Source organism: Chlorocebus sabaeus, chromosome 10 (genome assembly GCF_047675955.1).
Source record: "Chlorocebus sabaeus isolate Y175 chromosome 10, mChlSab1.0.hap1, whole genome shotgun sequence".
Taxonomy (NCBI): Eukaryota; Metazoa; Chordata; class Mammalia; order Primates; family Cercopithecidae; genus Chlorocebus; species Chlorocebus sabaeus.
This window is the reverse complement of record NC_132913.1, coordinates 56,438,522-56,726,879: the sequence shown is the minus strand read 5'-3', so window position 1 is coordinate 56,726,879 and position 288,358 is coordinate 56,438,522. Positions and strand designations below refer to the sequence as shown.

At 39.4% G+C, this 288,358-nt stretch overlaps 1 protein-coding gene across 1 annotated transcript; it reads left to right on the top strand.

Moving 5' to 3' along the window:
- The first annotated feature begins 51,676 nt into the window (after window positions 1-51,676).
- Window positions 51,677-271,781, top strand: LRP2 (LDL receptor related protein 2). Its single transcript, XM_073019794.1, has 79 exons — window positions 51,677-51,890; window positions 91,383-91,490; window positions 93,373-93,495; window positions 99,089-99,205; window positions 112,416-112,526; window positions 112,866-112,979; window positions 114,700-114,816; window positions 116,082-116,234; window positions 117,940-118,059; window positions 124,061-124,189; window positions 126,559-126,728; window positions 127,481-127,704; window positions 129,137-129,343; window positions 131,877-132,079; window positions 140,571-140,711; window positions 142,235-142,438; window positions 147,829-148,021; window positions 149,768-149,893; window positions 150,779-150,909; window positions 153,452-153,589; window positions 153,978-154,259; window positions 155,900-156,139; window positions 157,309-157,428; window positions 157,758-157,874; window positions 159,500-159,877; window positions 161,089-161,337; window positions 162,550-162,761; window positions 163,564-163,748; window positions 165,096-165,324; window positions 167,579-167,756; window positions 169,323-169,451; window positions 174,528-174,694; window positions 175,715-175,858; window positions 180,581-180,690; window positions 184,726-184,903; window positions 187,267-187,480; window positions 188,960-189,199; window positions 191,525-191,713; window positions 193,935-194,855; window positions 194,997-195,162; window positions 195,561-195,719; window positions 196,914-197,203; window positions 198,244-198,447; window positions 199,339-199,581; window positions 202,320-202,445; window positions 204,205-204,324; window positions 207,348-207,479; window positions 209,174-209,375; window positions 213,032-213,327; window positions 215,285-215,801; window positions 218,970-219,122; window positions 219,646-219,816; window positions 223,240-223,463; window positions 224,674-224,851; window positions 225,868-226,064; window positions 227,153-227,398; window positions 228,093-228,221; window positions 229,180-229,299; window positions 230,642-230,758; window positions 231,490-231,606; window positions 232,627-232,764; window positions 235,259-235,381; window positions 238,714-238,842; window positions 243,315-243,446; window positions 244,410-244,541; window positions 246,517-246,660; window positions 248,147-248,312; window positions 250,060-250,188; window positions 254,628-254,848; window positions 255,672-255,848; window positions 258,787-258,906; window positions 261,030-261,120; window positions 261,969-262,036; window positions 262,208-262,328; window positions 262,878-263,007; window positions 264,069-264,170; window positions 265,834-265,941; window positions 269,409-269,480; window positions 269,663-271,781. Exons 1-79 carry the CDS (start codon window positions 51,812-51,814, stop codon window positions 269,828-269,830), a joined length of 13,968 nt encoding a protein of 4,655 aa, XP_072875895.1. The 5' UTR covers window positions 51,677-51,811; the 3' UTR covers window positions 269,831-271,781.
- The last annotated feature ends 16,577 nt before the right edge of the window (window positions 271,782-288,358 follow it).

Below are 288,358 nucleotides of genomic sequence, written 5' to 3'. Positions count from 1 at the left end.
CTCTCTTTCTTTTCTTTCTTTCTTTCTTTCTTTCTTTCTTTCTTTCTTTCTTTCTTTCTTTCTTTCTCTCTTTCTCTTTCTCTCTCTCTCTCTCTCTCTCTTTCTCTCTCTCTCTCTTTCTTTCTTTCTCTCTTTCTTCTTGAGATGGGGTCTCGCTCTATTGCTCAGGCTGGAATGCAATGGCATGATCATAGCTCACTGTAGCCTCAAACTCTTGGGCTTCAGTGATTCTCCTGACTCAGCCTCCTGAGGAGCTGGGACTACAGGCACAAGCCACCACACCCAACTAATTGAATTTTTTTTTTTTTTTTTTTTTTTTTTAGAGACAAGGTCTCCTTATGTTGCCCAGGATGGTAAAGATCTTTTTTTCATTTGCAGGTAGCCCTTTACCATATTGAGACCTTGATAGTAAACTTTCATATTTGAATTATAGAGAAATGAGAGCTGGAAGATATTTTTCTTGATTAAAAAAAAAAAAGAATGAATTTGACACCAAATAACTTGAAAAAAGAATCATGTAACCTCAGCCTAGACCTCATCATGTCACCTAGTGCTCATATCACCTTGTTCTGATCTTGTCTGAAATTATCTGAGGGTTCCATTATGCAGGTAAAAAGATCGAAGTTGCTCCCCAGTTTAAGCCATGGGTAACCGACACTGTAAGATCAATATAGTTATGATGAGGCTATTAGCTTTTTGAAGCCTAGCTGGTTTGTTTTTTGAGGGATGTCAATAGCTATTTTGATAGCCATATGGAGAACCTTTCTTTAGTGTAACCTTGAAAAATTACTTTTTGTGTTTTTATTTGCTTGCTTATTTGTCTTAATCAAAATAATCACTCCCATAACTAAAACAATCGAATATTACCTCCTCTCTCTGCATCTCTTAGTCCTGCTCCTTAAAAGCACCCACTCCCTACTATTTTAGCTGTTTCTGTAAGTATGTAACTCTGTGTTTCTAAACGTAGGATTTATATTGCTCTTTACGGTATAGATTTAACACTTTTAGATAGTACATTATATATTTTGTTATGATAGATGTATATTTAGCACTCTCACTACCTGACTACACCTGGCAATTAGAATGTTAGAATACTTTTAAGTGAGGATTTTTAGAAAACTCTGACTGTAGTGTTGGGTTAATAAGGAAATTTGTTATCTTCCCTTAACATTAGTCTGAAGACAGTGCCTCTTAAGGTTGGATAATTCAGTGGCATCATCAAGACCCAGGTACTTTTGACCTTCACTCTGCTACCCTTGGGGTGTTGACTTTGTCTTCAGGTCGACTGCCCTCATGATTGCTAGAGGGTGGCAGCAAATTTAGTTGTCTTTTCCGCATATGACAGTATCCAGAGGAAGAAGAGGAGAATGACTCTTCTTGCATTTACATTTAAGAAGCCCTTGAACAGACTTAGGTCATTTGCCTTTTCCTAAACAATCACAAGTAAAGGGAATGGGATTGTCATGGTTGGGACTAATTGGACTTGCCCTAATCTAGTATGCTAACTAATTGGTTGAGGTTACGATCAGTCTCCCCTAAAGCACATTGGGAGGCGGCAAATGGTAGATACCTGAATAAAATCTAGCTGGAGGAAGGTAGGAGAGGGAAGGAAGGAAACAGCATTCCAGCCTCATGGTAGAATTATGTCACAATTTTTGGTTCAATTGATAGTCATGGATAACATTATCACAGAATATATAAATGTTGTTCATGTTTGAGTCAAATAATGTATTATGATATCACTTCTTTGCTTTAACACTTCTTGTCCTTGTTTTTTTTTTGAAATGGAGTCTAAGTCTGTCACCTATGCTGGAGTACAGTGGTGCAATCTCAGCTCACTGCAACCTCTGCTGCCCAAGGTTCAAGTGATTCTCCTGCCTCAGTTCCCTGAGTAGCTGGGATTACAGGTGCCTGCCATTGCACCCGGCTAATTTTTGTATTTTTAGTAGAGATGGGGTTTCACCATCTTGGCCAGGCTGGTCTTGATCTCATGACTTCGTGATCCACTCGCCTTGGCCTTCCAAAGTGCTGGGATTACAGGTGTGAGCCAACGCATCCAGCCTGTCCTTATTTTTACTGGTCTTGATGATTGCAACATTTGTTTCACTTGCATACTTTCCAGTACTTAACCTTAATTTTTTTCCAGGAGATTTGTCAGATTTCTCTCACTTGTTTTCCAAATGCTGAGCATGTCAGATAATCTAACTTGATTCGTTTTTCTGGGAACCTTTTTCCTGGAGCCCTCCGGGGTTTACTCTGAACCAGTTGCTCTCTAGGTCAGTGGTCATCCTGAAACTATTCTTGGACTCATTCCTAAATTAGATAACCTGTTTTGGGGGATGCACAATTTCTCTTTTTCTTCATGCATGTGCTTATTTTGCTGGACAATGTTAGCTTTCTCTGTGTTTAGTCTTTGTGCATCTGCAAATGCTTTTAGTCTACTCTAAAGCTTGATAAGGTATGAAATTCTAGATTGAAATTCTAGGTTGAAAGTCATTATCTTTGGAAATTTTTAAGACTTCTGATCTTTTGTATTCTATATATAAGGTCATTATTGAGAAGTTCAAGGCCCTTCTCGTATCTGTCCATTTGTATGTGACCTTCTCTTTTCTGAAGACTTAACGGATTTTCACTTCATCCTCAGTAGTCAGTCATTGTGTGAAACTATTGGAATGAAACTTTTGAAATTAATTGTACTGCTTGCTTGGTGAGTCCTGTTAGTTTACAGAGTTGTGTCCTTCAGCTTCACTAGTTTTCCTGAAATATTTCTTAGATTATAACTTTTTTCCTTTCATTTAATATTTTTTTCCTTTCCTGGCTCTCGGAAAGTACTCATATGTTCAATAACCAGGATAGATCTTCTAATCTGGTTATCTTTTGTATTTTTCATCTTCTATCCATTCCCCTGTTCTCTCTTTCTTTCTATATGCTGGGAAGACTTTATTTTCTAACCCTTCTATTTTATTTTCAAAATTTGAATGAATAGGTTTTGTTGTTGTTGTTGTTTATTTTAGAGGTGGGATCTCATTCTGTCACCCAGGGCACCGGATGGCTCTATCATAGCTCACTGCAATCTCGAACTCCTGGGCTCAAGCAATCCTCCTGCTGCAGCCTCCCAAAGCACTGAGATTACAGGCATGAGCCACTGCACCTCACCCTGAATGCATACATTTTTTAATTGCCAAGAGCTCTGTCTTATTCTTGGATTATCTGTTTTCATAGCCCTATTCTTTTTTTCAGGACACATCCTCTCTTATTTCTCTGAGGTTATTCTTTGTAAGTTTTTCTTTCTTTGTAAATTTTCTTTCATGCATCAGGTCCCCCCTCCTCTTCCCTCCCTCTGAATTTTCTGTGATTTTTTTCCTTTCATATGGTTTGCTTGTTTTGTTCTCTCTCTTCCATGTTGTTGTCTGCCAAAAATATCTGATAAATCTTGAGCATTCATTTCTATCTAAGGGTAGAACCCTAAGCAGCTGTTTTTAAGTCTGTGTGTAGCCACTTCTATGAAGCTTTTTATGATTCCCCTAACCTATGTGCTTTTAGGTTTTTAATCCCCAAAGCATTAGCAATCTCTCATAGCCATCACATTCTGCTTTATATCATAGCTATTTGTCTTTTTTTAGACAGAGTCTCATGCTATCACCCAGGCTGGAGTGCAGTGCCTCAGTGCAACCTCCGCCTTTTGGGTTAAAGCGATTCTCCTGCCTCAGCCTCCTGACTAGCTGGAATTATAGGCATGCGTGACCATGCCCAGTTACTTTTGTATTTTTAGTAGAGACAGTGTTTTGCCCTATTGGCCAGGCTGGTCTCAAACTCCTGACCTCAATGATTCACCTGCCTTGACCTCCCAAAGTTCTGGGATTATAGACATGAGCCACCACACCCGGCCTTATATCATAGTTATTTCTAAACAAGTCTTATAAATGTAAACTCTCCTGTGAGATATAAATTTATGCCCCTGGGATAAATGACCCCAAATCAGCCTTGATAACCTTGGAGCATTTTGTGTTTCTTCCTTTTCACTGTCAATGCTGTTTAGCATTGTTAATCAGTGTTAATCAAGAACATGGTTGAAATTCCTGGATTATACTTGCATAATCTGATAGAAGCAACCACAGAATAGTTTCTTGAATTTACTAAATAAAGGTTCTAGGTGTTTTCTTATTGCCTTTTTCGTGACTGTGCAGGTGGGGTAGTTATCCTACATGGCGTTGGGTCCTTTCCTCTGTTACAAGAAGACAGAGTTTTAAAAGGTTCAGGGTCTACTGATAATTAGGGAGCAGCAAATGATATACCTGAAGATGCCACAAAAGAGGGCTTGTTAAAAACTAGAGTGATTTATATGCATCCATTATATCAAAGAGGGATGTAGGATAAATGCCTCTCAACCCAAACAAATATAGAATCAGAAAAAGATTTTTTCTTTTAAGGTTGGTGAAGAGCTTCTACACAATCTAGTGTTTCCATCATAGCAAAGATTAAAGAAAAAATGTCTCATAGTGAATACATGTTTCTCAGCTTCTTTAGCAATAGTCATTATTCACTTGGCTATTAACAATATATTTTTTTAAAGAAGAAAATAATTCTTTTAGTGCTAATCAATTAGGTATTTTACTTTTCTGTTGTGGACTATAAAGAACACTGATCTTGAAACATTGCTTATGTAACTGTATGACATGAAACAATGGCTAGGGTAAAAATTAATGGTGTTTCAAAAAAAATGGAATCAATTGATGTAAAAGAATTGATAGAAAGCTTGCTAAGTTATTCTGAAAGGTGAAGAAACCAAAAGCTTAAATTTGTTAAATAATTCAAGACTTCCCTCCGTTTGCAGCCAAAGATAAAATTAACTCTGTTTTCCTGTATCTTAAGCACAACAAAAAAGCTGATTTGCTTAATTAATTAATTAATGTATGTGCTTGTGTGTGTACCTGGCCAAGTGAGATGACCGAAGTGGAGGAAAGCAGAAGGTTCAGTGTCAGAGAAGCCGTCCCTTTTTTTGGCCTGATGACTTAAATGGGGAAGTGATGACAAAAACATAGATGTGCACTTAAGACCTTGTTGTATGTCTTCAAGTGATGGTCAAGGATGGAATAATGGTTTTTGAAAACTGGCTGCGATTCCTTTGATACCATGTGATACTGTGTGTGCTGTGCAATTTCTGAGGCTAGGTAAGAAGGGTGATGTCGATTCAGCTTTTGGAACCCAGAGCCATCATGCAAATTCCCAGCTGCCACGTTGTGGGAGAAGAGGCCACCTCTAGTATTCAGTCCCAGCTAACGTCCTGGCTGACAGCCAGCATCACTTGCCGGACATGAATGAAGACACCTCCAGATGATGATTCCAGCCCCTCCCACCATAGCGTCATTCCTAGCAACTAAGTCTTCCCATCTGAGGCCCCAGATATTGTGGAGCAGAGACCAGCCATTCTTGCTGTGCTCAGCTTGTTGCCAACTTGTTTGTTATTTGTCCCTTCACTCTATTACTTTTTCTCTCTTGGTCAGAGAGTTGATTTCTGTTTCTTCTGGGTTCTTCGAGGCCCCCCATGTTTCAGGGCTCTGTTCTACTACATGTATCTGCAGTGCCCAGGGTAAATAATAATAAAGCTGGGTCAAAATGTAGTCATAAGCTGTGTGTGGTGGCACACGCCTGTAGTCTTAACTGCTCAGGAGGCTGAGGTGGGAGGATCGCTTGAGCCCAGGAGCTGGAGATCAGCATGGGCAATATAGTGAGATTCCCTAAAAAAAAAAAAAAAAAAAAAAAAAAGCAAAAACAAAACCAAAATGTACTCGTAACATAGATGTGTTAATATTTAACTTTCTTTCCTTCTCTGTAACTGAATTTATTTCGTTAATTGGTCCTTGTTTCCTCTAATAGTAGTAAATAAACACTTGTAGTAAGATCTGTAAATGGAAGTTTAAACTGAGATCCTAAAATGACAAATGCCAGATGCCAGAGTGAATTATGTGATCACCCAGCAGGATTTCTAAAATTTCAAGGGAAATTTCTAAACCTTTCTCCTATGGAAGTGCTAAAGGATAGGGTTGGACATGGGAAGAAAGGATTGGATAGAGGATGTCTTTGAAGAGAACTCTGTTGTACACTCTCGCTAGCTTCCTTTCCCTCATTTTAAGCCTGATAAGAAGAACTCCTCAGGAATCTTGACATGTGGCTTATGCAATTGGGGGATGTGGAGTGTGGACTGGTGACTTTTGACTGGGAGATGTAAAAGGCAGAAATGTGGACCCTTCAGCTGATCTGAGGTGGAGGCAACAGATGTATGCATGCTTCCTTGACCAGATGCAACCACTTGGGAGAGAAAGCATGCCTGGGGCTCTTTAAACAAACAAACAAACAAACAACTTTTAAATTGTAATTAATATTTATTTATTTATTTATTTTGAGACAGGACCTTGCTCTGTGACCCAGGCTAGAATGCAGTGGTGCTATGTTGGCTCATTGTGCCTCAACTTCCTCAGCTCAGGCTTAAGTGACTCTCTCATCTCAGCCTCTTGAGTAGCTGGGATTACAGGCAGGCACCACCATGCCTGCCTATTTTTTTTTTTTTAGGGCGAGATCTCACTATGTTGCCCTGGCTGGTCTTGAACTCCTGAGCTCAAGCGATTCTCCTGCTTTGACCCCCCCGCCAAAGCACTGGGATTATAAATGTGAGCCACTATGCCTGGCCTATGTATTTATTTTTTATTGAATGAAGCTCTTTTAAATCTTGTTCAAGCCTGGACTGGGTGATGGAAACCCAAGATGGAGAATGGATTGTGCAATGCTGAGGGCTGAGCAGCTAGCCAGAGGAAAATGTACCCTCCACAACTGGAATCACAATTGAATGTTCCTGGTAAGGACTTCTGAAGGGAATCATGAAAGAGACCACAAGTTTAAGGGGAAGCTTTAGGCATCTTCCAGACCAGAGAGCAAAGACCATATTATGACAGTCCCAACCAAGTAAAAACTTTCTTTCTCCTCTTCCCACTCCCCTTTTTCTTCTTTCCTCATTCTGCTTTGGCCCTTGAAGAGTTAGAAAACACAGCTAGCAAGAGAGCAAATAGGAGAGAAGGAGCAGAAATCTAGGCTGGGAATATAGCATTGTGTTTCATTCTTTGGTTACCTGCCTACAAAGACCACAGTTGAAAGAGGGGTGAAGTTTAACTGTGAAATCAGATCCAATGTTTTGGTAATTATTAATACCTGGGATTGAACACTTTCATTTCCCAAATTGAGACTTTGTTTGCAACCTGATGTGACCATTTGGGCTTTTTATTATCTAGAAATGACCAGAAAAGTCTGGAACTTCCTGAATTTCATCCAGGGTGAAAGGAGGAGGGAACTGGGAAGCAGACCTTTTACTTACATTTGAACTTCCCTTCTTCCTCCAACCTAGGAAGGTCTTTTACCCTCCTTATAGAGGTAAAAGACTGTCCTTACTTCCTTTTTTCTTTTTTTCCTTAAGACAGAATCTCACTCTGTCACCCAGGCTGGAGTGCAGTGGCGCAATCTCGGCTCACTGCAACCTCCAACCTCCACCTCCTGGGTTCAAGTGATTCTCGTGCCTCAGCCTCCTGAGTAGCTGGTATTACAGGTGTGTGCCACCATGCCCAGCTAGTATTTTCTATTTTTAGTAGAGATGGTGTTTCACCGTATTGGCCAGGCTGGTCTTGAACTCCTGACCTCAAGTGATCCACTGCCTCGGCCTCCCAAAGTGCTGGATTACAGGGATGGGCCACTGTGCCCAGCCTGCCCTTACTTTCTATATTGCATCATTGCTGTTGCTACCCTAAAACTCTATGTTTAGTCCTTTAGTTAAATCCTGTTGCAATTCAAAACAAAATCATCATGGTATTTTCTCAAGCACCTGCAACTCAATCCCTTGGCTTTTGCTTTCAGACTGTTGTGTCTTCTGTGAGCTGATAAAGCAACTCAGTTGTCTTCTGTGTTCTAGGCTAGCTAAGTAGAAAGCCTCAGGGAAACTAGGAATTACTAGGGGTTGTGAGACCAAAACTGCATCAGTTGAATATTTTAAAAATATTATTTTGTCTTATACCATTATTAGGCAGACCCATGACACTTATTTCCATTGGTCTCCCTTTGGTTAACAAGGAAGGGGGGCACGTGTGCCATTTGTAAGGTTGTCTCTGAGTTGTACAAATAGGTGTAGAAATATCAGTTGATTCCATTGTAGCAATTGTGATGGCCAGAGAGGAATTAATGCTTCCTTCACTTAGTAGACTCATGAAATCTCAGTTGGTGAAGCCAAGTAAAATAAAATGAAACTAAATAATAGTCAAAGCCAAATGGCACTAGAGGAAATGCTAGGGGAAGATCTGTATTACTAATCAAGATAGCAATTCTAAATGCCATGTGAACTTGGGACAATATATGTAAGAAATATCATTATCTCACTTAAGGTGCTGGGGGCACTTTTTCTATCCAATTCCACAGATCCTAATCATTGGTTAAAAAAATGATGGAAGTTTAGGTGTAGATAGAGCAATGATCCAAATAAACAGCTTTGGGCTGTAGCTCCTAAAAGAACATGCAATATAATGGTTGAATCATCATTCTGAAACCAACTATGTGGAGAATTAAACATATAATAGTGTTTATTACTATTACTGAACCTGAAGTGACATTTTAATGATTTGAGACTGAGACAATTTGATTTGGTCTTATTGGCCAACCTCCTTGAAAGATCTTTGGTATTTACACCATTCTTTCAGACTATTTATTTGGACAATCGTGTAGATCAATTACCGTTAGTTCCTTAATTGCAACGTGATATAAACATAAGTGTTGTAGGGAAAAATGTGTGCTTCAATGAAAAACTATGCACTGTTTAGGTGACACCATTTCATGTTATCTGATTCTGATTCTTTGGGAGCTGTATTCAAGTTTGTAAATTGTAGATAACTAATAACAATGTAAAATAATTGTTGTCTATAGACATGCAAATTCTGTTCTGTGCAGTAAAGGTTCCGCTGCCTACGCTCTCCACTGTAGAGGAAGCTCGTTTTGCCTTCACTTGTGCATTAGATTCAGTATTTCTTTATTCCATATAAATTTGTGCTTTTTCTTGACTTCTCCTTTGGGTATAGTCAAAAAAGGGTATAACATATCTCCAATTTTTTCATTGAGTTAAATAAAATCTTTTTTTTTTTTTGCAATAGAGTTTCACTGTGTCACCCAGGCTGAAGTGCAGTGACACCATCTCAACTCACTGTAACCTCTGTCTCCTGGACTCAAGCAATACTCCCACCTCAGCCTCCCCAGTAACTGGGACTACAGGTGTGCACCACCACACTTGGCTAATTTTTGTACTTTTTGGTAGAGATGGGGTTTCATCATGTTGGCCAGGCTGATCTGGAACTTCTGGGCTCAAGCAATCTGTCTACCTTGGCCTCCCAAAGTCTTGAGATTACAGGCATGAGCCACTGTGCCCAGCCTAAAATCTTTAATGTATTTTCATTTTTATATCTGTATGGAAGTATGATTTTACCTTTTTTGGGGAATTATCTTTTTACAGTGTTGGTAACCTAAAAAAAAAGACAATAGAGAAAACTATCCCTAAATATGTTGGGTTTACTCAGGAATAGAAGTAAGAATTATAATCTCGAATGCATGAAATGGCAAGATACCAGTGCATATGGTAAGGGAAGAGTAAAGGGAAAAGTTTATTAGGAAAAAGTAGATTTCCATAAGATGCTTAGAAACAAGAGTTTTTTGGGTCCAAGGTTCAAAGCCAGAGTTGTTGTCAGTTTGTTGGTGGAGGTGCCATTACTGGGCAAGTGTTCTTCGGAGAACATCTTATCTGAGTTTTTGCAGCCCTAAAGAATGTCTAGTGATTAAACTTATCAAAGCAAGAGCTGCATGAAGGATGCAAAAGGGTCTTTAGAACGTTCTTGGAAACATTTCTTATCTCAGACATGTAAGCATGAGCCCCGTCTCCTTTTGCCCTTCCTATCCCTATTTGTCTGGGGTTCACAAAAGTGATTTCCTCCTGGTGTCTGGGACTTTCACAGTGTATTGTCAAATAGTTGTGTCTGGCAGTTCATGTGTTGCTAACCAGTGACATAAAGCTGTGATTATTATAGCAGAGGTTTGGCATGGAATTATGAGGTTTTAATCAAATTTATTGCTTCTTTCCCTTGAAGCTCAGTGGATTTGCTCTGATCCTCACCTAAGCTACAGTTCTTAGACAAAAAGGAATAATTAATCATAGCTAATATTTACTGACCAGTTATGTGCCAAGTACTAGTAATAAGCACTTGACATGTATTATCTCAATTGCCATATATGGGCAACAGGAAAAAAAAGTCAAGGAATGTACAGGCTTGGGACAAGAGAAGCCCTATAGCCGCAAAACTACTGTGGGATCCCTCAGCCACTCTCTCAGCCCACCCTTCTGTCACTGAACCAGAGGACAACAGGAGCACAAAAGAACCAGAGTTGCAACATCAAATTACAACAGGCAATGCCACCTGTGCATACCTGGGCCTCAGTGCATCCAGAGTGAGTCCCTTTATAATGACATCAAGGAGAGACTATCTCCATTAGAGGCTTAGGAAAGCGTAAGGGCCAGTTTCTGTATTTAACTGGAAGACCCCTGATGTTTCTTGGTTGCAAATTAAGAAGAATCCGAGTGGTTCTTTTGCATGAAAATCTCTAAACACACAATATTATAGCAGTAAGTCATGAACAACGCCTGACACAAGGTGACTTCCATGACCCTGTCAACATTGATGGGAACTTGTGTGGAAACCAACTTCTGTCCTCTTTGAAGTCTGAAGTTTTGAGTAGATTCTAGCTGTTTTGCTAGGGCACTGACACTAATTAGTTCTGATCTCTACCCTTTAAGACTTTCTTAGCAATTTGGCTGTTGCACAAGTGCTGCCATGAGCATTTACTACCATTCCTCATGAATATGGTGAAGTATTTGGCTTCAGTTTCCTTTCTTCATCAGCTCTGTTGAGGTATAATTAACAAATAAAAATAATATATATTCAAGATGTACAAGGTGATGTTTCGGTATACGTTTATATTCTGAAATTATTTCCACAATAAAACTAATACATATCCATCACCTCACATAGTTTTATCTGTGTATGTGTGTGGCAAGAATACTTAAGATCTGCTCTCTTAGCAAATTTCAAGTATACGGTGCAGCATTGCTGACTATTGTCACTGTGTTTTATATGAGATCTCCAGGATGGACTCATCTGATAACTGAAAGTTTGTGCCTTTGACCACCAGCTCCTCATTTCCCCACCATAGTTTTTGACATAGAAGAAAACAATGCCAAACATGTGAAGCATGGTTACTTGTTGAAGAATAACTGTACCCCATCCATCTTGCCTTGCTGAATCACTTTACAGCAAACTAAGTCCTCTTTTGATATTTGTTCAGTTCTTAGACAGGAAGAGAGAGAGAAATGTGGTGTGTGATCACATGTTGAAGTCTAATGAGAGCAAAGGTGTCACAAGGGTCTGACACATTTCTCTGGACACTCTCTTGGTGAGGGGAACAGAGTTACCCCCATCTATAATAGTTGTTTAAATAGTTGTTTAAATAGTTGCTGCACAGATGCCTCATAGAAAATACACAGTCACACTTTTTTTTTTTTTGAGACAGGATCTTGCTGTGTCACTCAGGTTGGAGTGCAGTGGTGTGATCTCAGCTCACTGCAACTTCTGCCTCCTGGGTTCAAGCAATTCTTGTGCTCTAGCCTTCTGAGTAGCTGCGTTACAGCATGTGCCACCATGCCCAGCTAACTTTTCTGTGTTTGTAGTAGAGACGGGGTTTCTCCATGTTGACCAGGTTGGTCTTGAACTCCTAATCTCAAGTGATCCACCCACCTTGGCCTCCCAAAGTGCTGGGATTACAGACATGAGCCACCATGCCTGGCCTATACTTAACCAGGAGTTGAAGCCACTTTGCTAGACCCTGTGCTTACCTTGGCTATTGGTCTGAATTTTGCTAACTTGATTCATACATTTATATAATTGGAATTATAGGTAAAGATAACTATGTTCACCAGCACATGAGAAGCACAGGGTATTTATTTTGAAGTCAGGGCTTTAAGTCTATAGCAAAGTGACCTGTAACAAAATGTATGGCATCATTCCCATTCCGTGAGATTCACAAAACTCCCTCTTAGAATATCATAGTTAATTTGTGCTTTCTAAATATCTTTTCCAAATACCTATAAAAACTTGATTGTGGAGCTTTTTCCATTTCTCAGAACTTGGAGAATTAGAGTGAAAACTCATGAACATTTCATGTGGATTATTGCCCTCTACTGGGATTTCATATCAATGTCCCTGAGTTTAAAATGGGCTGGGGGATACCCTCTCACACTGATTCCTTTATATCTATGGAGATTAAAAAGACTTCTGCTACTCACAGATGTTTTCCATCTAAATGACTGCTTTGTCTCTAAAGACAAGCCTAGATGTCTACTGTGGGTTTTTTTTACCCCCTTAATGGTGAATCCCAGTTATCCATCTGGATGAAATACGGTATTTTCCAAGGTAATGAATAATTTGTCAGTTCCTTAAATTATCATTCTAGGGTAATAGGCTTTGCTTTGAAGCATGCTAGAACCTCAGAACATTGGCTGGCATGAAACAGGAGGACACTGAGATTGAGTCGAGAGAGAAATGGAAGTGTGCATGCAGGAAGGCTGTGCAACACGATGCCCTGAGCCTGAAGGGTGTAGCAATATGGGCTTGTCAGGCAGTTAGTAAATCTGGGTACATGCATGTATCATACTGAACACTCCAGTAAGCTCCAGTATGCTCCATTTAGTAGGTGAGTCTTGAAGAAGAATATGGGAATGGATGCCAGTACGGTGGTTCCTGGCAACACCCCTGAAGGGTAAAGGAGATAGGGTCCAGAATCTGAGGGTTGATCAGGCAGGAACCAGACAGGAATCAGGGTGGGAAATGTTTTAGAAAGAGCATGTGATTTGGAGCCAGATTAGCATTTCCTTTCCTAGCTGTCTGACTTTGGGAAGCTATTTAACCGCTGGCTCTCGGTTTCCATAACTGTAAAATGAAATAATAATCGCCACTTCACAGGTTGTTGTAAGGACTGGAAATAACGTATACAAAACACCCAGCACAGCAGTAGGCCCAAAATATGGCACCTAGTTTTAGCTAACAGGGCATCAGTCCTAGTAAAGGACTAGAGCTCCAAACAGGTGAGCCAAAGCAGATGCTGTCTTAGTCAGATAGGAAATGCTGCAGTCTGGTCACCTGAGATTCCAAAGGTGGATGGAACAAACCATCCACCTGGTCTCTAGGTCAGAGGTCCTAAGGCTGCTGATAAGGAATAGCTCAGAGTGGGTCCATGCCTGCGAGCATTCTGTCTTCGGATCAGAGAAGACAGCAAACGTCCATGCTTTTTGTTGTTTGACCACCTGTGGCCTAGCAGAGTGGGCCTTGGTCTCTTCTCTAAAGGGATCAGCCTTTGGGCTGGGAGGATACAGGTTCTCAAGTGTATGTGTGTGTGTAAGATAATTTTATCATTGTTGGGGAGACAGTAGCGATAATGACAATTATTTGTAGAATCTTTTCCCTAACCTATATTATTGCCTGCTAATTTGCAACAAGTGTAAGTAATATCATTCTTGCTTAATGGATGAGCAAAATAAGATATAGAGTTGTCAAATGACATGTCCACGTCACAATTGGGGCTAGAATCTAGGTAGCATTCCTTTTGGACCAGAGCTTTGCCCACTGTATAGGTTTTAAAATAAAATATATTTAATTCTTGACACTAGTAATAGGATATATTTTTCTCTGTGGTTTGTGGTTTTAAAAAACCATTTAGTAACAACTGTACATGTGTAACTATTAATTGTTTCTCTATATAGGCTACCCATGGAGTAACCATGAGTGGGGAAAATTTCATGATGGCATTTATATCTCCAGTCCCAGAGAAACCTTGTCTGACAGTACATTTTTTGAGGCCGCCCATCAGCTCAGTAAAGAGAGCAGGGTGGTCCTAGATTTGTCAGTAGCCAGCTGTGTGGCTTTAAAAATCCAGGAGACTGGATCTTTCTAGTCCTAGTTCCCTAAGTGACTTTTGAAAGCATCTTTCAGCTCTAAGTAATAATAATACCATGCCGAGCACTGCGTTTTATGGACAATATCATTTGTATGTATCATCACCCTCCTTTGACAGAAGAGGACCCTGAGGCTCAACAAGACTAGGACTCTTGCCCAGGTCACACCAGCACTAATGAAACCACTGTTTTCAAATGCAGGATTGGGTTCATCAAAGCCCTTGCTCTTTCCACTGTGCCAGATCACCAGTTTGTCTCTCTCCCCTTTACTGGTGAGAGTTAGAGAACTGTTAGGGTAATAGCTTCCAGAATAGGGGGTACCCACCTCAGGCATGTGCAAGATACTCCATTGAGGGGGAGAAAGGAATTGCCTCCATTTTGATTTATATGTATCTTATACTGAAAAATTTCTATTTGGGGACATATTTTACAATGTACATAATATGTAGTAACATAGCATGTGTATGTGATTTATAATTAAGTTAATTTACACACATCATATATGGAGGTTTGTAGGGTAGGTACTAAATGTTTTTTTCTTTCCTGAAAAGCCAAGAGTGTGGAGAGCTTTGAGTTTTAATCTAATTTTAATTTTTGAGAAAAAAGTGATTGTGACAGTAAATAGGTCATTAAAAATGTATAATAGGCCAGGCTCTGTGCCTCAGGCCTGTAATCCTAGCATTTTGGGAGGTCAAGGTGGGCGGATCACCTGAGCCCAGGAGTTTGAGACCAGCCTGGGCAACATGGTGAACCCCCTTCTCTAAAAAAATACAAAAATTAGCAGGGCATAGTGGCACATACCTGTAATCCCAACTACTAGGGAGGCTGAGGTGAGAGGATTGTTTGAGCCTGGGAGGTCTAGGCTGCAGTGAGCCATGAGCTTGCTACTGCACTCTAGCCTGGATGACAGAGTGAGAGCCCAGCTGAAAAAAAAAAAAAAGTATAATACAAATCCAGATATAAATGACTCTATTTAGATTGTTTGATCTTTTGAATTATTTATACTTTTAGATTATCTGGGGCCACTGTTCTGCATCAAACTAGGTACTATAAAGTTGATTCAAGAAGAGATATATTCTTCATGTGGGTTTGACTTTCACAAACTTGCTTTTTCTGGTAGTAATTACCTACCAGAAATAGCTGCCACGTGTATATATATATGTATGTGTGTGTGTATTTCATAACATACATGCAGGTACCAAGATAAGCATTTTAAATTTGCATCTCATTTAATCCTCACAATGGGGAGGAAATTGAAATTTAGTAAAATTCAGAGACTTGCTCAAGATTACCCAGCTAGAATTTGGACTTTGAGGTTAAATTCACTACTTTTGTCTTTGGTAATCTGTGTTAAACATGTTAGTTTTCTGTGCTAAAATATTAACTTCATCATGGCTAGGTGCAGTAGCTCACAACTGTAATCCCAGCATTTTGGGAGGCCCAGGCAGGTGGATCACCTGAGGTCAAGAGTTCGAGACAAGCCTGGCCAATATGGTGAAACCCTGTCTCTACTAAAAATACAAAAATTAGCTGGGCATGGCGGTGCATACCTCTAATCCCAGCTACTTGGAAGGCTGAGGCAGGAGAATTGCTTGAACCTGGGAGGTGCAGGTTGCAGTGAGCTGAGATCGTGCCACTGTACTCCAGCCTGGGTGACAGTGAGACTTGGTCTCAAAAAAAAAAAGGCCGGCGCAGTGGCTCAAGCCTGTAATCCCAGCACTTTGGGAGGCCGAGACGGGCGGACCACAAGGTCAGGAGATCAAGACCATCCTGGCTAACACGGTGAAACTCCGTCTACTAAAAAAAAAAAAAATACAAAAAAACTAGCTGGGGCGGAGATTGCAGTGAGCCCAGATCGCGCCACTGCACTCCAACCTGGGCGACAGAGCCAGACTCCGTCTCAAAAAAAAAAAAAAAAAGAAAAAAGAAATTGAATACATTAAGTCCTCAGTGTTGTCAATAGGTTCTTGGAAATGTCAACTTCAAGCAAAATAAGATATAACAAAACCAATTTTATTTTTCTCATCGACATTATAACTAAGCCATCCATGGTGGCTCATGCCGATAATCTTAGTTTCTCAGGAGGCTGAGGCAGGAGGATTGCTTGAGGCCAGGAGTTCAAGATCAACCTGGGCAACTTAGTGAGACTCCCGTCTCAAAAAAAAAAAAAAAAAAAAAGGCATTATTCAAAGAACTGTTGTACCTCATTTTGCTTAAAGTTGCATTTCCACAGGACTTAGTGTACATTGTTTTGTCAACCGAGTGAAAATTGCTTCTTAATGTTAGGAAAAAATGCAAACAGAGAGGATACAGAAATAAACCTGTTAATTATGTATGAAACAAGACCTACTAATTTAACCTGGCTGTCTAAGATACAGTTCGGTTTCAGTAAACATCACAGATTTAAATGATTTTTTCCTCTAAAACATAAAGGGACATTTTAGAAATGTTGAATTATATAGCAAGAATGTCAGTGAAAAAAAGGATTATATCTGGCCACTGGGTGTCAATCTTGATCCACAGTCACAAGGAAAGAACACTCTTTTATGACTCCAGCTTTTCTTCCTCATTCTCTCCCCAGAGAGTTAGGGGAGTGATTTTATTTATAGCTAATAGGACACATTTTCTCTCTTAAAATCTTTGTGATTTCTAGTCCACTACTGTGAAGATTATAATCTTCAGAGAATCTGAGGAGGAAGAAAAGACTAAAAATAGCAGCCAAAGAAGCATCTTTAACAAAAGTGCACTGACATTTACAGTTCTAAAATTATTCTGGGCTGGGCGTGGTAGTTCACGCCTATAATCCCAGCACTTTGGGAGACTGAGGGAGGAGGATCGCTTAAGCCCAGGAGTTCAAGAACAGCCTGGGCAACATGGTGAGACCTCTCTCTAGAAACAAACAAACAAACAAAAATAAAAATTAGCCAGGCATGGTGGCATGGGCCTGTTGATCCCAGCTACTCAGGAGGTTGAGGGGGGAGGATCACTGGACTGTAGGAGATTGAGGCCTCTGAACCGTGATCACACCACTGCACTCTAGCCTGGGTGACAGAGTGAGACCTTGTCTCAAAAAAAAGAAATTCATTCTGGGATAAGGTTGGCCAGCTGTGTAAGACATTATTTTGTGACTTGATTTCTGTACAGTCCTGACTATGTAACATTTCAAAATTCCATATATCAAATATTGGTCTGGAAAATCTAGCTCTTTTAGTGAAATGGTGTGTTTTATTATATGATTACCATTTTAAACTAGGAAAAAGGTGAAACTTCAGAAGGTTATATAATCTACGGGGATTTCTCAGCCTCACAGTTCCCTTACATTACCTCCCTCTAGTGCATCCTTCCAGAATCTAGATATACTCTATACATACATCAGCATTTATGTCTGCATAACTCCTCTCTTTTTAAATACACAAATGGCATAGTAAACATGCCATTCTGAAACTTTTTTTTTTTTTACATTTAATAAAGTATCTTGGACATTGCTTTGAATCAGTTAATGTAGATCTGCCTCATTCTGAATTGAGGCCATACTTTAAAAAAGACATTAAATAGTGCCCTGATGTTCTCATCTTTTAGGATTTTATAAGTGGCACCAAAGGCAGGAATTTGGTCAGACATGCCAATCCAGATTAGAGGAAATGGAACGCAGAGGAGCTGGACGTCCTCACCTCTCATGGTCTGCAAGTTCTTTGATTCCCCTTCTCCTCCTCCTCCTTCCAAACCCCTCCAACAATCTTGAACATACCTCTGACTTCTGTTTATCTTACACTTGCTGACAAATCTCCTTGGAAGCTGGTGGCCCATTTAGCCATGGCCACAGCCATATCATGGCCCCCAGGACATACCACAGCATGGTAAGGGCCCCGAAGAAAACATACCATAAAATTAGATAAAGCTGGATATTTGTAAATAAAATTTTTTAAAACGCTCATTTGGTTAAAACAATGCAGTTTGATTTCATTTACTTCTAAGCTCTTTAACTGAATTGAGCATATTTGTATTTTTCCGAATTCAGTAGATTAGACTCGAATCTCTCATCCCATAAACAGGGATGCCCCAAACAAGTCTCAGTGATTATTGTATGTTGCTGTGGCCGTAAATTCACCTTCCATTATGTTGGACTGACATTCAAACTGTTCTGGACAAAATGCCAGTACTCTTTCTAAAACCAGTGTAATCATGATGTGTTGAGATATACCTTCAACAGGTAGCCGATGAGTCCTAGCTTTCTGGAGTTGTTACACTCTACTGCTGGGTTTCAACTTCCTCTCCCATCCCAGGCACTGCGGGTGGTTTTACCTCGGTTTTGAATTCGTTTGGTTTTGAGCACTTGTGGAATCTTGCTTCATGTCCCTGGGGATCGTTAGTGACATCCTGGATGTGAAGTGCTGGGGGATACCTGTTACCAAGCTGTGGTCTGTTTCTCAGCCTAGTAGTTAGAACCATTGGTCAGTAAATGGGCTTTCAAAAAACCTCAGGGCTTTGTAATTCTACAAATGATATAAAACAGGCCCCTTTGGAGTGATGTTGCTCACTGCTTCCTAAGAGTTAAGGGAAATGATTGGCTCTGTGTCCAGAAGAGAATGAGTGTTGGATGTTTTATCCCCTGATTGGATGTACAGAAGCTGGCCTTGATTTGCAACTGAGGTCCCTGTTGGCCTCAAAAGCTCCAAAAACATCTTAGCTAGGAATGATGTTAGGTCGGGGCTGCTAGCTGGGTGCTCCGCAGGCCTTCTGGAGCAGTGTTTCAATGGGCCTTTAGAGTCTGGCTGCCACGTAATGTATTGAGGCCTTGAAAACACGAATGCAGCATCTGAAAGTGTCCAGCACAAAGGAGGGGTGAAGGTGCAACCAACAGGAAAAAAAGGGGCTGCTTCCTTGCTTCTCAGACCTCCAAAACCAGTGATCCAGAAGAGTGAGTTCCTTTCCTGGCACTATGCTGGAGAGCTCTGGCCTCTGGTTTCTATTTTTGCTTTTCGTGGGTAACTACTGCTAAACCCAGTGTCAAATAGGCCTTTCAGACATGCAAAGAAGGATTTAGTGCTATTTGTTGTGTCCCCTTGGGCTGGATACTAACAGTTTCTTTATTTGTGAAATAAAAACAACAATAATGATACTGCCTGTGGAAAAAAAATGAGATAATGTGTGTAAAAGGCTTGGCACAAAGCTGGCCCATAGTAAGTGCTCAATTAATAGGAGCACCAACATTAGGAGAGAAGGTTGCTTTCATAGTTACCTATGTGGGATGACTTTATTCCTTGTCTAAAAGTAGACCTACTCCCCTGACTCTGATATGTGAAATTCTGTTAACTAGAGATTCACTTCTTAAAATCAAAATTCTTGGTAAGTGTAAACACTTCTGTGAAAGAGAACATTAAGGCTTGGCAACCATTTACACATTAATGAGAATAAACTTAACAGATTTTGTTAGGGAGAGATAAGGGCAGTGAGTACTTTGGGAAGAGAAAGAGTTCCCACTGAGTACAGGAAAAGTGATCTCTCCAAATCTAGAGATAGGGCAGGCTGCCCTGTTAAGTAAGCACCTCTATTTCCTTAGGTTTTGTCCTTTTGAGACAGGTCATCTAATGACCCATAGATATTCAGTCCCATGGTTCCCTTGCTCCATTATTAAGTATTTATTAATTTCTTTGCTTGAATTAGTACAAGACTGGAAACAGAATGAGGGCAAGAACCCCAGATGTGCTTGTAGTGCTGCATGTGCAATGCCTTCATAAATATTTGTCTTTGAAGAAAGGTATACAGGTACAGTGTTATATAAATATAATGGAAAGTGACATATGATTGAAAGAATATGTCCTTAATATTTCCATTCTGAAGAGTATGTTCTTTCAGAAGAGAGCTCATAGCTTTTCTAGTTAAATGTACTTATTTTACAAAGAGGAATTTAAGGGCCAAAATGGGGAAGTGATTCTTCCCAGCTCTCCCAACTAATTAGTGGCAGAACAGGACTAAATCTGGGGTCTTTTGTTCCAAAATGGTATTTACAATGCAGAATTCAGCATAGTCAAATAATAAATGTCTGGGACAAGTAAGTTGGTCCAATACATATCTGCAGATTTTATCTGAGTCAAGTATGCAAAAAGATACAATTCAATTGCATTAAAACTGTATTTCCTAAAATGAATCTCTGTGGTTAGAAGTCAGAATATTAGTTACCCTGGCAGGATGGGAGTGACCAAAAGGGTCATGAAGAGAGTTTCTGGACATGTTCTCACTCATAGGTGGGAATTGAACAATGAGAACACTTGGACACAGGGTGGGGAACATCACACACCGGGGTCTGTTGTGGGATGGTGGGGAGGGGGGAGGGATAGCTTTAGGAGATGTACCTAATGTAAATGATGAGTTAATGGGTGAGGCACACCAACATGGCACATGTATACATATGTAACAAACCTGCATGTTGTGCACATGTACCCTAGAACTTAAAGTCTAATAATAAAAAAATTAATTAATTAAAAAAAGAGAGAGTTTCTGGGATGTTGATAATGGTCTGTTTCTTGATCTGGTACTGGCTAAATAGATTAATTTAGGAAAAATTTGTTTAACTCTATCCTTGATGATTTGTGTATATGCTTTACTCTTTAATTTTAAAAGCTCACTTAGAAGTGTATCTATTGGCTAGGTGACGCCTATGCAAGACCTGGAGATGGTATGTTTTACCCACATTAAAGGAAGGATTGAAACAAATAGTGGTAGGACAGAGGCTCACATTTTAGAAGGGTCATAATTATGCACCTCGGTCCTTTTACTCCTTCCTGGAAATCGGTTCTCCCAAATCAGCGAATTTATTTCAGGAATGTAACAGATAAAAATCTACCCCATGGGAATCTTTCGTTCAAACCATATGGAAAAATACAGGGACCTGTAGGTTTCTGGTTATTGCCATGAGCTCAGGGTTAGAAATGCTTGTCCCCTGTTTGGCCACTGTATAACCTTTTATGTACCGTTATCTGATCTTCTTTTCACCCCAGGCAGTAAAGGGAGTGATAAGTCCTCCTCAAGATCTTGCAAAGACCTCATAGGTGGATGGAGGAGGGGCAGAGGTGCCAGATGTACAGCCGAATTGAGCAGAGCTATTTCAGATGTTCAGTCTGTTGCTACACTTCTGCTCCTCACAGTGTGAATGGCATGTGTGTGCGAGGCAGGTCCAAACGTATTTTTCTTGAAATGAATGTTAACACAGAAGGGAGTGGGAATTAATGGGTTTTTATCTAGAAATAGAAGGAGGAGGCGGCTGCATGCTATTGATGTGGAACTGACCACAGCCTACCACCAATTTCTCATTCTTTGATCTTCTGCCATAGATTTCTACTTTTAAAAATTTCAATTAATGCTTCACCATGGAAAATATGGCATCCTTAATGGCTCACCAGAGTAAATGCAGCCCTTGCAGTTTTATAGATTTTAAAAACTGAAATTAATTGTAGAAAATCTGAAAACAGCTATCTGCTTTCTAGAAATATTATGATAGTTGTCTCAGGGTTCTGTATTCCCATTCATTGGATGCTTTTTTCTTTTTTTAATATGACAACTCACCATATGAAGTTACTCTTTTTCTTTGCATCCAGAGTTGCTCAAAAATTCTTTTGAAGCATATTAACAGTTTCTTCAATTTCACTTTTCCTTTGCTGGTGGGAATAAGAAAAATATTTATTGTCTTTAATATGTAGGTCAATTTTAGGAATGAAAAATGCTTTCCTTACATAGTTGAAACATTAAAAAGTGGCAACAGCCTGTGGGCTCCCTATTTAAAGTATGCAAAAACACCTAGGTCCCAGTTCTGTGCATTTCAAGGCAGACCAAAAAACACCTATGAGTAGATAAAACTAGACAAAAATTCAAAGAGCAAATATTTAGACCTAGTATTTTTTAAAATTTAGAGTTTACAAAATCTTTACCATACAGTTCAGCAATTCCTTCTCACACTCTAGTCATTGTGTATCAAGCTTCATGTTGGGCATTACACAAAATAATGACTTTCAAAGTTGCATTTAGATAGAAGGAGTATGATTCTTCCTTAACTTGAAAATGAGGTAATTGCATTAGACATAAATCCAAAGGGAAAATGAACCTCTAACACATTTTTGTTCTTTGCTTTCACTCTTTTGATCTTTTAGTGTATATTATTTGAAAGCCATGCCTTTACAAATGCAGCTGTGTCCAAAAGAGTTTAAGTTACAAAGTTTCAAAGATAACTATGGTTTTAAAAATTGTATGTAGCTGAGAGGAGAAAACAAAAAGAGACTAATTAAAATACTATAGTTACTAATGCAAGTGGCTGGTATACATGAAACAGAGACACAAATATTGGCTCAGTACTTGTTTTGAGGTCCCAAAGGTAAATAATAATTCTTTTTTTCCATTGAGTGATATTGGGAAACTTCTTTTTAAAAGTCATATGCCTAGAAGCACATCCATTGAATAGATTCTGGCACTGTTACTCCCAGTCTGCCTCTACATTCCAGCCCTATCTGTAGTTCAGAGATCTGAGAGCCAAAGTTAAAGAGATTGTAGGAAATAGGAATTTTTTCCTTTTTGCTGTAACTCAACTGGAAGGCTTTTCATTTACATTGTCATTCCTGCGGGAAAAACAAAAACCTGCCTCCAAACCTGATAATGCTTCCTTGATCCACTGCAGATAAGAGAGCTTTTGTCATAGATAAAGGAGTCGATTTGGATTTAGTTTTAAATCACTCCGGTGAATTTGTTGCCAAAGGAGATATTAGCAGTAATTGGTACAAAGTATTTTTATATGCTAACCCTTGTCATCAGGGCATGCAGTCTGATTTAAGATCATCAAAGGTTATCTTTCATGGTATATGTATAACTAAGACTGATTAGTTAATGAGCTGAGCTTTTTTTCCAGCAAGGACTTGTGGACATTGCCCCTTTCCCTAACTGTGTTTTCTAGAAGGTCATTTACTTGCATCTAAACCAACTGATATCTATCAGAAACTAAAAGATGTTGAATGTGTCTCCTTTTTTTTTTCTCCCAGAAGATACTGAATGCGTTTCCTTTTTTCTCTCAAATTATGGCTCACATAGTTTAGCCAGCTCAGTGTTGTACCATGTAATGTTGTTTAAAAAGCAAGTAAATTTATTGCCAACATTTAAAAGTTGGGATGTTTTTCACAAAAATCCAGATGTCTGCCTCTGTTACAGAATTAGGGGAACTAGTAATTCTAGGATTAATTTCTTCCAGGACAACAATTGACTGAAGCTGAGCAGTAGCTAAGTTACACATGTAGAACAATGTGAGTTTTTCTTAAGTATGACCCATATTAACTCATTTGTGTTAGCATCCTGGCCCCCAGTAGGTTGTTGAGTTTGAGACTCCTCTTTGAAGCAGGGATTGGGTTGGGTAAGATAAGACTTTGAAGGAAGCAAAAGATTTTTGGTACAGTTGTTCAAAAAGCTAGAATGACCCTAGAGCTTCATGGTCAAGAGTCTAGACTTTGGACCAGACAGATCTGGGCTTCAATCCCTGTTCTGCCATTTCCTACATCTTGGAACTTGGGGCAAATTGCTTAAGTGTTCTTAAACTACTTCCTGTTTGGTAATAGAAGCCAATAACGGCTCCCATAAAGGGCTGTTGTGAGAAGTATCACAGGAATTATTTCTGGTACAAAAGATTTTATTAATCAAGAAATCTCCGAGCTACTTTTAAGAAATTGTTACAGAACATTTACTAAAATTCTTAAAAGAGAAGTACATTTACATATTTTAGACACATCTAAATTTATCTGTATTATCCGATTAGCTACAATCAATTAATTAATTCACAATTGTCCCTCTTAGTCTTGGAGCCAGAATTTTCTTTTTCTTTCTTTTTTTTTTTTTTGAGATAGTGTCTCACTTTGTTGCCCAGACTGCAGTGCAGCGGTGCTATCTTCACTGCAAGCTTTGCCTCCTGGGCTTGAATTATTCTCCTGCCTCAGCCTCCTGCCCGGCACATTTTTGTACTTTCAGTAGAGATAGGGTTTCACCACATTGGCCAGGCTGGTCTCGAACTCCTGACCTCAAGTTATTCACCTGCTTTGGCCTCCCAAAGGGTTGGGATTACAGGTGTGAGCCACTGTGCCTAATTCAGGAGTCAGAATTTCAAACCATTTCCCCTTTAATATATTTTTTCCAAGAGTCACAGTGGTGGCTTTCAGGCTGAATAAAACTTCCTACATTGTTTGGCTAGATTTCTGCTTTCACTATAATCATGCTTAAAAGTCACCATAACTTCAGAAGCCATTCCTAGAGTAGATTATAAGAGAAATGTTAAAAACAAACAAGAAATCACAGGAAAGGATTAAGAATCCTTTTTTTGGTGGGTGTAGGGGGCAGTAGTTGCAAGAAGAGATAAGTCAACTTGCCTGGACTAGAAAAATAGAGTTGACCTAGAAAACTCTTTTACAGGCACATATTTCACAAATGAAATTTATAACAAAGCTAATAGGAATCTTACAATTGCCTGAAAATTCAACCTGCTTCAAGTTCTTCCTTTAATTATCCTGTCTGCCTAGGTCTACAAAGTTATTAACATTGTCTAAACAATAACATCCCCAAGGTCAGAGTTCTCCATCTAGCTGCACACTGGAATCACCTGAAAGATATTAAACATTAGTACTGCTCGGGCCCTACTCCCAGAGACTCTGATTTAATTGGTCTAGGGTACCTGGACATCAATATGGGCTTCTGCTATGTTAGCACTGGGTGTTGGTATGGGGAAGAAAGGTAAATCTCAAGAGAGCAGAAGCCTGGCTATTGGTTTGTCTCCTTTTCCTGACATTCACAGAACTACTCTTGCTGGCTGCAATAAACTGAACCTTCACTTATTTGAGTGCAAAGGAGAGAGAGATGGCAAATGGTTAGTCAGCACTCCAGGAAGGAAGGTCTGTGCTAACCATGTCTAAGGGTATCTATAACAGTACCAGAAACCTTTGAAGTTCACTTTTTTACTCTAGACAGTATATCTCATTTTGCCATACTAATAGCTTTTGAGATAGATATTATTATTATTATCCCCATCTTGTGGAGGAGTAAAAAAGTCTTTAACAGGCATGGATTTTTCCATAATGATTCATCACTTTGTTTTGATTTTTTGAAATAAAACTGAATCTATTTCTGAATTCCAGTTTGCCAAGGTTGATAAACAGTTCAATATAAATCATTCATCTGCCATTGGCTTGTGCAAGAACCCTACCCTTAGAAACATGATGAGGAGAGCTGGGTCTTTGAACCATAGTGGTCACCATTATCAATTTATTCCTCCCACTACTTGATGCCCTTTCCATGTCCTGGTCCTTCACTGTTCACTTCCAGGTGTCCTTCACTGAGAACATTTCTCATTTCTACAAGTTTGGCCATGGAGAGCCTCATTGCTATTCCCAAGGGTCTGGTCCTCCTCAGGCATCCATGTGCCCAGCTCCCTTCAACATACAGGGCATTTTGAGGAAGCTGGTGTAGGCTTACCCTCTAATAGAATCCTATTCCTCTCCTCTGCCAGACTTTCAGGGACCCAACAATATTTGAGAGTCCAGGCAAAGCCTCTCCTTTCTTTGGATGCACAAATGCTTTAAAATCATTTCCTTGGATGGGCTGAGCCTTCCCAAAAGGCAGCTTAGGAAACACGTAGAACACTGTTATCTCTCTCTTCTGGGCAAAGGAACCCAAAACTCAAAACACAAAGACCTGGCTGTATTTTTCAGATGGAAACAGGGAAATAGCATTATTTTTCTTTTTTGTTGATGAGTCTACAGCAGCCTCAAAGACACAAATTAGTTATTTATTATCCACTCTGATGTAGTGCTATAAAGCTTCTAAAGCAGGTAAGAGAACTTTCTCTTTTCATCAGAATTAACCCATTGACCCAAATGAATCTTTGACACTTCATAAGTCCAAAAAATCCCACCAAAAAAACCAAAGAACATCTTTACTGATGAGGTTTGAAATTAGACACTATATTAGGTCTCTGATAAGTAAGTACAAAACCTCAATCTTTAATGAAGTTCCTCTGAAACAGTTTATTTTTCATGGACTATTCTTCAACAAATCTTCCATACCATTTTAGGTTTGTTTTTATGAGACTTCTTGAGTATTAACAGTTAGTGGTCTTTGTCACTGATTCTTACTCTAGTCACATATCTAGTTCTTGGGCCAGAGGAATATCAGCTTACTCAACAAGTGCTTCCAGGTCTTGGGATCCTTGGAAGATTTAAGGGAATCTCCACTCTCAACTGTGGAGACCTCAGCTGTAAATAAAATACCATTCAGATGGTCTCCAGCTAGACTATTCAGTAATAGATAACTATAATAATAATAAGAGTTCTAGTTTGTTCCTCCATCTTGTAAATGAAATGTGCAGACCTTTTCTGAGACTGAAGTTACTACGTCTCACAAAGGACTTCGTGGGAATGGATGAAGGGTGGTGAGCAAATAAATTGCACAGAAATGGAAGCTTATACTATATGGTGAGATACATGGGGTCACTAATAAAATGGGCCTTGGGAAACACTAAGGACTCCTTGACAGGAAGAAAGAGTGGGTACCTTGATTTCCTAGGGCACTCATGTTGGAGCCGCAATAATAATAACTGATGGTTACTGAATATGAATTCTTATCAAAACCATGTGGGGCAAACACTAGTATTATTCCCATTTCATAGATGAAGAGACTGAATCACAGGGAGGTTACAAACCAAGGTTGTGTGGCCAAGGTTATACAGCTGGGGGAATAGAACTGGGATTTAAACTCAGGCAGTGTAGCTCTTATTGGTGGTTGTCTGTGGTAGGCTTATCGGCTCCATTATTGGGAGGATTTGGAGGAACTTGTTGAAAATACTGTCTTTCTATAACACCAACAAGACTCCCTTGGGAAGTGCTGCCTGGCCTCAGCTTTGGCAAAGCAGCACAGTCAAGCTTGTCCATGAAGCCCTGTGCATTTTTAATGTGTACAAAGGCAACAGCAAGAGCTAAACATTTCCTTTTCTAACCTCCTTCACGGTTTATCAAGTAAAACAGTTACCTTAATCATCTCAGGGTCCAAGGGTTGGATGGAACCTTGCTTTTTCCTAAGAGAGATTTTCTGGGAAGGTTCTAAACCAAGAAAACACCTTGGCAAAGGGGTAAAAAATTGACTACTTAGTGACCATCAAGCTGCAGGGCTTATGACCTTTGGATTATTGACACAGTTCATCTACTTTGGCAGTCATACAGGATTTCTGGGAATTGACACATTTTTATTAATGACCTTTTAAGCCACCACACTTACAGGTATAGACTTGACACACTAATATACATATGAAATGTTGGGCATTTTTTGGGGTAGAATGACACATCTACTCAAAGAGAAATAAATCATAGAGGTTCTTATTCATTTTATTCAAATTGCAATAGTATGGCTATTGATCAATTCAATCCAAGTACACTCTATTTCTCAGACTATACAATTTTTAATGCACTTGGCTCTAATAATTCTTAGAATGTACTGAATTGCAGATGATAGTGTTGAGTGAGAATTAAAGTGCTACTGTATTCAAAATTTGATGTTTGTGACTATTCATGACTTGTAGCATGCAATAAAGAGCAGGTAACAAATGGGAGCAAATTATTCTTTGCTCTCAATAATTCTTTTTAACCGTAGAGTTGGGGTGTCTTAAGCCGATAGCCTTTTCTGGCTTATATTTTTCCTTCTCCTTTCTCTGTGCAAACCCTCCCCTTTATTTAGAATCTTCTTTTCTGACTTCTTTTCTTCTTCTTCTTCTTTTTTTTTTTTTTGAGACAAGGTCTGGCTCTGTTGCCCAGGTTGGAGTGCAGTGGCATGATCTCGGCTCACTGCAACCTCCGCCTCACGGGTTCATGCAATTCTCATGCCTCAGCCTCCCAAGTAGCTGGGATTATAAGCTTGCACCACTATGCCCAGCTCATTTTTGTGTTTTTGTGGTTTTGCTATGTTGGACAGGCTGGTCTTAAACTCCTAGCCTCAAGTGATCCGCCCACTTTGGCCTTTCAAAGTACTGGGATTCATAGGCTTGAGCCACTGCTCCCAGCCCCTGGATTGTCTCTTATTGAAACTCTTTATCCTCCAAGGCCAGCCTCATGATGCCTTCTTTGATCACCCTGTTCTCTGTGGTCCCCCAACACTCAGCACAGGGTGGGTGTCACTCACATGGTGTTTAACCCATTCTCCCTCAATTTGCTGTTATTTGCTATTTATTTCACTTTGCCTTTTAGATCATGTATTGGTAAACATTTTCTGTAAGTGGTCTGGTGGTAAATATTTCAGGCTGTATGGTCTCTGTATAGTCTCCGTCATAACTCTTGATTCTGCTGTTGCAGTGTGAAAACAGCCACAGTCAGTGCATAAATGAACTGGTGTAGCTGTGCTCAACAAAACTTGATTTTTAGACACTAAAATTTGAATTTCACACAATTTTCACATGTCACGAAATATTATTCTTTTGATTGTTTTCAATCATATAAAAGCATAAAAACTATCTTTAGCTTGTGGGCTGTACTAAAACCAGAAGTTGGTGGATTTGGCCTATAGTTTGCTGAATTCCATTTGAAATTAGTAGTTCCTGCAAGGCAAGAATGACATATTAAACAATGTTGTGTCTACCCCTTACAATGCCTGCCACAAAACCTTTCATGTCATAGCTAAGTCAATTGTTATTTGTTGAATTGATGTGGAATAAAATGAAAATATACCTGCTGGTTGGGCGTGGGTGGCTTATACCTCTAATCCGAGCACTTTGGGAGGCCAGGGTGGGAGGATTACTTGAGGCTAGGAGTTTGAGACCAGCCTGAACAACATGGCAAGACCCTTGGTTCTACCAAAAAAAAAAAAAAAAAAAAAAAAAAAAAAATTAGCCAGGCATGGTCATGTGTACCTTTGGTCCCAGCTACCCAGGAGGCTGAGGCAGGAGGATCACTTGAGCCCAGGATGTCAAGGCTGCAGTAAGCTATGATTGTGCCACTGTATTTCAGCCTAGACAATGGAACAAGACCCTGTTCCAAAACAAAACAAAACCATACCTTCATCACTCAAAAATCAGAAAACTTGAATGAACAAATAAATGTTCATTTCATTTATTCTTTTATTTTTTCACTCCATACAAAGAAGTTTGTGGAAGTGAAAACAAATAATGGGTTTTGCTTGTGCCTCTTTATATGAAGAGTTAACCCATTGAAATACTATTGCCATTGAAGAGCCAAATGAGTAAGGTAGTCATCCCTCCACCTGGAGGTTGACCAAAAAACCTCCTGAGTTCATTTGGAGGAGAAATGTTTCAAATTACACATTTGCTTTTGAAAAGTAAGTGAGTAGAGGTTTGTCTTAGTTTGCAAAAAGGGAGCAAGAAATTCGGAATTTGTCCCTAAGGAAGACAAAAAACATGAGATGGTTTGAAGATATTTTTTAGTCTATGTTGATTGCCAAATAGAGAGATCTTCTACATAAAGAAAGTGCAGTGAAGCTGCATATCTATTGCTGACTTCCATTTTATTGTTGTTGTTTGAATTTCTTTTGATTGTGGTCATTTTAACAATTGTAAAATATACAATTCAGTGGCATTAAGCATATTCCCAAGGTGCAATCATCATCACTGTCTCCAGAATTTCTCATCATCAAAACTATGTACCCGTTGAGCAGTAATTTCCCATTTTCCCTTCCTCATGGACACTGGTAACCACCATTCTATTTTCTATCTCTGTAAATTTGTCTATTCTATTTTTTTTTTTTTTTTTTTTGAGACAGTCTTGCTCCATCACCCAGACTGGAGTGCAGTGGTTTGATCATAGCTCACAGCAGCCTTGACCTCCTGGGCTCAAGTGATCCTCTCATTTCAGCCTCCTGAATCCTCCCCTGGGACTACAGGCACACACCACCATACCTGGGTAATTTTTAATTTTTATTTTTTGTAGAGACAGGGTCTTACCATGTTTCCCAGGCTGGTCTAGAACTCCTGGGCTCATGCGATCCTCCTGCCTCAGCCTCCTGAAGTGTTGGGATTATAGCATGAGCCACCGCACCCGGCCTGCCTATTCTAGATATCTCACATAAGTACAATAATTTAATATTTCTCCTTTTGTGTCTGACTTAGCATAACGTTTTCTGCTTAGCATAGTTCACTTAGCACAGTGTTTTACAAATTTATTCATATTGTAGCATATGTCAGAGCTTAATTCCTTTTTATGACTGAATAATATTCCATTGTATGTACATACAACATTTTGCTTATTCATCTGTTAATTGACATGGGATATTTCCACCTTTTGACAATTGTGAATAATACTAAAATGAACTTCAGTGTATAAGCATCTGCCCGAGTCTCTGTTTTCAATTTTTTTTGCTTATCCTAGAAGCGAAATTGCTGGGTAATATCATAATTCCATGTTTAACATTTTGAGATACCGTCAAGTAGTTTTTGACAGTGCCTGTACAGCAACGTACAAAAATTCCAGTTTCTACACATCCAGTCAACACTTATTATTTTCTGGTTTTAATTTACTATGATCATCCTAATATGTGCGAAGTTGTATCTCATTGTGGTTTTGATTTGTATTCCACTAATGACTCATGACATTGAGTATCTTTTCATGTACTTTTTGGCTATTTATATACCTTCTTTGGATAAATGTCTATTCAAATTCTTTGTCTTTGTTTTTTTTTTGAGATGGAGCTTCACTCTTGTTGCCCAGGCTAGAGTGCAGTGGTGTGATCTCGGCTCACTGCAACCTCCATCTCCTGGGTTCAAGTAATTCTTCTGTCTCAGCCTCCTGAGTAACTGGGACTACAGGTGCACGCCACCACGCCGCTAATTTTTTGTGTTTTTAGTAGAGACGAAGTTTCACCATGTTGGCGAGGCTGGTCTCAAACTCCTGACCTTAGGTGATCTACCTGCTTCAGGCTCCCAAAGTGCTGGGATTTCAGGTGTGAGCCACTATGCCCAGCTTCCTCGTCCACTTTTAAATTGGGTTTTGTCTTTTTGTTGTCAGGTTGTAGGAGTTCTTTATATTTTCTGGATACTAGACCTTTATCACATATATGATTTACAAATGTTTTCTCCCATTCTGTGGGCTGACTGTTCATTCTGTTGAGTTTGCCTTAGATGCCCAAAGTTTAAAAATGTTCATGAAGTCCAATTTATCTATTTTTTTATTTTGTTGTCTGTGCTCCTGGTGTCAAATTTTAGAAACCATTGCCAAATTCAAGGTAACATAGATTTGCCTTTCTGTTTTTTCCTAAGAGTTTTATAGTTTCATATCTTAGGTCTTTGATCGATTTTTAATTTTCATATATGGTGTGAAGTCATGAAGTAAGGATCCAACTTTATTCTTTTATGTATAGATATATTATTGTGTCATCATCATTTGTTGAGAAGACTTTTCTTTCTTCATTGGATGGTCATGGTACCCTTGTTGAAAACTAATTGACCATAGATGCATGGGTTTTTTTCCGAACTCCCAATGCTTTTCCATGGATCTATATGTCTATACTTATGCCAAACACAGTTTGGATTACTGTAGCTTTGTAGTAAATTCTGAAATCAGGAAATGTGGGTCCTCCAATTTTGTTCTTTTCCAAGATTGTTTTGGCTATTTGGGGTCCCTTTGCAATATGAAATTTAAGATTGGTTTTTGTATTTCTGCAAAATAAAAAATGTCATTTGATAGGGTTTACATGGAATCTGAGGATTGCTTTGGGAAGTACTGTCATCTTAACCATATTGTCTTTTTTTTTTTTTTTTTTGAAATGAAATCTTGCTCTGTTATCCAGACTGGTGTGCAGTGGTATGATCAGAGTTCACTGCAGATTCAAACTTCTGGGCTCAAGTGGTCCTTCTGCCTCAGTCTTCCAAGTAGCTGGGATTATAGGTGAGAGCCACCTTGCCTGGCTTCATATTAAGTCTTATATAGGGTCTCACTCTGTCACCCAGTTTGGAGTGCAGTGGCACGGTCTTGGCTCACCGCATCTTCACCCACCAGGTTTAAGCAGTCCTCCTACCTCAACCCCCTGAGTAGTGCACACCATCACACTTGGCTTTTTTTTTTTTTTTTAATTAAAAAAATTTTTTGTGTGTGGGTAGCGATGCGGTCTCACTATATTGCCCAGGCTGGTCTTGAACTCTTGAGCACAAATCATCCTCCCACCTCCGCTTCCCACAGTGTTGGGATTATAGGCATGAGCCACCACACCTGGCCACATATTAAGTCTTGTAATCCATGAACACAGAATGTTTTTCCATTTATTTGTGTCTTCTTTAATTTTTTTCAGCAATGTTTTGTAGTTTCCAGCATAAAAGGCTTTTGCCTACTTGGTTAAATTTATTCCTAGGTATTTTATTCTTTTTGATGCAATTGTAACTGGATTTTTTTTCTTAATTTCCTTTTAGATTATTCATTGCTAGTGTATAGAAATACAAAACATTTTTGTGTGTTGATTTTGTGATCTACAACTTTTCTGACTTAATTTATTAGCTCTAACAGTGTGTGTGTGTGTTGGGGGGCCGGGGGCGAGTGTGTATTCTTTATGGGTTTCTACATATAAAATTATATCATCTTTGAATAGAGATTGTTTTACATCTTCCTTTCCCATTGGGGTGCCTCTTATTTCTTTTTCTTGCCTGATTGTTCTGGTGAGAACTTCTAGTACTATGTTGAATAGAAATGGTGAAAGTGGGCACTTTTCTCTTGTTCTTGATCTTAGGGGAAAAGCTTTTATTTTTATCACCATTGAGTATGATGGTAGCTGCGAGTTTTTCCTATACCAGTTTTATCATGTTGAGAAAGTTCTTTTTCTATTCCCAGTTTCTTGAGTGTTTTGTCATGGAACATTGTTGAATTTTGTCAAATGCTTCTTTTGCAGCCACTGAGATCATCATGTTGTTTTTTTTTTTGCCTCCTTTCCCTTGTTTAACGTGGTGTATTACATTGATTGATTTTTGAATGTTAAGCCACCTTGCATTCTGGGGATAAATTCCACCTGGTCATGGTATGTAATCCTTTTAATAAGCTACCAAATTTGGTTTGCTAGTATTTTGTGGATAATTTTTATATCTATATTCATAAGGGACATTGTGGCCTATAATTTTCTTTTTTTTAAATAGTATTTTTTTTTTTTTTAATCTGGCTCATGTGTCATGAGAATTCTAGCCTCATAGGATGAGTTGGGAGATGTTTCCTCCTCTTTAATTTTTTTTTTTTTTTTTTTTTTTGAGACAGAGTCTCACTCTGTCGCCCAGGCTGGAGTGCAGTGGCATGATCTGGGCTCACTGCAAGCTCCGCCTCCCAGGTTCACACCATTCTCCTGCCTCAGCCTCCTGAGTAACTGGGACTACAGGCGCCTGCCACCACACCTGGCTAATTTTTTGTGTTTTTAGTAGAGACAGGGTTTCACTGTGTTAGCCAGGATGGTCTCGATCTCCTGACCTCCTCTTTAATTTTTTTTGGGAGAGTTTGAGAATGATTGGCATTAATTTTCCTGTAAATGTTTCTTAGAATTCACAAGTAAAGTATTGAATTTTCTCTGTTGGTAGGCTTTTAATTACTGATTCAACCTCGTAACTTGTTACAGGTTTATTCAGATTTTCTATTTCTGTTTGAGTCAGTTTTGGTAGTTAGTGTACTTGTAGGAATTTGTCCATTTTATTCATTGCATTTTGCTTTATCCAGGTCTAGAAAATCTACCAAATTCAGTAAGAAGCTAAAATCATCAGAATATATTGAAGCCGTCACTTTACGAGTCTTATAATTTTTCCATAAATTTTCCATAAATTTTCTCATAAACTTTCCAATAATGTTAAAAAATATTTATTGAATAGGTAGGGGAATTTTGGACTGAATAATATGCCTAGTGCATACATATTTAAAGGGTGTTTCTAAATTGCCTTTTTGCAGAGCTACCATTTTCTAAGACTCCTAACTTTTTAGGGCCTGTTATGTATCTAATAAGCATCAATGAAGATTTTTTTGGAGTCTGTAACATTGGCCTCCAAAAATGTATAAAAGAAAAGAACTTTGACATAAATAATATGTGACAAGGATAGCATAGATAGATAAAAATGTCTATTAAATAAAGTTGTTGAGAACTATAATGCACTAAATAAATGACTTTGATTATATTCATTGTTCCTCTGTCAGCCATATGAATTATTTACCTTTCAATATTCAGCTTATAGATAACCTTTTTCTCCAATCCTTCCTTTTTACTCCCAAAGGAGAGTTAAGTGTTCCCTCTTTATGCTCGTTTAACACTCTGTGAATACATTGATTATATTTATCAGGCTGTATTGTATTATTAGGTCATAGATCCTTAAAAACATAGGCAAATTTCTCCAACCTCTGTGCCTGTCACATAGATATTTGGTAAATGTATACGGGCTATATGCAGGGCATCACAACTTTAACCATCTGAAATGTCCTTTCTAGCTTGTCTTCAGGATTTTACACATTCAGGATTTTCACTATAAAGAGTCACAAAACTAAATCTTTGTGCCTTAGGAAAGTTTTGAGAAGCTATTTTTTTTTTTTTTTTCTGAAAGAAATAAGTTATTTCTCATGAAGAATATATAAGATGTACACACAGGTAGAATGAAAGATATTAACACCTAAGCAAATGTATTAGAAACCTCAGATTCTGTACTTATTCTGACATTACTCATTCAAAAAGTCTTTCCTCCTACCATTGAAAGTATGTTTCTGAAGAATCATAAGCTGGATCATGTTGAGGAGGACCTTTGCTGACTAACATTTGCTATTGCTGTGAATTATGGAGTCAGGACAGTCATAAACTAGGGGAAGAGAAGAAAGGGAGTTCTAAAGCCAAGATCAGTTGTAGTCTGTTGAGAACTAAATGGAGAACTTCATGGTTTTGCCATTCACATATTTTGCATTCACCATTGCTGAAGACTAGTGCCAATCTGTTATCTAATGGGAAAAAGAATTAATACTCTAATTATTTCCCTCCACTAAGGTGCCCCCCTTTTTTTTTTCATTATAAGCTAGATTTAAATGAAGGATCTTGTGGTTTCAGAAAATGACAACAAATTAGCAAATTTAGGGTGTTATCTTAAGGGGAGAATGTCAATCCTACAGGTCTTTCAAGAGAAGCTTGGAGGTGTCTTGAGATGTCAACGCAGGGACTTTGGGGAAAGGGCTTATTTTAGCTTCCTTAAGGGTCCTGGAAAAGTCAATCTCTACTGTAATTTCTGGTGGAGTGAAAAAAACAAACTCAAAACAAATACCACAAACAAACAAATAAACAAAACCCAGTAGAAACATAACATGAACCCTAGTTTAGAATATCTGTTTGGGTCCTGGCAGTGTTACCAGCTTATTGGTGACTTTGAAAATTCCCCAAATATTGGAAATTGGAAATTTCCTAAATGTTCTCGAGCTATGAAGAATGATATAGGTGATCAAACAAACTTTGGAAACTAGATGATGGACAGTAAATGTAACTTAATTGTTTTTTCTCTTTTCATAAAGAAAACACGTTTGCTGCAGATAATTTAAACAATATAGAAAAGCTTTTTAAAAAATCATCCCAAAGTCTACCATTTAGAGCAAAACTCTTACTGTTTCAGTGAACATTCTTTGAGCATAGAGCACAATTTTGGCCTTGATTCCACGCACCTTTCTCACCCTCTACAGACTCCCCAACACACATGTGCTTACAGAATAGTACATATAATACATGCTACTTTGCAAACCGATTTTTAAAACATTGTTATGAAGATAAAAATAATGTTTAATGTTTATAATAAACCGACCTTTTAGATTTCTAATAACTGAAATGACATGGCAAGTAAGTAAGTTAGAGCCAATTTACAAATAATGGTTGTATGAAAGGCAAATAAAGTTTTTTTTTTTAAAGTATTAAATTGTAAGGTTCTAGTTCTAATACTCTTTCTCTTTTTCTGTAGCGGCGGCAATTGTCTACTTACAATAGAAAGTGAAAACCAGTTGACTGGTTTTCTTCTGGGTTCCAGTCTTCACTCACTAGCCATGGGAAGCCTTGTCTCTATTGTTCCTTCTTGTTCATATATGAATAGTTAACAAACTTTTTTATTTAGTATAATTTGCCTTTCAGGTTGAGGTATTTCTGTGGTTAAATACTACTTTAAAGTTGTCATTTTTGTGCTGACAGAATGTACACATTTTGAAGAGTATAGGTAAATTTTATTTATTTATTTATTTAGAAACAGGGTCTCACTCTGTTGCCTAGGCTAAAGTGCAGTGGTGAGATCATAGCTCACTGCAACCTCCAACTCTTGGACTCAAGCAAACCTCTTCCCTCAGCCTCCTGAGTGGCTGGGATTATAGGTGTGAGCCACCATGCCTAGTTTAGGTAAATTTTTATTTATAGCTTTTATGACATATTATCCAAATGTTGTCTTGCAATATATTCAAATACAGTAGGTTTTTTTTTTTTTTTTTTTTGGCATATTTGTTACTAAAGAGGTTCCTGTAACAACAGAATGTATTGAAATCATTAGGCAGAACACATTATGCTTTCAATTGACAAATTAGCATTTTGGAAAACTTATGTCTGCTACTTGAAGTTTGATAGCTTCACAATACTTAAATAATTTTTTGTTGCGTTTGGTGATGATATTAACAAGTGTGATTTCAAAAATATTCTATAATGAAATATATCAACATTTAGAAGAACTGGCTAACAGTAAACTAATAGTTTTCAAGTGACCAATGTATAATGTTACAAAACCATTTAAAATGAAAGATAGATCCATGGGTTTTAATATAACTGAGGATAAAAAGTTCATTGATATGGTTTCAGATTCCATATTGCAATGAATCTTTGAGAAACTACCACTTATCAAGTTTTGCTGTAGAATCAGAGAATAGCCACAATTATCTGAAAAAATATTTACAAATTTAAAATATAAAATAATTGTTTGAAGGCATTGGAGGCCGGGCACGGTGGCTTACACCTGTAATCCCAGCACTTTGGGAGGCTGAGGCAGGAGGATCATCTAAGGTCAGGAGTTTGAGACCAGCCTGGCCAACTTGGTGAAACCTTGTCTTTACTAAAAATACAAAAATTAGCCGGGCATGGTGGTGGGCACGTGTAATCCAAGCTACACGGGAGACTGAGGCAGGAGAATTGCTTGAACTTGGGAGGCAGAGATTGCAGTGAACCGAGATGGTGCTACTGCATTCCAGCCTGGGTGACAGAGTGAGACTCCATATCAAAAATAAATAAATAAATAAATAAATTTAAAAAAATAAATAAATGCATTGGAAAGCAACGAGATATCCAGCACTTGAGAGACTGAGGTTTAGGAGAGAAGAAAGTTAAGATAAGCCTAAAATTCTCTGCTACTTTTTTCCTCAGAGAACTTAAAATGTGTAAGCAACATTACTAATATAATGTGGAAACCAAGATGTTAAAAGATTAATAGCTTTGAAAGTATCATGGTGCTGGTGAGCTAAACACTGGAATTCAGAGCCTAACGAGGAAGAGACACAATCCTGGGCCACACTCCATGTTTCCACTGAGATACTTGAATACCTGTTTCCTAGGAGTAAGGACAAACCAGAAATAGTTCAGCTCTCAAAAAGACTGGAACCCAGCCCTGAGACAACTCATTCTGACTGGATCAAGGATTTACCTCTATTCTAACTGCCTGCTTGAAGGAAAAGAAATCCTCTTTGGAGAAGATAGCATCATCCAAAACTTATATAACTTTTTCATATCCAGTGGAAATTATTCAATTAAAATTTGTCAGGCATACCAGAACTTTGGATGAAAGGACCAGAAACAAAAACAACAGATAGAGACAATCCATATCAAAGAGTTACCAGGTACAGACTTTAAAATAATCATAATAGGCCAGCGGTGGTGATTCACGGCTTTAATCCCAATGCTTTGGGAGGCTGACATGGGAGGATCATTGAGTTTGAGACCAGCCTGGGCAACATAGAGAGACCCCATCTCTACGAAATATTAAAAAATTAGCCAGGTTTGGTGGTGCTTGCCTGTATTCCCAGCTACGCAGGAGGCTGAGGTGGTAGGATCGCTTAAGACCAGGAGTTCAAGCTTACAATGAGCTACGATTGCACCACTGCATTCTCGCCTGGGTAACAGAGTGAAAACCCACCTCTTAAAAAACAAACAAACAAAAAAACCACATAAAAGTAAAATAATCAGGATTGCCATGTTCAAGAAAATAGATGACAAAATGGAGAATTTCACAAGAGAACTGCACTCTCTAAAAATAATTCAAATAGAAATTTTGGACCTGAAAATGTAATGACCGAAATAAAAATTTAATAGATAGGGTTTACAGTATAGAAATCCCAAGTAAGTAGGAAGAAAGAAATAATGAAACAAAAAGTATAAATGAAATATAAAGTAAAAATAGGGCTGGGTACTGTGGCTCATGACTATAATCCCAACACTTTGGGAGGCCAAAGTGGGAGGATCACTTGAGCCCAGGAGTTCAAGACCAGCCTGGGCAACATAGTGAGACTGTGTCTCTACCAAAAATAATTTAAAAATTAGCTGTGTGATGGCATGCACCTGTGGTCCCAGCTACTCTGGAGGCTGAGGAGGAAGGATTACTTGAGCCTTGGGAAGTCAAGGCTGTAGTGAGCTGTGATCATGCCACTGCACTACAGCGTGGGCAACAGAGCAAGACCCTGTCTCAAAAAACAAAAAACAAAAATATAATTGAATGAAAACAATGGTTCTTTGAAAAGACCGACAAAATTGACAATACTCTAAAGAAAAGAGAGAAAAGAGAGAGAAGAGACAGCAAATAGCCAATACAGCAATGAAAAGAGAGATAAAACTACAAATCATACAGATCCCCAAAAGATAAGAGAATATAATGAACAAATTGATGGCAGTATATTTGAAAAGTTTGGTGAAATGGAAAAATTCCCAGGAAAGGACAAATTTCCAATGCAGATATGAGAAGAAACAGGAAAATCAGCTTTTTGGTTGAATGTTGATTACATCAGACCCTTTCCATATGAAGGGAGAAGTGACTTGTCCTTACTAGAAACGACAGATACTCTGAATATGAGTTTGCTTTCACAAGCAATGCATTTACAGTGAAGGAGGTGTAACATCAGTATATGACCTCGGAATGCGTTGGTGTTACTTATACCTTATTCCTAGAAGCAGCCACCTAAATACAGTGATGGAATGATAAATTCTCATTTAAATCACCAGTTCACTGACAAAACTGGTGAGATTGGAGTGTTGTCCTCTAGGATGTGGCATATGATAGATATATGACACGTTGTCCCCAAAAGTGGAAGAAAGATTGGTGCCTCCCACCATCAGCTCAATAATTTGCTTCTTATTCCTGACATCTTAGGCTCTGCTGCATTAGAAGTCCTGATTCCTACATGGAATGATTCCACCAGTGGGTACCACAAAGCATTAAAGTATCACAACTGCTGGTCACTTGGCTCCTCAATGGGGCTTCAACTCACTTTATACTGGAAGCATTATGCTCCAGGTACCCATGGGATGTGCTGACACTTTTTGCCCTAGAGCTTCCCTGGTGCTGTAGACACTGGTGGGCTGAGTAAGCCCACATGCATGCCCCAAGATACAGAGAACCTGATGCCCCGAGGAGAACTCTTAACCAGTAGGGTATGGGGGCCGGTGAATAAATACTACTCCTGGTTGATCCTCAAGTGGACAATTGTGAGAAGCATTTAAAAAATTAACTGTCATGAATATGGCACTCCTACCTAGTTTTTTCTCTTCCCCATCTCACTCTATGTGGTCCTTCATTATTGCTTCTTGGAATTATTTCTCAATAAATTACATACATCCAAGTCTTTGTACCATGGATCTGCTTTCAAGCTTAGATAGTACAAGCTTAGATAATCTGGAGCTGATCAGATTGGGTTCAAATTCCAGGTCTGCTGCTAACAGGCTATGTGATCTTGGGAAAAATCACAACTAACATTTCTGGGCTGAGTTTCCTTATCTGTAAAATAGGAGTAATTACGGTGCCTACTTCATAGGGTCGCTGTGAGGATTAAATGCGTTTATATTTATAAAGCACTTTGAGTTGTGTCTAGCACCTAATAAGCACCACATAAATGTTAGCTCCTACTGTGCTTGCAGATCATTTTTCTAGTGGGATACTCAACTTTTTACTGGTTTCTAAGAACTTATTTATATTAGTAAATATTAACCTTTTTTAGGTCGTAGATGTAAAAAGTATTTTCTCAGTTTGTCCTTGAACATTGTTCACAGTGTTTTTTGCCTTACATAATCATTTGATTTTTATGTAGACAAAATTAGCAATCCTTTCCATTTTGGATTGAAGCATTCATGCCTTACTTAGGCAGGCTTTCCCATCCTAAGATTAAAAGATAAAATGTTTCCCTAGGCAATTTATTTCCCCAGGCAATTCATTACAAACAAGGTCTCTAGATTACATACTAATCAGCTGGAATTTTGTTTAACATCAGATAGTATATGCATGCCACATTCTTAGCTTATATTTGGCACATAGTGAATGTTCAGTAAATTTTGGTTATTATTTTCATTCTTCATAAAATGAAGAATAAAAAGTAGATCTTGACTTTATGACTGATGCAGGGAATATAGAAGATGAGCCTGGGGCAACTTGCTGTGCTGGAAAGCAAGCAAGTGCTAAAACACAAAATAAAACAATAACAATGAAACAAATAAAATGCCCCCAAACCCCACAATAATGAGGGTATGTCAAAGGAACACAGGAACCAACTGAGAGAGCTCACAATGGCCAATGCTAGAGCAATTTGAGCAATAAAATCATGTAGTATTGGGTTATAATCCAAACTATATAATAAATATCTATGATTCTATGTTGATATAAATATATGATTGAATAAATAAATAAATGGGAATGAACAGACAAATCTATCCATACAGAAGAATTCCTTCACTGTGTCTGCAAGGAGGAGGAGCACAGCTCTCCAGTTCTAAACAGTGGGCTGCACACAGTGGCTTCCTTCCGAAGAGTACAGAATAAAAAGAAAGAAAAAGGAGTGACTGTTCAATGCAGAAACCTGACAAACACAACTTCAGCCAGGTGATCAAGGTTGATGTAAATTTATCCTAAATCATGACTTAAGTCATATTGATAATATCTACCATTGATTTAATATGAAGAGAATGTCTCTTTACTTACTGGTTATGTCCCAAAGCCCCATAACTCCAATATAATCTCGAGAAAAACATCAGACAAATCCCAAGTAAGTGTCATTATGCAAAATACCTGACCAGTATTCCTCAAAACTGCCAACATCATCAAAAACAAGGAATGCCCAAGAAACTGTCACAGCCAAGAGAAGCTTAAGGAGACAGGCTGACTAAATATATGTGGCACCCTGGATGGGATGCTGGAACAGTAAAAGTACATTAGGTAAAAAACTAAGGAAATCTGAACACACCATGCGCTCTAATTAGTAATAATGACTCATTAATTGTGACAAATGTACTATACTCATTTAAAATGTTAATAATAGGCTAAACTGCGTGTGGGATATGTGGGAATTCTCTGGGCTATCTTTGGATTTTCAGTCAATCTATTCTACAATTAAAAATTTATTTTAAAAAAGAAGACCATGAAGTACAAAGTTTATTGGGGGAAACATAAATGCAATCAAAGAATTTATTTCACATGTTGAGAATCCTAATGAAGGTAAGTGTTTGGTGGGATAGGATTACAGAAAAGAAAGAGGCGCTCTGGGAGAGGTGGAGGAGGTTTCACTACCAAAGAGGAAACATTTGAGGTGGGGCTTGATGAAGAAATAGCAGTTGTTCAACCAGAGAGGAGAGGGGAAAGAAATATGTTTCTTGTTTAGTTTGCATTTGAACATCAGTGAAGCGTAGGAACCAATATGCAGCTTCTCTATTTTGAAATGCTTCTTGGCATGCTGCATCTTATGTCTGTTTATTTTTTATTTTGTTTTATTTTAAGTTCTAGGATGTGCAGGATGTGCAGGTTTGTTACATAGGTAAACGTGTACCATGGTGCTTTGCTGCACCAATCAAACCATCACATAGGTATTAAGCTCAGCTTGCATTAACTATTTATCCTGATGCCCTCCCTCCCCGTGCCCCCCACCACCCACCAGGCCCCCGTGTGTTTTGTTCCCCTCCCTGGGTCCATGTGTTCTCATTGTTCAGCTCCCACTTGTAAGTGAGATATGTCTGTTTCTTTTGACTGAACTTTCATCTACAGAATTATAGTCCTTTGCCCACTGTATTGTCCAGTACTAGAAAAAGGAAATTAGCAGAAGTGGTTTCTAAATGGATTTTATAATTTTGTTCTTGAGCTCTAGGTCTGAAATCCAACTTAAATACTTTGCTGTCAAAATATTTAAAATTTGATTGTTCTATTTCAGGGATTCTTAACCTTGCACTATTGAAATTTGAGGACAGATAATTCTTTGTTGTTGGGTCTGTTCTGTGCATTGCAGGATGTTTTAGCAGCATCCCTGGCCTCTACCCACCAGCTGACAGCAGGACTTCTCAGTTGTGATAATTAAAAATGTCTCCAAATATTGCCAAATGTCCTCTACGGACATTAGAGAAATACTGCCCTATTTCAGCTCACATTGCAAAGTTAACTGTAGGTCCTGAAGGCAAGTATGACTAAGGAGAAATTCAGACTGAAATACTCTGAGGATGTTTTTCCATGGTACTCAAGATAGCAAGATCACTTCAGCATAAATTGTATCCTGTAAAGTCTATTCAATATCTAGATTCTGATTTGGTTGAAATGCCAGACGCCAAATATAGACTTTGTGCTGTCTTATTTCATTTATTCATTCACCAAACATTTACTGAGGGCCTTCCATGTATTGGGTCCTGTGCCAAGTTCTGGGGATTTGGTGGTGAACAAGATAGACCTGACGCCTTTGATAGGGAGCTTGACTGAATTCTGGTGCATGTTCCCAAACCTGTGAACACCAAAGTCTGGATTTACATGTAATGGTAATTGGACAATCGAAGTAATTGTCCTCATTGATTTCACTTGAAGGATCCTATGTACATTCTGACTAAATATAGGTGTTTTCTTCCTGCATATACTACTCCTTATCATATGCCTTTCTATCCCTTCAGCACTTTCACAATCTTGGAGATAAGAGAGGAACAGTGAGACTGATGGAATCATCTTGGTCTTCTGGCCTTCAAGACCCATCTAGCCAGATGTTTTCACTGATCTTTACTGGCATAAACTGCTCTTGAGAGAGAAGAATTTAAATGTGGTAAGGTTAACAATTTTGACTTTCTTAACTGTATTCCTAGTCTGCTTTGCTGTGTACTCTGAAGTCTCCCTGCACAGCGTCTTGACTCTGGTGCTAGTGATCAGGGACTGATGGAAGCATTTGTGATGGCCTTAGCCCCAGGTAACTGAATCCCAGGTCTTCCTGCAATGGTGTCTTTATATCTTGGATTTTTTTTTGGGGGGGCGGGGGGAAGCCTCAATTTTATTTAACTATTTTTCAATCAATGAGACTTGTTAGAGTCTCTGTTGTTTCTTTAAACCTTTGCCAAGACTTGTCATACAACTTTATTTGAAAACTAAGAGGGTTCTCTTGTGATATTGTACTTGTTGTCTTCATTTTAGTTTGTGGAAAATATGTCTGTTGCACTGGCTGTCCCTTTAGATCTTGCTGTGGCTTTCCTGGCCCTGGCTACACACCAGAGATATGCTGTTAATTTATGGCTCAGAACCTGGTCCTCAGGCTGGCGAGTCCAAAGTTATTATTGCTATTTTTTAAAAGGCTTCAAGAAAAAAAGCATTATAAATACTGGAGCTGACTAGTAGGTGAGATGCCTTATGATGTCTTTTTAGCAATTGTTGATCGTTTCAGTCCAGCTCTGTTTTACAAGGGGCAGAGGTCCATTCAAGCTTATTCAGGCAAAAGGGGGAATTTTGGTAAGGATATGCTAGGTTAGGATCTAGATCTACAGAGCTGTAAGGAACTGAGGCAACTCCATGACCTCTACCTCTCTGACCTATGTATCTTTTCTTTATTTTTTAATTATTATACTTTAAGTTCTAGGATACATGTGCACAACATGTAGGTTTGTTACATATGTATGCATGTGCCATGTTGGTGTGCTGCACCCATTAACTCATCATTTACATTAGGTATATCTCCTAATGCTATCCTTCCCCCCTCCCCTCACCCCATGACAGGCCCTGGTGTGTGATGTTCCTCTTCCTGTGTCCAAGTGTTCTCATTGTTCAATTCTCACCTATGAATGAGAACATGCAGTGTTTGGTTTTCTGTCTTTGTGATAATTTCCTGAGAATGATGGTTTCCAGCTTCATCCATGTCCCTACAAAGGACATGAACTCATCCTTTTCTATGACTGCATAGTATTCCATGGTGTATATGTGCCACATTTTCTTAATCCAGTCTATCATTGATGGTGATTTGGGTTGGTTCCAAGTCTTTGCTGTTGTGAATAGTGCCACAATAAACATACGTGTGCATATGTCTTTATAGCAGCATGATTTATAATCCTTTGGGTATATACCCAGTAATGGGATGGCTGGGCCAAATGGTATTTCTAGTTCTAGATCCTTGAGGAATCGCGACACTGTCTTCCACAATGGTTGAACTAGTTTACAGTCCTACCAACAGTGTAAAACTGTTCCTATTTCTCCACATCCTCTCCAGCGTCTGTTGTTTCCTGACTTTTTAATGATTGCCATTCTAACTGGCATGAGATAGTATCTCATTGTGGTTTTGATTTGCATTTCTCTGATGGCCAGGGATGATGAGCAGTTTTTCATGTGTCTGTTGGCTGCATAAATGTCTTCTTTTGAAAAGTGTCTATTCATATCCTTTGCCCACTTTTTGATGGGGTTATTCGATTTTTTCTTGTAAATTTGTTTAAGTTCTTTGTAGATTCTGGATATTAACCCTTTGTCAGATGGATAGACTGCAAAAATTTTCTCCGATTCTGTAGATTGCCTGTTCACTCTGATGGTAGTTTCTTTTGCTGTGCAGAAGCTCTTTAGTTTAATAAGATCCCATTTGTCAATTTTGGCTTTTGTTGCCATTGCTTTTGGTGTTTTAGACATGAAGTCCTTGTCCATGCCTATGTCTTGAATGGTATTGCCTAGGTTTTCTTCTAGGGTTTTTATGGTTTTAGGTCTAACACTTAAGTGTTTTTTCTTTTTTCTTTTTTTTGTTTTGTTTTGTTTTTTGAGATGGAGTCTCACTCTGTTACTCAGGCTGGAGTGCAGTGGCACGATCTCAGCTCACTGCAAGCTCCGCCTCCCGGGTTTACGCCATTCTCCTGCCTCAGCCTCCGGAGTAGCTGGGACTACAGGTGCCCACCACCTCACCCTGCTAGTTTTTCATTTTTTTTTTTTTTTTTGAGACGGAGTCTCGCTTTGTCGCCCAGACTGGAGTGCGGTGGCCGGATCTCAGCTCAGGCGCCCGCCACCTCGCCCGGCTAGTTTTTTGTATTTTTTTTTTAGTAGAGACGGGGTTTCACTGTGTTAGCCAGGATGGTCTCGATCTCCTGACCTCGTGATCCGCCCGTCTCGGCCTCCCAAAGTGCTGGGATTACAGGCTTGAGCCACCGCACCCAGCCCATTTAAGTCTTTAATCCATCTTGAATTAATTTTTGTATAAGGTGTAAGGAAGAGATCCAGTTTCAGCTTTCTACATATGGCTAGCCAGTTTTCCCAGCCCTATTTATTAAATAGGGTATCCTTTCCCCATTTCTTGTTTTTGTCAGGTTTGTCAAAGATCAGATGGTTGTAGATGTGTGGTATTATTTCTGAGAGTTCTATTCTGTTCCATTGGTCTATATCTCTGTTTTGGTACCAGTACCATGCTGTTTTGGTTACTGTAGCCTTGTAGTATAGTTTGAAGTCAGGTAGCATGATGCCTCCAGCTTTGTTCTTTTGGCTTAGGATTGTCTTTGCAATGCGGGAGTTTGCTGAAGTTGCTTATCAGCTTAAGGAGATTTTGGGCTGAGACGATGGGGTTTTCTAAATATACAATCATGTCATCTGCAAACAGGGACAATTTGACTTCCTCTTTTCTTAATTGAATACCCTTGATTTCTTTCTCCTGTCTGATTGCCCTGGCCAGAACTTCCAACACTATGTTGGATAGGAGTGGTGAGAAAGGGCATCCCTGTCTTGTGCCAGTTTTCAAAGGGAATGCTTCCAGTTTTTGCCCATTCAGTATTATATTGGCTGTGGGTTTGTCATAAATAGCTCTTATTATTTTGAGATACATCCCATCAATACCTAATTAATTGAGAGTTTTTAGCATGAAGGGGTGTTGAATTTTGTCAAAGGCCTTTTCTGCATCTATTGAGATAATCATGTGTTTTGTGTCTTTGGTTCTGTTTATATGCTGGATTACGTTTATTGATTTGCGTATATTGAACCAGTCTTGCATCCCAGGGATGAAGCCCACTTGATCATGGTGGATAAGCTTTTTGATGTGCTGCTGGATTCGGTTTTCCAGTATTTTACTGAAGATTTTTGCATCGATGTTCATCAGGGGTATTGGTCTAAAATTCTCTTTTTTTGTTGTGTCTCTGCCAGGCTTTGGTATCAGGATGATGCTGGCTTCATAAAATGAGTTAGGGAGGATTCCCTCTTTTTCTACAGATTGGAATAGTTTCAGAAGGAATGGTACCAGCTCCTCCTTGTACCTCTGGTAGAATTCAGCTGTGAATCTGTCTGGTCCTGGAGTTTTTTTGGTTGGTAGACTATTAATTATTGCCTCAATTTCAGAGCCTGTTATTGGTCTATACAGGGATTCAACTTCTTCCTGGATTAGTCTTGGGAGGGTGACCTACATATCTTAATCACACCTTCAAGGCTGCAAAAGCACATAGTACATGTTCGAGGAACCAAGTGGAGGCCAGTGTGGCTGAACTGTCAAGTAAAGTTTGAGAGATTGTCAAAGGCCCCATCATGCAAGGGTTTGTAGGCTATGCTAAAAATTTTGCATTTAATTGTGGAATAATGGAACAATGATTGAAAGGTTGTAATCAGGCAAGTGTATGGTTGGCATAATGACTAAAAAAGATTATTATGGCTGCAGAGGGAGAAGAGTTTTGAGAAGGCCATGGGAATACAACAAATATGACAAGTGCTAGGCTGAGGGAAGTAAATAGAGTTCTGAGGGCATGCATATATGATTTTCCCAATAACATCCTCTAGAGATACTTTTTTCCCAGTCCAAGATCCACCCTAGGGTCATGCGCTGCATATCTCTAAACTGCATATCTCAGCCTTTCTTTGTCTTTTATGACCTTGCCATTTTTGAAGTATACAAAATATACTGAAAATACTATACTTTAGTACTTAAATGTCCCTCAGTTTGGACATTCTAAAAAATGAGAAATCATTGATTTGACTGCTGTTTTCTCCTGCTTAGATTTGGGGCATGCACAGTAATACCACAGAAGTGCTGTTGTATCCTTCAGAGTGTGTCATACCAGGAGGAATGTGATGTCAGTTTGTCTTATATTAGTTTTGATTGTTGTGTTGACTTTGATTCCTTGGTTCAATGTAGAGTCTATTGTATTTACCACATTTCTAGCTTCTGTAAATGTAATGCCTTAATATATATAGGCAAAGAGAGAGAGAGAGAGAGAGAGAGAGAGAGAGAGAGAGAGAGAGAGAGAGACAGGTTCTCACTGGAGTGCAGTGGCATGATCATAGCTCACTGCAGCCTCAAACTCCTAGGCTCAAGCCTCAAGTGATTCTCCTGCCTCAGCCTCCCAATGTGCTGGGGTTACAGGCATAAGCCACTGTGCTGGGCCTAAGCTTCATGCTTTAACATCTGTCCTGCATGCATATGCCATATACACTTTGTTCTAGATAATCTGTTAATATGCCTGACTGATTAGTCATCTTGCCTTGACCTCCTGCTTGTTTTATAAATACAAATTAGTCAATCCTAAACCTGCTTACTCTGCCTTGTCTGTTCCTTTAGGTAGAAACCATAGTAAAGGAGCTTGCCCACACTTTTCCCCTTGCCCTCTGCCTCCCTGTGTGGTACCTTGTGGCAAGATGTGTACTCCCTCTCTTGGGATCTGTGAATATCAGAAACTATATTTTCAATGGCAGTTGTTTTTTGATCTGTTAACCTTATCATATTTAAATAATAATGAAACATATTAAAATATCTACCATATTTTTCTGCTTAAAGTCGCTTTTTCCCTTTTTAATGAATAAGTAATTTGTGGGGAGATACCTTAAACTTTTCCGGCTGAGATGCATATGAGAAATGTATTTTACATGGTGACATTGTGTGTGTGTGTGTGTGTGTGTGTGTGTGTATTGGTTTGGGCTCCATCCTGCTGAGTTTGAGGTCTTAGGACATTGGATTGGAGCTGTTCAGGGGGCAGTTGGCTCTATGGCACTCAGGAGGAAAACACACACACACACACACACACACAGAAACAGTAGTGTTATAAAGTTATACATAACTTTTCCACATGAAAGTTATTTTAGTTTCTATGTTGTTATATTTCATTTGAATATAATTCTTGCCTTGACCTGCTAAATTGATTTCATTACCCTCTAAAGGGTAATTACCTCTGTTTGCAAGCACTAGTTTGATAGAACTACCAAGCAGAATTGTCTGGTTGCCGAATGGAAAATAGATGGGAGGGGGCATAACTGATAGCAAGGAGCTCAGGCTCTCACTGTAATTCAGATTGATGAGTGGATTGATGAATTTGAGTTAACAGAATTTCATGATTGTTTGGGAATGGGGGTGGAAAAAAGAAGGAGGAGTCAAGAATGGTGTAAATTTCAGCTTGGCTTCTGGGGCAATGGTGGTGCTGAAGCTTCTTGGTTTCACTTTCCCCTCTCTCTTTTGGTTGACTGCTCTGAAAAGTCCTCTATACGTATATGGAGAGAGAAATGTGAAAACTAAAGAAATTATCTTTTTGCATTATAGAGAAACGATGCTGGCTTAAATTGCAACTGAATTAACCTGGGCTTTCCCAGGTACTGGTCCATAGATTTAATCCCCCCAATCTAGCAACAGGCATTCTCAGGTATGGATGCCAGAGATAAACACATGCATGGTGCAGGCAGTTTTCAAACGTCACGGATTGGGGATTGCATTGAGAAAATGGGTTGTTCTAGTGGAAAAGGGTGTGGGTCGACATACACAGTGCTTCGAATGATGGGCTGTGCTCCGCTAGGTGGTCCCCCATCCCTACCCTTTTCTGCTCTCCTACCTCCCGTTCTCCCTCCCTCCTTTCCCCTCTTCTGCGTTATTTTGGGATTAACGGCGGGGTCAGCCCCGTACACAAACGCAGCTGGCTAGTACGGTCAGCCTGAGCCCTGCTGTGCAACCACGTCAGGAATTCCAGTAAGTTGGCAACACTGGAGCACAAAGACAACAACAATTGAGGAACTCTTCAGTACAGAAAGGAATGTTTGGAGCCCTGGCTGCTACAGTGAAAGGACACACACACACACACACACACACACACACACACACACACACACGCTTGCGCCTGCGCGCCCACGAGCGCTCTGTAGGGAGCTCAGCCCCTCCCGCACTCGCGGTCCTCCCTCCCGCCAGCCGGCGGCCGCTCTTTGTAAGTCGGAGGTGCGGAGACGCTCATTGACTATGCAGCGCGGCCCCAGCGGGCGTCGGACCAGCTTGACCCCGGCGCGGTCTCGTACCATCGCCCCGGCCGCCCGGAACCGGCATAAATCACCCGCGAAGACTGGAGTGCAGCGTCGCGCCCCCTCGCCGCCTCCCTCCTCCCGCTCGGGTCGGGTCGCCCCCTCCCTCCCCAGCCCCCAACTCTCTTGTCCCCAGTCCTGTCTCCTCCGCGCCGCACAGCGCCCAACACTGTGCAGGGAGGCAAATAGAGATCCAGTGACTTTGGCCAGAGCACAGACCTATGGATTTCCCAATCCAGGAATCTCTCCCACTCTTTCCCACAACGCTCCCCCCTCCACCTTTTTTTCTTGAAGCCTAAGTTTTCTCTTTTTGTGTGTATTTATCTCTTTTTGTCTTTCCAAAGTAACACCTATCCTTTCCCTCCCCTAGCCCCCACACCTAAAGCTGCGCCTATCACTGCAGCCCAGGGAAGCTACGAGATCCGGACTGTTGGGGTCAGCAGAACCCCTGAAGACCGGTGCCCCGGGAAAAGGGACTGGCAGTAATTGTCAGGTTCTCGCCCCCGGGGAAGGGAGGCAGCGGGAACCTGTCCAGCGACCACGTGCGTTCAGGGCTGTCTCCTCCCTGCGTCACGGCTCCCTCGCTGGAGGGAAAGGGCTCCTAACTTCTTGGACCAGGATCCGGCGCCTGGGACTAGCTGCCGCGCTGGTTCAGGGGCTGGAGCTGGAGATGATGGGATGGCCTCAGGCCCCCAAACAGCCCCTCCTCACACAGGGTCCCCAACACCGGGAAATAAATGGCATCAGCCCTCCTTTCCCCACCTCCCGTGGGCTCTGATGTCACGTACAGGCTGAGGACCGCGCGCTGAGGGCGGGTGTAAGGCCACTTGTGCTTTTGGGGTCCGGGCCGCTTGCCAGCCTGTCCAAAGCTGCCCCAAAGAAGGGAGTCGCGGGATTCCCTGAACCTCTCGTGTTTCCTCTTATAAAGGGGTACCGGAAGCATAGAGAAGACGTTCGCTCTTTTTCAATTTTGCTTCAAAATGAACAGACTTGTAAGAAGCGCGATCTGGCCATGACACCTGTAGATGTGGTGCTGAATAATTGCTAAATAAGGATCCAACCTCCCCAATAAAGATCCACCTCTCTCTCTAATTTGTAAAAACACAGAGCACCCCATCTCAGCAGCCTGTATCCTATCAGGGGAAACCAGGATATCCGAAGGAGCCTAGAGAGATCAGGCCAGGAATGAAGGTCACAGAACTTCATCCAGCAGGCTCTTTACTCCTTCCCTTCCCTACCTCCGCCTCTTTCCCTTTCTTTCTCTCCTTCATTCCTACTTGTCTGGTTTTTCTTTCATTTTTCATTTCTTATTTTTTCTTTCTCTTCTCTATTCTTGACTTTCCTCCTTGTCCATTCTTTTCCATTGTTCATTTAGTAAAACTGCGTCCGTGCAGATTTCCCCGTGAGCCGCCTCGCCGGCTTCTCTGCGGGGCGAACCCTGCGGAGAGGCTAGGGCAGCGCGTGTGCACGTGTGAGTGTGCCTGTGAGAGTGTGCGCATCGGAGTGTGCTCGTGTATGCACGCTTAAAGGGGACTATGTATGTTGGCGTGGAAGTGTGACTGTGGAATGTGCGCGCGTGTGACTGGCGTGTATGAGTGAATCTGTGAATCTGTGTCAGTTGGTGTGACACTTAGGAGTGCATGCGGCTGTATGAGTGCGTGTGTGAGTGTGCACACGCCTGTGGAGTGTCCATGTGTGAGTGCGCGTGTGTTCGAGTGCCCACTCCTCCCCGCGCTGCAAAGTACAGGGGGCGGGCCGGGCGGCAGGGGGCCTGCCTGCTGGATTCCCGCATGCTTGTTCCGGGGCGGTCGGGTCTAAAGGGCTTTATGCACTGTCTGGAGGGTGGGGACTGGCGCGGGTAGAAAACGGGATGCCTCGGGCGCGGGGGCAGGCTTTTGGTCACTAGGAGCTGGCGGAGGTGCAGACCTAAAGGAGCGTTCGCTAGCAGAGGCGCTGCCGGTGCGGTGTGCTACGCGCGCCCACCTCCCGGGGAAGGAACGGCGAGGCCGGGGACCGTCGCGGGGATGGATCGCGGGCCGGCAGCAGTGGCGTGCACGCTGCTCCTGGCTCTCGTCGCCTGCCTAGCGCCGGCCAGTGGCCAAGGTAAGCCCCCGGCCGGAGCTTCTCGTGCAGCGCCCACTTCCCCGGCTGTGGCAGGGTCGGGTCCGCGGGAGGCCGGAGGGGAGCGCGGCCGGGCAGAGGCTAGGGCCGGGCGGCGGCGCGGGAGCTGCTCCCGATGGGGCGCTCAGGTTGCTTCGCGAACCCGGAGCGGGAGCGCCCCTCCTTCGCTCACCACGAACTGAGCGGCAGCAAACTTGAGAAAGCAGTCCCGCCAGTTTCGGTGACAGCGCACCCCACGGAGACCCTGTCTTTGTTCCCACGGGCGTTTGTCCGACCCTCCTGGAAAGCACTTTACGGGAGAACGAGGTTCTCTGCGATTTGCAGCCTGCTCTCCCAAGCGGAGTTCTCTCCTGGGCGGCGCGGTCCCGGGCTCTGCTCCTAGCGCAGCATTCCACCTGCCGCGCCCCTCCCGGGATCCCTTCGCGCGCCCAGGGCCACGGGCCAGAGCACCCCTCCCACCACTGGTGAAACTTGGTCCCGCGGTGACCCCCAGAGACCGCTCTCACCGTACAGATCATTTACGAGCCAAGATAAGGCCGGGAGGTGGGATTGGCCGAGAGAGCGGCTGAGGGACTGGAGTCTTTTCTTGAAGTTTTCCTTTCCAGCTGGGAGCTGGGGGCTTTTGTGTTGATGAATGGGGCCCGTCTGCACGGCCAGAGTTTTGGGGATCGAATGCAGATAGTTTTTGGTATGAAGTGCTTTAAACTTCTCTCAAGTTGTCCGAGTGTTTATGTTTTAACAGAAACAGAGAAGAGGGAAAGAGAGGGAGAAAGAAACGGAGAGAATAAAAATAGTAAGAAGGGAAGAGGAAAAGCAAATATAGAGGAATAAGGAAAGAAGGAGGGGAGAGAGAACGACTGGGGCGGGGGAAGAGAGAGAGAGAGGAAAGAGAGAGGAGGAAAGAGAGAGAGAGGAGAGAGAGAGAGAGAGAGAGAGAGAGAGAGAGAGAGAGAGAGAGACCGAGACCCGACCGAGGATGAATGGGAAGGGCGAGGAGGAGGCTGGAACCGGCGAGCTCTCCCCCTGGCTTTGCGTTGCTAGGTAGCAGCCAGGAGCTGCGTGTGACCGACCACCAGACAGACAGAGGGGACGCTGCTGCCACCGCGGGGACTAATCTGTCTGTGGGGATGGGAGAGTCCCCCCTTTCCCCTCCTGCTCCTTCCCTCCCGTCGGACAACTTAATTGCCCTACAATGAAAATGAAACCTCTATTGTTGTAGGATTAGCCAAAGCAATAAATTGATTTTCCTGGATCACATATTGGGGTTGACGGGTGGGGAATGTGGAAGCCCCCATTTACGGAGGAGTGAGGGGAGGGCTTGTGGATGGGCCGTGGCATGTATTCAAATGGTTAATCTGCTTTCTTTCCTCAATTCTTAGCGTAAGCTCCTTAGAGGGAATCAAGTAAGTAATTATACAGCAACTCCTAGCAGCACCCATTTCAGACTTCCTGGGAAGAAGTTTGGAAACGCTAACAAACCCCATGGGTCTTGCAAAAGTCTTCGGAAAGGCAGGAGAGGCAGGGAGAGATCATTAATAATCTTCCTTTGAACACCCTTTTTCAGTGTTGGTAACACAGAAAGAGGGTTTTATTACTATTGTACAGAGTTTGCACAATGCTTAGGGTTATATCTCATGTCCTAAATATAGTTATAGGATTTACTATATGTTCCTGTCAGTGCCTGGCAAAAGGAAATCTTACCTTGATTCATCTATGCCCTTGTACAACCAAAAAAGATATTCTTTTTCCTGGGTTGATGGTTTAGTCACTAAATAACCAACACCTACTCTTCTTGATAGTTTTTTGCACCCATTCATCTTCCATTCTATGATAATAATATATAATAATAATGTGTATAGTAATAGTAACCCATCATACACATATATGTGGCAGGCTTTGTTCTAAGCACTTTATACTTATTGACTCAATTAATCTTCATAATATCCCTTGGAAGTAAGTACTCTTATTATCACTGTTTTACAGATGAGAAAGTGGAGGCACAGAGCAATTCAGTAATTTGTCTTAGTTCATACTGCTAGAAAATGGCAAACTCAAGGGATTCTGAATTCAGAGTCTGTAATTGCTACAGTACACAGTATATGTTCTCTCTCTCTCTGTCTCTCTCTCTTTTTTTTTTTTCTGAGAGACCGAGTCTCGCTTTGTCACACAGGCTGGAGTGCAGTGTGCAATCTCAGCTCACTGCAACCTCTGCCTCCTGGGTTCAAGCGATCCTCACACCTCAGCCTCCCAAGTAGCTGGGACTACAAGCCCCAGGGACTATGCCCAGCTAATATTTTGTTTTTTTAGTAGAGACAGGGTTTTGCTATGTTGGCCAGGCTGGTCTTGAACTCCTGACCTCGAGTGATCTGCCTGCCTCGGCCTCCCAGAGTGCTAGGATTACAGACGTGAGTCACCGTGCCTGGCCCAATTTCTTTTTTCTTTTGTACAAAAAATGTCATGCTCCCTAAGTTACTGTCCATGTGTGAAGTTCCTAAAGAAACTGAGGGGCAATATGCAACTCCTTACCACCTGCTGCTTCATAACTGTGGATCTTTTTCCAGAATCTCTCCTCAGGTTTCTAAGAACTGAACCCAAGTTTTCTCGTTCCCAGTCCTCCTACTTGATCATTTTAAGATGCATTTCCTCTGAATGTCCTCAGCCTGATATGTTGAGATTTCTAGAATCCTGTTGTAATGATCCTGACTTAATATATGAAGTAAAATCCAATGAGATTGTAAGAGCTTTTATTTAAGCACTACATTTTAGGTAGGCTACCACGGCAAACTTCACATCACTAAAAATTGGAGGAAAGAAAAAGTTCTGAGTAGTCTATGTTTAGTCTTTGAAAAAAATCATACCACATCTGCATTTTCCTTATCTGTTGTGTAATGCTTTTCAAGAAAAAACATTTTGGAGAGCCTGAATTCTGAGTCAAGCTGTTTGAGTTCCAACAATGGCTTTTACCACTTTCTAGCTGTGTCACCTTGGGAAAGTCAACCAACTTTGCATAGCTCAGATGGCTTATCTGCAAAATTGACAAGATAATAAGAGAATTCATCCAATGACATCTTGTGAGCATAAAGAGATAAAATGTGCCAAGTGCTTAGTATGGTGTAAAGTGTATAGACAGTGAAAATAAACTAGAAAATAATCTAAAAATATAATATTTTTATTATATTTATCAACACTTAAAGTAACATATTGTTTTGCTCCCTATTCATATTTCCAATTTTCAAGTATACATAGGAAAGTCTTCTTTAAGCATTTTTTCACGAACAGTTCTCTGAAGACTTCTCAGACCCTAGCATGTGATTGGAAGTTTTTTTCTTTTTCTTTTTCTTTTTTTTTTTTGAGAAAATAGTATTGGCCTTAAACAAAGTTGTATTCTATTTATTAAGTTAAAAAACTTATTTTTCAAAAATAGAAATGGGGTCTCACTGTGTTGCCCAGGCTGGTCTCGAACTCTTGGCTTCAAATGATCCTCCTACCTCTGCTTCCCAAAGTGCTGAGGTTACAGGCAGGAACCACCTTACCTGGCCCAACATTATATTCTTTAATCCAATAAAAACATGGTAATGTTTTTAAGACCTTGTATCAGCTTTTATGACAATTACATCTTCACACGAAGTTTATATGTTTAAAAGGATTGTGGGGGCAATAGCAAACATGTATTGTTTTTATTCCATCACAACTCTGGAACCTCACTGCTGCTTTCATTTCACAGTTGTTGGCTTCTCTTTCTCTATTTGAAAAAGTTTCTCTTTACCAGTCTTCATAAGACTTCCGCCTGAACTCCCTTCAGTCATGCACCTGTCTCATTTTAATAGAAACTCAGACTTTTTACAGCTGGAGGCAACCTTAGATATCAACTGGTCTGCTTGCATTTTTTTTTCTTACAGATAATCAATTAGCCCAGGAGGGAAAAGAAAGGGGCTGAGAGGATGAAAGGGAAGGCGGTTAATAGGTTTCTTGCCGAAGGACATGTAGCCTGTGATAGAGCTAAGATATAAATTTGCAGTGGACCATTTTTTAGATTCATGCCTTCTAAATGTCCCCATTTAGATTCATGCCTTCTGAATGTCCCCAGCCTGTTTGGTTGGTTGAGATTTCTAGATTCCTTTTGGAATCCTGACTTACCAGATAAGGCACAGTCTGATGAGCAGATGAATCTTAAACAACTGGATGGGTTACCTGTCCCAGGTCAAAGAGGAATCCTGTGGTAGGTTATTACAACCATGTATCATGTGCTTTCAGCCTGGTCCGGAACTGATGCCATGTCAGTGCCCCTACTCCCAAAGACCATACCTCCAGATCCATTTTTCAAATTCTTGAGCCATCAAAGCACATTCCTGAAGATCTTTGGGTTTTGTAGTGCAGGCTGCTGTAAGACTAGGTTTTCTGTCTTACTAAAGGTAATTATTAGGTCATAATCATTGCTCATGTTCTCTAGTCAGGCACTGTAAGAACACTGACAGGTTTTTAAAAGTTTTAAATTAAAATTTAAAATTTCCATGTAAAAATAATGATACTAAGATCCTAGATGTACTTCCTGTGTAATCAGAAGCGAGTGCATTGTCATACTGGCTTTGGAGTTTCTGTTAAGTCCTAGTAGCTAGAACAAGGTAAGTAGAAAGTTCATGCCTGTAATCCCAGCACTTTGGGAGGCTGAGGCGTGAGGATCATGAGGTCAGGAGATGGAGATCAGCCTGGCCAACATGGTGAAACCCCGTTTCTATTTAAAATACAAAAATTAGCTGGGTGTAGTGACACGGGCCTGTAATCCCAGCTACTCGGGAGGCTGAGGCAGGAGGATTGCTTGAACCCGGGAGGCGGAGGTTGCAGTGAGCTGAGATTGTGCCACTGCACTCCAGCCTGGGCGACAGAGCAAAAATCCGTCTCAAAGTAAATAAATAAACAAAATAAAATAAAAATAAATTAAAAAAAGAAAAAAAAAGAAAAGAAAGTAGAAGGTGCTTACAAAAGAGTGTTGAATGGATAGGAAAGGGGTTCTCAAGGTTGATTGCATGAATCTAGAGCAACTAAAAAAGTACTAATTGTGAAGCCCTATTCTAGCATGGAAAAAATAAGCTCGATGGAACCTTTGGTATAAATCAAATGGTTCTATCATATCCTATTAACTTTATAGTCTTGAGTAATTAAAAAAAATTTACCACTATTGTGTATTCTGTGAATGTTTATTTTATTTTTTCCATGAATATTTATTAAATATCAACAGTGTGCTGATGAGTCAATAGTATCAATACTACACAAAGATTAAGGAAGATGAGAACTGAAAAGAGGTGTCTAGATATCTCACAATTAAAATGGACTGCAGTTTTGCATTTAAGATTCTGAAATAGTCATTGACTCATTCCTAACAACCCTGCCCAGGATCTCACCAGCATTAGAAAGATTGGAGATGTTTCAGCAACAGAGTTTTGGGATGCTTCTTGATAATGATCAGATAGTAGTTGTTTTGAAATGTCAAGAGCATTTCTGTGGTTCTTCATATGTTCCTAATGCAAATGTTTCCTAAGTAATTTCTTGACAGTTACAGCGTTTTGAGATGAAGTGGGAAGGGCTTGTGATTTTGAAGTTAGAGGATCTTGGTTTGATGCCTAGCTTTGCCCTTTATTATCTGGGAAATCCAGTACCACACACTCTGGGTGCTCTGGGGCAGTTTTCTTATCTGTAAAATGGGTATATATCTACCTCACGGGGTGGTTATGCAGAGGCAATGAATGTGAAACGTTTAATAAAGTGTGATGTCTGATGTATATTTCCATTCATCATTATTACCCTTTACGAGAATATTACTTTTGCCAAACTTGAGGGGAGGAAGGTATTGTAGTATTTTGGTATCTTCTTTACAAGTGGGTCTGTGAATGATGCGTCTGTGCATGTTGTTACATCCTTATAGAGGCCACCAGAACTTCACATATTATTCAAGTACTGTTATGTTTGTGAATGTCGCAAAACCAAGTTAAACTGCCTGAAGCCAAAAAGGAAATTTATTGAAATACATAGTTGAGGGTGGGTGTGGTGGCTCAGATTTAGTGCTATAAATCTCAGCACTTTGGGAGTCTGAGGTGAGTGGATTACTTGAGCCCAGGAGTTTGAGACCAGCCTGGTCAACATAGTGAGACTCCATCTCTACAAAAAATACAAAAAATTAGCCAGGCATGGTGGTGTGTCCTTGTGGTCCCAGCTACTTGGGAGGCTGAGGTGAGATGATCCCTTGAGCCCAGGAGGTTGAGGCTGCAGTGAGCTGTGATCGCGCCACTGCACTCCAGCCTCAGCGATAGAGCAAGACCCTGTCTCAAAGAAAATAAATACATAGTTGAAAAGATACAGATAATTAGGTTGATCCATTTGAGATTGATTTTTTTCCTATGCAGAAATAGTCAAATATTGGCAATTTCATTTGGTTCAACCTAACAAAAAATGGAGGCTCAAACTATGTCATGCCAATCTTGTTTTTCTTTCCGTCTCCTGGTTCTGAGATGACTCCATTCTTAAACATGTTCTCCTTTGATGTAAAGTGGCTGTCAGTGGCTCTGGAGCCACCTCCTATCAGATCATGTCCACTGGGAAAGAATAAGAGTTTTTATCTTAACTGTTCCCAGCAAAAGTTTCAGTTGCATCTCAGGGGCTCTGCTTAGGTCATAAACTCATTGAAGAACCAACCACTGAATCCTGGGTCATGCTGTGTTCCCATGGCTTAAGCCTGGGCTATATTCTCAGTCTTTGAGATCATGTACTAAGGGGTGGAGTCCAGAGAGAAATGGGGGTAATTATTGGGAGAATGGTGAACAGATGCTGGGATGCAAAAATAAAAAGTGTCCAGTATACCTTATCAAATAAAATTGACTGATGATATTATTTTCATTTTATATGTGAAGACACACTTGAAAAAGCTACAGAAATTTCTCAAGAGCTGGTAGCCCTGGGGTAACTTACAGAATTGAAAGGAGAAAAGTATTGGAAACATTAAGAAAAAAGACATGGTGATCTGTGCCTATGTGACCATGTTGCAACTTTAAGTTTAGAAGGAGAACAGGAGAAAGAAGGACTTTTAGAAGGTTTATTTGGATCCTAAAGTTTTCTTATTTGGAGCAGAGCTTTGTGATAGACAGGAAAGTTCTGGAAAATGAGCTGAGAGATCAGACTACAAGATCCCTTGAGTCCAGTGTAGTATTTCTTTTTCTTTTCTTTTCTTTTTTTTTTTTTTAAATGAATCTTAGGCTCCTGCTCCTTTTCCAATTTACTTCACTCTAATGTTTATGTTCCTAAGACTTTGTCCCTTTTCCAAGCACTAGTCCTTGGCTATAAGGATGGGGTAGAGAGAAAGAAGCTCAAAGAGTTTAGAGACAGGTTAAGATGCTTCTGTGGAGACAGAATACATCTTGGTGCATATCTGAGTGTCCTTAGCACTTCACCTACGGACTTCTTTCATAAATGGTAGAACAGGTATCCATCACACCTTATTGGATTAATTCAGAAATGCCAGATATATGTACTCTTTGCTGATGATTACTTTGTTGGTCTCTAATTTAAGTCTTATCTCTAATCACATTTGCTGAGAAAATGGAGATATTCTCATTCTAAAAGTAAGATGGCTAACTTTTATATTAGGGCACTTCTGATTTAGGATAGCACTGAAATTCAGTGCAAAGAAATGTAAGTCTTTCCTAGATAATGACAGATTAGACAATTTGAAGTTTCACTTTTGGTCATTAGCCCTCAGGTCATGCCTGACCCCAAGGTTACTGGAAACAGTGAGAAATGAATGAAAGGAGGAAATGTAATTACCATTCTGTGCATTGAATAGTTGAGCCACTGTTACCATGGATACAATGGCGCATTTATTGTCCAGATCTTAAGATCCAAGTTTGTAAGCAATATCCAAGGTCTCCTTTAAATTTATGTCCTATCAGCCAATAACACATGAAGATTCCTAGTAACTTTGAAAATAAGTCTTTCCTCACTGATCTACTGATTCACATTAAGTAACAGCATATGTACTTTTGAAGGTGTTGAGGAAACCTGAAAAAGACAAAAAGGAAAGTAGCTACACTTCTGTTATGCTGGACATTCTTGGATTCCTATATAAAAATATTCTGTCTTATAGTGTCAGTGATTTGCCTATCACTTTGGGCCCAGTTCTTTGGTTTTTATGTCATTAACAAGGAGAAAATTTCCTGAGTAAAGGTTGAAAAAATCAAAATCGTTATCTTTATTTTTTGAGACAAGGTCTTACTTTATCACCCAGGCTGGGCAGGGTCTCACTTTATCACCCAGGCTGGAGTGCAGTGATGTAAACATGGCTCCCTACAGCCTCAACTTCCCAGGCTGAAGCGATCCTCTTGGCTTAGCCCCCCAAGAAGCTGGGACTACAGACACATACCACCATGCACAGTTAATTTCTATATTTTTTGCAGAGATTGGGTTTCTCCATATTGTTCAGGCTGGTCTCAAACCCCTGAGCTCAAATGATCCTCCCGCCTCAGCCTCCCAAAGTGCTGGGATTATAGGCGCTAGCCACCATGCCCGGCCAAAATCATTTATTTTATCAGGGAATTCTTAAAGTTGAATTTAAAAATGAAAGTATTTTATCAGAAATATGGCAATCCTACCCACATTTTAATCTCACTAGAAGGGAGGTGATACATGCTAGCATGGTTTAATTTTGATGTAGGGAAGGGTGTGGAGGATACTTTTTGTTGCAAGAAACAGAAAACCCAACTCAAAATGGCCTACACAATAAAGGGTATTTGTTGGCTTATGTGAGTAAAAAATACTGAGGCAGAGTGGGGTTCAGGTGAGGTGCAGTCAGGGTTCCAGTTCTCTTTCTTTGTGTTTTCCTTGACCCTACTCCCCTCTAAGTTTCACCTTTGTGTGCAGTCTGGCTTTCCATATGCTTCTGATATGGCTGCCAGTGCAAATGGGGCTACATGTTTCCTTGATCCTATCTAGGGGAATCCAACTTTGAGAAGGTTTTAGTTATGTTCTCGAAAGTATTATTTCATCACAATAACTTATAGATTGTTATAATTTCTAAGGACCCTAGATAAAGTCAGCTAGCTCCCCAAACTTGGCATATCATCAAAATCACCTGAAGAACTTAAAAAAGAATATAGATTCTTAAAACCCACTCTTACTAAAGCAGGGGTATGAAAATCTGCATTTTTAAAAGTTTTATTTTATTTTACTTTCAGTTCTGGGATACATATGCAGAACGTGCAGGTTTGTTACATAGGTATACATGTGCCATGGTGGTTTGCTGTACCTATCAACCTTTCATATAGGTTTTAAGTCCCACATGCATTAGGTATTTGTCCTAATGCTCTCCCTCCCCTTTACCCTTACCCCCTGACAGGCCCTGGTGTGTGACGTTCCCTTCTCTGTGTGTGATGTTCCCCTCCCTGTGACCATGTGTTCTCATTGTTCAACTCCCACTTATGAGTGAGAACATGCGGTGTTTGGTTTTTCTATTCCTATGTTACTTTGCTGAGAATGATGGCTTCCAGCGTCATTCATGTCCCTGCAAAGGACATGAACTCATTATTTTTTATGACTGCATATTATTCCATGATGTATATGTGCCACAACCAACCCAAATGCCCATCAATGACAGACTAGATAAAGAAAATGTGGAAAATCTGTATTTTTAGAAGTTTCCAGGTGATTATGAGGGCTGGACAAATTTTGGGAACGTCTAATCTAGGTACCCTCTCATTTTTCAGTTTTGTAAACAGACTTACAGATGAACTGACTTGCCACTGCAAATTTCTTCAGTGGCAGTTAAATATACTCTGTTAATTTCTTTCTTTTGGATGGGAATGTTACAAGGTAGCTACAACAAGGACAGGACTCTTTTAAGTATGAGGGTGACATGAAGTACTGCCCTCATTCCTGGCCACCTCCATTTTTGGCCAGTGTGGCAGGTCCTGAACCTCTCCCTAAATGTGCCACTGTTTGTGTCTTAATTGTTATGTTTTGCTCTTACCTTGGTCACCTTTGAAGTTCTCCCCAGACCCTCCTAAGAACATTAGATTCATTAGATTCGTTGAGGTAAATAACTGTTGCAGGTCTTCTAATCTTTTCTCACCTATGTCAGGAATTCATCTCAGAGCACCGCTGTCACAGCCCACTGGCTTCTAGAGAAGCTGTCTGTTCCATGTTTGGAACGGGAGTATTGAAAAACTTCATAGCTCATTTCCTTTGTATCCTAGCCTCAACTATTTGTTGACCTCATTGGGACTTTACAGTTTGTTGATCCTACCGCCTCCTCACCGTCCCTCAAATCCCTCACCTATTTACTTCCTCAACTTATATTTTATGGCTATGATTAATTTCACTTCCCTGCTTACATACGCCCTCAGCAGCTTGGCCCCTTTATCTGGCTCTGTTGTGCTTGGCAAGCCCCTGATCGTGGTTAAATCCAATTCTCCACATCTGCATCTCTGTAGCCAAATATGGCAGGAGAAAAACACAACTATACTGACTAGCCTCGCTTGACATTCATGAAGCCAATCTCAAGCTTAGGACTTGCTTCCTAGCCTGTCCATTGCTTCTCCTGCTTCCTTATATCTTCTCCTCTATCCTCAAACCTCTGACATCACCTGCTCAGATGTAGAGTGAGCTTTTTAAAACTGTGAAAATAGAAGCAACCAGAAGAGAATTCCATAAACTTCTATAACTCAGCCATCATCATTTGAACTTCAGCTTATATCCTCTGTCTTTCCTCCTATTACACTGGAAGAATTTTCCATGCTCTTAAGTCCAACCATTTCATTCATGTTCTAGATCCCATTCCCTCTCACCTCTCTGCAATATGTTCCCTCTTTCTTTTATGATATCCTCTCTTCCACATTACCTTCTAGCTATCACTCTATTTTTTCTGTTCCACTTTACAGTAAAATTCTTGTACAGATGTGCCTATATCCACTGTAATTACCTTTCAATTTTTCCTCAAATCCATGCCATTTTGCTTTAGCCCCCATCCATGCTAGATTTTTCTTTTTGGTCAAAGTCACTCATGACCTCCATATTGTTAAATCCAATGATCTATTTTCAGCTCTGGTCTTATTTAACTGGTTAGCAGCATCAGACACAGTATATCCTGACTTCCTCCTTGAAACAATTAGATTTTCAAGAAATTGCATTCTCTTGGTTTATTTTCTTCCTTGCTCGCCTTCCCCGGGTAGCTCATGCTTGTTCCTGTCTATTTCCCTGACCTGTTTTCATCTCTAGCTACACTGCCTCCTTGGTGGCCTCATCCTGTCTCATGGCCCTCTTTGAAGCAGGGAGTGGTTTCCCAACTCAGGGAGGCGGCACGGACTGTGGTGGAAAGAACATTGCATGTCAAGTCAGGACATTCATGGGTCTTGTTCCTGAAGAAAGAAGGAAAAATAGGCACAACCAAAGAGGGCCCCAGGCTGCTGAAAAGGACCCAGGGCCACTTGTCCTCTGGGGATAGTCTCTCTCATCTCAGTCCCCATAGTTTTTTGTTTTTGTTTTTTTTTTCAATGGAGTCTCACTCTGTCACCCAGGCTGGAGTGCAGAGGCATGATCTTGTCTCACTGCAAACTCTGCCTCCCAGGTTCAAGCGATTCTCCTACCTCAGCCTCCCAAGTAAGCTGGGATTACAGGCACACACCACCATGCCCGGATAATTTTTGTAGTTTTGTAGAGATGGGGTTTTGCCATGCTGGCCAGGCTGGTCTCAAACTCCTGACCTCAAGTCATCCTCCTCTCTTGGCCTCTCAAAGTGCTGGGATTACAGGCGTGAGCCACTGTGCCTGGCCTCAGTCCCCATACTTTTGAGGACTCCGTATGTACTTCTTTACCATGTACATGCTGACAGCTTTCAAATTTATGAATCTAATCGAGACCACTACCCTATAGTCTAGACCCATATATCCAACTGCTCATTTGACATGTCCACCTGGCTGGCCAACAGTCATCTCAGACTTAACATGTCCAAAAATGAACTCCTGATCTCCACTAATGCCCAAACCTGCTTTCCATGTAGTATTTCTCATCTCAGCAAATGGCTTCCTCATCCTTGCTTAGGCCTCAAACTGTATCCTACGTTGACTTTTCTTTTACTTTTCTACCCCATATAGAATTTCTTAGAAAATCCCATTGTTTTGATCCTCAAAATATATCTAGAATCCAACTACTTTTCACCATCTTCACTTCCGCCACCCTGATTCAACCGACTGCTGTCTCTTGACTCGATGATTGCAATAGCTTCCATACTGATTTCCTTGCTGTAGCAACTTTTTTAGAACATCAGTCAGATCACAGCACCCCTCTGCTCAGAAGCTTCCATGGTGTCTGTCATACACAAGTTGGGTTGCCCAAAAACAGACACTGAAATGCAGCTTGGAGTATATGATGATATTTAGTAAGATCAATGCCTGTGAAGGGAAAGGGAGGAAGCAGGATGGGCAGAAGAAGAAGTTGAACTCTGGCAGTGCTTGGTCAACCCAGAGGAAGCTCTGGAGCAAGAGTTGCCTATTAGAGTGTCCTGTGTCAGGCTGAAATGGCCTTACTTAGTCACTGGATGTGGCCTGTCCTGGAAGGACATGACCATGGACAGGTAGCTTTCTATAGCTGAGGCAGACCCCAAAGGAGCTGATTGTAGGAAGAAAGTCCTTCCTCGTAGCTGGTCCTTCCTATAAGGGGAAGCTGCATGGCACATCTCTGGGTGTACCACTGCTTTCCATCTCATGAAGAGTCACAGTCCAAGTCCTTACTATGATCTACAAGACCCTAACCATTTGGCCTTCACATCACCTCCCTGACCTCATTTCCTTCTCCTCTCCCCAGGCACAGTGTACCAGGCACAGTGATATCCTTGTTTTCCCTGACATGATGAGCACTTTTGGGCCTTTGCGCTTGCTCCCCCTTTTCCTGAGTGCTCTTGCCTCAGATGGTGCATGACTTACTTCCTTTCCTCCTACAGGTCTTTGCTCATAGGTCACCCTCTTAGTGTGGCCTTCTCTGATTCTTTCCCGATCTCCTCTTTCCTGATTTACTTTCTCCATTGCACTTACCACCATCTGACATAAGGTATGTAACTTAATTGTTTGTTTATCTCCTTACTTATTATCTTCCTTTCCCTAAGATGTAAATGGCACAAGGGCAGGGATTTTCATCTCTTTTATCCATTGCTTTCCCTAGTGTCCAGAAAAGGGCAAAATAAGTGAATATACGTTGAATAAATGAATGGACAGATGCCACCATGGGTGCTAAGAAGGGGCATCCTCAGCTCATCACCATTCCCTGGTACTACCAGCTCTTAATTCCTCGAGGCCCCTGGAGGCCCAGTCAGGGTCCTGATGGAGAAAAAGGAAAATTGCTGTCTCTATCAAAGCAAGTGGCTTAGCAACGCTGTTTCTCTCCATTTCACTCCCCGCTTTTCTCCACCCCAATGCCTCCCACTCCCGCCCTGCTGGTGATTCCCAATGCATTTGAGAGTAGTTGAATCTGCCTCCTTTGTAACTTGCATCCCAGATACTTGGTTACCCTGTGAGAATTCCCCTGTACATACAGAATGGGTCATTCTGCTATTTTTAGGACAGATTTGATACAGTAGCTTTTACAAAAAGATAAGCCAACATTTTTAGACTTCATGTTAGTGGACTGTCATTCTGTATTTAAACAGAACACAAAAGAAAGCTGTCTGAGACCATGACACAGTGAAAACAGCCTTGATCAAACAAAAGGCCCTCTTTGAAGAGGGGAGTGGTTTCTCCACTCAGGGAGGCAGCATGGATTGTGGTGGAAAGAACATCACATGTCAAGTCAGGACATTCATGAGTCTTGTTCCTGATGAATGAAGGAAAAATGGGCACAGCCCAAGAGGGCCCCTGACTGCTGAAAAGGACCCATGGCCACTTGTCTCCTGGGCATAGTCTCCCTCATCTCAGTCCCCATTCTCTTGAGGACTCCGTACATAACAAATAAGTTGGAGGCGGGAGAATGATGGAGTTCCACACATAGATGAGTAGAGAAGTTGGGAAATAAGCCACAATAAAAATGACTAAATTATTTGAGTGCTTTCTATACCAGGCACTGGCCTAAGTGCTTTGTAGGTATTAGTTTACCTACTTATGTAGTAACAGTAAAACTTTTATGGCTAAAGGACCAAAACAATGACAGGTGAGGTAATTTACCCAAAGTGATTCATTTACTAAGTGGCAGAACCAACATTTGAACCCAGAACTCTTATTTGCATATGTTGCCACCATGGATAATTTGGAGCAAGTAGAAGATATTTCCTCTGTACGTAATCAAACGAAGCCTCATTTAATTTCTCATATTATGATCAGCTGACCTCATTTTAGAGGCTGGTACCATTGCGACCCAACTTTTGGACATTTTTATGCTACTCTTGGCAGTTCATTCATTCATTCATTCATTCATTCAACATATGTTGCAGCCTTATCATGCTCTAGACATGATGTAACTAGGTACTGCAGAGTATAGAGAGAGTCCCTCAACATAAACCACATCCAAAACAGCTTACTGTTGAACAGAGTATATTTCCACTTCCTTGTAGAAGACTATAAGACTGTACTTTTTAGGTACAGATTGATTTCTGTCTGCTGCTGGGTTTCTCCTATACTACTATTTCATTATCTGGGAACACCTTTTGTTTTCCTCTATAATTATATGTCTTTTAATTCAAAGGACCCTTACCTAATCAGAGAGTTCAATTCTAACCTTCCAGTAGGGACAGCAGTCATCCACAGATTTTCAGAAGTTGTTGTTGTTTACTATTAATGAAAAAATTATTAAGTTCTCTTATTTAAAGTCATTGAAGAAAAAAATGAACAACCAAGTGAGAGCTGAGTTTCTTTACTTCCCAGAGAAGACTGCTGTTGTAGAGATGGAGAAGACATTTCCTGTGTGCTGGGTGTGCTTAAAGGCTTCTTGGCCCCAAAGTATCTCTCACGATGGCCAAAGATCTCTGTTCTGTCATTACTAAAGTCAGTTCTTCAGAGTAAGACATTGTTTCCTCCTGAAACCCCTATTACAATGTGGAAATGTTCACTCCTGTAGGGTAAACTAGTTAGTTGAGATAGTAACACACAGTAAATGTTTGTCAGAGCGAGGTTCAGAGAGAAGGAGACACAAAGCTGGTATGTTTTAATGGGGAGGAAAGAGGGAAAGAAGGTACCAGAGGTGTGATATAGTCTTGAAAATAAGCCAACTTCCTTTTCTGGGGAAGAAAGGGTTATTATGCTTGTGCTTTTTCTTAGAATGGCTTTATGGGGAATTTCAGCTGTGATCTATTAGGAGGGCCTCAAAGATAGAACTTACAAACTTCCAGTGTGGCTGTCCTTCCTCTAGTTAGCAATTGAAATTGAGTTGTTACAACAAAAGGAAAAGTTGTCCTTAAAAGGAACACAGTTGCAAGACTCTATCAACCATTCCTTGGGGATTCAACGGTGCCTGATAAGTTTGAGAATTGACCCTTGGATTTTAATGTACATGGCAGTTACAATTTGTCTAGGCCATGATGATTACTATAGGGAATCCTGTTTTTTTCTATTTAAATTTTTTTTTTTTTAATTTTTATGTTTTAGAGATGGGGGTCTCACTATGTTGCCCAGGCTGGATTCAAACTCCTAGGCTCAAACAACCCTCATGCCTCAGCCTCCTGAGTAGCTGGGACTAAGGTGTGTGCCACTGTGCCTAGCTCTGTTTTTCTTTTAAGTTACTGTGTAATAAATGAAGGATTTGCAAATGCATAAAGTTGAATATACACATGTCCCAAGTCAATTGTTAAATGATTGGTTTTTACCAAAATTCTGCATTTTTTTTCAAGGTCACTTCTGATATAAGAATTTACTTCTTCCCTAATATTTGGTGCAGTGAGGTGTTGAAAGAATTTGCTAAGTAATCATTGAAAGCTAAGATTCTAGTGAAAAACAAAATGCATGGTTTAAAAATTGAACGTACTAACTGAAAGACAGTGGAAGTTAGATGCTTCTAGCTGTAAATAATTAAACCCAACAGTGCAGATGAGAGAACATGGCACCAAGAGGGACTTGGGCTAAGAAGGATCATATTGTATTGAACACTTTCGTTTCCCTGTAAGGGAAATCAAAAGGGTCTTTAATAGTTGTTGCTGATTGTGAATATGTGCAACAAAATCCCACTGTAATCCAGATTTAGTTTTCAAGCATTTTGCCGTGATTGAAGGAAGGAGAAAGGGATAGGAAGAAGGATGGGGTTTTATTAAAGCTGTAGTTACTTCTTCCCTTTAGGAGGTCTAAGTGTGACTTGTCACAGTGACCTGGGACTTTGGTTCCTTCCAGGGCCTTCCTGTTCTATGGGCACATTGGTGGATCAAAGACAGTTGACTTTTTTGTTTTGTTTGGTTTTTGAAGAGAAGCAATGGTTCTGCTAACTCAGAACAAGAGCAACAAGAGTCACGTAGGATGTTTTTCTGAGTTTCCCTAACATTGCTCGGTGTTTTTTTTGACCGCCCCCTCTTTTCCTTTTGAGGTGGGGCCAAGTGGTCAAACCTCCATTTTTCTGTCTGTGAAAAAGACAGTGGGCCTTTATGAAGTGCTTTATTTTATTTTAAAAATTACCATAGGCTAAAATTGCTGCATATTTGTACAGTTCTGTAAATTGTAATGCATGTATGTATTTGTGTAGCCACAACCTCCATCAGGATTAGAACAGTTCAGTCACCCCCACTAATTCCCTTGTGCTACTCCTTTGTAGTCACACCCTCCCAATAAAGTGTTTTTTAGGTTCCTTTTTTGAAAACTGACTTTCCCAGATGAATGTCTCCATTGCCTTTTATTTGTTCATTTTTATTTACGCAGTGTTCCTTGCTCATTTTTGAAGTAATTCAAAATGACACACATGATAAGGTTGCAAGACTGCCTTTCCTTCATTATAACGGAGAAAAAACTCTGGAAATATGGCAGCTCCTTCAGTATAGCCATATAAGAATAAAATTTCCCCAAACTTGGCTTGTTGCTAGATTGGAATCCGTAAAGAAAACACACTCAAGAAATCTCTCTTGAAGAGGAGGACAGAGGTTTATTTTTTATTTAACGATTTACCCCTTGACACCTGGGAAATGATTAGTTGATGTTTTCAAAGAAGATTAAGTCAGTGTGGTTAATTAACTGTGGTAATCAGGTGACTTAAATCAATTAACTCCTTGTTAACAATTTCCATCAATTTTGTAAATAAATGACTAAATCAGTAAATTGTACTCTTAAGATTAAAGGCTATTTTCTGATTTATTTTTTTGATGACAAATTAGAGAGTGTTTCCTTCTCATCTCATTCCCTCCCTGCCACTCTTACTCTTAATCATAAGCCAGTTTTAGTTTGAGAGGAGCACACCAGGGAAACTTTTAATATATGGTTTTAAGGAAAAGTCAGGCTTTAGACACCTTTGCTCCTTCATCTCAGCACATTTTGAAAGAATGATTTAGGGAGAGCAGTGGTTGGGGTGGGTGTAGAAAGTAATCCTGAAACACACTCTAGGATAAGCTTTTATTATTAAGTCACTTAATGTCTTGTTTTATTTATCTTTTCTAAGTTAAAACTCGATGAGGGGTATAATAAAATGAAACAGGGTTTGGCTCTTAGCTAAAAATAAACTTTAATGGATATCTTACATGCTCTATTTAGAAGGAATTTCACAAAATACTGGGATATATTGATTGCATTCATTTGTAAAGCTTGATTGCATTAAAAAATACCACACAAATATACAATTAAAATGTTACTTTTTAGAATCTTTATAGTCAAAAATTCTCTTCCCTGCTTACATAACTTACATGTCTTTGTCTCCAGTGAAATATGAGCTGGACAAACTAATATAAGAACAGAAAACAAAACCCCGCATGTTCTCACTCATAAGTGGGAGTTGAACAATGAGAACGCATGGACACAGGGAGGGGATCATCACACACCAGGGCCTGTTGGGGACGGGGGGCTAGGGGAGGGATAACATTAGGAGAAATACCTAGTATAGATGATGGGTTGATGGGTGCAGCAAACCACCATGGCATGTGTATACCTATGTAACAAACCAGCACGTTCTGCGCATGTACCCCAGAACTTAAAGTATACTAATAATCATAAAAAAGAAAGAAATATGAGCTGGAAAATTATAAAACCATATCCTATGCCCCTGAATATGCCATTGCATTCTCTGAGGATTTTCACTGTAGGACAGATGATATAGGGTTATTTATGGTTGCTTCAAGAAGGCATCTTGAATAACTTTTGAGGAGTTAGTCAATCTTTGTGTATTTGCAAAAATTCTATGCTATGCTCACATTTTGTAAAAAGAAAATTTCTATGGCTTCTTTTAAGATATTAAGGGTAGACTAAATTGTGAAATTGAGCTGAAGCCACTGTTGTAAATTTAAATCTCTGGCTGCCAAGCAAAATTTTGGGCTCTTCCTATTATTATAGAAACTTCCTGGCCATACCCCCACTACTCCTTCCCAACTTCCCTAAGGATCTCCAGTCTCAGCAGCATCTACCCTGGACATAGTTAACCTGTGCCCAAACCCTTACTGGTACTGGGACACAGTCTGGAATCAGAGCTCAAGAGATTTAGCTTGACTGCTTTCCAGATGTGTGCCCCTGAAGCTCTCTGAGCTTCAGTTTCCTGGATTATACAATGGGTGTTAGTAATTTCTACCTTACAGGTACCTGGGAATATTTAAAGAACATTGTAAACATGCACGTTGCTGGCACTTGCTGAGCATTCAATAAACATTTGGCCCCACAGGGAGCCTGATATTAAATCATTCATAGTTGACCAGCTCTTGGTTAGGTCATGCAGCAGAGCAGCCACCATGCTGTGGTTTTTTGAAATAAAGAAACCACTTGTCAAATTCTCTATCCATAGAAATTGCTGGGGAAAAATACAGCTTTTTAAAGGAGATGAAACTATTAGACAAAAATTGTTAGAAGACAGGCCTTGCCACCTGCCTTTCTTCCCCCAAGAATGTTTGGTTCTTCACCTCCCAGGTCTTGAGGGCGCAGATCCAAATGTCAAGTTGCCAAGAAGTTCAAACTTTGCTGGACCCAGTGTTTCCATTTTAGGTGTCCTGTGCATGCTTCCTGTAAACTTGGTTTTATGCAGAACTTGCTGATGATGTCTCTGTAACTCTGAGAACAGGAATGATGGAAGCATGGGTCTGAGTGGAGGTCAGATGTGTCCTTTGGGCAAGGAGAAGGATTTGCCCAGGGAAGACTATACTTGAAGAGGAGCACTGGATTTTGTGAGAGGTTTTAGGCAGAGCATGTAAGAATCACAGTCAGTGAAGAGTTTTCTCTCTTGTAAGAGTTTCTTATTATTTCGTGAAACTACTAAAAGGGTAGTGAGATGTTCAGTAGGTGAGAAAGCTGTCAAGCTAGACTTGGTTAATAATTACAGTTAAAATAATTACTGATGTATTTATTTCACATACATTTATTGCAAGCATATTTTGTCAGGAACTGACATGCACAGATGAATAAGGCATGCAAATAATTGTGCTACAGGGTGAGAGGTCTATAATAGAAGTTTGGGAGCACAGAAAAGGCAGTGGTGTAGTCAGCTAGGCCTGAGAGGACCAAGGGCCAAGGAAGACCGCACAGATTGCCATATGAACTGAGCCTTGAAGGAGCTGGGAGAGTGGACTGTGGAGGATTTTGTATGTCAAGCTGAGAATTTTGGTGCCTTTGAAGAAATGTAAGCTGGGAAGTACAATGATCAGACTTCCATTTTGTAAAAAGAATACTTGCTGCAATGAGAGAAAGCAGATGAACTAGTTAAGTTAGAGGATTACTGGGATTATCTGGGTGACAGATGATGAGGGCAGAACTAGACTTGTGCACCTGGAAGTGGTGAGAAAAGGAGAGAGTCACCGTGGAACAAAGAGAAAGCTTTTATTTTTTGCTGTTTTTGATAATTCCTGTTATTTGTTGTATAAGTTGGTATGTTTTATTTATGGGAATATTAGACATGTCTTTTCAATGTATGTGTATGCTAATTACATCCATAAATATGCAATGTTTTTTTTTTTTTTTTTTAAATTTTCCTGCCTGAAAAATTTCCAGCTTGCTGTCCTTCTGGGCATGGTGTGTGATATTTTCTTTGTTTTAGTTCATTGATTCCTAGTTGGTTCATCTCCCTCAGGGAACGTTTGGAAACATGTAGTAGCATTTTTTGATTGTCAGTATGCCTGAGTATCCCTGCCAGCATTTAGAGGGCAGAGGACAGGAATGCTAAACCATTGCAATACACAGGATGGTTCCATACTACAAAGAATTGTCTGGGCTCAAATGCCAGTAGTGCCTCTGTTGAGAGCTCATCTTGGTTGATAGGAAGTGAATAGAGAGGCAGGAAGGGATGCTCTTGGTAATAAGAGCGATCATACACTGGAACTTATTATATGCCTGGTATATAGTCACCATAGCTATAGCATTTCATTCTATGACAGTCCAGGGAGGTAGATACCATTACTATCCCCTTTTTACTAATGAGTGAACTGAGGCAGAATAGGATATTTGGCTCTAGGCCTCGCATATTTAACTCTAATGCTCTGTTTTCCCACATGCTTTATTTTCTTGTAAATTTAAATTAATCAATAATAAGAGGAAAAGGAGAACCACATTTACTTTGTGCTTTATAGTTTGTTAAATATCAGAATATACCTCCTGGAAACATTTCTGCCAGTTTAGCGGAATATTGACAAGTTATCACCTTCAAGTGTTTTTTTAAAATATGGAAAATGTTGGATGAAATTTGTTTAAAATTAGGATGGCTTTGCTTTGTAGATTGGAAGAAACTCTTATTTGATGGAATAACAGTTGGTACTCCATAAATGCCTGAGGAATTGAATTGACTCTATGGAGGCACTTAGTGGCTTTAGAGGGTGTCATAGATCTTGCAAATTTATTTTTATTTTTATTTTTTTACTTCACATAAAAGTGAATCTGCCTCAAGTACGATCTTTGTCATTTGAAGACGTGCCAGTGACATTGATGAGGAATGTGGCTTTTTCTCGGACACACCTTGCACTTCCCTGTTTCTGTGCCAGTTGTAGTTTGTTTCCTTTGTGAGGCATCTTCTCCTCTCAGATCCATCTATCTGTAGCTTAAATGCACCTTCCTGTACAGGACCTTTCTTGATCTCCACTGAATGTTGTCTGAACCTCTCTTACAGCATGTCTCATCATGCCATGAGATACAATCATTTGTGTATGTATTTTATCTTTTCCTCTAGAAGAGTACCACATTTTGGGAGAGGCATAGAACAGGACCACCAATGCTAAGAGTATGCCTAGCTCCTCTGGGCTCTTGTGTCTGGCACAGTGCCAGGCATAAGCAGGCACTCAAGAAATCTTTGTTTAATAGAAAGTCAAAAGAACAACATGTGTTATAGTAAATTCCATCACGTTGGGGAGGTAATAGGCATGCTCTACTCTGGGCTCCTGTTGCAGAGAGGATTTTGTTTGGCTTGCACAAGACAAACATTTAATTCTCTCTTACATAACCAGCAGTAGAAGGCTGGTCTGGTGCTTCCATGATACCATTAGAGACTCAGGCTCCACTGTACTCTGCGGGTGACTCCCATTCCTGAAGTCACCTCATTGTCCAAAATGGCTGGTATAGCCATAGCCATCCTTTCTCTATGCCAGGTAGTGGGATTGCAGAAGGACAAAGAAGGACATGCCTTCTCTGTTTAAAGGAGACTTTCCAGAAGTCCCACACAACACTACTGTTTGCATTTGTTCTCATCTATTAAGACTTAGTCCTATGATTACATTTGGCTGAAGTTTGGAAAATGTAGCTTTTTAGCTCAGCACATGGTTCACCTGAGTAATGCTGGGTTCTATTACTGAGGAGGAAGAGGGAAATGAATGTTAAAGTATGCTACGACTGGTCCTGGCCAAAGCTGGTTGGGTGACACTGGGCATCTTCTTTTCAGCTTTGAGTACCACATTTTGGGAAAGGCATAGAAAATTTGAACCTTATTTGAAAGAGAGAAACAAGAATGGTGAGAAAACTGGAAACAATGTTATGGGGGAATGATGGAAAAACTGGAGATGTTTCTTTTGGACAAGAGAAGAATAGGGGAACAAGGGCTAGCTCTCCAGATATTTGAGGAACTATTATATGAAGAAGGATAAAACTTACTCTAAATGACTCAAAGAGATGGGAAATTGTAGATATATCGTATGCACTAAAAGAATGCTGGAATTCAACTTTAAGGTCACTTTTAATCTTTGACCTTATATAGTACAGATGCATACCATATAGATGTATCTGTAAGTTTGTGCTTTTGAGGTTAAAATTGCTTATTCTCTGGTTTCTTCATACTGGAATTCCCTTTACCCGAGGGTTACTATGGTGACAACACCCTTAGCAGTCTGCATTTTGAAAAGCTTTGGACTTTTCCTTTTGTGAGATGTGGTCTCTATGTTTCCCCCATGCTTGGCCTTTTTCAAAATGTCATCAAGTCAGAAACAATTTCCAAATTTATCAGAGTGAAGTGAGGAGAATTTTAAAATCATAGATACTAGTAACGGGTTAGTAATTCTATATTGTATAACTCAGTGATTCAATAAATATTGTCACTATCAACTTCTTTGGATTAAGATAGCTATGTTTAGGCAACTGGTTAATGTTATTTAGTTAAGCATGTGTTTTTAAATTACTACTAAATTTCTTAAACACCCTTGAAATATAATTGTTGAAAATGTCTTAAAAACACAGCTAGTATCAACCAGAGAAATAATTTAGCAAAGAGTTAATTTATTTCACTAAGTAGTGATATATTTTTGAAAGTATGTGGAATGGATGTGTGCCTATAAACTTGACTATCTTTGTGAATTAAGTTTTATTTTTCTAGTTCAATTTTACCTTGAATATGGATATGTTGTTCTTTTGTGAATCTCAGACATCAGAAATATTTAGTTGAGGAGAGAGTATAGTGTAAAATAAAAGTAATTATAAAATTTAGTAATAATAAAATACTCAAATTTCTGTATTAAGTTACTTTTGGGGGAATGAGCTACATAATTAGGTTATTTTAATAGATTTTCCAACCAGGTAGCAGATGATGAATATAGAGGAGCTACGTATATATATAAACTCTTATATAAGCAAATATTTATGAAGCAAAAAAAAGCCTGTAGAATTCAGAGGGAGACAATATTTGGAGTTTAAAGGATCAGAAAACACTAGCCTAAAAATAGTATCAGTAATCAGTTTTTATTAAACACTTACTGATATGCCAGACCCATAATCCTCACTCTACCCTCATATTAATGTTATGAGTAAGAGCTCTTATTATCTCCATTTTTAGATGAGGAAATTGAGGCACAGAAATTAAAATGGCTGTCAGAGAGTTAGTAAGAGGTGAAGCAGTGGTTTGAACCCCTAGTATATGACTAGAGGTACTTCACCCTGGACAGTTAGTTGGCTTCTAAGCAGTCTTCGCATGCTTTTCCCCTTCCTTGCCCTACTGTAATATTATAGTAGTTTCCCCATAGTATGCAGCCATCTGGCTATCCAGATTTTATCTCTTAACCTTCTGTGGAAAGCTGTTGACTTTCAGGTATGTTAGGCAGAATGGAAGAAGGAAAATACAGACTGTTATACTTGGAGAAATAATGATTTCATATGTAGCAGTAGTTGAATCAATAGGTGGACGAATTTACTGAAACTTCTTGAGTTAATCCAGTGATGGTAAACAAACACATGGCCAAATGAGCACTCTATAAAGTGTGCCTTCTGGAATGCATATTGTCTTGTCTTGTCTTTTCCCTTCCTTGCTGCTTTCCTTCCTTTCTTCCTTCCTTCTTTCCTTCCTTCTTCCCTCCTTTCCTCCCTCCCTCCCTCCCTTCCTCCCTTCTTTTTCCTTCCTTCCTTTTTTCCTCCTTCCTTCCTTTCTTGCCTGCCTGCTTTCTTTCTTTCTTTCTTTCTTTCTTTCTTTCTTTCTTTCTTTCTTTCTTTCTTTCTTTCTTTCTTTCTTTCTTTCTTTCTTTCTTTCTTTCTTTGTTTCTTTCTTTCCTTCTTTCTTTCTTTCCTCTCCTCCCCTACTCCCTCCCTCCCTCCTTCCCTATTTCTTTTTCTCTTTCTTTTGCTCTGGGTTTGCTCTGTCACTCAGGCTAGAGCACAGTGCAGTGGCATGATCATAGCTCACTGCAGCTTCAAACTCTGGGCTCAAGCAATCCTCCCACCTCAGCCTCCTGAATAGCTAGGAATACAGGTGTGCACCACCACACCTGGTTAATGTGTTTTGTTTTTGTAGACACTAGCTCTCACTATGTTGCCCAGGGTGGTCTCAAACTCCTGGGCTCAAGCGATCTTCCTGCCTCAGCCTCCCAAAGTGTTGGGATTTTAGGTGTGAGCCACCATACCTGGCCTCAAGTCTGTTTCTTGATCAGTACGCCTGGTAACATTGGGCTCTCTTGTGTGCATATATGTAGATGTACATGCATACATACACATATATTCCACTTTGGGTGGAATGGATGAATATTTTGTTTCCAGTGAAAGGAGTTCTTTGAGTTACAAATAGTAGAATAAGGGCTTTCAGTTTACAGCAGAACCCAAATGACAGTGTTTCATTAATCATGTTCATGTGTTAATGGATTCTCTTGAGACCTTTGGAGTTATTGCTTTTGCAATATTTCCTTAGGGCCTTTTTCTTCAGTTCAGATTAATCTAAAATACATTGCGCTGATCCAGAGATGTCACCAAATTCTTCTGAAAGGCCCTTTGACTGTATTTGGACTGGCCTGTGCTTTTATGGAAAAATGCTATCTCACTGCTGATGAGGTTTCTGGCATTAGCAAAGATGGCCTTATACATGGTACCACAACCTATGTGGTACGATGTTAGGAGCCCTGATAAGATACTCTGTTCCCCTACAATCTGCTCCATCAAGCCAGTGAGGAAGGTATTTAGGCATTAGGAATACCTAAAATGCCACAATTAGAAAATTCATTCCTTGGAGGGCTTCTGTTTTCTGCTGAAAGTGCAAATACCCGTAGAACGCTTTAAGAATCACTTACCTTCCCGTGAATAAGTTCACCTGGGAGCAGATTTTTGGGTCAGGGTCACGAGCCATGAAAACTCTGGCCATGTTATGGGGGTCTGAGGGAGAGAGAAGGAAAGGATTTTTAGACAAGGGTGGGGGAAGTCAGGCGGAGGTGGGACCATTTAACTAGATAAGGCCCTAATCGTCTCATTCCTGGACTATCAGAACAGCCTTTTAAGTTTAAGTTGCTTTTCCCTCTTTGTAACCTTACTCACCAAACTTTGTGAAGTGTTGAGTGCTTATAGTAAACAGAGTGAACATAACTCTTCCCAAGGAAGAACTGGCTGACTTTAGTTTGTTGGTTTCTGGAAGGAGATGGGATAGTGGTATTGGCTTGCTTGAGGATAGCCAAATGGTTGTGGACAAGAGGGCTTGTTTCCTGACAAATGTTATTCTGCCTTAAGAGTGCAAAGATAAATGGTCTACCAGAGCTTCAGTACCTGTTTGTTGGGCTGCATTTAGTTTGGAGTGTTTGCTCTGTGCAGTGGAGAATACTTTGGAGGGTGGTAAGGTCTCTCTGTTTCATTACTGAAAAAGAATAGGAGTGAGGTCATGGCAATGGGGTATTTCATTCCTCTGTGTGTGTGTGTGTGTGTGTGATGGAGTCTTGCTCTGTCACCCAGGTTGGAGTGTAGTAGCCCAATCTTAGCTCACTGCAGCCTCTGCCTCCTGGTTTCAAGTGATTCTCCTGCCTCAGCCTCCTGAGTAGCTGGGATTACAGGTGCACGCCACCGCGCCTGGCTAATTTTTTTGTATTTTTAGTAGAGATGGGGCTTCACCATGTTGCCCAGGCTAGTGTTGAACTCCTGACCTCCAGTGATCCAACTGCCTCAGCCTCCCAAAGTGCTGGGATTACAGGCATGAGCCACTGCACCTAGCCTCATTCCTTCTTTTGCAGGGGCGGGATGTCTAGGTTTATGTAAATCTGTTCTTTTTTTTTTTTTTTTTTTTTTGAGACGGAGTCTCCCTCTGTTCCCCAGGCTGGAGTGCAGTGGCGCGATCTCGGCTCACTGCAAGCTCCGCCTCCCAGGATCATGCCATTCTCCTGCCTCAGCCTCCTGAGTAGCTGGGACTACAGGCGCCCGCCACCGCACCCGGCTAATTTTGTTTGTATTTTTAGTAGAGACGAGGTTTCACCGTGGTCTCGATCTCCTGACCTTGTGATCCGCCCACCTTGGCCTCCCAAAGTGCGGGGATTACAGGCGTGAGCCACCGCGCCTGGCCTGTAAGTCTATTCTTATTCAACCAGAAATAAGGTAGCAACTTAAGATAATATTAAGTTTTTCTTTGAATGAATTAGAAAGGAATTATTATATGTTATTTTAGTCAAAGAATATTTTTACATTTGATGCATTCTTCTGTTATATAAGAGAAAGTTTAGAGAATTAGGATAGTGAATATTTTTAATGCTTTTTTTTTTTTTTTGAGACGAAGTCTCACTCTGTCACCCAGGCTGGAGTGCAATGGCACTATCTCGGCTCACTGCAACTTCTGCCTCCCTGGTTCAAGAGATTCTCCCACCTCAGCCTCCCAAGTAGCTTGGACTACAGGTGCGTGCCACCGTGCCTGGCTAACTTTTTGTACTTTTAGTAGGGATGGGGTTTCACCATGTTGGCCAGGCTGGTCTTGAACTCCTGACCTCAAGTGATCTGCCCAGCTTGGCCTCCCAAACTGCTGGGATTGCAGGAGTGATCCAGCACATCTGGCCTTTAATGCTTTTAGGAAAAATTTGAAATTAATTCTTTTAAACATGGGACCTGGAGAATCACTGAACTTCCTTTTTTTTTTTTTTTTTTTTTTTTTCTTCTATTGAGACAGGATTTCTCTCTGCTATCTATGCTGATTACAGACTCCTGAGCTTAAGAGATCCTCCTGCTATGGCCTCCCAAAGTGCTGGGGTTACAGGCATGAGCTACTGTGCTGGCCAGACTTTTTAAATGGAAAACTTTTTAGCTTGGTTTCAGTAGATTAATCCTGAATTTCTTTATGTCCTCAATTCTATGGCTTATGCCAAGGCATGAGTTGAGGTTAACAGAAATCTTTTTATGATGATAGAAAGATAACGATGTCCAAGTTTAATGTACAGTATAATGACTTAAGGTCCATTCTGGGAAAGCCTGTATATTTATCATTAATTTCTTTTTGGTGTTGGAATTATACACCTACAGTATTTCATGTAAAACTCCAGGGGATCACCTGAAATATGAATGATTTACAATAGACAAAATAATAAAAATGCTTATTGTAGGAAGATAGAAAAATATATAAACGAGAAAATCAACGTAAAAATACATAAACAAGAAAATAGCAAATTGGGAGCAAGCTTCCTTTTGACTCTAGTTTGACCTGTGTTTCTTAGAATAAATCTTGATTTTCACTCTTGCCCTTGACCCAAGACTGGGCCAGTAGAGGCAACCACCACCATCTGTGCTTTCAGTGTTGAGCATCCTACCAAGGAAGGCGGCTTAGATTTTGAAAGTTTCTCTCAGTCAGATAGTAGGGGAACAACTCTTAGAATGTTAGATGAGTGGTGGCAATGCCCTGGAAGGAACCACCTTTCATGGAGGGACGGCTGTGCTTCAGGCATTGTGCCAGAGGTTTACAGGGACCTCTTTAATCCTCACCATAACCTGATTTTGCAGGTCAGAAACTTTGTAGGTAGGAAAACTACATACTGTATCAGTTTAAATTCAAGTTCATCAAGCTAAACTAGCTCAGTAACAAATATTTATTGAGTGAAGGTTCAGTGGTAAATGAGACACAAACAGTTCCCTCATGGAACTTAGAGTCTGGAATGACATAGGGACAGTCAGTGCTTTGCCAGAGTTGAAAGCCATACATCTCTTGGCTTTTTGGCTATTGTTTTTTCCATTGTTATTCTTCTCATTTTAGCCATTCTTACTGAATTTAATTGAAATTTTACTTAATTATTATAATGCCTATGGATCCATGTTCTGCATATTAACTCATTCATGCTAATTCAGGACTGTAACTATAGGTACCCAACACTCAGAATTGAGATGGTCCCTGAAAACTCTATTCTTGACCAACTCTCTAATATCATTTTATTTTATTTAATTGCCTTTTAAAAAAGTATAATACAAACAAAACTCCAGTAAGCAAATGGCTTTATTTGTGTGTCAGTTAGTAGAGATTTTATTGTATACACTTTCTGGTTTAATTTATTACTGAAGCCATACTTTTTTTTAGCATTAAAATTCTAAGATTTTATATTTATAATAGTGATAATGGTTTTTTACTGTAATTACTAATGATATTTAAAGCACAGAGTAGGCAAAATCTTAGGAAATATACTCTGCTTTTTTTCCTTCCATTTCTGACAATCATTGCAGATAAACTTGTAATTTTATTCATGTTGCTACTAATATGGGGACATTATAAATTTATCATGTCTGTGCAGAAACCTGAACACCACTTTATTACATGTGGGTATCAGTTGGTGACAATGTAATATTGTTGATTCTGTGTCAACAAGCTACTGGATTGTTTCAAGTCATCACAATCACGTTATAACACGAAGTGATGACATTGGCAGAGCCTGAAAGTGGTTTGGAGACCTGCTCATGCTATTTGAGCCCAAGCATAACAAACCAGGGCCAAGGGACTTCTGGCATAAAGATAACCTGCTGGTGAGGCATGTTCTGAAGTTCTTTTTGCTCAGTCTGTTAAAAGCAGTATAGTAGGGGAGACACAGGAAATTTAGTGTCATTCTACCATGAGAGTATTTGCAAATATAATAGATCCTTCTTTATAGATTTACAAGGCAATGATTTGGTGTTACATTTGTTTCTGTATAGGGAAATTAAAATCATGATTATGCTATATTAGTAAATCGCTTCTAATACAAATTACAGTTTTTGATTGTAGGGTAAGATGTACTCTTGTAGCCCTTTTCCCTCCCTCCCTCCCTCCCTCCCTCCCTCCCTCCCTCCCTTCCTTCCTTCCTTCCTTCCTTCCTTCCTTCCTTCCTTCCTTCCTTCCTTCCTTCCTTCCTTCCTTCCTTCCTTCTTCCCCCCTCCCTCCCTCCCTCCCTACCTGCCTCCTTCCTTCCTTCCTTCTTTTCTTCCTTCCCTCCCTCCTTCCCTCCTTCCTTCCCTCCCTCCCTCCCTCCCTCCCTCCCTCCCTCCCTCCCTCCTTCCTTCCTTCCTTCCTTCCTTCCTTCCTTCCTTCCTTCCTTCCTTCCTTCCTTCCTTCTTTTCTTCCTTCCCTCCTACCTTCCTTGTAGATCTCTTTGTCATCTTTTGGACATCATCTTGGTTTCACACATATATTCTAACACACCATATATAGTTCATTTATTGAGGATAGGCTGGGTACTAGGAGGTCCTGTAACAGGCCGTGGGAATACAGAGGTCACTTCATCTCATCTGTTCTGTTCTTTATATTTCATATATCCAGGTCATGGCAGGAGAATTTTGAACTTTCTGCTTACAAAATCCTTTCCAAGGCATAACTTGTCACTAAAGGGGAAAAATACAAAAATATTGTGTAAAACAGCAGCAAAACCAGTTTTTAAAAAAGGGAATGACCTATTACATTTTTATTAAAAATGTTGACTTCAGTTTACTAGATGTTTATCAGTACTTACTGCCCAAGAAGAGGCTTTTAAACTTACTGTTGGAAATCTTTTTGGCACTCTTGCTGCACAATATTTCTTAATAGTTTAAGAAAATTCTTACTCTGTTGGCAGAAGCCATACAGGCCCATCACTAAATGGTCAAGGTTGAGGCATGCCTGTATGTGCAACTCAGTTATTCATCTAATGAATGAACTGTGGATAAAGTATAGTGTTTGTGTGAATAACAATGCAGTGAGCCTCACCATCACCAAGCGTAAACATTTCTGATAAGAGTTGTCGTCAGAGTTGCTTATTGATGTTGAAGCACTGATTTCGTTAGAGTCAATTATATATGTGTGTGTGTGTGTGTATGTATGTGTGTGTGTATATATTTATGTATATACCTGATCTCTACTTTCTGAAAATTTACACATTTAGAATGGAGGTTATTTAGTTCCTATCATGTAATTTGTGACTTATAAGCCCACTTAGCAATTACATACTGCTTCAGTCTGAATTTGGGCCATAGCCAAATAAGGGTGAGTTGCCATTGGGTACCAAATTGAGGTTGAGGTGCAAGATGCCAGGTGTCATTTAAACCAAGGTTAGGATGCAAGATGCTAGGTCTTATGAAATTTAGTGTCTGGACACTGATTGCTAACCTTAACATCTCTCTTTTCTGCCCTCTCTCTCTTTTTCTCTCCCTTTTTTTTTTCTCCCTATTTTTGCCTCTTCTCTCTCTTCTCATGTCTTTAGAGCTTGTTGTAACTATTGCGATAGTCAAGAACTAAATAACATGGAGTTAGGGAGAAGGAATACAGCAAGGTGTTTGTATGATTCAGTCAAGAAGGTCCATTTAGTAGTTATAAATAATTTAGCCTATGACTATGGGGAATTACCACATCTACCAATTGACAGTCAATTTCTTCTCTTCTTGTTGCTATTGTCTTAATTTGCAGTATCAAACTATTGTTCATTTGATAACCTGGTGATCTCATCTGATTATTAAGATGACCAAAATGAAAGTGATGCTTATAGCTTTAACATGTCCATGTCAGTTTGATTTGTGGTTCAACACTTGGACCTAATTAATCAGAAAAATCCTAATTTGATGCTATCTATTAATGCTAGTCTGAAACACCATTCAAAAGCCTTAAGCAAGAAAGCTGCCTTTCTAAAGTCTCTCTTGTCATCTATTTCTCATGAATGTCCATTTTCTTTTTTAGTGTTTGATTCCACTCAACCATTTTCCAGTAATTTATATTGCTAATCAAAAAGCCGTATAGGAATTCTCTGGGTGATTGGGACTGGAAACGTGCTCTGAAATGGGAATGACTTGTAGTTTTTGCACAGGGTGTGTTAAGTCATCAGGTGCTGAAGGGCATGCTATTCTTGCAAGTAATTTGATTCATTGGGTCCTTATTTACCTGGGCAGACAGGCCATCTTAAATTTTCTTCTGTTTGGATAGTGCTTTTTTTCAACATCCTGTAAGTGTAGCTCTTTTGCCATGAAAGATGTAAATAACCAGTTAGTCCCTAGTGGGGATCGGGGGCAGAGGAGATGAAGGTCCTGGGCTTAGTTTCCTTCCACGTGGAGGGAAGGTTCCTCTTTAGGAACCTCAGTGACTTAGTTGATAGAGGAAGCACTGCATGGACTATTCAGGGGGAGCACAGAAAAGACTGATACAAATACAGTTTCAGTGCTTTGATGCTCGCTAATAGGAAGTTTTCATTGCTCGGCATCCTTAGTAAAAACTTGGACATTCTTTTGAATATTTGGGTACTTAAGTGATTGTCAATTTATATTTCTATTTTTTTGTGAGTGTATGCAGTTGGGGTGGGGAGAGGACATTTGAAGAAATTATTTTTTTTTGCTCTGGTAATGAATATGGATGGGAAAAGTTTGCACCATAACGCAGATGTGTTTATGACTGTTTTTCATAGCCAAAATCCTTTATATTAATGATGAACTACTTGAGGATTTCAGATGCTTGATGGAATGGAGCATTCCAGGGTGAAACAGGCCTTTCTGGAACTTAGATTCTTTATCACACTCAGAGGGGAGTTCGTTTCCCGTTGCTGGTACTAGCAGATGCAGCGTGCAATTGCCCAATCCTAGGTGCTCTTATTGATGGGTGGGGAGGAGTGGGATTGCTGTTTAAGAAATTTTATTATCTTTAGAAGGGAAGAATTTATTATGGTTTTTTTTATGGTCTCTTTCATGTGGGCTAAGATAATTTTGAGCTCTAACTGTCCAAGCTGCTTAGAGGTTCTGAGTTGTTCTCCACTGGGGGTGGTACTGCCACTCTCAAGCGGCATGGACATGCCTGGGAGTGTTTTTTGTCACAGTGATGTGGTGGGGCACTATGGGTGTTCCACAGGTGGGGGCCAGGGATGGTGTACATACTGCTTTGCTCAGGACAGTTCTGCAAAGTGAGTAATTATCCCAACCTAAATGGCGATAGCATCCTCCGAAGAACCTCTGAGAAGTGTGACTTTGCTTATAATGTTCTGTAGTGCTGATGGACTGCCTGATTGTAGAGGTGAGAAGTGCGTAATGAAAAAACAAGCGGATGTGAGAGCCTTGGGGGCAGGGGAGAAAGACAGGTGATTAGTGTTTAAATGGAAACGGAGAAGGGTAGCTCAGTTATAAATGGCTCAGTTTTAATCTCTCATTGCTCAGAATTGAGAGGCTGCTCAAGTAGTACATCTCATTCTGCTGCCATTTGGTTATTGGAAAGGCACATTATTTTAATTACTAAGCAAATATTTAAATAATCTTTGAGATCAACTATCTTGAGAGCTGACTGGATTCTGTGGGCTGGATACGCAGACACGTCTAGCTTGGAGAGGATGGTGGGGGATGGTCACTAGGATGTTGTTGGCAATGCCCTAAGGCAGTGGTCCCCAACCTTTTTAGCACCAGGGACTGGTTTCATGGAAGACAATTTTTCCGTGGACAGCGGGGTGGTGGTGGGGGAGGGATGGTTTTGGGATGACACTGTTTCACCTCAGATCATCAGGCATTAGATTCTCATAAGGAATGCACAACCTAGATCCCTCTCATGTGCAGTTCACAATAGGGTTTGTGCTCCTATGAGAGTCTAATACAGCCACTCATCTGACAGGAGGTGGAACTCAGGCAATAATGCTTGCTCACCCACCTCTCACCTGCTGCTATGTAGCCTGGTTCCTAGCAGGCCACGGACCAGTACCGGTCTGTAGCCCAGGGACTGGGGACCCCTGCCTCATGGAACCTGTTGGTAGTTTGCCATGCAAGTAGACCTGCTTTGGATCCTCCTGGGGCAGCTGGAGGGGCTGCAAGGTGAGACCCTTCTCTGCTAGCAGCCTCTTGGTGAAGCACCTACCAGCCTGCTCACTGGGCTCATGGTTGTGGTGAGGTTCTGGGGATTGAAGTGGAGCTCCAAGCTCTTCTCATGGTCAAAGTCTGTATGCTAGTTCAGGCTTTACCTACTCAGAGTGACCTTCACTTTTAACACAGTTATTTCCTGATTAATCACCTTCATACTCATTTGATAGTCACTCTTTGGCTTGGCACTCAAAGCTCTTTTTTCTCCATCTTCTCAGCCTTGTTGCCTACCACTCTCCAAGAGGTCCCCACTGCGTGGGCCGTACTTATTTGACCCTCACCCATGCTAAGCTTCTGTCAAGTTTTTTTTTTCTTAGAGACAAGTTTCACCATGTTGGCCAGGCTGGTCTTGAACTCCTGGCCTCAAGTGATCTGCCTGGCTCAGCCTCCCAAAGTGCTGGGATTATAGGCGTGAGTGATCATGCCTGGCCTGTCAAGTTGTTTTGACCCTACAGACAAAGCCTGGTCTCCCTCTTCACCTCCCCAAATCCTGCTCATTCACAAAGACCCAATGTAGTCTTATAATTCTTCGTGAAGACTTCTCTGATGTCACCAGCCTGCAGTGTTATTGTTTTCCCCCAAGGCCAGTTGTTTTTTATTATCTCCATTGCTTATTTGGAACCAAATTGTCTGTTGTCATATGGCATAGCTTTGGAGTCAGACTGCCTCAGTGTAAATCCATGCTCCACTACCTACTAGCTGTGAGATTTGTTCAAGTCTCGTTGTCTTCATCTATGAAATGGGGCCATTGATACCATCTCACAAAGCTGTTGTGAGGATAAGTAAGGTAATGCATGGGGAACACTTAAAATATTGCTGGCAAGTTCTGGGTGAACAGATGCTGTCATTTGCTTTGCAGGACATGAAATGATGAAATAAGTACAGGCTCTGGAGTCACACAGGTCCTGGGGCTATATCAGACTTTGACATTTTCTACCTTTGTGGCCCTGGGTGAGTTGGTTAATGTCACTGAGGCTCAGGTTCCCCTTCTGTTAAATAAGTATAAATCTCACATCATACAGTTCTAAGAGGATCCAGTGGATATGTATAAAGCTTTATATATTGTCTTACACATAGTAGGTACTCAGTAAACAATATCAGCTATTGTTATTGCATGGATATTTAATTTATAACATATAAATCACTTTTGCTCCCACTAAACTTATAGATTCTGTCCAAAAGGAAGCATATCTTATTTTTCTTTGTTCTTCCACTGATCCTCGGACAACTGCACATAGTAGTTATGAATTTATTTGTGACTTTAGTGAATCTGGCATCATATTCTTTTGGTCTTTATTTATCTATTCATTTATTTTTGCACTTAAGTTATGTCTACATGATAATGCATCAACCTGCATTGTGGGTTTTGTCGCCAAATCTCTGACTTCTTGAAATGTCCTTATAGTATTGTTTTACTCTAAGAAAACATCAGGGCTCTGAAACAATAATTGGGACAAAGCAGTCTATTCAGTGGTTTGTAAACTGGATTAAAAAAAAAACCAAAAGAATTCCTGCCACCTATTTGGTGATCTGTAAGGAAAACCAGGCAGTTAAAATGTTGCACAGAAAGAGAATAGTCGGTTGGTTTGCTGTTCATGTCTTGTTTCAGTTTCATTAACTGAATCCTTGACTATTCTATCAATTTGACACTAGACAGGGTAGGGTGCTCCATATAATTTGCTATCCTTGGCTATCATCACTATAGTGTAAAGTTTTGGAAATAAGCCAGTGACCCTAAATCTTTAAAAGGGTACTGGCCTTGTTTATGTGGGCAAGGTATGGGAATTGTAGTGAACCGTCAGCCAACTTATGAATATCAGAAGTGTGTCTATCAATACCAAAGGAATCAAAATTAAGTACAGAAAAAGTGAAGCAAAAATTATGGATAAGTTAAGGAATTGCCTCTTAAATTTGTTTGTTTCTTTGAGTTCAGTGAAGGTGGGACTATTAAAATGTGATTTAGTCGTACACAGTTTTAAAAAGAGGACTGTACCTCCTCAGGTAGACCAACTGTTTGGAAGGACCAGTATGTGTTAAGAGGATCTAGCGGGGAAATAGGATTTGCCATAGAAATTACCTTACTCTGTTAACTTTGGACAATGTTCCATTGACTACTACTCGCCTTTATCTTATAAGAAGAGAATTTATGGAAGGAAAAGGAAACTTACAAGGAAAGGGTAAAAGAATGAAACTGCTATTAATATGAATCAATGTTTTTTTCTTTCTTTCTTTTTTTTTTTAATAAAAACTTCTAGATATTCCTCTTTTTTCAGATTATTCCAGATTCCATTTTTCTTTCTATGGATTTAAGATGGTAAATTTCTATTTAAAGTCTCATTGTTTGTTCTGATAGCTTTCTATATCTCTGATACATAATGGTCTCAGCAGGCTGAGTTTTACAAAGAGAATTCTACACTTCCTGACGAACATGCATTAGCTATTCCATGAGCACCGGTGCTGTGCCAGAGGCTGTAAATGACACAGAGGAATGTTCTCAATCCAGCGTTGTTCCTTGCTGTGGAAAACAAACAGGCAAATGACTTCTCTTCTCTGGGTGCTATCTGTTACTCTAATATCTTATCTTAACACATTCTTAGTCCAACACTTAACCAGGAAGCTTGGAATATGGCTACTTATAAAGAAAGGATTACTCTTGTTTTTTTTTTTTTTCTCCTAGCTTTGGGCTCTTTATGAGGTTGAGATTGGGAAACAAGTTTATTCCTATATCTAATAAATTTTACTACAGATATCAAAACGCTTAAATTTTTTTTTGCATTGCTTTTGATTGCTGCAATGTTTCCTAAGCCCTATAATTTTTTAATGCTATGTTAGTCACCAAGTAGACTACTCTTTTTCTCCAACTGAAGTATATGAGCACTATGGATTCTATGCCAGCCCAATAATGAACTCAGTTAATGTTAACTGAGAGCAGCTTTGGGGGAAAAAATCAGATTTTTCCATTCGTTCTTGAGTTTAGTGGAATAAACTTTTTCTTTTGGTGAAAGGGAACATAGAGTAGTGGTCAAGTAGCACGAATACTGGAATCAGAACTGTCAGATTCAAATCCTTGCTTTGCACATATTTGCTATTGGATCTTGGGCAAGTTACTGAATTGCTCTGTGCTGCAATTTATTTATTTGCAAAATGTTCATAATAACAGCGTCTATTTCATAGGGTTATTATGAGGATTAAATGAGCTAATGTTGGCAGAGCACTTAGAATGGTGCGTGCCATTGAAGCACCATATGAGTACTTCTTTTCATCTTTGCATCATCTGTTCTGATTCATGGACAGGCAGGGGTTAGTGCTGGAGAGATAGGGTGTTCATTTGGTTCTGATGGTTCCTTTGCGATGATTGCCTGGTTCTTAACAAAACATTTTTATTTCAATGTGGATTGTATTTTCCTCCTTTCATCCTTGGTTTTTACTAGAGGGATTTTTTTTTTTTTTTTTAAATCACACAGCCCCCAAACCAGAGAGGCTCCTGGAGAATGTTTTAAAGTTATGTAAATGATTGTTTGCAAGGTTACTTCTTGGCTAAAACTGGATTGGTCGAATATGGCAGTTTTGAGACTATTTTCTGAACAAAGTTTTAAAACTGGCTCCATGTAGATTTTTTTTCTCCCTGTGGGTGGCTCCAGTGTGTGAAATCATCCCCCCCAACTTTTTTTTTTAAACTTCAAAGACTTAAATAACGAAAAGGTAGATAATATCTAGATAAAACTTTTGGAGGGCTTGTGAATAAAGGCTACTTATTTAAAACAAAACACTTAAAATAAAGTGCATATGGACCAACTGAAGTCAGGGGCATTTGCAATTGTTATTAGACCTAATCCAGACCTTTTCACTAGTGGTTTATATTTGGTTTATTTTTAAACAACACATACTCCCTTTATGAGAGAATGAGCTTCTGAGGCCAGTGAAGCATTTGGCTGATTGCTGAGAGGTCAGCCAGCAATGATAAAGTATCAGTTTGTTTTTTCTGGAGAGATATTTCCAAACAATAGTCATTTGGGAGTTAGAAACAGGCATCGAAGTTACTACTGAAAAGGTGAATTTGACAAATGAATTATAGATCTGTTGATAAACTGAGTAAATTGGATTTGATATATTAGATAATGGAGTGAGGAGATCAAGTGTGAAAATCACTGCCTATAAAAATTACTTAATTGCAACATTTCCCCATTAGTTTCATTTTTCACATGTGTGATTTTAAATAACTGACTTCAAAGTGTTTTATAAAATGACTTTTGGGTCTCTATTTTGTGTTCTTTTCGTGATGTGTTTAGCTTGGCATTTTAGCTTGGCAAAAACAAACAAGTCCCCCCACCCCACTCCTCAAAAATGGGACTTGTAATAAAAGTTGCTTAAGAAATAGCATTAATTATATATATTTGCAAAACAGGCAGTATATATTGTTCTGATAACTTCCTCCTGAGTACTCAGTCTCTACATTTATACTTTTCTTTTCTCCATAGCAATATGAAACTGTCTGTAAGAGGACTGTTCTTTATGATTGTTATAATTTTTCAACCAGAAGATACTACCTTTACAACCTCAGATACTAAGGGAGACAAATATACTGAACTTAAAAATGTATTATGTTGGATTACTAACAATAGACCTAATTGATAAAAGTGATTTAATATATGTTGTGTTAATAGCTAAACCTCCAAAGCCCCTAATCTCCCATGGAAATATTGCTTTGTAGAACAAAATCCAATGAGAAGTTCTGGGATTCCAGAGTGAATTTGTACATTCCTTAGGGGCATTTTTGCAAGGGAGGTGGTTGTGCTTTAAAGGTAGTTGATAAGAGACCTGCACCACCAACCCCAGGCCTGCACCACCAACCACCATCATGCATTAGTCTATAGAAGGTATTTGGGTGTACGTACTCCTGTACCACTCGGTACCACCATTTAGCCAAGCGAAGTTTCTGACCATTTGCAGCATACATTATAAATCAGGATGTCACTACCAGACAATCAGATTTGAACATTCCATGAACAAAGTAGCCTATATACCCTAGAAATAGATCACTTAACTATGTTTATGTCATGCTGTTGATATGCCTGCATTTACACAAATCAGGACAGCACATTGCTTATTTACTTTAGGAGTAGGTAATTGATCTGTATGTTTACCTAATTTTGGTTAATTAGCCAAAAATTGAAATGAGTAATTTAGCATGATTGCTTAAATACATGGGGAAGATATACTTATTCTTCCAACTCCAAAAATTGCTCCTTTATCCCATGAGTTTGTGAAAGAATAAAATAATTTTGAGTCTTTAAGTGGGGCTGGTAGTGGCTGCTCTCTTTGAAAAATTTTTCTGTGTGGCACATAATGCTTAGGAAGGTCACTGGCCAGGTATTTGGGGAACTTTGTCCCTTGGGGAGACCTAGGAAAATCACAGGATATATTTGTTCAGTGAAATGAGCTTGTTTAAGTTATATTGTCCTTCCAGTATCACTAGGGACTATCACTGCCACTTGGGCTGTCAAACTTTTGGTGTCAAGTTTGTATACTCTGGTTGGCTGCAGAGATTTTGTTTTGTTTTGTTTTTGGCTCTTTGGTTTAAAAAAATTGTTTGCAGAGATGAGCTTATAGATCTGGCAAGTTAAAATTTAATTTTTAAAAATTAAGACAAAATATTAGTCTGAATCTAAGAATGAAAGGTCATAACCTGCTGTATATGATTTAGTAATAAAAAATCACTTAAAAAATAAGGTGAGGAACTCAAAAAAATATAGTCAAGCAAATGAAAAGTTACTCATGATGTTATCAATCAGAGATAAGCACTGTTAACATTCTGGTCTTTTTTATGCTGTTTTTTTTTCTTTGCATATGTAACTCTGTTATCAGTAAAAACTTACATCCTTGTTTTTGTTACGTTAAATTATGGGTATTTATCTAAGTACTTAGAATTTCTCCATAACCATTTTATAAGTTACTAATATGTCAAAAAGAGATGTAAAAAAATATAATCCTTTTATTGTTGGACATTTAGGAGGTTTGCAATTTCCTTTGTTACAAATAATGTTGTGATGAAAATCTTTATACATACATTTTTGTCTACTTCTTTGATTTGTTCCTTAGGAAAAAAATCCTTGAAGTAAAAGTACTAAATTAAAGATCAAGTGTTTTTAAAAAGCAAGATACATGTTGTCAAACAACTTTCCCAATGGGTTCCATCAAGGTATACACTAATCAACTGTGTATGAAAATCACTCTCTTCCTGTGGATATTCAAATAAATATCTTTATATTATCGTTGGGAGAATGTTTTCCTAATTTTCTAATTTGTATTTCTTTGATTATGTAATTAGTTGAATAATTTTTCATTTTTATCAAAAATTTATATTTCTTCGGTTAAATATCTGCATGGCATAAGTTTTTAAAATTTCTGTCTGTTATTGCAGAATGTGACAGTGAGCATTTTCGCTGTGGAAGTGGGCATTGCATCCCTGCAGACTGGAGGTGTGATGGGACCAAAGACTGTTCAGATGACACGGATGAAATTGGTTGTGGTAAGTGAGGAGGGGCCAGGCTAAGTTCTATTTTGAGTAACGTAAGTGCTTCGTGGTGATTTCACCTGCAACAAAGAGAAGAGTATGCCTTTTAGTGACAGAGTCAGGTCTGGGCCAAAGTCTTTTGAGATCTGTGTGGTTAAATAGATAACTGGTGGCATTAACAATGATTTCATTCCCTTCTGAGGTAGGGGTTCAATTCACATTGATAATAGAACATTAGTTTCTATCTCACCCTTATCCCTGACCACAACTTCAATATGGAAACATATTTGGGTGCAGTTTTCTGAAGCCTATAAGTGATTATTACTGATATTCACTCTGCGAATTTTGTGCACCCACAAGAACAAACAAAAAATAATGTTATCTGAACTACTATGATTTGTAAGTCAAGGAGGAGTCCATTTTTATGTAAAGGATGTAGAGTAACTTGTTGGAATTACCAAAAAGAAATCACATAGTTGGTTCGTGTGATTTATGTTTTTAAAAAATTCTAGTTTTAAAAAATTTTAAAAATATGATAATGTAGTAAACCTCAAATCTAATTAATTATTAAATGACGTTCACTTACATTTTGTCATTTAGTTTTCTCACTAATCTTCTGAGATAGGTTTCAGATTAGGAAATTGAGACGTGGAGAAGTTAAGTCATTTATTAAAGTTCTTACAGTTGGTAAGTCTGTGCACAGATCCCATTGCTCTTCCCAACTTCTCATAGGTGATCAATCATACATCTGCAATTTCCTTCATTTCAGCAGGTGAACTAATGAGGGTTTTCTTTCAAAAATCAGGAAAGCAGGTGAAAAATTTTTGTTTGGAATTATTGGCCATCTTATGGCATACCATAGCGGTCAAACTTTGGTGTGTCATTTAGATGACAACGCATTTGAAACTGGGAGGAAGGGTAAGGACTGGGTCCTGTACAGTGCTCCTCAAACGCTCATGCACAAATGGATCACCTGGGAGCTCATTAAAGTGAAAATTTGGATTCCGTATTTTGAAGTGGGACCTGAGCTTCTGCGTTTCTGTAAACTTCCTGCTGATGTTGATGCTGCTACTTTGCGGACTACACTTTGAACAAGGGACTAAACTATACTTGTAGAAACACGATCATGTGCTAACTGTTTGCCTCCACTGGGCTTACTGAGTTCATTTTGATTAAACAATAAAAGCAAAAAGGCAAGAGCAGTGTATCTGGGGTAAAGGAATAAGTGAACAGCTATGCCAACAACTCTTCAGAGATTGTTACCTGTATTATATTTTATTGACCTGTAAAAATAATAACAATAACAACAATACCAATGACGATAGTGAGAGCAGCTGACATTACATGGTGCTTTCACATACATTATTTAACTTATTTTTCACAACAAACTGTGAGATGAGTATAGTCCCCATTTTATGATGCATACATTGAGGTTCAGAGAACCTGCCAAAGATCCTAAAGCAAGTAAATCATGGAAATAATAATTATTTGATTCCAGATTTTCTTTTCCAAATCTCATGAATTTTCCAGTTCATCATGATACTTTACTATTAGTTATTATGAAACAAATAGTTTAACAATAACTCATGGTTAATTTTTACTTGAGTGAAGCTTTTAATCTAACACCTTTACCATAATTTGTGTGTATGTCTGCTGTTTGTTTTATTCTCTGTGTTTTTAAGTTGCTTTGGTTCATGAGTTTGTTGTGATGCTGTTGCTGAGTTTATCTGAAAGTGAACTCTGGCATCCACAGACTCTAGTATAAGGGTTGTTTACTATTTGCCTTCAAATAAATTAAGCAGCAGTTGACATGATACGCTCTTCTGGAACAAGCATTGCTTGCTAGTATAGTGGGGAGGATGATTGCCATAATGAGTTCTCTTTTGGTTTGTTTTAGCTGTCGTGACCTGCCAGCAGGGCTATTTCAAGTGCCAGAGTGAGGGACAATGCATCCCCAACTCCTGGGTGTGTGACCAAGATCAAGACTGTGATGATGGCTCAGATGAACATCAAGGTTGCTGTAAGTGTTTGGAGAGGAATCTTGCTTGGCTTTGTGGACACCTAAAACCCAACCTGTCACAAAGAGGTTACACACAGTGGAATGATTCTTTATAAATGTGGAGCGGGGCCTTAAATCATAAGGGAACCTATGCCAGCAATCTCATTCAGGGGTTGGATGATATTGAAAGTATAGATGTACTGAAGAATTATGAATATACCCCAGCAATTTGGAAATGAGATAGGTTCCCAGTCTTTAATTTTGATTATGTTATGTTCAAGAAAGAAACCAAATATCTATTGGTGTGTATAGCTGGGTGTCTTCATGTGTGTGGTTGACAGCTGAATGAGTCCTTTGGCTCTGTGGCATACTTTGTATTCAAACCTTCCACCCCCTCTGCCCCGATATTAAACCCTCTTCTTTTTGACTTAGTGGAAGTAGGTAGGTCTGTTGGAGGGCTTCTTGGTGGTTACTTCAGTGACTGCTGCCGCAGCCACCATAGAATGTGTTGGAACAAGAAAGAAAATAGTAGCGATGAAGCGGATCTTGGCAACTGAGGCATCCCTGGACATTGAGGTTGTTTGGTTCAGTTACCTCGAAAAAAACCTTTAAATTCTAATTTCTTTGGGATTAAACTGGAAAAGACTGTTTTAATAGGTTTAACGATAATTTTATTTTATTTATTTTTATTTTATTATTATTTTTAGAGTCAGGGTCTCACTCTCTCACCCAGACTGGAGTGCAGCGGTGCGATCACAGCTCACTGCAGCCTCAAACACCTGGGCTCAGGTAGTCCTCCCGCTTCAGTCTCCTGAGTAGCTGGGACTATAGGTGTGCACCACCATGCCCAGCTAATTTTTAAATTTTTTGTAGAGATATGATCTTGTTACGTTGCCCAGGCTGGTCTGGAATCCTGGGCTAAAGTGATCCTCCTGCCTTGGCCTCCCAAAATGTTGGGATTATAGACATGACCCACTATGCCTGGTCTGAAAATAATTTCAGATGAGAGTAATGTCGGGTAAATATAAGATGGCGACCTGTGAGCAATTTGTCTATCATGTGTGTCATTCCATTCCTTTCTCTATTAAGGATATTTGTATAATTTAAAATCATTCTTGTATCATTGCGGATGTTGTTGGCTGCAACATCTTGTATCATTGTTGGATGTTGTTGGTTGTTGAAAGAAAAACACAACTCACAAAAGTTAAACAAAAAGGGGATTTATTATCTCACATAAGAAGCCTAACTGTAGGATTGTTCTAGGGTTGATTAATTCCCAGCTCAGTAACATTATCCAGTTTTTCCTCACTTTTTTGCTTTGCCATATTTATCCTATTGGCCTTTCTTGATTGCATAAAAGCTGCTCAGCTCTCAAAATTTGCACCTGAAGACCTGACATTCTCTCAGGTGGAGAGGAGGTTCTTAATAAATAGATACTAAATGCATAAATGATGGGTTGTTCATCTTTTGGCTATATAGTTTTGAGTCTATTTTCCCTTACTCCTCTCACAGAGTGGGAAGAAAGGTGAGCTTTATTTTGTGATTCACTGGGTGGTGGATGACCCTTTGCTAATAATAATACAGAGGGGATTGGAACTACTAAGGGCAACTGCTTGGGAGAAGAGGCTGGAGATAAGTTTATAGCAGTCATTTTAAAACAATATTGCGTATCATTTTAAATGACCATGGATTTCATAAGGCATTTCTCCCATTTTTAATGATACAAAAATTCTCCATTAGATATCTTTTAACCACAAACAGAATATGCTACCTCTGTGTTCACTAAAGTCACCAGAGAACTCCTGATTGCCAATGGGCATTTTCCTTCCCTGTCACACTGGATGGGCATTTTGACTGTACTTGACTCTGGAGACCATTCCTCCTTCTTGACACCACTCCCTTGGCTGCCATGACTCCCAGCAGTCCTGGCTCTCTTTTGAGCTGCTTTGGTCATTCCATTTTGTTTTCCTCTTCTACTCAGCCCTTGAGTATTGGTGTTGCTCAGAGCCCTGCCCTGAGCAGCTTTTCTCATTCTAGACAATCTCAGGATAGTCTCACCATTCTCATGATTTTAGTGACCCTCTGTGGCCTGATGAGACCTAAATCTGTGTTTACAACCCAGATTTTTTGTCCACACTTCAATCTTTTCTACTCAACTACCTTTGAACCTCTTCAAGGTGCCTTGAACTCACGGTGTCCCAACTGAAAATAATCATCTTCCTTCCTGAACTGGATTTTCCTTCTGTATTTGCTAGGCTACATATTTTATCTTTATTAATAGAAAAAGCATTTAACCCACTATGAGGCACTGGCAGAAAATACAAAATCAGTCTTAAATTATCGGAAATAGGCAGATGGAAGCTCTTTTACTTGTTGAATTTGTGAAACATATTTCATAATGAAAATATTTTATTAGATGAAGAAGAAAGATTGCTGTAAGTGACATGAAATATATAATCAATTAGCATGAAAAGGCTATCACAATCCCCTAAGCACCCACGCTAGAAACTTGGAAGTTATTCTTGATTCCTTCCTCTTTTTCACTGCCCACATTGAATCACCAACTCCTGCCTAATTTGCCTTATAAATATTTCTAAAGTTCATCTCTTTCTCTCTCTATTTTTTTTTTTGTAATGACAGATTTTTTTTTTTTTTTTTTGAGACAGGAGCTTGCTCTGTTGCCCAGGCTGGAGTGCAATGGTGCAATCATGGCTCACTGTAGCCTTGACCTCCTGGACTCCAATGGTCCTCCCACTTCTCAGCCTCCTGAGTAGCTGGGATTACAGGCGCATGGCACCACACCTGGCTAATTTTGTATTTTTTTTGTAGAGATGGGGTTCTCCCATGTTGCCCAGGCTGGTCTCCAACTCCTGGCCTCAAGTGATCCACCCACCTTGGCCTCCCAAGTGCTGGGATTATAGGTGTAAGCCACCATGTCTGGCCCATCTCTTTATTTCTGCTCCAACTGCCAACATCTCATTTGGGTGTCGGCAGTAGCCTCTGGGTTGGCCTCCCTGCCTCCAGTCCTGTGCATCCTTAGATTCTCTCTGACACTGATGCTGATCTAACTAAGATTCTTTGGTAGCTCTCCATTAATTCCAGGAGAAAGTTCCAATTCCCTAACATGGTTTACAGTGGCTTCCAGGATGTGGCTGGTGCTTATTTTCCTATGTCTATCATTTGCTATTCTTGCCTTGAAGTGGCCACTTGGGCACAGCAGTGCTTTCAATTCCTGTAGGAGTGCCATGCTGTGTCCTAGCCTTTTGTGTCTGTGCAAGCTGCCTGAATGCTGAATGCTCAGTGCTAGATGGTTCTTCTTTGCTTTTGGCCTACCTGACTGCTGCTTCTTTAAGACCCAGGGAGGTATCACTTTTTCAAGGAAACTGTCCCCATGCATGTTCCCATCCCAGAGTGCATTAAGTTCCCAGATTGATGGTTCTATCATTCCTGTGTGCCTATAGTCCACTTTCATAACTGTTTTCTAATTACTCCTTAAAGTGTCCCCTAGAAGACTATGAGCTTCTTGAGGGTAGGGATTGTGCCTTATTCATTCACAGATTCCCATATTGCTATACTGTGTGGTACATAATAGGCCCTCAACAGATGTTTGTGTAATTAATGAATAGATGAATCTCAACATTAGATTGGTTGATGGAATTATATAATTTTAATTTGTTTCCTCACATTTGAATGAGCTTTTAATTGCTCCTTCGTAAGCCCTTTGAAAACCTAAGCACAAAATTTAGAATTATTTGGGCTTGATGTAAAGAAGAAAGCCAAGGTAATTGAAATAGTACTGATACCTGACCTAGTTTCTTTTCATATTTTGTTTGAGACACTCGTGACTTGCCTTCTCGGGAATAAAAGAAAGTTCTTTAATTTTGTGTGAAAATTGGCAATATATACTTAAATAAATTATATGGAAATTTAATGAGGAAGTATTAATCTCTTTAACCTTTTTCAGATAAAATTGTCTCTCTGCCATGGGCATAATTCAGACATTTAAGTGCCTTCTGGAAAAATCTACCTATTCTACCTTTATTAATAGAAGTAAAATTGGACCCATAGGTATAAGGTACTTAGAAAAAATATGAAATTATTTAGTGTTAGAAATAGGCTGGCTGGAAAAATTTTGTTTGCTATTCCAGAATTATATGACATCATTTTATTAATTAAACAGAAAGAAGGAACAAAATGACAAGGAAGATATAATCAATTAAGCATGGAGAAGGATGTTAATTATGGTTTTATAAAATATCTTATCACATGATAATTTTTTTATGTTTGAATTTTCAAGTACCACCTTGAAAACTGTCACTGTCTACTTATCTTTTACATATTTTTTTTTTTTTTTTTTTAGAGACAGGGGTCTTGCTTTGCTGCCCAGGCTGGAGTGCAGTGGCATGATTGTAGCTCACTATAACTACATAAAAAGAGAAGTTTTTTTTTTGGCTCAAGTGATCCTCCTACCTCAGCCTTCCAAGTAGCTAGGACTACAGCTACTTGAAAGTGAGCCACTGTGCACAACTAAATTTTTTTTTTTTTTTTTTTTTTTTTTTTAAAGATATAAGGATCTCACTGTGTTGCTCAGGCTAGTCTTGAATTCCTGGCCTCAAGTGATCTTGCCTCAGTCTCCTGTAGCTGGGATTACAGGCATGAGCCATTGTGCCAGGTTTACTTGTTGTTTGAAAAGGTTTTTCATGTTAAGTTTTGGTCGTACATTCCTTAACAGATACCTAATTTTATCAGAAAACCAAGTTTTGCTGAACCTAAATATCTATACTATATGTAAATATAAGAAGCTCTATAAAAATTGAGGGCAAACCTTTTTTCTTCCATCAGGGGATTATATTATAATTTTTAGAGGATCATGTTTCCCCCCAAAGCTCTTTGTATGTAGACGATTTAAAATCCCACGATAAGATAATGTTACCATGTTATGGTAATTCCTGCCTCAGATTTACAGGATAGCTTTCACATCATGCTTGTGGGCATCAATTCACTGGATTTTATCTGTTTTATCTGGAGGCAAATTTGATGAACTGGTGATGCCCTGCTTTTACCTGTGTTAATCAACGTGGGATAAAATCAAGCTAGCTTAAATTTTATTTTTCCTCTTATAAAATTGATACATGGTCAATGTAAACAGTTTATAGAATAGAGGAAACTATATAGAAAAAATAAAATCACTCATATTCATATTCACACCACTCTGGAATAACTGCTATTAAAGTTTTGGTATATTTCCTTCTTGTTTATACTAGGATTTCAATGGGTGGGTTGGGGGGACCTTGCCCGTCCTTGGTTAATACCTATATCTGCAAAATTTTTATTTCATTAACCTTTTCACCATATAGTTTAAAAATCTATATTGTTCTTTACACATGTTGATAATGTAATTTACGTAGCATGCTTGAGTGTGGACACTATTCTCTGGGCATTTTGATAATATTATACTTTTGCTTTTGCATTGTAAGCTCAGCTTGGTGGTAGTCGGCTACTTTATCTTGTGTCCCTATGAACTTTATGCTTTCCAATATCCTTGTTAATGCCAATAGATTAGTCAGTGTGTAGCAATAATTATAAATTAAGTAATAATTTTTTCTCTTCACAGCACAAAGTACATGCTCAAGTCATCAGATAACATGCTCCAACGGTCAGTGTATCCCAGGTGAATACAGGTGCGACCACGTCAGAGACTGCCCAGATGGAGCTGATGAGAATGACTGCCGTGAGTCTGTTTTAGTCCTTGCACTATATTTGGTTTCACCCTTGTCCCTTTGGCATTTTAATCAATTTGTTAGATTTGCTGATGGACATAAATGCCTACAATATGCCTCTTGTTATTGCAATCTCTTGGCAGATTCTTTTGTGGATTAGGGGTGATGTTCTGATAAGAGTCTATTTTTAACAAGACATTCTAAGAGTGTCCTGCCTTAGTGCATCAAGTTTCTGTATTTTTTATGGTAAGAAACTTTTAACATGAACGTAGATTCCAACAGGAAGAATAGTTAAATACATCGAGTACAGAATCTAGTTTGGTCAATTTTAACTGTTATTACACAGCTATAGTAAGTTTCTAGGTCAAATTTCTCACTAATTTTCCTGCTTCTATGGACTCAACATTTTTCAGATTATCTTTGGAAAAGTGTTACATTTTGAAAATGGCTTTTCCTGTAACAGCAGCATACTATGTCTGTCTGTAACTGATCACCACAAAATAAGACATATAAATCATAGTACTCTATGTATAATATATAAATATTACCACACCAAAATAAGAAAGTGCAATCATAGTTCATTATGTAGTAACAGGTAAGTAAAGAACAGTCTTCTTCTTTCGAGGCTTCTATAGAACTGTTAGGATACGAAAAGATAGGAATTAGTCTGCTGTGTCAGTCCTATAGTCCATATAATTGTCTTTAATCTCAGACATACCACAGTTTCTTTCTCTCTCTCTTTTTTATTTTTTATTTTTTTGAGAAGTAGTTTCACTCTTGTTGCCCAGGCTGGAGTGCAGTGGCGTGATCTTGGCTCACCGCAACCTCCGCCTCCCGGGTTCAAGCAATTCTCCTGTCTCAGCCTCCCGAGTAGCAGGGATTACAGGCGTGCGCCACCATGCCTGGCTAATTTTTGTATTTTTAGTAGAGATGGCATTTCAGCATGTTGGTCAGGCTGGTGTTGAACTTCTGACCTCAGGTGATCCACCCGCCTCGGCCTCCCAAAGTGCTGGGATTACAGGCATGAGCCACCATGTCTGGCCCTTAGTTTCTCTTAAAAGCTCTTACAAGTCTATAATTTATGAATTTTTCCATAAGTTCCTTGAGTTTTTAATATATATATATGGTTATATATATGTTTTTAATATATATATATAATATATATATATTTCTGACAGGCCTTTTAGTGCACTCCTGCATTTCATAAGTTTACTATGTGCTGTGTAAAGATATAGTCATGTGTCATTTAATGAGGGGGACACATTCTGAGAAACATGTTGTTAGGCAATTATGTTGTTGTGTGAACATGATAGAGTGTAGTTAAGCAAACCTGGATGGTCTAACCTACTGCACACCCAGGGTAAACAGTATATACTCTAGGCATTTACTCTTGCTCCTCGGCTGCAAACCTGCACACCATGTTACTGTGCTAAATACTATAGGCAATTGGAAGACAATGATAAGTATTTATGTATCTAATCATATGTAAACAGAAAAGTTACAGCAAAAATATGGTATTATAATCTTAGGGGACCATTGTAGTACATATAGCCCATCCTGTTTGTCGTTGACCGAAAGAGCCATCTGCGGTTCATGACTGTACTTCCTTTTGTTTGCTCTTAAATTTGTATTTCAAACTTCAAGGAATTATCCCAGTATTCCGTTAATTGGTGAGCAGATTTTTGTGTACCTTAGAAACCTTGATCATAAACTTTTCAGTTATTATTTTCAGTTATTATGTCTCTGACTGAAAATTCAAGGTTTTAGCCTATTCTCACGGGATATCGCCTCTATTGTTTTATAATTCTGATTTAATTTTAGTTCTCTGGATTGTCTCTAAATTCCTTCCTTTGATACAAATGGTTGATTTTATGCTTTCTGATAAAAGAGCTATCTTGTGTAAACTTTGTTAAACTTCCCAATATGGTGCCGTGACTAGGGTAGGAGCTAACATACGTTGATTATGGCAAGCAAATTGTTTCTAGTCACTGGACATTTCAAACTGTACTGTTCATGGAAGACATACTTGTATATGTGCAAAGGCAAGACCTATACTTCCATCCATACCATGACCACATGGTGCATTTTTAAAAAAGATGCTTCTCCAGTGCTTTCTTCCTTGCATGTTATTTTTCTTTGAGAGAAGCGTCTGTGCTATTTGTCCTTGTCTCTCCATTTCCTTGCACAGTTCCTAGTATAGTTCTGTTCTAATTTTCATCTTAAATATTCTTATTTACCTATCTATTTAATTATTTTTTATTTTACTTTAAGTTCTGGGGCACATGTACAGAATGTGCAAGTTTGTTACATAGATATACACATGCCATGGTAGTTTGCTGCACGTACCAACCCATCATCTAGGTTTTAAGCCCCACGTGCGTTAGGTATTTGTCCCAATGCTCTCCGTTCCCTTGACCCCCACCCCGCTGACAGGCCCCGGTGTGTGATGTTCCCCTCTCTGTATACATGTGTTCTCATTGTTCAACTCCCACTTATGAGTGAGAACATGTGGTGTTTGGTTTTCTGTTCCTGTGTTAGTTTGCTGAGAATGATGGCTTCCAGCTTCATCCATGTCCTTGTAAAAGACATGAACTCATTCCTTTTTATGGCTGCATGGTATTCCATGGTGTATATGTGCTACATTTTCTTTATCCAGTCTATCATTGATGGGCATTTGGGTTAGTTCCAAGTCTTTGCTATTATAAATAGTGCTACAATAAATATACCTGTGCATGTGTCTTTATTTTTTGAAAGAGATTACAGTGTTTCCACTTTGGATTTACCTTCACTCTGGAAATTATGCAAAGAATTTAGACTAAACTCTGGCAAGTTTAGAGATGGTAGCGTGTGTCTGGATGCCACAGAATAGCAAGTTCAGGGGTCAAGGATTCTCCTTTCAGTGCTTTGTAAAGCACACAGTAGGTTCTTCACTGAGGCAAATGAAGAAGATATTTTTGATTAATAATAATGATAAATCGTATGTTATATTTTGTAGCATTTTGTAAATTTCAGAGCATTATTAAATTCTAGTTATTACTGTTAGGTTCCTTTATGAGGACAATAGGGCAGGCACTATTATAATGTCTTATGAGTAAATGAAAACTTCAGAGAGAAGAGTGACTTGTTTGAGGTTGTATAGTAGAGATAGGGCTTAATTTGTCTTCTAGTTCCAAGTATGGTGATTGCTCTTCATGGAGGGCTTTATTTACAGAAGGAGAAAGTCCTATCTTGCACGAGTTAAGAGATCACCAGAGGTCTGTATCACCAGCCAAAAGTCTGTGTCTTTATCCCTTATTTACAAGTAGATGGAAATGAGTGCTTCATTGCAAATGCAGTGGGACTAAAGGAACTGCTACTTTGGGGAAAATAAAAGTCAGCTGAAACAGAATGTTTGCAGCCAAGTCTAAAGTCACTAATACAACCGGCTCACAACTTTGCCAGTGAACCTTCTGGCAAAAACCTGGCAGGCTACGAATATGCAAGTAGTTGCTGTAAAAGGGAATGAAGCAGAGGAAGTGAGATTTGTAAGCTATTATATCTGGGCAGGAGATTTTAATCAAGTTTTTTTTTTAATTAAAAAATATTAAGTACAAATAGTTGGTGAAATAATGATTCACTAAGGAAAGAAAACCAAATTTGGCTTATTGTTTCTGGAATCATATAAGTTATGAACCGTTCAGGGCACATTGTGGCCTAAAATGAATCACATGCATGTAAGGGATTTTGCAATGAGGTATTCTTTCCTATTTCCCTCTACCTTGTTTATTGATTGCTAAGTTTCATTTATGAAGGAGTGTAAAAAAAAAAAAAACACCTCAGAAATCAGGGGAAAGGTAGAAAAGAATCTTCTTATTCTTTGTTAGTGCTTTGATCTGGTCACAGTCAGATATGTACAAGAAGGAAATGAATGGCCTGGATCAAAGTCCTTAGAAAATGCTAGTATAGGGGACGGGTCACAGGAGTGGTCCCATTTTGTTTTCCTTCTTTGTTTAAAGCTCTTGTGGAAAGTGGGAAAGGGAACTGCCAGTCACCGAGCACCAGCCACCATCTTGCCCACTTTTCACATCAATGTTGCAAGGGGGGTATGAGGACCAGCTCTGTTTTACAGAGAGTGTAAAGGTTATCAAGATGTAAGAGTAGGGGAGCCAGGATTTTAACTTAGGTCTCAACCATATGTTTGTGCTCTTAAAAGATTTTGCTTTAGGAATAGAAATGTGTAACTTATTTTTGTTTAAAGGTTACTTAGCTATTTTATTATTTTTACATATTATTGTCTGAACGTTTTTTAGTATGGAAGGTGTTTTTTTTAACATATACAAAAGAAGTATGAATTGTATAGTGAACCCCTTTGTATGCATCAAATAATTACATCAATGACGAACTCATAACTAGTATTGTTTTATTTATTCTCTTTATTCTCCCCATTATTTTGAAGTATTTCTTAGACATTATATAATTCCAGCTGTAAATATTTCAGTATTTGTCTCTAAAATATGAGGACTAAAACATAAACATAATATCATTATCACACCTAAAAATTAAACAACTCTTCTTTGAAATAATCAGATATCGAGTCAGTTTTTAAAATTCCCCAATCATCTTGTTATTTTTTACAGTTTGATTATTTAAATCGAAGTCCAAATAAAATATTTATGTTCAAGTTAGTTGATGTGTCTGATAAGCCTTTCAATTTGTGGGGTTTCCTTCTATTTCTGTTCTTTACCCCTTGCAATTTACTTGTTAAAAAAAACCCCAGGTCACTTGTCCTGGAGTTTCCCACAGTCTGGGCTGTGCTCATTGTGTCCCCTGATGTCCTTTAACATGTTCTCTGTCCTCTGTATTTCCTGGCAATTAGTAGCTAGACCTGGAGCAGGGTTTCTCGACCTTGACACTAATGACATTTGGGACCAGACAGTTCTTTCTTGTGCATTGTAGAATGTCTAACAGTATCCCTGACCTCTATCCATTAGATGTTGGTAGCATTGCCCAGTTGTGACAATCCAAAATTGTCACAAAATTGTAAAGCACACAGTAGGTTCTTCATTGAGGCAAATGAAGAAGATATTTTTGGTTAATAATAATGATAAATTGTATGTTATGTTTTGTAGCATTTTGTAAATTTCAGAGCATTATTAAATTCTAGTTGTTACTGTTAGGTTCCTTTATGAGGACAATAGGGCAGGCACTATTATAATATCTTATGAATAAATGAAAATTTCAGAGAGAAGAGTGACTTGTTTGAGGTTGTATAGTAGAGATAGGGCTTAATTTGTCTTCTAGTTCCAAGTATGGTGACTCTGAACATTGTCAAATGTCCTCCAGGAGCAAAATCATCCAGTTGAGAACCACTAATTTAGGAGACTGAACAGGTGCAAGGATTTTCTTGGGGGGAGGGGCAGAAACAAGGGAAGGCAAGAATACTTTTTATGTAAATGTGTGTATTTTCATTAGGAGACACAGGATAGCTAGCTGTCTGTGAGTAGCCATTGATGATCATTGCTGAAATCCACTTAGTCATAGCAGTACTTAGTTATTTTAAATTTGCATTAGGTATCTAACAGCTGTTATTAGTTGCTTTAAATTAGAATGTTTTCATGTGATCAAAGATTAAGTGAGGCTTAGTCAGAAATCATCTTCATGAGACATGACACTTTATTATTTCTGCAGTGACGATGCATGGAAATCATTACTTGTGGACAAACTTAGAATCAGCCTGTGAATGGGGCTTTTGTTTTTCTATTTCTCAGAAATAGAATGGCCTATAGGAATGACTATATTAGGTACCTGGAAACCACCTAAAAATAGTAATGGATGTTGGAAAAACTCCAAAGAAGGACTCAATTCTTCCCTCCAATATTCAAAAGGATTAGGGAGCTTGATGTTGTAGTTCATAGCCCTGCCTGCCATTCCAGACCCCTACGTTGTAGTTCATACCCTTTCAAGCTTCTAAAATTAAGACACTGAGCTCCAAGACACAGTACCTTGTGTCCATTCCAGGCATTCCTTTACAGAACAAAGAGTGACGTGTAAGAGTCCTCTTAGGGAGGCAGGCAGGGAGAGAGGAGGTGAGAATAGTTGAGATGGTGAGGAAGGCGAGGGTATTAGGGTCTCAACAAAAAGATTATTTTTGAGATAAATTTGGTATAGTATGAGAGATTCTTTTTGCGTTTGGTCTTTTTAAAGTCTGCTTCATCTTTGTATGCATAAGGTATTGGTGGTTATTTTACCCTTTTAGAAAAATTTCTGAATATATATATATGTGTGTGTATATATATAGGTGCGAAACAGGTAAAAGCTCATTTTCACCCTTAGTTCTTTTATTATTCAATCTGGTCATCTGTAAAATGGCATCTTATATTAAACAGCTTGTCAATTAATTCTTTTTTTTTTTAAAGGAACAGAGAGATTCAAAACTGTGGTCCATTTTACTTCTAATGGGATTAGCATCAAGGAAAAACCACTCATGCAGGGTCTAAGATAAACATCAGAACAATGCAGCAATTATAGGTCATTCAATTAATATATTGAAGTGACTTTCAGTTGCTCAAAAATAGTACAGTTTTTTTCTGTTAAGTGAAAAGATTATTTTGCTTTTTCAAGCACCATATTAGAATGATTTTGGTGTGAATAAAACTATTGCTAATTATCGTTGGTTTGCAGCACTTCTCTTTTGTTACTTAGGAATGCCAAAGAAAGGGTAAAATCCCTGTTACAATGAAGGCTTTCTTGCCGGTAATCAGCAGTATTTGGTCTGCCTGCAACTGGGGCTGCTTTGTCCCAGAAGTTTTATTTCTATTGACTTTCTGCTCTTTAGAATTTAAACATTTTTCTTTATATCTCTAACTGCTGAAACTCCAGCTGAGGGAACAGTGGGAGGGGAATAAAGAAGATGCTTAAAGTCATTTTGTGGACTGTGAGGGTGCATGAAGAACATGTCCTTCAAACTCAGTTCCACATTTAAGCTGCCCAGTGAGCCTTGCCCTTGCTATTCTCTCTCTCCCTGAAGCTAGAAAGAGGAAGCAGGCGACTCTCCAAAGGACCCCATCTTACCTGTCACACCACAGATGTACCTTTTTAGCATTCTCACAATTGAGATAGGATTCAGAGCCCTGAAACCTGGAGGAAGGAGAGAAAACTCTCTTTTATTTAGTTTCCATTATACAAGGATGTTATAAACATCCCCCGTCTTTAAAAAGATCCTAAAATCCCTTTTAGCTGTTGCCAGTTACTCTGCTCCCTTTAACAACAGAGTTTCCTAGCATTATCGTTAACGGCTGTTTCCATTTACTCTCGTCCTGTTTCTTTCTTAAAAAAAATTTTTTTTAACTTATGTAATATATCCAACTGATTGTCCTTTTTTTTAAGAACCCACTGAAAATAGTCCTTCATCTTCACCAATCTCCTGAAAACATTCTTTCAATGCTACCAATGACCGCCATTATGCTAAGCCGAATAGTTCTTGTTCAAATGTCACTTCTCACAGAGCTAGTCCCCATAGTTACTCTTTACCTTTTACCCAGCTCTATTTTTGCAACTTTTTTTTCCCATTGCTACATTTACTTTAATAGATTTAATTCCACTCTCCCAAACAGAATGTCAGTTCCAGGAGAAATGGGATTTTATTTCATTCTTTAGTACCTTGCACACCTATAGGTGTGCAATAATTATTTTTGTATGGATTGATTAATAAAATGCTGTGGGAATTGCTACTTCACTTGTAATTTTGTTTACCTTTTAATTTAATTCTTAGCACAGTATCTACGAAGTCACAATTCAATAAATATATGTTGAACACAAGAGAATTCTAATTAAGAAGAAGGTACCACTCTGTAGAATAACTGGTTTCTAGGATATTGACATTCACCCAGCAATGATTTACTGATAAGTACTCAAATTATTTGGGGCTAGGTTTCCAGCAGGGAGGCTGAACCACACCATTTCTAGTGACTGGAAAGTGGCTACTCTTATAATGCTGGGATGCAGCTAGTTTTCCTGTCTCTTTGATTAGATTTTGTCTTTTGTTCTGCCCGGGTGGGTCCCTGGGAATAACTACTAAGGTATGGAACCATGGTGTTGTCTGGCCTTCAATGAAAACATGTAGCCCAGTGCCACTAAACATGATGTACATTATAAACATTTGTTTACCCCTTAGAAGGCATCTTACTTCTTTGTACTATTCCTTGGAACATTTAATGCACGTTTTTCCATCTTGTTGCTTGGTCACTTCTGTAATATAGCTTGTGTGAGGTTTTTTTTTCGTTTTTTTTTAAAGAAATTTGGAACTATGTCAGTTTTTATCTCCTTTGCAGTTTTTGGTGACAGCTCTGTATATGGGAAGAAGGTAGTGCTGTGGATCTGGAATCCTTGCAGCAACGCTCTCAGGCACATTTCTAATTGAGGGCTAAGATTAGGTCGCCGTGGATAGAGACCAGCAAGGAGTCTGGGCCTTAGGACCCAGCTAGTACAAAGGGAGTGACCTAAGTAAAACTAAATAATTTAGTTTGTTTCTCTTTTTGCTTTGGCTTCCTGAAAGCCACCCAGACTAAACTTGATGTTAGTTCAATTCTACTAGTCCTCGGGATGACCATATTTTCTTTCTCTTTCCAAGGTGCTGAATTTCTTTTCTTTCTTTCTTTCTCTTTCTTTCTCTCTCTCTTTCTTTCTTTCTTTCTTTCTTTCTTTCTTTCTTTCTTTCTTTCTTTCTTTCTTTCTTTCTTTCTTTCTTTCTTTCTTTCTTTCTTTCTTTCTTTCTTTCTTTCCTCCCTCCCTCCCTCCCTCCCTCCCTCCCTCCCTCCCTCCTTTCTTTCTTTCTTTCTTTCTTTCTTTCTTTCTTTCTTTCTTTCTTTCTTTCTTTCTTTCCCTCCCTCCCTCCCTCCCTCCCTCCCTTCCTTTCTTTCTTTCATTCATTCGTTCTTTTCTTTTTTTTCCCTGAATTTCGTTTTTAATAAATCTGGTTTTATATAACTTTTTATTGAAAGCTTTTTCAAATTACTTTTGGACAGAGGTAGGAAATACTTCTCTGTTTTTTTCTTTGTATATTGCTACACTCCCTAGGAGCTAGTCCATGATGGCAGTCACTTTAGGGACTTGAAATTCACCAGGAATGGGGGCTTGGGGAGTGGTGGTGGTACCTTTGTGAGACTTTAACTTTATGGCCTGTTTTTTTGGTATTGACTCTCCTGTTTTTCCTGGTACTCCTTCTGGAAAGTTGTTTTTCCTGTGTAGGTTTCCTAGAATTCCTAGATTATATCATACTAAAGTACTTTGTTGACTATGCCATAAGTTGTGGGAAACCAGAGTTGGCCTCACTTCTCCCTTTTTCCTAATGTGGATGGGAAACTGACTGGCAGAAAGAAAATCTTTCCCCCTTCCTCTTGGGTTTCTTCTTTTTCTTGTCATAATCTCTTTTAAGAACTTCCTATTACCATTCCATTCAATTTCTTTCTTCTTTAATTTTTCGCTTCTTCCTGTTACTTACTCTGCAGCCTATAAGTGGTAGTTGTATCTGTGGCAGTGGTTAGTAACATGGGTTATGGAGCCAAGTTGCTTGGATTTGAATTCTGGCTCTCCAACTTTACCAGTTATGTGATCTTTCTCAAATTCCTTAACCTCTTAATGCCTCAAGTTCTTCCTCTATAAAATGGGAGTCATCATAGTATTTACTTCATGAGGTTGTTATGAAGATGAAATGAGTTTATACATATTGAGTACTTTGACACATGTCTGGCACATAGTTTTTAACATATGTTATTGATAATGATGATGATGATGATTGCTTGTTCAACTTTGTGGGTAGTACTTGCAAGTAAGTGCTCGTGGCCAAACTGGTAGATTCTTTCTGGCAAATCATTACATTGACTGGATTAATCTGTCTTGGAGCCAGAGTAAATAACGTAAAGTAACTTATAAAGGACGACTCTAGGACCTTGAAAAGTCCCAGGTGTCTGGGCTGGACTTGTATCGGTAAGTTCTTTTGTGTGTGTGTGTTTCCCAATCTTGGCTTAAGTTTCCTAACCTACTTTTAAGATCCCTTCTTCATAATAATAGTCTTTTCTATGTTCTTTTCAGCCATGTTGTCAAATTGTGAGAATAAAACATGTCTACAGTCTTCCTGTCGAGATAATAATGAATAGTGCCTTATATTTGTATCTTATTCTGCTGTATGATACTCTGCTTAAAATGAGTTCCATTCTAAGAGGTCTACAAGGCCTTCAGATTACATTTCTACACCCTCCTCCCTGATTATGTAAACAGAACTATAGCATGGAACTTTCTTGCTCCAAACCAAATCATTAACAGTGAAAAAATATAAAAACTCTTATCTGCATATTTTGGGGGCAGCTCCCAATTATGGGGTAACAAATCTGAACATGTATCATTTGGGACCAGGAGAAATAAAGAAAGGGGAAGAAAGGAGTGGTGTGAGGAAGGATATTCTCCCCTTTTTGTGTTAGAAAAGCCTTAAAGGTCTGAGGCTTAATTTATAGCTACTTGTTGATCTTTCCATTAAAACCAAATTCAGAAATAAGAGTTTCCTTGGTGTTCTTTTATATGGTCTCCTCTCATATTGCACTTTACCCTATACTTAAAATCTTGCAGGACATTTTAGCCACATGATGGATTTGCTCTTTGGGAAGAAGGTTAGACTCAGGCTTGCCAAGCAAATAAACCAAAAAATAAGATTTTAGATATCTCCTAGTTGGAAGCTCAAAGGATTGTGACTTATTGTTTTCTGGAGTAGATTGAAACTCATTAACATCTTTAGCAATGATAGTAGAATCCATTCATTTCTTTCTTTGGTCAGTGTTAACAGTTTGGACCTGTTCTCTCTGTGTGGATCTCCAAAGAGGGAAAACCATTTGGAAACAAATTTCCAAGTATTTTCAGTACTTTGTGGAGTTAGGGAGCTCTGTGCAATCTTTTCTGTAAGTATACATCTCAGGTTAACTATGCACAGAAGAGATCAAGGTGTGCAGGGGTTGAGAGGGGTCCCCTGCTGATTGAGAGAGATTCTTTATCAGTGTGGATGGAGACAAGAAAGCTGTTCATTCTTCATTCCAAAAGTCGAACTGCTGACCTCTGGCCATCACAATCCCCTCCCTGATGATATCAAGCTGGCCTTGTTGTTTGTTGGGTGGGGAATGGGCCATGTCAGTAAACTTTTAGTCATGTCAGTGGTTACTGTTTTAATCCTTTTTCTTTCAATTTTCTGGCACTGGTTCTCAAAAAGCAGGATGAGGAAAACGAGAGAGCCACCCAGCACACTTATTCCAGATTCTTTATAATTATCACCTTAAATGAAGTAGCCGCCATTCAAGCCCAGATTAATTTTCCTCCTGACAGGTAGCTTATCTGTTGCAAAGAGCTGGGTTTTCTATGGGTTTTTCTCCTGCTTGCTGCTGCTCTTAAAAGGCTAGATAACACATTGACTCTAGGAGCTATCTGGCTCACAAGGGCAAAGGAATTGCTTGCGGGCCTCACCTGGTCTTTTGCATCTCTTGAAAGCAGAATTAATAAACATCACTTGAAGAGAGAGTTGTGTGACCCATTTGAAGGTACATTTGTAAGGCATATCTTCTCAGCGAGGAAAGACAGCAATAACTCTAGGCACCGGCTCACTTTTGGACTATTAAAAAACAAAATAAAATTCAGAAAAAATTTTAAATTATAACTAGCTATTTAAAAACGCCTTCCATTTTAGCATATGATTGACTATACGTAACTCTGGGAATTGAGATATTTAAGGACACTTAACAGACTAACTTTGAACCTCTGGAGATGAGAAGAGTTAGGCTTATTCCTTTACTATACCAAAAAAAAAAAAAAAAAAAAAAAAAAAAGAAAAAAGTTCATTGGAGAGTCCGTTTTTAAAAAGTGCAAGTTGTTAACATGGCACAAGTTTAGTACAGTTTCAGCACAGAATTTTGTACACGGCTTCTGCTTGAAAAGACTAGGGACTATTCAAAGAATTATCTTCAATATATTTATATCTCTATAAAATCTCAAACTGCATTCCTAAGTGCAAAATTGAGACTCAAAGTTAACTAAGACATACCTTTTCCTTTGTTAAAAAGAAATCAGAAGATGACCTGATAATCAATACAAAAATTATCTTTCATGAAAAAGATGGTCAGACCAAGGAAGATATCACATTTGTGAAAAGGAGGATATTCAAAGGCCATAAAAGGCAGAGCTTCAAAATATTTTAAAAAGCCAAATGACTAAAATGTTCACCTGTGATAAATAATAGCAATATTGAACATTTCTTGAGCACAGTGAGTAATGTCCCACCACCCCTGTACTAAGTGTTGGGGATTCTAAAATGAGTAAGACAGGATCCTTAATCTCTGGGAGTTTCATTATGTCACGGGGGAAAGAGATCAACAATCCACAGAATAAAGCCTCCAGTAAGAAGTCACGAGAGACAGGTGGTCCAAGTCTGGTAAGTAGAGAGGAGGGACAGATAGCATGTTATTCCTGTAAGGGACTTCCTGATTTTCCACTGTGACCTAGAAAACCAGGTCCAGTGAGTAGCAGTGAGGTGGTCGCATGTACATAACATGGCAACAATAATTTGTGCTTTGAGAGCACATTATGCTTTTCAACATGCTTCACCAGACAGGGTCTCTTCAGGCCCCTCTACCCTGTGCAGTAGATTATCCAAACGTGCAGATAGGGAAGTAGAAACACAGGACATGAAGCTTGAGTCACAGTAAATAGCTGCTGAGTGGTACCTCTGGGCCACCAGGGCTCCTGAACTCTAGGCCTGCTTTCTTTCTCCAACCCCCAGTGGAAGAAATGGCCTTTCTTTCTTCCAAGCTTGTGTGGTGGTACTTTAGTTTCCTCAGATGTTATTCGTATTATGTAAAATAATGTTCCATTTTGAGCTAAAGTTAAATTCTTTCTCATTCTTCATGTGTTAGCTCAAAAGTCACTTCTTTAGGGGAGACTTTTCTGCTTTGCAGTCTCACAGTCCTCTGTACTTTCTACATTAGCACTTATCCCAGTTTGTAATTTACCATTTATGTCTTATTTGACTAATATTTGTCTCCCCTGTCCAGCTGTACTCTCCATGAAGCCAGGGAGCATATTTTTGTGTGTATGTATCAATATGTGCTCAGCATTTAGTGACTTGCATATAGTAATCACTCAATAAATGTTTGCTGAAGGAAATTTCAGGTTTGTTTGCTGTTTCCTTTTTTTTTTTTTTTTAAACAATAGAATACCCAACATGTGAGCAGCTTACTTGTGACAATGGAGCCTGCTATAACACCAGTCAGAAGTGTGATTGGAAAGTTGATTGCAGGGACTCCTCGGATGAAATCAACTGCAGTAAGTATTGCGCACAAGACGTGCAGTGGTGTGCTGAAGCTGGTTTACACTGGCTTGAGAGAGCCGATTATGTGCATCTCTTCCCAAGTTCAGTTTCAGTGAATTCACGTTGGTAGTTTGAAGTCAGCCGTTGGTAGGAGTATTTACACACTGGAAATCGGCAAACATTACAAACCAGGGCCTTTTTGTTCCTGGATAACTGATTCTTAAACATTTACCAGCACACCACTGCTTAATAAGAATCCCTTCTTAAACTGGAGATGATCTTCCTTTGAGATTAAATGGCTACAATGGAGTTAACTTCTCTCTTTTCTTTCCCTTCCTAACTTTCTGTTGCAGCTGAGATATGCTTGCACAATGAGTTCTCATGTGGCAGTGGAGAGTGTATCCCTCACGCTTATGTCTGTGACCATGACAGTGATTGCCAAGACGGCAGTGATGAACATGCTTGCAGTACGGTGATTTCTTTATGCTGGGTCATGTTGTTGGGAGTGTTTTGTTTTGTTTCAGTTTGGTTTTGTTTTATCCCCACCTCCCCCACCAATGTATTGCTTTTTTCAAGGAAGAGAGTCACTACATTTGGTGGCAGATGGAATCAGAAGGTCACTAGGGGCCATGACACGAGCCTTTGTGGTGTTGCTGGACCTGGGCTCCTTTATCTTTCAAGGATCTGTGTAGATGTAAAGGGCTGGTGATGGACAGTTTGCCTTCTTTCCTTAGGCTCCAGGGTACAGGATATATTGTATCACTGCATTCTCAAATGACCCGTACCTCTGAGAACCCTGGTAGTCGAGTAAGAGAAGTGTTTTTAAGGGAAAAGAATTTCCCTAGGAGTGGCTCTAACTCTCCTCTTTACTTTGACATTTCTACTGCGTTACAGTTGGAGGGTCAGGAAAGTTTCTTTTTCTTCTTTTTTTTTTTTTTGGAGATGGAGTTTTGCTTTGTTGCCCAGGTGGGAGTACAGTGGCGTGATCTCGGCTTAGTGCAACCTCCGCCTCCTGGGTTCAAGCAATTCTCCTGCTTCAGCCTCCTGAGTAGCTGGGATCACAGGCACGCACCACCATATCCGGCTAATTTTGTGTTTTTAGTAGAGATGGGGTTTCACCGTGTTGGCCAGGCTGGTCGCGAACTCCTGACCTCAAGTGATCCGCCCGCCTCAGCCTCCCAAAGTGCTGGGATTAGGGACATGAGCCACCGCGCCCAGACTGAAAGTTTCAGTGTGGTATATAGGTGGCTTTCTTGCCTCCACTTCTTCACTCTGACCTTGCTTTTATGTCCATGCTGTTGTCTGCTTGTTGCCACCTCCACTTATTTTTTCGGAATGAGTAAAGTTAGAAGACTCCATGGAAGAGTTTTACTATTTCCAGTAAGTTGGCAGCTTTTTGTGGTGATTTATTTACTAGAATGTATGATTTCCTTCCATACCTCTTTTGATTGGTTGGTACCCATGCCTTAGGGTGTTGTTAAATAGTTTTGATATCACCCTAATTTTCAATGAGTCATGCCTGACTTCCTCTCCGGAACCTGGGCTTATTTCAGTGACAGAGAATTATAGAGAATGTGACATCATGGAATGGTTGACTCAGAATCATTTGGTCATAGATTAGCAATTACGGAGCTTGTAGTAAAATATGAGAACGTTGGATGTTGTCATGTCTGCAGCATCTTTGTCTGCATTTTCTGTTCTGTGCCAACACATTGCAAACCATCTTGTTTTTAATTTTTAATTTTTTTTCTTTTTTGAGACAGGGTCTTACTCTGTCACCCAGGCTGGAGTGCAGTGGTGTGATCTCAGCTCACTGCAACTCCACATTCCCAGGCCAGGCTCATGCCGTCCTCCCACCTCAGCCTCCCGAGTAGCTGGGACTACAGATATGTACCACTATGCCTGGCTATTTATTTATTTTTTTGTGTTTTTGGTAGAGATGAGGTCTCACCATGTTTCCCAGGCTGATCTAATGTTTAATCTTGAAAAACAGAAACCGCCATCTGAGTTCATTTCCTAGACCCAAAGCTGGTGTTACCTTCTTTCTCTCTCTCTTTTTTTTCCCTGCTTTTTAAAATTTTTGTCAAGATATTTAAGAGATAGTTCTACTTAGGCACTGAGGTGAGAGCACTTTGAGTTTTTTCAGGTGATTTGTGTCTTTGGAGTGCAGCTGTTGCTTTGTTCCAGACTATCCGACCTGCGGTGGTTACCAGTTCACTTGCCCCAGTGGCCGATGCATTTATCAAAACTGGGTTTGTGATGGAGAAGATGACTGTAAAGATAATGGAGATGAAGATGGATGTGGTAAGGAGGGGAAGAGATTCCTACTGAAAAGCATTTTCTTCAAGTGTTTTCCCGTGCTTGCTTTTTCTTCTTTCCTTTTTAAAAATTTTGTGTGACAAGCAAGCCTCAGGACTGGCTGGAGTTGAAGGAGTTGTTTAGGAACTTAGTGGGTGGGGAAGAAGGAGGTGACTTCACTAACTTTTCCTAAGAAGATTCAGAACTCAAATACAGATTAAATTATAATCCTCTCCTTTCGATCTTTAAGGCAAAATAGGTAAGACAGTCTCTCCCTCTTCTATATCTCAGTCTGACTTTCTCCCTTTAAGACTGCCCATTTTAAATAGATTTACCTATATAAAATTAATAGGCTGGGGAAGGAGAGAAAATAGGGAAAATGTCATTTGTCTTAGACCTTACAATCTTTAAAAATGACTTTGAACCTTGGTAACAGTTCAGCTTATTTTTTTTGTTTTTGTTTTGTAAATTCTGATTCCCAAATGAGTCACTGACGTTCAGTGGTGAAAGAGAGGCCACCTTAGGAACATGTGGGGTGGAGCTGGGGATTGGTAAGTGTAGGAGAAGCTACTATCCAGGGAAGTGCTTAAAGATTCTGTGAGAAAGAAATTGCCAGTGATATTCACCCTTTTATGTTACTGATATTCACCCTTTTATGTTGCTGATATCATCAGCAGCACCTCCAACAATTTAGCCCTTACTAATACCCACACCCTACAGCAAGTTACCTGCACCATTCCAATCCCAGGTATGATAAGGGAAATGCTTGTTCTGGGAGCATAAAACATGGTTTTATGTTTTTATGTTCCAGAAAGTGGTTTTTCTACATTTGGGTTATGGTTTTTCTTATACTATTGACATTTCACTAAATAAACAAAGCAAATCAAAAAGCCCAACCACAAACTCAAGTAATTCTGGACCTAACTTGATGGCCCTACTTCGATAATTCAGGATTTAAATAACTGCATCTTTTCCTAGGGGATTATGAATCTAGTTTGTTGATAATTGAGACCCGTATCTGCTTCTTACTCTTATAACCCGGCTGGGGGCTGCCTCTTCCAGGGAAAGTGGAGTAATTCCATTATGCCTGTCCTTAGAATCTCAGTAAAAGACTAGTGGCAGAGTTAGAAATCACTAACTTACTGTAAAATGTAGATCAGTTATAGATTTCTCTTGTCCAACTTGCTCTACATCCCCTTTTAACCACTGATTGAAAAAGAGCTTGCTGTACCTCCCCTGTGGCCTGTAACTCTCTCTTTTCCCCCCCACAGAAAGCAGTTCTCATGGTGTTCATAAATGTTCCCCAAGAGAATGGTCTTGCCCAGAGTCGGGACGATGCATCTCCATTTATAAAGTTTGTGATGGGATTTTAGATTGCCCAGGAAGAGAAGATGAAAACAGTACTACTACTGGAAAATACTGTAGTGAGTATAGGCATTTACCTGGGTAACTTTCAGATAAAGATATTTCTGTTTTCTAGAACAGATGTTCAAATACAGTATATCTGTTGGTGTTTGCATAACAAAACACCCCAAGACTTAGTGGCTTAAACTGACAAATGTGTTGCCTTATTTCTCACAGTTCTGTGGGTTGGCTAAGTAGTTTCTCTGGCCTATATCAGCTCACTCAAACATCAGGATGTTGCAGTAAAAGCTTGGGCTAGCCTAGCTTTGTTGACCCAGAGACTGAAAGAGCAAACCCTAGGGCTCAAGTACTTTCAAGGTTCTACTTATGCCAAGTTTGCTCAAGTCTTATTGTTCAAAGCAAGACACTTGGCCAAACCCAGAGTGGATGGAAGAAATAGACTCCATCTATTGATGGGACGAGCTTAACAATTTTTGGAGCAACTCCCCGTCCCTAATCCCTAACACACACACAAAGAGGATTGTTTCAATGGCAATTTTGATGACCTTAAAGATGTGTTGGAGATTTTATTACCTGGCTTATACTTATGGAAAAAGGCCTTGTCTGACTGTACTAAAAAAAAAAAAAAAAAAAAAAAAAAAGCTTCTGGTTCTTGAGTTACGTACTTTGAGTTACTCTCCAATGGCAAAACTTGGTGTTGGCCATGCACAGTGTTGTTTGATTATGTCTTGTGTGTCCACATTCATTTATGAGGAAACTGACTGGAACTAGGGATTTTTTTCTCCTTTTTTGTGACTGTAGAATATTCACCCCACCAACAACCCATCAACTCTGTGGACAGCTGACTGTCTTATAAGGGAATACCATTTAAAACCTTGATTTCATCAATAATATACTCTAACTAAATTTGTGGTTGCCTAGAAGTGCCCATGTAACTGCAACCCCAAGGTTATTTTTTGTTTCCTGACAAAAATTGTACATAATATTTAAACAGGCAGATACCTCTATGGTTTTTTTTCTCTATTTCATTTGGGAGCCCATTTAAAAAGGCTCAAAAATTAATAAAAGATGTGTAGTCACAGTATGAAAGTTGGAAAATAAAAATTAACCAAAAGAAAAAAATATAATCACCTGAAATCCCATCTCTTGAAGCCACCCACAGTTAATACTTTTAGGGCTTATTCTTCCTTCAGTCACTTGGGAGTTCTTAGCCCTTTTTACTGTGTAGACACAAAGATAGACCCATGCACGACCTGTTTTTTTTTTCATAAATAAGACTTATAATGACTTACACTTGGACATAGTTATAACTTTAAAAATGAGCTTTTATTCTTTTTTCTTTTGTTTTCACTCGAGACAGGCTCTTGTTCTGTCACCCAGGTTAGAGTACAGTGGTGCAGTCATAGCTTACTGCAGCCTCAAACTTCTGGGCTCAAGTGATCCTCTTGCATTGGCCTCCAAAAGTGCTGAGATTACAGGTGTGAGCCACTGTGCCTGGCTAATGTTTTTATTTTTAACTTTTTGTGAAGATGAGGTCTAGTTATGTTACCCAGGCTGGTCTTGATCTCCTGGCTTCAAGCAATCATCCTGTCTCAGTTGAGCTTTTATTGCCAAGTTTTGCAGTAAGCTTTGAAGGGTGACAGATTTTTCTGTACATCTACTACATGCTTACTTAGCTGCTACTGATGGAAAAAGAAGCTATTAGGTTAATCAGTCTTGTCCAGAGGTCACCATTCATTTAACAAAGTTCTTTTCTTCGTTTAGGTACGACTCTGTGCTCTGCCTTGAACTGCCAGTACCAGTGCCATGAGACGCCTTATGGAGGAGTGTGTTTTTGTCCCCCAGGTTATACCATCAACCACAATGACAGCCGTACCTGTGTTGGTAAGTGATGGGGTGGTGGGGCTACTTTTCTTTCATTAGAGTACACTGACAGGTCCCCTGATCTCTGACATTAAGGAGGTTGCACTTGTGGAGAGTCGTCATGGTCTGTCATAACAAAGCAACCCAGACCTCACAGAAAACCTGGCAAATAGGGAATTTTAAGTCTGAGAAGGTTTGGTGTGGTGTACAAGGCAAAAGAGTGGTTCTGTCATGAGTGAGTTGACTAGCTACCTGGAACCTATCCACTACTCATTGGGGATGGTAGTCCTTTTCTGTTTTCTTTTCAAGTATTTGGCATCAGGATTGGTGCAGCCATTCTGGTTACTGAATACTGAACTACTTCCATGAGGTCAGTAGATAGCTGCTGCTTGAGCCCAGCAAGCACCCCTACCTTGCTCCTTGTTTGTGCAGCCTCTTCTCCAGGATGCACAAACGTCACAGCAGAGGATCACCAGGTCATTGCTCAGGTGACTACACTGGTGGGTCAGTGCCTATGCTGGGCTGGCTACTCATTCCACTGATTGTGACATCCACTTGGAACCATCATTCAAGATGAGCAGATTCTTTATCATGATGCTTCCAGATGGTGGCTGGCATTAAACTAGATACCGGTACACCAACTATTTCCTCATATCTCTCCTCTCTGACTTCAGAAATGATTTCTCCCATTGGGAGATTTTTAATTTTGATGCCATCTTTGTATCTCACTGTGATTAGGATGGGGCCTTATGATGGGAGAATTAGACATGGCCAACTATCATCAGTTTCCATTTTCTTAGTGAGTTTTTGGTGCTCTGATCTTTTTTTCCTTCGATCTGATTTTTGACACATAAACGACAAACATACTAGCAGGAAGTGATCACAGAGGTTTAAAGAAAACTATTTTTACTGCTGTTGGGAAAAGGCATCTGGAAGGCAATTGAAACTATTCATTTAAATTTGGTGGTCTTCTATGGGTCTCCAAAGTGATTCAGAATTTTCCCAGGATATTTGTATTCTTTTGATATTCCTTAGAAATATGAGATATTCTTTAGGGCTTTTGGGATAAAAACAAACACGAAATGTGTAAGAAATGCTCCTAGAAAAGTATTTCTTCTGAAATTATTATTTTAATATTATTAAAATATTAAAATGTTAATATTTTAGAACTCTTTGGTAAAATTTGGTAATAAAATATTGAATTTAGATAAACCTAATGAAGTTATTCAAAGTCTTTAGTCTCAGCTCATGGCTTCCAACATAATTATACTTTGTCAAATATGGCTAATCTTAATAACTACTCATAGCCAGAAAAACCTTTCTTTTTTTCTTTATTTTATTATTATTATTATTATTATTATTATTTTCAGCAGAAGTGCTAGCAAACAGAAAAATATATTGATACCGGAAATAAACTCTGGTTTGCAAATTAAACTTGAAATTCTTGAGTAAGTCTGCTCCTCAGTGTTACTGAAAACTATAATCGTTGGGCTCACTTACTTATCATATGCCAAGAAAAACTGGATTTTCATATCCAGGAAAGCAATCCATTTGAGCTTTTCCTTGTGTTCATAGTAGGTAATTGTAGGTTTTTAATATCAGGACCAAGTCCCAAAGTTGCCCATCTAATTGCTCCTCTTAAGTAACTGTATTCAACAAGGTACTTTAAGATCAAGTGACTTAAGTGAACTCTGGAATAATTTAAGAAGGCCCCCGCATTTCTAATCATTTTAAAACATTTTATACATAAAAGTTATGATCTGCAACTGGCCTTAAATAAGATTGCGGGCCACTTGTTGTGTTTTATTGTTATCATTACCATTATATTAGGGAGGCATTCAAGTAATGTACAGATACTTTTCACACAAGTGCCCTTATTGGTTGGGTGGTGACCTGACTCTGGGAGTCCTACCTGGATTTCAGGTAGCCCTGGGCAGAGGGGCAGCCTCGCTTCTGCTCAGAGTGGGGCTCGTCCATGGGTGTGAGTCCGCTCCTGTGTCTTTGGCAAACGTCAGGCTCCTTCGCCCCCCTTCACTTCTACCCAGCTGCCAATCCCATTCCCAGCCTTTTAGTTCTCTAGGCATTTTCCTTTTCTCTTTGTAGAAAAGAAGTTCCAATAGAAATACCAGAAGCCACATTCTCAGTATTACATCAGCTTTTCTCTCTTTTTCCTTTATCAACTCCCAAAGAGGAGTTGGGGCTGAGCTGTCTTACAGTTGAAACTTGATAGGCCATGAAGTCCTTTCAGGAAAAGTGATTTGTTCTTTCAGAATCCCTGATTCAGTCTTGTGATGCCCCACAATCTGTTCTCAGTTTTTTGTTCCACCCTAGAGCCCAGATAACACATTTTCCATATTTTCCAACATATAAGTCTGTGGTGAGCCTTGGGTTATATTTCCAAATGTCTAGGGTTTCTTAAATGTCAGAAATTCAGGCCACTTCAATTTTCAATAGCCCCTTACAAAGTGAAAGGCTGTCATAACAAAGTTGTTGTTTGATAAAATTTTGCTTTTAACCTACTAGTGAATGTAAGGCAGAATATTGCAGTATTATGCATGCACAAGATAATTTCAGGATTAGAGAACATACTGCACATTAATAACACGTTGGAAGTAGTGTGTTCTAATACTGGGGCACTAATTCTAAGTTCCACAACAGACATCTTCTTTCATTCCCGCCAGCGCATTTCTGGGACTTTAGTACAGACAACCTCATTTGGAGATAATCTCAAAAGTCTACATTTGAGGGCCTTTGTGAATATGAGGCCCCCTGCCACCTGCAGAGACCTTTTCTGTGACCTTTGCTGTCCTTCAAGAATGTGTCATTTGCCTCTGAGTTTTGAGGCTGGGTTAACATTTATTTCACATTTGTTTCAAAGAAGACTATTTTTCTCTCTTTATAGAGAACTCTTTAAATACATGACATTAGGAAACCAGTTACACTTGTTTCAGCTGAGCTGAATTTTTAGGGGAATTGTTGCTTTGGTTTGCTCTCTCAAGCATTTCATTTCAACAAATACTCTCTGTATGGCTATAACCCTCTGCATGGCTGATGCACTACAGAGGCTTCAGGTGTTGGAAACCTATGTACCATTTATTATCTTAGACATGGCTCCCCAGTGAATACCTCGGTGGTAATCAAGAATAACATTGAATAATCTTGACACGAAATCTTGTGTCTTTCTACCATTCATCTGCCCCTGGTAGTCTTGACCTGGCAGTGGAAGCTCGGAGGCATGCTGAAGCAGTTTACTGGGCTCATTGTTTCTGATTGACAGGACATGCTGTTTGTTGACAGAATGACATCGTGGTGCAGAGTGAGGGCAGGGAGGTCATTCAGCATGGTGGGGTTTCACACAGCCAGATGGATCAGAGGGTGGCCAAGGGGGTCTCCGTTAAAAAGGGGTTTTTGAATTATTTTCACAGCAGTATTTGTTGGTGGGAGGAGACAAAGAATAAAAAGGAAAGAAAATAGATAAAGGTATTGGAGTGAGAGGGGGATTGTAAAGTAGTGTTTCAGTGTTTTGTGTGGTTTCCACTATCTTTTCTACTCTCATGAAAACCATCAATTCTACTTTTATTTTTCTTGTCTTCACTCTGGCTGCTGATGGATGTTAATTAACTTTCATATTTCTCTATAGTGATCCAAGGATACACTCTTATTGTCACAAAAGTGACAGCAATTTTACACACTCATTCAAATCCTGTTTTTTGAGATAGGGTCTCACTGTTGCCCAGGCTGGAGTGCAGTGGCTTGATCACGCTGCTCACTGCAGCCTCCCACCTCAGCCACCTGAGTAGCTGGGGCTACAGGCACGCGCCTCCATGCCTGGCCTTTTTCTTTTCTTTTCTTTTCTTTTTTTTTTTTAATTCTTAGTAGAGATAAACCCTCGCTATATTGCCCAGGCTAGTCTCAAACCCTTGGACACAATCAATCCTCCCACCTTGTCCTCCCAAAGTGCTGGGATTATAGGTATGAACCACCGTGCCTGGCCCACTCATTCAAATCTTTAAACCACTTGTAGTGCAGGTGATAGGAAGGGCATTTGTGCTAGGGAATTCCTAGTTATGACTTCTCCACCTTTGGTTTCCTTCTGTTTGGCATCAGAACTTCTTCTCAGAGTGACTCCAAATCCTTAGATGTAGTCCCATGGATCTTGCATTCAAAATGAAGTTATGACATTCTGGGGGTTTGAGGGAGAATGTCCTGTACTTCTTTTCATGCTGAGGCAAAGCCTTAGGTGAAGCTTTCTCAGGGCTGAGTTGAGGGGACAGAAGGGAATCATCAGTGAGGGCATTTCACACCCTCACGTGGCCTTTCAACCTGGTAGTGTCCAGATCGGATTGGGTTTTTTTCCTTTGGTTAGTCACAGTCTTTGGAAAGATAGGTATGCTGGCTCGTGTTGTTATGTTTAATCTGCAGGGAAATGGGATTATTAGAAGAATCTTCTTGGGGTTGGGTGCGGTGGCTCATGCCTGCAATCCCATCACTTTGGGAGGCCAAGGCGGGCTGATCATTTGAGATCAGGAGTTTGAGACCAGCCTGGCCAACATGGGGAAATGCTGTCTCTACTAAAAATACAAAAATATTAGCCGGGTGTGGTGGTGTGCACCTGTAGTCCTAGCTACTCGGGAGGCTGAGGTGGAAGGATTGCTTGAATCTGGGAGGCGGAGGTTGCAGTGAGCCGAGATTGTGCCACTGCACTCCAGCCTGGGCAACAGACCGAGACTGCGTCTAAAAAAAAAAAAAAAAAAAAAAAAAAAAAAGAAAGAAAGAAAAGAAAAGGAAAGAACCTTGGGCTTTTGGGCTTTTGGTGGGTTATGGAATGGTGGGCCACCCAGCAGGAATGGTTGAACCTAATTCACAGTTCTGACAGTTGCTGCAAATGTAATCAGATCATAGAGCTCTGGAGAATTCTAGACTTGGGAGTGCAGTGGTTTCAGAAATTATAATCTACTTGAGAATTTCCTGAAACCAGAGGTTGTGGGAACTCTACTGTTATAGTTTGCATAGGCCATCCTCCCAGGGAAGAGAGCAGAGTGAAGGATGATGGAGAGTGGACGTGGACTTGGAAAGTCAGATGTACCAAGGATAAGACAATTTCTGCACCCCTGAAGACTGATAGTCTTTAAGAAAGACTCTTTTAATATTTTGTTGTGTTCTCCCCTCCATATTCTATTGTTTATGTCAATTATAGTGGAAGTATTTTTACACAGTAGAACTGGTAATGAGCAGAGCTCTGTCATATAAGGGACTTTCAATGAACACTTATTAAATGAGTGAATAATAAGTTAACCAATAAGTAGAGGAGAAGAAATTTTTGATGTCTTGAAAAAAGTTCAATTTAATTTTGGTTATAATTTTTTGATATCAGAGGAAAGAGAACTGGGTAAATAGACCTTTCCAAATACTTTATTGCAGTCATAGATTTGTGTCTTCTTGAGGGACTGTCTATAGGCAGGTCTTACTTTATTCAGAAATAGTGCTGTCCAATAGAACTTCCTGCAGTGATGTAAATGTGTATCTTCACTCTTTAACATGGTAACCACTAGTCATATGTGGCTATTGAGCACTTGAAATGTGGCAAGTGATTAGGAAAGCAAATTATTAATTTTATTTTATTTTAATTAATCTAAAGATACATTTAGATAGCCACAGGGGGTTGGTGGCTACCATATTGGAAAGCATAGTATTAAAGGGAAACATTTACACCAAAGTTTATATATTTGTAAACTAACATTAATAAATGAAATGCAATGCCATAGGGCTATGAATTCAGGAAGTGTTGTGCATTTTCTGTAAAGTTATCCTTCATGTAGGTTTAAAAAATGATATAAATGTTCTTTATCCTTACATGAAGATGGCTGTTATAAATTCTGAGAACCTGTGCCTAACTCCAGAGGCTGTTTATTTAGACACGGGCAACACCACATTCTTGGCCATCTTATCTAGGATTTTTGTCAGAGAGTGCTCAATAAATGCTGATAACCTTGACTACAAATGTGTATTTTCCATATGGCAGAGTTTGATGATTGCCAGATATGGGGAATTTGTGACCAGAAGTGTGAAAGCCGACCTGGCCATCACCTGTGCCACTGTGAAGAAGGGTATATCTTGGAGCGTGGACAACATTGCAAAGCTAATGATTCCTGTGAGTAAATTATGGACACCTGAATCTCTGAACAAGAAACAGATTCTAATAGCTTCTTTCCTTCCTTCTGATGACAGCAGAATTATCAGCATTTATGCTGTTGGCAGGGCTTTATCATTACAAATCAGGCATGGCTCCTGCTGCCTAGAAAAATTGGTCAACATTAATTTCATTCTTTGATTATTAAGGACCAATTTGTTGATTAATGGTGACCGTTATTAATATTTTTAAATTGGTTGCTTGTTTACTTTGACCTAGGCTATGATGTCACCCACCTTTAATTGTGGAATAAATGCTCTGCCTACATTTGATTGGCTTGGACATTTAACTTTTAGTTAATTGCCTACCACAAAAGTAGGTGACAACTATTTACAGAAATAATTTTTGCAGTGTTCTTGCAAAATTTAGGGATATTTCCAAATGGACATGCTAAATTTGGATTAAAATTTTTTTGAATGCCCTAATTCTGGGTACTTTGTTGGAATCAATGTAAGAGTGTGGAAAGTAGAGAGTAGTAAATAGTAGTAGAGAAAAGTCATGGGGAAAATCTGCAAAACGTAGATGAGGGCTCCAAAGCATTTTGTCACTGTCGATTTCTCCGGACGAAGGTGTCAATATAAACTCCTATTTTCCAATAGTTATTTCACACTTGATTTTGAAGTGTCTTTGATGTCTTCTGAAACTTAACTGCTCCCACGACTGAAGAATGGCCCATTTTCTACTTGTTTTTGCATAGAAATACCTGATTTGCTGTGTAGTAATTTTTAGGTTCAGCGGATTTTTAACAATTCAATTTGTTTATTTTTTGCATAGATAACATATATGTTCACACATTTTAAATTATAAGAAGATACGTAGTGAGATGCCTTCCTCCATACCTATTCCCCTCTGCATGGTTTTCACTTCTTCTTTCCCATGAGTAATTGCTGTTTCTTCATTTCAGTTCTAGAAGTTTCTTAATGAATAAATAAGATTGTACAAATATAGATATTTAACTGTATTTATATATCTATATATGGTAGTAAACTATATGCACAGTTCTGCATCTTGTGAATGTGCTTAAGATATTTTCCAGAGCTTTCCATATCAGCACATGAAGTTATTTCTTAATTATTTTATTTATTTATTTATTTATTTGTTTTTATTTATTTTTGAGAATGAGTCTTGCTCTGTTACCCAGGCTGGAGTGCAGTGGCACCATCTTGGCTCACTGCAACCTCCGCCTCCTGGGTTCAGGCAGTTCTCTGCCTCAGCCTCCCGAGTAGCTGGGACTACAGGCGTCTGCCACCACGCCCGGCTAATTTTTGTATTTTTAGTAGAGATGTGGTTTCACCATGTTAGCCAGAATAGTCTTGATCTCCTCACCTCGTAATCTACCCGCCTCGGCCTCCCAAAGTGCTGGGCCTCCCAAAGTGCTGGGATTACAGGCGTGAACCACTGCATCCAGCCTTACTTATTTATTTTTGAGACTGAGTCTCGCTCTTGTTGCCCAGGCTGGAGTGCAATGGCAAGATCTTGGCTCACTCAATCTCCGCCTCTTGGGTTCAAGTGGTTCTCCTGCCTCGGGCTCCTGAGTAGCTGAGATTACAGGCCCCCGCCCCACGCCCGGCTAATTTTTGTATTTTTAGTAGAAACGGGGTTTCCCCATGTTGGCCAGGCTGATTTCGAACTTCTGACTTCATGTGAGCCGCCTGCCTCAGCCCCTCAAAGTGCTGGGATTACAGGTGTGAGCCACTGCGCCTGGCCTTAATTATTATTATTTTTTTATAATAGCATAATATTCCTTTTTTTTGACATTCATAATTTGTTTAACTAGTCCTCTACCGATGAACTTTTATATCATTCCTTATCTTTTGCTATTGCCAATAAGACTGCAGTTAATACCTTGTTCATGTATCATTTTGCATACCTGTGAGTATACAGACAGATTTGGAACCACCATTACCATCTTTTTCAGAGTGATTTCCTGGTAATCTTTAAAATGTCTTCTGTGTTTAACAAAATCTAGAGTTGCACATGGGGCTAAGGAGCCCATATCATCAAGGAGCCTTGAAAATATCTGAGAAATACTCTCCTCAGTGTCGTTGAAAGTGCATTGGACTAGTATCCAGGATGCTTGAATTCTTACCAAATTCTTCCTAACTTACTGAGATTTTGGACACTTCATTAAGCCTTTTTGTGCCTCAATTTGCCCTTCTGTAAAATGGATAGAATGATAGCTATCTGTCTGCCTCAGAGGTTTATGTTAAAATCTGGTAAGACAACGTAGAAGATAGCATTTGAAAAAGCAGAAAGCATATCAGTTGTAAGCTACTTCACCATCCTTGCTCACCTGAAGGAGTGGTGATGCCTTCCTTCTTCACATTTAGTTGGCGAGGCCTCCATTATCTTCTCCAATGGTCGGGATTTGTTAATTGGTGATATTCATGGAAGGAGCTTCCGGATCCTAGTGGAGTCTCAGAATCGTGGAGTGGCCGTGGGTGTGGCTTTCCACTATCACCTGCAAAGAGTTTTTTGGACAGACACTGTGCAAAATAAGGTAAATAGAAATTGCAGGAGCTGAATGGAACCCTGAGCACAAAGTGTTGATAGCTTTTCACTTTTAGAGGGAGTAGAGGGGAAAGTTCCTTTGTTTTCTAACAAAAAAGGCCCTTGAGATATTTTATGTTAATCAGCACCTTTTCCATGCTATACTATTACATGTGACCTCTTAAACAAAGCAGTCTATTATATGGATTAGCCTTGAGCAACTTTTAATTTTATTCGAAGTGGAGTCCAAGAGCCTAATTAAAAGAAATAGTAGACATTCTTTCAAAACTGGATAGATATTTGGTGGTAATTTTTGAAATTTGATCATTTAAAATGTAAAAAGCACACTGCTTTTCTGGATGATAAAAATCAGATTTTTACCTGCATCTTCTAAATGGAACTGTAATTCGGGATCAAGTAACAAATATTGACAGTATTTTGTTTAATGGCCAAAATTTTGTTCCACTGTCTTATTTGGAAAGTGTGATGGGTTTAATTTCATCTTGGAGTAATGCAATGGAGATTTTTGAAACATAAATTTCAGAAACTCCTAAAGCGTTATGGAATTTTATTTATTTCTTCTTCTTACATTTTATTATACCATTAATACAATTCTCATTTATTTAAATAACTTGCATGAAATTTCTAAAAGTTGATAATTTAGATTTTTAGCAATTTTGGTTTGATTATAGCTAAAAAATCAAAACAAACCATGTAGTTAGTGATGCTGAGGAAATATAATAGTTTTGGTTTTTCTTTCAGGTTTTTTCAGTTGACATTCATGGTTTAAATATCCAAGAGGTTCTCAATGTTTCTGTTGAAACCCCAGAGAACCTGGCTGTGGACTGGGTTAATAATAAAATCTATCTGGTGGAAACCAAGGTCAACCGCATAGATATGGTAAATTTGGATGGAAGCTACCGGGTTACCCTTATAACTGAAAACTTGGGGCATCCTAGAGGAATTGCCGTGGACCCAACTGTTGGGTAAGTGATGTGAAAACATATTGATTCCTGTATTTTCAGAATTTTCTCTCTCTCTCTATACATTGAACATCAATTGGATTAATCAGAGGCTCATTCTGATTTCTTTTAGGCTCTGTACTCTAGAACCCATGTCTATTTTGTGCCCCTATTTTTATAAGCTTTAAGAGAGTTTATTAAATATGATCCTATGTGAGGACATGTCACCCAAACACACCTACTGGTGTACTAAAAATACTACTTGTTTTGGGGGTATGAACTTTATTCTTAGTGTTTGCCACATTTTCCTAGCTAAGAGATTGGATTCTGTGTTCTAACTCAATCTAATATTATTATTACAACTAAACATTACTTATGTTTCATTATTTTTAAGATGAGTAACATGAATTCGCTGTAAAGATTTTTAAAGACAGGAAAGCAGGTTAGAACTATTCCTTTCAGAACTTTCTTGATACAGGCTGGGATTGAGATATCAATGCTAATATCTCATTACAAGTTGTTCAGTCTGAATCAACCCAGAATCACTGATAATGCTTTTCTTCAGGTTTAAATTCAAATTTCCCAATCTTCACATTTGAGAAGTGTTATAGGAGACGTAGCTTTCTTCTAGAATTTCACAATTGGGTCTTAGGACCCTTGGATAAGCTTTAGGCTATTTTAGTCTTGGTGAATGATGATTATTCAGTTCTACTTCATTATATCAGCTATCCTTCTTGAAAATGATGGAAATGTTCTCTGTCTATGCTTCAGAATGGAAAATTGAGGAGCAAAATGGCTTGATAGCTTCTTTTAAAATGTATTTGTAAGTTTTCCTGGGTGTAAAAAAGAGAAGCAAAAGACAGATAAAGGAAATAGAGGAGGAAGTTCAGAAGGTGAATGTGATTTTTTTTTTTTTTTTTTGAGACAGGTTCTTGCTCTGTTGCCCAGGCTGGTGTGCAGCTGCACGATCACGTCATGCTGCAGCCTTGAACTTCTGGGCTCTAGCAATCCTCCCACCTCAGCTTCCTGAGTAGCTGAAACTATGGGCAAGTGCCATCATGCCCAGCTAATCTTTTAATTTTTGTAGAGATGGGGTCTTGCCATGTTGCCCAGGCTGGTCTCGAAATATGGGCCTCAAGCGATCCTTGTGCCTTGGCCTCCCAAAGTGCTGGCACCACAGGCATGAACCGCTGTGCCTGGCTGGCTGGATATGAACTTTTAGACTAGCATATTAGTGCATCATAGTAGTTGCTATTTGGAACTGTTGACTCTCCTGATTGACCCCCACAGTCTCTCTCTCTCTCTCTTTAAAATACTTAATTTCCCTGTTGCTTTATACTGTGGTTCTCTAATCAGCTGGATAAAATTTCCATTGATCCAAATACACTATTAAAAAAAATTCCCAGGTAAACTTGTAAAATACCAGATTCTTTCATCTTCTGTTTTTCTTTTGTAGTTATTTATTTTTCTCAGATTGGGAGAGCCTTTCTGGGGAACCTAAGTTGGAAAGGGCATTCATGGATGGCAGCAACCGTAAAGACTTGGTGAAAACAAAGCTGGGATGGCCTGCTGGGGTAACTCTGGATATGATATCGAAGCGTGTTTACTGGGTTGACTCTCGGTTTGATTACATTGAAACTGTAACTTACGATGGAATTCAAAGGTAAGAAGTATTTTGTATGGCTTTATGGTTTTATAAGTTGTGGGGAAAGTGCATAAAATGGCTGGAGAGAAACATCAAAGGACCAGAGTGAAAATATTGCTTTGTTGGTTGACATGATAGCTTTAATGACCTTTGTACTGATATTTGCTGAAGTGACTTGCTCTGTTTTGTTAACTTTTCTTGTGTCCCATAACGCAAGAGGTAAACCCTCATTAACTATAACCTCCAGTGTTTGTTCTTTGATTTCTCCTCTCCAACTACTCACCTAGTCCCAGATGATGCACATTATTTTCATTTACTCCAGAGTTCATTTGTACTTTGTTTCTCAAGATTACTTTCCCTTTTAATTTTCTAACTTTCCCCCAATAAATGCATGTTTTATTAGGTATTCGATGTTGCCTACTGGGAATTAATTGGATTTTACTCTGCTCTTATATATTTCAAATTTCAAGGAGAAATTCTTTGTATTGTACTTTTACCTGGTGTACAAAGATACTTAAACGGCAATATTTGAATGCAGAATATGGCTTTCTTTTTTTTTTTTTTTTTTTTTTTGAGAAGGAGTCTCACTCTGTCACCCAGGCTGGAGTGCAGTGATGCGATCTCAGTTCACTGCAATCTCCGCCTCCCAAGTTCAAGTGATTCTCCTGCCTCAGCCTCCCCAGTAGCTAGGATTACAAGCATACACCACCATGCCTGGCTAATTTTTGTATTTTTAGTAGAGATAACATTTCACCACGTTTCCCAGGCTGGTCCCAAAGTCCTAACCTCAAGTGATTCGCACACCTCGGCATCCCAAAGTGTTGGGATTACAGACATGAGCCACTACACCTGGCTGAATATGGCACATTTTTTTTTTCATCTTCGTACTCTGATTAGAGCTAACTATAACTTAATGTAAAAAAACTATTTTAGATCCTCTCCTTTTGGTATTTTCAAAAATTGGGTAAAACATGTTCTTCAAATTTTGACCCAAAATATTATTCTTGGGTGGATTCAGCAAATAGGCTGGTTAATTTAATTTTTCCCAATGACTTGATTTTATGTTTTCTCAACAAAAGCAATATTATAGTTTTGTTTCCTCTTATGTTTCCATTTTGTAAGGATAATATCACAGTTTGCCACTGGATTATATATCCTTAGAACAATCTCTGCTTCGTTAAATGAAGTGATTGGGTATTATTGTGGTGACTTCCTATCACTGAAACTGGCTTCCATAAGGAGAATATGAATACATTTTATGCAAAAATTAGCTAACCCAATAAGTCACATAAAAGAATTGTGAAATTGCCTAAATTTTTTATCTTTGGGATGTGTTAGCATTACATTATATAGTCTAACTTTTGCTAAAGTAAACTAAAGTAAAGCATAAAAGATAAAAATCAATGGAGTTTCGAAAAGATTTGAGTGGTTTGCTGGCTGTGAAGAAACATCAAAGAAATATTAAAGCTCACAAGTACAGCTGAAATTATAAAGTCATTGCCTCTCGCTTTGCCAGCAGGTGGCATTCACGGTTCTGGAATCTGCTAACTGAAAAAGAAATTATTCTCTAATCTTAATGTACCGTGTCACTGTGGAATGTTTCAAAGTATACACTAACCTGCCACCTTAGGTTTCTTTGTTTACTCCCCGTTAGTGTGTTTCCCAGCTTTAATATCTTCAAGTCTTTTCTTAGAGCTCTATTGTCCTTTTTAGTTATCAGGGTATGCTAATATTTTTCTTTGAGGTCTTTGTATTACGCCAAAATAAAGAAAATAAGAGTTTTCCCATATCAACCATCCTCTGCCTCACTCTGTTCATGTGTCTAACTGAATCATGGTTTATGGAGATGTAGTCATGGGGGGTTGTTTCAACAACGTAGTCATGTTGTTGATTTCCTCTCTTTGCTTAGTGCCTAATTTTACTTCTATTTTCTTCCCAGTTAAGTGGCTTTGGGCCTTCATTACAAGTATGATCAGTTGATAGTTCCATCAAGCAGATGCATAACAGTGGTAGTGGCATTGCTTCTTGCTCTCCTTACAGTGATGTCAGGAGCAGATCTGGGCATTTGCTGAGACTTTAATCCTACCGCTCACTGTCCTGCTCCCTAATTGCTAGGAAATGGTCAATGGTGCAGTGGAAAATAATTGGCAAAGGCATCTTTTCCCAGACTTCCAAAGTCTTGGAATACTCTTTCACCTATGGTATTCAATATGCTATTTCACATCTTAGCCTTTTAGATGTGGGGCAACCTAAAAGGAATGAAGATCAAAAGGGAAAACAGTAAATTCCAAAAAAGTCTAGGACAAGCTAAAGGATTGACTGGGACTGAAATGTAAGTCTCAAGCGTCTTTTCCAAGAGACAACATGAAAATCCTTCTATCATATGTAGATGGAAATATGTATACATCTAAAATGTATCTTTTCTATCTATTCCGTATTTGTGACAATAAATTACTTAGCTTTTCAGGCATTTAATTGAACTAACTGCAGCTTTAATTATAATAAAGCAAAACTAACAAATTGTATGATATATATATGTCTTTTATAACAGGAAGACTGTAGTTCATGGAGGCTCCCTCATTCCTCATCCCTTTGGAATAAGTTTATTTGAAGGTCAGGTATTCTTTACTGATTGGACAAAGATGGCTGTGCTGAAGGCAAACAAGTTCGCAGAGACCAACCCACAAGTGTACTACCAGGCTTCCCTGAGACCCTATGGAGTGACTGTTTACCATTCCCTCAGACAGCCCTATGGTAAGCCTCAGAACAGTGGTAACCATGCTTGGTACTGGACTTGGTGGAAAGATTTTCTCAAAGCTTTGGAAGTTAATAATGAGGGGTCTCATGTGATTTGGGTGGCATTCTCAAGTATATGAAGGGTTGGTTACCCGGAGTGTTAAACTCTCTGAAACTGGTTCTACAGATTAGGAGCATTCTGGAGAAATTGATGTATTTCAGAGTTAAATGCCAAATCTAGAGGGAATTTAGAGATTTATTTAACAGATGTTTATTGGCACCTGCAAAGATGCTTGGGGCTATAGCAGCTCACAAGCCAAACCAAAATACCTATCCTCATTCTACTGGGAAAAACATCTATTTCAAACTTCTAATATTACAGTTAAGGAAACAGGTCACATAGAAGAAAATGATATGTCTAAGTGTCCATTTTAGGCAATGTCAGAGCCATTTTTTTCTTCTTCTCTGTTGCATATGTATGTCACCTGTTCTTTGGTTCCGATTAATCTGTCATAGGCCAGCTGGGTTTGGTGTCTCTGGCTGGTCACTTATTTAAAAAAAAGAAATATTTTGATTCAGACACTGCTTAGTCTTCTGTTATTTTACCACATATTTTTTTTCTTTTTATTTTTTCTGAGATGGGGTTTTCACTATGTTGGCCAGACTTTTCTGGAACTCTTGGCTTCAAGCGATCCTCCTGCGTCGGCTTCCCAAAGTGTGGGGATTACAGGTGTGAGCCACTGTACCTGGCCTATCGTAAGCTTTGTTTATGTTTCCAGGTTATAGCTTGAGCTTTGATACGTCTATCTGGACTGCATATGGCTCCTTTCTGTATTTGCTTATGGATCAAAGAAAAATAAACATAAACTACACTATGTTGGTAGAAAGTTTAATATTGGTGAATAATAATTTAGAGGAAAACAGATTTGCTTTAAAACTCTCATGTTAAGTGGTGGATCTATTTGGGATGAAGAAAGACTACAAATTAATGCAGTTAGCAAAAGCCCAACCGCTAGAACTGACACGTTTAGATGAATATCCTTCAGTGTCATCATCCTGGGAAAATATATATTTGTCTAAAAATAGATATTTTATCTGAAAACATTTTTGGAAATATCTATTTGGAATAGTTTTTTTAAAAAAATTAATTAATAAATTAATAAATAAATTTATTATTATTATTATACTTTAAGTTCTAGGGTACATGTGCATAACGTGCAGGTTTGTTACATATGTATACTTGTGCCATGTTGGTGTGCTGCACCCATCAACTCGTCAGCACCCATCAACTCGTCATTTACATCAGGTATAACTCCCAATGCCATCCCTCCCCCCTCCCCCCTCCCCATGATAGGCCCCGGTGTATGATGTTCCCCTTCCCGAGTCCAAGTGATCTCATTGTTCAGTTCCCACCTATGAGTGAGAACATGCGGTGTTTGGTTTTCTGTTCTTGTGATAGTTTGCTGAGAATGATGGTTTCCAGCTGCATCCATCTCCCTACAAAGGACACAAACTCATCCTTTTTTATGGCTGCATAGTATTCCATGGTGTGTATGTGCCACATTTTCTTAATCCAGTCTGTCACTGATGGACATTTGGGTTGATTCCCAAGTCTTTGCTATTGTGAATAGTGCTGCAATAAACAAATGTGTGCATGTGTCTTTATAGCAGCATGATTTATAATCCTTTGGGTATATACCCAGTAATGGAATGGCTGGGTCATATGGTACTTCTAGTTCTAGATCGTTGAGGAATCGCCATACTGTTTTCCATAATGGTTGAACTAGTTTACAATCCCACCAACAGTGTAAAAGTGTTCCTGTTTCTCCACATCCTCTCCAGCACCTGTTGTTTCCTGACTTTTTAATGATCACCATTCTAACTGGTGTGAGATGGTATCTCATTGTGGTTTTGATTTGCATTTCTCTGATGGTCAGTGATGATGAGCATTTTTTCATGTGTCTGTTGGCTGTATGAATGTCTTCTTTTGAGAAATGTCTCTTCATATCCTTTGCCCACTTTTTGATGGGGTTGTTTGTTTCTTTCTTGTAAATTTGTTTGAGTTCTTTGTAGGTTCTGGATTTTAGCCCTTTGTCAGATGAGTAGATTGCAAAAATTTTCTCCCATTCTGTAGGTTGCCTGTTCACTCTGATGGTAGTTTCTTTTGCTGTGCAGAAGCTCTTTAGTTTAATGAGATCCCATTTGTCAATTTTGGCTTTTGTTGCCGTTGCTTTTGGTGTTTTAGACATGAAGTCTTTGCCCATGCCTATGTCCTGAATGGTACTACCTAGGTTTTCCTCTAGGGTTTTTATGGTATTAGGTCTAACATTTAAGTCTCTAATCCATCTTGAATTAATTTTCATATAAGGAGTAAGGAAAGGATCCAGTTTCAGCTTTCTACTTATGGCTAGCCAATTTTCCCAGCACCATTATAAATAGGGAATCCTTTCCCCATTTCTTGTTTCTCTCAGGTTTGTCAAAGATCAGATGGCTGTAGATGTGTGGTATTATTTCTGAGGACTCTGTTCTGTTCCATTGGTCTATATCTCTGTTTTGGTACCAGTACCATGCTGTTTTGGTTACTGTAGCCTTGTAGTATAGTTTGAAGTCAGGTAGCGTGATGCCTCCAGCTTTGTTCTTTTGACTTAGGATTGTCTTGGAGATGTGGGCTCTTTTTTGGTTCCATATGAACTTTAAAGCAGTTTTTTCCAATTCTGTGAAGAAACTCATTGGTAGCTTGATGGGGATGGCATTGAATCTATAAATAACCTTGGGCAGTATGGCCATTTTCATGATATTGATTCTTCCTATCCATGAGCATGGTATGTTCTTCCATTTGTTTGTGTCCTCTTTTATTTCACTGAGCAGTGGTTTGTAGTTCTCCTTGAAGAGGTCCTTTACATCCCTTGTAAGTTGGATTCCTAGGTATTTTATTCTCTTTGAAGCAATTGTGAATGGAAGTTCATTCATGATTTGGCTCTCTGTTTGTCTGTTACTGGTGTATAAGAATGCTTGTGATTTTTGCACATTAATTTTGTATCCTGAGACTTTGCTGAAGTTGCTTATCAGCTTAAGGAGATTTTGGGCTGAGACAATGGGGTTTTCTAAATATACAATCATGTCATCTGCAAAGAGGGACAATTTGACTTCTTCTTTTCCTAACTGAATACCCTTGATTTCTTTCTCTTGCCTGATTGCCCTAGCCAGAACTTCCAACACTATGTTGAATAGGAGTGGTGAGAGAGGGCATCCCTGTCTTGTGCCAGTTTTCAAAGGGAATTTTTCCAGTTTTTGCCCATTCAGTATGATATTGGCTGTGGGTTTGTCATAAATAGCTCTTATTATTTTGAGGTACGTTCCATCAATACCGAATTTATTGAGCGTTTTTAGCATGAAGGGCTGTTGAATTTTGTCAAAAGCCTTTTCTGCATCTATTGAGATAGTCATGTGGTTCTTGTCTTTGGTTCTGTTTATATGCTGGATTATGTTTATTGATTTGCGAATGTTGAACCAGCCTTGCATCCCAGGGATGAAGCCCACTTGATCATGGTGGATAAGCTTGTTGATGTGCTGCTGAATCTGGTTTGCCAGTATTTTATTGAGGATTTTTGCATCGATGTTCATCAGGGATATTGGTCTAAAATTCTCTTTTTTTGTTGTGTCTCTGCCAGGCTTTGGTATCAGGATGATGTTGGCCTCATAAAATGAGTTCGGGAAGATTCCCTCTTTTTCTATTGATTGGAATAGTTTCAGAAGGAATGGTACCAGCTCCTCCTTGTACCTCTGGTAGAATTCAGCTGTGAATCCATCTGGTCCTGGACTTTTTTTGGTTGGTAGGCTATTAATTATTGCCTCAATTTCAGAGCCTGCTATTGGTCTATTCAGAGATTCAACTTCTTCCTGGTTTAGTCTTGGGAGAGTGTAAGTGTCCAGGAAATTATCCATTTCTTCTAGATTTTCCAGTTTATTTGCGTAGAGGTGTTTATACTATTCTCTGATGGTAGTTTGTATTTCTGTGGGGTCAGTGGTGATATCCCCTTTATCATTTTTTATTGCATCTATTTGATTCTTCTCTCTTTTCTTCTTGATTAGTCTTGCTAGTGGTCTATCAATTTTGTTGATCTTTTCAAAAAACCAACTCCTGGATTCATTAATTTTTTGGAGGGTTTTTTGTGTCTCTATCTCCTTCAGTTCTGCTCTGATCTTAGTTATTTCTTGCCTTCTGCTAGCTTTCGAATGTGTTTGCTCTTGCTTCTCTAGTTCTTTTAATTGTGATGTTAGAGTGTCAATTTTAGATCTTTCCTGCTTTCTCTTGTGGGCATTTAGTGCTATAAATTTCCCTCTACACACTGCTTTAAATGTGTCCCAGAGATTCTGGTATGTTGTATCTTTGTTCTCATTGGTTTCAAAGAACATCTTTATTTCTGCCTTCATTTCATTATGTACCCAGTAGTCATTCAGGAGCAGGTTGTTCAGTTTCCATGTAGTTGAGCGGTTTTGATTGAGTTTCTTAGTCCTGAGTTCTAGTTTGATTGCACTGTGGTCTGAGAGACAGTTTGTTATAATTTCTGTTCTTGTACATTTGCTGAGGAGTGCTTTACTTCCAATTATGTGGTCAATTTTGGAATAAGTGTGATGTGGTGCTGAGAAGAATGTATATTCTGTTGATTTGGGGTGGAGAGTTCTATAGATGTCTATTAGGTCTGCTTGCTGCAGAGATGAGTTCAATTCCTGGATATCCTTGTTAACTTTCTGTCTCATTGATCTGTCTAGTGTTGACAGTGGAGTGTTGAAGTCTCCCATTATTATTGTATGGGAGTCTAAGTCTCTTTGTAAGTCTCTAAGGACTTGCTTTATGAATCTGGGTGCTCCTGTATTGGGTGCATATATATTTAGGATAGTTAGCTCTTCCTGTTGAATTGATCCCTTTACCATTATGTAATGGCCTTCTTTGTCTCTTTTGATCTTTGATGGTTTAAAGTCTGCTTTATCAGAGACTAGTATTGCAACCCCTGCTTTTTTTGTTCTCCATTTGCTTGGTAAATCTTCCTCCATCCCTTTATTTTGAGCCTCTGTATGTCTCTGCATGTGAGATGGGTCTCCTGAATACAGCAGACTGATGGGTCTTGACTCTTTATCCAGTTTGCCAGTCTGTGTCTTTTAATTGGAGCATTTAGTCCATTTACATTTAAGGTTAAGATTGTTATGTGTGAACTTGATCCTGCCATTATGATATTAACTGGTTATTTTGCTCATTAGTTGATGCAGTTTCTTCCTAGCCTCGATGGTCTTTACATTTTGGCATGTTTTTGCAATGGCTGGTACCGGTTGTTCCTTTCCATGTTTAGTGCTTCCTTCAGGGTCTCTTGTAAGGCAGGCCTAGTGGTGACAAAATCTCTAAGCATTTGCTTATCTGTAAAGGATTTTATTTCTCCTTCACTTATGAAACTTAGTTTGGCTGGATATAAAATTCTGGGTTTAAAATTCTTTTCTTTAAGAATGTTGAATATTAGCCCCCACTCTCTTCTGGCTTGTAGAGTTTCTGCCGAGAGATCTGCTGTTAGTCTGATGGGCTTCCCTTTGTGGGTAACCCGACCTTTCTCTCTGGCTGCCCTTAAGATCTTTTCCTTCATTTCAACTTTGGTGAATCTGGCAATTATGTGTCTTGGAGTTGCTCTTCTCGAGGAGTATCTTTGTGGCGTTCTCTGTATTTCCTGGATTTGAATGTTGGCCTGCCCTACTAGGTTGGGGAAGTTCTCCTGGATGATATCCTGAAGAGTGTTTTCCAACTTGGTTCCATTTTCCCCCTCACTTTCAGGCACCCCAATCAGACGTAGATTTGGTCTTTTTACATAATCCCATACTTCTTGCAGGCTTTGTTCATTTCTTTTTCTTCTTTTTTCTTTTGGTTTCTCTTCTCGCTTCATCTCATTCATTTGATCCTCAATTGCTGATACTCTTTCTTCCAGTTGATCGAGTCGGTTACCGAAGCTTGTGCATTTGTCACGTATTTCTCGTGTCATGGTTTTCATCTCTTTCATTTCGTTTATGACCTTCTCTGCATTAATTACTCTAGCTATCAATTCTTCCACTTTTTTTTCAAGATTTTTAGTTTCTTTGCACTGGGCACATAATTCCTCCTTTAGCTCTGAGAAGTTTGATGGACTGAAGCCTTCTTCTCTCACCTCGTCAAAGTCATTCTCCGTCCAGCTTTGATCCGTTGCTGGCGATGAGCTGCACTCCTTTGCCGGGGGAGATGCGCTCTTATTTTTTGAATTTCCAACTTTTCTGCCCTGCTTTTTCCCCATCTTTGTGGTTTTATCTGCCTCTGGTCTTTGATGATGGTGACGTACTGATGGGGTTTTGGTGTAGGTGTCCTTCCTGTTTGATAGTTTTCCTTCTAACAGTCAGGACCCTCAGCTGTAGGTCTGTTGGAGATTGCTTGAGGTCCACTCCAGACCCTGTTTGCCTGGGTATCAGCAGCAGAGGCTGCAGAAGATAGAATATTGCTGAACAGCGAGTGTACCTGTCTGATTCTTGCTTTGGAAGCTTCCTCTCAGGGGTGTACTCCACCCTGTGAGGTGTGGGGTGTCAGACTGCCCCTAGTGGGAGATGTCTCCCAGTTAGGCTACTCAGGGGTCAGGGACCCACTTGAGCAGGCAGTCTGTCCCTTCTCAGATCTCAACCTCCGTGTTGGGAGATCCACTGCTCTCTTCAAAGCTGTTAGAGTCATTTGCGTCTGCAGAGGTTTCTGCTGCTTTTGTTGTTGTTTAGCTGTGCCCTGTCCCCAGAGGTGGAGTCTACAGAGACAGGCAGGTTTCCTTGAGCTGCTGTGAGCTCCACCCAGTTCCAGCTTCCCAGCGGCTTTGTTTACCTACTTAAGCCTCAGCAATGGCGGGCGCCCCTTCCCCAGCCTTGCTGCTGCCTTGTGGTTAGATCGCAGACTGCTGTGCTAGCAATGAGGGAGGCTCCGTGGGCGTGGGACCCTCCCGGCCAGGTGTGGCATATAATCTCCTGGTGTGCCCGTTTGCTTAAAGCACAGTATTTGGGTGGGAGTTACCCGATTTTCCAGGTGTTGTGTGTCTCAGTTCCCCTGGCTAGGAAAAGGGATTCCCTTCCCCCTTGCGCTTCCCAGGTGAGGCGATGCCTTGCCCTTCTTCAGCTCTCGCTGGTTGGGCTGCAGCAGCTGACCAGCACCGATTGTCCGGCACTCCCTAGTGAGATATACCCAGTACCTCAGTTGAAAATGCAGAAATCACCGGTCTTCTGTGTCGCTCGTGCTGGGAGTTGGAGACTGGAGCTGTTCTTATTCCGCCATCTTGCTCCGCCCCCTTTGGAATAGTTTTTACACTCAACTCACAACTAACCTCACACCTGCCCTCACATTAGATCCACTAGAGCAATGATCAATGTGATCACTCAAATTACTATTTTCATTATTTGGCTCAAAATGACATCTGCCTATTGTTTCACCAAATCAATCCACCTGAGAAGATAAAGAGAATATTTTAAAGAAAGTCAAAGGCTAAGAAAACAATTTTAAAAGCAGATATAAAATTTCTAGTTGTGGCAGTGATCTTCCTAAGGTCACTACTTTGAGAGTGGCTTTTGGAAGTATTAACTGGTTTGTGTTGCAGACATTTAAAGTTTTGGAATCAGATCTGGCTTTGAATCCCAGTCAAGCTGTTTAGCTGCTGAATAATGCTGGGCAAGTTATTTAACTGTTTAGATTATTAGTTTCCTCCTCTGTAAAATTGGAGGACTAATGCTTACCTCTTAGAGCTATTGGTTGTTAAGTTGGTTTACTTACAAAGTAAGCGTCCAGTAATATTTATTATATCCTACAAATGGCAAAAAAGCAGTGAAGTATGGGTTTTCTTTTGGCAGTTATTTCTAATCATGGAGGATAGCAGACATACTCTGACATAATTATTGGGGAGAAAGTTTTTTTTTTTTTTTTTTTTTTTGAGATGGAGTCTCGCTCTATCACCCAGGCTGGAGTGCAGTGGCGCGATCTCAGCTCACTGCAAGCTCCGCCTCCCGGGTTCACACCATTCTCCTGCCTCAGCCTCCCGTGGAGCTGGGACTACAGGCGCCCGCTAGCATGCTCGGCTAATTTTTTGTATTTTTAGTAGAGACGGGGTTTCACCATGTTAGCCAGGATGGTCTCGATCTCCTGACCTCACGATCCTCCCGTCTCGGCCTCCCAAAGTGCTGGGATTACAGGCATGAGCCACCGCGCCCGGCAGGGGAGAAAGTTTAAGGAGTCTTTTCTTTTTTTTTTTGCCACCATCAATTGGAGAGTGGATAGGAGAGCAGCAGTGATATTGGGAGGGTTAATGTAGCCAGATGTGGATGTATTCATTAGTAACCAGTAGTAATGTTTTCAATACGTTGCTAATCCATTACTCTATTTCACCTATAGGTGAAAAGGGCTAGAAGTGGCTTCGTGTTTTGGATAGTTACACATTTATAATTGCAATTTAACCCTGTGCATTTTTCCCTCCAGCGACCAATCCGTGTAAAGATAACAATGGAGGCTGTGAGCAGGTCTGTGTCCTCAGTCACAGAACAGATAATGATGGTTTGGGTTTCCGTTGCAAGTGCACGTTTGGCTTCCAGCTGGATACAGATGAGCGCCACTGCATTGGTAAGAAGTCTGTTTTGGACGTTGTTGGCAGGTGGCACAGGTGTATGTGTGTCCAAACCTGTAACTAGACTAACTGCTGTTCTTGAACTGGACCAGCTCCCTGTGTAACTTCTTCACTGCAGATAAGCTTTCTGTAGCCCACAGAGCATCTTCCTTGGTAGGCACCACTTCTACTATACGCAGAACTATGTTCAAAAATGTAAATTTCTGTCTTTTGGGATTTTGTTTTAATCCCATATCTAAGGTTTTCTTGGGTTCCCTTTCCCCTTTGTTTGTTTCCTGAAACCTTTTTCTCCTATTAACTATCGTCTTGAAATTCCATGTGGTTGAACTTTGAACTCTTTTCTATACCATGTATACCTTTTCCACTTTAGATGTTAGCCTTAACTTTGATGGGAAGAGTTGTACTTCTCCGCACTTTGACTTCTCCTAGACCACCACGTACTCCCCTTTCAACCAGGTAATCACATCTGAATCCCATCTGGCTTTTTTTTTTCTCTCTCTCTGTATTCCAAAGTGAACCCCTGAGCATTGGGGTAGCTCAGTTCCTCACACAGGTTTTCATCTTTCAGTTCAAACTTTCTTGTATCTGCCTCCATATTCCTGATTTCATTCTTACCTTGAAGGTTTCCTTTCTTCCTCTTTGGTTTCTTATACATCTATTCATACTTAAGCCATTGCCTGGGCCCTAGCTAATGATGAAATGCACTCCTGTAATATTTGTTTTTCTTATTTTCACTTGTACAATTCTCCTTTCTGTGCCTGTGACAAATTCTTGCTCTCCAGATGTTGCTGTTTCTAGCGTAGTATATAAATTCTTTTATTCTAACCAGACAAATTTGTTAACTTCTTAGGTAGTTTTAGATTCAGAAAAATCACCCTCATTTAAAAAATACCATGTATTTCTAACTATTATATCAATAGTGCATTGTCTAATAATTTTGCTTTTAAATTCCATTCCTGCAATTTTTATCTTCGTCTTGGGCATACCTCCTTCATCTTCTTGATTCCCTGACATACTGTCACAATCTCCTATTTGATTTTAAACATTACTTCTTACCTATTTCCTTTATCCCTCCCCTTCCTTCTCTGCTTTCACTCCTTTATATCTTTATGTTCCTGATTGCTGTTAATTATCTTGGTATCTACAGTAAGGTTCTTGGTGTAGATCTCTATGCAGAAGTTAATCCAACTTGAGGATTATTATGGAATTATTATAGAGTTCAGCTAATACTATTTTATAAATTAAGCATATGGATATCATTTTTCATATAAATAAATATTAAGGATACATTTCTTAGGAATAAGGAAGATTCTAATACTTGTATCACCCTCATAGATGCTTATCTTTTTTTCTTCCCTCTATTATTTCTAATTATGCTTTCCAAAAATTTATTTTTACATTTATTTCAGAATTATATTTTATAATTTAAAGTTTGGTCTGTGGATACATTTATTTGGAATTTGGGAGGAGGGGAAAGAACCATGCTGTGGCTGACTGTGCTGTGTTCTTCTTCCTACAGCTGTTCAGAATTTCCTCATTTTTTCATCCCAAGTTGCTATTCGTGGGATCCCGTTCACCTTGTCTACCCAGGAAGATGTCATGGTTCCAGTTTCGGGGAATCCTTCTTTCTTTGTTGGGATTGATTTTGATGCCCAGGACAGCACTATCTTTTTTTCAGATATGTCAAAACACATGATTTTTAAACAAAAGATTGATGGCACAGGTGAGAAACGTTTCTCTCTGTGTGTGTGCATGTTTTGCCTTTTTATTGCAATGATACTTATAACTTGATAATTAAAACTCGGTATCTAATTTTTAAGCAGAGTCTTTACTAAGCCTCCTAATAGTTTTAGGTTGAGAAAATAAATTTATTGCTTTTTTGTGGATTAAGGTAAAACAAACACCTTTCCTTTATTTTAGAAACAAGTTATTTTTGGGAACAGAGATGGGAGGATTGCTTGAGTTTGACACCAGCCTGGACAACATAGTAAGATTCCACTTGTACCAAGAAAAGAAAAAAATTAGCCAGGCATGGTGGTATGCACCTGTAGTCCCCACTACTTGGCAGGCTGCAATGGAAGGATTGTTTGAGCCCAGGAGTTCCAGGCTGCAGTGAACTATGACCATACCATTGCACTCCAGCTTGGGCAACAGAGTGCAACCCTATCTTGAAAAAAAGAGTTAACGAATGTGTGTGTATTTTAACAATGACCAATATTAACAAAAAAGGAATGTCAAGTATATGAGAGCCATTAACAGATTAATTGACTAGAAGCTGTTTTTCACACTCAAGTAGCCAGATTGATTAAAGGGGAAGACATCTCTTCAGGAATGCTGGACTATGTAAATGCCAATGGTTCAGCTTGTATTAGTAATAAAATTTGTAAGCAATATAACATACCAACTAAGAGGGCCAGCTTAGGAGCTATGCTGCCTACTTCCGAATTCCAGCTTCCCACATTTTCTAGCTTTGTAACCTTGGGCAAGTTACTCAATTTCCTTATGCCTCAATTTTTTAATCTGGAAAATATGCAGATCATAAGGTTGTTGAGAGAATTTTTGGCTACTACATGTAAACACCTAGAGTAATGGCTAGAAAATAGTAAATATTCGGTAAATGTTGGATACCATTATATCTGTTCTCAATATAAAGCCATATTGCCCACCCTACCGTGTCCCCAATCCAGACCTGCTCTGGGGAGGGAACAGTTCTTTTGACTGTTTCTTCTTTTGTTTGTCTCCATGTTTCTAGATGCTTTGTTTATACTTCTATTTCTTGATTTATCATTTTTGGTATTTACTTCCGTGTTCTAGGTGGGCATTTTGCTTTCTTACATCATTCTTCTGTCCCAGCTTCTGAGTTCTCTCCCCCCATTCTCCTTAAAAAGCTAGATTATACTTTTGGTTACATTAATAATGTGTGTTTATATTATTAACATAATATGAATATAAATATTGTTCACTGCTCAGCCAATTCTAGGATGACATTTCTTGACAATTTTTGACAATTGCCATATCTTCATTTGCTTAGTTTTAAAATATAACAATCATGCATTTTCCCCAAAGGCTCCAATAGCTCTATCAAATGCCTGTACAAAGACAGAAAACAGCCTATAATTTTTTTTTCCTTCTGAGACCCCTATACTGTGTTCCGGTTGGGACTTGTTTTCTCTGGCCTGGTGCACGGCTCTTATCTTCTGACTTCTCTTTGCCACTCCCCTGTGCTGGACCTTCTGTTTGTGGCAGGCCATTTATTTCTTTTTCTAGATTTATTTCCTCATTTTGCTGAAACATGTTATATAATAGCTTCCTGAGAAGCATAAGTAGGTGGCATATATTTTGAGTCTTTGAATGTCTGTGAGCGTTTTATTTTGCTCTCCTTTTGACTGTTTGGCTGGGTACAGGTTGCAAGTTAATTTAAATCTGGAATTTGAAAACATTGCTCCAGTGACCTCTAATATCTAGCGTTGAGTCCAGTGCCATTCTGAGTACCATTTCTGTGGATATGACCTTGATATGGATATGGATATGACATTAAAAATTAATCTTCCTCTGTTTCCATTTTCTCTGGATTCCTTTTCCTTTTGATTTCTTTTCACCTTTCTTCTTTGTGATGGAAGCGTTCTCCAAATGTCTGAGTTGCTAGTTTGGTATTTAGGGTGAGGTTATAAAACCTGACCTGAAAGTCTGTACGTGGGGACAGGCCTTGTCAGCTGGTGAGCTTCAGACAGGGAGGTGGCTTGGCTACCAGACTGCTCCCCAAGGCAGCATTAGTGAGTCTTTTCTGGAGATGATCAATTTCTCCTTCATAGATGCTTCCATTCTCCTTCTTGGGGTAAGGGGAAGATGTGGGGAGATGGTGGTCTGTTCTGGGGGTGGTTAATTTCTCCTTCATAGATGCTTTCATTCTCCTTCTTGGTGTAAGGGGGAGATATGGGGAAATGGTGGTCTGTTCTGGGAGTGGGCAGAGGAAAGGGAGCTGAGGGCACCCTTTCAGTATTCCTATAATCCTCCTGTACTCAGTTCCACGTCCATCTCAGTTCTCCATTGAAGACTGTGCTCTGAACCCATAGCCATTCTGCTTCAGCTCCTCCAGAAAAGAAAATCTGTGGTCCATTAGAGGAGATAGAGGAGTGGCGTGACACTCAGGATCTGGGAGGGACCTAGGCATTGGATTGCTCCTTTTCCTGACTTTATCTGAGCCCCTTAGTTCCTTGCCCCTGTCTTTCTTAGGACCTGGTGCCTCTGAGTGTGAGTGCACTGAGGCTTCTGCACATGTGGATGTGTGTCTGTCTTCTGTTGACACTTAGTTTGTAGCATTTTCCCCTTCTTGATTGAGTTATCACTCCTCCAATACCTTACTTTTAAAATATTTGTTGGAATTGCTCATCTGCTGTTATTTTACTGTCTTTTAAGTAGCGTTTGGTAGAAAGAGGAGATAAACATGTTTGGTTTGTCAATCTGCTATTTTGAACCAGAAATTATCTTTTTTGAGGGCTTAGAATCAGGCCTACTGAGCTTGGAGAACTGCAATTGAGCTTGGAGAACTGCAATTGAGCTTAGTGCTCAGCAAAAGGTAGTATTGGGTTTCTCAGCTGCACACAGGTCAGGTCTCCCATAGGCACCTCCACAGGTCAGCGTCCTTCTGCTTTGTTGATCTGGAATTCTCATTGTATTTTTGGTAAACTTCAAGTCCATATGCTGAGCAATCTTTTAAAATATTCTTCATCATCAGTGGTATGCTGACTCTGTAAGCTTTGGTGAGGGAGGCATTACATTGTTCTTTTTTTTTTTTTTCTTGAATGAGTACACAGTATATGCAGGAAATGAGTCAGAAATCAAATTAACCAATGTGGTGGTGGTGTGGTGTAGTGCCAGATACTTGGGAGGATCACTTGAGGTAACGAGTTGGAGGCTGCAGTGAGCTATGATTGTGCCACTGCACTGTAGCCTAGGTAAGACCTGTCTCTAAAGAAAAAGAAAAATAAAAGGAAAAATAAAAAGAAATCATATTAAAAGTCAGGATTAGTTGAATGAAGCCCTCAGGAAAACTCCCTCCATCAATGATACCTTCTCTTTTCCAAATTCTCTTTTTCTACTGACTTCCCTATCATCAGATATGCTCAAGTTTCTCCCATCCTAAAAAAATATGCAACTTACCCTTCACTCCATGTTCCTCTTTAGTGATAAGTCCTTCTCTGCATTTCATGGTCAAGTTTCTTGAAAGATTGATTTGCACTTTACTATCCCCTCTTCCACATTTCTCACTGATTACTCACCTCTCGCAATCTGCCCCCCAGGTGGCTGAAACCCCTCTCATCCTGGTCACCTCTAGTCTCTTTCTTGCTAAATTAAATAATGCCTTTCAGTTCTGTATTTGGTACTTCGGCCATCTTCTCTCAACAATTCTTTCTTCCATGACAGCATACTCCTGGATTTCCTTCTATTTCTTGATCATTTTTTTTTTCTAGTGTACCCTGGAGATCTTTTATTTTTTGCTTGTTCTATAAAAAACTGTAAATCTGTTGTTCAACATTGGTCCTCCTTTCTCTGGATAATTTCACACCTTTCATGCCTTTGATTACTATCTATGTAGCAACTATAAATAATTGTGGGGAGACTTTTATAATAGTGCGTTTACTGAGTGTTTTTCCTCCCAACCTGGGGAATGAGGGAAGATCAAGCAAACTTTTCTGTAGGTCATGATAAAAACCTCTATGCAAGTTCTCTGTCTGAGGTTCAGACCCATAGTGCCAGCTGCCTTTTGGATATGTCACCTGGATATCCTACAATCACCTCTAAACCAACATGTCTAAGTAGATGCCTCATCCAACTTCTCACATGCCTTAGAGGAAGGACATGACCACTCACCCCTTCCTTAGTGCCCCATCCCCACCTGGTGGTCATCATGAACATTTCCCTCTCCTTTAGCCTCTATCATTAACTCATTAACGTCCAGCCACACTCCTAGAACATGTGGAGTGTTCAGTCTCTGTCTCTGTCAACCACCCCAGACCTCCGCTTTGCCATGTGGTCCATTAGGAATCTGTGCTCTCAGACCATCCTATGCATCTCTCCGTCTCAGCACCCATTACTCTTATTTTTGTCTCTTGGCCTAGTTGCCTCCTCCACTTTCACCACCTCACTATGAATTACCTTGAGGGTGGTGTCCACACTTCTTTCCAGATGCTTAACTTCTCTTTGACTTGGTTCCCTCGTCTGTAGAATAGGAGCGATACTAATGCCTACTTGATTGAGTGGCTGTGAGGATGAATGAATCCATGTAGAGTACTTGGTCCAGTTTCTGCCTCCTAGTAAGTGCTCATTTAATCTAAGCTGTAATTATTAACAGTATTAGCAATACTGTGTTTTCTAAATATATAGTTGGTTGTCTATCACACAGAGAACTTTCTTTTCACAATTTGCTGAATAAATGAAGAGGAAAAAGTAGTAAGATTTTTTTTTCTTCCTACCGCAAAAGAAAGAGGTATGGCTGTTTATTCTGATTCAGATTTTCTTTAGTGAAAAAAAGAAAAAAGAGGGGAAAAGAAGGCATAACAACTCCATAAAGAGGAAAGTGCTTTTTTTTTTTTTTTTTTTTTTTTTTAAATCAGTTCTGATTTCCTTTCTGGTATCTCTGCTGGTCTTTTCCAAACTTGGCAACTTTGTGACTGTGGAAGACTGTTGATGAGAGGGTTGGGCGGTGATACCTCAAGGTTACCCCCAGGTCGTACCTGGTGGTGTCAGCTTATCAGAGCCGTCTCCGGGTGGTAGTAGGTGAACTCAGGTATCTCTTCTTCAGATATTCTGCAGTGAGAAATTTTTTTCTGGAATGTTGCACATGGGAGTAAATCCAGGCCATACCATTCCTGGTTCTGTTTGTCAGTATCATATCTACTCTCTGAGATCCAAAGTTTGAGGAATGGATAGATTCTAAGTTTATCTCATGTTACTGCTCAGCAGCTTACAGAGTTTTTTTTTTTAAAAAGAATTCCACATGTGTTCCTGAAATATGCTGCAACTCTGACACAAAATTTCAATATGCATTAGTAGGAAAATTGATGTCTTACAAAATATACTTAGTTTAAAACATGTCCATATTTTAACTTATAGGAAGAGAAATTCTCGCAGCTAACAGGGTGGAAAACGTTGAAAGTTTGGCTTTCGATTGGATTTCAAAGAATCTCTATTGGACAGACTCTCATTACAAAAGTATCAGTGTCATGAGGCTAGCTGATAAAACGAGACGCACAGTAGTTCCGTATTTAAATAACCCCCGATCAGTGGTAGTTCATCCTTTTGCCGGGTAAGTGTGTTCATGTTTTCCTAAGAGCTTGAAACTGTATGTCTTTTACAGTCATTGAAAAGTGATGCCCTAGGAATTTGGTAAGTTCAGCAAATATAAGATTGAACCGCATAAGTTGAAATCACCTTAAATTTTATTTCTTTTTTCCTTCAAAAAACTTTATTTTGTGGGAGTAAAAAAAAAACCCAAAACAGTTCTAACTTTTGGCTTTCCCAGTCTTCACTGAAGTGTAGTTTTTTCACAGCTGCAGAGGACCAAACAATGTGATAGAGATTCAGTAGAGAAGGAGTGAATAGGCAACGGAATTGACAGGAAAGATCCAAATTCTTTCCCTGCTTTAATATATTGATACAAGCTTAGCAAAACTTGCTTAATCATTCAGTAGTTTTCAGAATAAAAAGTTTTTCAGACCACAGAGTTTCATGTTTTACCATTCTATAATTGGTGGTGCTAAACAAGGAAAGACAGAAGACTTCACAGTATTCCTTTTTGGTTCTTACCTTTCTTATTTACATATGTTTAACAGCTACTGTGTTTATTTAGAACAAATCTGAGCTATGTGTTGTGTATGAGTGGAATGATAAAAAAGATGGCCGGTAACTCACTAACGCCTGATTACCCAGGGAACATCCATCCCTGTACTTCCATTAGATATATAATCTCATCAGATCCCAAAGCTAGTTTGTGAAGGAGGTATGTGTAAATACCCATTTTAGAGAGAATGAATCTAAGACCCAGTGAGATAAAGTGACTTGTGAAAGAGCCCGCAGCTATTAGGCAACAGTCAGTATTCAAATTCCAGACCTGTCTGACTGGAATGCCTGTGTACCTAAAAAAAGTCTGTTTGCTGCATCTAGAGTGTCTGCTTTAATTTTCTCTCTGTAAGATAATAAAAGAGACACATTTTAAAACTGATGTTATTATTGATAATAAATTTCATTGCCCTATAGCAAGTTAAACAGTTGATTTTTTAAATGGATTTGTCTTAACTCAAACTGTTGGCCTTTGGTTTTGAAAAACTGTTGAGTTCCTTTCCTGATGACTCTTGTTTAAAATGATATGAAGTAGTTACATTTCAGAAAGTTACATTTTGGAAAAGACTAATTTTGATTCCTCTGGATATCTTAAAAGAGAAAAAGGTGTTTGGTTTTTTTTTTGTTGTTGTTGTTTTTGTTTTTTTTTCCTCTAGACTTATCTTTTTCCCACTGTTTAGAATATTGAAAAAACGCCTTGGGTCAGATACTGTTTGCATTGCATTGATTTGGATGCTTTCTTCATCTGAGATGAATGGTTTCCTGCAAATGTATCAATTTCTTATGCAAGAATGACTAGAAGATCCTGAATGTTTAATCCAGAGAGAAAGAGATTGAAATCTGTTTTCTTGCTCTGCTTGCTGTTTATTATTTTGTTTTAACAACATGGAATATTAATAGGTAACCTGAATTGTGTCTTGTTAGAGAATACGTTGGGTGACAATAGTTTTAGGTCCTAAAATCTAAGACAGTAGTTCCCTTCTCTCAACGCCCATTTAAATGCCATTTGTATTTGTGACTTTGGTTACATGTTGACAACTAAATTTTAACTGACAATTATGTCAGTTATACTCTAAATATGTTAAGCTCAATAGCATATAAAGAAAACGAAATTAATTGCAGTATCTGGAGAATCTCTGTTTGTTCTAAATCTCTGGAAATCATGTAGTTTGTCCCAGTGTTAAGAGCCTTGACTTACTACTGCTTTTTCTAGGTATCTATTCTTCACTGATTGGTTCCGTCCTGCTAAAATTATGAGAGCACGGAGTGATGGATCTCACCTCTTGCCTATAGTAAACACTACTCTTGGATGGCCCAATGGCTTAGCCATCGATTGGGCGTAAGTAGGAATTATCATCCCTGTGACTTAGTTCCCTTTTACTGCAGAACACATAATGAGGCAGGTTGGGTGATGTGATGGAGTAAGGAAACTGGTACTGCTTGCCCTCGTGGAATTTTAAATAATTAATTGGTGATGGGAGAAGGATATTGAATAAGAACACAAAGAACATAAACGTAGTTGGCCAGCTACTGCTGGGGTGAAAACTAATTAATTCATGAGTATTCTGAGAAAATTACTAGAGAAAGCTGAATGATAAGATTTAGTGGAAACTTAAGATGGGGGTAGTGGGTCCCAAGCCCCATTGGAAGTAGGGTACAGATTTGATGAACTGTAGGTTGTATGTAATTTCTTACAGAGAGCGTCTTGAGTTTAGGAAATCTTTGGAGTCAGTTAATCAACAAATGCACATTTGTTTACATGCACTTTGGGAGAACTTTAAAAGTATAAGATATGGTTCTCAAGAAATTGATGATCTGTCTGGGAACATAGGAAAAGGAATAGAGTAAATAAGCTTATAAAGATGAAAATGCCAAAGTAACTTATGGGAGAAAAAAAGGGAAGAAATATATTAACTTTTTAAACATAGATTACTACCAATGTTTTCCTAAACTTGTTGATTTCACAAGGAGAAAATAAAATTTCTGCCTCAAAGATAGCAACATTTTAAGTTTTCTAAGACAATTGATTGAAAGTCACTTCATGAAATAGCTCTCTCTTTCTGGGGGACATAAAACTATTAAATTTTTAATAAATATAATTTAAATTTTAAAAACTTTGTTTAATAAATGTGTGAACGGACCCTACTGTTTCTGAATGCCCTTTGTGTGAAGGGTGCTCTGATAGTTTTTGGATAAGAGATAATTAAACATTTTATTATTTTAGTGCTTCACGATTATACTGGGTAGATGCCTATTTTGATAAAATTGAGCACAGCACCTTTGATGGTTTAGACAGAAGAAGACTGGGCCACATAGAGCAGATGACACATCCATTTGGACTTGCCATCTTTGGAGGTATGTTTTAAAGCAATAAAGGTATGTATTGTTTTTACACATTGCAAGTTACAACAGTAAACTCATCCTCATGTGGCATTCTCACAATCCCAGAAAAGCTGGCCACTTTAAAATGAAAAAATTTTAAATAGCGCTATTATATATAGACAAAACATTCGGTTTGTTGATGGTGTATTTCATTTTTAGAGTGTGATTTTTGTTTCGCATATATTTGTATAATGTTGACAATGTATATGGGTATAGCACTTTGTAGATTACATGTATTATACCATTCAACATCCCAACTACTTAGTTATACAAGTATCACATGAAGAAACAGTAAATTACTGCCTTCATTTTCAAGAATAAAACAGCAAGAGCTGTTTATAGTCATCATTGTGCATTTCATTATTCTCCAGTGTTTGTAAGAATCTCATTAGAGATCCTTATGGAAAAAACGATTACACGTATTCATCAACTATATATTCACTGAATGACTTTGAAACTTTTTTATTCAAAATGTTGGAGAACTGACATCATCTTTGTTTTATAGAAGTGTTAGGTTATGCTTTACGAAGAACAGTGAGACGCAATTGTTTTTTCATCAACCTTTCCAAATAATTTCATGCTACTAGTGAAAATTGCTGGGAAACATGAATTCTGGGGAACTACAGTCACAATGAGCACAGCCAATGCTCACCTGCCTTCTCAGCTCCCCATTTGAGTGTAGGCTTGCTGTTGTGAGTTGAGTTGCTGGGAATAAGAATATAGCCTGGTACCATGAAACAGGTGGTTTGCTTAGTCTTGAAAACAGGAGCTCTGTGAATGGTTGTACAGCTTGTGCACTGCATAAAAATGCTAGGCCAAGAGGGTGAGGAGAGACTGAAATCTATCCTGGGTCTGTTTGACAAACCATGATTATTCTAGTTAGAGGGGTCATGTTTTGTTTAGGTCTACCAAAAGCCCTGTGTATATGCTAGTTGTGTCCCTGGTTGAAACCTCCTACTTTGAATAATTAACATAGTGCTTGAAAAGACTAGACACTCACTATAAATCAAAGACTTTCTCACATGCATAGAATGTATGTGTGGAATGAATAGTTAGTAAGTATATTGCATATCTTGTCCTGCTGTCTGTTTATCTGTGGAGGAGTGTGTGGTATTTTTAAAAGGCTCATGAGATTTTTGATGAGTTAATTATAAATACTCCTCCCGTCCCCCTCCTGCCGCCGCCATCCATTTACTCCCTTTTACTAATGATGTCAGACACATGCTATTTGCTGTCACATAGAAACATTATAAAAATGTTGAATTTTCTCTGCTCTGGGATGAGATGTTTTGGGATTCAAGAAAATGTAGTTTTAGTATCTTTTGGTTTCATCAGTATGAAAAAAATTGAATGCATACCCATGAGGGCAACACAACATTCCCAAAACAGCAATAATTATTTGTTTCTTTCAACACTGTCGTTTATTGTGAATTTCTTTTGGAAAGTTCTTTTGTTGTGCAACACTAGAGAAATTGTGTACCTTTTTACTAAAGGGCTAGATCTTCTTGATTGTGCACCACACAGAACTAAAAGATTTATTGAACTCCTTACTTATTCAAGTATATTAGGATACCTTTGTGAGTAGTGGGACTGGGATTGCCAGTTTCTAGAAAGATTTAGGGAGTCCAATGACGACTGGTCATAGATTAGAGCACGGATAAGGAAATTGGTCGAACAAAATTTACGACATCTTAAGCATTTTCTGATTAATTAGGGTTTTCTAGTTAAACTATCATTAAAGAGAAAATCCACGTTGATGCAATTCTTTCTTTTAAAAATATATGTTTACTTTCCTGCTGCAGTAGTTAGTGTAAAGTGAACATGATTAAATTTGTGTTGTTTAGAATCTTACGTTGCCTCTCTCTTACTGTTCTGAGCATCATGGAACATTAGTAGTGTGGTTATAGGTGAATGCACACTTGTGTTGAGATTGTTATTGATCCTCAAACATACAATGAAAGTTCCTTTGTGATCTAGACCTGTACTTTTCCTTCTCAACGGCTTCTTATTTAAGTCAAAGGGAAAAAAAATACAATTTAAGCGCTGTCATTAAAACATAGAATATGAACTGTTTGACCTGGGAAGGATCTCAGGAACGATTCAGACTGTCTCCTTCACACAGTGTAGTATTTGCCTAAGAGCACTCAGCAGGTGAGTGCTTTAGCGGGCGCAGACCTATGAGGCCTCATTGAGTTGCTCTGTAGAAGAATTCTCTGATTCTTGTTTTCACTATTACCTATGCAGAACTAAACCCAATTGCTACTAAATGCCATCATAAAACTCCATATATGCTTGCCTGAACCTGAACCCTGGTATTATTAACATACAGACTTCCACAGAGCATTACTAGGGCATAACAAGTTATGGAAAATGGTAACAGAAACATATTACAGATATTTATGGGGGAGATGATCGTATCTGCAAGAAGAATTACAAGCCTATTGCATTTTCTCAAGTGATTTATTTATAAGTTAGCTGTGACTGAAAATATTAATCTACCCATGTTTCTTCTCAGAGCATTTATTTTTTACTGACTGGAGACTGGGTGCCATTATCCGAGTCAGGAAAGCAGATGGTGGAGAAATGACAGTTATCCGAAGTGGCATTGCTTACATACTGCATTTGAAATCATATGATGTCAACATCCAGACTGGTGAGATTGCCCAGTTTTTTTTTTTTTTTTTTGGTATGAGTTTATTTATTTGTTATAGTGGCTCCTGTTCTTTTTAAGTACTTATTACTTGAAGGTCTAGCTCCTGATAGTTTTATATTCTTGTCGTTCACATAATCTAAGAGTGTAAGACTTTGAATCTCTGTTAAATGCTGCTACCCTTAAACATTGTCAGGAAAAACACATTTTGGGACTTTTCCTTACCTAAATGGAGTGTTGTATTTGGCAGGTTGATTTCCAAGAGGAAGCTACTTTTGAGTATTGGATCTGAAAAATGTTTTGTCTCGTTTGTTTTCCTTCACAAATCAAACCCGTGACCCACCTAGTGAAAATGTACATGACTGACTCCCTTGGGGCTTGGCTTTTGCAGGTTCTAACGCCTGTAATCAACCCACGCATCCTAACGGTGACTGCAGCCACTTCTGCTTCCCGGTGCCAAATTTCCAGCGAGTGTGTGGGTGCCCTTATGGAATGAGGCTGGCTTCCAATCACTTGACATGCGAGGGGGACCCAACCAATGAACCACCCACGGAGCAGTGTGGCGTATTCTCCTTCCCCTGTAAAAATGGCAGATGTGTACCCAGTTACTATCGCTGTGATGGAGTCAACGACTGTCATGATAACAGTGATGAGCAACTATGTGGCACACTTAGTAAGTAGCTGTGCACTGACGATATTTCCTGGGATGAATAGAGTAGAGGTGGGCTTTAAAGAAAATAAATAAAAGCTTGGGCTATTTATATGGGAAAAAAATATCTTTTAGAATTTCAGATTCTTGACAAGTACTTTGAAGGCTTTTAGAAAGCTAAGCAAGAAATTTCATTCATAATGTTATGGATGGTTTCTAGCCTTGATTTAGACTATCTTCAACAATTTTTTTCTTTGACATTGGCTGTTTGGACCAATGCAGTCATTATGTCTTGGCAAACTCCTCAAAAAGTCAAATCGAAATAAACTAGATCTGGCCAGGCAAGGTGGCTCATGCCTGTAATCCCAGCATTTTGGGAGGCTGAGACAGGAGGATTGCTTGAGTCCAGAAGTTTGAGACCAGTCTGGGAAACATGACGAAACCCAGTCTCTACAAAAAAATACAAAATTCCAAATAGCTGGGGCTATTACAAAATACACACACAAAAAAAACACCAAAATTACAAGTAGCTGGGACTACAGGCACATGTCACCACATCCAGCTAATTTGTATTTTGTATTTTCACAAAATTTGTAAAATACAAACATTTGTACTTAGGAGGCTAAGGTGGGAGAGTTGCTTGAGCTGGGGAGGTTGAGGCTGCAGTTAGCCAAGACTGTGCCACTGTACTTCAGCCTGTGCAACAGAGTGAAGCCCTGCCTCAAAAAAATAAGCCAACAAACAACAACAACGAAAATAAACTAGACCTAACCTTCAGCAACTGAGGCAATAGTATCACAGAATAACTACTTGCAATCATAGCCTTTGGAAAATATCATGTGTTATATTCCTTTTCCCCCATGTTAGAGTAAAATAAATTAAAAATGAAATGGTGATCTTAACCTTTATATTCTTCTTTTGATGGTAATCTAGTCTATATAGATTGAGGCCTAATAAACACTATTGCAGAAAGCAAAAGTATTATGTTCAAATTAAAAAAAAGAGGACAGTTGAAATCTCAGAAATCTCTATCAAGGCGAAATTAATACTAATAATAACTTTTCTTTTGGAGAGAAAGAGGAGTGACAGATTTGAAAGAGTAAAGTGCTCACTTGTACATTTTTCTGAAATTTCTTAAATGTTCATCTTTTTGTGTATTATCTTCTCGTTTCTAAGAGCACAAAATTTTACCTTAATGTTTTATCTATTTGCACTTTTCATATGACACATTTTCAAGCTTTCTATAGTCTGAATTTGAAATTGTGGTTGGAGGAAGTAACAGCTTGAAAGTTAAGGATGAGCTTTAGAGTCAGTCCAACCAGAGTGTGAATCATAGGCAGGTTCCTAAATCTCTCAAAGCCTCAATTTCCTTATCTGTAAAATGCAGACAATTATATGTACTTTATAGTATTCTTGTGAGGATTTAAAGCAAACTTATATGATGTGTGTGTGCATAACTTAGAAAAATGCCTTTTCTATGATAAATACCAAATAAATGCCAGCTAATAATGATGTTAATGATGATGACATCACTTGATGAACATTTCTCCTTATTATATACAATGCCTCCATTATAAAAGGTGAACTGAGCCTTTACAAGGCAAGAACTCATTTAAAAGTCTGTAAAAACGAATTTGTTCATGACCAGTTTGTTACTATTGTAGATAATACCTGTTCATCTTCGGCGTTCACCTGTGGCCATGGGGAGTGCATTCCTGCACACTGGCGCTGTGACAAGCGCAACGACTGTGTGGATGGCAGTGATGAGCACAACTGCCCCACCCACACACCTGCTTCCTGCCTTGACACCCAGTACACCTGTGATAATCACCAGTGTATCTCAAAGAACTGGGTCTGTGACACAGACAATGATTGTGGGGATGGATCTGATGAAAAGAACTGCAGTAAGTTTTGAACTGGTTTCTCTTGGTTGGTCAGCCTTGTAAATAGACTTCAACAACCAAACAGCCTTGCATTCTTTCCTCTAAGGCTCATACAATTTTCATTGTCTCTTTAGTACTTCTATTCCACTTGTCAATCTCTGTATCGCTAGGTTATAAGGATAAAGGCATGTGCCTGCACATGGGATGCTTAGAGTCCACCTGTAAGTATTGAGTTCTATGGAAGCAAAGCAAGGACTGCCTCTGATGCCAAATATTTCAATTCAGATAGGAATTGAAAAAGTGAAAATCCCTCAACTATCTATTTATATATTTAAAACAATATTAAAAGTCACATAGACATATCCAGACCTTTGGCTATTGATGTTTCTTTTTCATTTAGTACAAGCAAAAAGACATCAAAATAAAGAGGCACAGAAAATTTAAATTTCCATTGATCTTATCCACATGTTTTCCATCTTGCCAGTTCTGCTTTCCTTTAGCTTGTTGTTTTATTTCATGTCTTCAATAATAGTTTAAGATGGAGCAAAGTTCCCTGGGCTAAGTTCTAGTTCTGATTGCACCACTAGGCAAGTCACTATCATTTGGAATAGATGAGCTTTAAGATCCCTTCTAGCTTTCATACCCTATAAGTCTGTGTTTAATATAATTTCATGTTGTGGGTGGGACCAGCCACTGCATCCGACTCCAAGGCTATGGTCTTAACAGCAAGGTAGGACCCTGGTTTTTAGAATTGTTCTGTTTAGACTTTTACATCCAGTTTGGGGGATCTATCTACACACTGTTGCTACTAGGCATGTGGGTCATGCTGGTTTTGTTGCCTAATTGGGCTCCATTGCTTGGCTTTGGTCTAGAGTCATGGACTTCGTAGTATTCGTTAAATGTAGTCCCAGTCCAAGCACATGATGCTTACTTTCTAAATGTGGTCTATTTTCCAAGGTGTAGTAACAGTTTCTGACTCTGCCCTGTAATCCTTTATTCTCAATTCTAAAACCTATCCTAGTTTTGAGTTCTTTTGCTTAGCTGACTTTGATAGTGTGGCTGATTTGAAAGAATTTTGAACCCATGTACAATTGAGATAACTTCTGTAGCTATTTAGCCATTTTTAGTTTGACTCTGGTACTTGTTGCACAGGAAATAAACTTGTTGGTTTTGTTTTCGGATGACATTAGATTCGACAGAGACATGCCAGCCTAGTCAGTTTAATTGCCCCAACCATCGATGTATTGACCTATCTTTTGTCTGTGATGGGGACAAGGATTGTGTTGATGGATCTGATGAGGTTGGCTGTGGTAAGTGCATTGCTTTTGTTTTTATTCACAGTGTTTATTTAGAAAAATCTCAGTGTTAACACATGGACAGAAGGAGGGGAACATAACACACTGGGGCCTGTTGCGGGGTGGGGGATGGGGGAGGGATAGCATTAGGAGAAATACCTAATGTAGATTATGGGTTGATGGGTACAGCAAACCACCATGGCACATGTATACCTATGTAACAAACCTGCACCTTCTGCATATGTACTCCAGAACTTAAAGTATAACAACAAAAAAGAAAAATCTCAGTGTTTAGTCATTTTAGCCTTGAGTTAATTTCTAATGCTTTTCTCTTTCATTCTTAGTATTAAACTGTACTGCTTCTCAATTCAAGTGTGCCAGTGGGGATAAATGTATTAGCGTCACGAATCGTTGTGATGGTGTTTTTGACTGCAGTGACAACTCGGATGAAGCAGGCTGTCGTAAGTAACACAAACCCAGCATGTTTCAGACAAAGGGGTCATTTCATTTTTGCCAGTATTGATATTGATATTGCCACACATTTTCCCTAACTCAGACAAACTGGGGGAAAGTATCCTCAAAGGAATGCAGTATTGAACATACAGTAAAATTGAGTAGACATTGCCATATAATGTGTAATTAGCGAATCAAGTGGTTGTATAAATGGACACTTCAAATAGTGTCTTAGATGGGCTAAATGTTTCTTAGATATTTTTGTTTTCAGTTTTAGTTTTTCTTAGGACTTCCCATGTTAGTGGGTTTAAACTTTTGAGGCTCTACTCCATATAAAGATATTTTACTGGTTTCTTTTAAGTTTCAGAAGAGAGCTCAAATCATGGTGTAGGAATGGTATGGAGCTGTATTTAGTATTGACTCTGATGAACTCATTCTTTGTGCTATTATGTGTTGAATATCTGCTAAGATGTTACTTGTAGCCTTTGTCCTTAGACTCTGGTAAGGGAGATTATAGAAGGCAAGAGACAATTAAGCAAGATAGACAGTTACAAGGGTCTTAGAAATGGCACAGACAAAATTCTATGGAGGTTCAGAGAAGAGAAATTTCTTCCAGTTGGAAGACTCAAGTAGGACTTCATACAATATAATTCTGATGGATCTATAATCTTCACAGACTGGAAACCTATACTCGCATGATTTGTTATTTGCCCACTTTTTGTTTTAAATGAATTTTAGACTTGCAAAAACTCATCAGTGAGTTGATTATTTGTTTGAACAATGGTGTTTCAGACTATAAAAAGTAAGTTTTCATGATTTTTCCTCCTGCATCATAAAGGTAGTGTGTAAAGCCATGGATTAAAATGAAAAGTTAAATAAAATGCTTATATACTTTATAGTTTGCATAACATCTAGAAATTCCTAATCACTAATTTTCCTGTTTCACATTAAAAACATAAAATTCTGTGATGAACTGAGGTTAAACTGTCAATTGGTGCTGGCTTGCTGTTGCCCTGTGAGATCCCTGGTAGAGAGTTTTGGTTTACCCCTGTGAAATAGGGAAGCGGTTCTTACCTATATCTCCAGGATTGCTCGATGAACAGTGGAAAGTTTGCAAAGAATTGAGTATTTACCTTTACCTTTAGTTTTACTTAGTGTGTGCTGGTTTCATTGGATATAGTTCATCTGAGGGAAAATAGTAACACCCAAACATGATAATAAACACATGAAGTTCAAAGTAATCATAGCTATTTAAGCTGTATTGTAATGTTCTAGTGATTCTTTCATAGAAAGATAGATAAACTTTATTATTGAATCTGCAATTGGAAGAACATTAGAAACACAGGAAAAGGAAACGGAATGTTCTTTTGACACAGGTACTTACTTATCTGCTAGTCAGCAGTTGTGCATTCTGTACTTCGTTTGTTGTCAGATCCACTAGTTGCCACAGAAGTGTTTCTATGTACTATGATGTGGGAGAAGACTCTATATCATTTAGCCTTCAATATTAATTTGGTCATAGTCATTACTATAAACCTACTGTTGGATCCAAAATAATTTCCTCTAAGTGTAGACTATAAAAGGGGTCACAAATTACATTCACAAGCCCATTTTCCCCATGTTTTCCTTCTAGCAACCAGGCCTCCTGGTATGTGCCACTCAGATGAATTTCAGTGCCAAGAAGATGGCATCTGCATCCCGAACTTCTGGGAGTGCGATGGGCATCCAGACTGCCTCTATGGATCTGATGAGCACAATGCCTGTGTCCCCAAGACTTGCCCTTCATCATATTTCCACTGTGACAACGGAAACTGCATCCACAGGGCATGGCTCTGTGATCGGGACAATGACTGCGGGGATATGAGTGATGAGAAGGACTGCCCTACTCAGCCCTTTCGCTGTCCTAGTTGGCAATGGCAGTGTCTTGGCCATTACATCTGTGTGAATCTGAGTGTAGTGTGTGATGGCATCTTTGACTGCCCCAATGGGACAGATGAGTCCCCACTTTGCAGTAAGTTTCCTGACCACAGTTTACTGGCCATAAACTCATTCTGAACAGTAGCCTCGTGTGCATTACCATTGTCACAGTCACTGTGTAGCTTTGTAGGAAGGATTTCAGTTCCTCTCTGAGTTCACATCTGTGTAGGGAGTAACCATAGTTGAATTTAAATACATCACCATTGGATAATTTTCTGATTAAATCTTTTGTACTTGGTTATGTGTTTTTACTTCTTTTTATGTCTTTGTTTCAAAAAATGAGACTAAATTGAGGCCATTAGATTGTCAAATTAAATTTGGTTCTGTTGGCAATGTGCTTATTAATTTTTCTAACTTTAATATTTTCTAATTTCAATCAGAACTTGTCACAAAAAAATGAAGTCCAGGGATTTGTGTTGCTGTGATTAAAGTGCTGTGATTGGCATGTAATCCTAATTACTGTCATTTCTTTCTTTCCTCTTTAATCAATGCTCACTCTCAGATGAACCCCAGCCAGGTATGATTGTGAAGTATTTCAGATTCTTATGATTTCATATATGTTGTTTGTTCTGAAAACGTCCTGATTATATTAACTTGCTTCCCTTTCTAATGCATGTCTGTGTTATGACTCTTACAAATATGTTAGAGTACACATGGAAATAGAGGGCGTTTGCATCCCCAGGCATGTGAACTGTCTTAGGGTGGCTTTAGGCATTTTCATTTCGGCCCTGAAACTAAGGCATGATGATGTGTTATTGGATCTGTGTACTCTAATGTTTCAGTGACCTTTCCCTCTTTGATTTGTTCACTTCATAGATTTTTTAGTCTTTTCTCTTAAATGTTTGTCTATCTTCCATTTCTGTATAGATAGAAGAATTTCAGAGGAAGAAAATGAGAAACAATTTTAGGTGTCTTTGCATGCTCTATCAATGACACTTTTCTTCGTTGATGTCAACAATATTTTTCCAAGGGTTCTCATTGCATTAAATGGAGTTATACTATCGGGTTGTAGTGAAGAAGGTGGTCATACTCCAATAGATATGAAGGATGGTAAATCCTCAGGCAAATTAGAGCAAACCCTGAACAGCCTGTGGAACTCACCCAAGTGAATGCTGCACTTAGCTCTTGTCTGGGCATCATATTGAAGGTGGCATGAGACTGCATAATAAATGTTGCATAAGAGTGAATCAAAGAAGCAAAGATTCTTGATTTTCTTTTTTCATTATTCTCTTTCTTTTTTTCTAGACGGGAACAGCTGCTCAGATTTCAATGGTGGTTGTACTCACGAGTGTGTTCAAGAGCCCTTTGGGGCGAAATGCCTATGTCCATTGGGATTCTTACTTGCCAATGATTCTAAGACCTGTGAAGACGTAGATGAATGTGATATTCCAGGCTCTTGCAGCCAGCACTGTTACAACATGAGAGGTTCTTTCCGGTGCTCATGTGATACAGGCTACATGTTAGAAAGTGACGGGAGGACTTGCAAAGTTACAGGTAATTGCTGAATTAACCCTAGCCAGTTTATCAGCACATCCCGGAGCTTAAAATCAAATGGCACATGTAGGCATTTGACAATGTTGATTAGGAGATAGATCGACTTGAATCCTGGAAAGATTATGCAATCTCTTTAAACCTCAATTTTTTGTGAGGATTAAATGGGGTAATACACATTAAAATCTTGGTGTATTTTGGAAAATAGAGGTTAAAACATATACAAGTCGATGATATTTTAAATCATTGGCTTTTATATCATTTAAAATGACTTCTATACTATAGTTAAGCATCTTTATATAATGCTTCATTAGTTGAATTCAACCAATATTAATTCAGTTTCTGCTATAAGAAAGTGATTTTTACTGTGTATTAGGACATTGATTTGACCACTTTCAAAGTGACCAAATAGAGGAAGCTAAAACAAAAACAGAAAGTTTCTTTCTTTTACATATAGTAGGAGTCTGGATGTCAGACAGTCCACGGCATGGGTCTGCTCTGTTATCCTCATCGTGTGACTTACATCAAGGGTTCCAATGCTCCAGGCTTTAGCTTCCCTTAGAAAGTAGGACAGGGAAAGAGAAAGTGGAAGGCAAGCAGCTTCCTTTTTAAGGATGTGACCTGAAATTTGATTCATAATTTCTACTCACATCCTATTGGTCAGAACTTAGTCATGTGGTTATCCAAACTTCAGTGGAGGGAGAGAAATGTCTCTGGCTGGAGAGTCTGTGCCAAGCTAAAACTTGGCATGCTTTATTACTGAAAAGAAAAAGAAGAGACGGGGTGTTGGGAGAATTAGAACTCTCTGCCATAGTTGAGAGCCTCAGAAAACAGAAATATTTAAGACATGATTCCTGCTGTCCAGAAGCCTACAATCTATTAAATAGTAAGGAAGATAAACAAAGTGCAAAAATAAATACAGTAAAAGGAAGAATGTAAGCATAGTCTCCTCTAGACTAGTATTTAGAAACACATTTAAATATAACCCAGGAAAGAGTCTATTTTAAGGACTCATGAAAACCAGCTAACTATTAAGGTTAAGAATGAAGTGATTAAAATCATTCTTACGGGGCTTCCTCCCCTCCCCACCAACTTACTATAGTTTGGAATTACACCTTCTTTTTGTTATCAAAAGTATTGAATCAAATGTTTTAAAGAGTTGTTTTGTGTTTTCTCCCAGTATCATTGAAATTTTTGCATTTTTTTCTTGAACAGCATCTGAGAATCTGCTGTTACTTGTGGCAAGTCAGAACAAAATTATTGCCGACAGTGTCACCTCCCAGGTCCACAATATCTATTCATTGGTCGAGAATGGTTCTTACATTGTAGCTGTTGATTTTGATTCAATTAGTGGTCGTATCTTTTGGTCTGATGCAACTCAGGGTAAAACCTGGAGTGCGTTTCAAAATGGAACGGACCGAAGAGTAGTAAGTACATTTCTGTTGACCTTTGGCCTGGCTAGTTCCCCTGTCTTGGGTCTGTTTGCTGTTATTCACCAGTGAGAGAAGGCCCTACCTCATCCGGGTAGCTCTCATGGTACCTTCTGGGCCACATAACACCCAAGAGACTTGCATGTTCATAACTACGAATTTATGGCTATTTTCAATAGGAGGGTGGCCTCTGAAGGCAGATGCATGATTCTGAATTCCAGGTCAGTGATGCAGAGAGCTCACAATGTCTTTAAGTTTCCTTTTGCAGTCTTTTCTTGTGGATGAGAGCAGAGGAAAATGCAGGAAAGTTAAGGGGTTGCTTTTCTTAACTTTAATTTAGTGATATTTCTCAATCCATCTCCCAGAATTTCAGTTTCTTGGCTCCTGATAGTTACATTTCCTCTGCCTCTTACAACTTTATTTTGTAATTATTGGTGCTTAATTAACAGAGATATTATTCTTTGCATGCAAACACTATAACGTTTCGTAATGTTGCCAACTAAGCAAATGGATAGAGCTTTTGCTTAGTTGCAAAAACTTTTGAAACCAAAACGAAACTACGCACTAACCCAACAATGAAGTTATCTTAGAATATTCAGTGGGACAAAATCTTGTATACTTTTCTCGGAAAACCCTACTGTTGATTTGGTGGTTAGCTACATGAGAGGACAAAATTTTCTAATCCTGACAAGTAATTATAGGACAAGTTAGATGTTTTAATCTAGATTTTTATATAATATCCATGTTTGCATTCATTTATTTGCTCTAGAAATCAGTCTTTATTCACTTTTGTCTTTAGATATTTGACAGTAGCATCATCTTGACTGAAACTATTGCAATAGATTGGGTAGGTCGTAATCTTTACTGGACAGACTATGCGCTGGAAACAATTGAAGTCTCCAAAATTGATGGGAGCCACAGGACTGTGCTGATTAGTAAAAACCTAACAAATCCAAGAGGACTAGCATTAGATCCCAGAATGAAGTAAGACTTTTTTTTTTTTTTAATTATGTTGCCTTGACATGGTTATGATGAGGGAAAAACAACAATAACATGATGTAGCTGATATGCATGTTGCTGATATGCAAAATTTAAAATGATCCCTTGTTTAAACATGGTAGGTGTCCAACTGGGTATTGCTATCTCTCCTTCATCTGAATTATCCTCTTCATGAAGTATATAAGAGCAATTGATTGTTTACTTTATTTTTAGATCACATTGATTTATTAGCTTGGCAATACAGTTTTCAAAATGTCATATAATTAAAAATTAAGTTTCTGGCCGGGCGTGGTGGCTCACGCCTGTAATCCCAGCACTTTGGGAGGCCGAGGCCGGTAGATCACTAGGTCAGGAGATCGAGATCATCCTGGCAAACATGGTGAAACTCTGTCTCTACTAAAAATACAAAGAGAATTAGCCAGGCATGGTGGTGGGCGCCTATAGTCCCAGCTACTCGGGAGGCTGAGGCAGGAGAATGGCATGAACCTGGGGGAGCGGAGCTTGCAGTGAGCAGACATCATGCCACTGCACTCCAGCCTGGGCGACAAAACAAGACTCTGTCTCGAAAAAAAAAAAAATTAAGTTTCTAATTACTGCATGCAGTAATAGTCCATAGAGGGGCCAGTTTGATGTAACTTTGATAACTCATGATTATACAACATAAAAGCTGGATTTTTCTGCTTCAGTTTTATGTAGTTTATGAGAGCTCCCTTTTAAGTCATGTAAGGAAGGCAGTTTTTGCCTACTGGTCCTAAAGGGAAGGTAGACAAATTCTCCCATGTGTTTGGAAATCTTTGAGGGCTTCTTTCCCTGAATTTACTTATATTTGATAACTTAGATTCTTTGCTGCAGGGCGGCAAATTAGGCAAGTTATGTTCAATGTGATGTTGACTTCCTAGATATTGTAAAGTATTACACACCAGTGAAATTTATGATGAATCCGTGATGAAGAATAAATTAATCTCCTTATCTAAAAACATGACAGGGTAGACAAACAAGGACAGATGGATTTTTCTAGATCAACTATTTGTGGATTATAAACAAACATGAATTGGCATTGAGACGTTTCAATATCATAATGTACTACATTATGACATTATGTATTACATGTTTTATGAAACATTATAAAAATACCCAGATGGGTTGTGATTGTGTTATGACAGTTTTACTTTGTGATGCTTAGAGGAAATAATAAACTCTGTGCACATATTCTGAACCAGAGATGATTTATTTTAAGCAGGGCATAAACAGGATGTTGTATTATTTAAAATGACAGTTATTTTAAATACTTAAATACATCCCCTCCAATTGGTAACTCGTTTCCTTTCCCAGTGAGCATCTATTGTTCTGGTCTGACTGGGGCCACCACCCTCGCATCGAGCGGGCTAGCATGGACGGCAGCCTGCGCACTGTCATTGTCCAGGACAAGATCTTCTGGCCCTGTGGCTTAACTATTGACTACCCCAACAGACTGCTCTACTTCATGGACTCCTATCTTGATTACATAGACTTTTGTGATTATAATGGACACCATCGGAGACAGGTGATAGCCAGTGATTTGGTAAGTTGGTGGTGAGGAAAACCAAATTAAAACTACAGTTGTGGATAGGTAGAAATCACACGAGTATCAGAAAAGCTAAGAAATTGATTTTTGTGTCATAGACAATATCAGGTCAATCCAGGAAATACCAGCAACAGTGAGACGCAGTCTATCCCATATGAATAACAGGAAAATGAATATTTTCATTCCAGTTCATGGTCAGATTGTGCCTTGTCCAGGGAGGATTTTTATAACTCGTGTGATTTAGTTGAGCTGTAGATGTGAATCTGTTGCTTCTATACCTTTAAAAATGGTGTCAAGTGGCCGGGCGTGGTGACTCACGCCTGTAATCCCAGCACTTTGGGAGGCCGAGGTAGGTGGATCACCTGAGGTCAGGAGTTTGAGACCAGCCTGGTCAACATGGTGAAACCTCATCTCTACTAAAAATACAAAAACTAGCCAGTGTGGTAGTGCATGCCTATAGTCCTAGCTACTCAGGAAGCTGAGACAGGAGAATTGCTTGAGCCCGGGAGGCAGAGGTTGCAGTGAGCTGAGATTGCATCACTGCACTCCAGCTCAGGTGACAGAGTAAGACTCTGTCTCAAAAAAAAAAAAAAAAAAAAAAAATTGTCAAGTAAAAATTTATAACTTAACTTGCCCAGGCACATTGTCTCACATCTGTAATCCTAACACTTTGAGAGGCTGAGGTTTGGTGGATTGCTTGAGCCCAGGAGTTCAAGACCAGCCTGGGTAACATGGCAAAACCCCATTTCTACCAAAAAAAAAAAAAAAATTTGCTGGGCATGGTGGTGTGTGCCTATAGTCCTGGCTACTTGGGAGGCTGAGGTGGGAGGATCGCCTGAGCCCAGGGAGGTCAAGGCTGCAGTGGGCTGTGATTGTGCCACTGCACTCCAGCCTGAGTGACAGAGTGAGACCCTGTTTTCAAAAAAAAAAAAAAAAATTAACTAGATTTATGTTTCTCAGTCCTGTTCTTTATGTAATATTTTTTATTCAATAAATTCTAATGAATTTATTTTCACAAGTTAAATGGGAAAATAAAGAAAATACATATTTTGTCAAAGAGCTATTATTGAACCCGATTAAAAATAGGAATACTTTTACAATGTTGGTGGAGTGTAAATTAGTTCAACCATTGTGGAAGATAGTGTGGCAGTTCCTCAAGGATCTAGAACCAGAAATACCATTTGACCCAGCAATCCCATTACTGGGTATATACTCAAAAGATTATAAATCATTCTACTGTAAAGACACATTCACACATATGTTTATCGCAGCACTATTTACAATAGCAAAGACTTGGAACTAACCCAAATGGCCATTAATGATAGACATATACATCATGGAATACTATGCAGCCATAAAAAAGAATGAGTTCATGTCCTTTGTAGGGATACGGATGAAGCTGGAAGCCGTCATTTTCAGCAAACTAACACAAGAACAGAAAACCAAATACCGCATGTTCTCACTTATAAGTGAGAGTTGAACAATGAGAACACATGGACACAGGGAGGGGAACATATACACCGGGGCCTGTCAGTGGGTGGGGGGCAAGGGGAGGGAGAGCATTAGAGCAAATACCTAATGCATGTGAGTGTTAAAACCTAGATGATGGGTTGATAGGTGCAGCAAACCACCATGGCATGCGTATACCTATGAAACCTGCACGTTCTGCACATGTATCCCAGAACCTAAAGTAAAATTTTAAAAAATAAATAAAAAATAATTTTAAAAAAAGAAAAATTTGCCATTGTATGGTTGCTGTGACTTGAAGGAAAGATGCACCTAAACTGTAACAGATTGATGTGAATCAGTGAGTGGCAGCATAAGACAGTGGAAATAGCAGGCACAAGGGTGCTGATGATGGAGTGAAGTCTGGGGTGTGGGAGTGGGAGATGAGGAGTCTCTAAGCTCTCTAGTTCCATCTAACTTCTAACTAGTAGGTGATCCTGATAAGTCATCTTGCTTTTTGTGCTTCAGTTTTGTTTTCATTTGTAAAATAGATGCCCACTGTAATTACCAAGACAAACATAAAGAATAAATGACATGTGTATGTGAAAGGATCTTGAATGGTTTAGTGGGATATAGGATGAATTGTGTATTTTTTGCCACTCTTTTGTACCATGACTTCCTTGTGTTTTTATTTGATAATGACATGCTAAAGGAAAGCATCTGCTTGAGCACATATCCTCTTTGACTCAGTGCACCTTGGCTTTGATTTTTGGATGAGGCCTCACTATTCTCTTCTGCCTCACAGATTATACGGCATCCCTATGCTCTAACTCTCTTTGAAGACTCTGTGTACTGGACTGACCGTGCTACTCGTCGGGTTATGCGAGCCAACAAGTGGCATGGAGGGAACCAGTCAGTTGTAATGTATAATATTCAATGGCCCCTTGGGATTGTTGCAGTTCATCCTTCGAAACAACCAAATTGTGAGTGGTACAGAGAAACCTCCTGCCTGGGAGTAGCTTGGAAAACACTGATGCTGGGAATGCTAAATGCACACTGTTACAGACCCATTTGTTTGGGCAATACATTTTCTTTTTCTCTTTACAAACCACCCCACTCTATACTTTCCCCAGTCCTGACATTGCCATTACTTTTATGTACCATGGAAAATTCAAACCTTGGATATAACAACAGCACATCTGAATTACATCATTTCAGCATTTGGCTACTACCTCTGTGACCCTCACATGAGTCTCCGTTTCCTCAGCTGACCAATGGAGTACAAAACAGATAGTGCCTTTGATCCTCTTACCGCTACCACTCTGTGATTGAAAGCAGCTTACTTTTAGGACTAGTTTATTATGGCAGCACTGCCTTCTAGGTGCTCTGCTGTAGCCAGCACGAGTCGTCCTAAAGTGCATGGTATGGGTGGCTAGGTGAAAGATTTGGCGTCCGTACTATTCTTTCTAGTGGGAGAGGGAAATAAGTCACTTGATCTTCACTTAACCCTTTCTTCTCAAAACTCTGCCGTTGTTTCTCACACACTTCAGCATGTGGTCGCTGCTATTTCCCTGTTCTCTTCTCCCACTCGCTGTTGCCGCATTGGATTTCATTACGGTCTAAAAGCACAGCAGGCGACTCCCGCCTCTCAGCTTCTGCGCTAGCTCTTCCCTCTGCCTGGAACATCTCTCTTCCAGATCTCTGCATGAGTTGCTTAGCGTGTCATTTAGGATTCTACCCAAATGTCACTTTCTCAGGGAGGCCCTCATTGGCCACGCTACCTAAAATAGCCACCCCCTCATAATTCTTTTGCTCTTTACCCTCATGTTCTGAAATCTCTCTTGCTCTCTCTCTCAGTTTAGTTCTGTTCCTTTTTGCTCGAATATATACTCCACTTTTATAGCGTCCCCAGTGCTTAGAATGGTGTTTGGTATACAGTGAGTACCTACCATTTTTCTGGTGAATGATGGATTAATAATCTATTAATAGCATGATATGTGTAATAAGAATATACAGGACTATGGAACATCCTGTGTGTGGGGGCCACACAGAATCCTGATTTTCAAGGTGCAGAGACACACAGAGATATCATCAGTAGAAAAATAAAAGATTATTATCTAACCAAATCTGGAAAACTCTAGGTAAACTACAAGGTCACACATCAAACACACAACTTTTATTTTAATGCAAAAAGATCTCTTTTAGGTCAGGCAAGGAGACAGATTACTTGGCATCATATTTCTATTACAAGTTCCAGATTATTCAGTGGCTGTTTGTTCATAATCTAGTTATAGACTAGATTGATCTGTAACCTTGAGTCATTCTTCTCTCTCATGTCCCTTATGAATTCTAAGTTGAAAGCCTAATGCTAGGGAAGCTGAAAGTGTAAGTAGTTCAGTGAAAACAAAACAAAAGAAAACAACAGAGGTAACAACGTACTTAAGCCCCTCAGTACTGGGGCCTCTGGGAGGACGCTAAGAGCATGACTCTGTTTTGATTTTAATGTAGTGGTTTTCCACTCACTGGTGCTTTCTTTCTTTCTCATACAGCTGTGAATCCATGTGCCTTTTCCCGCTGCAGCCATCTGTGCCTGCTTTCCTCACAGGGGCCCCATTTTTACTCCTGTGTTTGTCCTTCAGGATGGAGTCTGTCTCCTGATCTCCTGAATTGCTTGAGAGGTATAGTATGTGCCTTATGTGTGCTCTGAAGACGGATCTGGTCATAGTTTGTGCCAAGCAGTGGAAACTCTAAACCCAATTGCGACTGAACGTGTGCTGTGTCCTTTGATTCCTCAGGTGTCTGCAGAATGATGTGTGTTGTATGGGGTGATGTCACTGAGTGCCTTGGTTGTAATATAGTTTCTATATATGGAACTAATGTTATCTGTGCATGTGATTGAACAATCTGTAACCTCACATTTTCTCTCACCTGGGTACAGTTAGACTTCTCTGACAAGCCATGGTAGTGGGAAGTTCCAAATTCTGCACCTAAGAAGTAAACATTCTCAACGTTTGTGCACAGCTTCATTTTTCATGTCCATTGTCTCTTTCTCACTATTTTTTTTTTTTTTTTTTTTTTGAGATAAGGTCTTGCTCTGATGCCCAGGCTGTAGTGCAATAGTGTAATCATAGCTCACTATAGCCTCCACTTTCCAGGCCCATGTGATTCTCCCACCTCAGCCTCCTGAGGAGATGAGACTAGAGGTGCATGCCACCACACCTGGCTAATTTTTTGTATTTTTTGTAGAGATGGGGTTTTGCCATGTTGCCCAGGCTGGTCTCCAAGTTCTGCCCTCAGGCCATCCACCTGCCTTAGCCTCCCAATGTGCTGGGATTACAGACCTGAACCACTGCACCTGGTTCCATTGTCTCATTTTCATTCTTATAACCAATAGTTGATGAGTGTTCTAGCCTGGGTCTTCTGACTCCAGTTTCAGTACTGTTACTATTACCATCTGATACTTTAAGAAGGAGAATTGTGTCTGTATGAGATATTACAAGTGACTATTTGAGCAATTTAATCTTTATCTCATCCTAGAGATATTTTATTGGGTCGATTGAAGAGTATGTGGAGGATTATACCAAGTACTTAAGGGAGTAAGAAAAGAAGGAAAAGTTGCAGCCGGTTCACAAAAGAGATTTCTTCTGGAGTGTGTACTTGTGTATAATACACTTAAAAATATAATTCATTATTGCTTAAAAATCTAAGAAGTTACTCTCAACCCAAGTTCCCTTTCATTTCTCAGTGAAGCGAATGAATATATTTTGATACTGATGAAAATTGTAGACAAGTTCAACTTAAATGTTTAATTATCACATATTCCTAAATTAAGAGATAATAGAGTCGTAATCTAGAAGGAAATCTAGTCCTAATCTAGAATGGAAAATATATACTAAATTCAGGAAACTTTTAGTGTTTAGATATTATGCAGATGTAGGCTTACTGAAAAGCAAATTCCATCAGCATGTAATATTGTGCAATGATACTTTCATGATGAAAGATTTTAATTATTGGTAATTCTCACAGAGGGACTGACATTTGCCATTTTTCCTCAGAGACTCATTATGTACCTAATCCTGGTTGACATTGTTTAATTTAGTGTGTCCCTAGAGTCTTTCAGGAGAAGATTAAACTGGGCTGTAGACATTTCAGATACAAAGCATTCTTTCAGCACACAAAGGTTGTTGAATTGCACATTGGGGGTTGGTGTAATCAATATTACTCTCTGATGATGATTGATAAGTGTTAATTTTAAATAGTGCCTTTTGTTGTTTCACAAATAATTCCACTAGTGGTTCTCTCATGGGTTGACTTTACTGAAGAGGAACTTTTTCTTAGGATTTCCCTGCTGGTTTCAGAGCACCAGCTGAGTAACTGATTGCCAATATATGTTAACCGAAAAAAGGTTTCCACATTTTTTTTCCCAACAAGACGTTTAGAAAACTTGTTAACATTTATAGGTGGAAACATTTTACTTGATTTGACTGTTGAATAGCTTTTAAACTGGTGTTTACTAAGTGGCTGGAATATATGTGGAAGTGCTTCTGTGATACTGTTAAGTAAAATAAGCAGACACTGCACAATATTGGCCCTGTAAAAACATGCATTAAAAAAGTCTGGAAACAAGAACACACAAGTGCCAACAGTGGTTACAGTTGGATAGGGCAATCATGAGCTGGTTCTATTTATTTCTAATTTTATGTTATAGTGAGTGCTTTCTCTATATGAGACTTTTTTAATTCTTTAGAAAATAGATGCCTCACAATGCCAAAACCAAATAAACAAACAAAACTCAAGCCAAACATCACCTCAGCACCCCTAAAATTACTCCAAATACAAATAGACTTCGGACTCAGTCTCGGGCACAAGGCACTTGCTTCAGTGATTTTGTGCAAGATTAGAGAACAATCCTTGTCCTTGCTCCAGTGAAGGCTGCGGTGCTGATCAGCTTGTGCAGGGTATGACTTAAGGAGAACCTAGGTTTGGGGATCATATATATTGTCATTCAATTACAACATTGATTTCCCATTCCTGACTATAATGTCTTCATGACCCTGCTGACACTAACATTAATAGGATTATGACATGGAAAATAGAAATGAAGAGATGATCTTTAATTTCAAAAAACAGAGACACACTGACCTACTTAACTGTCACCACCTCCTGAACTCCTTTCCATGAAACCCTAGATGCCCCTGTGCCTACCCCTTCGTGCCATTGTCATAATGAATTGTAAGGGCTCGTATACTTGGTCTTGCCCTCTAGATGCTATGTTCCTTGACGATAAAGCCTCTACCTGGTCTGTAGATGTATGCTTATTGCCTGTGGCACTTCATGGTACATGGTGGCACTCAGTAAATGTTGAGTGAATGACAAACTCTCCAATATCCATTTTTGTTCCTTCCCCAGTCCTCTGTTTTTTACCCATTTGCTCCTTAGATACGTGTGCAGTGTGTGAAATCAATTCTTTTTGCTTTTCCATATGGCACTTTTCAGGCACCTCCCTGTGCTACCTGTTGTCTTACTGGCCACTTCCTTTCTATTACTCCCCTGGCATCATCCCCCACCATGACGCTCACAGTTTCAGCCAGCGCAGCGTTACAGGAGATCATGCTCTCTGGTCCATTGCCTGCAAATGTTCATCGGTGGTAAACGTTCTCAGTACACCAGCAGTTATCAGATAAAGGGCTTGAGACATGATCCCCAGGAAGGAGTAGAAGCAGATAGTGCTTAAGGGAAGAGTGCCATGGAGGAGTCAAGAAGGCCCATGTATCATGGATGAGATAAGCAAAGTTTTTAGGCCCTAAACAATGCTTTCGTTGAGAATTACTCCAATTAAGCAAAGGGAGATGAACCATTCAAAAGGGCAGCATCAGGTTTTGAGTGAGTAAGAATTTAAAGTCCCCCATAAAACTGGGACAGAGGTATTGTTTCTGTTGAGCCAATGAACATTAATAATGTATAATCAATACATACTTAAATATCATCGCAAGATAATTTCTTGGTACAGCTGAAACTCATAATGTAGCTTTTTTTTTTTAATTGCAGTTAAACCAAATGAAATGAGTGGTAATTTGATACTCAATAAATAGTACCTGGCCTGCGGTATTTGCAGTGTAGTGATGAAAAACGTAGTTTCTGGAGTCCGGGAGGCCTGGTTGTGTGACCTTGTTTAAATTGCTTGATTTCCTTGTGTCTTATTTGCAAACTGAGGGAGGACCTGTCTAACAAACAAACTTAGGAAACTTGAGGGAGATAAATTAAGGGAAATATTTACCTGATGCATGCAATATGGCACACATTCTCAATCAATGAGAGACGATTTTTATTGCAATTGAAGTTGTTCAGAAGAGAGGCAATGTGGAGCAGCTGAGAGAGGAAGGGCTTGGAAGTGAATGGGCCAGGGTCCACCTCCTATTACTGTTTCCTGCAGAAGTCACAGAGCTCCTGCAAATCTCATTTGCTCCAGCTGAAAACAACTTTGCAGGCTTGTTGTGGAAGATTATACATTGCAGTACTTGAAAAATGTAAAGCGTTACTAGTTGCAAAATTTACATTAGACTAAATTTAAATTTGTCCTAAGTTAATAAAAACCGGGTTATTTCTCAGTAATAGAAATGATAAGAAAAAGGAAAAGCTAATGAGATGTGAAAATAAGTGAAGAAAAAATGACCAAGTCATCCTGCTGAAGATGGAAAGTTTCCCAGATTATAAAAATAATGAAAACGTCATGTTTAGCTTATGAAAGTTATGTAATGATTAATCATTTTATACTTTATCTTAATATGTGATATATCTTATACATATATCTTAACACAAAACTTAGATTCAAAAGTTTTCCTTTTCTCGGAGAGGAATTTTAAAACCCCACTCTTGATGGGGATCAGGATAAAGATTAAATTGTTTCTGAAAAAGGAACTTTTATTATCTGTTAAGGTGGCTAAGTGAACTGATAGTTTAAGATACTATGGGAATGTTTAAATTACAATGTGTAGACAGTTTTGAGAACTTTGGAAGATACTATTTACATATTCACTTCTACATTAATGTAGTCATGTGGTCATCCATTTAGTTAGCAAACATTTATTGGGCAAATATTTTATGCCAGGCTCTGAGTACCAGGCCCTGGGACACAATAATAAGCAAATCAGACACAGTCATTGACCTTTGGGAGTTAAAATCTTATGGGGAAGAGAGACACTACTCAAGTAACAATTGATGAGATTATACATTGGATTGATTTATTAAGGTCTCAATAAATACTAGGCAACACTTTGTAGTGTTGTTTTATTTTCTGAACATTCTTAAAACTAGTAAGCTGCCTTTCACAAGAATAGTCTAAATGATTTTTTTCACTTTTTTTTTTTCAAAACTCAACTCTCCTTTCCCTGAGATCAGTGTTAGTGAGGTTTGTCTGTGTGTAGAAGTGGAAGAACCTCCTGTCTGTGAGGTTTAGCAAATATGAGTGGTTTATCAGTGTAAGTAAGGACTCAGTGAAGAGTAAGATAAATACCAACCTGCCTTGAAAAAGTCTAGACAGTGTTGCATGTGGGGTTGGAGGTCTTGTGGTCCAGCAGCCCACTGAAACCCTGTGAAAGGCCCATGCTTGTCTGACGAAGTACATTATATTTATTGCTGCAATGCTGCAATGTCATTTTAGCCCATATGATGGTAACAGGCTACTGCCTTCCATTACTCTAAATGTCTGGGAATAGTGGGATATGATTTTGACTGATATTCTTCTATTTTCACAGATGATCAACCTTTCTTAATAACTGTAAGGCAACATATAATTTTTGGAATCTCCCTTAATCCTGATGTGAAGAGCAACGATGCTATGGTCCCCATAGCAGGGATACAGAATGGTTTAGATGTTGAATTTGATGACGCTGAGCAATACATCTATTGGGTTGAAAATCCAGTAAGTTTTGAATAACATTCAAAGTATATAATTTATTCTTGAAGAGCCTGCCTGCACTGATTTTTTTTATATGCAAACTTTTGTTGTGTGGGTGAAAGGGAAACGATGTGGAAATAAATTTATCCCTAAGTTTTTTGATTCAATGAGGGGTATAAATGTGAGCTTGGTCTGGAGCAAAAATCATAAAACTCTTTAGCTTTAGAAAGAGAAACAAATTGAAACTATTGTGTGTTATTTACTTATTCAGCAAGTATTTTCTAGAAGTGCCTATGATTCGCCCTGCACTGAATTACCTGCTTCTGACCACAGTATACATGCCAAGAAGCAGCAGTCACAATGCTTGCTGGGATTATGCATTGGATTGATTTATTAAGGTCTCAACAAATACTAGGCAACTCCCTAGAGGAGTCTTAAGCTAGTAGAAAATATTTGACGAATATAAAAATGATCAAAACTCAAGACAAAAGTAGTAGTTCCCTAAGGGAATTTAGTGAAAGCATTTGATGTGGTGCTGAGGCCTTCCTTTAGAATCCTTTAGAATATTTGCCTCTAGGGTAAGAATGAACACTTCTCCAGTTCTCTTCCTCATAGGACATTTTCTTCAACCTTCAGGGAAAAAACCTGTAAGAATAGGGAAAGGGCAAGGAGACTATAAAGGAGGAAGAGAAGAAAGATCTTTGTGTTTCATGTTTGTCACCCATATACAAAATATACTCCTAGCCTTCTGATCCACATCTGTGACTTGGGTTTTTCTTATGACTCATATGCTTGTGGTAGTTAAGAACTATCTCTGTAGCCAGTACTGGAGATAGCTTGAATGGTAAGCCTTGTGTATTCCAGTGACACACTGAAAAATCATTTGAAGCCTACCCAATGGTGCTGAACCTTTGTTTGCCTTTCCTCTGAGTGTAAGGAGTGTTCAAGAAACAAAGCAGCTGGCCGTAGCCACGGTGAAGAAAGGGTTCTTATGTAGGAGCCATGGCCTTGGAACTGCTCACCTCCCCTTGTCTTTCTTTCCAGGGTGAAATTCACAGAGTGAAGACAGATGGCACCAACAGGACAGTGTTTGCTTCTGTATCTATGGTGGGGCCTTCTATGAACCTGGCCTTAGACTGGATTTCAAGAAATCTTTATTCTACCAATCCTAGAACTCAGTCAATTGAGGTAATGATTCCATAATACTATTTACACAAACGTTGGATTTAAACTGATATAAACTCTAGTATCAGGAATAGATCTCATGTGGATTTTGGAATCATTTTTAAGCAAGAAGAAAAAGGGAAAAGATACTAGTGTTAACTATCAAAGTCTCTGAAGTGAAAGAGGAAAACCACCTTAAAAAATTCTTTTTTTTTTTTTTTTTTTGAGACAAAGTCTCACTCTGTCACCCAGGCTGGAGTACAGTGGCACGATCTTGGCTCACTGCAACCTCCAGCTCCTGGGTTCAAGCAATTCTCCTGTCTCAGCCACCTGAGTAGCTGGGACTACAGGTGTGTGCCGCCATGCCTGGCTAATTTTTTGTAATTTTAGTAGAGACAGGGTTTCACCATGTTGGCCAGGCTAGTCTTGAACACCTGACCTCAAGTGATCCGCCCACCTCAACCTCCCAAAGTGCTGGGATTATAGGCATGAGCCACCGTGCCTGGCTGGCAAAAATAAATTATTTGAACTTTCTATTGCTTTATTTTGTTTCCTCCTAATTATCAATATTACCTTGTTGCTATAAAAATATTTTAGGTAATTTAAAAAATAATATATAAGAAGATCAATAAAAGTTACATAGGGAATTCAACATAAAGGGAAGATTATGGTAAGCAGGGAATTTTTACTATGTTTCCTCATCTAATCTTCAATGCTATTTCAGTTCTCAACCAAATTTATAGTTTGCCTCTGTTCTTAGATGGAAATCTTTCTATGGCTCCAGTACAGTTTTTCTAACAGCAAAACAGAAAGTAGAAACTCGATTCTGATTCCTTTGATACTCTCTTCTTCAAGATAAATGTTCTTTTTACTCTAATTCCCAGAAGAAATTCTAGATGAGGCACAGGTATGAAATCACATGAAGGAAGTCAGAGGTAACTTGACTAGTGTTGGTTTGCTCCACTCTGAGAGAAGGATAAAACATGGAAGGGATTATTAATTCATAATAATTTTGAAAGTGAAACTTCTCAAAGCAAGGAGAAGGTTTTGGTGGGGGATAGTTAGCAGAGCCCTGACAATCCACTGCTTTAGGTGGGCACCAGCTGGCAAGCCAGTTTTTCTTTGGAGCATTCAGAAAGATACTGAAGATGAGGAAGGCACACAGCAGCCTGGTGGCTAATTTAGAGCACCTATCTACACTAAGAAGCACTCTCTGTAGACTAAGAACAGCCTATGTAGAGTTTGGTACTATCTGAGGTTTCACGCATCCATTGGTGATCTTGGAATGTATCCCCCATGGATGAGTGCGGACGACTGTTTTTATTTCTGCCAAATGAAGAAATAGGGAAAAGGTGTCCCAGGCAGAGAAAAGAGCTCTCACTGGAACAGTGCTTGAGTTTACAAATATCTTTCACTAGCATCTAATTTAATCCTCGCAACATTCCTAAGGGCAGGCAGGTGTGGTAGCCATTCGTGATGAGAGGGAAATTTGCAGTACACACAAATATCTCAAACCAGGTAGAATCATCAGGTGTTAACGTGAAGGGCCCCTTGGAGGCTCCTCTGTTCAAGCTCTATTTTTTTTTTTTTTTTTTTTTTTTACATAGGAAACCAACGCCCACAGAAGCTAAGAGATTGTCTTAAATGGTCAGCTTCGCTGCTCTAATTCCCAGGCAATATTCTCTCTTTGCACTTTTATAAACTACAACTCCGGCAATCCAGACTGGTTTAACCCTCTTTGACAGTGGCAGAAAATATTTTTCATGATTTCAACTAAAACAATCATCCTCCCATTAAACATAGGCAACATCTACTGCCTAAGACACTACGAAACTCACATCTCTCTAGAGTCCACCCAGTGCAAAGCTGTCTTACTTCCAAACGACAATTAATATGCTCGTATTTTATCTCTTGGTCTCTTGATTAGTAAATGGGGTTCTTTTCTTTTAAACTGATTGTTTTCCAAAAGCAGGGAACATGTCTTTCCCATTAGTGTTAGGTACAATTGCAATAGCAGCCAGTTGGAGAATAACTGAACATGCATGTGTGCGTGGATTGGTAAGGCCACTTTAACCACATGAACCAAGAGTTTCTTATTATGCCCCGATGCAGTGAGGTACAGAGGAAAGATATTCTGATTTGGAGTCCAAAGACCTGGCTTTGAATCTGGGTTGCTTGCTTATTTTATTCATTCATTTAATGAGCACTAGGAAATGCTTTCTATGGATCAGTTGGTCCTGGATATTCTAAGATGATTAAAATATTTTTTTTTCTGTCTTTAAGTAGCTCACATATCTGTGAGATAGATACATAAACAAATACCTGTGCTCCAGTGTCATAAGTGTGATAAGGCCAGTGAATATAAAGTGCTAGTGATTGGAGGCAGAGGTATAAGTGAGGGGAGAGAGCATGCAGACTTCCCATTCGTGGTTACTTGTGAGCTGAGTGTTGAAAGATGACTAATACATCCTTCCTTATCCGAGGGTTTCACTTTCTGAGGTTTCAGTTACCTGCAGTGGCCTAAGAATAGGTGAGTACAGCACAATAAGATATTTAAAAGGCGAGAGAGAGAGAGACCACTTTCACATAATTGTTATTACAGTATATCGTTATAATTGTTCTATTTTCGGATTGTTAATCTCTTACCGTGTCTAATTTATAAATTAAACTTAATCGTAGGTGTGTATGTGTAGGAAAGAACATAGTAGACTTCAGTACTATCTGAGGTTTCAGGCATCCATTGGTGATCTTGGAATGTGTCCCTCAGGGATGAGGGGGGACGACTGTTTTTATTTCTGCCAAATGAAGACATAGGGAAAAGGTGTCCCAGGCAGAGAAAAACAGTTGAATAAAGACCCTGAAACATGGAAATGCATTTTGTGACTGGGGACAGCACTGCATTTTCTCTACTCATGAGCTATTTGACTATTTGACCTTGGACAAATTAACTTCTCTGAGCCTCTGTTTTCTCATCTGTACAGTGGAATTTATGGCTGAATAAGTAAAAATACTTCATAACACGGAGGTATCCTGTAAATACAGAGCGCTGTTTCCCTCAAATGATCAATATTTTTAGAAGATCCATAAAAGACCTATGAGAATAATGACCCTAGGGCAAATTGCCCTTTTAATGGTTTTACTGGTGTTTCCCCTTAGGTCATTTAAATTGTAAGTAATTCTTCCGGGTGATTGTTGGATTAATTAAGAAAATAGGAATCGTATTCACTTTCTGTTTACCTGTATAATATGCCTTCCTGCCAAAGAGTAGTTCGCGTTTAACTCCAACTTGAAAATAAGAGAAACATTGAAGAAACTGTTATCCACTAGGGGTAGCTGTGTGCCCATCCACTAAAAGAAATTTTATGGCTGTATTGTGAAGCCTACAGAGTGGCCATGTGAGAGAGAGCTCTGCCTATTCCAGAAAACAAGAAAAGGAACTTTGAACTAAAGAGATCCTTAGTCGTAGGAAAAGGAGAGAAATTGTAGCAGAAAGAGGCAAACTGAGAAAAGAAAAGTTACCTTAGTCCAAGCAGGAGTGAAAGATACCAGACAATAGAGAGAAAAAAATTTAGGGAAAAGAATGAGGGAGAGAAGAAGAATGTGTGTGTGTGTGTGTGTGTATGCGTGTGCACGTGTGCACATGCATGAGAGATGGAGAATCACAGATAATCTATTTGTATTGAAAAGCAATTTTATAGAAAAACCTTAATGCAAAAATTAACAGGCATTTTCTGATTTCTTACTAGTTGTCTCTTAGACTGTCTTAGGTACGTATTAAATGGCTTCATTGCCGTAAGAAACTTCCTTCTAGTTCAATAAACCATATTTCTATGTGCTGTATCAGGGCCCTGTTAGCACTGCGGTTATAACAGTAATAATCACAAACAGCCTTGGGAAAGTCACTAAACCTCTCTAGGCCTCTTTTTCTTCATCTGTATTGAGAAAAATGATGGGATCTACCTCACAGAATTGTAAGGATCAAATACAATAATGTTTGCTCCAATACCTCATACATAGTGACGAGTAGATGGACCAATTAAACAATAGAAGTTTATTGAACACAGTTGTGCTGGGTGCTGTGCTAAGTGCTTTACCTGTATTATCTCTTAGACTGAGGTCTGTGCAGAAGATAATGCTTTCATCCATATTTGACTGATCAATTTCAGAGAGGTGAATTTATTTGCCTCAGGTTGTACATTCAGGACCTGGCAGGGCAGAGATTTCAGCTCATGTGTTTCAGCTTAGGTTGTTGACTTGGAACAGAATTCACTGTACCTCTGAGTAAATTTGGACTATTTTGATAAACTGTGTTGGCAGTAATTGGCCACCAAGTGCCATGGTCTGGTCATCGAGGTGCAAGAAAGCTGTGGGTTCTCATTTGTCTCTTCCAGAGATTTCTCTTAGCTTTCCTGAAGGATTTTTGCAGTTTCTTCAGGCAGTGGCTCTGTATGTTTTCCCAATTGAGTCTTCCTTTTATCCATAAAAATGTTCCCTCCTGAAATTTTAGGTGAATTGGAAGTAGGAACTTGGGAGGTGATTTTACTTCTCTTACTCTCATTTTCTATTGAGCTAATTTCCTCATTTCCCTGAAGTGCAATAGAGATGATCTGAAATCTCATGCAAACCCTCTCTCATTCATCCCTAACTGTGCTTTGGAATTTGTTTTGTATGTAAGTTCTCCTTCATCTCAGTTTCCTTTGGTTCCCCTTATGAAACTCAGTTCTAATAAGTTATTTTATGCTATAGGTTTTGACACTCCACGGAGATATCAGATACAGAAAAACACTGATTGCCAATGATGGGACAGCTCTTGGAGTTGGCTTTCCAATTGGCATAACTGTTGATCCTGCTCGTGGGTGAGTATTCATAAATGGCACGTGTCTTCTATGCAGCATTGTTCTTGTTAATGTCAGGGTCTGACAAAATGGAAGATTTCAAATTTGGGACATCTTCTGATTTCATATGTTAACATTTGAAAAATAATGGATCTCAGTGAGAAAGAGAAATAGCTTTGACCTATATTTAGTGTGCAGGATACTGTTTGTATTTTATTCCGTGGTCTTCAAATGAACAACACTGGATTTAAAATTAATTCCAAACAAACAAGACTTTTAGGACTTTTAAAATAGCATTATAAGAATTGACAATATATTCTGACTTTGAAAGGACATGGAAAGCTCTAAGGGGATGTGTAACGTTTGCAATAGACCTTGAAGGATGAGAAGCCTTCTAGTAGGCGGAGAATGGGTTGCAACCAGGCAGTGGTTCTTGAGGCCGAGGGAGCAATGAAGGCACAGAAGTATGGCGGTGCCTAGCATAATTGTGGGGAGAGCTGGAACCAGAGGCTTAGAGTAGGGAGCTGTTGACCACATGGGAGATACAGTAGATAAGGTCATTTGGGGACAAATCGTGGAGGGCCTTTAATATCATGCTAAGGAATTGAACTTTATTCTTTTGAGTAATAAGGAGCAAGTAGGGATTTTTTTTTTTAATTTCAACTTCTATTTTAGATATGGGGTCACATGTGCAAGTTTGTTACATGGGTATATTGTACCCAGATAGTGAGCATAGTACCCAATAGTTAGTTTTTCAACCCATGCTCTGTTCTCTTCCTCCCCTCTCTAATAGTCCACAGTGTCTATTTTTCCCATGTTTATGTCCATGTGTGCTCAATGTTTAGCTCCCACTTACAAGTGAGAACATGTAGTATTTGGTTTTCTCTTCCCAGCAAGGAATTCTGAGGAAGGGAGTGATAGAAGCAAATTTGTGTTTTAGAAAAATTGGTCAGGATTGATGTGGAGAGAGGCCAGGGCCAGGGAGACCAGTTAGGAGAAAATGGACTTAATGGATGTCAGCTGGAGTCCTCTGGTCTGTTTGATTGGCTATTTCATTCTGTTGATCTACTATGCCATATTATAAACCAGAATAATGAATTGTAAAATATAAGCATTGATTTTTTTTTTTTAAAGAGATTGTCACATCATTCCAAGTGGATTTTGGCTTAATGTTTGAAAGTCATCAGATTCTTAGGCCTAGGAGAGCACTGAAGAAGTAATTTGTATTAGCTGTTTCAGACAAGGATGACATGGAAACCAAATCCAATTCTTAAACGGCACAAGAAGCAAACATTCTATTCTGTGCCTGCTGGCTTGTACTAGTTTTCAGTTATTCTTTCTAGAAGAAGGACCGTCTTAGGTTTTAAATTCTACTTTTGAAACTCAGGTTCACTTATTATTTATTTTTCATTTATCAGACATTTCTGCATTGTGCACCTTTTTGGGTGGTGTATTAGTTAAGATAGGCTAACTGTTGGAGCAAATAAACTCCAAAATATGTAATAGGTGAAAGAAAATAGAAATTTATTTGTATTTTATATGGGCAGTGGGGTTTGGGCAGAAGATGGGAGGAAGCTCTACTCTACATAGTCATTCCAGGACCGAGGCTGATGGATGCTCTGCCATCTTCAGTAGGAGGCTTCCTAGGTCATTCTAAGTATCAGCATCTTTTGAGCAGTGAAGGAAAGAACATTCAGAAATTTGCTGGGAGGTTTTTATGAGCCAGGCCTACAAGTAGTGCACACCACTTCTGCTCACACCCCTTAAGTTACAATTGGGTCACATGACCACAGCTAACTGCACAGAAGGACATGCAGTCCACCTATTTGCCTAGAGAGAAGAGAAAGACATTAATTTTGGCAAGTGGAAGCAGTCTCTTTCATGGGGCCATGGTGGGGAGTTTCGAGGGTGGATACAAGGATTAAAGACCTAATTTGCAACCTTTGCAACCTTAAGGATTTATGGCTTAGTAAGGAGGATAAGGCCCGTGTATAAAGAACAATAACCCAGGTTCATATATGATTAGGAGCCATAAGAGAGGCTAAAAAAATTGGGATGATAGTGCTATAAAGATGCAACCTTTCAGCTTGGTGGAAGAGATATCATTTGGACTGGATCTTAAAGCATACCTAGAACTTCACTAGGCAGAGCTAGCTTTTAAGATATATCATGTGATATGAAGGATGGAAGGTTAAGAGCAAAGGGACAGAAAATAGAGTGTGTGTTCAAGTGACTAAGAGCAACCCAGTTGGGTTGGGAGATGATTAGAAGAGCTTAGAATTTTGTCAGAGGACATAGGAGGAGAAAAAAGACAGACACTTGAGGATCTAATGTCTTGGATTCTCAGTGAAGAGAAAGTCTTGAGAAAGTTGTGGTAAATGTTACTGAACCAGTTGTTGCAGAAAAATATCTTTGTGGATGATCATTAATAAAGAGCCGAGGCGATCACAGAGTCTTTGGTGATATTCGAGAGAGGATGTTCAATAGAGATAGTAGAAGTTAAAAGAATGGAAGGAGGATGAGGAAATGTGAATACTCTTTTAAGAGTGTTGTATTGGAAAGTTAGAGAAAGATAAACTTGTAGGTCAAAATGTAACAGGAAAAAATGTCTTTCAGAATAGAGAAACCTGAGCGTATTCTTTAGCAGCAGATGAAAGATCAATGATGAAGAAATAATTGATTGAGAGTGAAAGTTATGGGGAAGGAATTAGAAATTTATGAAGAATAGGAATGACTTGAAAGAGTCAATATGGGGAACATGATATAAAATCTGCTAGGGATGAGAATCCTCAGCTTAGATTAGGAAACTTAAATTTTTAGTGAACTCAGAATTCACGAAAGTTTTGTGCTATGTCCAGGAAATTCTTGGTAACCTGAAATGGGAGAGGAGAAAGAAAAAAAAAATGGCAGAAACCCAGGGTTGGAGATTAGCTTAGGCACAATGGGAGCCCAAAAGAATAAATAAGAATATTGTTGAAATGTTTACATGTGATGTCCAGGTGTAGAGGGACTGGAGGGTTGGGAGCTCAGGCAGGGTTTAAGGGCAAAAAACAAGTTTAATAGGAAAAATTAAAGCAAGGAAGAAATGAGTTTTTGGTCAAAGCAGAGCATTTCAGAGTTTGAGAACGTAGAGGCAGAGAAGTTTAGAGTTGAAGATGAAATTCAAGGGATGGGCATATTGATTTGGTGGTGGAAGAGGTAGGTGAATAAAGACTATTTAGATGAAGGGGTTTGAGGGCTTTTCAGAAAAGAATGTAGGAGGATTATCTATTGAAGATATAGAAGGAGGTGCAACCAAAAGGAATTAAAAGTTGGGTACAAGTCTAGAAGTTTTTCTTCGGTGGAAATGGAAAGCAGCCCTTCATATACTTTAATACATTTTTCATATATCATGGGTTTGGCAATGCTGTGTGATTATGGTTCATGTGTACATGATCACTGTGAAATAGAAAGAAAAAAGAAGTCTTCCTGACCCCATAACAGCATGATAATGAGATTCCACTCTCACAGAAAAGTGTTACTCATTATTTCTCCTATTTTCTGTGTCAGTTTTCAAAAGTCTTTGCATTTTTCATCACAGAAATCAGGTTAGGTAATTAAGTAGCTGGTTCTGTGGTAGATGGTGATTTGGAGAAGAACTGAATGAGGCCTGATAAGTGATCAGGGAGTGTACTTGGCAGCTTTTTATATTAGCTTTGGCCTTCACTATGTACTGAAGATGGAGGGATTATTGATGTAGGCTTCTTTCTGGTCATAAGCTTCCCACACATCTGACCTTGCTAAAGATTCAGCTGCCAGTGGGAAACGCTAGCCTCTTATTCCAGACACTATTTTAAATGGCCTCTACTCCAATTATAGCTAAGAAATAAATATATTGACATTGGCAGAACACTGGTGAAGTACCCCTCCACATTGTATGCAACAAGATATTGATTTTCAGCTTTTGCCCATTATGTTGTGAGCATCTTGAGGACGAGTAATACACATTGTCATTTATGTCGCTGACTCAAATCTACCTTCTGTTTTGTTACATGCTGGTGTTTTTCATGGTTGTAGGAAGCTGTACTGGTCAGACCAGGGAACTGACAGTGGGGTTCCTGCCAAGATTGCCAGTGCTAACATGGATGGCACATCTGTAAAAACTCTCTTCACTGGGAACCTCGAACACCTGGAGTGTGTCACCCTTGACATCGAGGAGCAGAAACTCTACTGGGCAGTCACTGGAAGAGGAGTGGTATGAGCACCCTTTCAGTTTTTGGTCTTTATGCTGAGCTGGCATAGCTGATGCTGAGTGTTCTGAGCTGTCAGGCAGTGGTTCTTGAACAATCTTACTTGGTAACTTGCCCTTTCTCCCAATAACTTCTTTCCCTTGCACATACCTTGCCCCTAGCTGAAGTTCAGTTCTTTAGAGTATGTGCATACTTCCCTATAGGGTAATGTGTATTAATTTTCCCACCAATGTTTGTTTTTCTTCAGGATAAATTAATTCCATTTGTCATTTTTTATTTGTCCTTTCAGAGCCGTTTCTTTCATGGTTTAGTGATTTCAGTGTTTTTCTTTGAAAGTACTATGGGTTCTCCAATTATACGGGATATATATATACACACCTATATATAGAGAGAATATATATAGAAAAAATATGGAATATATATCTATACTATATGGTATATAGAATCTATATAGATGCTATGTATGCTATACGGAATATGTATCTATTATATTTGTAGAATATAGAATATATATTTATGGAATACAGAATATATATCTATTCTATATAAAATATAGAATTTATATACCTGTATAGGATATAGGCATATTCCATGTATCTACCTATGTGTGTGTGTAGGTATGTATGTATGTATCTATTTATTTAATGTAGCAAGGTTCTGAGCTCAGCATCCCCTCAGAGCTACACATTCTTCTCTAATATTCTAACATGATTAATGCACATGTGAAATTTTCTTTAGTGGTAATTTTCAACTCCAAGGTTGGGTTCATTATATTCTACAATAAGAAGCAGAAACTGTAAAGTCTCATTCACTCATTGAAATAGTATTTGACCTTCACTGCTGTGCTTATGTAGCTGGGGCTAGGCACATAGACGGTGCTCAATAATAATTATTGATGAAGCATTGCTTTGAGTGCTGAATTGAATATATGCTAGTCCCTTCCTGCTTTTTAACAGTAGTTATTTCAGATCCTTGACATTGATGCTTTTCATAATATTGTGCAGTAGGTTTGGCTTTCAGTTCATTGTTTGTTCAACAAGTACTAACTTCACTCTGAATATGGACCTATAATGGTGGTAAGCTTTGGAGATTAAAAAGAAGTGATGATGTGTGTGAAAACACTTTGCAGAGTTGAATACATGTGTGCAATGATGAGGAAGCTCTTGTTACATGGTATGGTTTCTGTACACACATCTGATAGGATACAGCTTCTGAATCTGCAAGCTTGTTAGTGGTGTGACTCTCCAACCTTTCTCCTACTGTAGTTCCCTTATTTCTCCTTCACTCTCCTGGTTTAATCATCACCAAATCCTGCAATCCATCCTCAGCCTGTCACTCATGCCCAGATCTTTTCTGCCACCTCCACCATTCTGAGCAACCTCTCTCTGGCCTTGACTAGGCATGGCCTTCAGTGGTGAAACCTGTTTTCGTGTTGGAGACATGTTTTCTTTATAAAGCCATAGTCAGCAAATTGGATCATGGCTCAGCTTGGAGCCTTGCCCTGAGGACTAGCTCCCAACACTTCTGTGAGATTGCTCAGCTAATCTAGCCCTGGTCTCCGCTCCCTCTGCAGCACTCCTCCAAGCTCATGTTCCTTATGTTCTAAATTCTAGAACTTTGATCAGTTTCTAGGGCATAACAACTCTTGTAACTGCTGGGCTACCTTGTCAGCCATGGCAGTAAAGCAACACTTTGTGTCTCTCACCAATACCCAGCCCAGATCCTGGCACAGAGCAGGCACTTGAGGCAGGTTTTTGGAGTGAAATTAAACCAGCTACATCTATATTTCATTTTTCTTCCAGAAGAAACTGACTACTTATCATTTTCCCTTAGGGACTTTATTCTTGTGGTTCTTTTCCAGTTTACCAAAGCCATTTTGATTAAAGCTTGTTATCTGTTCCAATATAATGGCACCATTTTTGGCCCCATCCCGTCTTGCTGTCCTCTGTGGTTGTTTGGGGGCATATTTCCAATCTCTATTACATAAATTGTCAGTGAAGCTGTTAAACTCAGGGTGAGTCGGCTCCTGTGCAATGGCCCACACTTAGATGTTTGAGTACATCTTTGACCAGAATATCACATGCAGGGACTAGTGGTTTAGCTCCCTTTTCTTCACCGTGCCACCTGAAAAGGTTGACCGACTCATGTGAGCTCTGTCTTCATTATCAGTGAAATGGGCACAGTGACGTTTTCCTGACCTGCTGCTTGGTGTAGTTGTGATCAAATCAGAAAGTAGATGTGAAAAATCTCTGTAAGGGATAGAGGGCTGGATAAATGTGAGACATTATAATTAGGGGAATATTAATGTTTAAATATTCAAAAATTTCACTGTGAATCCATGAAACTAACGAAAATTCCGATCCTTTAGATTGAAAGAGGAAACGTGGATGGAACTGATCGAATGATCCTGGTACACCAGCTTTCCCACCCCTGGGGAATTGCAGTCTATGATTCCTTCCTTTATTATACTGATGAACAGTATGAGGTCATTGAAAGAGTTGACAAGGCCACTGGGGCCAACAAAAGAGTCTTGAGAGATAATGTTCCAAATCTGAGGGGTCTTCGAGTTTATCACAGACGCAGTAAGTATTTGTCACTGAAATACATTTGTGGGTGTATAATGCATATTCATACATAACTTACATTTGTAAGCACACACCCACACAGAGTTTCATGTACATACAAGTGCATGCAAATTGAAATTACCCAAAATATTTAAAAAATGATAATGAAGTCTTAAGCATGGTTAAGTGCCAAGGGCTAATTTGGCATCTGAAAGGCCAGATTGACTTTAGAGTAAGTTTATTCCGTTTCTCTTTCCATTACTTTCAATTCCTTACTTTGCTTTTGCTTCACAGAGCTCCCTGACATATTATCTGTTTTCTATTTTTGTGTTACTTATTAGAATATAACCTCCATAAGGGCAGGCATTTTGTCTGTCTTGTTTACTGCTCAATACTCGGTGATTAGAATAGTGCCTGGCACATAGAAGGTGCTCAGGGCATATTAGTTGGATGCCTGCTGGAAAAGTGTTAATGGGATGGAATTTTTAGTCTTAAAAGGAATACTTTTGGATGTTGCCTATTTCAACATTTTTTTAAAAGATAATCTAACTTCTGATATACCCCTTTAAATTAGTGTTATGATACAGGTAGTATTTTTTGATGTATTTTATAGCTTTCGTCTATAAAATAGATCAGCCAAAGATGATCAAACAATTTGTTTCCTGTCCTATAACCTAAGTTTGTCACTAGGTATTTTTTTTTAACTGCATGTGAAAGAAACACATGCAATAAAAATTAATTTTTTATTCCTATAAAGAATATTCTTTATTTTTTTATTTTTCCATAGGTTTTTGGGGTACAAGTGGTGTTTAGTTACATGCGTAAGTTCTTTGGTGGTGATTTGTGAGATTTTGGAGCACCCATCACATGAGCAGTATACACTGTACCCTATTTGTAGTCTTTTATCCCTCACCCCACTCCCAGCCTTCCCCCACGTCCCTAAAGTCCATTGTATCATTCTTAGGCCTTTGTGTCCTCACAGCTTAGCTCCCACATACCAGTGAGAACATACGATGTTTGGTTTTCCAATCCTGCGTTACTTCACTTTGAATAATAGTCTCCAGTTTCATCCAGGTCACTGGGAATGCCATTAATCCAAGGATTATTCTTTAAATCTTCTTATTTCATGTATTTTAAAAAACAAATAATCACATTATTGATCATGTAACTGAGCATATTCTTTTAAGTGCCAGTTCATAGGCAAATTATGAACAGATTTATATACTGACCTCCGTAATCCTCACATGATTTGTAGAAAAAAAAAATTGAAGCCCCATTCCCTAACTATTATACAATAGTTGGGTTACTGGTTTCATACCTTTAGGTGTTATTGTATAAGCTCTAGTCTCTCCAATATTGTTTTTAGATTAGCTCAGCTACTATATGTTGGTTATTAATTTTTAGAATAAATTATTTGGTGACCCAATTAAAGAAATTTGAGATGGGATGGCGAGTAGCTAGGATCAAAAGTTACAAACAGATTTTGTTTTCATTTAGATACTGCGGAATCCTCAAATGGCTGTAGCAACAACATGAATGCCTGTCAGCAGATTTGCCTGCCTGTACCAGGAGGATTGTTTTCCTGCGCCTGTGCCACTGGATTTAAACTCAATCCTGATAATCGGTCCTGCTCTCCATATAACTCTTTCATTGTTGTTTCAATGCTGTCTGCAATCAGGGGCTTTAGCTTGGAATTGTCAGATCATTCAGAAACCATGGTGCCAGTGGCAGGCCAAGGTATGCCAACTCCAATATAAGTAAGATTTGACTTCATCTGGTACCAGGTTGAAATCCCTGGTGCCATGAAAACATTTCTTCATGTCTGGATTCGGTGCATAATGAAGCTTTCCTTTCCCTTCAAATCAACTGGCACAGCCTAAAGTGTTTTTCAAACTTTAATGTGTCTCAGAATCACCTGGAGGGCTCACAGCAACACAGAACCAGGCCTCGTTGCCAGATTTTTCTGGTTTTGTAGTCTAGGGTAGGGCCAGAGAATCTGCACTCCTAATAAGCTCCCAGGGCATGCTGATGGTGCTGGCCCATGGATCACACTAAGAACCACAGGCCTAGAGCAATATAGAATGTAGCATGGGTTTGCAAGAAGTACTACAGAGTTAGTGTTCTGAAGAACCGTACCTTATTTCTGACTATTAATGGAGATTTACGGTAGAAGGTATACTATTATTTAATATAGTAATGAAATAGTCCACAAATATGATTTATTAATATATATTTGGTGAATTGAAGCAAAAGAGTTCACAGTATTAGTCCCTCTTTAGTAATCATATTTTTGCAGCACTTTGTGCTTACATACTCTGAATGTATAAAATGATCACTTGCTTCCTAGATGAACCAAGGTTTTTAGGTATACCTCGGCACAGGAGGAACTAAGAATTTTCTAACACTGCTAGGAGAATGTCACAGGCTAAAGATAGAAATACAGGGTAGAAAGGAAGGAAAAAAGGATGAAGTGAATGAAGCGCTGGAAGAGACGGTCAGAAAATACAGAAATGAACCAGGGGAAAGGAGTCAGAGAGCTTCCAGTCCCACACATCCTCCTGCCTGATGGTCATGGTCCCGTGGACTCATGACTCATCTTTGTTTTTCCATATCTAAAAGGTTATGGATCTAAGTTATCATCTTGAACAGATATGACAAATTCAATCATTTTTTTCTCCCAGCTTTTCATTAAAAAATGTTCAAACACAGAAACATTGAAAGATTTAGCAAATATCCTATACCCTTTACCAAGATTTAACAGTTGTTAACATTTCATCACATTTGAGCTCTCAATCTGTGTGTGTGTGTACATGCATATGCATTCACATTCATTTTTATGAACCTTTTGAAAATAAATTTTAATACCATGCCACTTTACCCCTACATATGTTAGCATACAGTTTCAAAGGGCATTATTAAATATTCATAATCATATTTCTCCAGTTGGCCTCACAACATTTTATATATAGCTGTTTTGTTCCATCCAAGATCTAATCAAGATTCATGCATTGCACTGGGAATATCTCATTAGTTTCTTCTAATTTGGAGTAGTTGCCTCTAGCTTTTTGCTATGACATTGATGTTTTAAAGAGGCAGACCTGCTGTCTTTGAGAATCCCACACTGAGGATTTGTCTGAATATTTAGCCTGTCTTTCATTTTTTACCCTGTAGTTCTCATGAAATGGAAGTTAGGTCTAATTGCTTGATTAGATCAAGGTTAAATACATTTAGCAAAAATACTTTATAGGTTATGCTGTGTTAGTTGATACAGAATCTTATCAGGAAGAACATAATGTCAGCTTGTCCTGCTCTTAGTGGCGTTTGAGTTTGATCACTGGTTAAGGTGGTCACTGCTACACTGCTGCTTTTTAAAGGTATATTTTTTTCTTTCTTAATTTGGGTGAAATCTATGCAGTCACACTTGGGCCCTGTGAATGTCTTGGCTCCCAAGCACGTTTTACCCGTTGGTTTTGGCAGCCATTGATGATCCTTGTTTGAAATGATTATTTAATTGAAGATTGCAAAATGGTGATTTTCTTATTTTAGCATTCCCTTTATATTTGTTAGATAATATTCTTCTATAAAGGAAAGCTCTTCGTTTCTCCCCAATTTATCTTTTAAAAAATTTATTATCATCGTGGGGTCAAATTTTTATTTTTTAAATTCAGTGTGTTACAATCAATTACTATAATCCTTCTTTTGATGTTCTAGTGGATGCATTTTGGCCAGGGAGCCTCTTCAAGTAAGCACCTGTATACTTCTGTGTACGCCTTGTTTCTTGGTACAATAAGATGTTTCATGCTCACTTTGTACCTTCCCTGTCTAAATCTATAACCAGCATTTCTCCCGGGAGCCAGAGCTCCTTATTGTGGGAAAGAGTATTAGAAACTAAGATGTGGGTTGCAGGCCTGCTCACTGCAACTGGGAAAAAAGGGTTTCATTTTGTAATGGGGAGATGCTCAGAGCAGGGGGTTGGGAATGAGGGTTTGAGAGGAAGGGCAGACATTTAAAAGTTCTACTTGCAGTGACAGCATTGTTTAATGATCATTTCTTAACTTCCAGGACGAAATGCACTGCATGTGGATGTGGATGTGTCCTCTGGCTTTGTTTATTGGTGTGATTTTAGCAGCTCAGTGGCATCTGATAATGCGATCCGTAGAATTAAACCAGATGGATCTTCTTTGATGAACATTGTTACACATGGAATAGGAGAAAATGGAGTCCGGGGTATTGCAGTGGACTGGGTAGCAGGTATATAAGCTGTATGGTGATTTTAATGGATTTGCATCTCTGTCATCTTATTTTATGCTCGAAAGTTTAGCCTAACTCCATGTGCTACAGGTTTGTTTTTCTAGACAATTATTAAGATGATTTAAGATACATTGAATTTAGATTAAGCTATGTGTCTATTTGATAAATGATATGGTGTTTCAGTTTACAGATTCATAACAAATTAATCATTATCATTTTCTTCTGTTATTAACATAATCTGAAGACAAAAATGGTTAACATATTAAATTATGTGGATTTGGTTTTTTTACACTTAGATATGCACCTGATTTCTGCATTAGAAATTTTCTAAATTTTCAAGAGAAAGGGATATAAAAATATAAACTATGGAACAGCATTCATTTACTTTGAAGCTGAGCAATTTTAGTTGCCAAATTCTTAATTGCTTCCTTTTATTCATATATAAAAATCACTTAGATAATGAGATATTTTATTAGTAATTTTTTTAAGTACCTGGTCCAGTATTACATTAACTTAGTTGTATTGATTGATGCACATAAGCTTGAATAACCACTCATTTTTTATCACTCATTTGAGTAAAAATACCACTCATAATTAGTGGTATTATATGTTTTGGAATATAATCCAATTCTACATAAAATCAGTATCATTGGATCAAGTTTGGTAAGTAGGCATCACTTAAAAATATTAGCATGTAGGCAGGATGCGGTGGCTCATGCCTGTAATCCCAGCACTTTAGGAGGCTGAGGCAGGTGGATCACCTGAGGTCAAGAGTTCGACACCAGCCTGACCAACATGGTGAAACCCCATCTCTACTAAAAACACAAAAATTAGCCAGCTATGGTAGTGTGTGCCTGTAATCCCAGCTACTCAGGAGGCTGAGGCAGGATAATCGCTTGAACCCAGGAGGAAGCGGTTGCAGTGGGCCGAGATTATGCCACTGCCATCAAGCCTGGGTGACAGAGTGAGACTCTGTCTCAAAAAAAAAAAAAAAAAGGGGGGGGGGGGAAATATTAACATGTATTATGAAAATCTAAGTACTATATAATAAGAGTTTATTGCAAAAAGTAAATATGGTAGTATGGTTAAATAAAGCTTTAACTGGGTTCCTAACTCCTGTTACTGATTAGAAATTACTATATCTGAGGGTATAGATAAAGCAGTAGTCAGCAAACTAGGGCCTATGGGTCAAATGCAGCCTGTTGCCTGTTTTTGTAAATAAAGTTTTATTGTAACACAGCTATGCCCATTTATTTGTGTATTGTCTATGGCTGCTTTCATGTTACAGTGGCAGGGTTGTGTACTTGTTAAAGAAACCATATGCTCTGCAAAGCCTAAAATATTTATTATCTGGCCCTTTACAGAAAAAGTTTGCCAACCCTGGATTAAAGGATTGGAAATGAGCAAATACATACATAGCAAGTAGAGTTAGGTAACGAAAAAATGTATCAGTAACATATTTCACATTGGCCTGATTTCTCCAGAGGTGGTTTGAATCGGATATAGGAACAAAATATGTGTGTCTTGGTACTAGCATTGATAGTTCAACAACAGGCTTTCAACTACATGGAATCAATAATTTGCGACCATTCTCTACTTATTATACTATCTTCACAAAGTTATCTTTTTATTCTAGTATTTACATAAGGCTTAAAGGGAAATGGACTTTTGTTATGGTCACTTTTAAAAGGCCCATGGGATAAAAACACCTACATTAGTTAGAAAGACTAAGGAAAAACTTCATGTTAACCTTTAGCACAAAGAGCATTTGATAACATCAATAACAACCTGAGATGCTGCTGGTGCTCCCTCTTTGCTACTTTTATCATATTGGGGTAGAAGTTGTCCTATGAAAATGTATATTTAGAGTGTTTCAAGTTGGTATTGAGCATTTAGAGCTTCAGGTAGAAAACGGGGGACATTCTGGAAAATATACCTTTCAGTAGAAAGTGGGTTATGATGTTGCTATGAATTCTAATCTACTTTAGAAGCTGAAGATAGGCACGTTCTCTCTAAATTTGAAGATGCAATCTCTATAATTCCTAGGAGTAAGAATTTATTTTTCGAAGCCTAGACTGGGACATTTATTTATCATCTTGGAAAAGACAACGTATAGTGACCCAAACTTCAACCTTATATATTTTGTTCTGAATTTGGAAAGTTCTCCCTTTTTGTCTTCTTGGTTCTCCATTGATCAGCGTGCACTTTCATTTTCCCATAGGAAATATTTATTTCACCAATGCCTTTGTTTCTGAAACACTGATAGAAATTCTGCGGATCAATACTACTTACCGCCGTGTTCTTCTTAAAGTCACAGTGGACATGCCTAGGCATATCGTTGTAGATCCCAAGAACAGATACCTCTTCTGGGCTGACTATGGGCAGAGACCAAAGATTGAGCGTTCTTTCCTTGACTGTACCAATCGAACTGTGCTTGTGTCTGAGGGCATTGTCACCCCACGGGGCTTGGCAGTGGACCGAAGCGATGGCTACGTTTATTGGGTTGATGATTCTTTAGATATAATTGCAAGGATTCGTATCAATGGAGAGAACTCTGAGGTGATTCGTTATGGCAGTCGTTACCCAACTCCTTATGGCATCACTGTTTTTGGAAATTCTATCATATGGGTAGATAGGAATTTGAAAAAAATCTTCCAAGCCAGCAAGGAACCAGAGAACACAGACCCACCCACAGTGATAAGAGACAATATCAACTGGCTAAGAGATGTGACCATCTTTGACAAGCAAGTCCAGCCCCAGTCACCAGCAGAGGTCAACAACAACCCTTGCTTGGAAAATAATGGTGGGTGCTCTCATCTCTGCTTTGCTCTGCCTGGATTGTACACCCCGAAATGTGACTGTGCCTTTGGGACCCTAGAAAGTGATGGCAAGAATTGTGCCATTTCAACAGAAAATTTCCTCATCTTTGCTTTGTCTAATTCCTTGAGAAGCTTACACTTGGACCCTGAAAACCATAGTCCACCTTTCCAAACAATAAATGTGGAAAGAACTGTCATGTCTCTAGACTATGACAGTGTAAGTGATAGAATCTACTTCACACAAAATTTAGCCTCTGGAGTTGGACAGATTTCCTATGTCAGCCTGTCTTCAGGGATCCATACTCCAACTGTCATTGCTTCAGGTAAGTGCACTCCAGCTGCTGCTTATCCTGCAAGTAGACACAATGGGGTCAACACACATGGATGACTGAGTGTTTCCAATGCATATGAGACTCTAATGTCTTTGTGTGTGCTTGTGTGTGTGTCTGCCGGTATGTGTCCAGGTATAGGGACTGCTGATGGCATTGCCTTTGATTGGATTACTAGAAGAATTTATTACAGTGACTACCTCAACCAGACGATTAATTCCATGGCTGAAGATGGGTCTAACCGCACTGTGATAGCCCGCGTTCCAAAACCAAGAGCAATTGTGTTAGATCCCTGCCAAGGGTATGCCATCATCTTTGTTTTATTTCTGTCTGCTTATTTCTGGAAAGAGTGGGACCTGAAATTGTGTTCATAGATAGCCAGTGTGTTATGGGCTTATAACACCATGGCTACAGATCCAAGGGTGAAAGCATATTGAATGATTTTACCTGGGAAGGAGGGTGCAGCACGTAGCTCCCTTTGATGGCAGAAAGGTTGGCAACATACTAGCAAGTCAACACCCTGACTCAATAGATCCCTTTTGGATGAGTTGTGTAAGTAGAAATGGAGTTTCTTTTGCCATGTTACTGGCAATTTGCAATTAAAGAATGTTGTCCTTTCTTTCTTTTCTTTTTCTTTTTTTTTCTTAAGGACTATGAGGTTCCCTGTGAATTAATTATTGACTCCTTTTGTATGACTAGGTACCTGTACTGGGCTGATTGGGATATGCATGCCAAAATCGAGAGAGCCACATTGGGAGGAAACTTCCGGGTACCCATTGTGAACAGCAGCCTGGTCATGCCCAGTGGGCTGACTCTGGACTATGAGGAGGACCTTCTGTACTGGGTGGACGCTAGTCTGTAGGTGTCTCTGGTTACTCATGTGGGTGTTAAGAAGAGTTTTTCCTCCCATTTCCAAAGAAGAGGGATTTGCATCATGTGATGAAAAGATAATATGCCAGATAGACATTGCCAAAATATAGAATCACAGTTTTAGGAACTATGTTTATATCGTAACTTGGTGAACATACCTGTGAAAATTTATCTATATCATGCATTGAATAATTATGAACTAAAAGACATCTGAAGGTGCATTGCTAAATATATCCGTAATTTCAGCTATAATTATAAATGTATTTTCTCAATTTAGAATTACAAATGAAATTACTCAACTTACATTCTGCAGGCCCTAGGTAACTGCCATAAAATCTGAATGACTTTTAAATGCCCATTGATATTAAGATTTTTTCTGGGCTTTAGCATTCAATGTCTTTTAGAAAAGTATTTTCTTTATTCTTTGACTTTTGGTCATCTTTTCAAATAGACCCTTTCTTCTCTGGCAAGCTTCTCCTCAGCACATTTCTTAATATTTTCCTTTTGTCAACTCTAATTTTGTATGTAACTTCTCCAAGTACCCCCCATATGTCTCACATTCCAGTCATCGTAATGGAATAGTTGAAGGGATGAAATGATTTTGTTTATTATGGCTGGTGTCTACATACTGGGAATCTTACTTTTTCTTGCATATTTCTTTGGAATTTTAGTCTTGTGATGCCAAGCTCCTAACCTCCTGATCTTTTCTTTATTCTCCTGTTTGAAACAAAGCAGTGATGCTTTGAGTCTAAGCTTGGATTATTCTAGGTAAATGCCTCAAGGTACTCAATAAATGTCAAATCGAAAAAGTCACTAAGTAAGTGGGATGGAAAAGTTATTGTTTTATTGAGAGTCTGCTATGTGCTCAACACTGAGTTCCATGCATTACATGGATTATTTCATGTTTTCCTGTTTCTAATGTCAATCCGGTTCCTTTTGTAGGATTGCTATTCATATGTGGAAGTCAATGATTTTATAAAGTCTATTGTTTGATAAGCAAACAAGACCTCCCATCTCCAGAAGAAACATTTCTAGCTGCCATATGCCCCACTTGAAAAGAAAGTTGGGGGCTTGTGTAAACAAGCGTGAGGCACATGTATTGGGTTGCCAGTTGAAAACTTTACTCATTTGAGATTTCAACTTTTTAATTTTTTTTTTTTTTTTTTTTTTGCTTCATTTTAGGCAGAAGATTGAACGCAGCACTCTGACGGGCATGGATCGTGAAGTCATTGTCAATGCAGCCGTTCATGCTTTCGGCTTGACTCTCTATGGCCAGTATATTTACTGGACTGACTTGTACACACAAAGAATTTACCGAGCTAACAAATATGACGGGTCAGGTCAGATTGCAATGACCACAAATTTGCTCTCCCAGCCCAGGGGAATCAACACTGTTGTGAAGAACCAGAAAGAACAGTGTAACAATCCTTGTGAACAGTTTAATGGGGGCTGCAGCCATATCTGTGCACCAGGTAAGGCATTGACCATGAAAATTAAAACATGGAGAATAATGATCATAATACAATTGGTAAGGAAGGCTGAAGTTCTCACAGGAGGAAAAAAATTCAAATTCTCCTTGATTTCAGGGTAATTTATAAAATAGACCTGGGACTATATTTTGAGAAGAAGACTTGGCAGGCTTCCTTTCTATTCTATATGGAGCCCTTTTATGAAAGCATTTTATTTTATTTTATTTTATTTTATTTTATTTTTGAGACGGAGTCTCACTCTGTCGCCCAGGCTGGAGTGCAGTGGCAGGATCTCGGCTCACTGCAGCCTCCACCTCCTGGGTTCATGCAATTCTCCTGCCTCAGCCTCCCCTAGTAGCTGGGACTACAGGCGTACACCACCATGTCCAGCTAATTTTTGTATTTTTAGTAGAGATGGGGCTTCACCATGTTGGCCAGGCTAGTCTCAAACTCTTGGCCTCAAGTGATCCGCCCACCTCAGCTTCCCAAAGTGCTGGGATTACAGGTGTGAGCCACAGCGCTCAGCTTATGAAGGCATTTTAAATACAAGCTTGATGGAGTTAGAAAGAAAGATGAAGGGCTTGGCTGCCCTACTTCGTGTCTTGACTAGGAATTCTGTCAATGAGCCTGCCTTCCTTATAAAAGGATGTACATTTTCTGCGGAAGAGGTATTATTTATAGTTTGAAATATTTCTGGTGGTATTTGCGAGTGGGATCATATGTGCTTCATTGTGCATTTTATAAAGAACAGCAAATTCATGGGAAGATGTGCCTTTTGATGTTGCTTTGCAAATTTTGCTGAGAAGAGACGTTGATATTTCCTGTTGTTTAGAAGGAATCGGCACATTTATTAGAAATTGGTGATTGCTCTTCTTGATGGAAAAGTGACTCAGAATATAGTTAAAAGGTTAATGGGCAGAATTTCCATGGCTTGTCTTAGGGAGCATTTAATGTAGAAGCTGTTGCAAGTGCTATTGTGTAGGGGACAATGTGAACGGTGGCTGCATCTATCTTTTGCTTCGTCTGGGATTATCTTTCTACAGGTCCAAATGGTGCTGAGTGCCAGTGTCCACATGAGGGCAACTGGTATTTGGCCAATAACAGGAAGCACTGCATTGTGGACAATGGTGAACGATGTGGTGCATCTTCCTTCACCTGCTCCAATGGGCGCTGCATCTCGAAAGAGTGGAAGTGTGATAATGACAACGACTGTGGGGACGGCAGTGATGAGATGGAAAGTGTCTGTGGTGAGTTGGGCTCTTGGTGCTTTTGGTAGGAGCTAATGGCATCTTGATGTCAAGTGTTTGGTACAGAATCCTGCTGTGTGTGAATGGGTTTGAACTGTGTGCCTAGGCATCCTGGTAGAGCTGAAACATGTTTCCTCTTATAATCCAGACTGTTTCTGTTAAATCACCCCTGTAGTGGTTAAGAGCATGAGCACAGTCATCATCCTGGTGATTGTATTTTGTAATCTGTATAGCCCTAGGAAAGTTACTTAATATCTCAAGCCTCAGATGTCTCATCTGTAAAATGGAGCTACTACTAGGGTTCTTGTGAGGAGTAAGAGAAACAATATGTAAAAAACCCTTAGCATGAGACATGGTGCATGCTAAGCCTGGCTTAGCTTGGGACTAAGGAAACGTATCATTTTTACTAATTTTCGTAGCACAAAGGTCATTATTTCAATAATTTTATGAAAATAACTTCCAATCCTCAGCTTCCATCTGAATAGAGTGAATAAAACACAGTGGACTTTCTCAGGGAGTTCTGAGGTTGGTTACCTTTTCCTAGCAGACTGTGATAGGGGCTGGGAGTTTTTATTTTCCTGAAATAAACTATAATTGCTTGCTTTCTGTGATTGAGATAAATTGAGATTGTCAAGAGATAGAATGACTTTGATTTGTGCTAAAATTACTTGATTTGTGCATAAAACAATTTGCTTAAAAAAAGTATGCAACATATTTTGCTTAATCTAACTAATTAAAAGTGTTATCTCACTTTGCATGCAGTCCGTTTTGCAGCGTTTTTTGCCTTGGAAGGTAAATTCAAAGTGTCCCTTTTATTTAATTGTATCTTTTTAAAAATTAGGATAATGCTTTAATCAAGAGGGTTTGTTCTCATGTTTTTCCTCTTCTTAGCACTTCACACCTGCTCACCGACAGCCTTCACCTGTGCCAATGGGCGATGTGTCCAATACTCTTACCGCTGTGATTACTACAATGACTGTGGTGATGGCAGTGATGAGGCAGGGTGCCTGTTCAGGGACTGCAATGCCACCACGGAGTTTATGTGCAATAATAGAAGGTGCATACCTCGTGAGTTTGTCTGCAATGGTGTAGACAACTGCCATGATAATAACACTTCAGATGAGAAAAATTGCCGTAAGTTTATCTTAAGTGCTTATTGTGATTTTGGGTCTGAAGTCTTGGATCTTGGGAGATGAAATTATTATATAAAAACAAAAGGCTTTCCAAAAAAAAGAAAACCGAAGTATTTATCTAAAACATGAATTTTTGGGTAGGCACGGTAGCAAGTATCAACAAATACCAATCTTGTTTCATTTTTCTCTCCTTTTTTCTAGTATTTTAAAGTGACTCCTAGACATGCACTTCACTGGTAATATTTTGGAAAACAACTACCATGCTGTTATAATGCCTGGCAAAATCAACAGTACTTACTTAATATCCCAGAGTACCTAGTCCATGTTCAGATTTTGTCGCTTATCCCCAAAATGTATTTTTACTGTTACTCTGTTCAAGTTAGGGTTCAGATGAGATCTACACATTGATTTTGATTGTTATAATTCTTCAATTTCTTTTATGCCACAACACTTCCCACTTTTTAATGTCATTGATTCATTAGAAAGATTGGGTGATTTGTCCTGTAGAATATCTCACATTCTGGATTTGACTAATTGCATAATTGATCCATTTAATTTATCCTATCTCTTATTTCCTATGAACTGGTATTTAGACCTAGAGTTTTGATCGTAACAGGTGCAATTCTTTGGGTAAGAGTGTTTCAGAGGTGGAGCTGTGCGTTTCCTGTTGCATCACCTCATGAGGCACATGATGTTCGGTTGGCCCACTTTAAGTGGATTCTGGCGTCAGCCTGAATCTTCTCTTACGAAACTCCCATCCTCCTTTCACCCAATGGTTTTAGCATCCATGGATGGTTGTTCCATAAACCCATTATTTCTTTAAGGGTTATGAAATGGGCACTTTAAAATTATAGTATTCCTGCGACATTTATTAGCTGAAGTTTGATAAAGAAGACATTTCCCTTGTCAGCTTTTGTTGGTAATTATAATCTATGGGATAAATACCTTTTGCTTGTCAATTTTCAGAGTAATGAGTTGATGACACGGGATAATTAAGTTTTTGTTTAGTTTAGTTTAGTATTATATTGAACTCTTTTATCTTTATGTGTTTGATGAGTTTTAATACAGTGCTGTCAACTGTTCTTTTTAGGGCCCGGTTGTCCAAACTTAGGCCAATGGGAGTCCTTAAGTTGGATTTTCTGTTCTTTGACATGACCCCAATCCATCTTCTTATAGCTCAAGCTTGTCTTATATTTCCTGTCCCAGTCCTGGAATTAGCCACTTTTCCAAGGAGACCTCATTCCCTTTGTGATTCTTAGAAATTATCACAGGGTTAAGGTGCTCATTCCTACTTCGCTTTCATTGCTTCTAGTCCTTTTCAATGGTCAGAGCTAGGAAATACAGCTTTTAAGGAAAAAACTTTTTTTTTTTCTTTTCTGAGATGGAGTCTCACTCTGTCGCCCAGGCTGGAGTGCAGTGGCATGATCTCAGCTCACTGCAAGCTCTACCTCCCGCGTTCACGTCATTCTCCTGCCTCAGCCTCCTGAGTAGCTGGGACTACAGGCACCCGCCACCATGCCTGGCTAATTTTTTGCATTTTTTAGTAGAGATGGGGTTTCACCGTGTTAGCCAGGTTGGTCTCAATCTCCTGACCTCGTGATTCACCTGCCTCGGCCTCCCAAAGTGGTGGGATTACAGGCGTGAGCCCCCACGCCTGGCCAGAAAAACCTTTTTATTGATATTTCTCATTTAAATTTAAGATTACAGGTTGTTTACATTTTAGATTTTATAATCACATCTCTTCTCATGCTTAAAATCATGGTTTCTCTTGACATGAATATAGTTACTTGTTTGTTTTATTATATAGTAATTTCAAAATGCCTATAATAATTTCAACATTATTATAATCACTCAAATAATACTATTAACACTAAATCTACTAAATGCAAGATTCTTCTTGCATTTTAGATTATGTCCCACTAGAGATATGCAGTCAAAATACTGATTTTAGAGATATTTGGAATTTTTTTTCTGCAGGGTTATTCTATCAACTTGATATATAGTTACCTTCATCTATTGCTCTTTCTAAATGTTATTTTTTTCTCATTTTTATTTTATTGATTTTATTTGTTCAAAATAACATACATAGTTCCAAAGTTAAAACTACACGACGAGGTGCATTTACAGAAGTCCTTCATTTCTTCCTCTCCTTTCTGCTTCCTCTGTACTCTTCTCAATCTATCCAGAGAGATGACAATTTTTGTTAGTTTATCTTTTCTTTGTTGTTTTTGTTTTTAGTAGAAGCATCTCTTTCTTGCTACACACACACATACACTTATATTGTCATTTTTCCAACACAAAAGATAGCCTACTGTTTTGAATCTTGCTTTCTTACTATTAACAATATATCCTGAAGATTATGTTGTCATTACTTATCAGTATATAGAAATCTTCTTTATTCCTTTAATAGCTACATATTACTCCATTGTGTGGAAATGCCATAGTTTATTTTACCAAGAGTTGGAACTTTCGTTGATACTATTAACTAATGAAAACAGTTGATTTAAGTTACAAATCAGTATCTCCTCTCCCTTCTCCCCAGTATCAGCTGGAAATATGTCTTTTTACTATAGAGTCTATAAGTAACATAAGTATCATGAATCTTGCCTTTCTGATAGCTTTGAAAATGCCGCCCTTCCAGTGGTTTGATTTCTACAATAGATCTGTTAGCATGGATACTGTTCATAATACATATTTGGTGGATATATTCCAAATATTTATCTGTTTGTCTTTTTCAAGCTGATCGCACTTGCCAGTCTGGATACACAACATGTCAGAATTCAAATATTTGTATTCCTCGCATTTATTTGTGTGACGGAGACAATGACTGTGGAGATAACAGCGATGAAAACCCTACTTACTGCAGTGAGTAAGATAAAACTGCTTTTCTTTCCATTGTTCCAGAGATGCACGTTGTGAGCTAATACAAAAATATGAAGCTTGGGTATCTGGACTGATTTCAATTGTCATTTCACATTGACCTTCTAAGTAGAGGTGGTAGGCAGCTACTTTCGTATGTGATTGCATGGGTATGAGAAACTCTTTCTCTCTGTTCCCTGGCTGGAATTCCCAGACCCCGAATATTTCTTCCAGAGATCTGCTACTATTGGAGAGCCATTTCTCCCAGTGTTGAAAGCCTTTCACCTTCATCTACTTAGGCGGAATTTGCCTGTTAAGCCTTTATAATTTACTCTTAATATTATTATAGTGGCTATTAGTAACTGAAAACAATTTTTTTTTTTTTTTCAGACAGCCTCACTCTGTCACCTGGGCTGTAGTGCAGTGGCATGATCACAGCTCACTGCAACCTCCGCCTCCTGGCCTCAAGCCATCCTCCCACCTCAGCCTCCTGAGTAGCTGGGATTACATGCATGTGCCACCACGCCTGGCTAATTTTTGTATTTTTTGTAGATATGGGGTTTCGCTGTGTTACCCAGGCTGGTCTGGAACTCTTGGGCTCAAGCGATCCACCCGCCTCAGCCTCCCAAAGTTCTGGGATTACAAGTGTGAACCACCGTGCCTGACCAGTAACTGAAAGTATCTTTATATCTCCTAGGTACATTTGAATTTCAGAAATCTCTATTTCATATATAGCTATTTGGTTCATTCAAACAATTTCCTGTATTTATAGCTCAAATTAAAAAGCCTTTCTTAAGTTTGATAACTTTGAGACTATTACTATAAATAGTTACATAATTTAAGGATTTAGTGATTGCCCTTCCCTGTTCTGGGTATATGTAGTTAAACTCTTGTCAATGGTCCCCTCCCAAGAAAACCAAAGGACATCATAATTATTTGTCACCAAGCTAGGCTACAGCACAGGAAGAGGAATCTGTTGTAATAACAGCAGCACAAGGAAGCAGAATTCAGGATGCCGCCACCAGATAGGGCTAGACAGATAGGAGTTATTGCTGACTTTCCAGGGACCTCTGCTTTCATGTCGGTTCTCCCTTGGCAAATCATCAGATATCAGGGGCCAAAGCAAGACAGCCTCATAGACCAGAATAATTGCAAGACTTTAATTAGATGTGCACCCACATAACAATTTGGAAAATGCATATGACCAAAGCTACCTAAAGTTACTCGAGAAAAGAGTCAATGTTCAAACATAGGCAGAGTTTCCCACTTACTCAACTAAAAGTCTGGTATTCCAATGATGAATAAGAAGATAACTTTGCCAACTTTCTAGAATTATTATCTAACATGGCTAAAAGGTTGTGTGTAGAGGAAACTTAGATATGGTCATATTATTGTTTTGCTTTTAATTATTATTGCAATGGAATTTATTTAATTTTACATTATAGTAGAAAAAATAAAACCAAGACTTATAATTTGTGATTTCATTTATCACAAAGATAGTTCTTTGGTATTTCTAACAAATACAATTTTTTTTTTTTTATTTCTGGAATCCAGAAAAAGCAATTGGGGAATTGGGGCAGGATTGACTTCCTTCTGTCTTCTGTACTTCTTCCTCTCCACAGAAAGCTTACACAAACACCCATTTTCCAGGCTCAGTCTTCCTTTTTTGGTAACTGTTATCTAGCTCAGAGATAGAGGCAGGTTAAGACTGATGGGAACATGCTTGCGTTTTGCTCATGGGTTTTATCTTCTTTCCCTCCTGCAGCCACTCACACGTGCAGCAGCAGTGAGTTCCAGTGCACATCTGGGCGCTGTATTCCTCAACATTGGTATTGCGATCAGGAAATAGATTGTTTTGATGCCTCTGATGAACCTGCCTCTTGCGGTAAGAGAGTAGGCAAGCATGAAAAGCATCACGACAACTTCAGTCTCTTCCAACCACTTCAAATACAGACCAGGGTCATGACTGCTGAATGCTTGCACTTCCTGTCCCAGCTTTCATCGGGAATGCTGACACTGCTCAGCGGATATTCATTAAAGACCTGTTAGTGCAGAGCATGGTGTGGGGAGCTGATCAGGATGTGGAAGCTGCTGATTGATGCTGATAAAATGAAATTATATTGGTGATGCACCTAATACAGTGCTTAGCTGGTATAACTTAATTTTAGTTGACTCTCAATTGAGGTTTCTGAATTTGGTTGAGTGCTGGCCCAGAAAGCTGTCAGAAGACCCAAAAGTGATTGGAGTATTATACATGCGGAAGGAGCATATTAGGGGCATGCATCCTCTTCCTGTTCTGTCTCTGTGCACAAGAGGCCCAAGAAGTTGCAGGGGCCTTTGATTGTATTCCTGGGGACAGTTATGCCCTGTTTACATTTGGAGTCTGCTATTGGCCTTCACAAATTCTAATCTATATCCATGCACATTTTTTACATCATTGTAAAAATATAAAAATACAATCTTCTACTTTGCTTTAAAAAACCTGTCAATAAATCATATTGCTATTTAGGAGTCAGAAAACTATGGCTGTGGGCCAGTTGCCTGTCTTTATAGATAGCATTTTACTCAAATGCAGCCCCGTAACATCTATGGCTGCTGTCCTTCTACAATGGTTATGTCCAGTAGGTGCAACAGAGACCATAGGGCCTGTAAACCTAAAATATTTACTACGTAGTTAAGAAAAAGTTAGCTCATCCTTGTCTTCATATTCCTTTTAATGACTATAATATTCCATTGAGTGGTTATAGTATCATCAAGTTAACTGCCTCTATTATTAAACATTAGGTGTCTTTTATTTTATTTTTCTATTGTATATATTGTTGCAGTAAATATTAACACTACATTTAAAACATTTTATTTTCAGGATATTTTCTTAGGATCATTAGTATAGTTTTATAGCTGAAGTCAAACTATTTTTGATTCTAATTTTCTCTTCGGTTTAAATTCTGTGTTGGAGAGTGGTATATGGAGTGCTTCACTAGGTTCTTTTTCCCCAACACTGAAAGTTTTATAGAAAGCAAAGGACACATAGAGTTTTGAGGACCTGTAGAGAAAATAATTAATAACTACCAGATGAGTAGAATAGTCTTAGAGATTGGTTCAAATGTGTGAATTATTGGTTCAAATATATGAAGAATTAATATGACTTTTTAAACTTCTCTATGGTAATGAGAGTCATAGTAATAGCAATGAGTACCAATGACCTGATCTATTTAAATGAAATTTAAGCACATAACCTACATATGAATATGTCCTCATTGTAGTAAAGTAATAATATTCAGAAATATATTTTAAAGAAATAATACGATGTGCAAAAAAGTAAAATTTACATTTTTTCATCCTTCTCCAATCCCCTCACTCCTCAAAGATAATCACTATTAAGGATGGGTGTGAATTCTCCTTACTTTTATCTTTTATATACCTTACTTTACTTTTATATATCTTGATATATAGTTTAAAAAAAAAAAAAAACAGATGGGGTGTTACTATACATATTTTCTGCAATTAGCTTTTATTTTTTAAGTTTAATATCATGTCAGCAAATGCAGACCTGCCTCATTCCTGTACACTGCCAAAGAATACTTTGAAATAGGAATGATCTCCATGTATTTTTATCCTTTTCCTAGTGGTTGGACATTTAGGTTGTTTCCATTTTTTCACTATGAAAAACAGTGCCAGGATGAACATCCTTTTAGAAACCTTTTTGTGCACATGAGGAAAGATCCATATAGTCTAGATGTCCACAAGTGGTGCTGCTGTGTCAAAGGGGATATATCACTTCAAGAAATCTGGGTCAGGCCGGGTGTGGTGGCTCACGCCTGTAATCCTAGCAGTTTGGGAGGCCGAGGCGGGCAGATCACGAGGTCAAGAGATCGAGACCATCCTGGCCAACGTGGTGAAACCTGTCTCTACTGAAAATACAAAAATTAGCCGGGCGTGGTGGCAGGCACCTGTAGTCCTAGCTACTCGGGAGGCTGAGGCAGGAGAATCATTTGAACCTAGGAGGCAGAGATTGCAGTGAGCCGAGATTGCGCCACTGTGCTCCAGCTTGGTGACAGAGTGAGACTGTCTCAACAACAAAAAAATAGGTCTGGATCAATGTACACACTTTTCATAGCAGCTTCTAAAAGAGCCTGTTTCTTCTTACTGTTATGATTAGGCTATGTCTTTATCAGTTGCAATTATATTTTCTCTTGCCTTAGGCTAATTCCAGTACACCCCGGGTTTGGGAGCCTATGACACCTTGATTAGTTAAATAGGAACATGTGGGGTTAGGGTTAAAGAATCTGAATCAGTGATGGCTAATTTGAAGTGGAAGAGTGACTTATTTTAATTCAGTATTTATTGAACAGCCATGTTCTAGGAACTTTTGGGCTGTGTCAGTGAATAAGACAACAATCCCTGCCCAAATGGGCTAATATTCTAAAGAGGGGAGACAGGCAATCAATCAGTAAATTGTCTAGTATGTTGAAAGATGGTGGTAAGTGTTATGGAAAGAAGGAAAGGGAGCAAGGAAGCGGGGATGGGGAGTGCAGGCCGGGGAGAGTTTGCACGAAACAAAATGGTTTTGGATGAAAAGTAGATTTTAAAATAGAAACATGTGAAATAGTAGGTAATTCCTATCTTCTCTGGGAAAAGAAATGTTCTTTCTCTACCATACTCATAAGGGAATATTGTATCTCATTTTAGTCACCAAAGATAATTAGGGCTTTGCACTGTCAGTTGACTGCTTTTACCTCAAACTGTTGGTCACTGGTACTAGTCTTATTGGAGGACTACCCTAGATGTATATAATAAAATAATGCTCTGGTTCAGGTTGTCTAGACAACCCATGCTCCAGCCAGCTTGTCTCCAGATTCCTGGACTGCAAACCACTCTTTTCACTGAGAATGCTATTGATCTTTTCAGGTCACCCTGAGCGAACCTGCCTCGCCGATGAGTTCAAGTGTGATCGGGGGAGGTGCATCCCAAGCGAATGGATCTGTGATGGTGATAATGACTGTGGGGATATGAGTGATGAGGATGAAAGGCACCAGTGTCGTAAGTGAAGCTGATTAATTCCTCTGCAGAGTCACATTCCAGGGAAACGCAGTAGAGTTGTTTTTCTGTGTTTGGAGAGTACGATCGAAGATTTCTATTTAATTGAATGGACACTGATAGAATGTTACCTTTGTTTCTCCATGCTGGGAGTGTTTGATATCATCCACTTAAATGCTTCAGAGTAATGAAAAATGACTTTATGTTTACTTTCTTTCTCTTACATTTGGCTAATGGACGTAACGTCCTACATTTCTAGGGCAAAAAAAAAAAAAAAAAAAAAAAAAAACCACAAATACTTGGTTGGCTACTTTATTTTTTATTTTTTGAGACAAGGTCTTACTCTGTTGCCCGGGCCAGAGTGCAGTGGCGGGATCATGGCTCAGTGCGGTCTCCACCTTCCAGGCTCAAGCGATCCTCCTACTTCAGCCTCTCAAGTAGTTGGGATCATAGGCCCACCACCATGCCTGGCTGATTTTTTATATTTTTTTGTAGAGATGAGGTCTCACTATATTGCCCAGGCTAGTCTCAAACTACTAGGCTCAAGCAATCCTCTTGCCTTGGCCTCCCAAAGTGCTGGGATTACAAGCGTGAGCCACTGCACCCAGTGGTTGGCCACTCTTAATAACAACCTTCACAGTATAACAATGGACTGCTTCTAGTTTCCTTCATCACCTTAAAGCCGTATGGAGGGAGGGGTGTTATGCCTCTTGAGTAGCAAATGGAACGTCATTTTCATTACCAACAGGGTATGGAAGTCTTAGCTGGTCCAAGAATTAATCAGAATGTCTTTCTGTGGTAGGGCAGTAGACTCAGTGACTCCCTGCTGCTTGCATCTGATGGCACCCTCCTGTGTTGTGACTGTGGGGGTGGGTCACAACTCCACATTTACTCTATCCACCCTATCCACTGACATGGGTGGTTGACAGCTGCACATACATGGATTGTGGCGTGTACATTTCTCCCAGCTGTCTTTACCAACATCTCCTTCTTTCTTTTGTTTCCTATTCACCCTCAATGAGACTGGATAACCCCTGTTCTTTTATTTTGTGGACACTAATGATTCAATGTCAGCATCTCATCTCTTTCCTCATAGCATCATGGTTTCTGACAACTCTGTTAACATATGCCTTTCCTCTCCACCCCAATACTGCTTGGGGTGGTAGCTATAATGTAGTTGAAAAAGCACCAAATTTGGAGGAGAAAGACCTAGGTTTGAAGCCCTAGCTCTTCACCTAGTTCTATGACTTTGAGACATCCAGTTAACCGTCTTGGGCTTTAGTTTTCTCATCTATACAACTGGTGCAAAATTACCTATCTCACATTGTGCTTGTGCGATTATACTTTGTAAACTAAAAAAAGTTACCAAAATATAAGGCATTCAGTGTCCAATTAACAAAATGGTAGTGGTTTTCTGAAGCCCTAAGGGAAAAAGTATGACCATTCTAATGTATTTTATGGAAAAATAAATGAGACGTTTTATTATATTGATTTCTTTGAAAAAGCCAAAGCAATTAAAATGGAACCTTTGGAGATATTTGTATTATGATCTATTATTATAGTAGCAATGTAATTTGTATACGTGTTTTCCTCCCATTTCCTTTCATCCTTAGAATGGTAAGTAACATTAAAGCAAAGAGAATTAACTGCTGCACTGAGCTCTCATGCTTGCTGATTCTTGCGTGCTTTGGTTTCAGAGAATCAAAACTGCTCGGATTCCGAGTTCCTCTGTGTGAATGACAGGCCTCCGGACAGGAGGTGCATTCCCCAGTCTTGGGTCTGTGATGGCGATGTGGATTGTACTGATGGCTACGATGAGAATCAGAATTGCACTAGGAGAACTTGCTCTGAAAATGAATTCACCTGTGGTTACGGACTGTGTATCCCAGAGATATTCAGGTGAATTGAGGATTCAAAAGTTACCCAGCAAGCCTCAAATGTCCATGGGGGCTGGGCTCACTTACCTATTAGGCACAGTGGCCACAGTGCCCAGGGCCCATGTTGCTTTTGGTGGCCTGTGAAAATGTTTGGATTCCTTTTAAAATCAAGAGGAAAAAAAAAACCTTTTCTATCAAAGAAAGTATTTTAATATATAATATTAACATATCTGGGTTTATACCAGTATGACTGCATTAAAATGAAAAGAAGTTAGATACTTAAATAAATTGTTAATATATAATATCATTAACAATTTAAAATTAAATACAATTTTTGATATTTTTATGGAGGAAGGAGCCCAAGAAGGCAAAAATGCCTAGGGCCTGTGAAAGACAGAATCTGGCCTTGCAAAGAGGGCCGGGGAGATTAGTGGAGAGGGCTTGAGATAAGAATTCTTTCTTGAAGCTGGTGACCTGCTTAATTTTCCACTTGGAGTAGAGGCATTGGTATTACAAGAATGGTTTCACTCTCCTTTCTCTGCTATAAGAAAAATAACAGCATAAGCATGGTGATAAATAGAGCTTGGCTCTTAGGCTCAGGGTCAAGGAGAAGCAGGTGGAGTGAACTGAGACAGTGTCTCCAACTCAGGATGCAGACATTGATTAATATCATGCAGGAGGGCTGGGAGGCCAGATTTTCTGATGCTGTTTTTGAGAGAAGTTGGAAATCTGGATTTTCATGTGAAATAGTCTGATTTTAAAGCTGGAAGCAAATTTTAAAATTCTTAAAACACTGTGTGGGTCAAACAGATTCGGCTCACAGCCTGCTGGTTTGGGGGACCACTCCTGCAATATTCCATTGTTTGACTTCTTACCTCTTTCTCCAAATGGGCCTCTTCAGACAGTTCATATACATTCTTAACGTCCCAACTTCTCGTCATCCTACTTAACAAATACTTGGATTATGGAAAGAAATGGAGAAGAAGAACAGTTTGTAAGTTTCAATCCTGATTGACTAGGAGAACAGTAAGAGCATTAGCAAAAGTAGGGGAGTCCAGAAAGGAGCTTGCTCAAGGTGGAAGGTGAGTTTGACACAGTAGGACTTCCTGAGGTGAAAGTATGTCTTAGGCATTCGGGCACAACTGGAGCCATGAAGAGGTACTGCTTGTGCCAAGGACTGTTGAGGGACACACAGGCACATTGAGAGCAACAGGAACGGCCAGTTTACAGCATGCGAAGGAAGATAATGGGAAAGATACACTAAGTAGTCACAAGATCAGAGCAGCAGAGTCGCAGGGGCCATTGAGTGGAGGGGCGGACAGGTGCTAATGTACAGTCCAGTGTGGTGTATGACTGTGTGTTTATTGTGGTGGTCCTGAGGAAGAAGGAGGAGGTGAAGGAGCAGGGACTTAGCAGTAATTTAACAAGTGGATAAATGCTATCAAGAAAATATACTCTGTGTGTGATTCATCCTCTGATGAGTGGACATTGCTGAGAGGTGGTAGTTTGTGAACTGACAATCCAAAGACATTCAAGAGATAGAGCTGTCTTCTTTTGTAGTGAAGCTGCAGTAGAATATGCTTTGTTTGTATTTAAGTAATATGGATGTAAAGTATAGATTTTTATTTTTTGCAGCTAAAGTGGATAATTCTTTGTCTATATTTTCTCCCTACTGCTCAAGAGTTTTGTTGTGTTGCACTTCTATAGTTTTTCTGAATTTGGTAAATAGCTAATAGCATTAGTCTTAGATGTAAATATGTTCTGAATACCTAGGCTTAGACTCTAGGCACAAGAACTGTAGCAGGTGTTGATTTTGATCAGACTCCAAGTTATCTCCTTTATTCCTCCCATTCTGAGCTTTCTGGGTTCTTCCTTTATCGTTACTATGACCTCACAGCACAGTAACATTTCCTCCCTCCCTTTCTTTCTTCTTCCCTTGTTCCTTCCTTCACTTTCTCTCCCTTTCTCTCTCTCTCTTTCTTTTTTTCTTGAGATTTCTGAATTTCCTTGGAAAGGGCTACAGTAGAAGAGAAAAAAAAATACTGTTTGTTTGAAAACCTGAGCTATCAGCTTTTAAATAAGTCCAAAATCTGTGTGTCTGGAGTAGCCTCCATTAGGTGTGCTGTTAGTGTGCATCTCCTTGCTTGCTTGGCAGAAAGTGTGCTCTCCATCTTGTACAGTGGGACAGGAGATCATTTTTCCTATTGACTTTTTTTTTTCTTGACTCATTACTGATGCTGCTGAAAAACATGGATGATAAGACTGAGGGACGACAATTTGGTGGTGAGCGAGAATACTGACTTGCAATAGTGTCTGAAAGCTTGGTGATTTGCTTGGTGACTTGTTTTTCCTCATACATTGGATCTAAATTAGAGAAAGGAAAGCACTGGTGTTTTCAAACCATTTGGAAAAGAGTTAAATAGCTCCCGGGAGACCAAATGGAGCCGAGCCAGTCTGCCTTGACCACAGCTTTCTTCACAATTACGTGCACACATTTTGCTGTAAATCATGTTGACAAGGCCCTGGGTTTATGGATGGCAGTGCTGGTTAGCAGGCCTGGTTATAGGTCAGTCGTAAAACTGACCACATTCACTGTTGTTGCCTTCACATCTCGTAATGCTCTATGTGCCACTCCTATGCTTTCTATGCTAAATTGTTCAAAACCATTAGCTTTGTTCATTCCTATCAAAGATTCCTTTATGCTTATGTGAGACCCCCTTTAGACATCATAACTTTTATGGGATCTTGGAGTAATCTGGAGAAGAAAGGCCAGTTTGGCTCACAGAACTTCAGGAAACTATATTGTTATAATGATGCCTGCATATGTTAGGTCCCGAGATAGCTTCTAATACTACAGCATGCCTTCTTCCTTTGCCAGTATGCCATACTAACCTACTAGCTTGCCTTCATTTACATCACCATGAAGACTCACATCTCATGATAGATGGCAGGAGTGTAATGAAAGATGGAAGGAACAGGACTAACAATGTAAACGTTATTCCAGTGGGAAGATATGTGTTCTTAGAGGACACACCCAATAATCTTATTTATAATACATAGCACTCACCTTATGAGTATCCACTTGGGTATGGGCACTTTTATCATGTGATTACCCAGTACATTGCCAGTACCCACTGGCTATCTCATTATCTGTTGAACATAGATAGTGCCAGTGTTCATAAGCTGTCTCATAGATCTGATGTACACCAAAATTATGAAAGTTGTATTTAATTAGTTTGTCAACTAAGGAGAAAATGAATACAATTATTAATAGCTATAGACCTCCTAATGGTCTATAGCTATTAAATGGTAGCATTTAATGGCAGCGTTTCTAATGGTAGCAGCCAGCCCCTGAGGAAGTTGTATGGAATACCAAATATTGGATTCTTCTGGAATTGGTGATTAGTGGGGTAGATGAAGATGTTGGGGGAAAGGGGACCAAGGACACTGGTGATCTTTTTTTTTTATTGTTATACTTTAAGTTCTAGGGTACATATGCACAACGTGCAGGTTTGTTACATATGTGTACATGTCCCATGTTGGTGGGACACTGGTGATGTTTTTAAAATGGTTGATCTGGCATTTAGGTAGATGGAGAAGGAAACAAAGCTCCAAGTGGGTAACAGTTGAGGTTTATTGTCAACCTCTCTAAAAGTGGTACTGGATCTCATGATACAGGTGTGACCGGCACAATGACTGTGGTGACTATAGTGATGAAAGGGGCTGCTTATACCAGACCTGCCAGCAGAATCAGTTTACCTGTCAGAATGGGCGCTGCATTAGTAAAACCTTCGTCTGTGATGATGATAATGACTGTGGCGATGGATCTGATGAGCTGATGCACCTGTGCCACACCCCAGAACCCACGTGTCCGCCTCATGAGTTCAAGTGTGACAATGGGCGCTGCATCGAGATGATGAAACTCTGCAACCACCTGGATGACTGTTTGGACAACAGCGATGAGAAAGGCTGTGGTGAGTACAACAGAGGATTTGGGGAAAGGATACAGGGGAGACTGAATATGGATTCTCAACCCCTTATGACTTAGACTTTCCAACCTGTCTTCTAACTACAAAGTTACCATAAAATCACTATTCCTGGTATAGCAAAAGGTACCAAGGTTTCTTGGTATATAAGATGGGGGACACACATTTTTTTGGACCAATTCTTTACTTAGTCATTAGAGAGAACAGAAGGTGGACAAATATTCAGGCCATCATTTAACATTGCCAAATAAGGTACTCGAGAATGAAGAGAACCGTTTTGATTCTCTTTGAATGCCTGTAATGACTTTTTGCTTGAAGCATCCCTCTGCTAGGACTCCTTGGCCTGTTCTTCATTTTTGTCTTCAGGTAATTGAATGGGAGAGTTTAATATCCCTCTCACCCCAACCACCGCAAGTAAAGCAGTTGAGAATCCATAACATGGGTATTTTTTGCTTAGCACCATCTTGAACTCCATAATATTGACAATTCAACCTGTTTGTGGTGTTTAATCCTGGTAATCATTGTTTCGTGTATGTTGGTATTGTCTCTGTAATAACAATTTAAATACTTTGAGAGAGAGACTATATCACTTCATTTATTTTGTTTTCTTTATTTCACTGGTTAATCGTCAGTACTCATTGAAAACATTTGCCTAATTGACCCGGAAGGATATAATGTAGTTTTTGTCCTTATATGAAAGATAAGATTTATATGAAATAACATTAAAATTAAATGCTAGACAGAAACTGCTGTGGAAATGTAGAGAAGAGAATATCTAGGCATAATATTTAAAAAAATCTGTGCAGCAAACCACCATGGCGTGTGTTTACCTGTTATAACAAACTTGCACATCCTGCACATGTACCCCTGAACTTAAAATAAAAGTTGAAGAAAAAAAATGAAAAAAATTTAAAAATCATCTAAAACTGGCTTTTGTTCTATTATAAGAAAAACTTCTACAAATTTCTACCAAAATTTCAAAAACAATTTAACAAGAAAAGCATGTGCTATATTATACATTTATACAAAAATCACATGGAAGTTTTAAATGTTTAGTCCTAATTCATATAGATTCCCATTGCATTTTAATTAATTTTGCCTTACCTAAACTGTAAGAATTAAATTCTCAATAGTATATAATTGAAATTAAAATTTTTAGTTTGAAGAGGAAGTGATCTCATTAGGTCTCTTCCAAACCTATGAAACATTCACTCTTACAACTAGAAGGAGTCCTAGTGATCTTCTGTACCCTCTTCTCTTTGCAGATAATAAGACTGTAGCCCATAGACAGGAAATAAATTGTTTGGGGGGTGCACAGTAAACTAATGGCAGAGCTTGGTCTGATATTTGGATCATGGATTTTGCAGTGCATGAAGTTTTAATCTATTGCTCCTTGATGAATAGAGAACTAATAAGAACATGCGCTCCTCCCTCTGTAGATCATTTTTGGGTGAGGTTGCCCACGTGTTACAGGACCAGCCAGAGGGACGTGTAGTGTTGTGTTGCACCTAGTGTTGAGCTGATACCATCTCATGAGAGGCAAATGTGTATATCTCTTTGTGGTTCTGTGTTCAGTGATGTCACACTGGAAGCCTGAGCTTGACCATGGTGTGAGCAGTCACACTGGAAGATGCTACAAATCAGAGCATTTAGAAAATTTTCCCTGAGCCCTGTTTGACCAGCACACTGGCCAGCTTCTTTTCTTCTCCTCTTCTTTCTCATTTCTCCTGTATTAGTTGTTTAAACTGCTGATGAAGGCGTAAGTTGGTGAGGAAGTTGAAAAATGTGACTTTTCAATAATCCACGGTATTTGGAAGTCTCTGTTGTCTGTCTTAGCATGGTTCATTAAGAATTGGCACTATTTAGTAGAATGTTGACTTTGAACCATTATAGTGAGTTGGTTGTTGATATTTTAGGATCTCTAAGAATTGCCTTTTACCTACAGGCGTTAATGAATGCCATGACCCTTCAATCAGTGGCTGCGATCACAACTGCACAGACACCTTAACCAGTTTCTATTGTTCCTGTCGTCCTGGTTACAAGCTTATGTCTGACAAGCGGACTTGTGTTGATATTGATGAATGCACAGAGACGCCTTTTGTCTGTAGCCAGAAGTGTGAGAATGTAATAGGCTCCTACATCTGTAAGTGTGCCCCAGGCTACCTCCGAGAACCAGATGGAAAGACCTGCCGGCAAAACAGTAACATCGAACCCTATCTCATTTTTAGCAACCGTTACTATTTGAGAAATCTAACTATAGATGGCTATTTTTACTCCCTCATCTTGGAAGGACTGGGCAATGCTGTGGCATTAGATTTTGACCGAGTAGAAAAGAGATTGTACTGGATTGATACACAGAGGCAAGTCATTGAGAGAATGTTTCTGAATAAGACAAACAAGGAGACAATCATAAACCACAGACTACCAGCTGCAGAAAGTCTGGCTGTAGAGTGGGTTTCCAGGTAAGAAAACACTGATGAGCTTTTTAAAAGTTAAAAATTAAAAAAAAAAAATTCTAACCATGTTTTCATGTTGATAGGAAATTAATTTTTCAACTTGGGTTAATATGCAGATACATTCAATGTTTCTGCAGGTTTATTTTCTGCTTTGTATCTGATACTCAAATGAGAGATACAGAAGAGAATATCTAATTATTTTAAAATTTATAGTATCATTTTTATGGAAAGAGGAATTGCAAGGGAAGAGAATTCACTGTTGCTGGCCATTCACTTAACTGGAGATGATATAAAGGGACAATTCATGCATTCACCGGTGCATTCACAGTTGTCACTTCCTGAGTCCCTCCCACATGCCCAGTGTGATGACAAGCAGCAGGGGTTTTGAGGGGAACAAGGCAGACATGGCTCTTGCTCTCCTGAAGTGCATAGGCTTGCTTACGATACTAGTCATTGGCCGGGAGCAGTGACTCACGCCTGTAATCCCAGAACTTTTGGAGGCTGAGGTGAGAGGATCGCTTGAGCCCAGGAATTCAAGACCAGCCTGGGCAATATGGCAAAATCTGTCTCTATGAAAAATGAAAAAATTAGCGAGGCATGGTGGTGTATGTCTGTAATCCCAGCTACTCATGAGGCTGAGGTAGGAGGATCCCTTAAGCCCAGGAGATGGAGGTTGCAGAGACCGAGAACATGCCATGGCACTCCAGCCTGAGTGACAGAGTGAGACCCTGTCTCAAAAAACAAAACAAAACAAAATGAAACAAAAAAAACCAACCAATGCTAGTCATTCCCAGCATGGGCTGGTCATGAGAACTGGAGAATGGCTAACACGAGACTCTTGTTTTGAGATTGCCCTTCTGGAAACTGACAGGCTTTAAGGCAGGCCGGTGGTATTTTAACTAAACTACCAGATCAACCACACTTCTTAACATTTCTATTGAATATCAAATCTATCAGATTCTTGGCAGTGTAAACTAATTGGCCTTGTGGTCAATAGACATCAATCTGTAGGCACTTATGCTATAAAGATTCTTGTTGCAGTCAACCTAGACCTCCAGAAGACTCTTCCCCGCATCCTCCTATTTGACCCCCTTAAGGGTAAAGATCCTAAAGTGGGTGGGGAGAGTTGGCTTCCCAGCTCTCCCTGACCAGTAGCTGGCCTGACATAGGTGCTGAGTGCTTGCTGAATAATGAATGAAACATTGACTAAGCATTCCTATTGTATGTATCAGTTCCTGTTTCACATATCCTACATGTCAAAAAGTATAGTGATTAATGATTTCCAGGAACAGAACTGAACATGGTACTGTTCTTGTCACCATCCTTTGTTCCAGTGCAGATAAAACAATATTTGGACTATAAGATATCGTCATTCAGCCCTCTCTCTCGGAAACTGCTAGAATGATATTTCTCTTGGATACTTTCCTCTCTATTGAGGTGTGTTCTTGATCAGAAGAGAATTAAATGTATGTGAGGAAGATGGGCAAGAAAGTCTGGGTGAGGGTAGGGTAAACTTTTCTTAAAAGTCCAGGAGGGTACACAACCAGGATCAATGTTCCTGAAAACACAAAGGCAGAATGGAGCTCAGTTATGTTTACTTTGGTAGGGGGCAGTTCTGAGATACTAGCTACACTGAAATTAGCAACAATTTTTCTTCTTCAATATTAGTAAAGATTTCTGCTGTCAACACTAGGGTGTTTGGTTTCCAAAGCACTTACGTTTGATATAACTTTTTAAACCACCATTATGTACATTGGAAGATACTGTTGGCTCTCAGTTATCTTAATTTTTCCAGCAGTGGATATGGAATATCTTCTCCATGTTTTCTTGAGAAGAATCTGTTCACAGGGTGACTTTTGACTGTGGAATAAAGAGAAATTAATGGGAAAACAGTAAGCTCAACAGAGTAGAGTGCCCTGTGGGGTAGCCAGTCTACCAGGACTTGAATGGTAATAGCAACAGGAATAATAATACAACAAGAATAATAATAGCAACTCCTTCTAAGCCTGTTGTGATCTGAAATAATGTAATGTTTTAAAAAGTCCCTGGTCTAAGACCTGGCATTTAGCAAGTGTTCAATAGTTAGCTACTATTATTGTCACTGTTGTTAGTGTCTAGTGATGGAATCCAAGGTTGTAGCCATCTCATTCATCAGGATTTAGTCATTTACCCAAGTGTATTAACTGGAAAGACTTGTACATGTATGGATACTCATTCCTTCTTGCTCAAGCCTGAAGCGATGCTACTATCCTAACTATTCAGATACCCAGCATGAATGGATAAGGGCGTACTTATTGCAAAGAGGCATTCAGGTCTTTTGGAAGGGAAATCATTCTCCTTCTGGTTGGAATTGGTTATCAAATCCTAAATGACCTTCTCATTATAGGGACATTTAACCCTTTGGAAGGTTATGGATACTATAAGACTCTGATGAAAACCGTGGGCCCCTTTAGAAAGTACACAGATCCCCAAAGCTGGCTTCTCTGATTCTGGGTAAAGACCTTGGGTTAAGAACACTTACTTATAAGAAAAATAAATTTTATTGAATAAAAATGTATTTATAACAGAAATACCCTTGTGGTAGCAGTTTCTAATAGATCCTAATATGTTTCTAAAGCTTCTTAGGTTTGATTAAGTAAAACGTGTCACAGGTTAAGAAACTCATTTTGACAGCCTGCCTGACAGAGGCAGGGATGTCTCTTTATCCTAAGGGTGTCATAATCTTTATCTTAAGGATGTCATAATTCAGAGTTTCTCTTTGCAGTTTCAGTGACACACTTAGACAAGTCTGTTTCCTTGACTCCACCATTTAAACTGTAATTCATGATACTCACCTCTGCTTCCCTCTTCTGCTAAGACTTTGCATTGCCTGGAGAGGGTGCCTTATGCTGCATGAGGAAAGTAAAACCAGCCCCGTCGAATGAGGTGTGTCCCCAGTATTTTCTACATGACACCACCTTAAAGTGGGAATTATTGCACACAGTCTTGCACCCTTTGTTGCCTCACTGCAGGAAGACCAACCTCCTATTTTCCCCTGCCCTCATTTGCCTGAAGAAAGGTGACTTCTAACAACTGTCTGTGATTTTCAGGTAGCTTGATTAGGAAACTGGGTGGCTAAATATGTCCCATTTCACAAAGTGACTGTATTGGTTAACTCCTGGCTCTCCACTTTAGAAAGCTCTACTGGTTGGATGCCCGCCTGGATGGCCTCTTTGTCTCTGACCTCAATGGTAGACACCGCCGCATGCTGGCCCAGCACTGTGTGGATGCCAACAACACCTTCTGCTTTGATAATCCGAGAGGACTTGCCCTTCACCCTCAATATGGGTATTGTCTCCCTGCAATCCTGGGCTTTTCTTTCACCTCCTTATTCCGCCTCTGTTACCAAAAAGGCTGTTCATATAGCTATCTCAAGGCCAATGTCTTGCTGGGGTTTGTCTTCTGCTTTTCCTACTTGGTAAATCGTTTAGTGTAATGAGTAGAAGCATGGCTTCTTCAAATCACCATCATCAGCTGTTCTGTTTTCTTTGCCTTGACACACTTTTGCACTTTTTGAGTCATGTATTTTGGCTGCGTGCAAAGAAAATTGTGGTTTCAGAAAACCGATTTCTTTACTGGACTCTCCATGTCAAAGCCACTGAAATCCAGTTAATTGTGTTTATTTGTGAACATTTTCTGTACATTGTCCCCTTCCTTTTTCTTTTTTAGATTATTTGCTGTTAGCTCTCTTTCCTTTCTGAGGGGCTCTACAGAATGCAGACTCCATTTCTCTAAATGGAGAAAAGGTGTGTATTTTGGCTACTGACTTCTTTTGGCATCAGGGACTGACCTTTTGTGTTTGCCCTGACAGGTACATCTACTGGGCAGACTGGGGTCACCGCGCATACATTGGGAGAGTAGGCATGGATGGAACCAACAAGTCTGTGATTATCTCCACCAAGTTAGAGTGGCCTAATGGCATCACCATTGATTACACCAATGATCTACTCTACTGGGCAGATGCCCACTTGGGTTACATAGAGTACGTACATAGAAAAGCATAAAACAATTGTGTGACTGTTTATTTCAAACATCAGAGCTTGTGATTCCAGTCTATTAGTCCCGTCTATTGTCTAACTCACCTGTTTGTTGGAAGCCATTGGGAGGAAGTCACACTTCTAGCTAAAACTGCTGAGCTCTATGGGGTGGTGCAGTAAAAAGAGGGTGAACTTTTAAATCATATGGATCAGGGTTTATGACCTGGTGTTTTCACTTCTTATTGTTTTGTTTGTTTTTTTTCATCTAGAAAACGGAGCTAATAATCTCTCCCCATGGTAGTCAGCTCAGTGTGCAACTCATCTTAATTTTTTTATCTCTTTACTTTGCTCTCCCCTATGAAATATATGATTAATTTTAGTATTCAAGGAAAGGAAAAGAATAAAAGGATTTGGAAAACTTTCCCTAAAATACTTTGGCACATTTATGGTTAAGTGCAATGCAGTATTTTAGGTAACAGTAGAGTCTATTAACATTAATCCAATATGATAAGGCATTTACATCTTTCTGGTAATAGGATAATTTTTTTAAGTGTGTTAAATATACTGTTCAATAAAAATACTCATTGTAAAAAAGATGATGCGCATTATTAATCAACAGTTAATCAAGAATACCCATACTGAAGGTTTAGTTTGAATTTTGCTAGTTATGGCCTAGTTGGACCATAGTAATGTCTTCTGCATAAGCATTTATGGATAGCAATCCAGGAACAGCCTGTTGCATTCAAAAGCATGGAAATGCCATTCATTCAGTAGAGCTATTTCAAAGTTTTTAATTTAATTTTATTTTTAGAAATTCCTTTCTTCTGTTATGTTTATTTTGCTGCCAAAGTCAGTGTAGAAAAGTTTGGAGTTCTCTAACACCGTGTTCCCTTGGGACATGCCACTGGAAAAGAAGGAATACCTGGCACACATGCTAGTGCTCTTTCTTCCTGTGCTCATGGCAGGCATAATTAATCAATTCCAGAACTTTCCCTTGAACTGGTTCATTTGCTATCCTAAGGTAGCCCTTAGCATTCTCATTGCAGAATTTACTGTAGCAGATACTAACTCACTCTTAGGGTAGAGATTAACTTTAATTGGAAGCAGTGAAATATTATTTCTAGTTTACTTATACCATTTTGATGTGATATACTGATGGTAATACTCTTAGCCCTTCCCACAGTGTGTGTATCCTCTCTTAAAAGGCACATCAGAGAGCTGAGTTAGCTTTCCATGCAATCCTATATTGAATTAGTAGAAGCATCAGGATGTTCAAAGAAGCTTCAACAATTTTCTAACTGACTTTTATTGTTCTTTGGATCCTATAGATTTTTCTTGGTTTTGAAAGCTTAGTAGGTTTCACTCAGTGTACCTTTAGACAGTGTTTCCAGGAGCATTAGAGACGAAAAAAGGAATTTTCTAGTTGTACAATATTCTGTTTACTTTTTGATACAATCCAATATAGATTATTTGTGTAGATGGATTATAAAATTTAGGCAGTAGATTTCAGTCTAAAAGTCAAATCATAATATGAGGCCTGTGATCTGGGAATAAAGGAAACTTTAATATTCATGAGCCATGTTAAATTGGTTACCTCTTGGAGAGGTAGCAATGCCTGTGTTCAGAAATATATCTCATAGACACATAAAACAATAGATTTTTATAGAGAATCCAATTGATTCCTTGTACATCTTGGGATGCACCAACACATCATTGGAGCTGTGCCTGTAGTTCTACTCTTACTTTTTTTTTTTTTGGGATGGAGATTTGCTCTTGTTGCCCAGGCTGGAGTGCAATGGCATGATCTCAGCTTGCTGTAACCTCCGCCTCCTGGGTTCCAGCGATTCTCCTGCCTCAGCCTCCCAAGGAGCTGGTATTACAGGCATGCACCATCATGCCTGGCTAATTTTGTAGTTTTAGTAGAGACAGGGTTTCTCCATGTTGGTCAGGCTGATCTCGAACTCCCGACCTCAGGTGATCTGCCTGCCTCAGCCTCCCAAAGTACTGGGATGACAGGCGTCAGCCACCACGCATGGCCGTGTAGTTCTATTCTTGACAAAAAATGCTCATAGAGGTATCTGAGGTCTCTTTACAGAGATTACAAAGGAACTGAAAGGGAATGTCTCAGGACTACTTTCTGGTCTATGATTTTTTAAAGAAACAGATGGTGGCTAGGTGCAGTGGCTCACACTTATAGTCCCCGCACTTTGGGAGGCTGAGCAGGGCAGATTGCATGAACTCAGGAGTTCAACAACAGCCTGGGCAACATGACAAAACCCTGTCTCTACAAAAATTACAAAAATTAGCTGGATGTGGTGACACCTGCCTGTAGTCCCAGCTACCCAGGAGGCTGAGGTAGGAGGATCACTTGAACCCAGGAGGAGGAGGTCGCAGGGAGCCAACATTGTGCCACTGCACTGCAGCTTGGGCGACAGAGTGAGACTGTCTCTAAATAAATAAATAAATAAATTGGATTGTGACTGATTTCTGGTCATTTACCTGCATCCTTATCAACAGAGGTCAAGCACATCTTCAAGTTTTCCTATGGCTTCTATAAGTTACCATAAATTATATTTTAGGAAATATTTTTAACATTGCATGGCTAACATTATCAGGTTTCTTAGTTGATAACTTGTTCTATCTCCTGTTTGAATTTTAGGATATGTTCCAAATTTTTAAAATATTAAATTGTCACTATTTTAGAAATGATTTCTGACATAGACCCATAGTAATGAAAGCCCTTGGCACTGAGAGGACTTGGGAATTTGGCTGTGGATCCTCTGTAATATATTGAAATCAGAGAACCTTCTCTGGAGGTTTCCTCATCTGGAAAAGTATTCGCTAATGGTGCCATGGCACGATTAATAATAAATGTCCTGCTGGTGTTTGCAAAGTTAACCCTGCAGGCCTCTAAGTTGTGTTCCCCTCAGGTTATACTGAGAACCCAACTGTCTCCTAGAATAGCGTCCCCTCCGGAATGTTAATGAGATGGTAGAATTCCAGTACAATATTGCTATCTTCTGATTTCTTCCAATGGTGTTGGAAGAAACAAGAATGGTGTTCACCCCAGGATATCAAAAGGGTGCTTAATGAGGAACATCAACATAAGAGGCCGTAAACCTACAATAGCTATACCAGCTTCATCTGCAGGAAAGCAGCTGTGGTTAGGAATTAGTGATTATTTAAACTCCTGACACTATTCCTATTTTGTTAAGCATTGCCTTTTCACTTCTACGCCTTTTGTTCAATTCAAATAAATCCTTTAAGTTTAGTTTTTGTTTTAATTAAAGACTAGGAGTTTTGAGGATCTGAACTTCTGTTATCTCTGGGAGGTAGAATTTTGTTGATTTGTGAATTCATTTATCCTGCAAGACATTAGAGGAGAGGGATTACCTTCATCACGTAACTGTTTCTGCTTACTGTTGCAGGTACTCTGATTTGGAGGGCCACCGTCGACACACAGTGTATGATGGGACACTGCCTCACCCCTTCGCTATTACCATTTTTGAAGACACTATTTATTGGACAGATTGGAATACAAGGACAGTGGAAAAGGGAAACAAATATGATGGATCAAATAGACAGACACTGGTGAACACAACACACAGACCATTTGACATCCATGTTTACCATCCATATAGGCAGCCCATTGGTGAGTAGGTGACTGAGGGATTTGGCATGGTTGCCTTGGGTTATGTGCATGTCATGATTGTCTTTAAGCATGAACTTTATGATTTACAAAGAGTTTGTGATTACTTGTTAGTGTTTCTTCAAAGCATATGCTGAAAGTTGACAGTAGGCAAGTATCTTGAGAGTTTATCCCTCTTCCCTGGAAAGACTACCTAGAACTCTTCTTTTTCTTAAAACTCGCTAAATTCTTCAAGATCATCTTTTTTTTCCTTTGTTTTTGATAAGATTTAACAGTTATTATGTTGCCATATTTACTTTTTCTATTTCTGTGGGAGGACTGAAGTATTTTAAAGGAATTAAAAATATGGCATTTCAGCCCTAAATACTAAATACTAAATAAGTGCATATGATATTGTGTGTAAGATAGATATTATTCTTATCTTCTAGAAGATAATGTCAAGAGCAGTGCGTTTTAGTGTTTTTTAAGTAAGAGAACTTGTTTTTATCGGATTGTAAACTTATATCCCTTTTTACGCAATTAAAGCAACTTTATGATTTAGAGATAATCTAGTAAAGGTCTGGAGTATATTTTGGGGATAGACTGGTTTTTGTGGGTCTGCTTTGTTGTGATGTCTTGCTAAAACATATGACAAACTTGGAATTAAGGAAAAATGAGAATTAGCAAAATAAAGAAATTTAGTTATTTCTTTCTGGAAGTTAATATTCTTCATATACTTTTTATTAGAAGTTCGAGTAAATATTCATCTCAAAGTGGTGACCTGGAAAATTAGTAAAGATGATGCTCAGTTTATTCATCCATGTTATTTTTGGCCAAACTTCTGTTACCTATATACTTAGAATGAGGGAATGAATAAAGGATCTGTTGGAAATTAAAACTTTAACCTAGGTCTAGGCAAATGAATATAAGCTAAGTTTACTGCCTGCTGTCCCAGGACTTGGAGAAACACATCTTTTCTAGTCAGAAACACCAGTGAGTATAGCTCACTTCTGGTAGCATATAAATGAGCTTTCTTAAAGCACATGGTTGTTGCTTGTATAACTCTATCATCCATTTTATTTAAGAACTTTTGGGAAAATCAGAAATCTAGGATAGTTGGGTTTTTTTATTCCCTAAGAGGTGATAAATTTAATGTCAAGATGTATAATCAGCTAATCTGTGCTTGATATTCTCTTTAAGCAAATGGACATATATTTTCTTCCTTTTCCACTAGTGAGCAATCCCTGTGGTACCAACAATGGTGGCTGTTCTCATCTCTGCCTCATCAAACCAGGAGGAAAAGGGTTCACTTGCGAGTGTCCAGATGACTTCCGCACCCTTCAGCTGAGTGGCAGCACCTACTGCATGCCCATGTGCTCCAGCACCCAGTTCTTGTGCGCTAACAATGAAAAGTAAGGCTCTCTTTCCCCTCTCCTCAGTGCCTCTCTAGCCCTTGTACAGACATTGACCTTCAAGGCTCCAAGGGATGGGAGTTTTCTAATGAGACAAGATTTTGGTTAATTAACTTGGTTTATGTGGAACACAGCAAGACTCTCAGCCTCCAACTTCAGATAATATTTTCCATGAATAGAAGGAGCTTGCTAACCAAACTGTTATGCGTATATATACAAACTTTCATAGAAAGGAAGCAAACCATATATTTCTCATTTTTAATTGTCCTGAGTGTTGGAGCCAGAGTGTATGTAAGTACATACTGAAAAATATTCCCCAGGAGTAATAGAATTTCACTGTCTTTTCCATGCCTATGTCGGCCTAGCTCCTTAGCTGCCTATGCTAGGGGATCTAGGGTTACACATTCAAATCCATTTTTGATCATTTGTGTTTGCTATGAAACATGGCCACAGATTATTTCCTTAACAATGTCCACAGGCCATTGATGACTAGGGGACCTGAGTTAGAGAGTGGCATGGAGAGAGGCATTAATGCAGATCATAGCGTCTAAGATGCAGTGGTAGACGATTGTAGTGATTAAATAAGATATCTGAGATTAAGAATCTAGCATACATTTATTGTGAGAAAGACCCTCAGCAGTTGTTTTTGCCCTCCAACTTCCCAAACAATACTTTTATATCACCCTGGCAAACAATCTGAACCAATCACTGCTCCTAGAACACAGCTCAAAACATACACTCTGTGTTTATTTATTGTTTTTTGTGGACGGAATTTATTAATCATATTTAAAGCACATTTTCAGTTTGTATTTGGATCTTAAGAAACCTGTTCTATCTTGCCAAGTTATGTTTTCTCTGAAAATACACCATTGTAACTGAGATTTAATTGATCCTCTTCTGGGGCCACGAGAGAATTCATGCATGTCATTTCTTGGAATTCAGTGTTGATTCCTTCTCTCCAGATAACTGTTGCCCCTGGTGGTTTGCTAAAAAAGTGCTGTATGTTCTCTGTGCAGGTGCATTCCTATCTGGTGGAAATGTGATGGACAGAAAGACTGCTCAGATGGCTCTGATGAACTGGCCCTTTGCCCACAGCGCTTCTGCCGACTAGGACAATTCCAGTGCAATGACGGCAACTGCACCAGCCCACAGACTTTATGCAATGCTCACCAAAATTGCCCTGATGGGTCTGATGAAGACCATCTTCTTTGTGGTGTGTTGAATTGCTTTATGCCTCTTTTCCCCACTTCTATGTTGATTGTATAATTGTATACAATCATGATTCTGTGGGTATTTCCTGAATATCATGAACTAAAAACCAGTTCAAAGTCCTAGAAGGAAACTCAGGCTCCACCCTTTTTCTATTTTTATGAAGTGTTTTTGTGTGTGTGTGTGTGGTTTTTGTTTGTTTGTTTGTTTGTGTTTTAGAAATCTTAAGGTTTTTACAAGGCAAATGGTTGAAGTAGATAATCAGTTGTCTCTACTGGTGGCTCTTCACCATGTGTGAGGCATTTAATCCCCTTTGAGAGCTAACACTGAGGAGGAAATGAGAGGTTTCCACCCCCATTTTTAACAGGGACTCTCAGTTGTCATATTTATTTACATTTCCATTTAAAAGGCAAAAAAAAAAAAAAAGTGAGCACAGCAGCTCATGCCTGTAATCCCAACAGTTTGGGAGGCTGAGGCAGGTCAATCGCCTGAGCCCAGGAGTTCAAGACCAGCCTAGGCAACATGGCAAAAGCCTGTCTCTACAAAAAATATAAAAAATTAGCCTGGCATGGTGGCATGTGCCTGTAATCTCAGCTACTTGGGAGGCTGCAGTAGAAGAATAGCTTGATCCTGGGAAGTCGAGGCTGCAGTGAGCCGAGATCATGCCACTGTACTCAAGCCTGGGTGACAGAGCAAGACCTGGTCTCAAGAAAAATAAATAAATTATCAAATAGGCAAAAAATAAAATTCCCCCAAACTAAAAACAACACATCAATAACAGTAACAAACACAAAGTTTGAAGACTCTTTTCCAGTAGGAGAATAGGGACTGAGGAAGGTATGCTTAACAGGTCAGGGTGTTCAGTTCTTATCTCTTAAGTCTTTATGCAATAAAAAGATATTTAAGAATTTGAGAGACAGTAATAGTCAAAAGAAGGAGTGCTCCATGTAGTAGTACTGATTGACAAGTACATTAGGAAATAAGTCTTCTAAAAAGAAATCATGATCCTGCTATCCAGGATTCACTGATGTCAGTTAGGAGCTTTCATTCTTGATGCCTTCCAAGCTGATAACCAAATGTCCCTGCTCTCAGAGAATCATCACTGTGACTCCAATGAATGGCAGTGCGCCAACAAACGTTGCATCCCAGAATCCTGGCAGTGTGACACGTTTAATGACTGTGAGGATAACTCAGATGAAGACAGTTCCCACTGTGCCAGCAGGACCTGCCGGCCGGGCCAGTTTCGGTGTGCTAATGGCCGCTGCATCCCGCAGGCCTGGAAGTGCGATGTGGATAATGACTGTGGAGACCACTCGGATGAGCCTATTGAGGAATGCAGTAAGTTCCTACGGGAGGGCCAAGGCATGACCAGAGCGGGGAGACATGAGGAAACTTCCATGAGGACTGAGAGAGGACATGGAGCTTTCTTTTTCAGCCCGATGAGATGCTCCGCCTTGGCACTCCCTGCAAACTCTGGCACTGAAAGGCAGAGTATAGCTGTATGACTTGCAGGTGGAACCAGACGCTGTTTCTCAAGTGGCTAATACCTCCTTTTGATACATAGAATGCCTAACCAACCAGAATATGATACCAAGAACTTACATGTTGTATATCTACTGCTTTCTCACTTGGGCCACAGAGAAATGTTATGAGGTAGGGAAGGTGGGTGTGAACCAGTTCCATTTTACAGATGAGGAAACTAAGGTTCACATTAAGTGGATAGTCACATTACTGTTTAGTGTCAGACCTAACACTTCAACCCAGGTTTTTAACTTCAAACCCTGTTCTTCCCCAACCCCACCCACAAAGTTATACTGTAAAACAAATGAGTGGTGCTGAGATAGTGAGAAACTTGAAACTATTTTTCTGTTCATGGTGAACAGATCACATCTAAAGCAGACACATATTGCCAGAGTCAGTTTTCTTGGTAATATGGTCATTGTTACTCCTCAGTACCACAGCCTCAATGTGACAATGGAAAGGTGCGTTCTTGTACCTTCAGTTCTGACTTTGATGCCTCCTCCCTTTTCAGTGAGCTCTGCCCATCTCTGTGACAACTTCACAGAATTCAGCTGCAAAACAAATTACCGCTGCATCCCAAAGTGGGCCGTGTGCAATGGTGTAGACGACTGCAGGGACAACAGTGATGAGCAAGGCTGTGGTAGGAGGGGCTGCAGGGGAGTGGAGGGAGGGACAGCAAGTCCACATGTCAAGCACCGTTTATTAGATGAGAGATGAGAGTATATTTCCCATGTCATCTTTTCTTTGTTTACTTCTGAAAAAAATGGTTGATTCTTCTAATGACATGTTACATTTGGTAGCATTTTGCAGGATTACTGGGAGTATTGAATTTATAGCATTTTAAATCATGCTGTCATTGAGGAAGACATTATTAAGATGTTAGAAACTTGTGTAATTTCTTCCAGATGTAGAATTCTTACTCATACTTGACAAGTTTAAATTGTTTCTCTAATTTTATAAATTGGTTGAAATTGGTAGAAAGGGGTTACAGAAAAGACTTGGTATCTATCTCTAAAAAGGATATTTCCAAATTAGGATATTTCTTATTTGGGGATTTTCATATTCTGAATGTCTCTCTGATTTTCCCTGTTATCTATTGGACATCTGTAGTCCCTCTGGTAACATGGGAAAGTCAGATAAATTAATGGAGTTTGTCAAGATTAGTCATAGTCTAACTTGAAACCAAAGCATCTGTGAGTATGTGTGTTGGGTTTAGTTGGAAGAGAAGTAAGGAAGATACCAAATTCTTTTAAGGACACTGAGTCCAATTGACTGAAGATAATATGATCAAAATATTGTTTATTATGACATCATTTTAGCCTCCCATACCAGGCCTTTGGTGCAAATTACAAACCACATACCATTTCATTCTTTGCACAGTTTCTACCAAAGGGAATGGATTGAGTTTCAAGCGGTAGGATAGGTTCAGGGTAGCTAAAAGAGGGAATATTGACCATGAATGTTGCTGGCATTCCTCTCTTTGGGAGCTTCAAGAGTGTGCTAATAAAATTCTCAGACTGTCTCACAAGGAAGCCAATACTACTTTGTGCATTTCTCTGCCAATGGTTTATGAAGTCTTTGCAATGACTGCTTTGCAGAGGAGAGGACATGCCATCCTGTGGGGGATTTCCGCTGTAAAAATCACCACTGCATCCCTCTTCGTTGGCAGTGTGATGGGCAAAATGACTGTGGAGATAACTCAGATGAGGAAAACTGTGGTGAGTGTTCACAGTCCTATGGTCCTTATGTGCCACCAGAGCTGTGATGTTTGCTTTTTGTCCATAATTCAATTGTCCATGTCATTGATCCTCAATGGGTAGGATATCAAGCTGTCTGATCTCTTTCTTTCTGCCGGTCAGTACATTTCTACTTTCTCTTCCACTAGAGACATAAGCATCTTCTCCTTCTGAGGTGTTTCAAATCAAGCTTTTGGATGAAGGTATTTACCGAAGTATATCTTTTCTGTGTCGAATTTATTCACACCCAACTTTTTTTTCCAAAAGAAGTTGTGGTGACTTATGATAAAGGAAAAATATAAAAAGACAAATAGAATAGAAATAGAAAACCAGGACCAGAGAAGTAGAGAGAGGAAAGGTACTAACCCAGAGACACTGCTTCTTAAGCTCTTTCCCCAAAATGGCCTTCACAGGAGAGGAGAGAGAACTTGTGTTTGCATTATTACACTTCCTAGAATAGCTGACTGTAAAGAGGGCTAATAGTTAAATAACAGGACAGATTTTAGTTTCTCCCAGTTGAAGGTATTGACTACAAGGCATTGGATAGGGAGGTTGAGGAAACGAAGTCAAGAAGCTGAGATCATATCAAACTAGATGGTCAGAACACACTCAATGTATGTTCTGAAAGCAAGCTTAATGAAGCCCTGTCCAGAATGTATATCACTGACTCATGATATGCATCAATTTCTAATCGACTAATGAAATACATTCTAACGTTATTTATCTTTTGGAAGAAAGAAGTGATCACCACTTGCCATAGGCAATGAGAGATTTAGGAAACTAACTACATCTGCAAATATCAATTAGCTAAAAACTTATACAAAAGGGTAATCCAATTGGCATTTTGTCTTTTATTAATAAAAGTTCATGATGAATCCTATAAGAGGTTATCTAGAGTTTCATGAAATAAAAAAAATTAAGATAAAATCAAGTTGGGCATGGTGGAACACACCTACAGTCCCAGTTATGCAGGAGCCTGAGCTGGGAGGATTACTTTAGTCCAGGAGTTCAAAGCCAGCCTGGGCAATGTTGAAAGACCCTGTTTCAAAAAAAAAAAAAAAAAAAAAAAAAAAAGAGAGAGAAAGCAAGCAAGAGAGATCAAAAAATCACCTTTGGACAAACTTCTTAACAAAGGCCATTCTTTACAGACTCAAAATTAAGGTGAAAGGTCTAGTTTTGGAGGGTGAGTGATTTGCCCAAGCACACCTTTGGGGCTTGGGACACAGGAGGGCACTGGGCACCCGGGCACTTTGGCCAGCTCACACGGTGTCTCCTGTGTGTGATTCCTGGTGCACGCTCATGGTCAGGTGCCTTTCCTTTCCAGCGCCCCGGGAGTGCACGGAGAGCGAGTTTCGATGTGTCAATCAGCAGTGCATTCCCTCACGATGGATCTGTGACCATTACAACGACTGTGGGGACAACTCAGATGAACGGGACTGTGGTAACTGTCATTTGAGAAGCTTACCATAGAATTTTGTACTGTGACAGTGTAGGGGCTTCACGTTAGTGTTCATAAGGCTTTTAGAGGAAAATGATTTTAGTATATGTGTAATATATAAACCTTAGCATAACACAGTATCTTCTGCTCTGTATTTTCTATGCATTATTCTTAACTCATAGCAGTCTAGATCAGTCATAATAGAGGAAAATAGCAAGGAATTAAAAAATTTAATTTTAATATCAACCCTTCTTAGGAGTAGATTTTAATCTGCATTAGCTTTGTGAACAAAGACGTTGATCTTGCTACTATTCCACGGAAAGTCACCTTAAGGAATATACACGTACTACTATGACTGTCTTGTGTAGAGGTCAGATCATTGAGAAAGGAATCCTAAACCCAAAGTAATTTTTATAGCTCTTTACTGATTTGGTGTTGGGTCTTAGGAAAATTAGAAAACATTGAGAATTGGGGAATTCTGATTTCTGAAGAAAAGCTTAAGAGCTGGAGATTATTTAATAGAAGGGAGCTAGGTACTTCCATCTCCGTATGTTGAGTGGGGAAAGTGTGAGTTTTGAGAGTGTATTAATTTGCTAACCACAAGTTGTGGGTTTGCTGTGAGCCAGTCACAGGGTGTAGATAGGAATGTGATGGAGTACCCACTGTACTCCAGGTACCTAATCTCTGCCTGAAAATGACAAGGCCTTCTCAGAATGACAATCTTTTCTCTTCAGAGATGAGGACCTGCCATCCTGAATATTTTCAGTGTACAAGTGGACATTGTGTACCCAGTGAATTGAAATGTGATGGAACCGCTGACTGTTTGGATGCCTCTGATGAAGCTGATTGTCGTAAGTCCCTAGACACATATGTAGTACTGTTTACCTGAGAGTATGGATATGATAGTTTAGACATCAGTCAGCTACCACTTCTTAGTTTAAAAGGCCATAGGTATTGTCTCTTCAGCATGCACTGATAATGATCAGTTCACCGGAGTTCTAAGTCATCATAATCATATATTTCACAATGGCCGTTCAAGTGCATTTCTTTGCTATTTTAAATGGAGAATATATTAAGTAATTTGTGCTAACAAAGTATTTATATATTATCACCTACTATACAAATCATTAATTAGATAAAAAACATTTCAGATAAAAAATATTCAAGCAATGAATACACTAGTATAAAGAACTAGGGTTGGGTATTAGAACATTTTGAATTTATGGCATTAAAATTTTTTTCAGTCACATCATGGGGTATAAAAATGATTAAAACTTGAAGGGGGCCAGCCCCTCTACACCTTTGGGTATTTCTCATTAGGTGGGACAAGAGACTGAGAAGACTGAGAGAGATCAAAATGGAGTTTCTTATGTCTTCCTTTTTTACATAGACACAGTAACAGTCGGATCTCTCTTTCTTTTCCCTACAAAAACTGGAAAGTCAGTATGATTACTCAGATTTGAATCTTTATGGATCACTTGAATAAATGCAAACTGTTGATACATCATTATTGCTGATCCATCAACAATAACCATCATCCATGATAACTATCCATGATGGTTGTTGATGGTGTGGTTGCCAAAGAGGACTTTATAAATGTATGTGGGTAAAACCAGTCCTAACATTTGCCTATAGAGACTAAGTCCAGTGCTGTCCATGCCATGGATGATTCATACCATTGGAAACTGAGCTCTGATAACTGCCCTTAAGACATAGTCCATTTGACTTTCAGACAGGTCAAGGCCACTATACATCTTGATGAATAAAGAAGAGCAGGCTATAATGGCAAGAGCCAAAGGAGAAATAGCAGGAAGCTTCCCCAAAGTAGTTAATTTGCGTGATAATTTGAATATGTCTTCTCTCCATGGCAGCTACACGCTTTCCCGATGGTGCATACTGCCAGGCGACTATGTTCGAATGCAAAAACCATGTTTGTATCCCTCCATATTGGAAATGTGATGGCGATGACGACTGTGGCGATGGTTCAGATGAAGAACTTCATCTGTGCTGTAAGAGGGAGAGAAACGGAGTGAATGGGAGTGGTGTTGTCTGTCAAATCTCAGTGTTTCTTACATGTAGCATGTGAGCCTGGAGAGCAGTTGTACAATTGTTTAGGACTGGACACAGGATAAGTATTGGTGTTATTTCACTGGGTCTTTCAGCTTCAATTCTCTCTGTAACCTGAGAAAGTTGGGAAAACCTCCATGTTTTTAAACATTTTATGGTCTTAGAAAACAATGTCTTTAAAGGAAATGTTGCTTGGAAACCCAGTGTGCATAAATAAAGGCAGGTCTGTTGTGGTTGAAGTCTGAGGAAGGGTAAGGAGGAGGCTGTACCTCTCCTGCTGTATCCTACATTGGGTGCCCCTGGAAGTACCCTCTCCAAACCCCTAGAGCTTCCTGGAGCACCTTTAGAAAATGCTAAGACTTTCTTAATCTTTACAGTCACTTCCTTTTAACATGGTAAGTCAAGGCCATCTAATTCCCTCTTGCTGAATGATGCGCGCATATATATATATCACACACACATACATATATATATGTATATTTTAAACCCTGTTTGTTTGTGAGTCTCAATTCAGGTACATATCAGTAGCAGTGGAGAAGGGGTATTTCAAAATCACATGCCCTGGCCTCACCCTAGGCTTAGACCTGATGAAGCGAATCTCCAAGAATGAAGCCTGCACATATATATTTTTAAAAAGCTTCTTAGCTTTTTAGTTTAGTCCCCTGGTTGAGAACTACTGATTTTAATGAAGTGAACGAAAATAGAGTTTGCTTTAGTCATTTTGCTACATGCTTGGAGCCACTGGAGAAACTCTAGGGTAATAGTTCTCAAAAGTGTCTTCCCTGGACTAGGAATGTCAGTGCCATTTGGGAACATATTAGAAATGCAAATTCATGGGATGCACCCTATCCAAATAGAAATAAAAAATCGAGCCCAAGAGAAGTAGAGGAAGGAAAGACATTAACTCAAAGACTCTGCTTTTTAAGCTCTTTCTCCAAGATGGCCTTAATTTTGTGAGAAAATTAAGGGCCCAGCAATCTATACATTAACAGGCCCCTCAAATGATTCTGATGCAAATTAAAGTGTCAGGATTTTGTGTAAGTAAAAGCCCTTAACCTAGGAGACAAGACTTTGAGAAGCACTCCTGTTGGAAGTTCACATTGCACCTTCCATCCCCTTTCCCAGCTTCATCACTACTCATTTTTAGCCCAGAGATTTGACTTGTGAAAATGATATGTCTTAGTATTTTGTTTCTCCTCAGAAAACTTTAATTAATGTTCATTATATTTCACAGTTGCATCCCAACATTTTTCTTTACTTCTTAGGAACTAGCCTTATTTTGCTTTGAACTTCATGAATCTTGAGACATATCTTAGACATGTTTAACTTTCAAAGAAGTCCTTAGGAAATCTCTTCTCTCCATAAGGTAAAATGCCCATAGCTAGTAAAAATAAACTTTGGAGAGTCAGAGACACAGCTACCTGAAACAATTTCCAACACTGTTTTATAATATTGAACTTGCCTTTCACAGCAAGTAATTATTGCAATAGTTCTATTAACAATACTTCCAAGAACCAGCCCTTAGATCTGACCTTTTCCCCTCAACCAATCTTATTACAAGTCTCTCCTCTTGATCCATGTGTGTGATACAATGGCAGAAGGAAAATCAGACAGCCCAAATCCTCCATGTGGAAGATCACATGTGAAGACCACATGTATGTTGAGTTCACTGAGTTTGTGGTACATGTATAGTGAACCATGTTACCTGTACCAAACAAGTAGGGGACCTGGGGACTACCCTTGGGTTCCTCACAGCTGTACAGGCAGCAGCTAGAGGTCTCACTCTAGACAGCACGTGTGTCAGGGTTTGATTATGAGATATCGATTTTAAATGTAAGATGTGAGGGAATTCAGGAAGGAAAATCCAGCACAATTTAAAGCTTCAGTAAAAGACTCATGCTCTAGATACTCTATGACAACTGCCATCAGAAGGATCAAACAAATGACTTCCTGGCTATTAGGATAAGAGCCCATGTACTGCCAGCCTGTCCAGCCTCACAGCCACCATTGTGCTCCACACTCCATGCTCCAGCAACAGAGGCCTTTATTCAGGTCCAGAGACCAGCCATGCTCCTCCCTGACTCAGAATCTATGGGAAGTTTCTTCCAAGCCTTCCTCCCCCAACTTATGTCAGATCACCCCAGTAGATGTTTCGTAGTTGTAATTGAATGGTTAATTTGAAAAGTCTGTTTCTCTACTAGAATGAAAGTTCCATGAGGACAAGGACTGTGTCTTTCTTGTTTCCCATCATATCTAGTGCCTAGCGCAGTACCTTGGCGTGTATTGGATATATAGTGTATCTGCTGATTGATTAATCAAATGAGTAAATGAGTGCATGAATGAAGCAAGCCTGGTGCTGGCACTGGGGTATTTTAGATATTGACACTTAGATTCTACTGTTAACTTGTAATTTCATTTTTCCATCTTTCCTGTCAGTGAATGTTCCCTGTAATTCACCAAACCGTTTCCGATGTGACAACAATCGCTGCATTTATGGTCATGAGGTGTGCAATGGTGTGGATGACTGTGGAGATGGAACTGATGAGACAGAGGAGCACTGTAAGCAAAAGTCAAAAGGGAGAAGGAAAAAGGAAGGACCCTAAGTGGTCTGGAGTTTGGAAAATGTACCTCTGGGATTTCAGTTTGTTCTATAGAGTTGTGCCCATGATTGCAGATCTCTGCTGACATAATTGTTTACAAGACCATACAAACACATGCATTGCTTACATGTAACCCTGCCTGTTTCTTCCTGTCTCGTTTGAGCATAATGCTGGCAAATCCATTAATTTTTCAGTCTTTGTTTAAACATTTAATAAGCCTTCCCCTCCTCTTTTCTCATAAGAAACTGAGAACAAACACTAAATACTGGTTGAGCCACACCTCACAAATTAATAGTTTATTTTTTCAGATATAAGATTTGATCATTCTTCAGCCTTCAGGAGTTGCTAATTGCTAATCTAGGCAGGTGCACAGCTGCAGAGATCATGTGAAGCAAGGCAGCCCTGGTGTTAACAGAGCTTATCTAATATCCTTGTTGAAAATGAAAATTCATTTCCCAGAAGAGAAAAGTGATAGATTAGTTTAAGATAGAAGTTTCAAACTGGCTGCATTTAACATTTCAGGCATTGAAATATCTGTGCTTTTTCTGCACTTTCAAAATGTTTTAAAATCTATCCATTGAAGGAGAAAGTTGACCAATTTTCTGGGCAATTTAATTTGCCTAGAAAAAAGTCAGTGAGGAAAATCATTTCCCTGACTCCAGTTATTTTTTTTCTCCAAAAAGACAGTACCTGGGAAAATTAAGATAAATTCTCAATTTTTCCACTTTCTGTTTCTTATATTGATGTTGTATTAGAATGCTTTGCCACAGAATGCTTACTTCTAGCCCCTGTCCCAGAGGAGACTGTCTGTCAGGGAGGACTTTGACACTACCACAACCTTCAAGTTTGTATTCCTGTTATTATTATTATTGGCAGAGATGAATCTGTGGTTATAGCATTAATTTATTTGAGGCATAGCACAAAAGGATGAAAGCCCAGAAATAAAATATTTTCTAAAAATTTGAGCAGATTTCCCCCTTCTCCAAAATCTCTTTCCATTTCCCCTACTAAAAATGCCATTTAAAAAAAAAAATGGAGCAAGACATTTGTAGCACATGATCAAATCCCAGAATCCATAAACTTTTATTCTTTTCAAGGAGCAGGATTTTAGTCTAGGAAACCACTACCAGCCACCACAGGAAGCAAACTGCGACATTTCAATGGCTTAAAATGGCAAAGTTTCATTTCTCACTCATGTAAAGTTTAATGACTGTCTAGCAACCCTCCTCCATCCTATAATTATGCCATCAGGAACACATTCAAGGTTGCCAAGGCAGGAGAAGATCAACATGGTGGAAGCACACAGCTTCTTAACTTCCTGAGCCTGGAAATGACAGATATCCTCCTGCTCGTGGTCCATTGGTCAGAACCAGTCACATGGCCCCGCTCTAACTGTAAGGGAGACTGGAAAAAGGAGGAATGTGCATTCTCATACAATTTACCCTTGTGTAACTAAATACTCCTTTATGATTTTCTTCTCATACGTGGAACACCCTTAACTCCTTCCCAAGGGACATAGCTTAGTCCATTCAGAAACTGAAATCCAGGACCTCTGGGTAATGGGCAGTAGCCACTCAATCAGTTGTTCCAGATGTGGTTCCTCTTGGTTGGGAGACCCATAAACTAATAAACAATTGGTGCCATCTGTGCCCGATAGGTAGCGGCGGAACAGGGGCAACGCAATAGAAATAAACACTCCCATGGGAAAGAAAGAATTAGAGAGTCGTGGCAGTCACCAACCTATAGCAATTCTGAAGTCCCACTAGGCTAGGATGACACATGTTGGTACAGGACAGTCCTGATTCATGTCTGCTGCCCCAGTGGAACTATGAATAGTACCACCTTCACTTTCAAAAGCACACTGGCTTGGAAAGGAGAGTAAATCACATAGTCACTCTGGGCAGACATTGTAAAGGTCCCTTCTTTGGGGAGTGGAGGGTATTTATTGATTAGCTCATGCCTCTGCTCTGGCAGGAGCTCCTGTGTCAAAATGTCTCTCATTGTTTCTGACTCTACCCTTTGAGAGTTTTTCTTTGTCTATTTTCCTCTTCAAATGAAGAGGGAAGGGGAAATATGCTCCCATTAGGACCCACACAGCTTTCTCACTCCACTTCTTGCTTATAGAAGGCCGGGAGCCCAATAGTTTTTTGTTTTGTTTTGTTTTGTTTTGTTTTTCAAGTCTCAAACAGTCATAGCATTTTGGTTTATTTGGTTATATCTTGCTCTCAGAAACCTACCAGGCATTTGATCTGTTTGCTTCTAGCCTGTTCTAAAAGTTAGTAACCTGACCTAGTGCTCTTTTTGAGCCATAGTTCTCAAATCTGCTTTTTTCTTTGCTTTCTTTCCCTCATATAGTTCTGTCTGAACTTATTGTCACTTACATCCAATCCATGTAGAAAAATAGATGGGCAGTCATTTTATCCAATGAGGAGGTTTTATTGGGCCTTCATGTCTCAAAGCCTTTTAAACTTCAGACTTTTATTGTTTGGGATGTAGATACAGTTGACTTTTCTCACACAGCAAATTTCTGGGCTTTATTTTATTTCTGCTTGTAAGTTAACCAGTTCTTCCCTTAGCTTCTCTCTTTCTTATACTATCTTGCCAAACTCAGGAATGGCAATCAATGCACATTACTAACATTCTATCTTCTAACCTCACTCCATGATTGACAGGTTCAGTAAGCATGTGATCTGCCTTCCAGTTTTTCTGAGGCAATAGCTTTATCAAATGCTTTGACTTTGCATAACATGATCTCCATCTTTCCTGCTTCCACTATCAGTGTCCTTGTTGCTTGCCTCCTGACTGTTAATCCAATGCCAAATATTTTTTGTTTTTGTTGTGGAAGTACTCTATTTCCCTTATCACTCTATGTTATTTGGAGCAATTCATACTAGCTATTGCAACCAACAGATCCTAAAGTCTCAGGGGTGCAACATAATGAAGCCTTATTGAGCACTCATATAAAGGCCAACACTGGTTCCACAGCCAGCCTGCATCTTGCAGCTGTGCTGCCTGGAACGCATGGCTTCCAAGGTTGTTGCAGTAGCACAGGAGACATGGAGGAGGCACGTGCGCTTTTCATTGCTTCAGCCCAGTAGTGACACATGGCACCTCCAACTGACAGTACATTGGCTAGAACTGGTCACATGGTCCTAACCCACCTGCAAGGGAGACTGGGAAATGTAGGGAAGCACTCGTTTATTTGGTAAGCACAAACTGCCTCTGTCATAGAAGGAAGTATCTTGCTTCACAAAAGAAAAAGTTTTGATTTTAATTTGTTCTTACATACAGGTAGAAAACCAACCCCTAAACCTTGTACGGAATATGAATATAAGTGTGGCAATGGACATTGCATTCCACACGACAATGTGTGTGATGATGCGGATGACTGTGGTGATTGGTCTGATGAACTGGGTTGCAGTAAGTAAAAAAATCTTAAGCCAAATGCAGTATCCTTGGTACTTGAAAAAGCTTCTGAGGGTGTTTGAGCAAGAAGGGAATGCCACAGGGGACCTGGGAAGGGACATTTATTTTTATTTTTAAAGTTGAGGGAGTGGCTGGGTGCAATGGCTCATGCCTGTAACCCCAATACTTTGGGAGGCCGAGGCAGACAGATCACTTGAGCCCAGGAGTTCAAGAACAGCCTGGGCAGCATGGCGAAACTCTGTCTTAACAAAGTACATAAAAATTTGCTGGGTGTAGTGGTGCACACCTCTAGTACCAGATACTCGAGAGGATAAGGTGGAAGGATGGCTTGAGTGCAGGCAGGGGCTGCAGTGAGCTGTGATTGTGCCACTGTACTCCAGCCTGGGCAATAAAGCGAGACCTTGTCTCAAAACAAATGAACAAACAAACAAAAAGAAAGGAAGTAGAGGAAGCACTTTGTGTAGGAAAAGGATGATGAACATAACCAAGGAACAATTCTAGCTCAATGTTTTGATGGAAATGTTAGACTGACATGTTACTAAGTCACACCTTTGTAGTCTAGTCCATTTATGACTCACATAGTGCTTTCACATATGTTACTTAATGTGTTACTCAAGTTAGTCCCATTGAGTTGCTTTTATTGTCTATGTAATAGAGCTCAGAGAGCTTAAGTAACTTGCTTGAGGTCACACAGAATGGCAGAGGCAGAATTGGAGCAGTCATGTGAGTCCAGGTTAGGAGGGCTGGCCTCTGGACCTCTGCCACTAGCGGTACCACTTTGGGCACATACTGACCTCTCCAGTCTTTGGTTTCCTCACAGGAAAAAGGAGGCCGTTCTTCAAACTCTAGGAGCCTGTGGCTTAGTCATCCTAGTGAGCTCCATGTGCTTTCAACTTCTTGGGCTCTAACTGACTTTTTTCTGAGGCATCCAAAGGATTTTCTATCAATTTTTCTCCTGCATGAGTTACAAAGGGGTGTGAATAACCAGCCACATTGAGTTGGCTTGCCATTTATTTCACGTACATTTTCTGTGGGACTTGGAGTTATTGACAGAATTAAGTGACTTGATTAAATATTTTAAAAGCTGAACATGATAGAATTCGCAAAACTGAATGGCAAGTTTGGGTTCTAACTCCCAGAGACTGATAGGTGAGCAGTTCCAGGAGTTTGGAGCACTTCCAAGTTGGACTTGAGTCCAATAGTCAAACATTGGTTTCTCTTTCAGTTGCCTGTGCCAGTTAAAAGGCTTAAAATAGACTACAGTACTTTCTTTTCAAATGGCATTTAATTAGTAGCAGGGTTTTTTTTTTGTTTTAAACGAAATAAGTAGCACAAACATTAATTCAGGTATGGAAGCAGCTTCTCTTTTCAGATATTAAGTGGATATGTGATATGGAATTCAGTCTTATTTCTCTGGACTAATAATTTGAGGCATAGAATTCTCTTTTAAAATACTAGTTCTTCGGTGCTGTTAATTTATTTACCTTTCTTTTTTTCTCCTTCCTTCTCTCCTTCCTCCTCTTCTCCTTCTTCTTCTTCTGTCTCCTCCTCCTCCTTCCTCTTCTTCTTCTCCAAAAGCATCACTGAAGTGTTTGAGACACATTGTTCGATGTTTTAAAATTGAAGGTGTACAACATGACATTTTGATATACTTATATATAGTGATGTGTTATAGTCAGGCAAATTAACATATCTGTTGCCTCACATAGTTATCTTTAAAAAAATATTTTTGTAGTAAGAGCACCTAAAATCTACTCTCTTGGCAAATTTTTGGGGATGAAAATACATTAGCATTTTTTCTAGCACCATTCAGGTATAAAGGAAAGAAGTTAACCTCAGGTTGCAAATATTATTTATGTGGTCATAAAGATAGATTGACTTGCTGTTTCTCTGGTAGTTCTTATTTCTTCTTCATAAAATGGAAAGTAAGGTATTTCTTTTATAAATAGAGTGCCATATGTTTGGGTTTGGGGAAATCAGTTATATGTGTTAAAATGGTGATCATTTTTCAAATGCAAACAATGATAAGAAAGCCGTCACATTTTAGGAAGAATCCTACAGTGTCATGTGGTTTCTGCTCTTGTTAAGGACTCTTGCTTCACAAAAGCATGACTCATTCAGTGGATCACTTGCTCCAGAAATTCTTGACTCCTGGGATCCCTAATCCCTTTATAGATTTCAGAACTGGGGGGAAATTACAAAGTCTAGTGATACATGGGAGACCCATGGAGGTTATGTGACTGGCTCCATGATATACAAGTTAATAAACATAGGTCAGATTCATTTAGCAATGTAGAGGGGATATCACTGCTAACCTCACAGAAATTTAAAAGTAAGGAAATACTATGACAAATTTTATGGCGATAAATTAAACAACTTACATGAAGTGAAAAAATTCTTAGAAAGACACAAAACTCTGAAAATGGCTCATGAAAAAAATAGAAAATCTAAATAGATGTTTTAGCAATGTACAGTTGTTAGGAGCTCCTATAATAAAGGCTAGGATCTTTATTATAAGACTTTCATGTGTACAGTTTTGAAATCTGCACTCCAAGGGCAGCATTCCATTGAATTTCATTGTACTTTATTTTGGTTATTTTTCTTTTTGAAACTCAGTGTTTTTAATCTACTCAGACCACATATACTGATATGGTCATTTACCCTAAAGGACTCTCAGAGTGATTAAGTTCACTTCATTGCGTACTATAGAAGACAGATAGATATAAATCTATTTTTATTTGAAAGAATTGAACCAGGAGATACCACAATCTCTTACTCAGAAGCCTATGACCAGGAGACTTTTTATTTGAGAGGTAGATGAAGCTTAAATCTTTAATGGAGATAACCACTGCCTCTCTTTCCCCCATTATCACTTACTATCTATGTTCATCTTCACCAATTTTTCTGTAAGACCTAGGTTTGGGGATAGATGGAGGATAAAAGAAGCAAACTGATAAGAATGACAAGGATGAAAGCCAGATGGCTTGGATAGATATTGGTAGAGACAAGCTCTTGGGGCAATGATGAGCAATGAAGTGTTAGGGTGGAGTGTGAGCTGTTAAAAGTCTGTCCTGGAACATCTGGATCAGAATAACAAGGATCATTTATATGGGCTCTAGAAAAATAAACTATGAGTTTTTTTTTTTTTTTTTTTTTTTTTACTGTGAAAGTTCAATAATAATCAAAAGTAAAAAGCATTTGAATCCCATCACTAAAAGAGAACTAACCTTTAAAGTTTGTGTACTTTTGCTATCTTTTTTTTTGCACTTGTATATGTAAGAAATATTTCTTAGCATTTTTAAAAATTAAGAAATATTCTATACTAAATGGAGTTTTTTGGTCTTTTTCTCAATTTATTATAGATATTTCCCATATCAAAGTATCATTTGAAACCATAAATTTTAATAATCACATAGCAATTCATCATATAGATAATCATAACTTATTGCTTCTAAGATGTATTTTTTTATATTTTAACATCTTTGAAACCAAGATATATATCTTACAATTAATAACATGTCAGTGTAAGTTCCAGACATATTCTATTTTAGTGTTACATAAAGTAATGGTGCATCAGTAATGTCTTAGTTTAAAGTATACTATAAAATAATTTATTCCCTATCACTGAACATACATTCAAATTGTTTTCAAATGTTATTATAAATATTGTTATAATCCTTAAACATAAATTATACTGCATATTTTATTCCTTTTCAAGGGAAAATTCATTAACATGGAGTAACTGGGTAAAAGAGTATGACTATTTTTAAAGGCCTTGATGCATACATGCATAGTACAAAATTTCTTTCCTTGTGTACTAATTTGTGGCTGTAAGAGCAGTTGTATGACTTAGAACTCTATGTATTTTACTGCACCCTGGTCAACACTTGATATACACGTATATATTTGTGTGTGGGTGTGTGTATATACATATATAATCAATTGGTCAATGTTAGGCAAATTATAGTCTTCTTAAAATTTTATAATTTCCTCCTATTTGTAATTTTGTTCTAATCTATATGTATCCATGTCTTTATTTATTTATTTATTTATGTCTACTATCTATCTCTCTATCGATCTATCATCTATCTCTCTATCTATCTGTCAATCTATATGCAATAGGATTAAAGATAGTAGAGCAGGTGGTAACAGCTATGGAGTGTCAGGCTTCATAGTTCTGGAGTCCAAAATTGAATGCTCTGAGGATGAGCCTGGGAGTGCTGCATATAATGTGAAAATTGCCTCAAGGTTTTAACATTATATGCATTTATCTAAACGGTATTCAGGCCACAATCAGAAATAGGAATCCAGACTCCCCCAGTGCCCTCTGTCCTCTCAAAGTCTTATGGAAAGGGGTCATCTCAAGATGTCCTATAGTTGGTTACTAGTAGGTGCTCCTTTTGATACACCGCTTGACTGTTATTTGTGGCTGATCTGGTTTGTAATGCTGGGATTTTGTTTCTCAGATAAAGGAAAAGAAAGAACATGTGCTGAAAATATATGCGAGCAAAACTGTACCCAATTAAATGAAGGAGGATTTATCTGCTCCTGTACAGCTGGGTTCGAAACCAATGTTTTTGACAGAACCTCCTGTCTAGGTAGAGTATATTTTTTCCAATTCCTGTTTAGGTGAACTTTACATTTAAGGTTCTCCACCACTCCCCTTTATTAAATAAATCACTACTTAATTCCCTTAATGGTACCATACTCATGGTTTCGTGGTTCTAGGTCATTGAACTACTCAAGAATTGCTTTCCCCCGCCTGTATGCATGCTATCTGACCAGTGCCTACCTAAGTGCTTGTCAGATACTGTGTGCTCAGTAGAGTCTGTGGAATTGATATGAATGATGAAGGCCTTGGTGATGATGGCTGTTTATTGCACCACTGTGTGAAATCAAAGTTTTTTTAAAAAACAAACTAGGCTTACTTTCTTCATTGTAAGTCAAACAACCAGCACATATTTATACACACCTACTTATGCCAGACATAGATGAGTTGTAAGGTGTGAGGTTAGAAGATAGCTTATCAAGATGGTGAGTGATAACTGTGATTTTAGATGCCTTTTAGTATTTTAATTTACTGTTTCTAATTCATGGTATGTCATAGTCAGAAGATTGTAAGAGCTCCTTTTGGACCTGAAGCTTAAGAACTCAATTGAAAAACCAAATCAATGACTCCTGTTCCTGAAGCTGGTTAGCAGAAGTGAAGGGACACCGAACAGTACAACACAACATATGCCTTCTGAAAGGGAAAATGTGCTCTGCTATTGCAGAGTCATAGAGTTTAAATCCTGTCTCCATTGCTTATCAGCTTTGGGACTGTGGGCTTAATCATCCATACTTCTTAAAGTCTTTTGGCAAGATTAAACAAGGAAAATATTTGGAAAGCATGTGAAACAGTATCTGAAACTTAGTGTTTCACAAATGTTTGTATCATTGCTTGTTTTCATCTGTATCCTTCTCAGTCCTCATTCCTAGTGAATATGGATTTAAACAGAAGCAAGGTCTCTAAGGAATGGATGGGAGCAGATGTTGCATATTTGGTTTTATTTTGCCTACAGATATCAATGAGTGTGAGCAATTTGGGACTTGTCCCCAGCACTGCAGAAATACCAAAGGAAGTTATGAGTGTGTCTGTGCTGATGGCTTCACGTCTATGAGTGACCACCCTGGAAAACGATGTGCCGCTGAGGGTATGATGAGTTCATGTCAGGATTAATTGACTTTTGGGGGAAGTAAATACTGCTGAGTACACTATACGAGGAAAGAAACTTTAGATTCTCAGAGTTTTTCTTTTCTTTTTTTTTGAGACGGAGTCTCGCTCTGTCGCCCAGGCTGGAGTGCAGTGGCCGGATCTCAGCTCACTGCAAGCTCCGCCTCCCAGGTTCACGCCATTCTCCTGCCTCAGCCACCCGAGTAGCTGGGACTACAGGCGCCCGCCACCTCGCCCGGCTAGTTTTTTGTATTTTTTAGTAAAGACGGGGTTTCACCGGGTTAGCCAGGATGGTCTTGATCTCCTGACCTCGTGATCCGCCCGTCTCGGCCTCCCAAAGTGCTGGGATTACAGGCTTGAGCCACCGCGCCCGGCTCTTTTTTTGTTTTTAACTCGCCAGCTGCTTCTCTTCTAACACCTCTTTAGTCGCTCCTTCTTTGCTCTCCTCCCCTGCCAGCTTAAAACAATAGCTACATCCCCAAACAAATACGCATCAGTTCAAACAAGAGCCAGGTGTTACTTATAATGGATTTAGCCTCTCGTCCACCTTTATAAATACTTCAAAAAGTGGACAAGATGTCATCTTTCTTAAGGCTGAAACAACAACAAAATCTTGCCTGTGGGACGGTCATCAATAGAAAGAAAGTAACAAGGCCCTCAAGCCACCACTCCAATGAGAATAAGATTTGAGTCCCAATAGTCCAAGAAGGCTCATGAACTGGGGCAAATCAAGGATACTCTGCTGACATATCCATTTTGTATTGTTCATGGACTACTGATCACGGGCAGAAAGGAGTCTAGCACAGTCATAACTTCAATCATGAGTTTTACATTTTAAGTTGATGCCAGTATCTGACAATCGGGCCTGATAAAAACAGAGAAAGAATGTAAGTCAGAAGTATTATACTCCAAATTCCAGAGGCCTGATCTAAATCATCATGTCCTAGCTAAGAGGCATGGGTCTTTATTTTGAATTTGAAGTTTGTACTAGAGTTTAAGGAACTTGTTAAGAAAATAGCACTTTATTTTGTAAATTAAGAGTAAATGGCCAAAATGGCTGTTCAATTTCTTCATACAAATTGAGCTTTTAAAGCATACATTTGACTAGCATACTTAAATATTTTACCCTCAAAACACTCTTGACAGTGAATGAAAACCAGAATGAAAGCATTTGAACAGTTGGTCTCTAATTAAGCAGCAAATTTTTAAATGTTTAAATCTTTTAACTAAGGACATGACTGAAACAAATTGGAGTATTCTTATAAAACATAATGTCAAGATAGAGGAAATATATAAAATGAACTTCTAAAAGTTACTTAAATTGGATTCAATTGACATTATGCAAGTAAATTAAACTTAAAAAATTCTAGACAGTGCATCTTGGGATGAGTCAACATTAAGTAGCTACTTTAGGTTAAAAAAATTAAATCAAGGACAAGTCAGGTTTATTTTTTCATTAACTAGGAGCTAAATTGGGTCATAGAGCTGATTACCTGCTAAAAAGAATCATAAAATCTGTCAGGAAAGCATAAGGAATGAGACTTTTCTGGTAAACTTTTAGTAAGATTATAAAAGTATTTCTTCTGTGAGATAGAATGTCTGCAGTCTTGTCTGTTTTGATGTCAGTAAATAAAAACAATTCAGTGAAAATGAGGAGTCTACGTAGGGTTCTCAGTCTAGCTTTGTTCCAAACTACCACTGAGTACAAAGAATAAAGAACTGATAATGTCCCTAAGAGACATATTAGCGTTCCACTTGAAGTGGAGATGAAAATGTCAACTCATGGATTTTGTAACCCAGTTGGATAGTCAACTTTATTGATTAACAGAGATAGTCAGATTCCTATAGAAACTCATGTTCTTTAAAAAAGGGGCAGGTACATACTGTGCATTTTATATCATACTTTAAGGAAAGTATAATTCAAACAGATAAAGTAGCCCTTTGTTTGTTTACAGGTAGCTCTCCTTTGTTGCTACTGCCTGACAATGTCCGAATTCGAAAATATAATCTCTCATCTGAGAGGTTCTCAGAGTATCTTCAAGATGAGGAATATATCCAAGCTGTTGATTATGATTGGGATCCCGAGGACATAGGCCTCAGTGAGTATAAACTTTGGCATCTTTCACTGATATTAAGTGACTTTATAGAATTTTAAGGTGTTGACTTTTAAAGAATTTATTGTTTAATGAGTGAATTTTGTTGCATTAGTGGAAGAGGATACTCTTCCAACCCAGCATGCTCCTGATGACTTAGTGTGGCCTTGAATCCCAGCCAATCTTTCCTGATTTCTTTCCAAAACTCTTCCCATCACTGGGGTTTATCCTTTCTGGACCATCTCACATCTCCTTGTATTTTGAAATTTCCTTGTCCTTGATACTGCAGATCTTGTTCCTTCCTACCATTGTACACCTTGAAAATGTCTTCCCAGACCTCAAAGACCCAGTTTAATGTCACCACCTCTGTGACAACTTCTATCACTCCTCCTGGCAGAGTTCTATGATTGCTCACCATGAACCTATGTCATTTTATGGCACACGTTACTCTAAGTTATATAGCTAGTTGACCACATAATATCTTTCTATCCTCTATACATCTGCTTTCTGGGGACAAAGACTGAATCTAACTTATCTCTAAATGCCTAGCATCTGACCCAACATCTAGTACACTCTATGTGGTAGGTAATCAAAAAATTTAGTTGAATGAAGGAAAAAGGTGAATAATGCTTATTATTGAATCTCTCATGGCTCTATCTGGTGTTGGGGGAGATGATAGTAGGGTAGGAGTCAGAAAACTTGTCTTCTATGCCTGTAAACTTATCTTTTATGCTGGTCCCCCTTATCTACTAGCTTTATGATCCTAAATAATTGTAACGATTCTCTGAATCTCAATTTTTTATCTACAAAATCAAAGTAGTAATCTTGTTCTGCCTGCCTACCTCTGAGAGTTGTTTTGAAGATTGAATGAGATGAAAGGCTTTGAAAACTATTAATAACTATGTCAATATAGAATTTATTATTGTTGTATTTTCACACATATTCATGCAATACAATACACTTTTCAAGAATGGTGCATACCTAGGAAAGCAGCGGGTGTCCAGTGCATGCCTCTACAGTCACAGTCTTCCTATGCTTTTAACATGCCTGCTGTCCACCATCCTTCTGTCTGTACATAAAATAGGACTTCTCATTGACATGGCTTCTTTATTGCCTCTGATCTTGAGTATACTTTCACATTCTCAACAGCCTGCCCTGGTTTATCTCTATACATTCTGTTTTGGAAACTAGAACTTGATCCTAATAAAAGTAAATAAGCACTTTGTTGAAATATGTTTAAATGAATCACCTTTAAATAGAGATGACTAAATCTCACTAAGTTCTCAGTTGAAGCATTTGTAGCTCATAGCTCAAGTTTGATGGGTTTTAAGGTTTGATTATACAGATGTTATTGAATTACTCATATTATAACAATAGTGAGGAGGGAGATAGATATGTCAATAAATGAACACTGCTTCACTTGATTAGACTCCAGCTCTTCCATTACTTGATGCTCTTGATATGAAACTGACCTGTGTGTCTTCCTCTGTAGGTGTTGTGTATTACACCGTGCGAGGGGAGGGCTCTAGGTTCGGTGCTATCAAACGTGCCTACATCCCCAACTTTGAATCCGGCCACAATAATCTTGTGCAGGAAGTTGACCTGAAACTGAAATATGTAATGCAGCCAGATGGAATAGCAGTGGACTGGGTTGGAAGGTAAATTTGCCATACATTCCCCCCTTACCTGTTCTGTTTTCCTGGTTAGAGTTCTCTACTGCTCACCATGGCCCATGAGTGAGGCTGGGTCTGGATATGGGTACACTCAGCCATGGGTGCAGCTGGGCAATGGTTGGGCTTGCTGAAGCCCCAGCAACTGCCTCCACTTATCCCAGCATGTCATGGAGACATTATCATATCCTGTATTCTTTGTGAGCCATGAAAAAAATTGGGAAAGCACCCAGGTCAAGATTCACTATATATCTAGGATAGCATTCTTGCCAACAGAGTTCTGGATTCCAAAATTAACTTTCAGTATGGCAACACTGTTCATTTTGTGAAGAAATGGGACAGCCTCACAATTCACCCAGCAAAGCAGTTGAGATGAAACATTTTTTCTATGGTAGTTATCTTGGGGATGAACAATCCACCTCTTGTGTTTTTAGCAGGCTTGTAGTTAAAACAGATCGGAAATTTGACTTTCCTGTTTAGTCTTTGGAATTGAGTTAATAGAGGTGTCAGTCTCTCCTGTTCTTCTAGACCTAGTAGCCCAGGGACCAGAGTCACACATTTTGGATGGTTTTTAAGTAGAACCTTAAGTAGGGTTATCATGAGGTAGGTGTGTGAGGTAAAAACAGATGTGGAGAAGTTAGTAAGCTCCTTCTTCGGGGAAGAGGTTTGCACTGACTTACATTGGTGGGATAATGATTCCTTGAAAATGAACTAACAACATAAACATGTTTGATGGGGAAGGTTCAGGGGTCACTTGCCTCTTGGAGAATGGAGAGTTATTTTCAGTGTAAATTCTTTTTCACCTTTTAAAAAATGTGGCTGGTGTTCCTGGAAGACTTGAGCATCTTTGAAGAAGTTAATTGGGTCCTACTGTGCCTGCAGGCTAACAGGAGACTCATTTCAGCAATTTTGGTCAAGAAACAGGGCCTTAGAGAACTGTTGCTAGAGTCAGGAACTCAAAACTCCAGACATTAACACTCTCTTTTGAAAACCAACCAGGGAATGGCAGATCTGTCTTCTTGTTTGAAGTTTTACCTCTTTCTCAGCCTTAATGAATAAGAGAATTAAGAAAGTGGTGGAACTTTTTCTGCTTGTAAGAGACTGAGACCTGCAGCCTCAGGAGTGGAAATAAGGCAGGACAGTCTTGTTGAGTTTGTTATTTTGAAAGGCTGTTTCCACTCATCTTTGAGCTGACACCAGGTTCCTATTGATTCTAACGGGGCTCTTTCCTGAGGAGGAAATAGACTCATGGGCAGTCAGAGTTAAGGCACCAGCTCCACGGTGCCTTATGACTTCTACCTAGAAGCCCATGTCTCATAATAACGCCAGTCAGAGGCCAGTCTGACTGCTGGGTCTACGGTAGTTATCTTGGGGATGAACAATCCACATCTTGTGTTTTTAGCAGGCTTGCAGTTAAAACAGATTGGAAATTTGACTTTCCTGTTTAGTCTTTGGAATTGAGTTAATTCCATTGCGGATCCTGCGTGATTCAGGTGCTTTGGCTGTTGAGGGCAGGGGTCCCCTCAATTCCTTACTCTTCCAAGTGTAACCTGCCAAAGATGTCCCCTTGGCTGGAGTTCCCCAAGAGAGGGGGACTATGGTCTGATGATAGGTATCTGAGCAGCTCTCTCACCAGCCAGAACTTTCAAATGAAATGCTCTCATCTTCACACCTCTTACCCAGTAATGATTACTCTAGGCTTTGCGGTTGTTTAACTTTGTCCATCTGAATTCAGGCATATTTACTGGTCAGATGTCAAGAATAAACGCGTTGAGGTGGCTAAACTTGATGGAAGGTACAGAAAGTGGCTGATTTCCACTGACCTGGATCAACCAGCTGCAATTGCTGTGAATCCCAAACTAGGGTAAGTACTTGGATAAGTCTTCAGTGTTCTAGATATTTCTCCCTGGATTCTCATCATATTCCATGTTTCTTATAATGTTTTTTCCTAGTTATACTGAAATTGTCCTTCAGGTTTTTGGGAGGAGCGTCTATGACTGTTTCAAGAATTATAACATGCCCTTGAGATCACATAGGACCAACCATTTCTGATCAGGAAATTCCTTTGAGAACACATCTGAGAATCTTTCTGGTTACGTGGATTCCTTGCCAAATTAGAGCTCTGAACTCGAAAGTTCTTTGTGGATTTAACTGTTTTAAATGAAGGTTTCAGCAGAATTGTTTTTCCTTTCATTTAGATGTTTTAAAGTAACTCATTCATTGAAATTCAGCTAGGGATTTGGTCATGTTTAATTAAAAAATTAAACATTTATATCCAAAATATATAAATATTTAAAATGACACATGTATAAATATGTATTATTCATTTGTAGAAATGTTCCAATTTGCAGTTTATCTGTAAATCATCTCAGTGTAAATGAGAACAAGTTTTGTTATTTTTCTCTACATATCAAGACATTTATTTGAATAATCACTAAGCTGAAATGACTTGGGATTTACATATTACCTACATATTTAGCTTCAGAATAGTGACACTTTAAAAAAGTTTTTTGAATAACCCCACATAATGTTCCTACTTGGGCAGGACCAGTCTAGCCCTTTGTAGATATGCCAGTATTTGTAAGTAGAGCACTATGAGCTGTTACTACTTTGATTCTGTTCTATTCGTATGTTAAATCATACCCTTAGAAACTCAGCAATGAAATATGAAAAATACTTGACTGATAAGATTAACCTGTAATGAGGACTCATCCTCAACATTAGTCATTGCTGCTTATGTCTTATCTACACAATATCGAAGGAGCAAAGAGATGCAGTGTGTTCTATGGTGTGAATGATGTGACTGTTTCCAATGTTTTCCTCTGTAACTAATGTTTAAATTCATCTGATATTATGATCATACTCTGATATCCCTCATAGAAATTCTTTTTTTTTGGAGATGGAGTCTTGCTCTGTTGCCCAGGGTGGAGTGCAGTAGCCTGATCTCAGCTCACTGCAACTTCTGCCTCCCAGATTCAAGTGATTCTCCTGGCAGCTGGGATTATAGGCACCCACCACCACACCTGGCTAATTTTTGTATTTTCAGTAGAGATAGGGTTTCACCATGTTGGGCAGCCTGGTCTCAAACTCCTGACCTCAGGTGATCCACCTGCCTCGGCCTCCCAAAGTGCTGCGATTACATGCATGAGCCACTGCACCTGGCCAGAAATTCTTTTTTTTTTTTTTTTTTTTTGAGACAGAGTCTCGCCCTGTCGCCCAGGCTGGAGTGCAGTGGCCGGATCTCAGCTCACTGCAAGCTCCGCCTCCCGGGTTCACGCCATTCTCCTGCCTCAGCCTCCCGAGTAGCTGGGACTACAGGCGCCCGCCACCTCGCCCAGCTAGTTTTTTGTATTTTTTAGTAGAGACGGGGTTTCACCGTGTTAGCCAGGATGGTCTCGATCTCCTGACCTCGTGATCCACCCGTCTCGACCTCCCAAAGTGCTGAGATTACAGGCTTGAGCCACCGCGCCCGGCCTAGAAATTCTTATTTTTGTCTTTGTAATTCCTTTCTCTCTAGAATGGCTCAGTGTAGTCCTGGGAGGGATAGGAAGTAAGAAAGGAGTGAGAAAGGGTTTCACTGCCTAAGGCCTCCAGACTCAACCTACAACCTCCTCATTTCATGATCCATTTGAAAGGTTCATTATCCATAAGTTTTATAAGCATAAGCATATATGATATGTTAAAGCTTCTTACAGCTTCTGTGGTATCAGATCTGCCAGTGGGTCCAAAGGACGATGAAGATGATAACTACTGATAATGCCACTGACAGTAATGAAAAGTGCCAACATTTATTATATTCTTGCTGTGTGTCAGCTACTCTAAGTGTCCTACATATATAAACTCATTTGAATCGTACAAAGGACCTATAAATTTGTCATAGGTTTCTATCCCTTATTTACATAGATGGGTAAAATAACACCATGCTCCTTTAGTCAGCAACTGTTGACTGTAATAAAGATGGAAAGGGAGAATTGTCATGCGGAAACTGCTGGAAAACACTGTGATAGTTCTCCTACCTTACAAGGGTCCGGGGAAGCTCTATGGAGAAAGTAGCACTGAATTGAATGTTGCAGGTTGGGATCCACTGCTAGTATAACCGGTGATAAAGTGTGTGACATGTGAGGTCAGTGTGGGTGAGAGTGAGAAGGGCCACTTCCTAGAGAAAGTGGGACTGACATGGAATCTGGATAGATGTCTTGGGTACAGATAGGCAAAGGAGCCAGGCCGGTTGTTAAGAAGCTCAGGGAATAGCATAAACGAAGTCATGGAGGAAACAAAAATCATTCTGTGTATCTTTTGTGTTTTTTCCATTCCATTCCCTACCTTTTGTTTTCTTAGTTTTGAGTATTTAATACTTTTAAATGAAATTGAATTAATTAATTTATTTATATAGACAGGGTCTTGCTCTGTCACCTGGACTGGAGTGCAGTGGCATTATCATAGCTCACTGCAGCCTCAAAATCCTGGGCTCAAGCAGTCCCCTGCCTCAGCCTTCTACTTGCACAGCACCATGCCTGGCTTATTATCTTAAAAAAAACAGTTTTATTAAAATATAATTCACATATGGTATGTATGGTATGATACAACTTACCCATTTAAAGTGTACAATTCACTGACTTTTAGTATATGCAGAGTTGTATATGCATCATCACAATCAGTTTTAAAGCATTCTCATCACCCTACAAAGAAACCCTGTTCCTCTGAGCCACCATTTTCCTGCCCTCAGTAACTGCTAATCTGCTCTCTGTCTCTATAGATTTGCCTATTCTGGACATTTCCTACAAATGGAATCCTGCAGTATGTGGTTCTTTGTGACTAGCTTCTTTCACATGTGTGTCCTTTTTAATGAAAACCAAACAAGGTGGTATTTACCAGTTGTTGAGACTTTAAAGGCCCCTGGCTGCATTTTTTCCAGAGCCCAGTTTGTCTAAAATCCATGCATTCCTCAGTAGAATTTAAAACTTGGTCTGTGCCTGATGACTGGTTTAGACTAGAGACTGAAAAGCAGCGGCTGGTGGGCCAAATATGGCCCATAGAACATATTTGGCTGGGACAACACGGAGCTTTTTTTTTTTTTTTGAGACGGAGTCTCGCTCTGTCGCCCAGGCTGGAGTGCAGTGGCCGGATCTCAGCTCACTGTAAGCTCCGCCTCCCGGGTTCACGCCATTCTCCTGCCTCAGCCTCCCGAGTAGCTGGGACTACAGTCACCCGCCAACTCGCCGGGCTAGTTTTTTGTATTTTTTTTAGTAGAGACGGGGTTTCACCGTGTTAGCCAGGATGGTCTCGATCTCCTGACCTCGTGATCCACCCGTCTCGGCCTCCCAAAGTGCTGGGATTCAGGCTTGAGCCACTGCGCCCGGCCGACAACACGGAGCTTTAAGACTTTTTTTTTAAGGTAGTGCTGACATTTAAATTTTAAGAAAAGAAATAAAATCTGTATTTGTTGCTTTGGAAATCAGAGGAGCAGATTACACTGGGTAGGTCTGCCTTCCTGGGCACTGACACAGGGTCTTGCTCTCCCCATCACTTGATGTTTACAACCAGGATCTCTCCTCATCTTACATAACTGTTCCTCTCCAGGTATTTGAAATCATGTAATCCCTGGTCTAGGTAATTCTTCAATGTCAGATCATCTTTGCTTACATACACCCTTGCTCTACAATTAATTATTAATTGGATGCAAAATACACATTTAAAAAGAGTTGCCGGGTGTGGTGGCTCACTCCTGTAATCCCAACACTTTGGGAGGCTGAGGCGGGCAGATTGCTTGAGTCCAGGAGTTCAAGACCAGCCTGGGCAACATTGGGGAAACCACATCTCTACTACTCAGCTACTCAGGAGGCTGAGGTGAGAGGATCGCTTGAGCCCAGGAGTGTGGTGAGCCATGATCGTGCCGCTGCATTCCAGCCTGGGCAACAGAGTAGCTACATGAAGATAGAAATCTTTGTATGTTCTGTTCTCTGATAGATCCCAAACACAGAACGGTGCCTCTCACACAGTAGGCCTTCAATAATATTTCTTGAAGAGTGAACAGCTTTCATAATGCATTTTAAAGGGTCTGAATATCCATCCTTTGGCCAATTTTCTATTAAGGAGTTGCAGTTTTCAAGAAGGATAAATCACACATGCTCTTGTGCCGCTATTTTTGCTCCCCATCTTCTGTAAAATATAAAACTGGTGTCACTGAGCACCCAGGTCCCTGAGATAAACAGTTGGTTTCCCTGTAGGTAATGCCCTGTGCTCTGCCGTAGTGGAGAAGTCCCACCAGGTGAGATGCTACAATGAAGAAATCTTCTGTTACAGGCTTATGTTCTGGACTGACTGGGGAAAGGAACCTAAAATTGAGTCTGCCTGGATGAATGGAGAGGACCGCAACATCCTGGTTTTCGAGGACCTTGGTTGGCCAACTGGCCTTTCTATCGATTATTTGAACAATGACCGAATCTACTGGAGTGACTTCAAGGAGGACGTTATTGAAACCATAAAATATGATGGAACTGATAGGAGAGTCATTGCAAAGGAAGGTTAGAAATGAGTTAGAATGTAATATATTAAATTACTAATTAATATATTTCTAATGTCTTTGCCTGTTTTCTCAAGAAGGAGCCCTGCTCTTAGGAAACGGCTTATATAGTTTTTTAGATACCACCCCTCCACCCCCACCAACTCCCACCTGCTGAATTAAATGCAGATGAGTTCATTAGCAATAATTAAATCCTTTTTGTCTTTTTTATACAACTTAAAAAAAATGCTTCTCAGGAGAAGATATTGAAATAACTGAGTTTCCTGTTAGGTTGCCCCAGTAGAGGTGGTTTCATGTGTACCAATGTTAATTCATGTCTAACCACTTCTGGACACATTCATTTTCACTTTACTAGATTGCCCAGTATGCACAACTGTAAATATCTAGAAGGAGAGGAACATTTTTGTTGTTGTTGTCGTTGTTCAGACTGTGCAGAATTGCAATGACCCAGCATATACCACATTTTTCCTATTTGGTCAGATAGATGTCTTACATTCAAAAGAAAACATAAAATCTTGCCATGTAAATTGTTTTCCAAAAATGCAATAAAATCTGTCACTTGATAGTGAGCTAGGGCCCTATGATTGGTGTCGGGTGGCATATACATCAATGTGGTTTAATTTCTATCTTCTTGACCTCCTAGTGCAGCACACTTTCACAGTCCCATGTATCTAAAATCAGCCTGAATATTCCCAGAGCTTCAAGGCATTGTATGAGGGAATAATTCAAACAGAATGACATCATATCTAGAAGTGGTGGTAGGGTGTAGTGGGTGTTTTCTTTTCAATAACCTTTTGTTTTGTTTTTCCCCTGTGGGTAAGCAGCAATGAACCCTTACAGCCTGGACATCTTTGAAGACCAGTTATACTGGATATCTAAGGAAAAGGGAGAAGTATGGAAACAAAATAAATTTGGGCAAGGAAAGAAAGAGAAAACGCTGGTAGTGAACCCTTGGCTCACTCAAGTTCGAATCTTTCATCAACTCAGATACAATAAGTCAGGTAATCACCAACTTTGGTATAAGATGCTCCTCATTACTTGGGAACCTTATTTCAAAATAATGGCTATGTTGCTGGAAGATGGCAGTAGATAACAACAGGCTAATCTCTTGGTGCATGAAAGGGGTATGTGTGTATGTACATGTGCTGGGGGAGAGGAGCGTTTTAACCATTTTAACCAAAGAAAGATAAAATTGGAGGTCAAATGAAATTATGCAAACTACCAGCACATAAGTAAAAATTTATTAGCCTTCATTGTTGTTTGGAGTTATGGATATGTACTTCTAGGCCACAGAATCCAGCAGACATCAGTCCCCCGCTAAGTGTGAATTGGGTTAACAAGTCACAAAATGGGTTTCATAGGCATCAAAAATCTTATCTTTCCCATTGCAAGGCTAGGCCAGTCATGTGCCTTCCTACCCGCACCTCTCTGTCTCACTTTCCTAGTTCTGGGCCCTGCTTCCTCGGGTTACCTGTGTGCTAATTCATCCTTCAGCAGTGTATGGAGCAAGATGAAAGACAAAGGGAAGTGAGGAAAGGAAACAGCCTTTTACTAAGTTCTTATGTCAGATTCTCTCTTCAGTGTTAATTCAGACATCTGTTACTTCAATTACCTTATAAAGACCTCCCAAACCTTATAAAGACATTTTATTCTCATCCCAAGTAAAGAAACTGAGGCCGAGACAGATTTAGTAACTTATGTACCTAAGTCACATAAAAAATGGGTGAGTTTTAATCTCAGAAATGAAATAATTTTTAGGTTCAATTCTATCCAACCCAAAACTCAGCATCTTGCTGTCTTAGCCCAGTGTTCAGTATGCCAAAGTCCCAGGTTGAATGCTATGGATATGTGGCCTTTGACAAGTCACTCCCTTCCTGTCCCCACATGTGAGTCATGGGTGGAGTCCGGGGTTGTCTTGAGTCTGCTGATATTTTGAGACCCTAATCAGCCTTGAAAAATTGCAACTCAGAGCTGAGACTCCCATGAGATGACAGGGGTGGCAAATGCCTTTTCTAGGGCATGGCTCCCTTGTTTTGGAAGTAGTACCACCTCTCTCCAGAATACTCCAGAACACTCCAGACCCTACCAATAGAATAGCTTTTGTGCCCTAAGTGCCCTTGCCGCTCTCACACTTGGCCATTTTAAAGGTAGGAGAGGAAGGCACAGTACACCTGGAAAGGCCATCCCCTCCCTACCACCTCTGGACCCTGAGGAGAAGGCAGAGGAAAGTCTGGAGGCTGCCCCTGAAGGAAAAGCATCTCAGCCAGCTGATGCTCAGGGAAGGGCGGCCCCTTTGGAAAGTGCTGGTGGAGTGGGGGTGGGGGTGGGGAGTACAGCTCCAGCCCAGCTGTGCTAGAAGAGCATCTTGTTTGAACCAAGAGTTCTGAAATTTGAGCATGCCTCAGAATTACCTGGAGAGCTTGTTAAACATAGATTCGTGGGCCCCATCTGTTGGACTTCTGATGCAATATGCCTGAGGTGGCCTAAGAATTTGCATTTCTAACAAGTTCTCCCGTGACGTTGATGCTGCTGGTTCAGTGACCACATTTTGAGAACCGCTACTCTAGTCCCTTGCTACTCAGAGTGTGGGTCATGGGCCAGGAGCCTTGGGATCCTATGGGAGCTGGCTAGAAATGCAGTCTCTCAGGCCCACCCCAGACCTTCTGAATCAGAATCTGCATTTTAGCAAGATACCCCAGGTGACTGGTAGCACATTCAAATTTGAAAAGCTCCACTCTGGAGGGCTGACAAAATGGTAATGAGACAGATATTGATGGAGGCTTTTGGAAAATGTCTTATTAATTTATAGCTATGCTTTGTCTATGGTTACATCTTGAATGATGGACAATCAGGATCACAGAATGCTAGTCTGAGAAGGAATGTAAAGATTATCCACTCCAGTGCAACCCTTGGATAAATCATAATATATGCTAAAGTAGAAATAATAAGATTCTAGACTTACCTGGGGAGCTTTTAATGGTAATACTTGAGCTTTATCCCAGACCGATTTAAATTTGAATCTCTGTGAATGGGCATCAGTAATTTTTCTTTTCTCTCTTTTTTTTTTTTTTTTTTTTTTTTTGAGACGGAGTCTCACTCCATGGCCCAGGCTGGAGTGCAGTGGCGATCTTGGCTCACTGCAAGCTCCACCTCCCGGGTTCACGCCATTCTCCTGCCTCAGCCTCCCGAGCAGCTGGGACTACAGGCGCCTGCCACCGCACCCGGCTAATTATTTTGTATTTTTATTAGAGACGGAGTTTCACCATGTTAGCCAGGATGGTCTTGATCTCCTGATCTCATGATCCGCCCACCTCAGCGTCCCAAAGCAGTGGGATTACAGGCGTGGGAACCACCACGCCCGGCCTGGCATCAATAGTTTTGAATAGCTCCCAGGTGATTCTGAGGAATCATTGCTCTAAATTCCCTTTTCTTGCAATTAAGGTAACTGAAACCCAGAAGAAATGTCTCCTTGGAGGGTTGGGGTGGAAATCACATCCAGTATACTTTGGATAGACCATCCGTTATGATCTATCCAGATTTGGGTGGTGACAAATCTTGATATAATACGTGGATCTCACTAGTCTTTGCAACCATCTCAACTTGTTTAGCACTGAGTAGATTTTCAGGTTAGGCAGTGAACCAGATACCCACCTTCCAAACCTCTCAGGGCAGCAGAGAAGATAAGTGATGCCAATAGAAAATGTGAGTGGTACAGAAATTGGCCGGAGAGCCCAGAGAGGGACTATCCCACTGCAGTGCGGTGGCAGAGATGATAGTGTAAATGAGGGTGAGTAGCCAGCTGACACGTGGACTAGAGGTGTTGGGATGCTGCCTAGGCTCTGCTGTCACCTGGCAGAGCCACCTCCAGTTACTGGGTATGTCTGTAGTCAGGTTATTCATTCTGTCAGGACCTAACTGCTGTTCTCACCTGCTTTCCAGTGCCCAACCTTTGCAAACAGATCTGCAGCCACCTCTGCCTTCTGAGACCTGGAGGATACAGCTGTGCCTGTCCCCAAGGCTCCAGCTTTATAGAGGGGAGTACCACTGAGTGTGATGCAGGTAGGAGCACTGCCCGAGCAGCCACAGGGGCCTGGGAGCACTCCTCTGCTGCCCTCAGGAGTCTGAAGAATCTCTGTATGCTGGATCCTTGCAGCAGAGTGGGGATGGCTGGAAGGAGGGATAAGGGATGTGGGAGGTATGAACAGAGCTGAGTGGGACTTAGGGGGCAAACAGAACCATGTTCCAGTGACTGCTGAGAGTTATTTGCTAAGATCTGTAGAAATATAGATCCAGTGCCCCTAAATCTATTGCTGTGTTGTTTTGTAAAAACATTTTGAAGAGTGACTTTTTCTAAGACCTCTACCTCAAGCTGGATTCCCGTTGCCCCAGAATCCACTCAACCTTAACTGGAGCTCCTCAGGGTAGAGAACCATGTTCAGTTTTGACAACTGAAAAAGGGCTACCTTTTGAAAAGTGCTTTATGTTATAAGGAGATGAAGACCAGCATGAGGAAGCTGTGGTTTAATTCTCGTCCCAAATGCTGTGGGTGATCTATTCTTGGCAAGACTTTTTTCAATGACTCTTTTAAGGAGTTAATAAGCCAGGCGGGAACAACTAGTGTCCCTAACTAGCATCTGGTGCTGGAAAAACCTGTGAAAAAGTCATCCTGCTATTCACTAGTGGCCCATTTTATGGCTTACATCCTTGGGGCCTTCCCCCAGTTTTAGCTGATGGGGAAAGGAAAACGCTTAACCACCTTCTACCACCAGGGGGAGCAGGCAGTTAGACCAGGAACCACCGTTTGACTCATTCCAAATAGGCTGAAAAGTTGGCGGGTTTAGGGAATGAATCCAGGGAGAAAAAACCTGCTTCTTGTCTCCCCTCTTCCCCTACTCTTGCATTCATCCCAACGCTACTGGGGAAATATTGGTAGGAATCCAATATTTCGAGCAATATTTGGAACAAAATGACAATTTCAGGCTTATGAGATTTGTTCTATGCTGTGGATAGATTGTTTTGCCACTTAATGCAATTTCACATCGTAGGAGCAGTGTGGTCCTGGTTGTCAGCTCATCTACTACTTTTCCCATTTAAACTTTTTGCCAAGCGGATTTTATCAAGATTCTTGTTTTAAAGAATTTTAACCGAAGTAAGCACACGAATGATGGCAATCATTCCATATAGGGCTTCATTTGGTATAATAATTAAGCAATTAGTCCAGTGAGATTTCTTGAGTGCCAGCTATGTTTCAGGCACTGTTCTAAGTGCTAGAGGTAACAGAAGTGAACAAAACAGACAAACCCCCTGTGTGTATTGAGTGTACATTCTAAGAGGACAATAAATAGAGAAGTCAAGAAATATACAGTAGGTCAGGTGGTACTATGGAGAAAAGGAAGGCAGAGGAAGAGGGATGAGGATGGATTGGGTGGGGATTCTCCTTTAGATAGCGTTCAGGGAAGACCTGTCTGATACAGTGAACACTAAGTAGAGACTCAGATTGAAGGACTGAGCCAGGAGGGTATCCAGACTCTTTAAATAATATACACATGTGACCTATACTTATTAAGCACCTTCAACATATAAGACACTGAAGCACTAATACCCCGTCAGGCATATCCTGGGAGTATGTATGGGCCTAGCTGGGAGCAGGGACCTGGAGTAAGGGCAGTTTGGGAGGACTTGAAAACTCAGGAGCTCTCTAGCTAGCTGCCTATCAAATATCTCTTTATGTGTAGCTATGTGACTGCCTGTTGACTGATCAATTACTGATGCTTTGGTGCCTTTAGTTGAAGTTTCCAGGTGGGCCTACATTAAACTCTTGGTTTTAACTGGGTTCATGGAGAATTCTGAAAACTTCAAATGAGAATGTGAACATTTTAAGAGATTATTTTACCACTAGGTTCTTGTAACTATTAATATATGTGCTCCAGAGTCTAGTACCTCTCCATTGTTTTTTGGGAAAAAATCTATAAACTGCCCCCTTTCTTTCCACTAAATGTATGTTACTCTCCAAGACCTTAAGGAAATTCACTGGACTTAGGGGGAAGGTAAGCTTTGACAGGGAGACTAATTGGCTGGCTGGCCCACCCTTCCTCCCAACCCTAACCCGGGCCGGATTGCATGGTGTGGGCACTCTGCTGAGTACAGCTGACTAACACTTGCATGGCTTTCCCTTCCTGCAGCCATCGAACTGCCTATCAACCTGCCCCCCCCATGCAGGTGCATGCACGGAGGAAATTGCTATTTTGATGAGACTGACCTCCCCAAATGCAAGTAAGTCTGAATGTTGAGGTCCCAGCTATAGGCCTTGCCTCTTCTGGGGAAATTTGAGACCTTAAAGTAGCCAGGAAAACAAATACAAGAACCTCACCAGTTCACTAATTCTTACATTTTAACCAGCTTGCCTTCCCTCGAGGGAGTCCACAGACTACTGAGGCAGTGCTTCTTTAGCTAGAATGTGCATAGGAATCCCATGGAGATCTGGTTCAAGATCTCCGTTCTCATGCACACAGATTCTGCATTTCTAACAAGCTTTGGGTGAGGCCACAGGGTCTTGGACCACACTTTGAGGAGCAAGGAGTTAGAGAAATGGCAGCAGCATTTTCCTACTCACCTGGTATTGTTAATTACAACAGGGCTGTGGGAGAAGAGCTGTCTGCAGGGCTGCTTTAGTACAAGGCACTCATAATGAGCAGAAAGACTGGGATGAATATTCGGAAAGAAGATGACTGTGTTGAGAAAACTCTTAATATGGAGCAAGACAAATAGATGTCTTTAAAAAGCATTTAATGAAAGCATATAAAAGAAAAAAACATAACCATGGTTTCCATTTGTACTCTCTAAGGAAGCATTGCATAGATTAGACACCAACAGGTTTTCGTGACCAGACTCACCCCATCAGTGCCACAGCTACTCCATTAAAAGTGAATTTCTAAAATCAGAGCACTGTTCTTTCTGCTTGTCTTCTCTTGGCAGAATAAACAAAAGTCATGCAGATACATTGTCTGTTCAACACGTAATTTATGCAGTCAAAGCTCTCTCTACTTCAGGATGTGCTCAGAAAAATGCAATAGAAGCCTAAGAATGTAACAGCTAGTGAATGATTTTGTTTTTCCTTTCAGGTGTCCTAGTGGCTACACCGGAAAATATTGTGAAATGGCGTTTTCAAAAGGCATCTCTCCAGGAACAAGTAAGTTTTAACAATGTGAGCAACCTGGAAATTACTCATAGCTCCTACACTGAATACTGTCACAGCTTTTCTACTTAACTCAGTCTTTGAAGGAGTGCTTCTAGCCCCCAGTTTCTGCCAGGATCGCGGGCTCCCGTGTGTTGATGTGCTCTCTGCTCTCTTCTTCTATAGCCGCAGTAGCTGTGCTGTTGACAATCCTCTTGATCGTCATAATTGGAGCTCTGGCAATTGCCGGATTCTTCCACTATAGGAGAACCGGCTCCCTTTTGCCTGCTCTGCCCAAGCTGCCAAGGTCAGTTTCATTATGGGGAACATTGATGTTTGAAACCTAAGTAATTCACAGGAAGCCATGGGAAGGACTTCGTTTTCTTTCTAAGTTAAAAAAGCACAATACGCAGTTCACCTATTCCACAGAAACAAAAAGTAGTGAGGATGTAAAGCAGTCACTTCAAATCACAACTTTAGTTAAATGCTTCTCTAAAGCCTGAGTGACAAACTGTGTTTTGTAGTCCAAATGGTTGTGCCTACTGGTAGGTGTTCAGGTCAGAGAGAAGTGAAAAGGCAGCTGTGTGATGGCCCAGGCTTTATCCTTCTATGTGCTGGACTCTTTTTCTTTTAGATCTCATGGTTCAGGAATGTGCTTTAACGTTTCCAGGTAGCTAAGGGAACTTACTACCATATTTGACTGTAAATTCAGAGTGGGAATTGAGCATTACATTTAAGGAAGATTTAGCAATGTGGAGGAAAGGGTAATATTACGAAAGGTTGTATTTGTTGTTTTTGTTGCTGCTGCTGTTGTTGTTTTAAATAACAAGACACTATTTTGGTTGCTTCTTTCCAGCTTAAGCAGTCTTGTCAAGCCCTCTGAAAATGGGAATGGGGTGACCTTCAGATCAGGGGCAGATCTTAACATGGATATTGGAGTGTCTGGTTTTGGACCTGAGACTGCTATTGACAGGTCAATGGCAATGGTGAGTATGGTTTCAAAATGATTATTTGAAGGTTGTCATTTATAGAATAAATACTTTTTATAAAGAATAAAATTCACCTAGAGAAGACTGAAGTACAGCAGTAGGCCTCTCAGAATAAAGCCTGCACTACACAAACCAAGTTAGGAGACATTAGGCTTGTTGCTGAAAGGTGTCTAAAAACATTGGTAATAAAATTGGAATTTACCCCTGCTCTAAGCCACGCTGTTGAATTGGAATCTTGAACAGTCTTAAGTTTAACTTGAATATTGAAGAGCTTTCTGGTTTTTTTGAGGGTGGTGTGTGGGGAAGACATGATATTTTGTTTTTATTTATATTATACACATTTTATGTGTATAAAAGGAGTAGGGAACTATATTTTTCCTAGTGTCATTTATTTTTCTGCCAATGTACAGTGATGAAATAAACAGTGATTTTAGAGTTGGTGTTGACCCAGACCCTGGCTCTGCTACCCACTAAGTATGTGAAAACAGGCATGGAGCTTGATATCTCTGACCTGCACTGTCCCTGTTGGTAAAATAGGTACAATAATACCTCCTGGGAGGACCAAACGAAATCCTCTGTGAGGGGCTCCCACAGTCTTGGCGCTGAGGGGGCTTTCTGTGATCAGTATTGGGAAACCACTTTCAGAATTTTGTGTCTCCTTCAAATCTTTCATTTTTTTCCTTCTCTGAAAATATACTACTATCCATTCTTTTTCCCTCCCCTCTCTCCTTATTCTTCTTTTCTTCTTCCACCATTATCCTTTTCTCTGTTGCCCAGACCCAATTCCCAAGTGAGTTATTTAACAGAATTTGGATATAAGAAAAATGTTTCTGTTTCCTTGAGTTGGTAAATGGGTGCATGTTATGTTACTTTGCATAACAATTTGCCATATGGCGGCCTTGTGTTTTGCTGCCCCTTTTTTTTTTTTTTTGCAAGTTCTCTTTTGGGTAACTCTGGCATAGCACCTAGCATACCTCCAGGTGTGAGGAAGGCACCTTGCTTTGTGTGTGAACCAGATTAGTATGGTGTAATCTCTGTTTCTCTCTCTGTGCCATCAGAGTGAAGACTTTGTCATGGAAATGGGGAAGCAGCCCATAATATTTGAAAACCCAATGTACTCAGTCAGAGACAGTGCTGTCAAAGTGGTTCAGCCAACCCAGGTGAGAAACCATACAGTCTTTTCTTTCAGTTACCGCTGTCGCTGGATGTTAATTATTGAGTTACGTCTTCTTAGGATTTTCCTGACCTTCCCTCCAAATGGAAGGAAGCATAGTGAGTGGTCCGTGCTGCAGCTGCCCTATCTGTAGGAACAGGACCAACCCAAGGACATAAGACCTGAAAACAATCAGAATCCTGTTCTGTTGCAAGTGGTGGAGGTTTGGCAACCATGCCGGGGCTGCTGACCAAGAACCTTTCATTCTGAGTGGTGTCAGAGCAAGAGAGGTCTGAGTCCTTTCAGGGTCCTGGTAAACACAGTGCCTGAAGCACCACAGCTTCTCTACAAATACTTGTGAAATGAATGAGTAGAGAATTGTCAGGTCATTATACAGGAATCTGGGGACTGGGCCTACTTTCTGGTTCTTGCTGCCATCCCAAGCGTGTGGTTTGAGGTGGATTAAAGGGAGAGGGACCTCTTATGTTTGCTATTGTGATACTTTCCTGAAAAGTACAAAGGTCTCTAGAGTTGATGGGCAGATATCTAAACTTCCTTGTTGCAACCTTGTCACTCAGTCATCTTTAAGAAGAGCTGGGAGATGAAATAGGAATATAGGTGAAGGGAATAACTTTTCATAAGGTCTGCATCAATAGCCGCAGCACCACTTCTAGTGCTTGTCAACTGCGAACGTGTGTCTCCTTTGTCACAACATTGGCCTTAGTGACAATGAATAACTGTCATTGTTAACACCTACGCTCCTTTTGGACTCGAGATATGGCACATTTTAATACAGAAGCTAGAAATGTTTATTTTACAAATATTTTGTGATTTTAAGATCGGAAATGTTTAACTCTTGAAAGCATTTTCCCTGATCCTTTGATAAACAGACATGAAAACTTTAATCACATGATAAAAGAGATATGACATTTCATTTGACATCTTCACTTAAAATAAAACGAGGCCATGTATACAAGTGCATATCCAAGTTTGAGAATAAACAAGTAATGAATGTGAAAATATAGGAAAAGGAGTGAATTGTCTGCCTTGTAGTTTATTATATATTCATGGTAATTTGGTCTTAAAAGGGAACCTTGGAATTGTATGAATGTTATAGAAAAATGCATAGAAGATTATTAATTCTATTATTCTCATCTTTTCAAAAATTCAGCCGCTTTTTAGTAGTACTATGAAATCTTAATTTCCAAAGATAGGATTTATGAATATTCAAAGAAATTATTAAGATCCAAAGATAGGATTCTCAGTTCATCAGTGAGGTTGGGGAATTATTCTTGCTGTTCTTCTAGGATTTGGCTTCCAGTATATAACTAGAGTATCTTTATCCAAAAATCTGGTCAACAGTGGGAGTAAGAAGGCATAGAGAATACAGTAGAAATTGCAAGTAGTAAGTGAGAGTGGGACCAGTGAGGGCTGTATTTGCCTCCCAGGATTAAGGTATGAGGTAACTTAGTGGTTGCTGCTCTTGATTTTGGGGCGGTGGGAGTGATGTTTAGTCCTGGCCTCTGGGTCATGCAATAAAAATGATGCCTGATGATGTCTGTGGGAGAACAAGATAGCAAAAAGAGCCAGAGTTCGTACAAACTTTACAGCAAATTTATTTACTACTGAATTCTTTCAAAACTGGGTAAAGGCCTTTAATATGTCCATAGGTCACTGTATCTGGAAATGTGGATAATAAGAATTATGGAAGTCCCATAAACCCTTCTGAGATAGTTCCAGAGACAAGCCCAACTTCCCCAGCTGCTGATGGAACTCAGGTAAGTTGCTGACTCCTGAAATAATGTGGGATTTGGAAAAACTTTGGGATGGCCGGGTTTTTATTAACCTTAAGCAAACAAGGGAGACTCTGACATGATCAAAGATCCCAAGATGTGTTGACAGTTAATAAACATAATTTTTTAAAAAGTCATAGATTGAAAAACTTTCCACCAAATAAAGCTACATTCTAACATTGAGTTGGGAATAATGTTCCTTGTAACATGGGAGAACATGTCACAAAGAAGAACAAGTAGACTTCTGGATCCAGTACCTTCAGACCAGGGACATTTAAGTTGAGAAATAGACTCAGTATGAATAAAGATTTCACTGTGTCAAAGATACAGATGAAAGATTCTTCTCTGTGTGTTGTGATTTCTCTACAGCATGCATCTTTATTCCTTAAAGCTGTTCTTCCTGCTCCTGCTATTACAGATCTTTACCACTAGATGGCATGAATTTACATAACTCTGCCCATTCATCATCCATCTGTTAATTATTGGCCAACCAATCATTTAACTAAAGTTATTGCTCTCGATGTGTCAGGCATGGTGTTTAATACTGGAGACTGAAAGAAAAAAATGCCAGTAGATGGAGCTTCTTAAACATGCCTGCAGGTCCTTTGCAATTGGTACACTATTTGTTCTGCAGGAAAAAATTCAATAAATATATTTGATATTAAACTCTGTATTAATGTGTATCATTAGTTTTAATGAATGCATATGCAGCTATCCTGATATTGCTGTTTGAATCTGGACAAACAGTTTTACCTCTGGGGCTAGGGTCCTCAATAATATTTCTTACTGGGGGCACTATTGGCATATTGAATGGAACAGTTCTTTGTGCTACAAAACTGTCCTATGCACTCAGGGAATTTCAGTATTTCTGGTTCCTGTCCACTAAATTCCAGTAGTGTCTTCCCTAATTCATTGTGACCCCATAAATCACCTTCCGTCCCCCAACACATGTGCACTCACTCTTAGTTGAGAACCACTAGGATCTGGAATGTCTCTATTCTAAGATTCTATGACCAATTTTGTGAAGTAATGTAAAGAAATGAAAGTCTAAGAGTAGTTGGAAATTTTACCATTTTATACAATCTTTATTTCTCAAATTTCATAATCTATAAACATTGATATCTGGATAACTTGGCAGTCTCACTATCACCTTAAACATTGGTTTCTGTTCTGCTCATTTAAATCAAAATAAAATTTGAACTAAATTGATGCTGAGAAGAGTCTCTATAAGGTTTCTGTATGCCTTCTCAAGTTCCCTTATTTCTTCTTCTCATGTCACACACACACACTCACACACTCACAGACATACATAAATATTGTCTAGAAAGGAATTTTCAGTCTCATATTTTTCAAGGGACTAAACATTTTTTCTTTAAGCTGTATTAAAAATGGATTTTGAAGATTAATTTTCCACAGACACATGGATACTTGAATGTCATATATTTGGTCCTCCAAGCCTGAGTCAACCTCAAGCTAGTGCCAGATTTATTTTGTATTTTCAACATTTTTTCTCAGTCCATCTCTGGTCTAGTGATCTTCTTCACTAAACAGAGATTTTCCCCAGCTGGTGCAGGAAGGTGACTGTGGTGGGGAGGCTGAAACCTCTGCCTGCATGTCTGTTACCTCTGACCTGCATGTCTGTTATCAGAAACAAAATGTATACTGACAGGATCTTTCAAAGGAGAGCAGATCTTCACCAATTGTAGTCCTTTCTTTCTCTTTCCCTTCGTAATACCTTGGTTCCTCCTCTTACTTTTTTACATTAGTGAGGCTGAGACCCTCTAAAATGCGTCTTCCATGATACGTCCAGGGATCTTACTGTATTTCTTGTGTCGTGGGCGCTGAGATAATAGCCAGCATGACTTAAAAGCAGTAGAGGTGCTTGGGTGAGATCACCTAGGTTGATTTGAACATGCCAGAGTCTCACAAATGTGTCTTTCATCCATAAATATGTTAAAAGACTAACAATTAAAAACACGGGCTGGGCACGGTGGCTTATGCCTGTAATCCCAGCACTTTGGGAGGCCGAGGAGGGTGGATCACAGCATCAGGAGTTCAAGACCAGCCTGGCCAACACAGTGAAACCCCGTATCTACTAAAAATGCAAAAATTAGCTGGGTGTGGTGGCACATGCCTGTAGTCCCAGCTACTCAGGAGGCTGAGTCAGGAGAATTGCTTGAACCTGGGAGGCGAAGGTTGCCGTGAGCCGAGACTGCGCCACTGCACTCCAGCCTGGGCGACAGAGCAAGACTTCATCTCAAAAAATTTAAAAAAAAAAAAAAATTCAGTTCTATCATTTTCCAAAAGTTACATTGATATGCATAGGATCCCCCAAGGAGACAGAAAAAAAAGTCACTATTCCTTTTCTCCTGTTAGTAATTGCTTAACTCCAAGTTAGCCATTTCATTTTGAAGCAATGACATCTAAGAGATTTTGGCCCGCCCCACTTAACTGTAAGGGCCCAGAGGCAGGGCTCTGACCTGAATGTCTTCATGTTCCCCTTGGGGACACTATGTACAAAGCAGGAACTCACTTGAATGTGGGTTAAAGTGAAGACCTCTTCTACTTCTGTAGCCCTGTGTTCCCCACTCCTCCACAGGCTGGTCCCCTGCTTTCACAGAGTGAGACACCCCATAAAACCTGCGGGCTGCCTCGGCTCCTGTTGAGAGTAGGCTGTCTGTTGCCTTGTCTGGCAGTCAGCACGACAGGCAACTTTTCAGTAAGGCGTGGGCCACGCACCATGGTCCAGCGTGATTCTCTTTGGGTTCTCCAGTTTATGGGCCCCTGGGTCCGCTAAGTAATCATTACCTGCCCTTCTACCTGCAATTCAGTTGTATAATCTTGCCGTGAGTCAGCAAATATAGGATAATAAGTGTACCTACCTCTGGGGTTTGTTAAAAGAAAATCAGAAACTTGTAAAATGCTTAGAGTAAGCACTCAATAAATGTTAGATGTTTTTGTTATTATTATTATCATGATACAGGAGGGAATGGTGAAGGGAGAAGGGATACTCTTGAGTTGACCAAAGAATGTTACTTTAGGGAATAAGAGTTATAGTTGGGCTTCGCCATCCCCACCCAATTTTCAGACAGCCGCAGAAATCTCTTTTTCTCCAGATGCATCTTGTGTGTGTCTGTTTTATGTGTTCTCTCTGTACTGAGGTAACCAGGTGATCTGCTTGTAGATACTATGGCACAAATTCTATAATATATAAATTTAAAATCAAAGAAGTATTTAAAACCATTGGATGAAAAGAGCCCGGAGAGTTTCAGTTACTGTTCAGGGACCACAGGAGGAATTGAACAATTTACCACATGGACTGAATCATGGTTCCAGGTCCCAAATTGCTTTACCCTTCAGTAAGAAGAAATTTTAAAATTGAGACGGGAGGAAAAGAAACCCACAAAATCATACCATTACTGAGAGGTTTTTGTTTTCCCCTTTTCATTTAGGTGACAAAATGGAATCTCTTCAAACGAAAAGCTAAACAAACTACCAACTTTGAAAATCCAATCTATGCACAGGTAATTTTTAACAATTTTTCTTAGCACAGACATTTTTTCTTAGAAATTATGTGATTGGTTAAATTGGACACACACTTAGATTATTCTGAGCAGAGTGGCCACAAATAGTCTTCTTTATGAAAAACCGTGTATGTTGACCTTGGGGTAAGAAATGGCTGATTCCTGTTACGTTGTGTTCTTAGATGGAGAACGAACAAAAGGAAACTGTTGCTGCGACCCCACCTCCATCACCTTCGCTCCCTGCTAAGCCTAAGCCTCCTTTGAGAAGAGACCCAACTCCAACCTATTCCGCAACAGAAGACACTTTTAAAGACACTGCAAATCTTGTTAAAGAAGACTCTGAAGTATAGCTATACCAGCTATTTAGGGAATAATTAGAAACACACTTTTGCACATATATTTTTTACAAACAGATGAAAAAAGTTAACATTCAGTACTTTATGAAAAAATATATTTTTCCCTGTTTGCCTATAGTTGGAAATATCCTGTGTGTCTTTTTTTACTTATGCCGTCTCATATTTTTACAAATAATTATCACAATGTACTATATGTATATCTTTGCACTGAAGTTGTCTGAAGGTAATACTATAAATATATTGTATATTTGTAAATTTTGGAAAAATTATCCTGTTACCGAATTTGCTAATAAAGGTGTCTGCTGATTTGGGTGGTGATCATTATAGTAAATGATCCAACGAGAAAAGGAATTGACTTGGGACCTTTAGCTGTGTCTAAAGAAGAGGCACTGCTCGTATTTCCTATCACATTATCTAGGAAAGGAGTCCAGGCCCTGCTCTTGGGTCCACTTTTACACATTAGCACTTAATTAATGTTCAATATTACATGTCAATTTGATTAATGGGTATGTTGATAGGGGCCCCTATGTGTTGTATAGACATCTGGACTCAACTGTAGACTCCTCAGATAATACAGAAGGTAGACAAAGCAATTCAGTTTGGCCTTTCTGTGTGTTGGGATTGTCTAATCAGGACTCTCGTTTCATGTGTGTTCTCTCACTAGCTGCCAAGGCAACATTTGCATTTGTGATGTCTATGAGGAAAACCCGTATCATTAAGTGCCAGTGTCCTGCATTGAGTTTGTGGTTAATTAAATGAGCTCTTCTGCTTGATGGACCTTGGAGCAATTTCTCATTCAAGGTGGTCACCTACCCCAGTAGCTGGAGCTCAGTAGCTGAATTTCTGAAACCAAATCTGTGTCTTCATAAAATAAGGTGCAAAAAAAAAAAAAAAGAAAAAGAAAAAAAATACCGGTTAAGCAAAGCCTCAGCTGGGTTTTTGTTTCTATGAAAATATCATTATAATCACTATTTATTTCCTAAGTTGAACCTGAATAGAAAGGGAAACCATTCTTTTTAAGCTTTTTATTAGGCCCTTTGGCGAAATGTGTACCTTCATATTAGAATGTACTGTACAGTCCAGATCTTTTCTTTAATTTTTTTTTAAGAGATGGAGTCTTGCTATGTTGCCCAGGCTGATCTTGAAGTCCTGGGCTCAAGTGATCCTCCCAGCTCAGTCTCCTGAGTAGTTGGGATTATGGGCATGAGCCACTGTGCCCGGCTTCCAGCTCTTCTCTTAAATAGTGGGTATAGTCTGCACAATAGGAACCATGGCAGGAATACACACTTTCCCATAGCAAATAGCATTCCTGAGTCTGTGTGCTAATATTGCACATTTGTTGAACAATGAATGAATGGATGGATGGATGGATGAATGAAACATATTCTACTGATTATTTTATTCCAGAGTTCTCAAAATATTTTTTGCTCATATTTTGAGTGCTGATTGTAATACTTGGAAATGTACTTTGATTAGATAAACAACTGGAAATAATGCTGCTGAAAAATTTCTAATAAATGTGTATTTTATCAGATGTTTTCTGTGTGCTTCATAAGCCCCGGTCATGAATCAGTTGTATTTTGCTGTGTAAAAAGCTTGCGGCTTTGAGTGCTCTTAGTCATACCAATTCTGTACCACTCATTCCCGGAACTGAATCCAGAGCAATTTGATTGAAAATCAAGCCTCTGCATTCATTTTGTTTGTGTCCATGATAGTCTGGGATAAGTTATAGGAAACAACTCTCCAGAAATGAGTAGATATCAGAGTCCCAGGTAACCACCAGTATAGCCAGTTCTTGAATGCTGTCCATGGCTAAGACAGAGCAGGGAGTGCATATTCCTGTTTCTCTAATAACTAGTGTTCCCCTAACAGTCATTTGTTCAAGAGGACGATTTCCCAGCCAGCTCCTTTAAGCATAGGCTGTGGACCATCTTCCCACTGTTAATCTCTCTGAGATTAATCTCAGCTGCTGCCTCTATAAAATAGGGGGCTCAGTGGTGAGACCCCAGTGTGGAAGTGTATATAGAGTATAACCCAACACCCAGCATAAAATATACCCTCAATTGATGGAAGCCATGATTATCATCATTTATGAAGTAAAGGGAAAATGGAACAGTCATTTGTGTGTTTTAAAAAGTTCCTTGGGTGATTTAATGAAGAGCCTTGGTTGAAAATGATGATTCGAAATATAAATGGCTGATCTTTCTTTTTTAGTGGAGGAGATTATGGAGATGAACAAGATTGTGTCTGGGCCTTTGAAAGGATTCACACATATCTTGTCTATAATGAGGCTGAAGAGCAGATGATAAAAAGTTTGGTCATGCTTTACTGTCATTTGAAGATGATAGGAAGGGCAGTAAATACTCCTGTACATAAAAATGGGAAAAGGTTGAGAAGATGGAAGTTTATATTCACATCACAGCACAGGGAACTGAGCCACCGCTGAAATAAATATACCTTTCCCAGATTTCTTCCAAGGATTCTGAGGAGTTGTTTGAGTTCGTTGTATATATTCTGGATATGAGTCCCCTGTCAAGTGAATAGTTTGCAAAAATTTTCTTCCATTTAACAGGTGGTCTCTTCATTTTGTTGATTGTTTCCTTTGCTGTGCAGAAGCTTTTTAGTTTATTATAGTCCCGTTTGTCTATTTTTGGTTTTGTTGCCTGTTCTTTTGAGGTCTTAGTCATAAATTCTTTGTCTATAAGAAAGTCCAGGAGAGTTTCCCCTAGGTTTTTTTTTTCTAGTATTTTTATAATTTTGGGTCTTACTTTTAAGCATTTAATCCATTTTCAGTTGATTTTTGTATATGGTGAAAGATAAGGGTCCAATTTTTTTTCTTCTGCATGCAGCTACCAATTTTCCCAGCACCATTTATTGAAGAGGGTGTCCTTTCCCCCATGTAGGTTCTTGTTAGCTTTGTCAAAGATCAATTGGCTGTTAAATATGTGGCTTTATTTTTGGGTTCTCTATTCCATTCTATTGGTCTAGGTGTCTATTTTTATACCAATGTGCCATTTTGGTTACTATACCTTTGTAGTCAGGTAGTGTAATGCCTCCACCTTTGTTCTTTTTGCTCAGGATTGTCTTGGCTATTCGAGCTCTTCTTTTTGGTTCCATTTGGTTCCATTTGTGAAGATTTTTTTCTAGTTCTGTGAAGAATGGTGTTGGTATTTTGATGGGGATTGTGCTGATTCTGTAGATTGCGTTGGACAATATAGTTATTTTAACAATATTAATTCTTCCAATCCATAAGCATGGAATATTTTTTCATTTGTTTGTGTCCTCTTCAATTTCTTTCATCAGTGTTTTGTAGTTTTTCTTGTAGAGATCTTTCACCTCCTTGGTTAAATTTATTCCTAGGTACTTTTTTTTTTTTTTTTGTAGCTATTGCTGTCTTGATTTTTTTTTTTTTTCCTCAGCTAGATCATTATTGGTATATAGAAATGCTACTGATTTTTGTATGTTAATTTTGTATCCCGCTACTTGACTAAATTCACTTATCAAACCTAGGAGGTTTTTGGTGGAGTCTTTAGATTCTTCTGGATACAAGATCACATATCAGCAAAGAAGGACAATTTGACTTCCTCTTTTACAATTTGGATGCCTTTTATTTCTTTCTCTTGCCTGATTGCTCTGGCTAAGACTTCCAGTACTATGCTGAATTGGTTAAAAGTGGGCATACTTATCTTGTTCAAGTTCTTAGAGAAAATTATTTCAACTTTTTTCCATTCAGCACAATGTTATCTGTGGATTTATGATATATGTTTTTTATTATTTTGAGGTATTCCTAGTTTGTTGAGAGTTTTCATTCTGAAGGGATGTTGAATTTTATCCAACTTTTTTTTTTTTTACATCTATTGAGATGATCATATGGTTTTGTTCTTCATTATGTTAAAGTGATGTATCATGTTTATCGATTTTCAAGTGTTGAACCATCCTTGCATCCCTGGTGTAAATTCCACTCGATCTTGGTGTATTATCTTTTTAATGTGGTATTGGATTCAGTTTGCTAGTGTTTTGTTGAGGATTTCTGCATCTGTGTTCATCAGGGGTATTGGTCCGTGGTTTTCTTTTTTTATTATGTCCTTGTCTGCTTTGGGGATCAGGGTAATGCTGGCCTTATCGAATGAATTAGGGAGAGTTCCCTCATTTTTGGAATCATTTCAGAGGGATTGGTATTAGTTCTTCTTTGTACCTTCGGTAGAATTCAGCTGTGAATCTATCCAGTCCTGGACTCTTCTTTGTTGGGAGACTTTTTATTATGGATTCAATCTTGCTACTTTTTATTGGTCTGCTCAGGTTTTCTGTTTCTTCTTGATTCAATCTTGGTGACTACCATAGTATGTTTCCAGGAATTTATCTATTTCCTAGATTTTCCAATTTGTCAGCATATAGTTGTTCATAATAATTTCTGATGATCTTTTGTATTTCTATGGTATCAGTTGTAATGTCTTCTTTTTCTTTCTGATTTTGTGTATTTGGGTCTTTTCTTGGTTAGTCTTGCCAGTGGTTTATTAATTTTGTTTATATTTTTTGAAGAGCAACTTTCGTTTTGTTAATGATTTGTATTTCTTTAAACCTCTATTTCATTTAGTTCTGTTCTGATCTTTATTATTTATTTTCTTTGTTCATTTGGGGTTTTGTTTATTCTTCCTTTTCTAGTTCCTTTAGGTGCATTGTTAGGTTGTTTGTAATTTTTCTACCTTTTCGATATAGGCATTTAATGCTATAAACTTCTCTTTTAACACTGCTTTTCTGTGTCCAACAGATTTTGGTATGTTGTGTTTCCATTTTCATGTGTTTCAAGAAATGTTTTTATTTCCTTCTTAATTTCTTTATTTACCTGATGGTCATTCAGGAGCATGTTTTTTAATTCCCATGTATTTGTATAGTTTCCAAAATTCCTCTTGGTATTGATTTCTAGTTTTACTCCATTGCACTCTGAGAAGATACTTGATATAATTTTGATTTTTCAGAATTTGCTGATACTTGTTTTGTGGAGTAACATATGGTCTATGCTGAAGAATATTCCATGTATTGATGAAAAGATTGTATATTCTGAAATTATTGAATAGAATGTTCTGTAAATGTCTGTTAGATCCATTTGGTCTAAAGTCCAGTTCACATTTAATGCTTCTTTGTTGACTTTCTGTCTAAATGATCTGTTTAATGCTGAGAGTGGGGTGTTGAAATCCCCCACTATTATTATACTGTACTCTATCTCTTTATATCTAGTAATATTTGCTTCATGAATCTGGGTGCTCCAGTGCTGGCTGTATATCTATTTAGAATTGTTACACCCTCTTGCTGGATTGATCCCTTTATCAACATATAATGACCTCCTATGTTTTTATTTTTGTTTTGGTTTTTTACTGTTCTCGACTTAAGGTCTGTTTTATCTGATATAACTACTCCTGCTTGCTTTTGATTTCTGTTTGCATGGAATATGTCTTTCCATCCCTTTACTTTCAGTCTATATGTGTCTTTACTGGTATGGTGAGTTTCTTATAAGCAACATATAGTTGGATCATGTTTTTTAATCCATTCAGCCATTATATTTTCAGAATTTAATTTAATTTGTTTATGTTCAAAATTATTATTGATATGTGAAGCTCTGTTCATTCCTGTCATATTGTTAGTTGTTTTCTGTTCATTCCTGTCATATTGTTAATTGTTTTCTGGTTGTTGTAAATATTCTTTGTTCTTTACTTTTTCTCATGTTGATTGTCATTGTGGTCTGGTGAATTTCTGTTGTGGTACAATTTGAGTCCTTTTTCTTCCTCCTTCATGTGATTACTTTACTAGCGAGTTTTATATGTTTGTGTGTTTTCATGATGGTAAATGTTATTTTTTCACCTACAGATTTAGAACTCCCTTGAGTATTTCTTGTAGGCACAGTTCAGTCTAGTGGTAAATAAATTCTCTCAGCATTTGTTTGTGTGGGAAAGACTTTATTTCTTCTTCATTTATGAAGTGCAATTTTGCTGGAAATTATATCCTTGGCTGGCAGTTTTTTGTTTTTTTTTTCTTTCAGCACTTTGGGTATGCCATCCCATTCTCTTCTGGCCTGTTAGGTTTCTGCTGAGACATCTGCTGTTAGTCTGCTGAGGGTTCTTTTATAGGTTGCTAGATGGTTTTCTCTTGCTGTATTTAAGATTCACTCTTGGGGGGCGGAGCAAGATGGCCGAATAGGAACAGCTCCAGTCTCCAGCTCCCAGCGCAAGCGACACAGAAGACAGGTGATTTCTGCATTTTCAACTGAGGTACTGGGTTCATTTCACTAGGGAGTGCCGGACAATTGGTGCTGGTCAGCTACTGCAGCCCGACCAGCGAGAGCTGAAGCAGGGCGAGGCATGGCCTCACCTGGGAAGCGCAAGGGAGAAGGGAATCCCTTTCCCTAGCCAGGGAAACTGAGACACACAACACCTGGAAAACTGGGTAACTCCCACCCCAATACTGCACTTTACCAAGGGTCTTAGCAAACGGGCACACCAGGAGATTATATCCCACACCTGGCCGGGAGGGTCCCATGCCCATGGAGCCTCCCTCATTGCTAGCACAGCAGTCTGCGATCTAACGGCAAGGCAGCAGCCAGGCTGGGGGAGGGGCGCCCGCCATTGCTGAGGCTTAAGTAGGTAAACAAAGCCGCTGGGAAGCTCGAACTGGGTGGAGCTCACAGCAGCTCAAGGAGGCCTGCCTGTCTCTGTAGACTCCACCTCTGGGGACAGGGCACAGCTAAACAACAAGAACAACAATAAAAAAAAAAAAAAAGCAGCAGAAACCTCTGCAGACGCAAATGACTCTGTCTGACAGCTTTGAAGAGAGCAGTGGATCTCCCAACACGGAGGTTGAGATCTGAGAATGGACAGACTGCCTGCTCAAGTGGGTCCCTGACCCCTGAGTAGCCTAACTGGGAGACATCCCCCACTAGGGGCAGACTGACACCCCAACCTCACACGGTGGAGTACACCACTGAGACGAAGCTTCCAAAGCAAGAATCAGACAGGTACACTCGCTGTTCAGCAATATTCTATCTTCTGCAGCCTCTGCTGCTGATACCCAGGCAAACAAGGTCTGGAGTGGACCTCAAGCAATCTCCAACAGACCTACAGCTGAGGGTCCTGACTGTTAGAAGGAAACTAACAAACAGGAAGGACACCCACACCAAAACCCCATCAGTACGTCACCATCATCAAAGACCAGAGGCAGATAAAACCACGAAGATGGGGAAAAAGCAGGACAGAAAAGATGGAAATTCAAAAAATAAGAGCGCATCTCCCCCTGCAAAGGAACGCAGCTCATCACCAGCAATGGATCAAAGCTGGATGGAGAATGACTTCGACGAGATGAGAGAAGAAGGCTTCAGTCCATCAAACTTCTCAGAGCTAAAGGAGGAATTACATACCCAGCGCAAAGAAACTAAAAATCTTGAAAAAAGAGTGGAAGAATTGATAACTAGAATAATTAATACAGAGAAGGCCATAAATGAACTGACAGAGATGAAAACCATGACACGAGAAATGCGTGACAAATGCACAAGTTTCGGTAACCAACTCGATCAACTGGAAGAAAGAGTATCAGCAATTGAGGATCAAATGAATGAAATGAAGCGAGAAGAGAAATCTAAAGAAAAAAGAAGAAAAAGAAATGGACAAAGCCTGCAAGAAGTATGGGATTATGTAAAAAGACCAAATCTACGTCTGATTGGGGTGCCTGAAAGTGAGGGGGAAAATGGAACCAAGTTGGAAAACACTCTTCAGGATATCATCCAGGAGAACTTCCCCAACCTAGTAGGGCAGGCCAACATTCAAATCCAGGAAATACAGAGAACACCACAAAGATACTCCTCGAGAAGAGCAACTCCAAGACACATAATTGCCAGATTCACCAAAGTTGAAATGAAGGAAAAAATCTTAAGGGCAGCCAGAGAGAAAGGTCGGGTTACCCACAAAGGGAAGCCCATCAGACTAACAGCAGATCTCTCGGCAGAAACTCTACAAGCCAGAAGAGAGTGGGGGCCAATATTCAACATTCTTAAAGAAAAGAACTTTAAACCCAGAATTTCATATCCAGCCAAACTAAGTTTCATAAGTGAAGGAGAAATAAAATCCTTTACAGATAAGCAAATGCTTAGAGATTTTGTCACCACTAGGCCTGCCTTACAAGAGACCGTGAAGGAAGCACTAAACAAGGAAAGGAACAACCGGTACCAGCCATTGCAAAAACATGCCAAAATGTAAAGACCATCGATGCTAGGAAGAAACTGCATCTAGTAGCAAAAACTGATGCTAGGAGCAAAATAACCAGTTAATATCATAATGGCAGGATCAAGTTCACACATAACAATATTAACCTTAAATGTAAATGGACTAAATGCTCCAATTAAAAGACACAGACTGTCAAACTGGATAAAGAATCAAGACCCATCAGTTTGCTGTATTCAGGAGACCCATCTCACACGCAGAGACATACATAGGCTCAAAAAAAGGGATGGAGGAAGATTTACCAAGCAAATGGAGAACAAAAAAAAGCAGGGGTTGCAATCCTAGTCTCTGATAAAACAGACTTTAAACCATCAAAGATCAAAAGAGACAAAGAAGGCCATTACATAATGGTAAAGGGATCAATTCAACAGGAAGAGCTAACTATCCTAAATATATATGCACCCAATACAGGAGCACCCAGATTCATAAAGCAAGTCCTTAGAGACTTACAAAGAGACTTAGACTCCCATATAATAATAATGGGAGACTTCAACACCCCACTGTCAACATTAGACAGATCAACAAGACAGAAAGTTAACAAGGATATCCAGGAATTGAACTCATCTCTGCAGCAAGCAGACTTAATAGACATCTACAGAACTCTCCACCCCAAATCAACAGAATATACATTCTTCTCAGCACCACATCACACTTATTCCAAAATTGACCACATAATTGGAAGTAAAGCACTCCTCAGCAAATGTACAAGAACAGAAATTATAACAAACTGTCTCTCAGACCACAGTGCAATCAAACTAGAACTCAGGACTAAGAAACTCAAACAAAACCGCTCAACTACATGGAAACTGAATAACCTGCTCCTGAATGACTACTGGGTAAATAACAAAATGAAGGCAGAAATAAAGATGTTATTTGAAACCAAAGAAAAAAAAGATACAATATACCAGAATCTCTGGGACACATTTAAAGCAGTGTGTAGAGGGAAATTATAGCACTAAATGCCCACAAGAGAAAGTTGGAAAGATCTAAAATTGACACTCTAACATCACAATTGAATGAACTAGAGAAGCAAGAGCAAACACATTCAAAAGCTAGCAGAAGGCAAGAAATAACTAAGATCAGAGCAGAACTGAAGGAGATAGAGACACAAAAAACCCTCCAAAAGATCAATGAATCCAGGAGTTGGTTTTTTGAAAAGATCAACAAAATTGATAGATGGCTAGCAAGACCAATAAAGAAGAAAAGAGAGAAGAATCAAATAGATGCAATAAAAAATGATAAAGGGGATATCACCACCGACCCCACAGAAATACAAACTACCATCAGGGAATACTATAAACACCTCTATGCAAATAAACTAGAAAATCTAGAAGAAATGGATAATTTCCTGGACACTTACACTCTCCCAAGACTAAACCAGGAAGAAGCTGAATCCCTGAATAGAACAATAGCAGGCTCTGAAATTGAGGCAATAATTAATAGCCTATCAACCAAAAAAGTCCAGGACCAGATGGATTCACAGCTGAATTCTACCAGAGGTACAAGGAGGAGCTGGTACCATTCCTTCTGAAACTATTCCAATCAATAGAAAAAGAGGGAATCCTCCCTAACTCATTTTATGAGGCCAACATCATCCTGATACCAAAGCCTGGCAGAGACACAACAAAAAAAGAGAATTTTAGACCAATATCCCTGATGAACATTGATGCAAAAATCCTCAATAAAATACTGGCAAACTGGATTCAGCAGTACATCAACAAGCTTATCCACCATGATCAAGTGGGCTTCATCCCTGGGATGCAAGGCTGGTTCAACATATGCAAATCAATAAATGTAATCCAGCATATAAACAGAACCAAAGACAAAAACCACATGACTATCTCAATAGATGCAGAAAAGGCCTTTGACAAAATTCAACAGCCCTTCATGCTAAAAACGCTTAATAAATTCGGTATTGACGGAACGTATCTCAAAATAATAAGAGCTATTTATGACAAACCCACAGCCAATATCATACTGAATGGGCAAAAACTGGAAAAATTCCCTTTGAAAACTGGCACAAGACAGGGATGCCCTCTCTCACCACTCCTATTCAACATAGTGTTAGAAGTTCTTGCTAGGGCAATCAGGCAAGAGAAAGAAATAAAGGGTATTCAGTTAGGAAAAGAAGAAGTCAAATTGTCCCTCTTTGCAGATGACATGATTGTATATTTAGAAAACCCCATTGTCTCAGCCCAAAATCTCCTTAAGCTGATAAGCAACTTCAGCAAAGTCTCAGGATACAAAATTAATGTGCAAAAATCACAAGCATTCTTATACACCAGTAACAGACAAACAGAGAGCCAAATCATGAATGAACTTCCATTCACAATTGCTTCAAAGAGAATAAAATACCTAGGAATCCAACTTACAAGGGATGTAAAGGACCTCTTCAAGGAGAACTACAAACCACTGCTCAGTGAAATCAAAGAGGACACAAACAAATGGAAGAACATACCATGCTTATGGATAGGAAGAATCAATATCGTGAAAATGGCCATACTGCCCAAGGTTATTTATAGATTCAATGCCATTCCCATCAAGCTACCAATGAGTTTCTTTACAGAATTGGAAAAAACTGCTTTAAAGTTCATATGGAACCAAAAAAGACCCTACATTGCCAAGACAATCCTAAGTCAAAAGAACAAAGCTGGAGGTATCACGCTACCTGACTTCAAACTGTACTACAAGGCTACAGTAACCAAACAGCATGGTACTGGTACCAAAACAGAGATATAGACCAATGGAACAGAACAGAGTCCTCAGAAATAATACCACACATCTACAGCCATCTGATCTTTGACAAACCTGAGAAAAACAAGAAATGGGGAAAAGATTCCCTATTTAATAAATGGTGCTGGGAAAATTGGCTAGCCCTAAGTAGAAAGCTGAAACTGGATAATTTCCCTACTCCTTATACGAAAATTAATTCAAGATGGATTAGAGACTGAAATGTTAGGCCTAATACCATAAAAACCCTAGAAGAAAACCTAGGTAATACCATTCAGGACATAGGCATGGGCAAGGACTCCATGTCTATAACACCAAAAGCAATGGCAACAAAAGTCAAAATTGACAAATGGGATCTAATTAAACTAAAGAGCTTCTGCACAGCAAAAGAAACTACCATCAGAGTGAACAGGCAACCTACAGAATGGGAGAAAATTTTTGCAATCTACTCATCTGACAAAGGGCTAATATCCAGAACCTACAAAGAACTCAAACAAATTTACAAGAAAAAAACAAACAACCCCATTGAAAAGTGGGCAAAGGATATGAACAGACAGTTCTCAAAAGAAGACATTCATATAGCCAACAGACACATGAAAAAATGCTCATCATCGCTGGCTGTCAGAGAAGTGCAAATCAAAACCACAATGAGATACCATCTCACACCAGTTAGAATGGCAATCATTAAAAAGTCAGGAAACAACAGGTGCTGGAGAGGATGTGGAGAAATAGGAACACTTTTACACTGTCGGTGGGATTGTAAACTAGTTCAACCATTATGGAAAACAGTATGGCGATTCCTCAAGGATCTAGAACTAGATGTACCATATGACCCAGCCATCCCATTACTGGGTATATACCCAAAGGATTATAAATCATGCTGCTATAAAGACACGTGCACACATATGTTTATTGTGGCACTATTCACAATAGCAAAGACTTGGAATCAACCCAAATGTCCATCAGTGACAGACTGGATTAAGAAAATGTGGCACATATACACCATGGAATACTATGCAGCCATAAAAAAGGATGAGTTTGTGTCCTTTGTAGGGACATGGATGCAGCTGGAAACCATCATTCTTAGCAAACTATCACAAGAACAGAAAACCAAACACCGCATGTTCTCACTCATAGGTGGGAACTGAACAATGAGATCACTTGGACTCGGGAAGGGGAACATCACACACCGGGGCCTATCATGGGGAGGGTGAAGGGGGGAGGGATTGCATTGGGAGTTATACCTGATGTAAATGACGAGTTGATGGGTGCTGACGAGTCGATGGGTGCAGCACACCAACATGGCACAAGTATACATATGTAACAAACCTGCACGTTATGCACATGTACCCTAGAACTTAAAGTATAAAAAAAAAAAAAAAGATTCACTCTTTACCTTTGACACTAAACAGACTGAGTATAATGTGCCATTGAGAAGACCATTTTGCATTGTGTCTTTTTGGGGATTACTGAGTCTGCTGTATCTGAATGACTAAATCTCTCGCTAGACTTGAGAAGTTTTCATCTATTCATTAAATAGGTTTTCTAATCCTTTGTCACTTTGCCCTTGAGGATACCAATAATGCAAATATTCAATTGCTTTATGTTGTCCCAAATGTCACAAAGACTTTGTTAATTCTTTTAAAATTATTTTTTTTATTTTTGCCTAACTGGATTATTTCAAAAGGGATTCTGAGATAATGAGATTCTTTCTTCTGCCTGATCTAGTATACTGTTGAAACTTTCAAATGTATCGAGAGCTTTTGTATTTCCTTCAATGAATTTTTCACTTCCAGAATTTCTATTTGGTTCTTTTAAAAAGTATCTATTTCTTTGTTAAATTTCTCATTCATATCCTGAATTGTTTTCTGATTTTTTTTAATATTGTTTTTCAGAATTCTCTTGTATCTCACTGAGCTTCTTTAAATCAATGTTTAAAATTATTTATCAGGAATTTCAAAAATTTCTTTTTGATTAAAATCTATTGCTAGAGGATTATTGTGTTCCTCTGGAGGTGTCATGATTTCTTGCTTTTTCATGTTTCCTGGGTCCTTATGTTGATATCTGATGTAATGGTTGGTGTAAGAGTTGTTTCTTCTCATTTTTGAATTTACTTTTGCAGGGGACGACTTTTTCTGAAGTTATATCTATAGTGTTGGTTGGGTAGGATACTGTGGCTTTGATTCTGAGTGCATGCAGTAGGGTAGTCTCTGTATGATTTCTTGGACTGTAAACAGCATGGGAGTATCTGTGCTTTCTGTAGTGAGTTAGGGTTTGGTTATTACTGGAGGCTGTGGTGAAGTTGTGTTGGGGACTAGCATGCCAAGTGTGCCAATATTCAGGCCACAGTGGTGGCAGTGGTGGGCTGAGTATGCGTATATTTTTTGCCCCAATTTGGTATACAATGGTGCCTGTGTTCATGGTTACTGGTGGGTCAATTCTTAGGTTTCCAAGTGGCTTGCTTAGATGCCAGTAGTGGCAACGATGGACCAGGTGAGTGGGTGGGTTCTCCGGCACCTTGGACAGCTGACATGGCATAGGTGATAGCAGTAGCAGAAGTAAGGTGATTCTCTGGGTCACAGGCAGTATGCATTGATGTTGGTGGTGGCTCCAATGGACTGGGCAGGCCAGTCTCCAGGCCTGCAGATGGCCTTTGCTGGTCAGCAGCAGCTGAGGTGGTAGTGCCAGGAGTTTAGGTCCAACCTCACGTCCCTGGGAGGAGTGTTCAGGTTCTCAAGGTGGTGGGTTGGATTGGGCAATCCCCAGAACCCTGGGCTGTGTGCTCTCTCCTGGAGTTGGGGATGGGTGAAGCCACATTGGCTGAGCTTGTGCTCAAGCCTCCCAAAGGTGAGAGCCAGGGTGATCCTCAAGTCCTAGGTGGAGTGCTCAGGTGACAAATGGCAGCATCCATGCTAAGGCACTGCCACTGAAGACGGTGTAGTCATCTTCAGTGACTACGGCCTGGGTTGGCAGTGGGGGAACGCACATCCATCTTACTTCCCCTGGCCAGGCAGGCTGCCTCTCTCCCTTCTTTTCCCCTGCTTTTGTTATTTTCTGTCACTTATCTGTTGAATTCTATCATTCTCTCTGGGATAATGTATTTGAAGTGTGACTGTCTATATACTATTTTGGTTCTTCTAAGTACAGGAAGTGGGTATGAAATGCTTCTAGTCAGCCATCTTGAAGCCCCTCTCTAGAAGTGTTTTTATAAGAATAGCTGCAGTTATCCCAAATCATACAAGCTAAGAGTGTTGCATTCAGGTGGTATTGGTGGGGTGGGCGTTCTGGGTCCTCCTGGCAGTGAGGAGGCTGTGGGCACCTATAGTCCTGGCTCACTACTTGTGGGCTCCTCCCCTTGGGTGACCAGGTCAGTCCTTGGCTGCTGAATGGTCAGTCTTCTCCCCATCCCCAATACTGACATGTCAAAGTTGCCGCTCTTGGTGAGGTAAGAGAACCCTTCCACTAGCATGATAAATCTTTGATGAGATTACTGAAAGGGGACTTCCCTCTCTGGGTTTAACTAGTGTTACACATCTTTCCTCAGCCTTTTCTGCTGGTTTCGTATCCTTCCTTCCCTGGCACCGTGCCACTGGATTCCTTAAGAGCTTCCTGGGAGGGAATCTGAATAATACTTAGAGGGCTGCTCTCAATAGAGTGTCTTCAGACAAGCCAGTGCATACACACACACTCTTCAGCAGAGCTCTTCCTCTGCTAGAAAACTTTTTGCAGTGTTGTGGAGCTAAAGTATCCTTGGCCTTCCTTTGCACCCCTCCAATCTGTTTAAGAATTTTTTGCACTGGGGCTGTCTGTCTCATAGTCTACCTTGACTCTTCTTTGGGGGTCCTATGAGGTCTTTATTATGCAAACAGAACTCCCTAGTGCCCCTCCCACAGATACACCAAGACAAGCCCTGATTTGTCTGGATTCCAAGACAGAGGACAGAATGGATTTCATTCTGAGACCTGGGCCATTAATCATCTGTTTGGAATCGAGAATGAATTTCTCATAGAAACAATGTGTCAACTTATAGTTCAGATCTCTCTCCAGCTAACAAGAGCCCATCTAATCCAAAATGTGGCCCAGCTGTAGAATTCATTGTATGAGGCTAGGTTCTGAGGTTTGGCAACAGAAAGTCAGACAATCAGGAGGGAAAAGAATACAGAAAAAAGAAAAAGAAAACGTCCTCCTTTCCTGGGTCTTGGGCCAGTCCTGGGAAAGTTCCTGAAACAAACCAAGCATGCTGGATCTTCGGCTTCCTGCCAGCTCCCCAATGGACCCCTTTACCAGCACCCAGCAGCCTCTCCTTAAACATTCCAGGATCCCTGCTGTGTGAAATTCATCAGCTTGGCACCCCACCCATGCTGGGCCCACGCCTCAGTAGGCTCCAAGCACCAACCTTAAGTCTCTAACCACCACCATAATCTCACAGTTCCCCTGCACAAATCTGCATGAGAGAGCCAAATACAAGAACTGTTGGCGGATGTCGGATTGGGTTAGAAGCAGAGTGCAGCAAGCATCTCTGGCAAAACATTATGTTGCTGTGAGCATGGGTTGTGCTCCAGCTCTATGCTAAGTGGTTTACCTATATCATTCACTCAACAAATCTTTGAGCACCAAGAATACTGGTGTGGGCATTCGGGGTTATAATGCAAATGAAATAAACGTCTCTAATCTCGTGGAGCTTGCATTTGAATGCGTTATTTCCTCTAGTTCCCATACTAAGCTTCAGAGCTAGTACTGTCGTATCTCCATTTTATTCAGTAAAATAACTTAGGTGCCAAGAGATTAAATAGCATACCCCAAGAACGTGGCAGGTTAAGTCATAAGACTAGGATTCCATGCCAGGCTCTCTGCAATGTCAAAGCCCTTGTCCTTACCACAAGGCCTGATCACCTGGTAGCCAGAGCTCCACAACTCCCAACCCCCAACACAGATGGGGTCAAAAAGGTGGGCTTAGTGGTCCAAACTTGTTCTTGATTTCCTTAACTTCTTCCTCTTTGTCTTCTTCATTTATAGCTTCTCAAGGGATCCTAGATCTCCCCCAAGCTGAGGGAAGGGTGAAGATGGGCAGGAAGGCTGAGACTCATGGGTTGTGTGTGAATTGGGGGCTTTCTTTATGACCACAGCCTCCATGGATCTAATTAGAGGTTTTCTCATACCTCCTTGAAAGGGAAAGGGTAATTGTCAAAGGAGTGAGTCGTTGTGAGGCAAGAGAATTGGGAATTAGGCTAACCAAGGGTTAAGGCATAAGCAAAAGAACAGCAGGTGTAGCCAGTTGTAGGCAACATTAAGCAGCATACAGCATACATCCTAGCTCCTGTGATAAGAAGACAGAAGTTTCCACTTCAGCCTCTAATTGACCATGAGCCAAGTCTCCACTTCAGCCACTGATTGGTCACAGGCCAATCCTTCAGTGTGACCAACTGGAGGCCTCTAAAGGGCACCTAGGGGCGTTACCAAGCTTAATAAAAATTAATACATATCTTAATAAAAATCCCAATGGGTGGGGGAGTTCTTGAACCACTTGCTGGAGCCCGCTTCTACAAGAGCTCCTACAGGCTCCTAATCTGTGGAAAGTACTTTTGCTTTAATAAATCTGTGCTTTTGTTACTTCGTTCTTTTGTTGCTTTGTGCATTTTGTTCAGTTCTTTGTTCAATGTGCTAAGAACCCGGACAACTCACAGTCAAGACCTTCCATCTGGTAACAATTGCAAAAATAAGTCTGTCTTGAAATAAAACATTTACAATAGATTTCTTCAATGGCTATGCCCTGGAATCTAAATAATTGGTGTATTTTACACACACACACAAAAGAAAACAAATAAATTCCACTTTGCATTCCAGCATGAGACATGCAATGCTCACTAGTCCATGAGTTGAAGAAGCAAGTAGAGACCATCTAACGGGGGGTGGGCAAGTTTCCTATAAGGTCTGAAAAGCAAGCTCATGAAGTCAGGGCCAGCACAATTTCAACCACCCCTGACCTTTCCAGCATTGAACGTGAGTTTAAGTCTTCAGGTGACTCACTGGTCTGTAAAGACCAATGGAAATAACCCAGGACACATTTCCTGTGCTAACGTTTGATATCAGAGAAATGCCCCTTTCATCTGCAAGATCAGAATGCCTCCCTTTCTGCAATACAGAACTTTGGGTACCACGTCGCTCAGCTTTAAATTCTGTATCCTCAGAAGACTAGATCTTTTCTTTCCACTTAAAACAGCCATCACGTGTGTGTTTCTGGTCAGCAAAAGGATTCTGACTCTATTGACTCAAAAAGAGGACTTCCCCTCCTTCCCATCCCTCCATCCCTCTAAGTTCCTCCCTTCCTTTCCTCACTTATCATCCAAGCCTCATCCCTCCCTGTCCCCTCAGCCTTCTTCTCTAGGGGGCCTGAAAGGCCCAACCACACATCCATCAAAGGCTGCCTCTGACAGCCGAGCTTAAGAATAAAACTAACAGAGAAGAGGACAAGAAAAAGAAAGAAGGTAACTGATGGGAGGAGAGAGAGAGAGAGAAAGAGAGAGAGAGAGGAGAGAGAGAGGAGTGTTAGGAAACCTTCCTGTGGGGCTCTTCGTTTTATTTCAGTACACAATGAATTTCTTTTATTTTGGTAGACATCCACATTTCAGCGTTTAGTGGTCCTGAACAGAAAGTGGAAAAGTGCAGCACTTTGCCAGGAAGTCAAGCCCACCAATTTCCAGGTTCTGCTGTGCACACTGAGTTCTTTCTTAATCCCTGCTGAGGATCTTGAGACACAGCACTACCAAAACCAAAGGATGTGCTTAATTCAAGGTTCTTTATGTTCCAGCTGCCAGATTCCAAACTAGACTCCAGTGGATTGAAAGGATGTCCAGATGAGAGCCCTGTTTAAAACTTCTACAATCTTTAAAAGTTGAAGAAGAAATTAAAGGAAAAGAAAGCAATTCAGAGGGATCATGTGTGCTTACAAGTGTCTTCATGAGGCCTTTCTGCAAGTTTAGCCACCAAAGACTGAGAGCTGGCAGGTCTGAGTAACCCTGGTTGACTGTTCTTTTCTTATCAAAATCCGAGCCAAAAAAACTCATCAGCTGATGATGATAGCAGAGGGTGGCAGAGCTGAGGACCTAATATTTACTTCCCAGGCTGGTGGCAAGTGAATAAATGCAGTTCCAAAACCAAACAAGGCAGGTAAGAGACTTGTTCCAACTTTACCTGGCTTCTGGCCAAAGCAAGGAAATGTTATGGAAAGTATTTGGTGGTGACAGTGCAAAAAGGGACTTGAGGAGGCGGAAGAAAAAACAGCACCCCTGGATAAAGTGGGAGAGAGAAGATACGGAGATATCCCTGTCCTCACCGTAGGCCAATCTCAGAGGGAAGTGGAGGGGTTACAATCTATACTTTAGCCAAGGGTGGGAATGGAGGAGTGTGCGGACAAGAGGATGGCTTAGAAGAGGCATCATTTAAGGCTTAAATGAAAAACCCAGGGATGCAGGCAAAGTACCCCGCATACCCAGCAGTAGTTCCACAGGCTGCAACCCTAAATCATCAC

Coding starts and splice junctions, on each gene's coding strand:
- LRP2 (XM_073019794.1), top strand. CDS start 51,812: ATGGATCGCGGGCCGGCAGCAGTGGCGTGCACGCTGCTCCTGGCTCTC. Junction 129,344..131,876: donor ACTTACGATGGAATTCAAAG/GTAAGAAGTATT, acceptor CTTTTATAACAG/GAAGACTGTAGTTCATGGAG. Junction 227,399..228,092: donor TGAGCCTATTGAGGAATGCA/GTAAGTTCCTAC, acceptor CTCCCTTTTCAG/TGAGCTCTGCCCATCTCTGT.